This window comes from Dermochelys coriacea, chromosome 26 (genome assembly GCF_009764565.3).
Source record: "Dermochelys coriacea isolate rDerCor1 chromosome 26, rDerCor1.pri.v4, whole genome shotgun sequence".
Classification (NCBI taxonomy): domain Eukaryota; kingdom Metazoa; phylum Chordata; order Testudines; family Dermochelyidae; genus Dermochelys; species Dermochelys coriacea.
The window spans coordinates 7,721,637-7,972,739 of record NC_050093.1 but is presented as its reverse complement, the minus strand read 5'-3'; the positions used below and the strand labels follow the sequence as shown (position 1 = coordinate 7,972,739).

At 42.4% G+C, this 251,103-nt stretch overlaps 1 protein-coding gene across 1 annotated transcript; it reads left to right on the top strand.

Moving 5' to 3' along the window:
* Positions 1–47,484: 47,484 nt before the first annotated feature.
* On the top strand, positions 47,485–221,542 carry EBF2 (EBF transcription factor 2). The gene is given in 17 exon segments (XM_038384671.2): positions 47,485–49,920; positions 52,419–52,575; positions 53,611–53,674; positions 54,020–54,075; positions 54,415–54,488; positions 60,836–60,879; positions 60,882–60,903; positions 174,383–174,464; positions 190,652–190,769; positions 192,532–192,662; positions 193,289–193,415; positions 200,249–200,337; positions 201,741–201,806; positions 201,907–202,084; positions 204,190–204,375; positions 207,408–207,575; positions 221,349–221,542. Coding segments are annotated over 17 exon segments (1,725 nt in total). The 5' UTR covers positions 47,485–49,789; the 3' UTR covers positions 221,381–221,542.
* Positions 221,543–251,103: the final 29,561 nt, after the last annotated feature.

Below are 251,103 nucleotides of genomic sequence, written 5' to 3'. Positions count from 1 at the left end.
TAGGTCACATCTAGTCTATCTGGCATCAGTGCAGAATGGTTTCCTACAGCATATTCTCTTGCACTTCATCCAGTCTAGTTTTAATACATTTCAAACACCGAGGTTTCCATCACGGTTTTCAGGAAATCATTGCAGAGGCTAAAAGACTGTAATATTTGGCAAAGTTTCCCAATTAGGGTGACCAGACAGCAAGTGTGAAAAATCAGGATGGGGGGGGGGGGAAGGGGGAATAGTAGCCTATATAAGAAAAAGACCCAAAAATCAGGACTGTCCCTATAAAATTGGGACATCTGGTCACCCTATTCCCAATAGCCTAAAGTCTCCAATTCTTAATTTCATATCATTGTTCCTAGCTATACAGCCATTTAATTAATACCTTCCAACAAATTGACAACTCGTTGTTTTAGTATTTTTGTACTAGTGTCAGCTGGAAACTCCTGCTTAACAAAATGGTCAAATAGCCCTGACCCTGCAGCGAGCTTTGTGCAGGCATATTCACATGTTACGTTACCAGTGTAAGCTCCAGTTTACATCAGTGCAGCACGTCTGCCTTGGGAGTTTACACCGATACAAATATTCTCAGAATAGCCAGGCGCCTACCTGGAATGGCAATTGTCACATTCTGATGCATTAAGCATATGGGGATTTCATTCTCCTTTGCTGTCAGTCGGTTCACTTGTTCTGAGTTCACTCAGAACAGGAGGCTCTATAAAGCCCTGAAAATCCCTGTTCTCAGGGAATCATCTCAGTTACAACTCTGTTTAAACAAAGGTAACAACTAGCACATTTCCAGTCCTATCATCAGCCTGACCCTGAAGACCATTTATATAAATCCTTAACTTCATTCCCAGGAGTTCTCCCACTGAAGTCAATGGTTCTATTCACTTGCTAAACGTGCTTGTAAGTGTTTGTAAGATTGGGGCCATTGGCAGAGCCTATGAGAGCTTCTAGAAGCTGAAGGCATTATAATAGCTTGGTTATTAAAACTGATTTTCTTTTATTTAATGCTCCCTCTTTGGTAATTAATTGATCTTTAAACATTCAAGATAAATAGGCCTAATCCCCTGAGATGTGGTATTAGATGGATGGGATCTGAGTTACCCAAGACAGTAGTAGTATCTGTAGTATCTGGCTGGTGAATCTTGCCCATATGCTCAGGGTTTAGCTGATCGCCATATTTGGGGTCTGGAAGGAATTTTCCTCCAGGGCAGATTGGAAGAGGCCCTGGAGGTTTTTTGCTTTCCTCTGTAGCATGGGGCACAGGTCACTTGATGGAGGATTCTCTGCTCCTTGAAGTCTTGAAACCATGATTTGAGGACTTCAATAGCTCAGACATAGGTGAGGTTTTTCATAGGAGTGGGTGGGTGAGATTCTGTGGCCTGCGCTGTGCAGGAGGTCGGACTAGATGATCAGAATGGTCCCTTCCGACATTAGTATCTATGAAAGGTATAAAATTAAAATTGCTAGCAGCTTTGAGCATGGTCTACTAAAAGCAGCACAACTTAATGAGCACTTGGGAATTAATCTCTCCATTTCCAGTCACTGGAGATCTTAGGTGAAATTGGACAGAGATGACACATACCTTGCAGATCACTTTGCAACAGTCATCTAAAGAGCTGTTTAAGCAAAATAATACGGCAATAAAGTCTAGTGACTCTGTAACTGAGTGCCCGAAGCTGTTCCTCACTGAGCAAACCCCTGCAAAGAAAGCTAAGAAATTTGGGTATACAAGCAGCTTAACCGTCATTTAAAAAGTATAACGCTCATTGGATTAAATAGCTGTAGAGGAGGAAGCCTCAATGGAATTTGGTATTGGAAATCCCTACAGATATTCTCCTAAATTAGGGCTGTTCCAGGCTCTTTAGCCCTGCCTTTGCTAGCACAAAAGCTAATTGGTTTGGGAAATGATTTCACACTTGTGTTAAGGGAAATAGTTTACAAGACAAGTTTAAGTCCATTCTCATAGTTGGTTTGTTAAAGATGAGTAATTGCACAAAGCCATATGTGAGACCAGAGCCTACAAAAAGTTACCAGTTTGATGCACTTTTTTTTTTTAAACTTTAATTCAGTTGCATGGGGTTTATTTGAAATGTAAATCTCAAATAAATGAAAAAAAATCACAGGAAAGCGCAGACAAAACTGCTGAGCCTCTGAAACAGGTGAAGCAAATAGGCTGGAATACAAGCATTTTTTGGATTTCAAAAGGAGAATAGAGAAATGGATTGGGAAGTTCACATGATCCTATTAAACCTAGAGATATAGCTAGAGCACAGCACTAGCAATTATGAGACCTGGATTTTATTCCTATCACTTACTCACTATATGACCTGGCACAAAACACTTACTTCAATGTTTTCTGGAGTAGTCTCTGATTTGGGGTGCTTCAGTTTTGACATACTCCATTCAAGAAATCTCTGGGCTGATTTTCAGAGGTGCTCAGATCTTACAGCCTTATTTTCAGTTCAGTATCTCTAAAAATCAGCGTCATGTAGTCACAGCATGAACCCCCAGAATTGACATATCTCTGTAAATATTGGCTTAACTTCTCCATGCTTAAATTTTCCCACCTGTAAAACAAGGATGATTAAACCTGCACACCCTCACACAGTGTTTTGAGACCTATGGATGAGCAGTTCTAGGTAACTGTATTTTGGCAGGAAGGAAACAACATAGTTTAAAATAAACTTACCTGAGATACTATGATGCATCTCTGAGGAGCAGGAAGTGACTTATAGATGAAGGCGGCCCTAATTACCATGACTTTTATGAGGGACAACTGCCAGGCCAGCCTTGCAGGAAGAGGAGGAGCTAGGATATACAGCTGAAAGAACATTAAGTTTGCTTTTTAAAACATTCATGGGCTATTCACAGAGCCTATTTCTGGGGTAGGGCAGAATAGTTATTGAAATTTGTGAAATGGGAATCCGGTCACACCAATCAGTTGTGCACAAAAATGAAAACCGGGACTAAGGAAGCTATATACAAGTAGCTTACTTGCTAAGAGCAGGAAGCTATAAGCGAATTTGCAGTTAACCATTAAACACCATCTTTTATATGGCTTATCTAATGCTGCTTCGGGGCTATGGTTCCTTTCATCTGAGAATCGCCAAGTGCTTTATAAGCATTATTTAATTAATGAGCTACCACTCTGTCCTGTGAGGTAGGTAAATTATATCTGTAGAGAGGGTTTTTTTTTTTCCTTCTTCAAAGGGTAAACTCAAGTATAGAAGACACAACTCTGGGGACTTACCCCCAAATGATATAGTCATTCTCTGTGCAATACTGAAGCTAGTGTTAATAAAGAAGTAATTCCAGCTACTGCAGTTGTAGCCCAGTTAAAGGGGAGTATAAACTCCTGATTCTGCAATGAGCTGCACAGGAGGAGATTTTCTATGGCTATAAGGAGGCCTATTTACTTAACTGGGTGGGTTACGCAGGGAGAGTAATCTGCTTGCACACTGCTTATTGCAGATTTGTGGTCTGTTTGCTAATATTAATAGGTTGCATGAACCTATCCATCCTGGTGGTCAAACTTTTTTTTGAAGAAACACTTCTTTTTAAGTTAGTTGTACAGCGTAGGTTGGAGTATGGTGGAGATTGCTGGAGCCGGACATAGAACCCAGCATTTCTTAATGTAGAGCACCGTAGTGTTGCTAGCTCTCCCAATGTTAAATATGGAGCCCCAACTTCTGGAATCATGAATATGTGAGAATCTGTTCATTTTATTTTATTTTTCATGGATGTTTCTAGCTCTTGTGGTTGTTGGAAAAAGCTTGAAAAAGTGACCCTCTAAAGGCTCAAAATCCAACGAGCAAATAACCCCTCCCCCAATATTATTCTTTTAAAATCTCATGATTTTTAAGCCAGTCTTGTGTTTTTAGGGGACCTGTCTTTGAATGCATGGGGTTAGCAATACTGGTATCCTAACAACCTTTCTAGAAAACCTTAAAAATGGGGGCAGGAGTTATTTTTAGTGTTATGTAGTTAAGTGGCGTGATTATTATTGGTTTATCATTTGCTGTTTATAATCATTGGATTTATGGTCTGTGTTTTTTCCATTCTCTATTGGTAATTAATAGTATTTAGTTCTTCTAGGACATCTTCACAGTGTTTGTTTTGCAAACATTAATTAACTCGGCAATAAAAAAGTACTTGTGCATTACACCTCAAGCTGTTCTGAGATGGTCTTTGCGTACTTTCCTTTGTCTTGGAATAACAACTGACTCTTCTGGTTGTGCGACTGAGGGAGTCTGAAAGTAATGCCAGGAATGAACTGGGAAGAGAAGGAAGGAGGCCAGAATTTCAAAGTGGATTGTTCCATTTACATGGCTTTTCTGGTGGGGAATAAGTTAATGCTATAAACAGGAGAAAGGTGTGGTCTGTGTATTAGACAGGAAATCCTTAGTTCTAATGCTTGCTCTGTTGCTGATTCTAAAAGTCAGGCTCCCGTGTGGTTTAAGAAAGGTATCCCAAATTACAGGCCCGGTTTACATGTCAGTTGAGGTGGTGTTGTGAATTCAGCCAGGGACAATTGTCTGCTCTTAAACAGACAGTTTATATTTTCGTATTATTCTACCTGAGCCCTATTTTCCTCTTAAGTCAGAAAGATTAACATACAAGAACATTATGAATAAAAAAAAAATCCTCTCTTAATGAATCACTTCAGTGGCACTCTTGATGTCATAAATTTACTAGATTTCCAATTAATCATGGTTTGCAAGACCTGAATTTCTAATATTCCGCCATTTCTTCCCCCTCATCACATTTAACCCTCCCAAAAGCTTTAAAGGCCTTTATCTAACAAATAAAAGCAAAAAAGTGCCTTATAAGCCTAATCGTTTCCCTTCTGCTTTGTGATGGGATTGAAAAAACAAAGACCCCAGTCCTGCAAGTTATTCTACATGGGGAGTACAGGCTTGAAGAACCCCATTGACGCTTATAGAAAAGGAGTACTTGTGGCACCTTAGAGACTAACAAATTTATTTGAGCATAAGCTTTTGTGAGCTACAGCTCACTTCGTCCGATGAAAGCTCACGAAAGCTTATGCTCTAATAAATTTCTTAGTCTCTAAGGTGCCACAAGTACTCCTTTTCTTTTTGCGAATACAGACTAACACGGTTGCTACTCTGAAACCTGTCATTGACGCCTATGGAACTTTCAAGATCAGGACCCAGAACTCTGAATTACACCCTCTACAGAGTTATTCACAGTTTGCGTAATGAGAAGTTATTTACGAGAAAGCGATGAAAGAGAATGGACAGTTGGAGCTAAGCCTGTGAATAAGCCTGGGGACTGTTGCTGCAGGCAGCTGCTTCCTTTCCAGGAGGAAAATGTGTCACTTCCTTCAGAGGTCCCAGAACTATGGTGTATTCAAGTTCAGCAGCAGGAGATACAAAGCCTTAAAGGCAAGACAGTTTCTGAAGTCCCTTTAGAGGGGGAACTCCTGAGACATGTTTAAAGGGTGATACTGGCTAGCAGTGGCACATAAATGGCCCTCACTTGATGTGGTTTAAAAATGTTAAGCCATTCTCTATCCTAACCTGTTTTGATTCTTGACCTTCTGTTCCTCTCTGCCTGTAGACTGAGAGAGCACTCTGTACCTATCTCTAAGCAAAGAACTTTTTTTCCCCAAGCAACATTTTCTTAGTGGGAGACCCCCCTCCCCACCTAAGTGGGAGAGGGGTAGGGGAAGGAAAGAAATAAGAAACTCACTTATTGATACACAAGTGTCAACTCACTTAAAACCAAATACAGTCCTCTTTCACACACACACACACACACACACACCCGAACCCCATGCAAACCCATTCTTTTCAATCTAGGCCCAGGATAGTTTGTCTTGGATCAGAGGAGGAAAGTATTAGAATTTCCTGTTTCTGAGGCATCAGATGGAGTCTTCCTCTTTCGTTATTTAAATCCTGCATCTGCAGCACTATTTTGGTTAGATCTGGAACAAATTTATTCTGAAAAGAATACATTAGGCATAGTGTCAGCGTGTTAATTGTTCTGGCTAGTGGTTTATTCCCTCCTCGTAATACTCCAAACCGCATGATCCTGATGTCTATACTCTTGGCACTAACTTGGAATCTAGTCTTTCTAGGTGTTAAAGCACCCAATCATGTGAGCGGAAGGAAAAAGTGGAATTAACCATTTCACTTTCATAAACTGCTGATGACTTCTTCAGCTGCATTGAAACCCTTTTGCTTGTTTGTGACATGCCCCACGTAATGCTAGTGGTACCCCAACTGTACATATACTACACATACGTGCTGCACACCCTCTTTCAAGTCAACCCTCGGAGCACTGTTGATGATAACCCCTTGGGGCATCTCTGTCTTTTGAGATCTATCCTTATCATGCCAGGGTCAAACATTGATTTCAAAGTCCAGGGGGAGAGCAAAGCTTACTTTCGCACAAGCACAGATTGGGTCAGATGAGACCAGAAGAAGACCCCCTTTGATGCATAGGGGCCTCTGTGATAGTATCCATTTACATAGGAATGCTCACTCGAGCTGCAAGCTGAATTGCATAGATTGAATAGAAAATGTAACAGTTTAGGTACTGACCGCTGCAAACAATAATAAGAATAATCCATATTGATGGTGTGCCTTTTGCCCACAGCACTAGAAACCTGGTGACATCCCACTGATGTCAGTGGAAAGACTGCCATTGATTTCAATGGCGATTGGATCAGTCCCTGCATATAGACCTCCATAGTGAAGGCAGATCTCAGTTGGTAAACATCATGTTACACCGCAGTGTGAAAAGGAAAAGTCTTGGTCAAAGACATGGGGTGGAATCTCCTAGTCTTCTGATAACAACCATGGATCTTTCATATTCATATGGTATTTATATCTAAAGGTGAGAAGTACTTTAGATAGACAGAGGATGTAAGGCCTCAGGCCTTATGTTCTCATCTGAAAGATCCATGATCATAAATGGCATGGAACTTAGCTTATTTATGCTGGAAGGAGGAAAGGTTTACTCAGCCCAGTTGGGATTTGAATCTGTGATTTCAGGCCCTGGTCTGTTGAAGTCAATGGAAAGACTCGCATTTAACTTCAGTGGGTTTTGGATCATGTCTTCAGTGAGTTTGGGCCTTTCCAGTGCTCAAACTGGGGTGTGTGATCGTGTACATGATAATGCCATATCACAAATTCTCATGGTTTCTGGTTGAATAGAAGAGGACAAGTGTTTAAAGTGAAGACAGTTGAACCTATCATAATTTTTGGGAGGTGTGGGAAGAAGCTGAAAAGGATATTTTTGTTCTGGGGAGTAAATTATCATTTTGGGAGACTCATCATTGCTGCTACCACCCCCAGTTGGCTTTTTCACATCACTCAGCCAATCCACAGGGTGAAGTGGACTTTCTGAGATTTAGTTGCTTTCTTTGGTTATGTTTTTCAGGTCAGTGAAGAGCAAACCAACCTGCTCCACCCTCAGAACCCACCTCCCTGATCTGATTTTTAACTTCTGCTCTGGGTGGTGTCCCACTTGGCCCTCTGTTGGTGACATCAAATCCAATCCCTGAAAGGCTTTGGAGTCTCGGACCATGAACTTAGGGTAAGTCCAGTGTGTATGTAATATTGCACATTTTAATGGTTCTTTTAAAAAACATTATTTATTCATATTTTATAAGAAAAACATTGTTTTAAGGCACATACACACTGATTCTTCTGCTGGTTTAGAAGTAATTAGAGAAAACCAGAACCACAAAATTATGCATGTTATAGAAGTTCGTACAATCAATACAATGAACACAATAGTTAAGTAAGTGAGTTTGTTCAAGGACATTGTTGTTGAGCATATTGTCACTGGAAACAAATGTCATTATAATCTAATCAATCGAAGAACGGAAATTGCATCCATAACGTATGAAAATATGATCCAAGATAGAAAGCGGGATAAAGTATTTTCCTCTCCTGTTAAATCTTTTAGGACTTCTCCTTAATAATATTAGAATATTTAGTTCTTGCATAGCACTTTTTGCCCACAGGTGACAAAGCATTTTACAACGGAGGTCGGTAACATTACCCCCAGTTTACAGAAGGGGAAACTGAGCAGGGAAATGACTTGCCCAAGGTTATCCAGCAGATCATCAGTAGTAGAGTGAGGAATATAACCCAGGTCTCCTGAGTCCTAGTCTGGTGCTCTGTCAACTAGATCAAGGGTGATCAACCTGAGCCTGAGTAGGAGCCGGTATTTACCAATTTACATTGACAAAGAGCCACAGTAATACATCATTAGCCCCCCCATCAGCTCCCCCCTGCTCCCAGGGCCTCCCACCCACCGATCATCGCCTCCCCATCCCTCCCCGCACCTTCCGATCAGCTGTTCCGCAGCATGCAGGAGGCTCTGGGGGATGACGGAGGAGGAGCAGCGAGGGCACGGCAGGCTCAGGGAGGGGGCGGGAAGGGGTGGAGTAGGGGCAGGACCTGTGAGAGAGCCAGGGGTTGAGCAGTGAGCACCACCCGGCATATTTGGAAAGTTGGCGCCTGTAGCTCCAGCCCAGGAGTCGGCGCCTAGACAAGGAGCCACATATTAACTTCTGAAGAGGCGCATGTGGCTCTGGAGCCACAGGTTGGCCACCCCTGCTCTAGATCATATAGAAACGGAATAGGTCTGAAGATGAGCCTGATTTTCAGAGGAACTGAGCACTCAGCCACTGCCACTGAAGTCAATTAAGCTACTGGCTGCTCTTGAGCGTTTTGGAAAATCTCTCTCTTGTAGGTGCCTGGATGGGAGCTGAGCGCTTCTGAAAGTCTGACCCTATGCGATCCACTTAAGGTCACCTCATGAGTTAGTGGCAGAGCCAGGAACAGATTCATAGATGTCTTTCCTCCTCCAGTCCCTTTCTGTCCATTGTACATCCCAGTGTCTCTGCTTCCTTGCTCGGAGAGAGAGTATTTTACTTCTAAATGCCTTAATTTACCAGCTGTCATTTTCCTCTTTACTAATCTCCCAGCCTTGTTTTTGCTAAATGTTCCTTTTCCTCTTCATATTATACTGGAGGTAACGCTTAGATGATCATTTTCTTGACCGGCAGTCTATATAATCTTTTTATTGCACAATAATAAGCACAGGCTGATTGGACTTTGAAAGTGCAGTTAGAAATCAGAGCTGTCATCATAATAACGCAGCACTTTGATGTTAACGTTCAGACACGTTTTCTGTTGCAGCTCGAAACACATTGCCGCTGCTCGCTGCTGCTTGATACTTTGCGCCTTCATTTCATGCCAGGATCAGCGCAACAGCGGTTGAGACAGGAGATCAACAGACCTAACTTATGCAGGGCCAGTTCAGCTTATGATGACAAACCTGCAGCTGTGTGGAGCTTCCTAAGTCATGTAGGCCCGCTGATGCTGGTTTTGTGTTTGCTGCCATCCTGATCATGAGTACGTTCCACAGACAGCTCTGTGGTGAAACAAGATGAGACCACTTGGGAGCATAGGGGCTGGAACTTGGGGTGATACTGCACCCCTTGGCTTGAAGTGGTTTCCATTATATACAGGGTTTACAGCGTGGTTCACTGGCTCTCAGCACCCACATTATACAAATTGTTCCAGCGCCCCTGCTTGGGAGTCAGGACTTGTCCTTTACTGTGACCCTGGTGGGCATATTGTTAACAGGAAAGCTCCCGCCACTGTCCCCTTAACTGTTTTGAAAACCAGACCAGTTATGAACATCACCAACTCCTTCCTATGCTCATGTGGCACAGTGGTTTGGAGGGAGAGGGCTGGGAAAGGGTTTCACAGTGAATTGGGTCATTGCATCTGAAGAGCCCAGTTGGATAGCCCTAAATTTGCTTGATCTGGCCTAATGTTTAACCAATGCTACTCTCTCTGCATGTTGGAAAGTGATTTTGGCCATGAGACAATCTGCAGTCAACTTCCAGCCCCTTTTGTACATCTGGTGAAAACAATAATAAACCCTCAGGGCTTTGCCTTCATGGCATATGATGTTTCCAGGATTCCTGAAAGGGTTTAAATCCATATGCCTAGTTGAGTGTTGTTGTTCCTTACTTTGAGCTGACACATACCAACAAAACTAAAATAACCAGGATTAGTTGTTGCATGTGCAGCTCATCAGAAACCACTGTTTGCAATTATGGCATCATAGCAATGTTAACTGGTCTGGAACCGAGCTTTATTTCCTGATTGTACAGGGTAGTAATAATATTTATATATTTTAAATTGAATGCACGTCAAGTTCTTTACGTGCTCCAGGCATATTCAGAAATCGCGTCACCTATCGCTGAAATGTAGCCATTTCTGGGTTGGAAGTTGGCAGCTGTTTAGCAGTACACAACAACTCGACACAATAGTTAGGTCTTTTGATTAAAGGCATCGAATGGGGACTTGGGAGATCTAGGTTCAATTCCCAGCTCTGCCACAGACTCACTGTGTGATCTTGGGCAAGTTACCCCATCTCTCTCTCCCCCATTTGTAAAAATGGGGATAGTAATTCTACCTTTTTTCACCCTTTGACTTTCTTGTCTGCTTCCCTTACAAGCTCTTCAGAGCAGGGACTTTGTTGTATTATGTTCATATACCACACCTAGCACAATGGGGCCCATTTTCAGTTGGTACCTCTTGAAACTACCATAATGCTGCTACTGCTAAATAATGCAGAGTTGACAGAGAATTCAGATGAAGTTATATATATATAGACATATGCTGGATCTGACTTACAGTGAAGGACCTTGTCCAGACAAAACAGCAGGGAAGATCAAAGGGAAGAACCTAATTATCCAAACTGGAGTTGAGCCAAGACACTTGAACTAACGCTCTTAACAGTCTTTGCTTAGATATACAGGAGATGTAGGCACCTTAGGCAGAGAGGAAAAAAGTTAAGACATCTTTAAATGAATACAAGTAGTCAGGGCCTTGGCTTTATTTTATCTTCTGCATGGGGAAGGGATAGAATTACCATTACTGTGCCAAACACTAGGACATGAAGCTGGCTGGCTCAAAACAGAATGGACAGTCCCTTGGCTATTTTTGGACACATGAGTACTTGAGTCAATAACACAAGTGCTATAACTGTAACAAAGAGAGGCTGCCTGACCTGTCTTGTGGTGGGTATAGTACATCAATGAGAGGGGGCGAACCCAGAGCACATTTTATTAGCAACAGTGTTAATTCATAATATGAGTTAATTAAGCTCAGTCTGCAGAATATAAGGAACAATTAATTAAGAGCTCATTGATTTTAAATTTGTTTTAAAAAAATACAAATCAATCCATCTTCATCATCTCTTGAATTTTCCCCAGCTCTGAACACTGAGCACTGAACAAATCGATGTGATACAAACTAGCTGTGTTTTTTATTAATGGGTTATGCTACAAACAATTCCTGCACTATAAGTGGAGACAGTGTAGGTGTGGACTGGGAAAGTGTGTTAAAATACAAACATAAATTCCTTTCAGGTCAGTTTTAAAGGAGAGGGAGCCGTTGTGTCTGGAGGTTGGAGCAGGATGGGGGCTGAAGGTCAGGACTCCTGGGTTCTGTTCAACACTTTGGGAGGAGGAGAGCAGTTTAGTTTAGTGGCTGAACCATTGGGAGTGGGGGACAGTGAGTCAGCTCTTCTGGATTTTATTTCTGATTTTGTAGGGGGAATGTGGCCTAACGGGTAGAAGAGGGGGAAATGGGAATCAGACGTAGACCAGATCAAAGTTTTCATTCAAAACTTTTTTTTTAACAACAAATTGCTTTCTTCCCTCCTACCCCTCAAAATGGAAATTTCCATGGCAAGTGTCTGTCTGTGATTAAATTTAATCAATTTTGGGGTGGAAAACAAAATTTCTGCTATAAATCAGTTTTCAGCTGAGAGCTTTTGATGGCTGAAAACTATTCAATTATGGGAACTTTGTTTGTTTTTTTGACAAAATCCTGAAGACCTTTGAATAAAAATTTGGGTGAAAACAAAAAAGCCTTTGTTTTCATTTTGTTTGCAATGTTGTACCCCTATTGGTCCTAGGATATTAGAGGGACAAGGTGGGTGAGGCAATATCTTTTTGTTGGACTAACTTCTGTCAGTGAGAAAGACACGGTTTCGAGCTACACAGAGCTCTTCTTGCCCAGACTTGAAGAAGAGCCCTGTGTAGCTCAAAAGAGTGTCTTTCTCACCAACAGAAGTTGATCCGATAAAAAAATATTACCTCACCCATCTTGACTCTTTGTTTACACTGATTTTTTTTTCCCATGGGCACAAAAAACATTTCCTAGCTCTATTCAGCTCTCTTGGGCTCTTTCTGTGTGTTTGTAAGGGTATTTTGTCTAGTGGTTAGAGCTGGACGTTCCTCCTCAGTTCTTCAGTGCAACTCAGTGTATTTATCCTTGGTGTGTCTAGGGATAGCATTTGATGTGAAGGTCCCAGATGGCATGTTAGCCAAGAGCTAATCTGGTCACCAGATAGGGCATCTTGGTGGCCAGGTTAATATCTTCTCTAGGGAATAGCTGCTGATTGGTGGGGCCATTGTACCTTTCTTTCTTGTGGGACAGAGTCTGGTTTTTCTTCTTATCTGCAAAGGGAACCCAGTGCATGTTCCCACATTTTTGCTTGGTTCTTTGGATGAAACAACACTGGGACAAGCAACAGCATCGTCAAATCAGAAAGAGGATGCAGAAGGAGATGTGCAGAAGGACAAGATTGTCGGAAGCTTGCCTGGGGAATTTTTTTTTTTCTGACCAGTATCCTAAATATAAGATGTGCAAGGATAAGCAGGACTTCCAAGTCGCATGTATAAATAGGCAGGACACTCATCCTGTTTTAAATAGGAAAGTCTCCCCCTCCCCCGCCCCCCCACTGAGACAAAACCGAATGTGGTTTTGTCCAGTATTGAATGGGAGGGGCATACCATAATGAAGAGTGCCCTGCTCCGCCCCTGCCAGCATGACTGTGCGAGGTCACGCTGGCAGGCGTGGGGTGGCACACTCTTCATTATGGTGTCCCCTTATTCACGGTCATCCCAGTTGGGGCAAGGGTCATGCAAGTGCAGGCAGGGTCCCGCCATTCCCAGAAGTACCAAAACATCCGGTGTTCTGGGAATACACGATTAGTCACTCCGTGTGGAAGAAGTAGCTTAAGCAGGGGGCTGGGTAGCTCAGGAATAATGTGTTATGGAGCCCTATTATTATTATTTGTCTTATGATAAGGCCTAAACTATGCTAGCATAGCTATAGCAGGAAACCCACACTCATGTATATGCAGTTATGCTGGTATGCAGGTATGCTCGTGTGACCCTGCAAAATAAGCTAGATTGATATAATGTGCCTTGTACAAATATAACTACACCTGTACTAGGACTTACTGTGGAATTGCTTCTCCCCGCTTTGGTCTTAACTGCCTCCGATTTGGTGACCTTCTGGGCAGGCTGCTAAAGGCACCTCCTTTGAGAGGGTTTTGGAGAAGACTAAGGCCTGGTCTTCACTTAAAACTTAGGTTGACATAGCTGAGTTTAGGGGTGTGAAAAATCCCCACCCCAGAATCCCATCACTATGGGAACATAGCCCATAGTGTATACGCAGTTGGGTCAACAGAAGAATGCTTCCGTTGCACTAGCTACTGTGTCGTAGGATGGTGGAGTTCCTACAGTAATGGAAAATGCTCTTCCGTCACTGTAGTCTGTGATTATGCTACAGCGTTACGAAGACGTAGCTATGGTGTCATATCTATGCCATTAAAATGCCTTTAGTGTAGACGTGGCCCTAGAGGATGCTTTCTAAATGATGAAGGGGAGGAAAGGAGTTTTTTGCCAGTATATGGCTGACTGGCTGAGTCCTTGTTTGAAATTGTTGCACCATAAAATCCCAGCACCATTAGCGTTAGGGCACCGAGAGCCCTGTATAGAAGTATTTTATTCTCGGGAAATAAAAATAAATAAAATGCACACCAGGGCATAGAAGATGGAGAGGTGATGGGCTGGGAGGATGAGGTAATAAGCTGAATGAAGTTGACTAGAAAGAAGTAGTTGCGGATCGTTGCTTGCCTAACCAAACTTGCTTTCATCTAATTCATATGCTGAGGTCCCTAGTGTGTATCAAGCCCAGTTTGAAGTGACTGGGGCCTATGTGAAATGTGGTTTAGCTCCATTTCCTACTGGATGCTGGCCCCCTTGTTCACAGTCTCAGCGAGTAGGCCTGGAGACTGATTTATCCTCTTGGCCCTCATATTTAAAGATGAGGACTGACACCACATTGGTGAGATGGGGGAAATGTGGGCCTTGTCTACATTATGGTTGCATCCAAACTAGGAAACCAGTTCCAACATAGTGTCCAGTAACCCAGTTACAGCTGTGATGCCCAATTTATGGTATAGGCTGGAAGAGAATCGGGTCAAACCCTTAGTCTTGGTCTGATCTGGTTGATCTTGGTTACAGAACAAAGTTAAGGTCCAGTCTATGACATAAACGTGAATGATGTTTGTCACCAGGCGAGGGGATGCCCTGTTAATAGCCCGTTTCCAGACATAGAATCATAGAACTGGAAGGGACCTTGAGAGGTCATTTAGTCCAGTCCCCTGCACTTGTGGCAAAACACTAATAAAAATGGTTCTCGTTTCTACTGGGACTTGTGCCAGTGATAACTGTTCCATGATGCTGTGGAAAAGGTCCCGGTCAGAGGTTCTGACCTGTCTGGGAAATTCCTACATGGGCCTATCCTATTGGCTTTCTTTAGGTAGCAGCACAATGTCTTGGGAAGTGAGCTATAGAGAGGCCACAGAAAAGGTGTTTGGTGATCTTTTTACTTTTAACAGGTGTCTGTAGTAGAAGTTCTATTTTAATAACTAAAATGAGCAAGATTCATGGCTCCGCTGTCATTTTATTGCTGCTGCCTTAGCTCTTGGGAGGGAATCATCCGTGGGAAGCTGTATCATGTCATTTCAGTATAGGTTTGCAGCTGGGAAAAGGCATATATCCTGCTTTGCTCCCCCACATCTCTCATGGTCTTCCGACCCATAAAAATGATAATGTCATCTATACGTTCCCATTAGAAATGCAGTGAAATATTATCCACTGTGTGATTTAGTTCCAGCAGCTAAAATATTATGACGTAAATGACATACCTTCCCCTTCCACAGAGAGCCTCGTCTTAAAAGTGACAATCAGTGGTACTGTGGGGATTAGTAATGGACTATCTAACCTTTCACCTCTAGGTTGCTGGTTCAAATCCAACCCAGGTTGGATATAACTAAGTTGTTGCCATCCGATGGTTGTTCAGTGGCCTTATGTGTAATGAGTTTGGTTGGTCTCAGGCCTGGGGTACCCTTAAAATTTAGGTCGACATGGCTGTGTTGTGCAGGAGTGAGAGAAATCCACACCTAACCCCCAGAGTAGACGCAGATATGTTGACTGCTTCCACCGCCCTAGCTAGCATCACTTAAGGAAGTGGTGTTCCTATTCTGATGGAAAAACCTCTTCCGTTGGTGCCATAGCTATGCCAATATAGTTCCTGTAGTATAGACAGGGCCTTAATCCGCTTCCCAAAGGATAGGTTTCCATGTCACTAAAAATCATCACACGAGCTGATGCTAATTGTCTCCCTACTGACAGTGGGCAAGTCATGAATGAGCCTCAGAGACTGAACTTGCTTCTCCTCCTGAGAGACCGTTCCTGTGCGGCAGAGTTTGAGGCACATTGGCCGTGCATTGCGAGGAAGCTTACCCTGCAGTTGAATGTGCTGTGGATACAAGCAGAGAAGTTTGGCCACCTGAGCTGATAATCCAACATTTCGCATGGGCACATTTGCTGACGGCTCTTAATTATTTCTTGATAGGTTTGTGCAAAAATTACTTAGTCTATACAATGCAATAGAGAATCACAAAATAGGGACACAGAAATTGCCAGACTGGAACAGACCCAAAGTCAATATAGTCCAATCGCTTCTCTCTGTCATTGGCTAGAAACAGATGCTTCGGAGGAAGGTGCAAGAAACCCCCCAAGTAGGCAGATGTGGGGTAATCTGTCTCCCATGAACCCTTAATAGTTAGAGATTGTCGTAAACCCAGAACTATAAGTTCGTATCTCATTCTCAGAACTCTTCTGTTAACTATTACAACTCTTAATGTTCTTGCTATCTGAATAAATATCCAGTTCCTCTTTGAATCTGGCTAAGGGTTTATTTTCACGGGGCAGTTATTGCAAAATAGGATAGGGTGCGGATGTAAGCACAGTAACTATTTTGCACTAGCTTCCTGAGTTGATACTCTTATTCCACACCAAGTGCCTTTTTGTGGTGTAGTTTAATCCACTTCCAAAGTGGACTACATGATACTTGACCAAGGCACTTTCAGTGCAGAATAAAAGTGCCCACATGGGAAGTTAGTGTGGAATAGCTATTCTGCACTATTTCCCCATGTAGAGACACTATAAGATGCAGTTGTAACCTTTTTGGTGGGGTGGGTTTCTTTTCTTTTGTCCCATCCTATACAATGGCATAGCTCTGTATATTTGTATAGGATGGTTTAAAATCCTGTAAGAAAGCTATTAATTTCTGTAATGCCTTTTCAAAAAAGGTGGTTTCCGTTGTTCAGGCAACCGTACTGCTTTCGGGGAGCCACTTCACCTAAAACCTGCACTAATGCTGCCACCTATGGAAAGTTGGAGGGAGACGCTGTATAGGCTGCTACTCGATGTCTCTTCAGCTGTGAAAAGAGGGTTTTTTGAATGCGTCCTACTGATATGCAGATGTGCCTTCACGGTTTTTGGCAATACCCTGGCCCTGACCGTTTGATTTACCAGGTGTTAACTTATAGGTGAGGTGGCTGAAACTTGCTTATTTTCATCATCATCTTTACAAATCCAGAAAATCACCAGTGAAGATATTGTAATAGCACCTACAAGCCCCAGTGTGCAAGGAGCTGTACTAACGTGTTTTCCCTGCCCTGAAGAGTTTACAGTCTGAATAGACAAGGCAGACAGAGAGGTGGGAGAAAGGAAGTTTCATGATCACCATTTTACTAACAGGGAATTGGGGCATGGAGAGATTGCGCACCCCTCGCTGCTACGGGAGGGCAGTTACTTGCTTAAATACACATGTGAATAACTGCTCATCAGAGAGAGCCGAGCATTCACAGCCTGGTTCTAAGGGACCTGCATTTACCTGTGTGGAGTGATTAAAAGTACAATGATTGTGGGGTGATGATAGGTCTGCTGCCTGCAGTCTCTAAGCATGGTCTGCACTTAAAACTTAGGTCAACCTAGGGAGTGAAAAATTCACACCCTCGAGACGCACAGTTAAATCAATCTAATCCCCGGTTTAGACACCCTTAGGTCGACAGAAGAATTCTTCTGTCAAACTAGTTACTGCTTCTCAAGGGGGTGGATTTACGACAACAATGGAAAAACCCCTTCAGTCACCGTAGCACAGACACTTGTTTCACCAGCATAGCTGCAGCGCCACGGTAGCCAGAGGGGCCGACTTCCCCAGTTCCCCGGGGGGTGCTTGAGCCTGCTCGGCCCCAAGCCCTCACCCCCACCCCACCTCTTCCCACCTCTGCTGGCCTTTTCCAACCCCCACTCTACCCCCTCCCTGCCTCTTCCTGCCCCTGCTCTTCTCCTTCCCCCACAGTGCCTCCTGCATGCAATGGGTGGGAGGGAGGGGAAGGAGCTGTAGGATACAGGGCTGAGCACCCACTATATTTTTCCATGGGTGCTCCAGCCCCTATGACTTGTAATATAGACGTGATACCCCCAGTAAAAGCCCTGCAGCTTTAAGAGCTGGGAGCAGGGGCTGGTTCATGTGATCTTAGCACCTGATGAAGAAAGGGCAGCTTTTCCTCAGCTGTCTTCAATTCAGTGCTAGTTGCAGGGTGGAGAGAGCCCAGGGAGGGAATAGTGTGGGCAGAACCTTGCAGGACTTGTGAAAGGCAGACCAGAGAAGCATAGTTGTGTGCGCAGGATTCATCTCCTGCGCTGCCCCTGGGGCCCAGAGCCAGCCATGTTTCCTGTTTGTCCCGGTAGGCTGAATTATTTGTTTTAGTTTGTTATGAGTTTTTGTAGAGCAATTTCATAGGAGGGAGGACATTGTATGGTTTTAAAAACTCACTCAGCTCCCCTGATTTATTCCAGGAAGGTGCTACTGAAAAACTCACAAGCCCCCTGGCTGTATTTTCCTCATACAGCAGTTTTTGTTCAGCTCCAGGAAGCTGAACAGTCTCTTCTGCTTTGTCTACTACTGTACTTTATGGCTGGGGCCATGCTGTGGTAGGCGCTGGACAATTGTGGTCGGTCTCAAGGCACTACCAGACAAAACAGGATTAATAGTAAAAGGGGACTCCAGATTTAGGCTATAGGTGTAGCAGAATTGCTGGAAAAAATCTTCGGGTAGATAGCAGCTGCATTAGTGGAGGTCCTTTTTTACACCATACCTATGTATTAGCACAGCTATCTCTATGTAATTATATCAATGGCTGAAAACCTCAGTGTAGGTTTTACTGAGGCACAGAGGCAAGTCAGAATAAAAACACAATGTAACCTCTATAGTCTCTTCCCTTCTAGCCAATGAGAGAATACGGTTGGGCAAATTATTTTCAGTAAATGTATTTTTCAGGGCATTGAAATTATTTGCAAATTTGGGTCTAATTCAGCTAAGGAATTTTGGCTTAATTTTTTTTTAATAGTCAAAATAGTTTGACCGTTTTGATTTTTCATTTCAAAGCAATGTTTTGAAATTTAGCTATATTTCTTTTGCTAAGTAAACCCGAAAGGGTAAAACAAACCCAAAAATCGAACCAAGAACAAAACAATCATGTTCGGTTAAATTACATAATTGTGTTTAATCTGGCTCAATTTTTTTGTTTTTGTTTTTGCCAAGAGAAAACGAAAGATTTCTAGTTTAGATTTCAACAGAACCAAATTTTTAGCCCAGATTTTTCAGTTCACCCCTGGAACTGAAAAAAACAATTCTTTACTCAGCTCTTCAGGAGTGTGGCAAGCTAATGAAATTTCATTGAGGTAGTCTGAGGAATCTTCTTGTAACTGCTGAATCCCCACACATACATATTTCACTTTACATTTCAAGCTTTGCCCATGCTGGGGCAGAATGTTGTTAGCTTGGACTATGCTCAGCGTGGTGGTTGCTAACAGATTTCTAGTATGGTTTCCTTCACCAGTGTGGACTGGGATTTACGTACTCTGGACAGCTGTGGTAGCCAAATGATGCGCCTTATAATGCAGTTCTCATTCTGAAAAACAGAACAAACCTGCCCACATTGGCCAGGGATGTCTTTCTGGAATCCTGATAAGCAACAACCATGCTTAAGCACATAGAAGAAGGAAGAATTTTGTGTGTTGGTGATGGGGGAGAGGTACGAAAACAAGGTGTTCCAGCTACGGTGCATGTGCACTGAGAAGTATTCAAAGCCCCTGCAAGAGGATGTTTGTTATGGGTTCAGTCCTGCAAAGGTCTTACTGCTTCCAGGAGCTGTGGGCATGCCATAGCTTGAGCCTGTTAATGCTAAAAAAGGAGAGTACTTGGTAGGTTTCTGCAGATAGGTTCCCACTGGATTCTAAACCATACCTACTTGTATTTAGGGCTTGATCCTGCTCATTGCTAGTGTGGAGAGTTATATCTCTCAACACCAGGTGCAATGTGAGAAGCAGGAGGAGGAGCACAGGGGAACCCAATTCTACACTAAGGAGAACACTGCTGTGTGGTTGTCTGGTAGCAGGCCTGAAGCCCAGGAGGGAAGAAAGGAGCTGAGTGCTTTGTAATGATGATGCATGTCCCTATCCCTCTCTGCGTGTGCAAGTGTAGCAAAGCGGTTAGGCTGACAGTCCTAGCATGTGTGGACAGAAAAATGAAACTGACAGGACTATCTGAGATGCTTTAGGATGTTCGATAGCCCCAATGATGATGGTATGTAAGCTCCGGAGAGGTAGTTCCGATCTGCAAAGCAATGTCCAAAGCAGATGTCATACTGGAGCTAGTCAGTTGCATTTTGTTGCTCCATTGAGAGCAGAGGACTCCCATGTACCAGGCCAGAGGACTTTACAAGATGGTGTTTGGCATAAATGCTGGGCATTGCTGATTCCTGATTGAGGATCTGAAGTTCAGCTTCCAAGGGGGCCTTGTGGAGAGCATGCTGGACTGGGATTTCGGACACCTGGCTATTTCTGGCTCTGTCACTGGCCTACTCGGAGACCTCGGGCAAGTCTCTTCGCTGCTCTGTGCCTCAGTTTCCCCCTCCCCGAAATGGCGCTAATGATTCTCTGTAAAGTGCGTTGAGATCTACTGATGAAAGACTAGGTGATATGATTACCATTTTAAAAACAGTTCATTTGACTAAATATCCATGTATTCAAATGTGATAATAGCCGTCCCTCCAGAGCTAGTGAGCCTGAGCTTCTTTAGCAGCTAGCGGTAGTAAGCTCATATGAAAGACTCACTAGAAAGGGAGGCTGTGTAGCACACACTGAACAGTGCATTACACAGAGAGAACAGGGATATTGTCTTTCAGATCAATATTTCACCATTTATCATACAACATGTCAAGGGTATGTTTATTTCAAAACAAGGATGTTTTCCCTCTAAGGATTTCTATTTTAACACAAGAAGTTATGCAGTAAATACATCCAGGAGTTCAAGGCACTACAAGGAGATGAACAAGTAACTTTTACATGCCCCTCCCCACTTTAAATAGCTACGGGTCTCTCTTTTTCTCTACTGCTCTACCAAAAGCAATGTATTCTGTAAAGCACACGTTCTGTATATGATATCCTGTAGAAATGGGTATGTTTTGTCCACAGAAGAGAAGGCTGAGAGGGGACATAACAGTCATCAAACATGTAAAATGTTATAAAGAGGATGATGAGCAATTGTTTTCCATGTTCACTAAGAGTAGGACAAGAAGTAATTGGCTCAGTAGGCAGCAAAGGAGGGTTAGGTTAGATATTAGGAGAGCCTTTCTAACTAAGGGTATGTCTACACTACGAAATTAGGTCAAATTTATAGAAGTCGGTTTTGTAGAAAGCGTTTTTATACAATCGAGTGTGTGTGTCCCCACACAAATGCTCTAAGTCCGTGTCATCGGCGGACTGTGTCCACAGTACCGAGATAACCGTCGACGTCTGGAGCTTTGCACTGTGGGTAGCTATCTTGCAGTCTCCACCGCCCATTTGAATTCTGGGTAGAAATCCCAGTGCCTGATGGGGCTAAAACATGGTCGCGGGTGGTTCTGGGTACATATCGTCAGGCCCCCGTTCACTCCCTCCCTCCGTAAAAGCAAGGGCAGACAATTGTTTTGCGCCTTTTTTCTTGAGTTACCTGTGCAGACGCCATACCACGGCAAGCATGGAGCCCGCTCAGCTAACGGTCACCGTATGTCTCCTGAGTGCTGGCGGACGTGGTACTGCATTGCTACATGGCAGCAGTTTATTGCCTTTTGGCAGCAGACAGTGCGGTATGACTGGTAGCCGTCGTTGACGTAGTCCAGGGTGCTCTTTTAACCTGGTGCCTGGTCAAACATGGGAGTGACTCAGCCAGGTCATTTCCCTTGTTTCGTCTCATGGCGATTGAGTCCTACCGGCAGTGCACTGTCTTTTAATCTGCAGCCAGCAGAAGATGGTGGCCAGCAGTCATACAGCACCGTCTTCTGCCGAGCACCCAGGAGGTGACGATGGCTAGCGGTCGTACTGCACAGTCTGCTGTCAGCAAGATGTATAAAGATAGATGAAGTGGCTCAAAACAAGAAATAGACCAGATTTGTTTTGTATTCATTTTCTCCTCCCTCCCTCCTTCTGTGAAATCGACAGCCTGCTAAACCCAGTTTTGAGTTCTATCCTTGAGGTTTTGAGTTCTATCCTTGAGGCGGCCATTCAGTTTCTCTCAAAGCCACCCCCTTTGTTGATTTTAATTCCCTGTAAGCCAACCCTGTAAGCCATGTCGTGAGTCGCCCCTCCCTCTGTCAGGGCAACAGCAGACAATCGTTCCGCACCTTTTTTCTGTGCAGCTGCCATACCACAGCAAGCATGGAGCCCGCTCAGATCACTTTGGCAATTAGGAGCACATTAAACACCACACGCATTATCCAGCAGTATATGCAGCACCAGAACCTGGCAAAGCGAAACCGGGCGAGTAGGCGACGTCAGCGCGGTTACGAGAGTGATGAGGACATGGACACAGACTTCTCTCAAAGCATGTGCCCTGGTAATGTGGCATCATAGTGCTAATGGGGCAGGTTCATGCGGTGGAACGCCGCTTCTGGGCCTGGGAAATGAGCACAGACTGGTGGGACCGCATAGTGTTGCAGGTCTGGGACGATTCCCAGTGGCTGTGAAACTTTCGCATGCGTAAGGGCACTTTCCTGGAACTTTGTGACTTGCTTTCCCTTGCCCTGAGGCGCAAGAATACCAAGGTGAGGGCAGCCCTCACAGTTGAGAAGCGAGTGGCAATAGCCCTGTAGAAGCTTGCAACGCCAGACAGCTACCGGTCAGTCGGGAATCAATTTGGAGTGGGCAAATCCACTGTGGGGGTTGCTGTGATGCAAGTAGCCAACGCAATCAAAGATCTGCTGATATCAAGGGTAGCGACCCTGGGAAATGTGCAGCTCATAGTGGATGGCTTTGCCGCAATGGGATTCCCTAACTGTGGTGGGGCCATAGACGGAACCCATATCCCTATCTTGGCGCTGGAGCATCAAGCCAGCGAGTACATAAACCTCAAGGGGTACTTTTCAATAGTGCTGCAAGCACTGGTGGATCACAAGGGACGTTTCACCAACATCAACGTGGGATGGCCTGGAAAGGTACATGACGCTCGCATCTTGAGGAACTCTGGTCTGTTTCAAAAGCTGCAGGAAGGGACTTTCTTCCCAGACCGGAAAATAACCGTTGGGAATGTTGAAATGCCTATAGTTATCCTTGGGGACCCAGCCTCCCCCTTAATGCCATAGCTCATGAAGCCATACATAGGCAGCCTGGAGAGTAATTAGGAGCTGTTCAACTACAGGCTGAGCAAGTGCAGAATGGTGGTAGAATGTGCATTTGGACGTTTAAAAGCGCGCTGGTGCAGTTTACTGACTCAGTTAGACCTCAGTGAAACCAATATTCCCACTGTTATTACTGCTTGCTGTGCGCTCCGCAATATCTGTGAGAGGAAGGGGGAGACGTTTATGGTGGGGTGGGAGGTTGAGGCAAATCGCCTGGCTGCTGGTTACGCACAGCCAGACACCAGGGCGGTTAGAAGAGCACAGGAGGGTGCGGAGCGCATCAGAGAAGCTTTGAAAACCAGTTTCATGACTGGCCAGGCTACGGTGTGCAAGTTCTGTTTGTTTCTCCTTGATGAAACCCCCCGCCCCTTGGTTCACTCTACTTCCCTGTAAGCTAACCACCCTCCCCACCTCCTTTCAATCACCGCTTGCAGAGGCAATAAAGTCATTGTTGCTTCACATTCATGCATTCTTTATTAATTCATCACACAAATAGGGGGATAATTACCAAGCTAGCCCAGGAGGGGTGGTGGAGGAGGGAAGGACAAGGCCACACAGCACTTTAAAAGTTTAAAACTTATTGAATGCCAGCCTTCTGTTGTTTGGGCAATCCTCTGGAGTGGAGTGGCCGGAGGCCCCCCACCATGTTCTTGGGCGTCTGGGTGAGGAGGCTATGGAACTTGGGGAGGAGGGCGGTTGGTTACACAGGCGCTGTAGTGGTGGTCTGTGCTCCTGCTGCCTTTCCTGCAGCTCAGCCATACGCTGGAGCATATTAGTTTGATCCTCAAGCAGCCTCAGCATGGAATCCTGCCTCCTCTCATCATGCTGCCGCCACCTTTCAGCTTCAGCCCTCTCTTCAGCCCGCCACCTCTCCTCTCAGTCATTTTGTGCTTTCCTGCATCTGACATTGTCTGCCTCCATGCATTCTGTTGATATGTGAGGACAGCATGAGCTCAGAGAACATTTCATCGCGAGTGCAGTTTTTTCGCCTTCTAATCTTCGCTAGCCTCTGGGAAGGAGAAGATCCTGTGATCCTTGAAACACATGCAGCTGGTGGAGGGAAAAAAAAAGGGACAGTGGTATTTGAAAAGACACATTTTATAGAACAATGGGTACATTGTTTCACGGTAAACCTTGCTGTTAACATTACATACATACCACATGTGCTTTCGTTACAAGGTCGCATTTTGCCTCCCCCCACCGCGTGGTTAACGGCAGGGAACATTTCTGTTCAGCCACAGGCACCTCTGAATGTCCCCTTAAGAAAAGCACCCTCTTTCAACCAGGTGACCATGAATGATATCACTCTCCTGAGGATAATACAGAGAGATAAAGAACGGATGTTGTTTGAACGCCAGCAAACATACACCGCAATGCTTTGTTCTACAATGATTCTCGAGGACGTGCTACTGGCCTGGAGTGGTAAAGTGTCCTACCATGGTGGACGGAATAAGGTTGCCCTCCCCAGAAACCTTTTGCAAAGGCTTTGGGAGTATATCCAGGAGAGCCACGAATGCCAGGGCAAATTAATTATTAAACATGCTGGCTTTTAAACCTTGTATAGTATTTTAAAAGGTACACTCACCAGAGGTCCCTTCTCCGCCTGGTGGGTCCGGGAGGCAGCCGTGGGTGAGTTCGGGGGGGTACTGGCTCCAGGTCCAGGGTGAGAAACAGTTCCTGGCTGTCGGGGAAAACTGGTTTCTCCGCTTGTTTGCTGTGAGCTATCTACAACCTCCTCCTCATCGTCTTCTTCGTCCCCAAAACCTGCTTCTGTGTTGCCTCCATCTCCATTGAAGGAGTCAAACAACACGGCTGGGGTAGTGGTGGCTGAACCCCCTAAAATGGCATGCAGCTCATCATAGAAGTGGCATGTTTGGGGCTCTGACCCGGAGAGGCCGTTCGCCTCTCTGGTAGGCTTGCCTCAGCTCCTTAAGTTTCATGCAGCACAGCCTGTTATGGCCTTTGTCCTTCATGCTCTGGGAGATTTTCACAAATGTTTTGGTATTTCGAAAACTGGAATGTAGTTCTGATAGCACGGATTCCTCTCCCCATACAGCGATCAGATCCCGTACCTCCCGTTCGGTCCATGCTGGAGCTCTTTTGCGATTCTGGGACTCCATCATGGTCACCTCTGCTGATGAGCTCTGCATGGTCACCTCTGCTGATGAGCTCTGCATGGTCACCTGCAGCTTGCCACACTAGCCAAACAGGAAATTGAAATTCAAAAGTTCGCGGGCCTTTTCCTGTCTATCTGGTCAGTGCAACTGAGTTGAGAGCGCTGTCCAGAGTGGTCACAACGGAGCACTCTGGGATAGCTCCCGGAGGCCGATACCATCTAATTGCGTCCACACTACCCTAAATTCAACCCAGCAAAACCAATTTCAGTGCTAATCCCCTTGTCGGGGGTGGAGCAAGGAAATCGATTTTAAAAGCCCTTGAAGTCGGGGAAAAAAAGGGCTTCGTCATGTGGATGGGTGCAGGGTTACGTTGATTTAACGCTGTTAAATTCGACCTCGACGCCTAGTGTAGACCAGGGCTAAAAGGATAGTTAAGCACTGGAATAGGTGAGCTGGGGAGGTTGTAGAATCCCTGTCTGTTAAGGTATTCTAAAAACAGGTTGGACAAACACCTGGTGGGGATGGTCTAGGTATATTTTATCCTGCCTCGGTGCTGGGAGTGGACTAGATGACCTCTTGAGGTCCCTTCCAACCCTACACTTCTACAATTCTGTCTCTGCCTTGTACATGACCACGTGGGAACAATCCTTCTGGCTCAGATCAGTGGTCCATCTTGTCCAGTACACTGTCCTTGAGGGCTGGACTACACTGAAGATTTACATCAAAGCTACGACATCTCTCAGCGGTGTCAAAAATCGACACCCCTCAGAGATGTAGCTATGCCGACCTAACTCCTGGTGTAGACTGTAATAAGCTGACAGAAGAATTCTTCCGTTGACCTAGCTACCAGCTCTTGGGGAGGTGGATTAATTACTGTGACGGGAGAAACCCTCCCGTCACAGTAGTGAGTGTCTACCCTGAAGGCCTATAGTAGGACAGCTGCAGCGTTTTAAGTGTAGACAAAGCCTGAGTTACAAAACCCCCAGATGCTTCAGAGAAAAGCAAAATAAACCCTGCGCTCGCTGTACGCCCTGGAAAGGAAATGCAGGGTTATAACTACTGGAGCTGAGCTGTCCTTAACTGTACCTGCTGCCGGATGGCCATGAGCTCATTATGTCTGAATCACAAACGTAATTCAAAGAAGGCAGTTTCCCTGTAATGTTTCACTGATACATATTAAGATATTTGAAGGAGCTTACTATAGCTAGACAAGTATTCCGAAGGCTACTGCATTATTCAGAAATGTTGTGAAGGCTGATTTATGTCTCTGTTTTATTTTAAAATATCGGGTTCGACTCAATAAGCAGTTGCACACCTTCTTGGGGAGTTGCTGTCCAAAGCGAGGAAATCCTAATAAATGGTATTCAGCTCACCTAAAGGCTTCCTACCTCATGTTAATGATATTATGGTAGCACCGAGGAACCCCAGTCAAGAAACATGGACTGTCGTGGGGCATAGTCACCCTGTAGCGCCTCTTGCTGTTGGAGCGTGGTGCAACCGGTGCCTCAGTTTCCCTCCTCAAAGTGGGTCTCCCTAGGGTGGTGTGTGCTGGAGATGGAGCTTAGCCCTTCAGCCAAATGACATGTTTAACCCCTTCTAGGGTAGCAAAAGTCCAACTAAAAAGGCCCAACAAACAAAAAGTTTCCTCTGCCCTTCAGAGCCTTTCTTTAGCACACCTTCTGGGCCCTATTCCCAGCCCCTTTCTGGGCTACCTTTGAGAGTATCTCTTGCTGTGGGATAGAGCACTTGCCCCTCCCCCCCAACCCTGTCAGGCTGATTCTCCTGGAGTACCATTTTCAGCCCCTTTCTGGGCTCTCTTCCATGTGTACTTCCCTGGTCTGGTAGAGCACTGGGTCCCTGGGCTTGCTTCCCTGGAGACTCTGGCTCATGGATTTCCACAGAGACCTGCCCATTCCCTGTGGTTTCCCTCCAGACCGATCTCATTCACTCAGCCCTGTCACCTGACGCTCCTCAGTCCCACTCCCTTAGGCTGGGAGCATTAATTAATGACGGTGCAGGTGTGGCTGGCCACATCCGCCCTTAAAGGAGCCCATCATAGTGCCCCATTTGGCTAAGTGCTGTACAGTCATGTAACAAACGAGCCAAGCCATGCCCCAGAGAGCTTTCAATATAGTGTCAGACTGGATGCAAGAGGTGGATGAAACAATGGGGTGGTGCCAAACCATGATGACTTTAGATCTTTTGGGCAGGGACTTATGTTGTTGTTGGTGCAGAATCCAGCACAATGGGGTCCTGGTCCCTGCGTGTGGCTCCTGGATATTACCACAACACAAGTAATAATCATTGATTTTTAAGATTTGAAGAAACCATTTTGCTCACTTGGTCTGACCTCTGGCGTAGCACAAGATTTCACCGGGGGATTCCTGCATCGGTCTGTAATTTCTGGCTGAGCTGGATCATATTTAGAGATGAGCTCAGGTGTCAGGTATTTATTAAGGGTGTGGAAAAGATGAAGCCCTTTAAACAGGGAGGCAGTATACAGAGGTGTTTCCCGGCCTTTGCTAGCCAGCCCCGGCTGCTGAGTAAGGAACATATTTCTTCAGCTCTGCTGCTGGGAATGCCCGGGGCTTTGGTGTGATGCATCCAGTTCTATCAGGTGATCTGACCTGACTCAGGGGGGTGCGTGTGCTGTGTTGTACTGATTTTTAAAAAAAAAAAAAAGAAGAAGAAACAAAGGGCTGGAGGCTAATTAGCGTTCTCATGGCTCTGAATCACACACATCTCTTTATTTACTGAGTTGAATGATGCATCTTTCCAAAGAAAAGGTTTGTGTCACCGACTGTATCGTGGCTGACAGTGGGTTTGAACGCAGCACCCTGAGCACTAAAAGAATGAGCTTCTATTGCATGAGCTAAAGAAATAAATCCGCTAGCCAGAAGCGGTAGCTGTCTCCGAAACATCTGTGAATCAGCCCCTGATGGGGGGATGTGAGACACAAACTGAATACAGGCATCATCAGCTGTACTCTATAAAGAAATGCAGGGTTCTTCTTAGGCCTAGAAGTAAATCCGTTGTATGTAAATCTTGCGTTCCTGCTGTTTGTCACTGAATTGGGCATTTTTTCCTAGGGTCCCCGTCTCCATATACAGTTTGTGGACTGTTGCTGTGTAGGGTTAAAACAAAACTGAAATCAAATTGAGTCCATTGCATGAAGGGGGAAAACACTGTTACCTTCAGAAGCAGAACAGGTCAGGGGATAATCCAAAAAAAGGAAGAGATGATGGAAAACCCAGGAGGCTGAAACAGCCAAAGGTGCATTGCCCTGACTAGAAAGGCACTGAAGACAGTTGAAGACGGAGCTCATCCAGACATCCCTGGGGGAAGTGAGTTCCACAGATGGGGCGGGAGGAGACGTAATTGAGTAGGCTCTGTCCTTAGCCCAAGTCACTTGGAACCATGGCGGGTGAGCAAGTTTACATGGCTGACTTTAACGCAGTAGGATGGATGCAGGGAAAGATGGTTGCTTAAAATGCCTCTGGCACAGATCGCTCAATATTCCTATTGGTTAAAAATAATATATATATATTTGGCTTATTAGCAACCAGCATAGGTCACGATGAAGTGGCTGTTCGTGCTGTCCCAGGGAGTCACGCTCTGCAAATGCTGCAGCCTCTGGAGCAGCTTCAGGGGAATTGAAGGACATAGGGAATGATGATCCTTACCCAGACAGGTGTGGCAAGGTGGGCAACCCACCAGTGCCAGCTGGCAAGAGACAGGCTGGTTATGATGAGCAGATATGTGCACCATGCGCTAGTCTTCTCCTTTCCGGGCTGGCTCTGCTCTTACCCTAGGCTGAATGGAGTCATTTAGCGCGGGACTTGAAAGCGGCTCCTGGTTTCTCCTGTTGAGCTAGGTAGTAAAGCTTCTCATCAAGCAGCTTGGGTTACTCTCTGATTGCATTAGGAGCTCACTGTGGTGACTTTGTGAAACCCTCTAATTCAAAAGAGAACTAGTCATTGGGTCCCACAGCCTCTATCTGTCCAACTCCTTCGTGCACTATGAAGTGCACTTCATAGTCCTGGCTCTTCTGTCTCGCTGAGCAGACAAACGGAGGCCTAATAGGGGTGATAGGGGTGATTGAAAATAAATGATGTGCACCTGCACCTTTTGCTCACTGGCTTCTTTCATGAGGTCTCTCAAAGCTGCTCTTTGCTGAGGATGCCCTTTGAGAGGTGGACAAAGGAGTCTCCTGTCCATACATTCTGGATGCTTTCAAGTAGGCTGGTGCAGGGCATGGTGTTTGGAACTACAGAGGAGACGGACACAAGCTGGTACAAAAGATCTGAATAGGCACCTATGTGTTTTCTTCCTGACTAAGAGAATGTCTCGGTACTTTGTACCTATCCAGTTTATTCAGGCCTTTCCCTACAGAGGCAGCATGTCATAACCTAGTGGACTGAGTATAGTATGGAACTAGGAGTTGGAACTCCTGGGTTATAATCATAACTCTGCCACTGACTCGCTGTGTGACAATGGGCAAGTCACTTAATCTCTCAGTGCCTCCCTTTTATCTATCTTCCCAAATAGGGAGAGTAATACCTGCTTCACTGAAGTGCTGAGGCTGAATGCTCCGAGATCGTCCACGGAAAATTAGTACACATTTGTGTAACTATTCAGGAAAGCAGGGCTTCATTCTTAACATGCCATTAGATTCCTTAATGAGGGTAATGTTTGCAATCTTAACTCACTCATCTTCAATTCCTAGATACTACCATGATTGACACTATATAAATACCTCACGTGTGCGATAGCAAGTCACACTGTCCTGTTATTGACCTCAGGAGTCTACAGTGTTTGTCTCGCTACAGCGAGTTATGGAACAGAATACCTTCGTATAGGGCTTCTAATCTTATCATGGTCTACTGCTTTGGGACCTAATAAGGCCTGAAACAGGTAATTATGCTCCCCTTAGTTTTGTGAGAGGACAGTACCTTCAGTTTTGAGACCTCTTCAATAAGTGACCAGGCTATTACATGTGGGTATTTCTATGTTTGTATCATTCATTGCACCTCCATGTGTCTTTACAGGCCGGTAAGTCTTCTGGAGATTTTTAAGTGATCTATAGCAACATTAGTCTTTAGAAATGTATACGACTAGCAAGAGCTCAACACACACACAGAACTACTGGTGTTGAATTAGCTAAAATAATATCCCCTAAGGCTTCTATTTCTGACAGTCATTTACACCATTCATAAATGAGATTCGATCAATGTATTTTAATGACAGGTTTCAGAGTAGCAGCCGTGTTAGTCTGTATTCGCAAAAAGAAAAGGAGTACTTGTGGCATCTTAAAGACTAACAAATTTATTTGAGCATAAGCTTTCGTGAGCTACAGCATCCGATGAAGTGAGCTGTAACTCACGAAAGCTTATGCTCAAATAAATTTGTTAGGAGTATCCTTTTCTTTTTGTGTTTTAATGGTGTCTTTTTTTCCGAATGTTAATATTATTTTTAATACAATAGAGCCTACCAGGGGTCAGAACCATTTTGTGCTGGGTGCTGCATAAACATTGGAAGAAATTAAGGGTTTACAATCTAGGTTAATTGACACGTTCACTTGTTGAATCTGGTTAAACACGTTGGTGCATGTTGGGGAAGGGCGGGACAACAGTCTGAGATTTTCAAAGGAGCCAAAAGGAGCTGGATGCTCAAATCCGATGGTAATTCAGCTGTGGGGATTGTCTGCAAATTATTCTGGAATAGCTCCTGAGGCAGACACATACTCTGGAATAAGAGTGCCTTTTTTTTCTGATTTTAGCTTAATCTGCTTAAGAAAAAGGCACTCTTATTCCAGAATAAGAGTTTGCGCAGGGGGTGGGGATATTGCAGAATAGCTATGGTGGAATAGCTTGTTCTGCAACAGCTGTTCTGGTCAATTTCCCAATGTAGACATGCCCTTAATGCTAGCAGAATAGTCAATGTTCCTCACCATCTCAGCTTAGTTGTTATCAACCCAGCAGGGGTCTGTAGTCATCACAGGTGAGTCTTAAGAAGGGAGACTTGAAGAAGGATAAGGGAGTGGCTTTACGAAATGTTGGGGTCAGATTGTGCTGGCAGCAAGAGGGAAGGCACTGAGAGATTAATCTCTCCACGCTCCCAGATCATTAGCAGACTATGGGTCAAATACAGTAGTGTTGGTGTAAGCTAATTGAGTAAACGGGTGTAGAAGTGGCAGAGTAGCTTACCTGGCACCAATTTCAGAGTCAGTGGCTGTGCAAACAGAGTACAATTGTGACTAGTTTGAGGTGCACACGGAATGAGGGTATTCTCGTTAGACCACATGTCCACTTCTTGGAAGGTTTACTATTAGCCATAATGTTACTCGAACAGAAGTTCTGCATCAGCAGTTGCAGGATAAATTACTGCACAGAGCTCGCCTTTGCTAATATAAACCTGGGCTGCTTTCCAGGATATCATGCAGGACCTCTTATAGCAAATACAGGGTTTTTTTTTCCCCCTCTCACATCTGTTCTCTGCAACCTTTTCTACTTGGAGTAATGCTGAGCAGAGCAATTGCCACTCGGTGTCCTCCAACATCACCAGATGCAAGGAGTTATCTCAAAGGAATAGTGCTGCTATTTTGGACTCGTATTTCACCTTTCATATGGGGATGTTAAATCACATTTCTGGGGTGCATTAGCCCCATTTCACAGATGGGGAAAACTGAGGCCCAGAATGACTGACGTGGCCCGGGTCACACAGCAATTGAGTGGCAAAGCCAGGAATAGAACCCAAGCGTCCTGATCCTCTGTCCCCCATAATTATATTCTCTTCTCCAATCCCTTGTCTTGTCTACTTAGATTGTGAGCTTGTGTGTATGACACCTGGCACAATGGGGTGCCTGTCTCAGTTGTGCCGTTTGTGAATTGCCATAATCACTTTGAAATTGACCGATAGCATTTCTTAGTCCCCCTATAGGAGCCAATCCAGCCATCCCATTAATGCTGTAACCTATTCATTTTCCCTTTGAAAACTACCTTACAGTATGTGATGCAATGGCACGTTACTTCCGGTGCTGAGACATGTTCCGAGTAGAAACTGATGCAAATAATCTTAGCTTTAAAGCATTCACTGTGGCAGTAACCGTCGCACCAAAGGATGTGTTTTAAAACCAACAAGGCGAGTCTGACACTAGAAACATAACTATTGCTTGAGAATGTCAACATGTGGCGATGACTGTGACTTGCTATTAATTTTAAAGTCAGGATGCAGCTCAAAATGCTTTCATAGTGCAGTTGCTGACTGACTGACAGTTGGTGGTGCTAATACTCTGTATGGCTTGCAGTGCCTGCTGGAAGCTGTAGTGCTTTCAGTTTGCCGCAGATTCATTATTACAGTGCAGGTAATAAGTGATAGGGGGATCAGGGGAAATAACTCTGCGTAGGGCACAAACGGAAACCGTTCCCCGTAACTTCCAGTTCTGTGAAGCAGAACACAGTTGTTCTCATTCATTAAAGATTAAATATTGCTAAGAATTATTTATATTACACTAGGGCCTAGGAATGCTCAGCTAAAATCAGTCCCCGTTGTTCTTTCTGCTGTGACATAGTAAGAGACAGTCCCTGCCCTGAGAGCTTACAAGCTGAAGGGAAGAGTTATTATCCCCATTTTACTGATGAGGAGTAGAGGCACATAGAGATCAGGTGATTTGCCCAAGGTCTTGCAGGGAGTCTATAGCAGAGCTAGGAATGGAATCCCAGTCCCCTGAGTCCCAATCTAGTGCCTTAATAGCTTCTCTCTTTCCTTATATGATGTTTAGTTTCTCCTATGCATCTTAACAGAGAACAAAGAGTTCACACAGGAGTCTGGCCACTGGGTAATATTCACCACACGAAGTGCGATAGCCAAGGGCAAGTCAAGCCCTGTATCCATCTCAGGGATTCCAGACAAAGTAACGTTGAAGGCAAAACAGCTTTGTGCTTGGATTCACAGTCCTGCACTGTGAACCCAAAGGCTAAGCAAACAAACCTTCCTCCCACAAGGTGTCTCCATTACTTCAGGAGTGTAAAAGGTTTTGGATGACTTTATCATTCAGGCATCGACTCACATTTCCCTGATGTGTACCAGTCCAGCAAATAAAACCCTGTAGGGGAGAGAGCCTATGGAAACCTGATACAGCTCACGGGATATACAAGCGTCCTTCCTTGTCAGGGGACTGATACTGTTGGAGTCCACCTTTTGAGGGATGGGTGAGTGGGAGAGATCAAAATTTGGTCATGGCTTTTATCTGACTTGTCCTTGGAGCAAACCCGATGAAGCTGTGAGCACAGGTCTCAACTTCATGTTAATAACACAAACTGTTAAAAGTAACAAGTCTTTAAACTCCATCAGTGTCCTTTCCAGTATACACCACGCAAGTAAGAAGCTATTCAGTTTACTCATGAATGAAATCCCTGCTAAGCTATTCCCTTTATATGAAATCACTAAATAGCAAGTAGCCTATTTTATTACTAAAGAAGTCAGTTCTTAAATTTTATGTGGAACTGTGATTACAGTGGCCACAAGGTGGTACCATTGCACAGGGAAATGGTGCATGCAGTGCCTTGGTGGTGGTGATTACACAAGATGTAAATTTCAGATTGAGGTATGCTAGCCAGCTCCGCTTCGGTGACGGGACATCAAAAGTTGAATAGTTTATAGCACGACTAGCCGAGGGTGTTCAATCATATTGTATCGCCTTCTTTACATAAATACTCTTTAAAATTTTGAGTTTCCACTGTCTTTATTTAATTACAAATATATCCCCCCTACTGAAGATAAACAGCCTCACAAAGATCTTGCAATTCATTAGAGGTGACCTGTGGATCGGGCACAGGACTGGGAATCCGAAGATGTTCCTGGCTCCGCTACAGACGCTCAGCGTGACTTTGGGCAAGTCACCTAATCTCTACAGACTCCATCCCAATATGCAAAATGGGTTATAATTATATTCTCTTCTCCAATCCCTTGTCTTGTCTACTTAGATTGTGAGCTTGTGTGTATGACACCTGGCACAATGGGGTGCCTGTCTCAGTTGTGCCGTTTGTGCATTGCCATAATCACTTTGAAATCCTTGTCGGGAAGATGGTATAATGTTTCAAAGCTTTATTGATCATTATTAAATAAAACGAGCCTATACAAATTAAGAGGTCAGTGGGAAGTCACTGGAGTTCTGTGCAAGCACAGGGGTTTGCCAGCAGGGATCCCATAACATGATTTTAGTCATCTTTGACTTGGCCCTCTCCCTTCACCAGGCTGGTTCCAACTCTTAATGCTTCTATTTCCATAACGTTTCAGAGAGTTGGCCTTTTTCTGTCATCTAGACTGTTGAGGCTCTTAATCGGGCCTTCATCTCCTATCTCAACTGCTGTGATCTCCTTCTGTGGCCTTGTTGCCTGCTTCAGTGATCTCCCTTATGTCCACCTGCAGCACTGCTGCCAGGATCATCTCCCTGGTTCCTCGCTCCCACCCCCCCTTTACATCTCTCCATAGCTCTGCCCCACCTCCATCGCATAAGCTCCTTGTCTTTGCCTTTCAGGTCTTTCATGATTAGCCCTGCCCTGTCTGTCAGATCTACTACCTTTCTGAGCCAGTGATGGCAGCCTCAATTCCACCTCTCCCTCAAGCCCCCACACTTTTTCTTCCGTGCCATCCATATGTCTGAGGTAAATCTCGCCATCAGCGTTCATAACACTGCCTACAAATTCCTCCTTAAAACTCACCTCTGCTATGAAGTCACTTGACGTCTTTAAATCAAGTTGGGGCGTCTTTACCTAAAAGAAATGCTCTTGCCCAACCAGAAACGAGGCGCTGAGTGAGATTCTATGGGCTGTGTTATACCGGAGGTCAGGCGAGATGATCATAATGGTCCCTTCTTGTATGGCCTTCGTAATGACCTTAAGATGTATGAATATGCAAATAATGCTTCCAAATCCCTCCCATCTACCATTGGTCAGTCAAATGATGAGCAGCGACTTCTGCTTTTCTACTAACCCATATTGCATTTATTGTTACCTTGTAAAAAAGGCTCTTCCAACCTAGGCCCCACCCCATTTGTCTACCTGTCGCATCCAGTCTGACAAACAGTTTGTGAACTTCTTGGATCAGGGACAGTTTACTTTGTCTGCACAGCACCTAGCACAACCGATTCTTGACTGAGGTTCATAGGCCCTATTGTAGGATTAATTATAAGGATGACCAGCCAGACCATCTTAAGGACTTTGCTAGAGACTGATCAGGGTGGTGCTCAACCTGCAAGGTGCCTAGGTCTGGATGTGCCTGGATGATGAAATGCATTGTAAAGTCAGGGAGTGGAAGCCTAAGTCCTCAGCTCTCATTGAAGTCAGAGGCCAAAGTTCCACAGCAGTTCTATCACCGTAGCTCTCGATCCGCTGTACTTAAACGGACAATTATACCTAAGGCCTTGTCTACACTTAAATGCTTTGCAAGTATAGCTATACAGTCTAGCTACATCAATAAACCTTCCTGGCAAAAGTGCTTTTTCCAGTGAAGCTTCTACCAGCTCCCCGCGTTAAATAAGCTATACAAGGCAGAAGGACTCTGCTGTTGGTATAACTGCGTTGACACTAGGGTTTTTGCGGTGAGCAAAAAAAACAAAAACAACAAAACACCGTCACTAACATTATTATGTCAGGAAAAGTTTTAAGTGTAGACTTGGCCTAAGGAACTGACGGGAAAATAAGTCTGTGCAGGCACAGAAACGCAACAAATAATAAAATGCAGAAGTGGAAATGTTTGCCTTTGAATTTTTTTAATAATAATAATTCTCCATATTTTAAAGTTTTATCTTGAGTGGCAAATCAAATGTACATAAACATATGCACATATATTATCTTATGTGTATGGTACACATGATAAAACAATTGCGCATATGTGTCAAGATTCAAAGACCAGGAACAAGATTAGAACTCTGGAGTCCTGGCTTCCACTCCTGTGCTCTGTTCACTAGGCAGTGCTGCCTCAAATACAGACGCGTGCCAGTGGAGCACCTGCTAGATCATATACTTTTCGAAAGGATAGCTGTTTTAAGATGTAACCATCAACATTTGATGAGTTCCCAGTGTGACATTGTGGCCGAAAGAGCTAATGTGATCATGAGATGCATAAAAAGGGGAATCTGCAGGATTCTGTAATGAAGGAGGAGTAGAGAGGTTATTTTACCTCTGTATTTGGCAATGGTGTGACCGCTGTTGGAGTCCTGTGTCGAGTTCTGGTGCCAACAATTCAAGAAGGATGTTGATAAATTGGAGAGGGGTCAGAGAAGAGCCACAAGAATCATTGAAGGATTATAAAACATACCTTAGAGTGTTCGATTCAAGGAGCTCAATCTATTTACTGTAGGTTAATAAAGAGAAGGTTAAGGGGTGATTACAGCCTTGATTACAGTCTATAAATTCCTACAAGAGGAACAAATATTTAATCTTGTGCTCTTCAATCTAGCAGCGACAGATTAACACAATCCAAGAGCTGGAAGTAAAAACTAGAATAATTCATACTGGAAATATTGTGTAAATTTTTAATGGCGAGAGTAATTAACCACTGGAACAGTTTACCAAGGGTTGTGGTGGATTCTCCATCGCTAACAATTTTTTAAAGAAGACTCTGTTCTTCTAAAAGATCTGCTGTATGAATTCTTTTGAGGAAGTTCTATGGCCTGTGTTATACGGGAGGTCATACTGGATGATCACAATGTCCCCGTCTGGCCTTGGAATATATGAACAAGGGAGGTGCAAATGGGATCCATTTAGAGCAAGACAACCTTTACTTTTCCACTCAAATATTGGTTAAATATGTTTGTTTTGATTTACAGTGGTATCCAAATAGCGCTATTAAATAACAATGGAACGCAGCGAGTCCCCGATCTCACTGGGGCCGCTAAAGCTGCTGTAACAAAACAATGCAGGTAGTAAGTTAATGCTAATGTGTGACTTCCCAACCTAGACCCCGTGGTTCTGTTATTTTATGGGACCTGTGCTTTGATGGTTGGGAGCTAGGATTTTCTTACCTGGTTACTCTTAGGATTATATATTAAAATCCAGTGGCAGATGGACTTGAAATACAGATCTCCTCCGCTCCAGTCTTCAAGTGATTCATTGAGACATAATAAGTTTTCTCTCCGCTTCTCACTGGAAACCAGTTGGGCCATGTAATTTCTTAATGGACAACGATCCCGGCCACCCATAGGAACTGCTGGGCTGGCTTTTGCAGTTGGCCAAGAGCGAAAGCAAAGCCTGAAGCTGTGTGATGCCTGCAAAGGCTTTTTATTGCCTGTAGACTGTCACCATTAACGTTATTCGTATTCTAGAAGGGGGAGAATGAGCCGCCATAAACCATCTTGTAAAATGTGCCTCCCCTCCTCTGGTTGTGAAGTGCTTGGCTGCCAAACAGCACGGGCTTTTGGTTATTCAGGGCCCTGCCCAGCTCCAAGCCAAGGCCACTCAGCACACCAGACTGCATGTGGGCCGCTTAAAAAAGCCCTCAAATCAAGGCAAGGTTCATCCTGCTAGCTGGTGATGCCAAAAATGGCATCTTGACACCACTAGGAGAAAACCAAGCCTGGCAGCAGAACCCCACAGGGGTGACCCTCGCTCATGGGATCAATGGCAGGGGGTCACCATTGACTTCAACGGGAGCAGGACGAAGTCGTGGCTGACCACCTATCTTTACCTGCCATGGATTCAGGAGTGTTGAGGACTGACAGTCACTAGGTTGCAATGCCACAGGCAGTGATGCTCTTTCATATGCGTCTTGCCAGTCTAGGCCTCAGTTCACCAATTGCGGGGCGACGGGTGATGCAACGGTGGGTTTAGTGCACGGGGGCCTTATGTGAGAATCTAGACCTACAGCTGTCACAGCAGCTCCAGTGATTTCTTACTCCCCACTCCTATTGACGCATGAGGGTGCAGGGGGGTGGGCCCTGACCCGACCAGGGGGCTGGCCCAGAGATTTGTGGAGTCGCAGGATTGATCCAGATCTGGGGACTTTGCTACACTATGCCTGATGCCATGCCACCGACTATGGTCACTCTCGCTTGTGCAACAGTTCTCGGTTCACTATGCATGTTGGATGGTGACGGGCTCCCACCCTATATCTTGGGTATTCAGAGAGTGCCATGCACGAAGTGGAGATGACGATAAATGGGGGCAAGTTTTAAAAAGAGAATTATCAAGCGCTGGCCTTTAAAAGCTAGAAAATAGTGTTTAGCGCACTGGGTCTCAACCAGGCTTCTAGTAGGTCCTAAGCAGGTTTCAGGGGGTCCACCAAGGACTGCGCTTCAGCCCCGGGTGGCGAGGCTCGGGTTTGAAGCCCAAGTCTCAGCCCCGCCACCTCCACCCCCAAGACTCACTTCAATGAGCCACCCAGCCTTTCTGGGTTGGGGGAGCGCAACCAAAAATTGCAGCATCACTGCAGAAGCGAGATCTCCCCCCTGCCATCAGAAGAGGGTGCCTCACAGCCTTTGACTCCACAAGCAGGCAGCAGCTAGCCAAGAAGACACACCACTGCTCTACCCTGCTACATCAGCACTTCAGGGAGCAGGGCCAAAAGGGAAGCAGAAATCTGGAGGGGGGGCAACACATGACTCCATATGCCCCCCACGCCTGCATGTATCATCTCTGGTTGTGGGTCTGCAGGTTTGTCTATTTAAGTTTAGGGGTTCTTGGGTTTTAAAAAAAAAAAAAGGTCGAACCACTGGGTGGCTAGGACATGGGACTTGGAGTCAGGAGATCTACGTTCTAACCTGCTGCTTGACCTTGGCTATATCATTTCACCTCTCTGTGGTCCTGTTTCTCTTCCCACCCTTTGTCTGTTTTGTCTATTTCAACTGTAAGCAATTCAGGGCAACTCGTGTGTTGGGTGAGTACAGCTCCTACCACAATGGGGCTTTGATCTCGGTTGGAGCCGTGAGGTGCTGCTGTCATACAAATGAATATTAATAAAATGATGAGTTGGATTATTGTCATTGGTGGGCTAAAGATTGGGCACCCAACGATTTGAGAGCGAAGACATTATGTTCCTTTTGTGTGCTTGTCCTCCCATCTGCTTGCTTGTTTCACCCATCGAGGCCTTGCTTTCTGGAGCATAAGTTTGTGGGGCAGGTGCCATCATTTACTGTGTGTTTGTGCAGCACCTAATACAGTGGAGGCCTCATCTGACTGAGGTGTCTAGATGTTAATAATTATTTGTGTTGTGATTAGTGCTAAAATGGCAAGTTGTTTCCAAACATGGCTGAAGAAAGAGTCTCTGAGCTTGAAGGGCTTGCATTCTAATGCATGTAAACTCTGTCCTAGTTGTCCAGGTGCCATGGTGTTGGGCCTGCTAGAAAGGCAGATATAGACTGATAAATTCTGGTGAAACCAGGTGTGAATATTGCCGCCCTAGCATGCTCTCCAACCATATCTCCAGGATTGACCACGCAGCCTGTGGATTATCTGTAGGGGCAGGGAAGGAAATGTATCCTACACATGATGCTATGTGCTTTGATGTATTCCGCTGTTCAGATGCTCTGATTTTAACGCAGGCTCTTGAAAACAGTGTAGTGGTCCAACTTCCCTGAAGCAAAGGGATACACATGGACCACAGGATTGCTCCTCTGCTCAGTGTCCTCCTTCTAAGCTCCCTAGGTCTGATTCTGCTAACCTTTCCTTGCTCTCACTGAAGTGGATGGGGGCAACCCTGGGGAGGAAGGGTTTGATGTTTGTATGTAGCTAAATTTCTTTTAAAAAAAAAAAAAGAGAGAGAGAAAATATCTTTTTCATCTCAGGCCTGCTTTGAATGGGCCAAATTCTCCTCTGTTCCGTGGCTGCCTTGCTCCATTCCAGTGGTGTAAGGTGGGTCTAGAGCTCGCCCAGCTTGCCATGGAAGGATCACCTCAGTAGAGGGATTTAGTGAAGGCACACAGCTGGTTTAGTTGCTCCTATGCCAGCCTTTTGCTTACCCCAGCACAGGGGACATGGCCAGGGGAAATGATTCTTGACTACTGTAATTGCTCATTCGGGCGGTTGGCTGCTAGCATAGTTTAGAGCAGCCCTAAGGCTGCTCTGACTTACACTGGAAGACCAGCTCATGGCATCGCCAGGCTATGATTGGGCGAACACAAAGATAGCTAAAAGCCACCTTTGCTGTGTTTTGCTCTGCAATCCTTTGCCACAGCCAAGATTCTAGCTCAATTTTTGCAGTTCTTCAGCTTTAAAGTGATGCCATTAACTTATGTGGGTTTTTTTGGTTTGTTTAAACTGTCGTATAAAAACAGTTTTTGGAGAGCACCCCTTTTCTCCATAGTGTGACCTGATTTTTTAAAATTATTATTATTTATTAATTTTTTTTTTAAATGACAAGAATTTTTTTTGCTCCTTTACTGATGTCTTAGGAATAAGCCCAGGAACACCACCACCCAGCATTCTCGGGCCCACCTCTTTCTACCCCCTCTGCGCCCCTCCCAGACATTCAGCTTTCTGGGCGCATCTGCCTGAAGAGTTTCAGCTTTGCTGCCGCTGGTATAGGTCATGGAATGCCTGAGAAGTGTGCACATGTGGACTTACCCCCAGTGTTATGCACAGACAAAAATGCAAGTGACCATCAGTAAAACAGAGTGACCCTTGGTGCACAAAATGTTGCGAAATGCACAAAGCTGACAAACAGAAACGTTTTTGCTTTACTCTTTCTATTGCATAACACAAGAGTGAATGAAACATTTTCTGTGTCCTTGACTGCCCATTAAAATAACAGAACCGTTGAAGTGGGTGTAAAATGTCAAGTGTCTGAGTTTTTTGCAGTAAAGATCAACACTTAAGCAGAGCAATATAAAAACTGGGCAAGTGTTAAGCCCTAACGGAATATCACAAGAAGTATAAAAACCTGTCAGGTCCTCCCCACCCCCCACCAAATAATCAGTAGGCAAAATTAGACTCTACTGAATGTAAATCGTCAATAAATAATTGAAAATACCCTTTTACAAACAAAATAGTGACCGTGCTGGGGAGTTGTAAGGGAATTAGGTACCGAAATGCCATTGCAATTCACTGGGAATCCTGAGTTTGCAAAGACTTACACACATGCATAATGGTATGCACTGGGAGTAGTCCCATTGCAGTCAGTGGAGCATGAGGCAGGGACTGTCTTTTGATTCTGTTTGTACAGCACCTAGCACAATGGGGTCCTGGTCCCTGGTTAGGACTTCTAGGTGCTAGGGTAGTGCAAATAATAACACAATGCGTAAAGTTAAGCACAGGCATAAGCTTTTGCAGGATCGGGGCCTGGGTGTCTAGTTCTCTCTAGTGCCTTTGAAAACCCCAGCCTACATAAAGCAGAACTCTACTTAGCTTCCCTGAAATTAGGCATTTTAATAGCCCTGTATAAATTAAAAACTAAAAATTGTTTTGTACAGCTTGCCTGATTGATAATATTTTCACATACTGTAGGGAGGAACTGAGAAGTGTCTTTTCCATTCTGGAAAAGCTTTTGTTATACTATATACGGACTTTCAGCCTCCTCCTGATTGCGTGGGAGTTGTAACATAGGAACTGCCAGATTGGATCAGACCTTTGGTTCGTCTAGTCCTGTATTCTGTCTCTGACAGTGGTGGCCAGCACCAGAGGAAGGCATTAGAACAGGCCGATATAGGATAATCTCCCCTAACTCCCCACATATTAGGTATCCTCCAAAGCACTATTATTTATATGTATTGTGGTAGAATCTAGGATCCTGGTCATGGACCCTGGACCGCATGGTGTTAGGTGCTGTACAAACGCAGAGCAAAAAGCAATGGTCCTTAAAAAAGCTTACTATCTAAATCCCTAATAATTAGAAATTGGCTTAAGCCGCAAAGCATGCGGTTTAATATCTCTTCCCAAATGGGTTCGCATTAACCGTTATAACTCTGAGTATTCTTGTTATCCATAGGAATGTCCAGTATAGTTGGATGTTGTACACGTGTTGGAAAAATCAGTTACATATACAGTGGGCCAGGTCCTCAGCTAGTGGAAACTGGTCTCACTCCAATGACTTCATATAACATATGCCAGCTGAGGATTTTGCTAGTGAATGTGTTTGTGTTGCTCAGGAAAGTTTTTAGGTTGGCACAAGGCTGATATGTATTGCACAAAGAAGAACGGTTCAGTGAGTAGAGGAAATAGGTTTCTATGGTTAATGCGCATATTAGGTCTGAATCCTGTTCCTGGCTCAGCCACAGACTTGCGGTATGACCTTTGTATGCCTCAGTTTCCCCACCTGTCTAATTGGGATAATAATACTTCCTGACCTCATAGGGGTGTGGTTAGAATAAGTTTAATATTTGAAGTACTCAGATACTCACTCAAAATACCACAGAGAAGCCAATATATAAGTACATAAAAATAAGCAAGTGAACGCTATCATTAAGTTTATATTGAGCCCTCCATAACTCAACATGGGTGTGATCCAAATCTCAATGAAGTCAATGGGAGTCTCTCTAGTGACTTCATGGGCTTTGAACCAAGTGGCATAACTATCTGTAACTCTCTTTTTGTACTGAACTTTTGGATTCAACCTAAGGATGGAAGTTATTGGAAAGTTTTGAGCCAGGTCTACTCATCCAAGTGACACACGAGTGAAAGTAAATATATACATTTTTCTGCCTTGAAAAGCCCATGCATACCTGAAATGGGACGAAAGATTTTTCCAGGTGGCTAGTCCTCAGTGAAAGCTGAGCTCCAGATCAATTACAAATAAAATAGTTGTGATAAATGCAACACAATTGTGCATTTTTGCACAGACACGGTATGCAGCTACCAACAACTTTGGATTTATAGGACTGTGAAATAACAAATGTTGTTTTATTTTACAATATTAATATTAAACATCAATATTAATTAGTTGACACAGGTGTGTGTTTTGTGCTCCGTTTGCCTGTGGAATTTCCCGACTTAAGTTTTTAGGCTATGCTATGTAGAATTCCACAGCTACCCAAGAAACTGGGAGAGAGATTTTTTTTTTTCTTCAGGAAAAGTATGTGCACTGAAAAACAAAAACTAAGGTTCCTGTTTAGTACTTAAGCATGAGCTTTAAGTGGGTGAGTTGTCTCATCTCTTCAGTGATACTCTCAAGTTCTTAAAGATAGCCACTTGTTTAACTACACTGCTGAATCAGCACCTAAATCGGGAAATAGGAATAATTCAATTGGGAAGATCAATATAGGCCCTGATCCAATATACACTTAAACACATGCTTACAGATGTGAGTTGTTCTATTAACTTTAGCAGATCTATTTACCTAAAGCATGTGCATCAATGTGTTTGCAGGATCAAGGCTATCGGAAGCCTTTTGGGTTGTTATTGGGGTTATGAATTGTATATGTTAATGCAGGATGAGTCCAATTCTGCCCTTGGGTATTTCTGCACAAATCCAGTTGGTGCAAGTTTTGTGTCTGCCAGCAAAAACCGAATCCTGTATGTGTTCAGTGTGGGTGAATGAAAGGGCTATGACAAATTTGGATTTTCTGATTTTGGGATGTTTTAAAATGTCTTTATACAAAGATATATTGAAAAATGATCTCAACAGCCTTCTGTAAACAGCAAAATAAGAAGATCCCAGCACAAATATACACCCACCTAAAATATTTTTCCTGAATGTGCTTGTTGCTTCAGCATTCCATGTGGTTAGAAAAAACAAACTCCAGCAATAAGACTCTTCAAATCTGCATTATAAAATAAAATAGAACATACACTCCCCATGGTAAAATATTATTTGCTAACGTGTTCCAAAAACCACACTAGGCAAAAGGCAGTAAAAGTATCTTTAAAAAAAAAAAAGGTTGAATATAAAACCTAACAGATGTGTTTTTCTGTTTTAGTGAAAAAGCACCTACTTATTGGAATATATGGGAAACGCGAAAGAATTTATGATGGATACAATATTTTCTCTCTTTGGGGAGGAATGAGGTGGAGCAGAAGTTTTTTACATGTTGACTTAATAATTTGTAAGTTTCCAAACTTCTGCTGATCAATGCTTATAAAGGTGTAAATTGCAGTGATCAGTGGATTATTTGAAACTTACATGTTTTATAAACAATGATCAGTGTGGATCTGCCTATGGTAAATAGTGCATTTATGACACAAGAGGGAAGGGGGAGAGAGAGAGACCAGGTATAACTCAAGATTTTGTAGCTATAGACCCACGTTTCTGGTTATTTCGTAATGGGGGTGGGGTGGAGGGGAAGTCGAGTCAATCATTTTATAGTTAGTGATGTTTTTTTCCCCACAATCACATGAGTGAGCATCCTTTTAAAATAACCTTTATGGTAAATATATAAAATTATTGGTTTATAACAAGTATAATCGAAAGGACTTAATTTATACTTGCTTTATACTTTGAATCACAGCCGAGGGCTCTATTTCTTTCCTAGCTGTTAGTTGCATACAAGTGAACCGCATGAAACCCTCTTTTCTGAAATATTTTGTGTTATTCTCTCTTCCCCCCGCCCCAGCGACCTTGTCCTTAAGATTTTATTTCAGTTAAATCGAGGGTCTTTATAAATCAGGTATATAGTGGCTGCATCAGCCGGAATAAATTTCTTACCCAGATCTGTGCTGAGGACTTTCAGATTGCTTTTCATACAGTTCTCATTTGAGAAGTTAAGAACAGCGCCTAGCCTCTCGGAGCTTTTCCTAGCCATCTTTCCGTCACAAACTACAACGTGCAAGTAAACCATTTGTTTACCCTTATCTTATCTGGCTCTTGAAAGGCTTTCTTGGATTATACACTTGAGAAAGGTTTCAGAGTAGCAGCCGTGTTAGTCGGTATTCGCAAAAAGAAAAGGAGGACTTGTGGCACCTTAGAGACTAACAAATTTATTGGAGCATAAGCTTTCGTGAGCTACAGCTCACTTCATCGGATGCATTCGGTGGAAAAGCAAACAAATGCATGGGAGTGGCTTTCTGAGTGGTGGGAACGTGCATGCATATATAAGGTAATCATCTAGTTTCCAGGTGCTTGAAAACTTGTCTTTTTAACCAGGTCCTAACAGCGGATCTATTTTTATATATTTATTTTATTTTATTTTTTAACGAGAGACGAAAGGTGTGAATCCAGGACACCGCCCTTCATTTGAGCTGGAGTGACTCCGGCTTCAGACCAATGTAACCCGGGTTTAATTTGGAGTTGTGCCTTTTAATGCATCGGATTGCTTAGGCGAGTCAGTTTCGCACAAGGACAATGCCATCAAATAACATGTGAAAACTAAAAAGAATGCACCATTTAAAACCACGGCTTAGCCAAAAACCATTATGATGTGACCTACAGAAAACAAAGCTGCGACTTTAATCCGCTCTGGCATTGATGATTTAAAAATCTGTAGTTTGGAATCATTGACTCATCTGCCCCATTGTCTTTACCTCTTCCTTAGGAACCCCTTACAAAAAGGGTTAGTAAGTGGGGCAGTGTCTCTTTCCTGGTGGGTGGGCATTTGCTTTTGGTGTAGCTTAAGACAAATTGGTCCTCATTCATTTTCCAAACGCTTGGGGCGGGGAGAAGGGGATAGTCTGTTTAAAGAGATCTAAAAAATCTGGGCGAATATTTAATACATTGGACCGGAAATCTTTAACGTATCAGGTCTTTAGTCAGGAACCTATTGGTAGTCAGCTGTTAGAAGCAATGTACTGTGTCCGTTTAGAATAAAGAAGAGCACATGACATTGACCAAGGCAAGATGTCCTCACCTGTTATTTTGATACCGAAATGTGGGTGGAGGCGAGGTTGAGATTGCGCTTGGGGCAGAAGGAAATAACCACAAATAGTTTTAGTTACACTTTAAAAAAAGAAAAGCGTTATCAGGAATCAGAGCGGTTTAAAGAAGAGCTCGGACTGACACCTCTTGAAAGGGCAGTTTGGACCACAGAGTAAAGAAGCAAAACAGAACTGGGGGCCTACAAAATCTTGGATTCTACTTCTGTCCGCTTCGGAAGGCTGAATCGGGGCAGAGTCGCTCCGGATCCTTCCTGTTGCTAAACGACACAGCTCGTTGTCTATCCTTGTATCCCTGGGGCTGCTGTTTCAAACGACTAGTTATCTGCTGTTAAGCCTCCAATTGCCAATCGTAAACGGCCCTCACCAAACTGTTCAGTTTTAAATGCTCTATTTTCTTGCAGGAAGACAATAAAGAGGTTTCCTTCCATTCTCAAGGCATCCTTTAGCTAGGGTGACTAGATAGAAAGTGTGAAAAATCAGGACGGGGATGGGGGGTAATAGGTGCCTATCTAAGAAAAAGCCCCAAATATCGGGACTGTCCTTTTAAAATCGGGCCATCTGGTCACCCTGCCTTTAGCAAGTGGTGTTTTTAAATGGTGCATTCTCTTTAGTTTTGACACGTTATTTGATGGCATCGTCCTTTCACTAGTGTGTGAAATTGGCTAGCCTAAGCAAACTGATGCATTAAAAGGCACGAATCCAATTAAACCCGGTTTACATTGGTCTGAATCCGGAGTCACTCCATCTGAAATGAAAGGCGGTGTCCTGGATTTACACAAGGGGATTTTGGCTCAAACGGTATTAAACCCAGGCACTTGCTATTGGAATGGGAGCTGGAATGAACACGTCCACAAAGTATTAAACACCCATCGTCCTGTCCTTTTAGAAGAAAAAAACCCCCTCGGTGTAAGTAAATGATCTACGCTGTGGAGGAAGGGAGACCCTAAAATAAATGACAGGTTTCAGAGTAGCAGCCCTGTTAGTCTGTATTCGCAAAAAGAAAAGTACTTTACAAGTACTCCTTTTCTTTTTGCTAAAATAAATGGTCCCTCTTCTAAAGCGGGGTGGAATCGGTTTGAGTCCATTTTCGCCAGTTGGCTTGGATTATCTCTCAGCGCCACCGCAAACCTGTCATGCCGCCCTGAAGAGAGCACAAAGATCTCAGGGCGGCTGCGATCCTTGCATTTGAAAGTCCCTTTCCCTACCCTCCTGCCGCCCCAAGTTGTACCCGCAGACCGACTGTTAACTTGGCACTGGAAAGGATGGGGGAAGCGTACCCTGGGTGGGCAGTTCTGGGGGAATACGGGGTGTGGGGGGGATGCTTTCATTTGTTCCTGAAGTGCCAAATTTTGGTGGCAGCTGTTGGGAGCAAAGAGGGTGCCCCTCCCCTGACCTGAGTCGGTGCCCTCTGACCCTGCCATGAATCCTTAAAAGCCAGACTCCCCTCAGGGACTGTGGCACACGATCCCCTATTGTCCGGAAACCTGGCACGTTTACCCCTGGGTCAGCACTCGCTCTCCCTCACACACGCAGAGAGACAAGTGAAGTTTTCACCAAGATTTTGTAACCGATTAGACTTTATTGGATAAGCATCTTAAAGGAGCCTGGTCGGATCCATTTTTAACGCAGCAATCGGCGCTATCACTTGGAGCAGGGAGCTCCAATTATTTGAAAGCCTTTTCTCCCGGTTAATAAGCCATCCAGGGTTAGAACAAGTGAGATTTTTTTTTTCCCCCATCCCAGCGGTAGGAATCCATTCAGGGGCAAGTTAAATTCTGTTTACAGTGCCAATGATACAAATAAAATGCAAAGAAATAGTTCTTAGCGCAGAAATACACTTAGGATTCAATGGGCGAAGGTAATTTTCCTGTTGTCTGTAAATCTAGTTTGAATACTCTCGATCTCTTTCTTTGGTGGTTTAAGTGATCTCGTCTAATATCAGAAACAAACAATGCTTTTCACAGTTGAGAAATTGTATCAAAAGATTCTATTATTGCACATCACTGGAATGTTTATTTATACAATATATTGTTGTTAACCCCAGAACATAAGCATGGCCATACTGGGTCAGACCAAAGGTCCATATAGCTGAGTATCCTGTCAATACCAGGTGCTTCAGAGGCAATGAACAGAACGGATGGTTGCTTTTTTTAAAAACAAATCAGCCTTTCCTTTTGCTAAACTGACAAATCACTCGATGCATATTTATCAATTCAGGGGGAAAGAAAGGTTAGTGTGGTAAATATCTTTGAACAGAGATCGCGTGGAGATTTATAGTTCATCTAATACCATGTATGTCATGCATGTAGACAGAATAATTTAGAGTCCCCTCTTCGCGCCCCCCCCAATCGTGTGTGTGAATTAAATATACATTTTCGGATGAAAAGATTTAAATGCATTTTTTTAAAAAATCAACTATTATAATTATCTAACACTTCGTAGAAAGGCAGGCATTTAAAATGCAACTAAAGCTGGTCCCTTTTTTAATTATAATAAACTAGGTTTGAGATTGACAAGAAATGTTTATTTCTCCTTCTAAACATAAAGCAGGTTAAAGAGGGGAGCTCTAAATAATGAGGCAAGGAAATCCATGCACTGTCCCTTTAACTATGGAACATCTGATTCCTTCATCTGGCAGATGGTCTTTGAGCACAGATTTGCATTCATTGTCTTGAAATCTGTTTTCGCGTTGGTGTTATATAGATTTCAGGGGAAGATCTATGCACAGATCAGAATACAAAAGAGCCATGAAGAAAATAACGCCAAGCCAAAAAGATTTTTTTTTTTAAATAGGAACCACTCTCTGGTTCATGGATGAAAATAACTGTGTCCTTTCAGCGGCTACATTTTTTGCCTAGATGCAACGCAATAAAAAAGTTTTAAGGGAGGATTTCAGAGCTCTGATGTAGTGTGAAATTGCGGGTGCATTTTATGGATTGGATAGGTGTGGAGCTCTCTCTTTCTCCTAATCTATCACCAACCCCGCACGCTTATAGAGAGCACCTTCTAGTGCCCCCAAATCCAGATATTTTTGGATTAGATCCTATTTAGTTTTCGCTGATAATCTCTCTAACAGTGCTCCTAAAACAGTAGCGATAAGACATTCCAGATTTTCAAAAAAAGGATGTTTGCCTTATTGTTTGTTTGTGACAAAACTCATCATCTGATGGCAGGGACATATACGATAAGGCTCCTAGACATTTCCTCTTTTTTTTTTTTTTTTTTAAAAAAAAGAATAAGAGGATAATACCCGAGCCTGAGTGGGTTCCACCTGAGGTTAACAAATTGAAAGCGAAGTAATTTTGGAAAGGCACTTACTCAACAATCAGAAAAGTCTGACGACTGTTGCTTTTCTGCCCCTTCCCATTGGCGATTGTTGGTAGCCCGGAGCTGGAGTTATGAGTGTATATCAGCTTGATAATTGTCCGCAATCCTCCAATCGGGTGAGCCTATGCAAATCGAGTCCCCTAATATGGAAATGTGCCCCGCCCCCTTGCTAGTCGGTTTTCTCCCAGTGCTGTAACCCATTGATGGGGACTAGCTTGGGGAAGCATCCTGGCTTCCGCAGTCCGCTGTGAAATCAGACTCTGTCGCTCCATTTCTCCCTTTCTTTCACGATTTATCGCGATTCTTTTTTTGGATTAGACAGCAATCCGTCCTCTTCCCCGTGGCCTTGAGAAACAGGTGATCCTGGTTCACAGCGGTCAGGGTTTGGATGCTGTTTCCGGCGTTTGCAGGATGATGGGACCGGGCGAGCCTGAATGAGAGCATAACTTTACTTTGCAAGAGGGAAAACTTTTTGTTGTTGTTGTTTTTTGGGAAAGGCATTTTCAGCAGCTCACGTAGCCTTTAGAAGCAGAAGAAGTTGGTTTTAAAGCTGAACTTCAGTGGTTTTGGGATCTCTGCGGGTGTGGGTGTCAATTTCAAAGGCTGCTTTTTTGTTGTTTTTTGTTGTTGTTTTTTTTTTTAAAAAGAAACTGTTGCCGGTTGGAATAGACTTCTTAAATGTTTGGGATTCAAGATACTTTAGGAAGAGGACCCATTCTTAAAGAGAAATCTCTCGCGTCTGAAATGGATCCAGTCAGGTCCTGGGTCAGAAATGTTGGGGTTGTGGATGCAAACGTAGCTGCACAAAGGTAATCGAGCCTTGTGTTTTCCCTTTTGAAACCTCCCTTTCCTCCCGCTGTTGTTCAGACTCGCGACTGAATTTACTCCCCCGCTCCAGTCACTGAAAATTCAAGAGGGCAAAACTGTAGCTAGAGACAAACACACACAGCAGAGGAAGTCAGAGAGCAGAGGTTGGAGGGGAGAGCGTTTTTCTTTTTATTTTTTTTTTGGGGGGGGGACACACACACACCCATCCATAGGAATACACGCGAACAGTAACTCTTTAGACCCTTGTATGCCCGAACGTCTGAGTCGGATGTTCTTCTGGCTAATCTTAATTGCTATGTCTCTTTTGATTCAAAATCACCTTGTTATCCTTGATCTCGTGCTTTATATAGCTAATGCCACCCTCCTCCCCACTCGAGTCACAGGGTTCGGCAGAAAGCGAGCCCAGCGTGGGTTTGAGTAACAAGGGAAAGGGGAAGATACCTTTTACCAGGGTTTGGCAAAACTGCCGGTGTCAGCGGTGCAGCAGAGAGCTGTCGTGTGAATGAGCAGAGTCGAGTCCTTGACCCCACTTACTAACTCCTTGCGTTAGTCTTGTCAACACAATGTAGATCTCAGTGCTGGCTGGAATATAAAACCCGTCCAACTGCAAACGAGGATGCATTATTTCTTCTGTTTGGGGGATAATCTCTCTCTTCCATAATAAATACGCCCCAGTAGTGCCGCGTTCTCTTAGGGTTATAGACCTCATCTCCCCCTTCTCTTCTCTTCTGTTGATCTTTTTATGGAGGAGAGAGGGGAACGAAACCCTCCCTAAACAAAACATGTCCCCACGTTCTGCAGGTATCTCTTTAGACGGCCTTCGGGCACACATTTGGGAAGGGGCTGAATCGCCCCGGGAAGAAAGTTGAGGATAGAGACAACTTGACTTGCGGGACATACAACCGCGTTGCATGTACGTGGGTCTACGAACCAATATACAAATAGAGCCCTATATGCCCTCACCACCTCCATCTAATCTCTATGGAAGATCTCTCAAGCAGCATGAGAGGAGATATCAGAAGTTGGTTTTTTTTAAAATGAATATTGATGGTTTAATTTATATGGGGAGGAAAAAATACCTTGACGGGGAAAGCGAAAGTAAAACAAATGTTAGGTGCACTGTGAGAAATCGCCAATTCACAGCGGCTAATTGATCGGTGTTCGCACTGGGACGTCACTAATTAATTATTCTAGATGTCTAGTAAAAATACAGTGATCAAAGTTCTTATACTCAAGATGATAAAAATCAAACTATTAAACTGGTCCGGATGGGGGTGGGGGAAGAAGGCAGGGGGATTGTGTGTTGCCCAGTCTCATTGTACCTGTCTAGTTGGAGTTAGAAATAAAGGGGGAGGGGGGGATATTTGTAGCTTTCCAAAGAGTCAAATACTTTTCTCAAGTACGTGAAGCAACAATCTTAGATGAATCCATTTCAGGAGTTAAATCTGGAGAAAGGAGGAGAAGTTCATAGAAATGCTGTAAGTGAGAAATCCTCTCCCCGTATCTGTCTTCTGTGCATTCTGTAAAAATCGACATAAAGGAAAGAGAGGAACCAATTCTGCTAAAAACTAACTCTAAGATTTAGAAGTTCCATTGTATGAAAGATCCCGAAATCATTCAAACTCGGTAAATGCGCGGAAGAAATCACCGCATATTCTGCAGAATGTGTGACACAAATCAGGCAACCTGTGTTTAAATTACACGTAGTTAATCCACAAAACGGCACTGGGAAGACCCCACGCGTTGATTCAAATGGATCAGTGACTAAACAATATGAAATTGATAGAAACTTCACTCCCGAGGAAGGTAGGCACATTGCTTGAAACCCGTTGCCTTCCCCTCAGTACAGACTTCTAGTTGGGAAAAGATTTTAAGAGCGTTGACCTGGGCTAAAGGAAAAGTGAACTCAGTTGGAATTTTATCGTTTTTCAGATCCTTTAGCATTTATATTCTACTTTTGTTGTATTCTGGACGCACCCCTTATATTGTACCCAACAAATGAGTATGAAAGGGAAGAAGATGATGGATCAGAGGAGATAATAAACTATCTCTCCGGTTTTGGAATAATTTATCTTGCGATCTTTCCTTTAATACACAGGTTCTGTTAATTATTCTTCTCTACAGAGTGGAAATCAAGGCATAAGAGGGAAAATATTAATCAAGTTTCTAGACTCTAACATTTGGGAGAAGAAAAAGTTCTTAATTTGGCTGCCACCGAAATTCAAGCAGGCTTCACTTTTATTTAACTTAATGTTTTTAATCGGAAGTGATGCGAGTGCGCCAGGGTGGAGTGGAAAGCACCGAGATCGAAGTCATCAGTAACAATTGACTATTGTTAACCCAGTGTGCTACAGACCAGGAGAATCCTACCCCCTCTCTAGAATCCTTTTTCTGTGTTTGTTTTTTTGATTGCTGTGCAACCTTTTAATTCATCTGTTTCTCTCCCCTCCCTCCCCAATTCCATATGTTTCCTCCACAGCGGCGTAGCTTTGTCCAGAGCCCACTTTGAAAAGCAGCCACCTTCCAACTTGAGGAAATCCAATTTCTTTCATTTTGTCCTGGCTCTCTACGACAGGCAGGGGCAGCCGGTGGAAATAGAGAGGACCGCCTTTGTGGACTTCGTAGAAAATGATAAAGTAAGGCCTGTCTTCTTTCTTACCTCCCCAAATTTACCGTCGGCGCCCCCACCAGTTCTAGTACCTGCCCTTGTAAAGTACTGTCGTTCTCAGACACCCCTTCCTGCTACCTAACCCCTGGTTTTGTGGTCAGGGGTTAGGTAGCAGGACGACTGCTTCGTCCCCTGTTCTCAACATTCTCTCCTTCCCTGTAATTAACAGGGCTTCTTAATTTCTGCCACCCCGCGAGATACAATGGGAGTTTCATACATCCACTTACAATAAAATAGAATAAAACCACACCGGGGTCCAATACCTTGTTGTGGTTTTTATTATTATTATTATTATTATTATTATTTTTGCATATGCCGGATCGGCCAGGTATTGGTACCCTAATCGAGCTGGAAGAGCGAGCTGTGATTTGTCAAATGATCTGCTAAGCCTGCTCTTTTCAGACTCCAAAGTCAACGGCTGGGTGTCGGAAACGTTTGCTTTTGAGTTTTAGATCCGGGTATTAAGTATTTAGAAAGCTTCCAAACGATCTTTGGCTTTAGTTTAGTTACGGGCAAGGACTTTTAATTATGAAGGACGACATGAATAATTTGTCTTCTGATAAATTACAGTCCCAGTTCACCTGAGAAATGTCCCGGTAACATGAACCTCCAGGAAATAAATACCGATAGGACTTATTGTAAAACTATTTCATTATTTTGCCCATACAGTTTTGTTTTTTTAAAAAAAACAAAACCTGCCAGCGTCGATCTGCTGTACATTAGCTTGCTTAAAATTTGTGAATTCACCCGATAGGAGAAAAGCGTTTATGTTATAAAGTTGGGAGCTTTATAGCAAGTGGAAAAGTTTCTGCAAATGCCACAGGAAGGGGATGTCTGTCCTGGGTCACTCCGAAGGTTAATTTATCCCACTCAGTGGATTCACCTCACAAAGATCGTAATGAACTTTCTTGTCACATCCATTAGTGATTTGCAAGCGGGTTGCTTTTGTCCGCGAACAGCACCAAACAAATTCTGGGACGATATTTTTAAATCTCTCTTTCAGGAACAAGGCAATGAAAAGACCAATAACGGCACACACTACAAACTTCAACTCCTTTACAGCAATGGTAAGTCGCTTACAAAGGCGATGGGTGGGAAAGAAGGTGTTGGGAACGAAGAACCCATGATCAAGTTTTAAGACCTTGCAGAGATCGCTTCTATAAAATACATTGAAGTCCCTTTGTCTCTCTTTTGGAAGCAAAAATCCTCACTGTGGAGAGCTGCTTCTCGGGTCTGGCCAATATGACACCCTTTGGTAGACCCATGCTTTGAAAAACAGCAGCCTAGACTTTCAGATGATGCTTGATAGGAAGTAAAACGAAGTAGAAAAGTTACAGGAGGCGTTAGATTGTTTCCTCCCCGAACTATCTCTGTAACTGTTGGATTTCCTGTTCTTCCCATTCTCTCTCTAGGTGTCAGAACTGAACAGGATCTGTTTGTTAGGCTCATCGATTCAGTCACTAAACAGGTGAGCTGAGGCCGGCTTTTGTGTTGAACAATTCCTACTCTTTCATTTCCCTCTCACTCTGTGCTTTATTTTCTCCACCCCAGTGTCTGTATGCATACCTTAATTTCCAGTGCATTTGGAAAAACAATATCTTAGCCTCTTCCTTCCCCCAGTGATCCTAAGATCTTAACCATTGTAAGTGACACTTGGTTATATGCACACTGACTACCTTGTGCCAAAAAAGATTTTGAGGGTGGGAATTGCAAGCCACGGTGCTCTGCAGTTTTTAAAAACTGAGTATTACAAGAAGCAAACAAACCCAAAACCTCCTCCATATACTAATTTCCCTAATTTTCATAGCCCATCACTTATGAAGGACAGAACAAGAATCCAGAGATGTGCAGAGTTCTGCTTACTCACGAAGTCATGTGCAGGTAAAACAATTTTATTGGTGGCATAAGTTAATAAGAGTAAGTTTGCTTCCAAAGATGCTAAAAGGGGTTTTCCATAGAAGTTTGAGATATGAGGAGTTTTGTTTTTGCGTGGGGGACACTCTTCCAAAGAATAATTTCTCTTTGCCCGGATACAAGGTTTGGTTTGTGTTACATGCCAATTTATTTAGTACTACAGATCTGGAAATCCTGCCTAAGATCTGAACGGCACTATTTTTGTTCTATTTTGCATTGGGTTTGGACAACAAAATGAAAGGGCCCAGAATTCCCAACTTTGTATTTCTTTAAGCTTTTCCAGTTTGCCCTTCTAAAATGATTACTGTCAATTTCCAGAACCTGCCTGAAAATTAGAAGGCGCTCCTGATTTATTTTTCCCAGATGACATATTTTAACATTATCAATTAAATGAACATAATTAATGTCCTTTAGTTCTGTCCCCAAAATACATCTTTGAAATAATTTTTGTTACAAGCCACGCTTACGGAACGTCTGCTTTTGCATAAAATAGACAAAAAAAAATTAGGATGTTGAAATGATACATTAAAGGATAAAATACTGGTCAGGATGTTTTGAATCACATATGTGTATGTCTTTAGGTACATGCATCTTATGTATGTACATCTTGCTTCCATGGTAGCTTGTTATTCTTCCTGCTCACATAATTACTATTTTTTGATACATTTAATTATGCAAACAGGCAACGTCCTTATATTAAAATGTGTTAAGTTGTGCACAGAATGGTCTTTCATAAAATGAGAGGCAAACCCAACCTTGACCTTTATTAAACACATTTGTGATTTATTGTAATAAGTTTTTTGAAAAGCTTTCTTGGAGTGAATGTTGCTTGTTTTAAAAAAGCACATTGTACTAATAATTTTAAGTATTGCCTTCTCAGTGGACAATACAGTAAAAGCAATTTAATAGGATAGAATTTGTGCTGAGGGGAAAGTATTTTTCACATTTTTGAAAGGGGTAATGGAATAATTGGTGTACCTGGGAAACTGCAATGAGGGTGAAGTATGCGAGTGTGTGTGTGGTGTGTGTTCATTCATGTTCATTACATACACACAGGCATGCAAAACTTACCTCTTATATGTCGCCCTCATTAACAGAGTAACTGTATACCTTACTTCTGAACATTGCAAATATTACTTTCATAGATGTGTGTGTTTAGACGTGTGATTACACAATTTGCTTTTTGTCTTTACATAACATACAATTTGCTCTGTGCTTATGCATATATCAAGTAAGAGTGAGATGGGGCATATTACTTTTTGGTTTCTCTAAAACTTTTGTATTTATTTTAATATATATGCTATCCTTGTTTGTGAAAGGCTTGACTTAGATAATCATGGGAGAAGCAAAATCTTTGGATTTCTATACACTAGAGTCTTGATTTTAATAACCAAATGACAGCTAGTGTAATCCATTTTTTTCACTCCTGCTGGATGGAGAGAAATCTATATTAAGAGTGGGGGAAAAAAAACCAAACAACCTCCTTTCTTCAAAACAAAATGATCTTTCCTTTGACAATAACCACATTTTAAAAGTACTAAATAAACTCTCTGATAAGCTTTTGTATATTGGGCTTCCTTCAATGCCTATAAAATATTCCATGCTTTGATTTTAAGGTATGTTTCTACAAATGTAAACCATTATTCCGTTTGTACTAAAACTCCTGCTTGATAGATTAGCCAAGGAAGAATTTACAATTCGGCTGTCTTTCATGTAAGACACAGATTAGTGAACCAAATCAAAAGCTCTGTGTAACCTAATCAAGACATTTGATTTTTAAATGTCTTGTTTAGAGATATTTTTAAACAGGATGCTGCCTATTTGGAAGAGGCATTATAGTTGAATAATACCAAGGGAATGAATGAATCCAACTCTAGTTAAACTTGACATTTTTTTTAAGCACACATAATCAAATCCTTCTCGCTCTATGCTGCTTATGTGGTAGCATCAATTTTTTAAAGCCCCTACTTTGGTTTGCATTAGTAACAGTATATAAAACATTAATGTACTGTGCCCACTCTGAGGTCCAAATTGATGCCGCTTGTTGTTGTTTTTAAATTATAGGGTTTGTGTTCTTTTTCTTGTTAGTTGCAGGTAAATACCCTTTTGATCTTTGATTTGATTTGTCATAGAAAATCACTCAGATATTCATGCTGTATACAGACAAGTGCATCCAACCGCCCCCCCCCCCCCCACATCTTCTCGTCAGACAGTGACAGATGTATCCTTAGCAGGAAAGTTGTCTAAATATTGATGCGGATGCAACAATCTGTCATATCAATTGAAAGTTTAAAATCTCAACTCCTCCCTCCCCCCGCAATAATGAGTGCATTCAGTTAGAGCTTTTTATATATTTATTACAGTTCTGAAAGTTTTAGCAATAGGCTTTATGCGTTTGGCCATTACAGTGTAATGGGAACCGTCCATCTACGGTGGAGGTCTCTCAAATATACAGTATCTTTTTCTCTCAATGGTAGGAAATCAAGGTAAACAGTCTCCTCTCATGGAATAACAGTTCGTCGTCATCTTGTTCTACCAATTATCAACTAAGAGAAAAGTAGTTGTTATGCTTCTGCCAGCAGCCTGCGATGCCCTCAATGCTCAGAGGGTTAAAAGGTATTATAATTTGAACAGAAGTAGTCTCAGGGCCTACAGCTGGCTAATAACAGAGTTGTATTGAGTGCAAGCAAGCCCCACAGCTGTGACTTTCGCCACAAGGCTCAGACTAGACAGGAGCTCTAATCAGCTGGGCCAGGCGGCCACTGGGGCCTGTGTCTTTATCGTCCAGATGGGTGAATTTAGACACTTTTGTTATGCAATTGCAGGGAGGAGTTGGGGAGAAGAAAACAAAACAAAGGCCACCATGCTGTGAGGCTTATTGTGAGTTTGAAATTAGAGATGGATATTTAAAAAAAAAAAAAAGTTGAGGGCTGAATTTTAAAACCATTTTAGTCGTTGCTGGTGGGTGTGGGGGGGAGGGGATGCATAAGGCTTTCTTTGATATGGGGCATCTAGTTTATAGGGCTGGCTTTGTTGTTCTTGTTGGTTGTTGCTTTTTCACCTGTACGCTTCATATTGCAAGGCTTACAGTATCCTGTGTGGGATCTGATTATATGAGAAAATAAAATAGCTCAAAGCATGGTAAGGATTTATGTTTGTGACAATAATAAGTCTTAGACCCTGATCCTACAACTTTACGCAAGTGAGTAATTCCATTGGGACCAAGGAATGATTACGTGTGTGTGTGTGTGTGTGTGTGTGTGTGTGTGTGTGTAAAGTTACTCACGTGCTTAAATATTAGCAGGATCAGAGTCTTATTTATTTCCACTTAAACCAACATTATGGGCCCAATACTGGAGTTCACTGAGATTTTACCACTGATTTACCTGGGAGCAGGGGTCAGCCCAGTAAGGAACAACTATTCTATAACAACCCAGTTGGAAGATTGTCAGTATTTAAATGCCACAGCGATAGGTCATTTGAAGTACCTTGGATAGTGGGGACCTGAAGATTTGAGATGGACTTCAGCTGAAACACATGACTGGAATATCCTCAAATTTTTGAAATAATCTGATCCACAACTAAACTTGTTGTTTTTGGTGGAATGGGGTGGTGCTTTCAGAATAAAATATTTCATGTTGGTCTGGGGCTCAGAAAGCACTAAGGTGAGAGGAGATTGTTGAGTCATTTTACTAAAAATATGCTACACTAGAGGCAAACAGTGAGTGAAAATTAATATTTGCAAAGTGCTTGGACATCTTCGGGTCAAAGGATATTTTATTAATTACATAATGCTTCAAAGCTCATAAATGTGATAACCAAATATGCAACTAATCTAACAATTGAGATGGGTTTTTTGCCAGGAAGCACGGTATGTCGCATCCCAAATCCGTGTAATTATCTAAACAACTCTACAGTGTGCTGACAAAGAGATTTGGTGTGGGTACTGTTGCTTACTTGCTTTTGCCTGTTGTTTGTGACGTTTATAATCTGATTGTCTGTCATGAGATCTGACTGTATGAGTTCTATGATCTTTGAGTATTATTGCAAAGAAAGGAACTGTGTGTTGTTTTGTTTTTTTTTTGGTTAGCATAAAAAATAGCACACCAGTGCAATTAAAAAAACTCCTTTTTAAAAAAAAAACAAAAACCTGAGCCTAGGTTTTTTTTGTTTGATAGTGGCCAAACAGTATGCTGCATTAAACGAACGAAGAGATTTGCTCCTGATTTCATTTCCAACTGGTCATAATACTGGATGCTTTAAAATAGAAGTCAACCCCCCTACTCTTCTAAATGAGGAGTTTCTGTTAATTTTTTTCTTTAGAATAGAAAATCTGAAATCTTCGATTTTTGTTACCAAAGTATACAAACTTTAGAAAACTTTGTCTAAATGGCCCACGGGTGGTGAAAGTTATCCAAGGTGCACTCAAAAAGAAGTTCGACATGGGAGTGACAGGGGGAAGAAGAGTCTCAGTGGTTGTCAATTCTTGTAGCTTCACTGAAGTCAATGGAGCTATGACCAGTTTACACCAAATAAGTACCCTACCCCAGGGATTCTCAAATATCTAGTGAACCCTTATTTTTAAAGGCATGGGCTCAATGGATAACTGTGGGATTGAGGCAAAGGAATACAAAAAGTGTCAAAATAGCTCACGTTAGAACTGCTAATGAAAGAGATCTGCTTGTTGCATCCATCTTGCTGGTCCGTGTAAACTCTCAAAGGGAAAGCCAGGCAGTTCCTGTCATGCTACAGCTTGCTGATTGAATGCATGTACTTAAAATGCTTAATAGCTGTGAGGTGGGAAGTTTTATGTCCATGTTTATATTTTAAGCATTGTATATCTGAGTATTATTGACTTCAAAAGAGCTACATCCTTCATATTGTATAGCCTTGGACTCATTCATGCATTTTTATATCTGTTTTTCCTCTGGTCAGAGCAATTCCCTGTGGAAAGCAGCTGAATTTAGGCTAACTAGGAATTTTGAAAATGCGGTTTCAGCCCCCTCAAACCACTGCACCTAAAGTCTGGGCCAAATTCAGCTCTCGGTTACATTAGTGTAAATCCAAATAACTTCACAAAAAGGCGAGGGGACCAAATGCTTGGATTTATGCGGGTGTAACTGAAGCTGACCCACTGGCGGTTGGGCCGAAGGGAATTTGATACAGTGTGCTTAAATGTTCAGCCGTTTTGCTGATAAATAATGTTTCCCTCCGCTAACATCCTGGTTGTGTCAATGGAGCTGTTTGATTTCCACAGCATCAGGATTCTCTTAACACGTCGATGGGCTTGCACACTGTTGCTATGCGATGTTTTTATAATGTTGCGGATAGCAAGCCCTTCCCCCCCTCCTCCCCCAACGTATGTGTCAAGCGACCACATTAGTTGACATAAATGGGTCTAGCTCCTTTGAGTTTTCAAACAGAATGGGCATGTACAAAGGTCCTGATCTGGTGTGCCGAGTGCCCTGTCTGCATGGACAGCAATGAGAGTGGAGTGCTCCATTACCTCCCAGACGTGGCAGGCCCACGCTCTCAGCAGGATATATGTGTGTGCCTGTATGTACGTACCAAGCTTACATGCACACACATAGTACACGTGTGTGTGTGTGTGTATTTTAAATAAAGTCCCTATTGCCATACTTTAATTATTGTATCCCTTTGGGGCAGGGACCCTTGTTATCTTGCTTATGCTTGTAAAGCCCTAGACATACCCATGGGAAAGAGAACTTGTATGTTGGTAAACAGGGTCCAAATTAGATTGGCATGCTCATCAGAGAGAGGCTGATGTGTACAATTTCTATGCCATCATATTGCTGACCACACTGTATAAACTTTATATTAAATTCCCATTTATAAATAGGGTTAACAGACGTGGAATAAATGGTCAATCAAGTGTTACAGCGTCCAACTAGTTAGTAGGTGCTTATAAACATGGCTTGTCATCGGCTATGACACCTTTTACTGGGGGTTTATAACAGTCTAGAACACATGCTGCTCATGTCTGTTACAGCTTACAACATCTGTTAAACATTTATAAATGGAGCCTTAATATAAAGTGTGGACCATGTTGCTTTTCCTTTTGGCTGAGATTTTCAAAGGAGACTAAGGGGAGCCCGATAGTGTCTAAATCTTGTTGACGTTAAAGGGGAGTTGGGCACCTCCCTGAGACCCCCCTTTGAAAATCCCAGTTTAGAATTTTCTGGATACCACTAAACGTCCACAATGCTTTTAGTTCAGCTGAGCAGACTTAGCGTTCATTGCTTTGCCGTTAATACTCACAGAAATCCTCTCATTTGGTTTCCTCCCTGCTCCAGCCGGTGCTGTGAAAAGAAAAGTTGTGGCAACAGAAACGAGACTCCCTCGATCCTGTGATCATCGACAGGTAGGAAATAAAGCGCTCTCTTCACATCACCCAACAAACCAAACCAAACAGCTGGGTTCGCTTGGAGACAACCACGGGTCTGTCTCTCTCTTGTGATGTCTTTGCTATACGATCCTAAAGTGCTAGCCTTAGAGCTAGTTATTTTCAGAAAAGCTGGGCTTCCCTTGGTGGAATTTTTTTTATTTTAATGCTGTCCTACATCTACCAATTTAAATTTGACCAAGTATTCTGGGCATGGTAAGTCTCTGAATACTGTCTGTTCACCTGGGATGGGAGCCAGCTGGATCGTTGGAATAGATACAGTTTCAAGTAACCTGGCAGTTTCATTAAAATGCCTAACAAAATAATGATGTTGCATTTGCGGCTTTTTTGGGAAACACATGATCCAGGTTTTAAATGCATGGTTTTGGGATTACCATACGTCTTACGCAGAACATCCATTTCACATATTTCTTGGCCTTCAGTTCTGAGGGGGGAAGTGTGTGTGTATCAGCGAAAATGTAAGGAGGCAATTCGAAACTGATAAAAAGGAAATTTTTTTTGCACTTCCTGCCAATTAGCCTGTGGAATTCATTGATACAAGATATCGAGAGGCCAAGAGTTTAGCAGGATATGAAAGGGGATAACAAGAAGTTATGCGGCATTCTTTTAAGTAAATACTAAAAAATACACAACTTGAGTGCTTTATGTAGAGAGATCTTAAGATCCTCATGCTTCAAGGCAAATTGCTTCTGTCTCAATATCAGGGGTCAGGAGGAAATTTTTCCTGGGGACAGGTTTTTCTATACCTATCTATTGCAGGGGTTTTTTTTCTTCTGTGGTATTGGCCATAACTGGAGTAGATGGAACCATGAGTACAATTTCTTTGTTCCCTTGTTACGCCTGCATTCAGTGCATCTATTATACATTATTAGGATATCTACATATCATCTACGTTTATACTTGGAATTATGAATGTCAAATTAGTTTGAATAAGTATCAATAATGCCCTTTCCTCAAATTGTTAGTAGTCAATTTGATCCTAATCCTTTATGGAGGCCTCTGAATTTTTTTTAGCTGCTTTTTTCTTTTCTTTGTCTTTTCTTTGCGCTTTCAGATTGTGGCTGAGACCAAAGATAGAAATGCCAAAGAGCCACAGTATTCTGGCTAGAAAAAGAAACTGCTGGACATAGAATCATAGAATCATAGAATATCAGGGTTGGAAGGGACCCCAGAAGGTCATCTAGTCCAACCCCCTGCTCAAAGCAGGACCAAGTCCCAGTTTAAATCATCCCAGCCAGGGCTTTGTCAAGCCTGACCTTAAAAACCTCTAAGGAAGGAGATTCTACCACCTCCCTAGGTAACGCATTCCAGTGTTTCACCACCCTCTTAGTGAAAAAGTTTTTCCTAATATCCAATCTAAACCTCCCCCATTGCAACTTGAGACCATTACTCCTCGTTCTGTCATCTGCTACCATTGAGAACAGTCTAGAGCCATCCTCTTTGAAACCCCCCTTTCAGGTAGTTGAAAGCAGCTATCAATCCCCCCTCATTCTCTCTTCTGCAACTAAACAATCCCAAGCTCCCTCAGCCTCTCCTCTAAGTCATGTGCTCTAGACCCACTAATCATTTTTGTTGCCCTTCGTTGTACTCTTTCCAATTTATCCACATCCTTCCTGTAGTGTGGGGCCCAAAACTGGACACAGTACTCCAGATGAGGCCTCACCGAGTGTAGATAGAGGGGAAACGATCACGTCCCTCGATCTGCTCGCTATGCCCTACTTATACATCCCAAAATGCCATTGGCCTCTTGGCAACAAGGGCACACTGCTGACTCATATCCAGATATGTCATATTGAGCTTGTCTGCACAATTTCTAGCCCATATTTGGCTGGCTTGAGGTCTGGTTTGAGTCTGTATCTGAGAATTATCCAACCTTAAGTCTGAACTTCTTGAGGTTTGACCATTGCAGCTGGGGAGACAACATGGTGCACTGGTGAGGAGTCAGAAAATCTAGGTCCTATTCCTGTTCTGCCTCAGATGCTCTGTTTGATCTTGGACAAGTTACTTTCCCTCTGTGTGCCTCAGTTTCCCAATCTGTAAAACAGGAATTATGCTACTTTAAGTGATTTGAGATCTGTGAACGTACAATGCTATGGAAGGAAATATTATTTTATAGACAGCCCAGGGCTTTTCTTCCTAGCCCAGCCTTGGCAATACTTCGTTTCTGAGGGATCTTGAAAACATAAGTGTCATAAAGTCCTTTCACCACAGTCACCTTCATTGGTGAGAGTTCTGCCACATTTTAACAACAACACAGGGCCCTAGCTGTAACAAAGATGGTTCCCACCAGATCCATGGGAGTATGTTCCAGATCTCTGTCGGCTGTTTCACATGAAGCTTGTTCCTCTCTCTGGCAACCATGAGGGGGACCTTTTGCTAAATAGACACACATCAGGTAGTGTAGGATTAGATACACTACTTAGCTGAAAAAGTCTGTTCTTGTCTTTTAAAGGCCGTCCTCCAGATCAGTGCTGGAGCAGCATTGGTGGAGGATGCCCTGCCACTAGGGGAGCAGTGTGGGCTAATGAGCAGGCCACTGGACTGAGAGTCTGGAAACCTCAGTTCTTTTCCCCACTCTGCCACTGACCTGCAGTGTGACCTTGGGCAAATTGCTCACCTCTCTGGCATCTGTTTTCCCTCCCACCCTTTGTCTGTTTTGTCCATATGGATTATGAGCTCGCCAGGGCAGGGACAGGTTTAACCTAAGTGATACTGTAATGCAAATAGAATAATACTACCTATGATACACCTATTCTGTGGATAAACAGAATTTAATTTTCCAGAGTCTGGCAATCCGGCACCTTTCATAAAGCACTGAAAGCCCTTTAAGATTTTCAAACTAATCAACCAAAACTATAGCCAATGAATGATCCACTCTGACTTCCCCACAAATCTTGTATGTTAGAGAGTAGTATGTGTTTCTGGAATCATCTGAGAAGCGTGGATTCTAATTATTTAGGGGTTTTACATTGCTTGTTGTAGAAAGCAAACTGCTACAGCTAGCCACTCTGCACCAGGTAAAATATCACTTCTGAAAGCAGATCACATTCCTCCACGGTCCAACATGCTGATGGGTATTTGTGTGAGTGTGATATTTGAACAGAGGGTTTTTAATTATTATTCCTAAATAATGACGTGTAGTTTAATGTTGGCTTCCTGTATTTATTTATTGTTTTAACTTAAAAATAGTAACTTTAAAACTATCTCTGAGAGAGCTCTGCCACAGGTTGAAGCAATATTTAAATATGGAGAATCGGATGTACAATGTACAACCATGTTGGAATGTAGCATTTATTGTTGATGTGAATAGGATGCCGATAGCAAGTGTGAAAATCGGGACAGGAACTGGGGGTGGGGGGGGTAATAGGTACCTAGTAGAAGAAAAAGCCCCCAAAATCGGGACTGTCCCTATATAATTGGGTGAATATCACATAATTGAAGGCAACTGTAGCTCTGGATTGAAAGGAGCTGAAGTTCCATGTAGACTTAGGAAAAAAAAAATTGCAGGCATGATGATAGAGATCTTTGCTGTCAGTGGGGCGCTGACTCGTAGGGGGAACGCACTTACCACATGACGTCATTCGCTTCTGCAGGGCAGGTAGGACCAATCAGTGCTTTAATATGGCCCAAAAATGTGCTGAAGTCTCTTATTTTAGCACAATTCAGGGTCACTGGGAGAAACACAGTTTCATTCAGTGTGCAATGCAAGATCGAACCATGCCTGGAGCTCCCTCTTGTCTGGGGTTTTCCAAGGAGCCTGAGGAAGTGAAGTGGGAGCTGGATGCCAACCTCCGTTAGGCTGTTCAGAAAACCCAAGCTCCTGTAACTGAATCCTCTGACACAGGTGACTGATGCCATGTAGATAGGCCTGGATTCTGCAGCCTTGAATAAGGGGAGTGGCGGCGGTGGGGGGAGATTCCTTTATTTTCATAGCAGTTAATGTTTAGTCTTGTCCTTGAGCCAGGACTGCAGGATCAGGCCTAGAGAGAGGAAGAAAGAAGCGGGATACTGAAGAAAGCTTGATGTTCAGCTGACCCATGTCCAAATGAATCTGTGAGAGAAGTGAGAGACAGCTAGATTCTTCCATTTAGAAGGGAAGGAAACAGAGATCACCAAGGACTGGCTGGATTGAATACGATGCGTGGCATTCCCTTTCGGCCTCATTCAATCATATGCCTTGCTGTTTGCTGCAAGAGTTGTGAGAAAATGGTGATTGGCACTTGGGAAGGCCATCTCCATTGTAATCCCTACCATGGTAGGGGGCCTGATTGTAAACATGGCTAAAACTGGATTCCATCTTGCAGCATAGAAGGGACCAAAACATGCTGCTCACTGCAAAAGGCTGTGAAGGAGGAGACCAAACACTTCTTAGTCTCATGTATTTATTGTTTGTATTCACAGTGCAAGCCACAATTAAATACATGTTGGGGTGCCCTTTTGTCTCAAGCAGCTTCACCCAGACATTGTGGTAGTTAGTGTAGCGAAGACTAAGACCCCAACTAAATGTAGAGGATGCTAACTTAAGAGTGCTTGGAGCAACTAGCCCAAAGTCTATTTCCATGCACGAAGCAGGTTATGCTCTCCCATCTGACAACATATTAATCTGACCATGCACTCAGATTCAGCCAGAGGCTGAATTTTTGGCCCCGATCTTCAGCTGGCACGAATCAGTGCAACTCTATTGGAATGATGCCAGTTTTATGCCAGCTGAGGATCTGGACCCCTTGTGTTTGATCAGAGTATTTTAGGATGTTACAGCCCATCCTTTGAGCTGAAAACGCAGCTTTCACTCTTTTAATTAATTTTTTTGCCTTTTGCCTGCCCACTCGTAGCCATGGCATGTTCATAAATTCCCCCCGATCGATGCTGTGGCAGTGACAACTGGATGACTTTTGTGCAGAATCATGGGCATCTTGTGTATATTGAAAAAGGGGGAAATAGTTCAGTGGGAAAAATAACATCAGTGCTAGCCCTGAACAAAGTCCAAAAATCTTATGCTGAAAAACCCATTTCTGCTGTAACCTTTGCTCTGGGGACTCGATTTAGATCCGAAGGACCTAGTAGTTATTTTCTTCTCAATCTTGCAAAAAGAAAAGGAGTACTTGTGGCACCTTAGAGACTAACAATTTTATTTAGAGCATAAGCTTTGTGAGCTACAGCATCCGATGAAGTGAGCTGTAGCTCACGAAAGCTTATGCTCTAATAAATTTGTTAGTCTCTAAGGCCACAAGTCCTCTTTTCTTTTTGCGAATACAGACTAACACGGATGCTACTCTGAAACTTCTCAGTCTTGGAAACTGATGTTTGCTATATGAATTGGAGCAGTGAATATTGCCTTGCTTGCATTCGCCAGTCCAGCATTTCCTGGGGAACTATCTGTAAGTTACCTAATAGGTCCCACACACCCCTCCAAGCGAATGCTGATGCAAGAAATCCCCCTAAAGACTCATTCCAGCCCTTATCCAGTCGGAAATCACTTAGTTAGCAACACACGGCAGAGTTGTTGCAGTTTTAGGATCAGGCAGGTGTAGCAGAGCTGTTATTGACAGGAAGACCCTTCCCCCCCTACCCCCCCCAGTGTCTTTCCCCAACTAATAGCTTTATGTGTTTGCTCTTTAGCACACGGATAATGTTGTCAGCAGGAGGTTGGTGGGTGAGTCTCACTTGGGTTGTGTCTCCCAATGGTGAAAGTTTTCTTACTCTCGGTTGTTGCCTGTTGTCATTCAGGATTTGATCCGACTGTACAGTGTCCATTTCTCCGGTGTTTGGAATATTGTGTACAGGAGGAGTTTTTGGAATAAAGTCAGTACATTTCCCCTCTGAGTTTTTTTCCCCCTCTTCCGGTGGGCCAGATTTGATCTCACTCACCCCTGGTTTCAATTGGAAGATGCTTCCTTGACTTGAATGGAAAACACAACAGATTAACACCGCTGTAACTGTGATCACAGTCTGACCCATAGCTATCATTAATGCAAAATCTATACTGTCTTGTAATGAGGAATCTTGCTACCCTAAATCCTGCTATTGCAGTCTGATGTATGCAGAAATGGGTCAGATCTCCACTAGTGTAAACAGACATAGCTCCCCTGTTTCAGTATGTTCATGCTTTAATTCTATATCGCAACGCAGTCCAGAACAGTCCCTGAATGGTTGTAGCTCCATTGGATCCTCCCTCTTGGTTTATTTTTTTAAGTATCTATGATCTTGGTAGTGTTATGGACTCTGCAAAATTATCATGTTCCGCCAAAGCCAAGTTGGAGTCTTTCCCGTGGCTGAAATGACACTTAGTGCTGTTGCAATGTTTGGCAGCCTCTGGAATGTAGAGTGTTGCCTCCGAGACAAAGTTTTTCTCATATGCTGAAGGAAATGCAGCATGACAGTAAAACGGTGCAGGAATTCTCGAGGCAGATCTCTGGAAAATTATAAAGCCTTCCTCTTGCAATTGAAACTTTGCAAGTGGCAGCAGTAGCCTGTGGGGGTCTGTACCCTAGATGTCACCGAGTCTGGTTATTTTTCAGAGCCTGAAGGGTAACTGAAAAGGAAAAAACCGTCTTGTAGGTCAACCATTGGGCTGGGACTTGAGAGATCTGAGTTCTAGCCATTGCTCTCCCTGTGGTGACCTGGGACAAGTCGCTCAGATCCCCCTCTACAGAATAGAGATTATGATGCTTTCTTTCTCCTATCCTTTCTTCTCTGCTGTCTATTAGATGTTGGGACTGTCCCTTACGACATGTGCTGTTAGTGCAGCGCCTAGAGCATGAGGCCCTGATCTCACTTGTGTCTTCTAGGTGTACTGACTATAATGTTACCTGTCCTTTCTGAGGGGTCTCTCTGTGGACCATAGAGCAGTTTGAGTCCACTACTGTCTTTGAGCTACTAGAACTAGCTCAGGCGGCAGAAGGGGTCCTGGGTTCATTCCCACGGTGGAAGTGGGATTATTATCTGGAAGAGCACCTAACGCACGTTTGGGCTCAATATGGAAGCAATGATAATCCCGGGGATACAAGAGAGGAACAGAATTTGAGGTGAGCGGTGAGGTGGGGAATATTATCTTGCTTAGAGAGGCACTGAAAAGAATTGCTGCAAAGAATGAGAGCGAGATGATCCGTAACTGAGGCCAGTGGAGCTATGCTGGTTTATAGCAGCGGAGTATCTGGCACTATAATTGCAGTAGGTGGTGCACCACAGAATTGGTCCGCTGACACACACTGCAGGTATTTAGCCATTTGCCAGGCAAGTAGAAAAACCCCCAAACCATCAGCACTTGTTAGCATCTCTGCAGAGAAGCCAAAGAGACTAAATTACATTCTTTCACCCTGCGGGGGTGGAGGTGCGGGGTGTGTGTGGTTCATCCCTTCTCAGCAGAGATGGGAGCAGTGGGGATGCAGTTTGCCTTGCTGCTACCCATGACATCGTTGCTGTCTGGCTGCACGGAGGGCTGAAGTCTCTAGGGCTGTCTGGCACATTTCACAACCACTGAAAGTCACTTCAGGCAAGACAGTCACTGCCAGATACAGCTATTATGAATGTGCCACTGCAGTGTCGGTGTAGCGTGTTGAAGTGCTGGGTTTGATATGCCAATGTAGGAGAGGGGTTGCGGTGCACCATGTCTTGCTGCAACCCAAGTGACAGCTGTGATTCATACATGTGTTTTTTTAGATTGCACCGCTCATCCGGTGGAAGAATACTCACTGGCTCGAAATATCTGGAGGCTTCCCTTTGAATTTCTCTTTTTCTTCTTTTAATGATGTTGATTGTTTTCCTGCTATGTGAAGCAGAAATGGCTGAGGATGCAATATCTTCTAGTAGTTAGTGTGGGATGGAAGACCTGAATGTTCCCAGTTATGCTACACACTTGCTGTGTAATCTTAGTCAAGTCACTTAACATCCATACCTCAGTTTCACTTTTGTGTAAAATGGGGTGGTAATTACCCATCTTGTGAAGGCTTTGAGATCTTGGCATATAAATTCTATTATTTTTTTCATACGTCTCTTCGAGGCAGCAATTCTCAATACTTGGTCGATCTGGAGTTGTTCTATTTGGGCCTCTTTTAATTCTGTTCATTTCCCCTTCCTTGTGAAGCTGCCGGGTGACGTAAATGACTCTCTGAAGCCGCTGCTGCTGTGGAGAGAAGTTATGAAAGTAAAGCAGGGACAGCTCTCTGCTGCTCCTGCAGTCCCCCTCCAGCTATCCCCTTCACCCCTCCGAAGCTTGCAGCAATTTCTGCACTTGTTCTAGGCAGTCAAAGTTCTTTGTTTGCTGCTAAACGCAGCACTCCTGCAAAGAGCTGCTGTTGTGCAATCTGTCTCCTATGAATTTTTAAGTAGACTGGATGTTTGCGAGAAATCAGTAAGTTAGAATGCACTAGCCCAGCCATTAGAAAGTGGTTTCTTAGTCCCTTAAAAAAACCCAACAACCCCACAAAAAAACTCCAAAAACAGCCCAAGTTTTTTGCAACACTTCAGTTTCTGGTTTCAGCGTCTCACTTAATCAGTTTGTATGTGGCTAGACAACAGATGTGCCAGGGAGCTGAGTCAAAAGAAGCATAAGCATCTCCTTGAATGCAATGCCAGAAAAAAGGGAAGGATGGTCCAGTGTTAGGGTGCAAGCCTGAGACTCGGGAGGACCCAGACTCAATTCCCTGCTCCACCATCGATTTCCTGTGAACCCCTCTGTGCTCACTTCCCCATCTGTACAATGGGGATAATAGCACTGTCCTACCTCACAGGGGTGGTTGTGCGAATGATCAATACAGTAAGGAATCTGAGGTCCTTGGACACTATAGAGTTAGGAGTCAGGACTGCTGGAAACTCCCTAGAAGTAGGGGAGCCACCAGTGCTTGAACCCTTCCCCCCTCATTCTGGTGCCCCGATAGGAGGCCTATAAATACCTAGAGAGAAGAAGAAGGGGAAGGTAGATGCACTCTCAATGTGATGCTGTCCTGCGGTAATGATTTTGGGTCGGATGAGGTAAGAGGTAGGAGCAGGAGTAGGAGGGGGAGATGGGCCAGGATTATTTCTGGAGGTGGTGTCAGCAAAATACATGGCCAGAGCCTCAACTGGTATAATTCACATAACTCCATTGAGATCAGCCAGGGGAGGTATGGCCCCAGAATTTTAGGCAGTCCAAGGCTGTGTGCCTGTGTTAAACTTTATTTCGTCTTAAAAGTTTCCCATCAGTGGCTGACAACTGCTACCACTTAAGAAAATAAATCTAATGAGAACAAGTCCCAAAGGACTTGAGCAACTGTGTGATCCGATAGATCCAGTGATGCTGTAGCACAATTTGGACAGCCAGCATGGATGGAGTCCAACCTGGTTACACTCTCTCTGCTCTAACCCAGATAAAGCATTGCTGCCTGGTTAACCCATGTTAGATTGGCCAGCTCAGAGCTCTGACCATGCCTAAGCACAGTGAGTGAGATCCTGGCCTCACTGAAGTTTTACCATTGACTTAAATGGGCAGGGGAGAATTTCACCTAGTCTAAGCACCAAGGTCAGTGTAACATCAAGGAAAGAGTGTCGACCGGCCTGGGAGCAGCTGCTAATAAAGGATCTCAACGGGACAAAAGGGAAGGGCTAAAGGAGACAACTGTATGACGAGCCATTGGAACAGTGAGTTTAGTGGGAGGGCAGGGGAATGGAAGAAGCATATGCTGGAGCCATTATATGGCACAGCTGGCTTCCCACCAGGCTGCATGCATTTGGGTGTGTAATGCACTTGGAAGTGCGGTGTGCATTCCTCCCTGTGGCTGATCCTCCCAGGGCCAGTAGTGTGCTATGACTCCAGCATGTGGCGAGTCAAACCGTAGAGATCTGTGCTTTGGTGCTGTTGGGTCCAGGTTAAAATTCTGCTAGCTGACCCGTGGGCATGTGTTACATGAGCACATTAGACTGAATGCAGTCTCCTAGGTAAACCGTGCATAACTCTCTTGGGGTCTGTTGGTTTCCATGACTCTCACTGAACCCCAGATGGGGTTGGTATCCTTCCCTCGCAGCATGGGACACACACACTGAAATTGGATGGAGTTTCCCATGAGCCAAAATTCTGTGTGTATGGGAAGAGGAGGGTGGCTGTTATTTTTTTGCATAGTGGGTTTAATAAATTCAGAGAGACAGTGTGGGTATGGAGAGAACAGATTGGGCCAGTAAATCAAACCTCACCTGGTTTCTGGCTGTGCTTTGCCCAAAAAGCGCGTACCCAATTCATGGCCCCACCCATGCTGGAGGGGTGGGAGTTCAGGCAGTGGAGAGCCATGTTAGACCACTCGTCCATGGTTCTGATGTGGCTACCCTAGAGTAAGCTTCCTCTGCATGTACCTGACCCTAATGCTTCCCTGATCCTTGGCGCCTTTCCACCCTCCTACCTTATCCTCTGTCTAGACCCTGTTTTATGGACTTGTCCCCTCTTCTCCCACAATCTTGCTCTTCATGGCAGTCTCCTGATTCCCATTGGCACCTTTTTGTTTCTCTATAATCCCTCCCTTGGTCGCAGCATGCTTTCAACGCCCGTTTTTCCTGGTGGGCTCTCTTGTAATCGCCATCCTCTATACGCTCCCAATTCCTGCCCCTCGTAGGCTAAGTTTTGCTTCATTCCCCTTGTATGTCATTCCTGAAGGCCTCCCCTCGGACAAGTGGGGTCTGTTCTCCATCCCCTTTCTCTTGTTCAGTGCCTATCCAAAGTCCACTGGTTTTTTCTAGAAGACTCTCGTTGATAGACTTAGAATCCAATCTCTCATTCCATATGTGATACTTGCATTGGCACTGAGTAGTGTAGAATCTGACTGCCTCAGAATCTGTAAAGTTTTATCCTCTGCATCCCTGTGAGGCAGGGAAGTGCTATTCTCTCAAATCTACAGATGGGAAACTGAGGAACAAAGAGACTAAGGCTCAGATTCTCAAAAGTATTTAGGCTGCTAACTTCCATTAGTTTCAGGATCTGGGCCTAAGTGACTTGCCCAAGGTCACACAGGACATCTGTGGCAGAGCATGGAATTAAACTCAGGTCTCACTAAGTAATGTTTTTTTGCCAGACCAATCTCCAGTGGTGAAAGAAACAAGGTTTCACGCTTACTCAAATCTCTAGCTGTGTAAGCTTGGAAGTTCTCTCTTTCACCAACAGAAGCTGGTGCAATAAAAGAAAATACCTCACCTACCTCATCTCTCTAATTTCCATTATGTCTTTCTCTTATTTCCTTTGGAACTCTAATGCGTTTCTCTCTTCCAAACCCGGCTTCTTTACCCACCCCCATCCTCTCCCTCTGTTAATTTCCTTCCCAGTTAAAGAACCCGATGCTTATTTCTCTGTGGGCGTTCCATTTATAACTCCATGTTTGGTGGTTTTTACATCAAGTGGAGTCCATTGAGCTTGTAAATTGTATTGGATCAGTGAGCCTATAATGAGGCTTCTAAGTCCAAACAGTGCAAGTCTGCTGGGATTTTATTGTTCATAAAGCTTCTTCCCTGGGGAGTGATAGTCATTAGGTGTGTGCTGTGTTTAATATTTGGTCATGACAGGAAGCAATAATTTTCATTCTTTACTGTGGTTCTTGAGTAGTTTTTAAGTAGTTGGCTTATTTGAGTCACAGGGACCGTGAACCAATTAGGTAAAAAAGGGCTGCTGTTCTCCGTATGAATTTGTATTTCTCCTACAAATGCTATTAAATGTGGCGACTTATCGCCACGTTGTGGCTTTTAATCACAGCTTTGCCCCCTCGTGAACTCCTTAGGTCTGTAGCACCCGCTGGGAGGTGGCAGAAAGCTGTTATCACCAGACAATGGTACTACTTTTACTGGACGGATTGGATATTATGCCTTCAGAACAGCGACAATCCGCGCCTGCTGGTTGTGCGTTGTTAACCTCGTCACTTACAAGCCCGATCCTGCACTTGTTGAAATTGACCTTCAGTAGGAGCAAGGATTACATTTACGTATTTTTCCACCTAGAAGTTGGTGGGTAAATTTTTTGGGCCAAGGTTTTTCAAAAGTGAATTAAGGATTTTGCGAGCCAAAAATTAGGGAACCCACTTGAGATATCTTCAATGGGCCTAATTTTCAGAGGAGCAGATACTTAACGCTAGAACTGATTGAAATTTTTTGTTGAAATGTGGGGGTGGGGGGAGTGTAAGAAAAGCTTTCCTTTGGGGTAAATTTTCTGGTTTTCACCTGAAAAACTAGATGACAAGAATCATAATATAATTCGGGGGGATGGGGGTGTTCATTTTTGGTGGAAAAAAACATTTTCATGGGAATTTGGGGGAAGCATTTTTATTTATTTTTTTTCAACATTTCCTGTGATAATTTTTCAAAACAGTTCTTCCGCAGCATTTCTGAAAACCAGACCCTCTTAAGGTGTCTCAAACTGGTACTCCAAAATTACTGGATCTTGACCAGTAGTATTTTTCAAACCTCCATGCCCTCTCCTGGCTCCAGAATGCCCGTGGTAGCTACAGAAAGAAGCAAACTATTAATTTATTAAAAAGAGATCTTCTGAGCTCTAGGTGGTTTTTAAAAAATTTAAATGTGTGTTCAGCTGGTGTGTGGGGGGTGAAACTCTCTCTCTCTCTCTCTCCTCTCTCTCTCTCTCTCTCCCTCCCCCACCCTTCCTTCCAGTAGCAGTCGGACAACAACCAGCATGAAGAAGACAAATTTCACTCTAGCTTCTTCTGCTTTCGGTAGGAAAGTGTTCTTTTGACTCTGGGAAGTGGTAACTTAAGTCATACATAAACACTCCCTCCACTCTTGTATTGCACACAGAGATGCAAAATTGGGGCAGCAGAGAACTATACAGGGTGGCGGAGGGTAGGGCTGACAATGCAAACCGAGACCTGCTGCAGTCAATGTGGTTCCATTGTTGCTGTGCATAAGAAATTATTCACAGGAAAGAAAATCCAGCCTAGAGAGAGGTTACATCAGGTGCAGCTTCCTAGCAGTCAGTTGGCAGAACTCCAAGGTGTGTGGAGTTTTTTTGTTTTGAGAGAGATCCTTCTCCGTTGGGGAAGGTGCGGGGGCTGGGGGGCTTGACTGTGGTGGGGAGCATGGCGCGAGACTTTCTTCAACTGATCAAGGACACCTCCCTTCGATTGCTGCTTTTCAACTGTTTCTCTAAGTTTCTCACAGGTTTCTGTAGCTGCCTGAAGATGCATGATGCCAATATTCTTACGCCACGCGTATCCCAGGTCTGATTCAAAGCTATTGAAGTTGGTGGAAAGACACAATGAAAAAGACTTGAATGGGCTTTTGGATCAAGCTCCTAGTAGGGAGCAGGAATCAATAAGCATGTGCATTAGCATCCCAAGAAACCACTTTTCTTATGTGGGCACAGAGGGAGTTGTGAACAGAAAAGATAAGGGATCTGGGGCAAGGGAGGGTAGAAAGCCAGGGCCACAGTTTTAAGCTATTGTGATCACAAATCGTTTTTGGTCTTCCATTAGCCTTGTCTTCAAAAGGGAGTTTAATTGAGTTTAAACACAATTTTTAACGACTAGGAGGACAGTGTAGCCTAATGGATATGCCACACTGGAAGTCAGTAGACCTGGGTTCTATTCTTGGCTCTGCCTGACTCTGCTGTGTGACCTAGAGCAAGTCCCCTCCCCTCTCTGTGTCCCCACATTCCCACCCACCCTTTGTCTGCCTTGTTTATTTAAACTAGAAGCTCTTTTTGAGGTCAGGGCTGTCTGCCAAGCACAATGGGACCCCGGTCTCAGTTGGCACCACTAGGTGCGGCTGTCATGCAAATGACGATGGTAATGAACGATGCTGACCATGACCGGTTGGAGTAGACCAGGGCAAGTTGTGTTCAGCATCCTGTCCGCTACTGAAGGGGCAACCCAGCTCCTCTTGGTGTTTAACTACACCTAACTGAGCTGTTGCTGACTGTGACTCTTGCTTGCTTACACTGGTGAGACAGCATCTTGTTGGCTAACCTGAGCTTTACTGTGCAAGCCTCAGTGCCGTCAAATTTCCTCATGAATATGAGGCCCATGGGCTGAGCTGGAGCAGGTGACCCATGGAAGTTCTGTAGCTCCAGCCATGGAGTTCATCAGAACTTCGTACCCCTATGGTCTGGAGAGCTTAGTGACTGAAATGACTCCAACTCAGCAGCCTATGGAAGGATGAGCCCTGTTCCCCGCAGCTCAGGTTTTGGCATGAAGGCAGTTAACTCTGTGCTGCGATAAATAAGATTTTTCTTCTCTTTAAAAAAACAAACAAAACTCATTGGAAATCTGGATAGCCAGCAAAATAAAACAATCTTTTCAATTACCATAAATCCTTTCAGATTCCAGGCTCTGCTGACTGGTGGGAGGTTTTTCCTTTGACAGCTTTTTCCCTTTTGTTATTGATGCCCCTCTCAAAGAACTAGCCCACTTAATCCACAGGTTGCGCCAACAGTACTGTCTGCCTTTTTCACGTTCCACTGTTATTGCTGACTGCAACCATGGAGTTGTATTTTCAGACTGGTTGTAGGTGTTTGCTTGCTCCCTGTTCGTCTGTTCACTTTCTCCAGGGGAAAGTTTTCCACCAGCGTATTTTCCCTCTGGATCCTTGTCTTGATCTTTGGTGCTCTATGCAAGAGGTTGTAGAAGAAAGGAAAGACATAGTTGTCTTGCTCTTATGGATCCATATCCAAGAGCTGCATCGCAAAAACACAACTGTGCAAAGTGTATTTGCATTAACCACCCACCCACAAAGCATGCATGCATTTTCAAAATGCCAACCTTGGAGGAACATCCATTAGGTTTTTTTTTAAAGAGGGGGCATAATGAGGGTAATTATAATGGAGTTGGAAGCCAATACAAAGTGAGTACGCCACCAGCCAATCTTGTATAAAGAAATCGGACTTGCTGCAGTGCGTGTCGGTGCCAGATACATACTGGATTTAATTATTTTTAAAGGGCCACAGTTGTGCACTCAGATACTATGTTCATAAAAGCCATTTATCTAGGCCCTGATTCAGCAAAGCACTTATGCACCTGCTTAATTTCCACTGACTTCCATGGAACATAAGCGTGTGTTTAAATGCTTTGCTGAAGCTGTGTCCTAGAGCGGAAGGTACGGTCTCGTGGCTAAAGCAGTTGGATTGGGATTCTTGAGACCTGGGCTCAACTCCTGCCTTTAGCACAAACTTTGTGTGATTTCAGGCAGGTCATTTAATCGCTTAGTTCCTTAGTTTCACAATCTCTAAAATAGGGATAACACTTCCTTTCTGCCACTGTGTCTCTGTCTGTCTTCTCTATTTAGAATGTAAACTCTTCAGGGCAGGAACTTTTTCTTGAAAAGTGCATGTACAGCACCTAATACACTGGGGTCCCAATTATAGCAGAGGGCCTTCTCCAGATCCTAGTGTAATATAAATAAATCCCAGATAGATGGTTTACACTAAAAGAAAAAAGGTGGCACGATTTTTAACTAATAAACTTTAAGATTAAGAAAAATGTTTTGATTTTTTTTTTATTGAGTTGCTACAGGGTATTTTGTTTGGGTTTAGCAGACATTCCCCCGCAGAGAATGTGCACCATGATCAAAAGATGAAAGACCAGAGATGCAGATGAATAGACAGGCAGGTTTATTTTCACTAGTCACACAGAAGTGCAAAAAGTAAACAGACAGCACATTGGAAACAGAAATTACTTTGGTTTGGTAAAAGTTCCTTGTTGTAGGCTTCAGTGGGAACCCACCTAAATATACCAAGATATAGAATCTGCAGTATTGACAAACCCGAGTGATCAATTATCATGAGTCAGGATCCAGAAAATTATGAGATTGTCTTCAAAATCACGAGATTTTTATAAATTTGGGGTTCTTTTTTGTTGCCTTTTTGTTTAGGGCTCATGTTCTTCAAGCTTGTCTCCATAACTAAGACGCCTAGAAATGTTTTTTTTGTTTGTTTTAAACATGAAAGCTAAAATTCTCATGTATTCACATGACAGCAGGAGGTGAGGCTTTGAGAAAAACACCAAACATCATGGGAGTTGGCAATGCTGAACGTGTGTTGATTTTTAGAGTGTGAAATACTACTACTACTTAGCTCTTACAAAAGTATACATAAATATAAATCTAGAAATGCTACATAGCATCTTCAAGCAAGCTGTACAACGTTGGCCCCTTATTTGCTATTGACCGAGTGCATTACAAAAATCCGACAGTTTTTTGTTTCTAAGCTATGTCATCAGGCTAATTCTCTTAATATTTTTTCATACAAACATTTTCCCTCAGAAACGTTGGTAATGCGCCCCACCCAGCAAACTACTCCATAAAAGCAGACACTGTTGACTTCAGCGTGTTTTGTGAGAGTCCAAGGGTCTATCTGGGTTAGGGTTAAAGGACCTGATTCTGCAGGGTCACGGCATGCCTCCTCCAAGGATCCTGAGTGCCTTCTGCATCTTGCTTAGGCTCTGATTGAAGAAAGCCCTCCATATGTTCTTTAAATCCATTCGGATTCAGGAAAGCATGGAACTCAATGGGTACTTAAGCTCAAGCTATCTTGAATAGGGCCAGTTTCCTGAATTATGGCCTTTCATAGAACCTCGTGAGTGTGTGTGTGTGTGTGTGTGTGTGTGTGTGTGTGTGTTTTGCACCTTTTGGATTGTATTCTCAAATTGTAGGGCTACATCTACTCCAGTGTAGAACAACATTCCATTTGATGTTGACCAAATATCTGACCAGGATGGTGCCTGAGAAAGCTGCTGAAAAATGTGATGTTTGGTCAGTCAAAATCCGTAATCCCAAAATTAAAAAGAAGGGTAGAAAAATATATAATGTTGTGTCAATGTCACTTATTGACAGTGAGCTTCATAAGATCCTTTGGGACGTTCTTGTTAAGGGGGGGGAGCCCTTTATCTTAAGCATTTACCAGCATTCCTTCAAGACATCTGGTTCTCTCATTTTCTATCGTGACTTCTGTGCCTTCAAAAATATCACTGTCAGTTTTTTACTATTTAGCCAAGCAACACAAGCAGACTGGTGGTCCTGCATGATAACTTGTCTAAAACATGGTTGTCTTTCAGAAGCAGTGACCTTAACCATTTCAGTGGCAGGGGTTTTTGACATTGTTTCTCTGTGTTCCTGTCGCTATACACCAGCTTTGGTTTTGTAAGCAAAAATTGAAACTGTCTTCCGATAAGTTAAGATAATGTGTTGCACTTAACACGGCCAGCATTTCTACACTCACATGTTGGATGGTATTTCAGTTGAATGGGGTATCTCCACTTGACAAAAACAAAGCCAAGCAATAGCAAACTGCCCTGAGAATAGCTCTGATGGGTGCAAAAGAGGGGATTCTGAGACTGTGCCGGGTGATATTTAAGAGGCATATCCTAAGCTGGTTTAGCTCTATTGGCGTTATGACAATTTGTATCAGCTGGGGATCTGCCCCATAGACTTGAACACAAAGTGGTGTCTGGGATGTTCAGTTTCGGGGTGTACAAAACAGCGAGGTATTGATTTGTTAACAGAATTTTTTACTATTTACTTTTCAAAATCTACCTATTCTGAAAAATTTGTTCCAAAAATGTTCCAAAAATGTCATAGGTGGAGCTGGTAACACCACCTCTTCTTAAGCACCCAATACTTCCCATTGTAGGACTTTATTTTCAGTTTCTTTTAACTTTGACAGACTTTAACCGTTTGAACATTTCCATGCTGGGTATCTGCCTCAGGCTGAATTCTTTTTGGAAAATACCGATCAAAACCATTTCCACCATTTCCGAGAATGAGGCGAGGGAAAAAGATGTTCTTTTGCCCATGTTTTTTAAAAAAAAAAATATCTGGAGACCTTTTCTTTGTAAAGCTCCAGAGCCCCTATGCTTTGGAACAGTGACTTCAAATTTGGCAGGGGAGTGGTCTTAAGTCAAGGATGTGCCTTTTGCCGTCCCTGTGAAAATTTGTCCTAACTTGGAAGGGTGTGGGAGCGAGGCAGATCAGATGGGGAACAGGAGGGAAAGAACTGGGTTTGGCTGGGCAAGGAGACCAAGAGCAACAGGCACTGAATGAGGCAGGGGTTCTGTGAAGAAAAAATGTATGATCGTGTCGTTAAAGACTGTATCATAATGCATCTCCACAAGGGGGCTGAATTCAGGTTGCTCAGGCAAAGATATAGTGTGTGTATAGTTATCTATATAGATATAGATATCTATAACTATATAGTGTGTGTATAGTTATCTATATATTTATCTCTATAGATACGTGTGTGTGTGTATGTGTATTCCATTCACCCACTATATATGTGGCATTTTAAAATAATATTTATATTTAAAAGAATATTTATATTTCACTAGTTTAATGCTACCTCAATTTTTTCAGGACACTGCAGATGCGCCCCGCCTATTAGCACTGGGGCTGAACAGAGAGGTTAAACCGAAAGTCATTGGAGAAACTAGCTGGTTAAGTGCTGACCTTTCCCCTCTGAAAGACAGAGATCTGAATTTGAGAAATTAACTTTGCCTGCCTGTGCCTCTGCTCCTTAAAACCCATATTGCAAACATTAAATATAAGCTTGCAGAATGGAGTATGACTGGCAGTCACCTCCCCCAGTAGAGGAGGCCCCAAGGTGGAAGGAGTATAGATAATGAATTGCTGTCTTTATCCCGGGAGAGGGATAGTTGCATTATACTTCCCACTCTATGCTGCCGTCACCCACGCTGCACCAGAGCCCCTGGATATAAAAGGAGCCTCAGTTTTCAGTGTCATAAATCTAAGTTCTCAGACTTTTTTTTTTGCCAAGAACGATCTAAAATACTTCATCTTTCCCTGAAATAGAATCTGCTCCCTCCTGAGTTATTTATAGTGTAATTCCCCATGTGGGCATGTAGACTGACCCTGGAGCCATGTGCTTAAGGCATCTGCCTGTTCTCCGGTGTGCTGGACCTGATGGGTGTCTTTCTCAGGACTTGGCATTTATTTTTGTGCCACAGCAAACGTCTTCATTTCAAGAAGAAATATCTTCTAATGGTTAGAGCAGGGGAATGGGAGCTGGGCCTCTCACATTCAGGTTCTGGCTCTGGCACTGATCTGCTACATCCTCTTGGGCAGATTGTTTAGCCTCTCTGAGTGGGATTTTCAAGAGTGCTGAAGTGACGTGGGAGCCCAAGTCCCATTGGAAGTCATGGACTCTCTATGCCTTAGTTTGATCATCTGTAAAATGGGCATAATACTCAACAGCTTCATTGGTGGGGGTTGAAAAGTAGTATGAGATCCTCTTCTGGAAAGTGCTATCAAAGCGGTAAAATATAGCCTTGCAGTGTTCATGTGTCACAAATAATTAGAACCCAATTCCCGTTTAAACCAAGACTGTACTGCTCTGATGGCATAAAAGGGCCATAAAGTAGGAGTATATTTGCCATTTTAAGACCCCTTTACGCTCCAGTGGTGTAAATGAGAATCAGCCCCTTAATCTTTACTTATATTCTTTCTCCTTATTCTTTATCTATCTTGTCTATTTAGATTGTCAGCTGTTTGAGGCATGGACTGTCTCTTATTATGTGTCTGCTCAGTGCCTATCATAATGGGGCCACGGTCTATGCTGCAGTCTCTATATGCTACCGTGATGCAAATAATAATTTTAAACGGCAACTATTAATTGCTACCACCTGTAGAGAATTACACATTCATTAACTGAACTGGATGGAAGAACTTGTCCTTATTCTTTTCTTTGTGTTTGCATCAAAGCTTAGCTGTGGTTTATAAACCTATTCCTAGAACTGGCTGAATAACCTGTGAAATATTCCATGAGAATTTTGAATTTTTTTTTTACCAGTTTCTCAAAATGTTGATGACATTTTTCAGTTGTCCAAAAAAAATTAGATCAGTTCTATCACTACTTGAAACTCCTGTTTAAAAAAAAAAAATCCAACAAAATCTTTCACTGAAATGTTTTTTTTGGGGTGGGGGTGGGGAGGTTCTAGCAAAAATAATTTTGTTTTAATCAAAAATTCTCATCTGAAACTCAAGATTAGGAAAATTTTAACCAGCTTTAGCGGTTCCTAAAGATGATATTGTACCATTATTACAAATAATACTTGCTGCTAATGAGATACAGAATCTTGTGCCTTTTAGTCACTAGTTCTAATCCAGTGGTTATCAGTGGGAACTGAAATGTATGACGACTTTTTTGGGGTGCGTCTATACTGCATCTGGGAGCGAGCCTCCTAGCCCAGGTCGACAGCCTTGTGCTAGCGGGGCTTGCCCTAACGTGTCAAAAATAGTTAGATGTTGTTTTGACATTGCAGCTTGAGCCGGCTCACTCCCAGATGCTGTGTAGACATACCCATAGTGGTCTATGTGAAAGATCTGATGGTTTTTTTTAAAAAAAATTATGATTTGTCTTATACTAGTGCCTGGGAGATTCGGTCATGGACTAGAATCACTTTACGAGGCACTGTATGAATACAGAACTAAGAGACGGTGCCTACCCCAGGTTTTAGTCCAAAACAATAATGGACTGATGTTCACATCACAAAATGACCACCACAAAGGGCACGAATTGGGCACCTTTGCTTGCCAGCTGACAAAAACTGAACCGGCAGCTATGGAGAGTGAGCTATCTTTCCCAACCTTCTCAGGATTCCTCTAGAAAAAGGTTGAGATACACTGGTGATGCTGCTGCTATCTTTCCTGTAACTGTTCATTGGATAAATGGACAACTTCGGTCAGCAGGCTGGTCCATGTGCAACCTTCTGCCAGCGTTACATTAATCTCCCCTTATCCCAGTGCTGCAAATGTAGTAGGTTTCGAAGTTCTCTCTCTCTCTCTCATTAAAGCTGTGTTTTCTCCTAGAGTTCACTATTGTTTTCTCAGCCGACCCATCACAAAGCAGAGGTCACATCAACATGACCTTACGCTGGTACATGGAGGCTGCTAAATAATTCACGTGGCCAACTTGATTTTGGGGTCCACATTTGTTTTTTCCACTCTCCTAATCAGGATGCTCATTTAATTCTATTGCAGCACCTGTTCAGCAATTAACACCCTACAATTTGCATCTTACCCTGACATTTGCTATCTTTCCAATTAGTTTTTATATCAGTATAATTAGGTAGGGTTATTACAGTGCATCAAGCAGGGTCGAGGATATTCCCAAGCCTTTAAGCTCTTTCCCAGATTTGTTTAGGGAAGCCACTAAGGGTAAATGGTTGATTAGGATCACTGTTTTTCTTCTTCATTCAGATCAGGCGAAAACTGTTTCCCCATGTGGCTCATGAAAGATCAGGGAAATATGTCAGTCTATAAGAACTGATATTATGTAGTTCGTGACTTTTTGGTGAATTTACAGAGGATTATAAATAAGGGCTGTGCTATGTACTACTGCTTCTGTCTTTAGTGGGGAAGCATGTATATGAGCTTTATGTTAAGATGGGCACATTTTTTACTGGTGCCTTCAGTTTTAAAGATAAATCTCAGAGGTAACTTATGTACAACAGTACCAAAATGGAACCATTAGGACAGGGGTCTCGAGGGACAATACTTGTTTATATAAATAGAAATGATCTGACTAGTATTGTCTTTAAATTTAAATTTCATTGAGTGAACATCTCCTGTCTGAGCAGACTGGATGGATTTAGGTTATTAGTTTGAATCACGGACTGCGTTGTACACTCAGCGCCTCGCACAATGGAGCCCCCGGTCCTGACATGGCCTCTAGATGATACTGTAGTAAAAATAATAAAGGATAATGCATTGAGCTTTCCGTCTATGCACCGATCTCTTCCTGACATGAGTGGGTCTTCTGGGCATGCAGGGGAAGTGGGACAATGGTAGGTGAGATTTCTGTAGTATGGATCAGAGAGCGGACAGTCACTCTGATCTTACATCCTCCCGCTCTGAATGGTGCCTTTTTCTTTCTTCTGTATGAAATGTGACCGTGCAGGCGATTGACTCTTCCGCTTAGCTTGAAATTACATCCCCCTCCCACTTCCTCTGTCATCTATCTTAATATTTTAGGTGCATAGATGGGGGTATGCTATCGGAAGGGGATATTGCTTATGACAAGATTGTGGTGTAGGAAACAGTACGACGCACATCTTGCTGGGTGGGAAGGAGAGGTGTATAAAAGCAAATTCATCTGCCCTGTGTGTGTGTTCCGATCTGAAGCTGGTTGTTACAGTAAGTACATCTGCGGCATTCCTTAATGCTTTCCTACAACACAGTCCACAAACTGGAGGAGCTGGAGAGAAGCGCTCACAGAGCCAATATAAATACCCATATCGTACAGTTGGTGTGGTCTGGATTAAGAGGAGTCAGTAGGACTAATTCAATTCTTTGTCCAAGCCAATCCCTCCTCTCATGTCCCTCTAGTGGTCTGGCGTGTATAATACATTTACTCCTGCTCTATTGCTTAGCATTAGCTACTGTCATGAATGGACTTCACCTCTCTCCACTTTGTCTTTTGATCTCCTGTGGGCAGTGTGGATGCATGAAAAGGTTTAGAAAACTAAGGCAATCCAGCTGAATCTCTGACAAAGTATTCCCGGATGCTCCACATGCCCCATCAGAGGTTCATTTGCTGCCCCTATTATCCTGAAAAAAGTTCACAGTGGATTTTCAGCCATGTCTGATGAGGCTCCGTGCTGGCCTCTTCAAACTCAAACAGTCGCTGGGGCTTCTTCGGGATCAGAGGTGTGCTGTGTGTTCTGGGACCCTACTGATCTTAGACTTAAAGACAGCAGCTGTCATGGACTCAACAACAGTCAAATCTGCTGAGGGCCCTCCTATGATGGAATATAAAGTAAGTTATGGCTGGGGTGGAGATGCTTTGGGAAGTGGGCTGAGAAGCAGGAATTGGGCGAGTGGCTAATGGGAGTTATGAGGCCTAGAGTAAGGGAAGGGGACTAATTATGTGGTTTGGATTAGGAGAAAGGGTGATCAGGGAAGGAAAATATGTTACTCTCCAAGCTTGATAAGCTTCAGGGAAGCATCCACGCTCTCCTTTCCAGGATGGGCTTGAACCAACTCTCTGAGCATTTTCCTGTCATTGTTTGCTCTTAAGGCTATACGCTCTAGTGGTGTAAATCAGCATAGGTCCTGATCCTTCATGATTTCAGTATTCTTTTGTATAGATCTCCCTCTTGGGTCTATTCCGGTCTTTGGTTTGTTATTCATCGGAGGGTTTTTATAGGGCTGGTCAAAAATTTTCCAGAGAACTTTTTTCAACAGAAAATTGGGTTTTTGACATGAAAATCCTTACCTTGGAACACTGTGTTTTGGTTTTTTGTTTGTTTGTTTGTTTGTTTTTTTTAAGAGGGGTGGGGAACAAAAATCTGCACAATAAAATGTTAATTCAAAAGGTAAAATGTTTAGTTTTTCAGCTGAAAAAGTTTCATTTTTTAATATAAAGATGATATTCTAAATATTACATTCTAAACAGACAAGACGGACAGGGTGAAAGGGGAAATTAAGGCACAGAGACTTGCCCCAGGTCCCACAGCAGGACAGTGGGAGGGCTGGGACTATATAACCCAGGTTGTCTCTGATTCCTACCCCATCCCATTAGATCATACTGGCTCCAAGTGGGCACAGCCCATCTGTTTGCCAGAGGTGGAGAGTATTGGATTCCTTAGTGGACTGGCTTGTTTTCAGGGTGGGATTTTTTTTTTTTAAAATTTTTGTTACCAACTTGGATTTGGGGCTGTGCTTGCTTATTGACATTCACTTTTTAAAATTTAAGTGCATCATTTAAATACTCAGACAGATGTGTTAGGAACTTTTTTTATAAATCTATTGAAAGGGGGAGACACATAATCTGTACCAATGAAATTTCCAGTCTAGTTTTTCACTCGATGAGCTCAGATAAGCATCTAACACTGAGTCCATGTGAGGTCGATTCCTGACTTTCACCTCTGTATCTAGTATTTAAAATCTAGGACTTCATACACTTCGTAGGTGGGTAGACAGGAGAGTAAACAAATAGCTCATATTAAAATGGTAACCGTACCCACTATTGTGTAGGATAACATCATTATCCGAACATTTTGTCTGCCCTGAAATCTCACGCTTCATCTTTTCCCCCTTAATAGATTTCACCTTGGAATGCAAACACACTTCTGCTGCTATTGAGCAGCCTAGTTAATACACTGCCCAGTTCTGCTGGGCCAGGGAGAGAGAGAGAGAGACAGAGAGAGAGTTCCTTAACGTACATCAGGAACAACTTAGGGTGTTAAAAGGCTAGCCCCTTCTAATTGAACGGCAACAAGATCATCTCAGGCTGTTGATATTGATTTAGGAAACTGTTTGGGGGTGGGGGGAAGAAGGAGGTGTAACCTCCTGAACGGATTAGAACTCAATTGTTGTTCTTTGCAGGCTGTTCTCAAATCCCCGCGCTCACTGGAAATCCAAGCTTTCTCTGAAAATGGCCAGGTTTATGAGCTGAGATTTTCAAAAATAAGAGCCTAGACTCTTTAAATCCCTGATTCGACTGAGATATTCAGAGCTGCCCACAAGAGGAAAAAGAATGGGCATTAAGGTTCCAAGTCCACTGGATGACTTTCAAAATCTCACCCAAAGATCTTCCCCTCCCCCAGATAAGTGCCCTGCAAGATGCTCAGCACTTCTGAACATCAAGCCATTTATAGCCTAAATTTCGATTTAGGAGCCTAATTTTGAGGTAGACCTTCAGTTGGTATGAATTGTCACAGCTTCATTGAAGTCAATGGCCTATGCGGATTTATATCTGTTGAGAATGATCTGACGCCTGTTGTTGAAAATCTTGGCCAAGGCTTTTAAGTAGTTAACCATTGGAACAATATACCAAGGGTCATGGTGAGTTCTCTATCCCTGGCAATTTTAAAATCATGATTGGATGTGTTTTTAAAAGGACATTTGAAAAGAAATTATGTTGTGGGAAATCCTATGGCCTGTGTTACAGAATCGTAGAAGTATAGGACTGGAAGGGACCTCGAGAGATCTTCTAGTCTGGTCCTGTGCACTCATGGCAGGACTAAGTATTATCTATTCCATTCCAGACCAGTGCTTGTCTAACCTGCTCTTAAAAATCTCCAATGATGGAGATTCCACCCTTATGTGGGAGGTCAAACTAGATTATTACGATGATCTTTCCTGGCCTTGGACTCTATGAATTTATGAATCCAGAAAATCACAGAGTAAAATTTTCAAAAGTGTTTAAGTGACTTAAGAATCTAGGCCCTATTTTCAAAAGTGACTTAGGGACTGAGACCTCGATTCCTAAATCACTTGTTGTCCAGTGATATATAATGATAGCTATCTCTTTTGTAGGAGAGAGAATTAAGTTAATATGAAGCCTTTTACACCAGTAACTGAGCAGAGAATTAGGCTTCTACTATTAATACAGTGCTTACAATACAGTCTCTTTGTATCCTTAGCTCTTGGGCTGGTCTGTCAATGGAATCAAAGGTTTATAAAACATTAGGTCTTTTCCATCTCTGTTAGGTCTTCTAGTGCGTTTCCAGACCCAGCTAAGGAATCTCTTATTGTACTTATTAATTTTTTTTTTCTGGTGTAACTTAGTGTGGTGGTTCCCTCAAGGCAGGTGGCCAACATGAATGGGAGTTACGTTGACAAGCAGAGGCAAGAATTAGAACTTGAGTGGTGGTGTCTATGGGAATGTTAAAGCAAAAGACACAAATCAAGTAGATGATGAATAATAATACTAATGATTCTTGCTAAATTTCAGGTACAGCGTGCTGATTGGTGTAATTGCTCCAGTGCTTTGTGTGAAAGCCAGCATGCTGAACGAGAATGAATATTCCTCTTACATATATTCACACACACTGCCATTGATGAGGGGTTTTTATTTCCTAAATGCCTAAAAATAGGAGCACAGAATGTGTGCAAGCGAGATTTGTAAATCTAATCACTAATAACTGTGCTGCCAACTGTATTAAATTTCCTTTGGTTTCTGGTTTCCAAGCTCGGATGGAGCTTTGTCAGTTGCATTAATAGGAATAAAAGTTCCTCCTTTTTTTTGGTATTAATCCAAAGTAACCAGCCTGACCATTTCTTAAAATGTTGGCTTCTCAACACATTATTAAACTCAACTGGTGTAAATCTCTGCAAATTCCTCTTTAATCTTTAAAAGCAAATTTTCGGAGAAATGGTTTAAAAAAACCTCCTACTTTTAAGTTAAAACCAGAGCGGAAAAAAAAAAATCCCTTGGGCGATGTAATATCAGCAGGCTGTGTAATATGCTCTTAGCGTTCCTCTCCCCCCCGCCCCCCGCCCTTTAAATCATCGCCAAGGAACTAAGCGATTCCAAGATACAAATGGCATTCGCTGTTGTTTGGAAATCAATTAATTTGTAAGATGAAAGGTTGTGCAAAATATTTGGAAATTTTGGTGGTGCTGCAGTTGAACTTGGTCGGCACCAGAAGCAACTGTCAGGCTTGTCTAATCTCTCCCACTGGTTCTCCATTGCAATATATGCATACAGTTTTTGGGGGGCTGGTGAGGTGTAGGGGGGTTCTGCTTGGAACAGGTGACCCCTTGATTAATATGCTACTGTGTTTTGTTCAAAGAGGTGGGGAGAAGAGAGAGGGAGCTCTGTGTGGTTGCGTTTTAACACCTTCTCTGCTAAGCAGGAGGCCAACTCAGGGTGCTAAATTCCTGTCTTCGGCTGTCTGTGAAATAAATCTGTGTGTTGTGCAGTCCCAAGCTGTCAGCAACGGTTTGCGCTGATGGACTCTGAAAGAGGTTTCCTCTCCGTCTGTGGAACAGTCAGCAGCCACTAGGGAGCTGTCTTTAGCTCAGATTTCAGAGTTAGCTCATTAGACCAATAACAGCAGACACCTTCTTATTTCTTTTAAAATAAAAAAAAGAAGGGGAAAAAAAGGGGAGAAAAAAAGTACTTGCAAAGTCAGATTCTATGTAGATAAAGTTATGGCCAGACAATAATATTCTATTTCCCCTTGCCTCCTGTAATGGCCTAGTGACTTGGACAGGCACGGTTCTTTCACTGAGGCAAGCTTTCGTTTTTATTCCTTTCTTTTTTCTTTTCTTCCCCCTGCTCTGCCTATCTTACGGCGAGTTTGTTTAGAATCGCCAAGTTCTGTGCCCCTTTGCAGAGTAGGGGTTTGGTCCCTTCCATCTTGATCCCTCGCTAATAGGGGAGGCCTGGCTGATTTGAGGCTGGATATGCTGGAAGACTTAGAACATTCTCATTTCCCTTTCCCATTCTCTCTAACCACCTCGCCCCTGCTCCTCATTTCCCAGCTGTGTAATGCCAATAATATACTGTGTTAGTTCTCAGCAGCTTTCTTGTGATTCGTGAAACAGTGCCAATAAGAACTGCTGAGCTGAGCTTTTTTATTTTCCTCCATAAAGCTGCTGTTTGACCTCTTTTGCACAAGTTCACTTGACCAGTTATTCTATTTAAAAATCTTCCTCGGGTCAGCTCTTGCCCTCTGCTATTGGCACTGGGGAGGCTGGAAGAATATAAATATCATTTGTGGAAACCAGTCTGGGGAAATGTTGCATTATCACTCAGATCCAATCATGATAAAAATCCATTTTTTGGGATGGGGTACTGGCCCATGTTTCTGGGTGGATAAGGCAATTATGGCAGCTGTTGTGGTGTGGGGTGGTGGGGAAAACATGGTATGAACAGAGAACTGCGAGCCAGGAATTTGAGTTCTAATCCTCACACCGACGGTGATATCAAGTCAATTAACATCTCTGCATCAGTTTCCCCATCTGTAAAATGGGAGAAAACCCTTACTTCCCAGGGTGAAGGCCCTCATTTAATAGTGTTTGTACCATAAGAGAACTTAGTTTGTCAACAACTCTTTGTATGTAGAATAAAAATAAGTAAATAAGTAAGTAAAATAAGTAAGTCGAGCACCTTGAGTTTTTCATCTTCAACATACTTCAGTGCTGTGACATGGGAAGATGTTATCCCCATCCTCCAGTAGGGTGAGACTCAGAGAAAGGTGGGTGACTTGCCCAAGGGTGCGGAAGACACTGGTGGTATGGCTGCGGTTAGAACTCCTTTTCTCCTGGCTCCCAGTTTTGTGCTTTGACAGAGCCGGTCTCAACAGGCTAGAGAAGGAACACCTGTGAATTAGGAGCAGTGTATCTGACTGACAGAAATATGATAGAAATGTGGAGACTGTCTGAAGCAGAAGGCTAAAATTCCCCTTGACACTTGCAGGCAGAAAGGGACTCCTAATGTTCTACTGTTGTTATGCACGTGGATTTTCCCTAGAAGCTGACAGAGATTTGCCAACGGAGGGAGAACAGAAAATGAATTTTCTTGACTTGTGAGGGTCTGGGAGGAGAATTTTGCCAGAAGGGCAATAATAATGCATCATAGGTTCATCTGTCCTAAGGGTACGCTTTTTGTTCAGGTCAGAATATAACTCTCTTCCCCCACTCATGATCACACTCCTTGTGTGAAAACATCCTGGCTTTATCAGCATACTAGCTCTGTCTATATGCTTTTATGGCCCTTACCACTGTAATATCTATGCATAATAGGTTTTTATCCTCATAACACCCCGGTGAAGAAGAGATGTATTTGTCCCATTTTACAGGACAACTGTATTTTACAGGACATTTTACAGGACAACTGTATTTTACAGGACAGGGGAACTGAGGCACAGTGTAATGACTTGCCCACAAGGTCTTTGGCTGAATTGGGAATTGAACCCAGGCTTCCTGCATCCTGCTAGCATAGCTCTCAGGGAACACAGAAGCCTTCCCATCTACTATCCAGGCACGTTCAGTGGGGAAGGTGAATTGGATGTGCCCACATCTAAAATGAATAATAATGTGTTAGCCCAAAGTTTTGCCCTATACTGTTAATTGTGTCACAGGCTCTATACTTCCAACTGCTGAAGGAGATTCTCCTTTTAAAAGGCAGGATATTCTTGTTGGAGAAAGAGGGCCTAAGTTCTACTCCTGCTGCCGTTACAACATGCCAAGTGGCTAGTGGTGTGCGCAGCATAGTAACACCCAGAGTTGGTTGAAACACCAGGGGGAAAACATCATGCAGATTCTTAGTTTGCAGTGTTGTTGTAGCTTGTTGGTCCCAGGGTAGCAGAAAGACAAGGTGGATAGGATAATATCTTCTGTTGGTGGAAGAGACAAGCTTTCGAGCTTACATGAAGATTATTTGACATTTTTGACTGTTTTTTGAAAAATTTGAAATTTCCACTTTTTTTTTAATTTTAAAAAAAATTCTGCTAACTGCCCCTCCCCCCCCCCCAAAAAAAGTAAAATCAAATGTTCAACACAAACGTTTGGGTTTTAAAAATCACAATTTTCAATTTTTGCTGGAAAGCTGAGATTTGAAACATTTTGACCTGCTCTAGTAGCCAGTCGGGAGTTCCTAGGGAGAGACAGAGATCTGTTAGGATGTGGTCCATCCGACTTTTGAGTGAGGGCCAGGAAGAAAAGAACACACAGAAAGATCAGTGCTAAAAGTTTGAATGAACGGCAAAGAATGTTCCATGGAACCCTGCTACCTGATTTTATTGTGGTGCAATAATATGAGCAACTCTTTTTGTGATTGTGCTGAAATCGTATAGGCCATCTGTTCTGATAGGGGAGGAAGGATATGAATGCCTTGTGACCTCCCTCTGTAAAGTTTCATCATCACCAAGAACCATGTTGTAACCTGGAACCTGGGAGGTGAATCAGTGCTAATCTAGTGCATGTACTTCATCTGCACCTGCTCTGAACTCTTAAATCTCAATATTCTGTACCCACGCAAGAAAGGATAAATGATGCATTTTTCCTAAAAAGAAAAGGAGTACTTGTGGCACCTTAGAAACTAACAAATTTATTAGAGCATAAGCTTTCGTGAGCTACAGCTCACTTCATCGGATGCAGCTTATGCTCTAATAAATTTGTTAGTCTCTAAGGTGCCACAAGTACTCCTTTTCTTTTTGCGAATACAGACTAACACGGCTGCTACTCTGAAACCTGGCATTTTTCCTAGACTGTGACACTTGATCCATTTAAAAAGGACCCGGGAGAAAGCTGAAAAAGAACAATGTCATATACTGGAAGGATGTACTAGCCTGGGACCTAGGTTCAAGTCTCTGTTCCGCCACCCACTTCCTGGGTGACCTTGGGCAAGTCACTTAGTCTCTCTACATCTCAGTTCCCCATCTGTGCAATAAGAGCCCTTCCCTACCTCACCAGGGATGTTGTGAGGATGAATATATTAAAGGTTGTGACGTGCTCAGATACTATGGTGATGAGGCCAGACAAATACCGACAACAAAAGATCTATCTGGCTTTAAGATTAAACCCGATAAGTTTATGGAGGAGATGGTATGATGGGATAACATGATTTTGATAATTAATTGATCTTTAAATATTCATGGTAAATAGGCCCAATGGCCTGTGATGGGATGTTAGATGGGGTGGGATCTGAGTTACTACAGAGAATTCTTTCCTGGGTATCTGGCTGGTGAATCTTGCCCATATGCTCATGGTTTAGCTGATTGCCATATTTGGGGTCGGGAAGGAATTTTCCTCCAGGGCAGATTGGAAGAGGCCCTGGAGGTTTTTTGCCTTCCTCTGTAGCATGGGGCACGGGTCACTTGCTGGAGGATTCTCTGCTTCTTGAAGTCTTTAAACCACGATTTGAGGACTTCAATAGCTCAGGCGTAGGTGAGGTTTTTCGCAGGAGTGGGTGGGTGAGATTCTGTGGCCTGCGTTGTGCAGGAGGTCAGACTAGATGATCAGAATGGTCCCTTCTGACCTTAGTATCTATGAATCTATGGAAAAAAAACAGATGGATCCTATGGTGCAAATTCAATGATGCTTCTCAATATTTAGGGCATGGGGTGATCACACACAGTGATCGAAAGCAGGGAAGCCACTAATGGCCAAATCTTGATCCAATTCAGGGGGGATGGGAGTCTTGACATGGACTTAGATGTGGAGCGTGATTTGGCCCGTAAAGCGTTTGTGCGGCGGTCACAGTAAAAACGGACGTTCTTCTTCACCCTTGTGATTCTCTGTATAATGCCTCCGTTCATTCAGCTTTCCGGGTGCCTTGTGTTCTCATGCAGCACTCGTTACTAGTGGTAGCAATAGTGATAGAAAACTCCACGTGTGACTATAACATACAGTGTTCTCCCTTTGGAGATGGTACATAAGCCTGTTGCATCAAACAGTGTTACACCCATAGGCACCGACTTCCTCGGTCCCTGGGGGAGGGGCGGGGATGTTTGTAAAGTGGCTTGAGATCTATGGATGAAAAGCACGGTATTAGGGTATTATGGCTATATTATAATTATTGTGCTTTTCTCTCCATCTTCTTGCTAGTAGCTTCTTAGCAATAGCTGATCAGAAAAGCTATTAGAGACAATGTGGTCTTGTAGATAGGCCCAGGATTGAGTGTCAGATGATCTTGGGTCTAAGCTCTGCTCTGCCTCTGACTTTGCTGTGCAGCCTTGGGCAAGTCACTTCCCCATTTGGTGCCTCAGTTTCCCCTCTTATCCTTTGTCTGTCTTGCCTGTTTAGACTGTAAGCTTTCCAGGGAAGCACCTCGCACAACGAGGCTGTAATAATGTAAATAATAACAGGTGGGAGCTGTTAGAAACGTTTTCCCAAAGGTTATGGTTCACCTTGTATGTCCTCTTCCTGGAGGGGAATCATCACTGATTTGCATAGGTGTGGGTAAATGGATACTTTAATTGTGGGCACCAGTGGTTAGTTGGTATTTTGATCCCATTCCCTTTAATAAGAGACAAACAAGAGATTCCCACTTGGTGATGTCTGGCCGGAAGCACTGGCAACCTATGTATTAAGTAAACAGTTGATAAACTTCCATTTGGTTCATTTTCCCTGCAATAAAGCCCTAATTATACCAAGTGAGAACACTTCTGAGCACTGTGGCAGTGTGGAATTGAAATGACCACAATCGCATTGAGCTCTAAATTAAGAGCATTATTTTTTAAAAATTCTCACGTTTAGAAATTTGGAATGGAAGATGAGATGATGACTTTTGTATTAACAACTTAAAAACTGATTCTAACTTCACAATGCTGCATTTTAATAACTGATTAAGTTTTCAGTAGGACCAGCATGTACTTAACTTTAGGCATATGCTTAATTCTATGTGAAATCAGTAAAGGCATTTAACTGTTTTTGGGTCTTAATGTGCATCTTCACTTTGTGTAACGAATGTCCTAGGTTACTGCGATAGGGTAGATAATCTGACCTTTGAAAACTTTTATACAGTGTACATGTAACACCGACAGATCCCAGTTGTCAGCGGGCGGGATCGAACCTCTGGAGCTAAATGCATGAGCCTCTACCGCATGAGCAAAAAGCCATATGCCCGTTAGCTAAGGCTGTAGAGCAGACTCATTAAGCTCTCTCTCTCTCTCTAAGTGGTCTCGGTGCCACTACATGGATGGAACAGAACACCACACCCAGGAGGCATCTGGGTTACATACACATAGTTAACTGCTAGAGAAACTGGGTCCGGATGGAGGAGTTGTGGCCTACTGAATAAGTAATTGTCTTAATAAGCTGCCCAAATATGTATTTACATAATAGACACCTACTGGGTCTCTTGGGTAAATATAGAATTTTAAAAACGGCATTAATGTGTATTGAATTGACAGATTGGAAAAATTCCAAAGAAAACTATGTGTTAAAAGAGACCCTACTCAAATATAGATTTACCAGAGAGAGAGTTTTGCAAGATCATCAATGTATTTCTCCTTGAATTACGACTGCTTCCTCTTTCTTTTTATAGGACCCCACCCCTCGCAAATCAAAATCCCAATTCTGGCCAGGTTTGGATGTGGTTTAAGCCCATCTCTAGTCAGCTGAGATGGCTTAATGGCAGTGTGGCCAACTCTTGGGATTTTATTGCCAGTCTTGAGATAATTGATGTTTTTTTTTCTTCAGGTCCCAGCTCCTGGGTCATGTGATTATCTGAAGTCCCAGAGTTCATATTGTTGTTTGTTTTTTAATAAGTACATTTACGGCCCTCATGTTTGCTCAGAAAACTTTGAAAATGGGAACCATAGAATCTCTGGGCTGGAAGGGACCTCAGGAGGTCATCTAGTCCAACCTGCTGATCAAAGCAGGACCAGTCCCCAATTTTTGCCCCCGATCCCTAAATGGCCCCTTCATCGAGGCTCACAAACCAGAAGGCAGATGAAAAGAACCCATATTTTATTATTTTTTAAAATCTCATTATTTTTACCCAGCCTTGTTACTTTTTTGGAAGTGGGATCCTCATTCACAACTTTTGGTTAGCAGTACTGCAGTGGTTGCTCTTTTTTTGCAAGCAGCATTTATGGATTTGGTCACTGCATCCAAAAGCTATAGCTGAGGTTTACAAGAGCAGTGGTCATGGTTTGAGGTCTGGGCATTCATCCTATATGACAAGGTTGCAAAGGTTAGAATTAATTAGTCTTGGAAGGAGGAGAATGAGAGGGGATTCCCTTTAAGCTACCCCATAGTCACTTGAAGTTAATGCAAGAGGGGAATAAATTGAAGGCGTAAAGTATTCTTTTGAAAATTGAGGCATTAATGAAGATCTTCAGTACATGTGGGATTCATATTCTAGGTGTGTGAGACAGTATAAATAATCTGACCTCTGAAAACATAGTTTTTGGTGAAATATTAAGGAAGTGCAGCATGTAGCCAGCCTGTGGAATTCTCACAGGAGCTCGTAGATTAATGCTGCAACTGGACTTAAATAACAACAAATATTAGTGACCCTTAAACTGCATGTTAAGGAGAGGACTAAACCACTGCAGTATAGTCCAACAATCCCTTTCATGATTGCTGAGTCCCGGCAAGGATTTAGAGGATACCCTGTTTGATTACCCAAGGCAGCACAACTATTCAGAGAGCTTGACAGCCAGAGAGAACCACCAGGTTTGTCTGTATCCAGTAAAGAATTCTCTTTATATTCCTTACCCCAAGTCCTGTCTCTTCTCTAGCACAACGGAGATGTACTACTCATCACCTCAGAGGTCAGGAAGGATTTATTTCCTCCATGAAGAGTCTGGCACAAATGCATTATGGGGGGGCTCTCACGGTTTCTCTGAAATTGTGGACATTTCTCTGCTCTTTAGGTTCTTACACTCTGCCCATCACCATGGTATCCAGGCACCTTCCAGCATCACAGTAAGGGATGCAACTAGCATCTGTTATGGGTTGTTGGCCACTTCCAATGCCAGGATGCTAGCCCAGCTGTCTGATCCAGCATGGCAAATCCAGTGACCCTAGCTGTATTAGTTTGACAGTAGGCTCTGTGTTAGGCACTGGTTGTACAAATGATTCTGGCAGTGATTGGAAGAGGCACCAGTGGTACTACCATAAGACACTAGGCCAAGCCTGTGTAACATGCTGTAATTGCCTTGGCTGGATTGTTTGCCCTCTGTCGCCTCCTGCCTTTGTCTTTCATGGTTTTCCCACTAGTATGCAACTCCCTCAGCCTGCTAACCAGAGAAGATTCACAGTGGAGGCACTGTGGATGTTAAGCATCAGCATAACATACCAAGCTCCTGTGGGCTCATATGTTTATTCCTAAATCGGCCTGCGTCTATTTTAGGTACTTAGGACCCTCACTACTGTAGTATCTGAGCCCCTTACAGTTGTTGTTGGGTTTATCCTCACAACACCTTTGTGAGATAGGGAAATGTTGTTATCCCCATTTTCCAGATGGGGAACTCAGGCCCGGAGTAGCAAAGTGGCTCGCCCAGGGTTACACAGGAAGTCTGTGGCTGAGCAGGGGACTTGAACCCAGTTTTACAAGTCCTTAGCTAGTGCCTGAACCTCTGGACAATCCTTTCTTTCTTCCCAAGAGAGAAAACGTTAAACACATAAGATGCTGATGACACTTTTTCAGACTTTGGTTGCTGGGTGCAAGATGTAGATGAGTTAATTAATTTCACACTTGTTTATGTTTTTTGCTTAGGATGTTGCTTCCCCCTTCCCTCACAGATCCCTCCCGTCCCTTTTCCATTCAGTTTTCCCCTGAAGTTTCAAGGGGTTACTGCATTCTTCTTCACTTCGTGCCCTAAAGGGTCATTGCAACCAGGGACGCCCACAGATGGTTTCCAGTCAGTCTGCACAACTGAGCCACTCTCACTGTAACTTAACGGGTTGTTTACACGGACACTTTGTCTGACAGTGTCAAAACAGGCAACTTTAATAACACAGCTTGTAATTTAACGGTAACCATCAGGAAAATGTATTCTCCGTTTCAGATGATGATAAAATTAAAATACAAATTAAACTTTCAGTGGGCACTTACCGTGCTCGACCCTGGAAGAGCAATGGCAGCTCCTGTTCTGGTTCTGGCTTCTTGCTCCGGGTGTTGCGACCTTACATGTTGGGGTCTCAACACTACTCAGGTTTGGCCCAGCGGCCCCTCCATCAAGTGGCGCTGCGACCCCATGCACCAAGTCACAACCTGGGGGCCCCGTCAAATGGGGGCTCAGAGCAAAATGCACCTTTTGTCCCCCAACATCTGGGCGACCCTGCCTCCTGATTGGGACCCTGCCAGTGGTCCTGATTACAGCATTTTTATGATGGCTGCTCCAGCAGCATGGCACAGCACTCCCTCCTGCCATGCTAGGCTCAGAACTGACTTGGAAGGAACCAGTCACTGAATCGTGAGCACCAAGCTCTGTAGGATTCAGGTGCTTTCAGCCCTGAATTCTGCAAAGCACGTACACAGTCTTTAAGAGCCATCCCTATTCATCAAAACACTCAAGCATGTGCTTAAATCCCATTGAAGTCAATCGATACTAAGCATATGTGTTTGGCGGTGCTTTCCTGAACAGGCATGGACTTGACCTTGTGCTTACATGTTTTCCTGAATCAGGGCCTTAATTTTCCAGTGCTGCTGCCTGCCTATTACTGCCATGTTACCCCCAATAGTTCAGTTCTGGAAAGAACATTTGCATGTAATAGACAACACATGCACCACAGCAGAGCCAGGTCAATTACAGGAACAATGTTCCCTTGCTGCTAATGCCGATAAGTTTCTGAAGTGGCATCCCTTCCCTTTTTTATATACATGTGTTTATATATAAAAGCATTTTATGAATCACCCTGGACCTTTGTCTTAATTCATGGTGAGTGTGAACTTCTAGGCTCTTTTATGGAAGAAGAAAGATGCTGTTGGCATTCATTTAGTTTTATGCTAGTGTTAGTGCTTTAGTATTTAAAGGGACAACAATTTTACAGAGGCGTTGTCAGGTGTGATTTTAGTCCCACGTTTTGAAAAAAAAAATATAATCTAACCCCCACCCAATTATTTATTTTCATTCCAAATGAGAGTTGCTCAAAACACAACCAACAGACCAACCATCTCTCATTCCCTTGGAGAGCTTCCTTGTCTGACATTGCAATGTTGAGCTATTGCAGGAGATCCTGAAAGGACTGTTGAGGAGAAGCAAAAGTGCAAATGACTAGTCTATTTTTTGTAAGGTGCACCCTTCTCAGGGATCACCAGGCAGAGCTCTCCTGGCCCCTCCACTTCCACTGGGCTATCATGTAATGGATGGAGAGTCATGGGAGCCTAAGGCACACGTGGGACTTGCCACAATTTATTGGTGATAGCGAACTGGTCATTAGGCCTGGTCCCTTATAGCTATGGTGCAAGTAGATACTTCTCAAAGCTGCCAACGTTGTCACTGTAATAGTAAATGCAGGCAGGCCAGTGGCTGGGCCAGATCAGCACAACTAAAGCTTGTTGGCTTTGTAATTTTGTGCTTCCGACATATCACCTTTCTGACCCTTTATTCCAAATGTGTAGTGCCCTGAACTGCCTATAGTAAATAGCCTAGAGAATGAAGTGTTGCAATTGTGGTGTCCCCCTTCCTTTCACAGAGCTGGCTGCAAGTCTGCCTTTCTTCCTAAACCCTAGCTTGCCTCTCCAATTTCCTTGCCTCGCGCAGGCTGGCCCACCTCTCCTCTGCTGCACATTGCCAACATGCGACGGTAGCTCCACCTTACACCTACTGCAGGCGTCTTACACAGCCAGCTGCTCTGCTGCCTTTCTGCCCAGCTGCTTTAGCTGCTGCTTCGGCGGCTCCAACTCCACACCCGCCGCCTGCCTCTCCAAAAACTCACTGCCCTGTAAGCTTGAGCGTGCTGCGCCTAGCACGGTGCAGCCCCGGCCCCCATTTGGGACCTCGAGGAGCTAGTGCAATACAAAGATTTAACAATAATAATCATGCACCTATTAATTGATATTCCCTTTGCTATTGGAAGGGAGGCATTCATGAAAACCAGGCCTTGCTTCCAACCCGCATTCCTATGCGGCCACGGCAATCTGTGTTGCGTGACTCCATGCGTCTGAAGAAGTGGGGTTTTTTTAATCCACAAAAGCTTATGCCCAAATAAATTTGTTTAGTCTCTAAGGTGCCACCGGACTCCTCATTTTTGTGTTGCATGTGAGCTCTCCCCACATATGCATCAGGTTGTAAGTTTCATGCCTGATTTTGTGCTGTGAGGGGCCCATGTTTTACCAGTACCGTTTTGTTGTGCCGTCCCTGAGGTTAGTGAGACTAAAACAATACCAGGAAGGGAGACTGCGGTTTCTTTTAGCATTTCAATTCTGTTTCTGTCAAATGACATTTCAAGAGCTGACGCCTGTTAATGTTCTCTCCAAGGAGCTGAGTTTCTTCTGAGAGGAGAACAATAGGGAAATGCAGCAGCAGCAACAAAAGTGGAACCAGAATCCTTCAGACCTGTGCATTCTCTAAAGAGCTGTGGCTGTCATAATTTACACACCTTGCCTAATTCAGAGCACATGTCTCAGCTACAACAGGCATTCAGTAGACACGCCGCTGTCTTTCTCTCAGTGGGCCTGCTGTGAGTTTGTCAGCAGTGCTGTTAACAATGACAAAGTAGTTCATCAATATATGTATTTTCTTTTTTTTTTTTTTAACACCAATATCCTGGAAGCAGCAACGATTTTGTGTGTACAGTTTCTCTGCCGGTGGAGGAGAAGGCGGCGGGCTCAACAGTGAAAGGGAGAAACGCAGGCGGTGGATCTCGTCCTTTGGGCAGCTGCTCCTGCTTTGCACTGTAACCACGGCCTCATTTAATCAAGAAATATGAAAAATTGCCACTTCCGATAAGGTATCTGCTGTAGCCACGTCACCTCAAGCTGGGATCTTGTCTACTCTCAGAAGCTAAGCAGAGGCAGGGCAGTTCAGTGTGCCAAAGGGAGACCTCCAAGTCAAAAGCCATGGTACAGAAGAAAGTGGTCACTGGTATTACAATAAGCAGCACCTTCTCTTTAAATTGGTACAGAGCCCTTGCATGGTACTAGACTTGTTATGTGCAGCTCTCTGAGACAAACCCAGACCGCTTGCCCCTAAAGCTCCCCATTGTCTTATTTGTAGGTTGCAAGGTTATCTAGTCTTGACTAAATTCTGATGTGGGTCACGCAGTCTGCCAGTGTGAGTCACCGTGCAGTTTAAACTGAATGTTGTGTCCTGTTGCTGCCTACTGTGAAACTGTTTCACCCCAGGAGTGGATGCAAAAGCATGGGGAGGAGGGGGAAGTGACTTACATCCAGGTGCCTGCAACTGCCTTAGTGCCTGCAACTGCCATTGAACTTGCTGATGAACACTTGTAAGGATTTGCTCCACACATGTAATTACCACGTAACGAAGGGTGGGATTCTCAGAAGGACGTAAGTGACTTAAGAGCCCAGGTCCCCTTGGCTTTCACGGGGAGTTGTGCTTCTCACTTGGGCCCTTTGAAAATCCCACTCAAAACCTGTACATTTCTTTTGGGTTCCATCTGGGCAGTTTTATTCTACATGTGTTCTTATACCAAGCTCCTCACTGTGGTATCTGAGTGCCACCTGTAATTCTAAAATCATTTTTGTCTGCAGTTTTCCAGGCAGCTGTGTAATTCCCATTCATGTCAGTGGGAGTCGTGCACTGGACTAGAAACTGTCTCCATGCAGAAGGTGGGAATAGAAGCGGGTTCAGAAAGAGAGGAGAAAATTATTAGAGGCAGGAAGAAATTTTCCCACAAGGAGAAAGAAACTGAAAAGATTGAGGGTGAAATCCTGGGCCCATTGAAGTCAATGGCAAAACTCCCATTTGACTTCCATGGGGCCAGGATTTTACCCTGTGTGTTAGACTGAGAGAGGAGATGGCACGATAGAGGTGTATATAATAATGTAAGGTATAAAAATGGGCAATAATTTCTTGTAATTGAAGAACAAAAGGACGTTCAAGGAATTTGAAACATGCCAAAAACTGAAAAAAGGAAATGCTTTTCTACATGATGCATGATTAACCTATGGAACTCATTGCCACAAGATACTGCTGAAGCCAAGAGGCTAGCAGGATTAAAAAAAGATTAAAAATGTATGTGGATAACAAGAAGATCCACAGGTACGTTAGATGGTTAAATTGTTTTTAGAAGGGATATAAACAGTCATGCTTCAGGTCCAAACAGGAGTGGCAGGAGAGAGGCAGAAACTTCCCCTAGTGGCAGGTTATTTCAGAGTAGTCCATACAAGGTTTCCTGTGTTGGCACCATCTGAAACATCTAGAAGTTCCCATTGTCATGTAGGTTACTGGATTAGAGGGACCACGGTACTGATCCGATATGGCAATACCCATGATCAAGGGCCCCTGTAAATTTGCAGAGCTGCTGAATAAGTATCCCCTTAGCAACAGGATAGTTGAACAAATGCACTATGAGCAGCAAAAATAAATAGAAAACCAACTTGGAGCTGTGAACCTTACAGATTCCACCTTGCTTCAATATTAAAGTGTGACACGGTTCACAAGGTTTATTCCGTCCTCTGTCTCCATTTGCGGCATTGATCTGAGAGCATTCTGAGGCATGTACCAAGCCCCTCAGCTGATTGTCATTTAGGAGATGTTGACCCACTAGAAATTTACTGGGCAATAAAATAGTGAATTCCACAGTTTTCATATGGCTTTTATGACTTTCTTGTTGGTCTTCAATTTTCTGCCTCTTGGCAGGGCTGCTGTTTATGGATGCAGCTGTGCAGCTGCCAGCCCCCCCGGGCTGATGGGGTATAGCAGTAGACCGTGGAACAGGCATTTTGGGAAATTGCGCCTCTGACAGCTGATCCAGGATCCCCAATCCAAAGTCTGTGCAATTCTGGCTCTACCATCTCATTCACATAGTGTCCTACTGGGCAATTGCCACGACAGATCCTATAGAGACAGGTTGTGTACTTCCCCTGAATGTCTGAAGGACATGTTTGCCTGTTTGCATGTTACTTCTGGGTGGACTTCTTTCCCTCCCCAGGAACTCATTTCTTGACGGGAGGTCACAACTGTCTTTTTCGGAAGCATCTGACTGTCTTTCCTCCCTGAATTCTGCATATCTTCTCTGGCTTTCTACCAGCAGTGGGCCTGTATTTAATGATTTATTTCCCAGCTCCTTCTTCAGTTTCCTTCAATTACCCAGCAGGCTGGATGAGAAAGGGGCTGATCTATATTAAACACCTTGTGCCAGTGTAACAAAATCAATTAAAAAAAATCAGGTAATTTACCGATGTAAGTGAAATCTACCCAAGCGAAGCTTAAACCAACTTAAGTGCCTCTATGCCAGGGTTGCGCTGGTATAACTAGATCAATTTTAAATTCACTCGTTCTTGTGCAACTTTCCTAATGAGAACAAACTCAAAGGCATTTTGTTTGTCCAAGGGAAGATAGGGACTCAAGTGCTACACTTGCGCTTAATGTGTTGTGAAGTACAAAGCTATCCAGGCTCCTCTCCTAACAAGAGATCAATCTTTTGTGCAGTGCCAGGTATAGCTCTTAATTGCCCTATTGTAATGTGTTATCCCTGTGCTAATAGTTTGAGTTATTTCTTTGTTAACCTTTACACAGCCAATAACAAATTAAACATCATTATCTGAGTTTAAAATAGGCTGTAAATCTCCAGGCCCTGGTAATACTCGGGCACTTCCAATGAGGGAGCAATAAAATCACATTTAATGATGCTCTGAAACACAAAGCAGGAAGCGCCATAAGCATCAGAGAGGAAAACAGGGCAGTTATGAATTATCCATTGCAAAGATGAGTTTATAGATTCATTTTAAAACAATAATCATTTACAGCTTGGTATAAGAGCAGGGGAAACAAGCGTGAAAGCCTTAGTTTTTGAGTTCAGGGCAAGTAACATGTCTGGGACTGTCTTTTTGTTCTGTTTGTACAGCGCCTGGCACAATGGAGGTGCTGGTTTATGACTAGGGCCCCTAGGTGCTACAGTAAGACAAACAAATAACAAAATTATGTAGCATTAGTGGGAGAAAGAAACCACAAAGTTTTCATGAAAATCATCCCCATTTTGTTTCAGGCCAGGTCCTCAGCTGGTGTAAATTGACATAGCTTCATTGATTTCAATGGAGTCTTGCCAACTTACATTTGCTGAGGATGTGGTCCTCCTGCATTTCTGGCCCCTGGGCCCATGCCTTTCTCAAGTGGACCTCCTTTCAAGGGATTTTGGTTCCAAAATTTACCTACATTGCACACATATTTGCTATCCCCTTCCTTTTATCACTAAAAATTATTTGCACCAGAAATTAAGAATCCTGGCACAGGGGTTATAGAAAGAATTATGTATGCTGAAAGAAGGGGGACCCCACATCATTTTAAATTTCCAGGATTATTCTTTTTTTTTTTATGTCCCTCATTTTGGGCCTTTGTCATTTATTATGTCTCACATTTGGGTCTTGGCATGATAGGAGTTACACCTACAGCTCTTACAGATTTGAGAATAACCTGTTTATACAAAAGGAGGAATGACCTCACTCTTTGGACAATGCTTTCCAACACAATCTGGGCCTGAGGTTTGGAAAAGTTGGCTTAGTTTCAAATTTCTTGTGCTTTCCTCCTCCATGCTCGGACCGGGAGCAGATATTAAAAAAAACAACTAAAAGTTTTGTAGACCTAAATGAGCTGAATCAGGGTCAGATAAGAACCCAAACCTTTTGAAGTATGTCCATTATTTCATGCATCTGTATGTATCCTTCATGGTATTACTCGCTGCTCCTTCCCAACTTGTGTTCCTCTTCTCTAGCCACCCCTTCCTCCAAATTTATGAAGACGAAAGACTTAACATTGCAAGAGGAATTAGTTTCAAGTGTCTAGAGCATCAGGGCTTCTGGGTTCTACCCGTGGCCAGGAGGTAGTCTAGTCTAGTGATCAGAACAGTGGATGAGTTAGGAGTTAGGAGTTAGGAGTTAGGATTCGACCATTCTAGAACCCCACATCTGCCACTGACTAACTTAATGTCTAGATTTCCGTGCCTCAGTCTCCCTCTGTGTAAAATGGGGCCCATATGTCATGGAAGTCATACCTACTGTACCGGGGGTTATTGTGAATCTTAATGAACTGCAAGTAAAGTCCTTTGAAGGTGGACAGTGGAGGGTAAGTACCAACTATTAATCAGATGGCTATTGAAATATCCTCACCTTGTATCAATTTTTTTTTATCTAAGCTTGAAAAATCTAGGACTTTAACTGCAAATGTGGGCCCAAGCCATCGAGTTCTGATCTGATTATAACATCTCTGAATTTGAGGGCTTTTGGAGCCAGGAGTCTGGTTCAGGCTTATGTTCTTCTATTTATTTAATTTTGGTGCAGCTTTATTTACCCTGTTTCTGTTGTTGCATGTTTGGCAGGCATTCCATATGTGTAGTGCTAATTTTAAGTTCCATTATGCCTGAGAAGAGATCACAGAGAAGCTGAGAGAAGTATGCTTATAAGGTACAGACTTGGCACCAACCCGATCTTGTAGCATAAAGAAGCTATGGGAACAACTCAGGGAAAGTTTTATACTGGAGCCTGATGCTGGTTAGCTCAATTTTGTAAACCAAGATTTGCTAATTTTTTAATCAAATACAGCTGACTAGATTTAGTATCTCTTGTATGTTTGGTGTATAACTCTCAACTGCTTGTGTCCTGTCAACCTCATTTTCCTTAATTTAGGAGAATTTATGATGTTTTGTTTCCGGAGACTACAGACTGTATTTTTGTTTACTCTAGCACACTATGAGAGAGAGAGAGAGAGAGAGAGAGAGAGAGAGAAACACACTTGCTATCATATGATCAGCCACAGCTCTGAATATTTTGCTTTTATTATTATTTTCATGTTGCACCATTATCAATACTTTTGCAGGGTCTTATGCACATCTAGTACAGTAGTAATAATTTAAATATCATTCATAATACCGTTACTACTTATTATTAATAATTCAGAATAATTAATCATAATTCAAATTATAGTAGTAAAAATTCAAATAGAGTTTCTCAGTGATCTAAGTATCATTCACAATGTGTGTGTGTGTTTGTGCGTATACAAAAATTGGGAGAGGCAAGTGTGGATGCACATATCTAGCAGATTGTAACTTCAGTTTACTCATGTTATTGATGGTATTAAGGAACTTCTTGTATCATCACTGGATATGTGCCTTCCAAATGTAAACAAATAAACCTGTGTTTGTGCATATGTTATATAGTATATATTTTATAATATATGGAGATTAAAGCACAGGCGTGAGACGTTAGAGACCTGCTTTCTCACCATACCTCTGATTCACTTTGTGACCTTTGGCAAGACACTTTGCCTCTCTCTGTGTCGCTTTTCCTATTTGTGAAATAGGGATTATGCCCAACAGGGGGACTGGGAGACTTGATTCATTATGATTTGTCGAGCACTGTGAGGTTTTTGGATGGAAGGGATTGCATAAGAAGAAAGTATTATATGCCAGGCCAGATTAACATGTAGTCAAAGTAAGCATGTAGTGGGATCCGAAACGTACGTGTGTGTGTGTGTGTGTGTTTACCAATGTGGATTTGCACATAAACTGAAAGAACTTTAATTCACTTGAGCGAGTGGTGTTGCAGCCCAGCGCATGGGTCTCGCAGTGCCACTCAAATTTGAGCCAGCCAGCCCTCCATTATGACGAGGGTCATCCAGGCCAAATTTGAGGGGGCTGGCAGCCCTGTGGGCCAGGTTGCAATACCACCCATTCAAAAGAGTTAAATTCTTTCAGTTCACATGCGAATATGCACCAGCGGACGGATGGGCGAAGATAGTCTTACCCACACTCAGACTCACTTGGCCATTCCCAAGAGAGCCAAGGAAATAGGACTGCGCTGGGTAAAGAAACCACTTCTTTCTCCAGCAAGGCAGGGCTCCAAAAGTGTAGGTTGGCCTCTGGCCCAGTGATGGGCTAATCTGCCCTGATTACAAGGGTCCATGTAAATGTTGGATCTAGATTACAAATCGCAATGCTCTGGGGCATTCAGACTGGATGATAGCACAATTTGGTGGGGGAGAGGGACAGTATTCACCTCTGTGTGTGCGAATATTTCACCAGCAGTGCTTATACACACTGTAAAATAGGTTTTTTCCCTCATGAACATCACAGAAGACCCCAGAAACGGGACATAAAATAGAGATGCCAATGTAGATAACAGAAAGGAGGAGCAGATACATTAAAACTGCAACAGCATCTTGGGGACAGTCTGGAGATGACATGGGCTCAGCTATCTTCTCTTAGCCCTAGAGATGGTGGAAAAGTTGGAGGACGTTTGCTCTGTCCCCGTTGGAGATAAATGGGTGATTTACTTAAGCACCAAATTCATTTAAGCAAGGTTGGGGGTTAAGGGGTAACTTAAACTTGATTATATCACTGGGGTTGTATTGTGTGTATATACATTTATAGAGGTAGGTGTGTGTGGGTCTAATATAGTTTTGGGGTTTTAGTATAGTTGTGTTTGTATACACACATGTATGCCCACTAGATCTGACCAGTCAGCAAAGTCTTTTGGTCATCTTTTCATTGTGTCTCAGAGATGGAGACCTAGAAAGTGACCTCTTCTATGCTGGGATGACAGCCCCCATTATCCATAACCCACTTATCCAAAGGAACCTGGTTTCCTCTGAGATGGTGGATAAATGGGGTTTATACTTTTTATGAGAGTCTGAATGGCAGAGAGTTTTCAGTGAAATATAATGAGAGTCTGTCCAAGGGGAAGAAAATGTCCATAGTTCAACATATTTCTTGGATTTTAAAATGATTTTTATCCCGAAGATGGTGGCGTGCGGTTTGCTCACCAAAAGCCACATCTGTTCTCCAGTGATCCAACAAGAAGAAGAAAGGTGAGTTCCCCTCTTTCAGCAGAGAAAGACATCCACTGGGGGCTGAGATGAACACTGGTGGCCCAAGGGACAGACAGATACACGGGAGGGAGGAGCAGGCATCGTTCAGAATGCGTAGGAGAGGCACCCCCAGAAATTACTACCCTTGCAGAAATGGAATTTACTGTTTATTAATTATATTATGGTCACATCAAGATACCCTAACTGAGATTGTGCTAGGCACTGTACATACGCCTAGTAAGCCCTTGCCCCAAAGAGCTTTTCATATCAATAGTCAGGACACACAAAGGAAGGATTATTATCCCCATTTAACAAATGAGGATTCTGAGAGAGAGATGAAGTGACTTGCTCAAGGTCACACTGGGAGTCTGTTGCAGAGCTGGGAACTGAACGCAGATCTCGTGTATTCTAGTATGGTGTCTTGACCACACCACACCTTGCCATTCTTTCTCTTATAATTCACCACCAGCAGTATCAATAGTAGAAGTGTAGTTTAGACGAGGCTTAGCTGCTTGTTAAAACCATATCATGTATGCCTGCGGAGACCTATGTATGCTACAGCTTCCCTCCTTATTGCCCGTGATAGAGCCGCGCTGGAGGTGAATCACAAGACCATTTTTTAGCAGTGTGAGCACATAGCCAGAGCGGCTGAATTCTGCATCCCTCCCTCAGTACGTTCCAAGATCAGGGACCAGAAACAGCTATGCCTGGGGCTCTTCCAGGATGAGTGTGTCTGCACCAGTCACTTGTTAAACTTTTCATTGATAAAAGAAGGAAGTCCCAACAGGATTGTGTGTTTTTGTTTGTTTTGTTTTGTTTTTTTTTTTGTTTTGTATATCACAAGGGGACTACAATGGTTAAATCCTTTTCATTTTACCTTTTTTTTAAAGGGGGAATGCTGCAAAATATATTGAATATCATTAAGATTCCCATGGTGCTTTTTTGTAAGAGGGTTGTTAGCACTGGGGCCCCAGCCAGATCCCGATTTAGGAACTGGGTTATTCCATTTTGCCTACCTAAAATTCCGGATGGGTTTGTTGGATACAGCTGTCCCTCATGCCCTGTACTAAGCAGTGGTTTAGGGTTGCTGATGAAAGGCGTTCTTTTCCAGAGGTGGCTGCATTTCAGAGGTAGGTAAAGAGCTAGTCATTTGTACCGTTTTCCTCATGTGCCCTCTCTTTCCCGGGAGTCCTCTAGGATGAAATATGTTATAGCAATGGGAATTGCAATAAGTCTTCATGTCCCTGTTGCATTAAAAAGATCTTCAGTACCACGTGCATTGAGTTTCGGCTTGTGGTTGGGGGTAAATCGGGCTATTTTGTCAGGTGCAATGAGATGCAAGGGTAGCAGTTGCAAAGCCACAATGATTCTGGTCAAACCGCCAGAGAAGAATCTTGAGGGGCCTGATCCTGGAGGCACTTACGGCTGAGCTGTACTGCTATAAAATCACTGTGCTTGGTAATATGTGTTCGCTGGATTGGGCCTATGGACCGAATTTTATTACTTAAAAAATAAGCTTGGTTAGCTTTTCAACCTCTTTTTTTTGCAACTTAAAGTGGAAACAACTAAAAAAAAAAATTGCAGCAGATGTTTGTTTCTGGGTTGAGAACCTGTCTCTCTAATTTGATTACAGAGCGCTTTGTATTGTAGCTGGGAGCAATGCTGGATAGAGGTGCTCATCATGAAAATGCTGTAGTCCTAAAATACTGTTGTGTAACGATCGCACAGAGGTATTGGGAACATGGGCATGATCCCAGGACCTCTCGTTCATGGCCCAGAGATGGTTCCCAACCAGCATTTACGGCATCATCAGAATGGTGTTTGATTTGGTTATTTTCTTGGTTTATGTTGACTTAAAGAGACCTTTGTAAAGTTTGTGATGCACGAACATCTCTGAGGTGGACTCTGGGCATCATTACAGGTGTCAAAGGTTGGCGGTCTAGAAATTGACACACTTGACCCATTTCCTTGCCATGTTGGACCTTGAGTCGACGTGAGGTCCCCCGGGGGGATCGTGCAGTGGGTTTGAAGCTGAGTCTTCAGCCCTTTCTTAGGTATATCATTCGATATTTATAGCCTTTCTCTCCAACAAGGTCTATGGCACCTCAGGGACCCATTCGGTAAAGAATGCTCATTCCCTTTATGAATTTTTGATGGGCGAGGAGGAGCATTGGAGGCCGCATGGGGAACTTGTGAAGCGTTAATATTTTTTTTCTTTTTTAGTAACGTTGTGAGCAGCCCCTCTGATTGCCTTTACCGGGATAAAGTTGTCTGAGCCTTCCCTCTCCTCCCCTGCCCCTGTTCTCCCGTGCAGAGCAAAAAAAAGACAAAAAAACCCCACAAAGCTTTATGCTGCTGGCCTCTACCAAAAATTGAAATGCTCATAAATGTTCTCCTTGAGCAAGGGGTAAATGACTCCTCTTTGTTTTGCCTTATTTTGGTGGTCTGTGGGGGTGGCACTCTTGGGAGTGGAAGAGTCTGGCTTTATCTCAATGCAGAGGAGGAAACAAGGATCCTGCTTTTAGCTAGTATTGGTGAGTCCTGTGTGGTACTGTATATTTCTCTCCCTCCACCCACCTCTGTTCCTTTAGAAGTGAAATTTTCACCAAATGACAAGAGGGTCTAACCACAGCTTCCTTTCTGAAGCATCTTTATTTTCAGTGAGGTTTTCTTGTGGAAGGCCAACTCTTTTGTGCCCTTTCGCTGCTCTGCCATTGGAATCTGGCTTTTTTCTTTCTTTGTTTTTTCTTTTGTTTGTAATTTTGGATGGCATATGGGCCATCCTGTCATAAAGTGAGATGAACCATTCAGGTTAAATCTACACAACCGAGAACATCAGCCAGCAATTGAAAAGGACAAAAGTACATGAGCTTTCATCTGTAAGAAAGGCAGGGGTAGATGATGCAGTGGGACGTGCCCGTGTAGCCTGAGAAAACAGGTTTCTGTCAGATTTTCACTTGAAGAAGCGGGGACATGGTAGAGAGATATGTGTTAGGGAGGCTATTAAGAGGCACTATTGTCTAGTGGATAGAGAACTGGACTGGGAATTGGGAGTTTGGAAATTTGTTCCTGGCTCTGCCACTGGCCTGCTGAGAGACTTTGGCCAAGACACCTCTCCTCTTTGTGCCTCTGTTTCCCCTCCCATTGTGTGTCTGACTTATCATTTAGATTTTCAGTGAAAAGAGCGTGTCTCTCACTATATGCCTCGCACAATGAGTTCTTCAGTCTTGGTTAGGTCCACTCAGTGCTAGTGCAATACTAATAGTAATAATAATACCGAATACCTGATTCAGCACTCATTGGTGTCAGTAGAAAAACCCCTCTTGACTTCAGTGTGCTTTGGATCAGGTCCATAAGGCTGAATTATGATACATTTCCCCATACTGTACTACTGCTAATAATAATAATTAATAATGATACAGGTGTATAAATAATGAATGGTATGGAGAAGTAACAAGCACTGAACTTAAAAGACAACAAATTTAAAACTGGCAATTTAAAAAAATGGAACTGCATAATTAACCCGTGGAACTCACTGCTACATGATTGTGTGGAGGATAAGAGCTTAGAGGGATTCAAAAAAGTTTGATATTTAAGAAAATTCACCATTCCATTACACTGGATAAAAATATAATAAGGGATATATACTATTATGTTTCAGGGCATAAATCAACTGTTTTCTTTCTAGAGTTAGGAAGAAACTTCCCCAATGGGAAGGTTGTTCTTTAATTGTCCAATACAGGTTATCTTCCATCTTCCTCTGAAACATTGGGCATCCCTGTCTGTGTCTGGATGGTCAGCTGGTCTGATTCAGGATAGCAACTCCTGCGTGTCTATTTGAACATTGCTAGTGCCTATTTTAAACTTACTTAAACTTTTAATTTAATATTAATTAAATCCAGTCCCAGCAGGACGCCAGTTTTAAGTGTGAGCCATAGACTTGGTCTACAGTCCCTTTTTGGGGATTACATTTGGGTCCAGCCACAAAAAATCTGATCACCTTCTTCCCCCTCCAGAGGCAAAAAGGGCTTTTTCAGTTGGAACCATGCTGCATCTAAGACGATGTGCAATGACACTGTCTCCCGTAACAGGACAAAGCCCCATGCAGCACGACGAGCCGGGCCACCCTTTCAGTATTGGGTGATGTGCACAGTGCTGAGTTGGCAAACCAGTTGTAGCATCCACAGAGGATGGAGTAGTCCATTTCCTGACTACAGGAATTACTTCTGTCTCAGCCCAATTCCAGCCCAAATCATTAGGTCCATCCTCCTCTAAAGTCGAGGGGCAATATTTCTCCTACTCAGAAACCAGGAGACTGAGAAAATGGCTTCCCCCCCAAAAAAAAACCTGATATAGCGTTGATATTAGGAGATATTTACATGGAATTTCAAAAAAACATTTGGCATATTGTCAGAAATTTCACTGTTCAAAGCCCTTCAGCAATCTCTCTTTATATATTTCATACAAATATGCTGGACAATTGGAATCAAAGACACTAGGAACCTTTTTTCTTTCTAGCATGGAATAGTTATTACTTAGACTAAGGGTAGGATTTTCAAAAGTGCCTCAGGGAATTAGGCAACAAATCTTCATGGAAAGTCAATGGGAGTTAGGTGCCTAATTATCTTAGGGTGAGATTTTCAAAAGTCACCGACATGACTTGTAACCAAGGGCTGGTCTGCCCAGCTACGTCACTCAGAGGGGTGAAAAATCCACTCTCCTGAGCGACGGAGTTGAAGTGACCCAACCCCGGTGTAGACAGCGCTAGGTCGACGGAAGAATTCCTCTGTTGACCCACCTCAGGGAGGTGGAGTAACTACAGCGACAGGAGAACCCCTCCTGTCACTGGAGTGAGTGTCTACACTGAAGCATGACAGTGGTGCAGCTGCAGCTCTGCCACTGCAGTGTTTCAAATGTAGACATAGCCTAAGTCAGTGCTTGGATATTATGGTGATAATTGCGGTGGTAACACCTAAGAGGTGTATTTTGTGATTAATCATGTGCGCGGCAGTCTATGTGAAGTAGAGCTCAGCAAAATGTTTCCACTGAATTCTTTTTTATTGAAAAATGGCCTTTTCCCCCTAAATTAAACATTTTTGTGGTGTCCAAAAATTCCCTTTTTAACCAAAACCTGAAGAAAAAACAGAGTTTTAAAGAGAGAGAAAAAATAATTAAAAAGAAAATGGCTGAAAGTACTTAAAATTTCCCAACAAACTCTCACATAAAGCACTTGGAAAACACTCACTTTGAGCACCATTCCTACCTCCCCCAGTTAGCGTGGACACCACGCTCTTCCTTGTTACTCAAGCCCAGAAATTTGAAGTCCTCTTTAATTCCTCTCTTTCCCTCTCCCTCTCCCCTGCCTTTCTCCTCCCATTGTATGCACCATCCCCAAATCTTCCCGTCATTGCTCTACAATTTGTTCCATCCCCTCAGCTCTGCCTGCCAAGACGCTAGTCCGTGCCCTAGTTATCTCACACTTGGACTACTCTAGCCTCCTTTCCTCTGACCTCCCTTCTATCCCTATTCCAATGAATCCAAAAACATTTCTCCAAAATAATTCTCTTCTGCTACCCCTCCAGCCTAGAGACGTGTTCCTGGCTTCTCATCGTCTTCCTCACAGTGTTTAAACTACTCTTTTCCAGGTTGCACAGTTTGGCGTCTAGCTACCATGCGTCTTCCTCCATCTCATCAGAACTATTTCTGACCTCTCCCTTTTTAGTCTCCTTTGTCCTTCCCATCTTCATGAGTCTCCCCACCACTGTGCTAACACAAGGAAAGCTCTGTCGCTCTCCCCTCCCACAAAATTTCCATAAAGCTCACCTGTTCCATGATGTGTGGCCCATGATGATCTTTCCCCTCATGTATGTATTCTATTAGTCGGTTTTGTTTTTCCAGTGTTCTAACTCATGCCTTTGGATAGTAAACCCTTCAAGCAACCTGATTGGTGTGACACATTGCTGTGCACACTTACAACCCTACCTAAACAATGCTTTGTAAACATTTGGAGAGGGCTTCAAGATCCTTAGATGGAAGGTGCTTTAGAAGTGCAAAGTTTCTGTACACATTTATGACAATAATAATGAAAAATCTCTCCATTGTAATAAAAGCAGGCAAATATTGAACACTTTTATAAATGAGCCTGCAATAATAAAAGTAAAGCACACTATACAAATGCTTACATATATCTCCCCCCAGTAAAAGGAGTTGACTATTGAATGCTTGTATAAATCTCCCCATTGTATTGAAAGTAGGCTATTACGTACAATTAAATAAAGCACCCACCACAATGAAAGTAAAGTAGTCTATTAAAAATGTAAATTCCCCACCATAGTAAATGTCAGCTAGGATATTACAAACATTGTTGGACCACCCCACCAAAATAAAAGAAGAGTGGACTCTACAGACACTTCCATAAACTGCACCGCCATAATAAAAGCAAAGTTGACGTTCTACAGAAATCTTATTCCCCATAATAAAAGCCAGTTAGCCAGGCAAATACCACAGGCATCTGCCAGCAGAGTCCCTGATCTATTCTGAGTAACTTGGAGCATCTCGGTTACCGCCAGCCACCTTGACATGCGGCTGCCCTGTAAATGGCTTAGGGAGACAGCCAGCGCTCTAGCAATCATAAAAAGAAATGCTGCTTGCTGCTGCTTGAAACAATGGCTGCTTTCCCTGGGATGTTTTCTAAATTTTATTGTCATGCTTGTGCAAGAGGCCCAGAGTCCTGACTCTAGTTTCAGGCAATGGGGGCTTTCTCTGAGCTTGTCTGTCTGTCTCTTTATCTAACCGCGCGCTCTCAGAGAGAGGGGGAAAGATCCGTGCATGCATAACGTTCGCTCTACTTTTCACAATGTGTCAAGAGTTCAGTGACAGACACCTCTGATGGGCTCCGGGGCTGAGGCCAACCTGCCCACCGGCCTGTGACGACTGACTTTCTTCTGGACAGGGTTCATGGTGCTTTACCTACCGCTTCAAAGTGACAAGGGGTCACTTTGAGTTTTGTGTAGTGTCAGTAAAAGGGACTGATAAATGTGTGTGTGGAGAGGGGTGAGATTAACTCTTAGTTATTTCCTTCGAGTGATGTTAGGAGTGTCACCTTGTCTCCCTCACCCCTCTGCCCCCCCCCCAAGATGTATTGTGTGGAGAGATGCTCACAGAAGTTGGGGGTTTGAAAGCTGCCTAAGGGATTTGGATGCCCAATTGTCATTAGAAATTGATGAGAACTGACCTTCCAAATCCCCTTTGGGCAACTGAAAACCCCATCTCAAAGGCCTACTATTTACCGAAGATGGTGGCCAACCTCCCATCAACTTCAACACAAACAGGACCCTACACTCTTGGAGTCAAACTCTGGGACCCATATACAATTTCCATTGGCTTCAGTGGGAAAAACCTGGGAATGGCAACTATTGCTCCAGTGCAAGGAGCTACACTAGGTTCCGTATACCACTTAAGCCATGAGCATGGGACCTAGTGGCACACACAGCTGTCTGCATTGGGGTGAATTCACTGATGTGTCTGAGGGCAAGTTTAGTCCGTGAGACTCTGCTCCCCAATGATAACACTGATAGACGTGGCAGCTAAGTTGAGGGTAATCAACTCCCATCCTTCAGGACATAAAATTATTGGAACAGAGGTCAGGAAGAAATCTTAAAGTACAGCATTGCACAGCTGGCCGTGTTGATTCTGAATTGCTTGCCTTTTCTGAAGCATTGTGTATTGGCCACTGCTGGAAGCTAGATACCATTCTCGTGGGGCCAGTAGTCTGATCCAGTTTGGGAGAGAAATGGATGGATGGTTGTGTCATTAAAGCAAAGGATTAGGACTCAGGGGACCTGGTTTCAATTCTCAGCTCTGCCACAGACTTCCTGTGTGACCTTGGGTTAGTCACTTGGCTGCTCTGCTTCCCCATTTGTAAAACAGGGATTGTCATGAAGCTAAATTAATCAGTCATAAGTGCTCCAATTCCACAATGACAGTGGGGGGCGGGGGGAAGTTTATAAGTAAGTAGGTAAAAAAGCTGTATTGCAGTATTTTACTGAGGTTTTTTTTTTTTTTGAATGAACCTGAAAAAAAAGAGAGAAAATGATTAATATATGCTAGTGAATGGAATTCTAAACAAACTGAAAGATGGATCTGTAGTTTATACAACATTTTGAATACTTTGTTTTAAAGCTGATAATACAGCTAAAAGGCTCAGATTTGTCTTTCCCTGCTTTGGTGATATTTTATGAGGGCTCAAGTGTTTTTTGTGGCTTTTTTTTTTTAATCTTAATCCATTTCCAGCCTGCCTCAACTCCCAGTAAACTAAAATCTCAACAAATACTGTAAGTGGTTATCAGTCAGTTACAGGCTCTGGGTTATTTCGGTTTGACCCTAACTTTGGAAATGCTTCTCTTTCTGTATTCCATCCTCAGATCTCGGCCAGATAACGGCCCAGACCTGGGAACACGAGATTTTAATGTGAAATGAATAAGTATCCTGAGACTGAAGCCTGTCACTAGGGTTCATCTGGAATCACTTAGCACAGGGAAAATTCACTAGAAGCTGCAACTTGAGTTAACACTGGAGTTTAAAGGTGGCACACAATGAAATCCTCTTAATGTCTCAACAGTCTGCTGTTGACAAGTTCATCTCATTAACCCCAGTTGTGGCAAAGTCCAAACCCTTTATCTGATACCATCAGGCAAATAATTTTAGGGAATTTATGTCTTTTACTTTGCTCTAAGATGTCCCTTCATAAAAATATTTACTCGCAACTGCTGCAAAGAATTTAAAGGCCTGATTTCCGCCCCTCGCCCTCCAGTGATTGTCATTGAATTTGATTGATTAGAGTTGTGGGTGCTGAAAATTGAGCCCCAAATTTTAAAGAAAGACTCTTCCTAGCTGAGGTCAGTACATTTTCACGTAAACCTCTAGGCTCTTTTTTGCAGTAGTACAAGGAATGGAAATTCTAAACACTGGGACATGGATCAGTTTGACAAATAAATAGGAGATAAATACAGGAAATCATATCCAAATATTACCAGTCTTTGGTTGAAATATACTGTATTTTTGGCAGCTAGCTCCTACTTTGTCATTTTCCTAAGGCTTTTGCCCAGAATATTATGAGTGATTCTAAAGACATCGAATAGTCATTCAGCTTCTATAGGGGCCTACAAACGGTTCTGGAAGTTAGAAAGCTTGAACAGTGTTTAATAGCTGTCTGTGGTGGAGATTGCCAAATTGGCTAAATTATAAGGATTTCAATTCTAAAGTGGGGGAAGAACATGGAAAAATTGCATGTAGTTTTTTAGAACTATAGTCGATGATTTAACAATTTTTAACCACATCCTATTTAACAAAAAAGAAGTTGTCGTTTATTTTCATAAAATACGTGATACGATGCAGTTTGTTGTATGAGAAGTATTTTTTTTAGATAAGAAATGAACATGGGAAAACATCTACAGAATAGAAATATTTATTTCATTGGCAGAACTGGATGTTGGTTTGAATCCTATCTAAGAAGCTCAGAAAGATTAACATAGCAGTGTAAATCTAACCACATCTGTTCATCTTCTGTGTTGTAATTTTTAACTTTTCATTGGCAGCTGTGTAAGCTCTGAACTAATACAACCAGAAACCCGTGTTGCTTAAACAGAATTCTCTTGTACTTCGATTTTTTTAAAAAAATTCTTCCTAATTGCCCTTTGTGTGATGCCAATTTTTAATTTTGAAGAATAACTTTGCTATAGAGAGCTGGAGAAACGTTTTCCTTAAATTCCGTGGGAACTACATTTACCCTAACCACAAAGCTTCAACTTACTATTTACGTAAACATAAGGATATCCATATGCTCTCAACTCCAGTTCTCAGCCAAATATTTTATTTTTATTAAAAGTTTACAATTAATACAACTTAAAGAACAAAACCAGATAGAGATGCGTTGCATAGAGTGTTTACAAATAACAGGGTAGAATTTGAAGGTGTTTGAGTGCTATGAATCCATAAGTACACATGAAGGAATATGGATGCAGTAATTCTACTTGTGGATTCTTAGTTAAGATAAAAAGAAAAGGAGTACTTGTGGCACCTTAGAGACTAACAAATTTATTTGAGCATAAGCCTTCTTGAGCTACAGCTCACTTCATCGGATGCATTCGGTGGAAAATACAGTCCCCACTGTATTTTACACGGAATGCATCCGATGAAGTGAGCTGTAGCTCACGAAAGCTGCATCCGATGAAGTGAGCTGTAGCTCACGAAAGCTTATGCTCAAATAAATTTGTTAGTCTCTAAGGTGCCACAAGTACTCCTTTTCTTTTTGCGAATACAGATTAACATGGCTGCTACTCTGAAACCTTAGTTAAGATACTGTAGTAACCGATGTAAAATGATCAGAAAATAAGACTGTTTTTATGTATATTTGTCTAAATTGGCCTTGCTTTCTGTAGCAAATATTTTTCAAGCTTAATGACCACCTAAGCTACATTTTAGCTAGATATAAATGACCAAACACATGTGGTATCATAATTATTATTGATATTATTAGTATTTGTTGGTTTTATTTAGGGGTATTGATCGCAGATAAAAACCCCTATTCTGCTAGACATTATATAGACATGGCGTAAAAAGCCAGTCCCTGCCCTAAAGAGTTTTCAAGGTTGCCAATTTTGCATGACATCAGACTGCAGTAAATTTTGAAACTATAGCCATAATTAGTTTATGGGAGCTAACGAACAGCTTAGGCTGCAGTTATGTTTAATTGGAAATTGATGCAAACTTTTATCTTTTGATGAGCGGAGGGGGACCCAGTTTAAAAGATCTAAAACACTGAATTATTGGAGCAACTTAATATCCCTAATTAATCTTTTGCCTCTGGTTTTCTGTTTTAAAGGGGAACTGGCTAGTTCTCCACCCGTGTCAGCTTAGTAACAAGGGGGGAGGAGCAGCCAGTAGCTTGATTGTTCTGGATGAACTATCAGCGATCCATTGGGAATACTGGTACTTTGACCTCTCTGACCCTCAAAGTGCTGAGTGTGGAAAATGTGAAGTCTCCATGGACTTCAATATGCACAAGATGTCAGAAAAATGCAGTTCTTGGAAAATTGTACCTTTTTTTTTTTAAAGGGGGGGGAGAGTGGGGGGTTGTGCTAACATTACAAGTTTTCATTCTTTTTTGTCTCCAAATACATGTTTCCCTGTTTTCCCCTTGGATAATGTCCGTTTCTGTTGCATTTAGGGTGTTTTCACTTGGTCTGAGAATACAAAAGGTGTAATCAACGATATTAAGAAATACAGTCACACTGCAAGTTGCGTTGTCTCTCTCAAATTTCCATCCTGGTGCTAGGATCTCCTTTATAAACATCTTTCTCGCATTTAGCCAGAATCTCTGCTGAACTTTAGTAAACTCCCTGCAGCTCCTTTTGGAATTAAGGGTCAAACTATATTTCAGTTTTGATATTAGGGTGTTTCCTTGGCAACATTTTCCATGTGGAGACAAACAAGGCTATGGATCATGCACTTGCTTGTCTGATTTCCCGAGTATCGTTTAGTGTAGTGGGCAGAGCTCAGTACAAGGATGTACAATAACAACTCTGATTACAGGCTGACTGTTTGTGACTGATGTTGCAATTAAGGATTTATACGCATTTCTAGTTTACATGCCAGCATCCAGAGATGTGTACAGTGAACATAAAACTAGAATTGTGGATTAAACTTCCTATCAGGTTTGTTGGGTGGGCCAGCTTATTTTGTCTATGAGGGTAGACGGACGTATTCAATTTAAAGCTTATCTAGTGTGTTTGGTTTTTTACACACACACACATACACACACACACGTAATTTATAATACTGCATGTGAACTAATAGTCAAAAATCCAAGGTTCTCTTCTGCTGACTTGCTGTAGTTCCTCAAGCAAGTTGATTCATTTCCCCATGCCTCAGTCACCCCATCTGTAAAAGGGGGATAATGTCGCTCAAAGGGACATGGAGAGGTGATATAGTAATTGTAAAACATTCGGAGAACGTCACATACGAGTGCAAAATAGTAGTATTATGTGTGTGTACAGTGCCTAGCACAATAGGGCACTGATCTCAGCTGGGGTCTTTAGATGCTACTACAGACTATTGTAATACAAATAATAATTACTGCGGAACTAGTTTTCCCTTGTATAACTCAAACATGAAGGATATTTTTAAAGAATTCGAAGCTGATGTTCCATAAATTAGGTACAGTCTTTTAGGTATGTCAAAATAAACTAACTATACAAATTTGTAAAAATGGCCAAGATAATTGAAGCGTGTAGGAGAAAATAGGCTTTTTCCATCTACAGTCTTTCTCGTTGAATTAAGCCCAATTTTCATTATACAATGTCTGCATCTTGAACATGTAAATTTCAGAATGGCTCCAAAGGAGCCATGTTTTCATAGAATGCTTTTTTTTTTTTTTAAAGAAGAAATCAGGCCTGGTTCTCATTTACCCCACTTTTTTAGTATATATTAGAATTATTCCCACATTTGAATTGCCAAAGTCATGCAAAAGAGTCTTCATGTAAATAAGAATCAAGCTCATTATGTTTAATTGGAAGAATGATCACACTGTATACATATTTTTTTTTTCACAAAAATCCTTAAATGAAGATTCAAATGTTTGGTGTTTCTGCCCGCTCTCTCTCCCCCCCCCCCCCAAAACCAACCAACCAACCAAACAAAACCTGCCTTACTTCATATTTAGCTGAGAGACCAAACATCACTATTGGTGGTTTTCTGGGCTGGCAGGTAAATAATGAACACTTTACAAAACCACCTAATTATGTCATTACACTAGATATAGTGTTTGTCCCTTGAGTAAATTATGTGTTTTATGAACCTGGTAAAAAATTTAATACACACAACAACATTGAAATGACATAAGAGGGGAAGGGGGCTGTTTTATGTATTTACTTTTTCCCCTCCTGTAAATGGACTTTATCCTAGAAGTGTAAAGTTCTGGCAGACGTTTTTCTTAATTCATACCATTCTGCTTTTGCCTTTATTTTCTCGAGAACCGGAGTTTGTGAGTATCAGCCTTAACTTTGAATTTCCTGTGTTTTTTTGTCAGCTTAAGCCAGACACTTAACCTTATTTGAAAGTATTTTTCTTTATTTAATTTTTTTTTCGGCCACAGCCAAACTGTTATGAAAAATTGAAAAAAGACTCCGTGCCGACATTTGGTTCAATTTTGAAGCCCAAAGTTATGTTTTGAAGTTTCTTAAAACAAAATGGAGTTGAAAAATGCTGGGGGGCGGGGGTTTCTCCCCAGAGAGAGAGAGGAAGCGGGGGGGAAAGAGGTTTGTCCCTGATTTTGACTTAGCAAATATACTTTTAAAAATCCAGATGCATGATTAAAGTCAATGACTCAGAAAACAGTAAATAATATACCAGACTTCATTAGAGAAAAGTGTATTTATCGCTGGGCTTAAAGAGCCAGTAACAAGTAGAAGAAGTAGGGATTTTTTTTCTTCTGTTCATGAACCGTAAGCAAGTGTGACATACATTAACCTATCCATATTAGTGAGTGATTTAAAATACCAACCAACATTTGCCTGCAATAATTTCTGTTGTAAACTACTACTCCTGGGCCCTCATACTATATCATTCAGGGCTCATAAATCAGAATCCGGAGTGTGTTGTTTGTATCTTGCTCCAGGATGGTTTGTGTCTGGAAACGGGTGTTCATGTGCGTGTTCTCTTCTAGATCGACCAAGACTCTAACTGGATCAGGCCCATAAGTCTCTGCTTCCAGTCCAGTATATGTTGTTACCTTCTGATGGCAGCTCATTGGCTTTGGTGAAGTGGGCTTTTTGGGGCCTCCATGCCAGTGACTACATCCATTAAAAATGCAAAGTTGTCAGTTTCAACACAGATTCCAAGAACAGAATGGACCTGCCCTTCTACCACCAAAAATTGTCCTTGCAGATCAGGGTTGAGGGACACGTGGTGGGTGAAAAGCTTGCCTTGATTCCTTCCCGTGCTGTAGACATTTTGTGAATACAAAGAGCAGTCCAGTGGTTAGATTGGGAGTTGGGAAACCTGGGTTCAGTTCCCTGCTCTGCTACTAACTTCTTCTGTGACATTAGTCACCAATGCCTTTGAGGCTCAAAGATGCAGATTGGTGCTTACTGGGACTTTCAAAAGCACCTACGCAGGTGAAGTGCTTAAATACCTTAGAAAATTTAGCCCTTACTCTCTCTGTGCCTCAGTTCCCCATCTGCCCAATGGGAATGGCAGCACTGCCCTATGTCAGAGGGGTGAAGATAGACATTAAAAGATTGTGAGGTGCTTGTGAGGGCAACTTGAGAGAGAGAGAGGGAGGGAGAAAGAGAAAGGACCTGATGGAAATGGTCAATGGGATTCTTACAACTGGTGTCCAGCCACGGCCCAATTCTATTTTGTAGTAACAACCTGCAGAGGTGACGCTCTTCAGGGCAAGGGCCGCTGCTTCGTTCTGTGTTTGTCCAGCACCTAGCACAATGGGTTGCTAGTTCTTCACTGGGGGGTCCTGGGGTACCGTAGTACAAATAATACATAATAGTCTCTCCACACTTGCGTCGTACTCACTGCTGACTGTAAGACTGTCAAGAATAAACACACTTAAGAGAACTCTGTGACATTTGTGGCATTGGGTCTCTTCCATCAGATGTGCAAGACCTTGGACAAACTCACCCAACAAACTCACCCAACTCTGCTTGTTGTGGGTTATTTTGTTAGGGGAAGGGAAAGCAAACCCCTAGGTTTGCAAGTCTGTGGAGAGCTTAATTAAACTGATTTGCTGTTGCCTAAAATACACCCACACCTGCTTCTCTGGTGCTTTGAGAGGCTCCAGTCCCATGAGGCCAGGGAAGGTGGGGGAGGGGAGGGGACGGGAGAGTAACATTGCTGTTTGTTTTGTTTCAACCACGTCTACGCGTTTTGAGCTTGTTCCTCTGAATTTGAATCTTTGCAAGGTGGCTAAAAAAAAATCAGTACAACTTAATTTTCAAAAGAACTGGATGAAAGTTTGAAAACTTCTAAGTAATTTTTCATTCCCAAGGTTTGGGAGAGGAATTATTTTTGTTTTGTTCCAAAATTCTGTAGGAAATTTTAATAGAAAATGTTTGGGTTTTTGGTTTTTCTTGATTTTTTGGGGTTTTTTTCCCTCTTTCTCTTGGTTTTCCTTTTTACCCCCTTTTTCTATTTTGCTACTGAAAAAGGAGGCGGGAAAGGGGGAGAATGGGGAACAAAAATGAAAACTGATAAATTTTCATTTTCGGATTTGAAAAATGGGAAAGTTTGGGGTGTGGAAAACAATTTCTTTGACCCCAAAAAAGGAAATTGGTTGATTTTAAAAAAAATAATCATTTTTGCAGAATGGCAATTTAGAAATATTTCTGTTGGGAAACATCAAAACGACCTTATAGAAACGTTGCAACATTATATTATTTCATACGTAATACAGAATATTAAAAATATTATGTAAAAGTAAAAAAAAAATGAAATGAGAACAATAAAACAAATAATTTCATAGCCTTTTTTCCATCAGATGTTGCTCAGTGCTCAACACTTTCCTGCGAAACTTTTCAATGTAGACAAAGTACATTTTCTGATTGGGGGAAAAAAATTCCAACGGTAATTTTCTGACCAGTGCTAGGTGTCAGACCGGTGCAAGAGGCAGAGGATCTGATTCACCAGTGCCTTATACCTTCTGCCATTTATGAGTATTCAAGCTGGGTGTAAAATGCTACCAGTCTGGTGTGATTAGCATCTTTACACCTACTTTACACACGTAAACAACTGAACAAGGTGCAAGGCAGTGGACAATCATGTCCCGTGAGTAAGCAGGCATGTTAATGAAGCCACCTAGTGGTGCAGGGTCATGTTGCACCTGTACTGCAGTAATAACAGAAAAGCCTTGTATAGGTGGCTCTGTGCTAATTCGGACCCCAGTATGTTATTTGACTGTACCCAGATGAACGTGTGCCAGATGAGAGTTTCTAGATTTAAATATTTCTTCAATCATATAAGGGCCTGGACATTAATTACCCCCACCCCCCGGGCTTTCCCGTGAGCTCCATTGTGAATTGCCGACTGCACCTGTCCAATGGGGTAAAGGGGCATAAGCCACTTTTACTCTGACCAGCTCTCCGCATTGTGGGCCACAATGTCAGGGAGAGAGGAGCTGCAGTGGGTCTGCTATTCCCCTTCTCTCTTGCATAGGTAGGTGGGTTGGATAGAGAACAACCATAGCCTTGGTTTCACTTTCCCGTGAGCTGGTTGGCACTGAGAGGGAAGTATGCTGCACCAGGAAAAGGGCTCGCACAGATAACAAGGCGGAAGCAGGGACTAGTTTGTTAAGCACAGTTCGGTCCCTGCACCACTCCTTGGGCAGTGCAACTCTGCGTTGCGCCTTACTGAGGGCAGATAACAGGCCGCCAGTCTAACCCTGGGTGTGTAGTCCCATTGACTTTAATGGAACCGCTAGCCATAGCGAACCCCTTAGTGTTAGTAGCAAGTGTGTGCAAGATGGTGCCCGTAGATAATCAAACGCTACGCAGCTGAAGGCTTTACTCTGGCAAGCAGTCCCATTAAAATCAACGGGACTATTCACATCTGGATTGTTAGAAAGAGTTTTCAGGATCAGGCCCTGGAGTAATACTGTAGAGCTAATCATTGCACTTCCCCTTTAACGCAAACATTGCTATTTCTTAGGGGAGGGCGAGATTCTGAAAGGAAAAAAAAAACATTCTTTTTTCCATAAAGAATACATTGTGTTCTCCCTTTGCCCTCCCGCCTCCGAGTCTCAGCTGCAGATTACCAGGCTCCTCTTTTCCTCTCTGTTCTCAGCAATGATTTAATAAATATGTTTAAAAATCACTTTTTCCTCTGCTGTTGTCTACCCAGCTGCAGGCTCCCACCCCTTGTGTGTGCGTGCGCGTGCTGCATTCGCATACACAGTCGAGGGTAGGTATGATTTCACCAGTGCTTAAGCACGTCGTGATTTTTTTCATTAGCTCCCTTTTCATTATTTCCTCCCCAATTTCCACTGGATTGCTGCTGATCCTTGGCTAACAGTTGCCCATCTGGTAGGCATGGCACCGTAAAAGAGCTGTAAGGACAATGCATATGTTGGGGAATTGCAGGGTCACAGCATCTAAGTATGGTGATGTTCTACGTCCACCAGGTAATCTATGCTGAATACTTTCTAAAATGGCAATGACCTGTCTCCTACAAAAATTCTCCCTAGCCAGGTTTGCTCAAAGCCATACAAAGAGTATTGAATTCCTTGCTGATGCTTTACGTCCAAGAGTATGGGGTTTCAATGCAATTTCTGTAATGGTACTAGCCTACTGTATATGTGTATCATAGTCCTTTAGTGCCTGGATGTCTATAGGACATAATAGCCCTTTCTACTACCGAGAGCGAACACCAAAAGACCTGATTTTCTGAGGTGCTGAGCTACTGTGGTTCCGATTGGCTTCAATGACAGCTGCAGGTGCTTCGTATCTCTGAATATCAGGCCAAACTCGTCTCTAACGGGAGTAGCGGTGCCAGTGTTTTTGGAAAACACCATGGTTCTAGGTTTTCTTCTGTCTTAGGCCATGTCTGTGTGGCATAGCAGGGAACAATGTTGTCTGTAATATGTAGCCTCAGAATCACTGTACGTTGTTGTTGTTGTTGTTGTTTGTAGCGTTAGCATCAACGGGATCCTACTGAAATTGGAAACACACTGTGCTAGGCACTGCACAAAACACATAGGGAGAGACAGATCCCATTGAATCTGACTAGACAAGACACAGGAGGATGGGGAAACTGAAGCACAGAGGGGCACCGTGACTTGCCCAGAGTGTCACAGCAGATCAGTGGTAGTGTGAGAGGAATAAAACCCATGTGTCCTGAGTTCTGGTCCAGAATCCTATCCATTGAATTACATTGTCTTTTGTTGCCTTACCTTTAGTTTAAATTTACTTAAGCTCCTCAAGCCATAGATTAAAATTAATGCATAAAAAGGAATTAAATAAAGAATCCTATTCTGCCCCTCTACTCAGACCTTATTTTCTGAGTAGTCCCATTGACTGCTTCACATGAGTAAGCTAGGGACAGAATCCGGCCCTAACCATCTTGCAGCTCTTGTAATATTGCATATGTATATCAGAGCTGCTCCAGTTTCCTTATTGGTGAACGACGTATAGCAAAGGCATTAAAGGATATGAATTTAAGTGAAGTAATGTAAGACAAGATCTGTCAGCAAGGGCTTTAATGTTGCTTAACAAAATATGTTACAGTAAATCTTTATAGACTGTATAAGTATGCTGAGTTCCAACAAAGTAAACCAAAGTAAACATTTCTCTTATGGGAAATTAAATTCCATGTGGTTAGGGTAGAGCTATGATTAATTCAGCGGCAAGGAAAATATAGTAAAGTTATTGACTGTATCTGAGAAACAATTTAATGTCAGCAAAAAGGAAAAAAAACAATCCCCAAACCCCACCCAATATTAAGAGGGTGAAGAAATAAAACTGAAGTTTCTGAACTTGAATTATAAATTAGATCATTGCTGCTGTAGGTGGCATTCACATCAGTTACTGACACTGAGCCTACTCTCGTATAAGTTAGAACCCATAATATACACTGAAGCAGTGTAGCCATGAATGGCTGTGTGTGTCGTTTAGTTCTCAACCATTATCAACAGGAACAGTGAGCGCACTAAGGGCTTTGGACTGAAGCCTCGACCGGAGTGCATGGTTTCATAATGTTCATTTTAACTTTAAATGATTTTTAATATTCTACATATGGTTTCATGGTTTTAAGCCTCCTCACTGGGAATGAACAAGGCTGCGGTATTATGATGAATAGTGGATCAAGTCCAGGAACACCCACTTGCTTCCCTACATATCAAACATGTGGAGCTTGCATTAAATATGGGAATCTCTCTGGGGATTTGAGTTGTCCTATCTAATCCAGTCCTATTTTGTTCCCTCGACCCGGATTGAGTAGGATGCATTGTTCCCATACATTCTTCTTGTAATTAAATGCAGTAGATATGTCATATCAATGAAATATTCCAGGTCTGTTTTTACATCTGTGGCCATTTTCTCCTCCTTTACTTCCATTTGGCTTCTTGGAAAGAAAGTCCGCATTAAATATAGCCTTGGATTAGTTGATTGGCTATATGTGTGCTGCCAAAGCAGTTCAAATAATAATCTTGTTGTTTTTTTAAATTTTTTGTCTATGTAAAACTAGACTGTAGTGTTACAGGAACACTATTCCTCTGAGAAGTTTAAGACCCACCAGCAAAGTAAGCATCCAAATAACCTTCCTGAATTTTTTTATTTTTTTTTTCTTGGATAATTTTTGAAGCAATCGCACTGAATATTTTCCTCTTGGTTTTTATATCTGTAGTCCCCATAGGTATCAGCACCATGGCCACTAAAGTAGGTTGTTTTTTAATTTGCTGGAATTATTTGGTAATTGATCCAATTGATATAAAGTGCCATAATGAAAACTCTCTCTGAATATATGCCAGGAGATTACCCGGGTCTGAAAACTGATCTCCTATTAAAAACACTCTGTTCAATTAATATTTTTAAAATTCTGGATTACAGCTAGCAATCCACAAGAGGTTAAACTGGAGCCTTATTATAAGGGGAACTACAAGTAAACATTATTAATTATAAAAAATTGCTTAAATTAGGGTTTTTTCCACACCTGCTTCTTTCTTAATTAGCTAGTAGTCCACATACTTCAGTCAGTTGAACTCTTTAGTATTTATTCAAGCATACTTGACATTAACATACTGTTTGATGTTTGATATCCCGAGTTTTTAATTTAACCACATGACAACAAATGATATTCATGAAATATCAGTGAGCTGGAAAAATATCCTGTGTTGCATTTGCGTGCTGTAGTGAGCTGAAAACTGTTTCCTCTCTGAAGTTTAGGAAGAGCTGAAATGCACTAAGGGAACATGTGTCTTTCTCAAGGTAAAAACTGGGGAACCAGTCCAAAAATTCGCAAGTCACCGCTGGCACAAAGCTACCAAGAGACACTCAAAACAGACTTGCTGTGTGATCGGGGAAAGGAGAAAACTCAGCATCACTTAAAAATGATGTCCCAAGTTAGGATTTTCTTGCAAACTGGAATGCACACTGATGAACAGGTCATTGGCAAAATACTTGACATCTATTTTCTGATTCTTTTTACTACACTGAGGGCTTGTCTGCAGTTGAGATGATAGGGGTGTGAATAGCAGCGCACACCACAGTGCTGCGCTTCAACTCTCCCGTGTGGACGCTGCAGGCGCAAACGAAAAGGCTCGTGGTTCACGTTAATACAGGCCTCGTCAAACAGGATTACATTCATACAAAGTAGGAACCTTTTAGTTCACGCCCGCAGTGTCCACGCAGGGGAGTTACAGCCCAGCACCGTGGTGCGCGCTGCTATTCGCACCCCCGGAGTCTGAACTGTGGGGCAGTGTAGACGTAGCCATGATATTTCTGTGTACCTTCTGTCAGATGATCCCTAGCAATTTGCAAGCATGCATCCAAAGCTCACGCTTCCATTATTTATTATTTATACAACAGTAGCACCTGCAGGCCCTATCTGAGATTAGGGCCCCATTATGCTCAGCCCTGTACATACACATAACAAGATGGTCCATGCCCAAAAGAACTTGCATTCTAAATAGACTAGGCAAGCAAAGGGTGTACGGGGTAAGAAGTGCTACAGAGAAGTGACTTGCAAACAGTCACAGAGCAAGTTGGTAGCCATGGTGGGAACAGAGTTGGGTTCTCCTGAGCCCCTCTTGAGTGCCCTATCCACTAGACCACACTGCCTCATGTGAGTTAATTAGCATTATTATGCCCATTTTAAAGATGTGGAAACTGAGGCATAAAGGAAGCAATCAAGTGACTTTCCCAAGGCCCTGTTTTGAGTCAGTGGCAAAGCAAGGAAAACAGTCTCTCAGCCTCTACCTGAGGAAAATTGATAAACGAAATGGTTTTCTGTCTCTGGGTTAATTATCTTTAGGTTTATCATTTCAGTGCCACTTGTCAGTGATGTTTTTAAGAATCTGGGCTCTAGTAACACGCTAGTGTATCTGTCAGAATCTTTATGCCTGTTGTTTTGGCCCTTATATCCCATCTTGTACCTGGCTTAGGGGAAGAGGATTGGTTTTGTGGTAAAGGCTCACAAGACCGGGAGTCGGAAGATCAGAGTAAATTCTTGGCTCTGCTACAGAATCTTTGTGTGGCCTTGGTCAAGCTACTTCCCCTTTCTGTGCCTCAGTTGACCCACCTGTAGTAGTAGTAGTAGTAATAATAATAAAAAAAAGGGACAGCTTCCTTCCCAGTTGGGGGTATTATGAGGCTTTTGTTAATGAGCAGTTTTAAAGTGTGTTGAGCAACTCATATGAAAGGTGCTCTATTTATTTTTATTATTATTAATCAATGAAGAGTTATTGCATTTTTTATTTCTTTCTGTTCTACTGGACTATAATTCTTATTGGAGCTCCTTAAGATGCATCGACTCCATCTTGGCACTTATTTGACTATGTACAGAGAAGTGTCTTGGTAATGTACAGATTCTGGCTAATGATATAACTCGTTGCAAGGGATTTATGTTGAAGGATTCTGGCTAGCCTCCAGAAAGACACCAGTTTACATATGATCCCGATCAGTGTCTGTAATTCATTTTAACTTGGGTCATGTAGATATATATTTGTTCACACCACCAAGCTATTGTTCTGGTCTGACATCCGTCATTAGCCCTGTTGGCCTGCCTGGGCCACTTAAATGTTGGCAGACAATGAAGAGCGAAGGCAAAAAAAAAAAAAAAAAAAAAAAAAGTGTGTATTCGTACCAAAGTGCTTGAAAGACTGCATCCTGCACCTCTGAAATGTGGCTGCTTCGGTGGTGGGGTGCTTGCTGTCAGATTCAGGGCAAGCTGCAGAACAGTATGGCGGGGAGGGGAGGAAGGGAAATTTCAGTTTGGCTACAGGGACATACCCCTGCCATTAGGGGAGAGCGTTTGATGGGATCTTTAATCTCCACTGAGAGAAGGATGTTTCCAAAGGGACACAGTGGAGATAGGTTCACTACTTCCCGTGACTTTCAGCAGACACAAGGTAAAATCCCAGGCCAACAAGGCTGCTTGTAGTGTTCACATGTGTTAGCAGCCTGAGATAAACACAAAGGGGAGACAAGGCTTTACCTGTAGAGCTGGGCAACTTAATTCGAGTGAAACTTTTTTACTTTTTTATCGGCAAAAAATGCAGATTTGGTGACCCTGAAATATTTTGTGAATTTGTGTTGATTTAGCCAAATTGTTTGTCCCCATCCCCCTCCCAAAAATCCTATTTTAAAAACAGTTTCAATTTTTTATTTGAAAGAATTTTTGCTTAAAAATGTCCTTTCATTTAATTTTTTTTAAAAAAAATTTCTAAAATGTTGCAAAAATGCCTGAAATCGAAAAGAAACCATTTTAATTTCAGGCTTTGTTCAACCTGAAATTTTTTTTTTTTTTTTGCGGGTTTGGGGGTTCAGGGACTCTGATTCACTGAAATGAAAAAAAAAAGTCGGATTGACTCAAAATTAAGCTTTTGTTTTGATTATTTTTAATTGCCAGCAAACCAAAAAATCCATTATTTGTCTAACTCTATTTACCACAACGTGCTACATGTTAATACTACAATTACCTTGTTTACATTAGGATTTTACCTTCTTTTTGTTACCACATATTGATTAACACAAGGCAAGAGCACACCTTTTTTCCTAGTGTCCTGTATGCCAGAGAAAATCTCACCTCATTCCCAAGAAATAAAACTGAACTCAATTCACTGACCTCGCAAGGACAAAGGGCTGATGCTCAGAATGCCAGCCTCAGAGCCTTGTCAATTCCAACATGAAGTGTTGACCAGTAGGTGAAGATTGGTGATTCTCACAAGGTTTGGCTCAGACTGGGCTGTGCCGTTAAGGTTGGAAACATCATGAGGGAGAAGCGCTGAGGTGACAGCAGCAGATGGCAGAGAGCACAAACTGGAGTAGTAATGCACAGTGACTTGCTGCTAGACCCAACACACTTAGGAAGAGCAATAAAGCTGCTCAGAAAATGGAAAAAGAAAAAATTGCAAACATTTGAAAACGCTTTTCTTTTCATTTGAAAACGCTTCATTTGCAAAGACCTGATTTAACTTTCAAGAAATGTATTCTGAAAGTTTTCATTTTCCCCCTCAGTCTTTTCTTCCCCTCCTCCCCCTTTTTTTCTGTTTTGCCAGTGAAAAGAAGGGAAACAAAGGGGGGGGGGAGCAGATTGGAGTAAACTAAAGAGAAAAAAATTATTTTTTGTTTTTATTTCCATTAAGGGGGCAAAATTGAAAACTATGAAAAATGTTTGTGACATTTTCGTTTGTGTAAAGAGGCCAATTTTCCACAAAAACCCCCAAGCACTTTCATTTGAACATTTTCACTCACCTCTACAGATCAAGGATTTGCAAGTGGAAGAAAGGGTAGGTCTTCCTGTACATTAGGAGGAAGAATCTACTCCAGGAAGTGGAGGATGGACTGGAAGGCTGTGTCTGTCCATAGATCCACAGGTTTGTTTTAGTGACAAAGGAATTCTGATAGATCCTGATTTCATGTACAGCAGCTTTAATTCACTCCGTTCTGACTGTCATGGCCAAAATCCGGAACTGCAGCTGCTCCCAACAGGCAGCATTATTGGCAACAAAATAAATTATGCTAACTTGTTCTTATCTCAGAGTCTGAGTTTAGGTTTTGGGTGCAGACAAATGTTGGATCCTGTTTTATCTGGACTGGTTTTGCACATAGCACGCTCCCAGGAACAATATGACTAAGGATAGATCCAGGCATACACTTAATATAAAAATACATTTTCAAACACTTCTATTTAGCATACTGCAGAATTAGCCTGTGGAACTCCTTGCCACATGATACCATACAGATTAAGAGTTTACCTGGATTCACAAAAGGATTAGACATTTATATGACTGACAAGAATATTGGGAGTTGTTATAGTAAACGTTTTCTTAAAAAAGCTTTGGCAAACGCTTGTTTTTCAGGGTTTAAGCCAATAAATATCCAATAGGAGTTAAAATTAAACTTCTCCTAGGGGCATGCTAGCTCACAGGTGCCTTTCAGAGACAGGATACTGGATTAGATGGACCAGTGGTTCGTTCCAGTATGGCTATTCTTCTGTTCTTGGGGTACTTGGATCAGGGGTTTTTGTGTGGCAAATTATAGAGAGAGGGATAGTAGGTAAATGTGGACCTGGACCAATTCAGAACCTCCTGGTGTTTGGATCTGGGATTTTGGGATGGGCCTGTCTCTAAATCTGATGTGACACTCAAATTAAAAGCAGAAGGGTTGGCTCCTCAGCTAGAGCCTCGTAGGCACAATGACTTAATTGGAGCTACAGCTGTTTACGTCCGCTGGGGATTGGGCCCATAGTTCTTCCAAACGTCGGTGGTTCCAAGCAGTTCTGCTGTTTTCCATTGTTTTGTCTCCTTCTCCCACTCTTTCTTTTGGGTCATCTTGTCTCCTATACCAGGAACCTTGCTTCTCAGGTTCTACCTACTCTCCCTTTCTGTTCTCAGATCCCTACCTAAAGCCATCTCCTCCTGCAGTCTGGTCTCTTCGCTGTCGCACTGCATGCAAATGATTACCCACATCTCTGGAGTTATTTTCTGCTTTGCAGTTTGACACCGGGCGGTGGCTGTTTGTGGAGAGGCACTGCCACCGTGGAAAAGACTGCCTCTTCCAGTCAGCAGTGGAATGCTGAACATAGCAGATTCCTCCACAAGGACATTATTCAGAGAGGAGATGGAGGAAGGAAATAGCTTGAGGGGAGGAAAAGTGGGTGAAGAAAATACCAACCGATTGAGAATAGTTAATATCCCAAATCATTGCCTCAGCAGGTGTTGGACACCTCTTGGAATACACCGAGTCTGAGCGGGGGTCAGTGGAGCAAGGGAATTGATGCTTAGATTCTTGGCTTCCATCCAGTACAAAAGCAAATGTCCTGAACGCAGTAATTGGACAGCGGGAGAGGAATTTCCCCCTACTGTATGGTGCATTCCAGTAGGTCGGTGTTGAAGAGCAGAGGGAAGGACGTTGGTCTCCAGACCTGTTTCTAAATCCTCATTGTTAAAGGCTAGATTCTCATCCCCTTACACTAAGTAATAGTTCGCTCCAAGGTACTTCATGGCCTGGGTAAACATGGTCCCGTGTATGTGATCCAACGCCCATTGACGTCAATGATGGTCTTTCCTCTGAGTTCAGTAAGCTTTGACTCCAGTTTTAGGTTGTGTTACAGCGCCTAGGAGGTCCCATTGTGTTCGGCATTGAACAGACAATGGTACAAGACAGCACGTGTCCCAACGAGTTTACAAGCTAAATAGGCAAGACCAGCAAATTTTAGGAGGGGAAACAGACGCACGCTGGGTGAACTAACTTGTCAAGGTCACACAGCACTGCAAATAGAGCTCAGGTCAGTCTGATGCCCTATCCACTAGAGTAGACTACGCTGTCTTTAAGTATCTTATCTAAAATATCTCTCTAGATCCTGGATCTAAATTCTGAGCTATGACTAGAACCCAGGTCTCCTCAACCACAGTCTAATGCCCTAGCCACCATTGCCTTCCCCAAAATCTAGAATTTGCCTCGTTTTCCTCACCAGCCCAACACCCATCTTCTGAGTTTGACAGGTGGAATTGGTCGTAAGGTTTAGTAGCAGATTGTTTGTTGTCTTTGGGTTGGTGTGTGAAGGAGATATGCACGACAGTATGTTAGCCAACAGGGCATGCAGCCAGACTGCCAGCAAATGTGGAAACAGAGAGAAAAACTGTGACGAACTTTGTTTCTGCTGCTGCTATTTCCAGTCGCATAAATAAATAACAGGAGAATGTGGTTCTGCAGCTTGTGCAAGACATTTCTGTCATAAAACCTTACAAGGAGACACATTTCTTTTGACACTCTGAGATGTGACATCATCACTACTCAAGTCAGGAACGGGAGAATGTGTTGGAGCACATTACAAACCCACTCAAACTTTGTGGGACTGAAATTTTCTCTTGGACTTGGGACTTTGGACTTTTTTTTTTTTTTTAAATGCAGCTTCAATGAGAGAACATGGCAGGGTCTGAGCAATGGCTCAAGAAGAAGCTTTGTGATTTGGGAACCAATCTTGCATAGGGCTAAGTACCTTCATCTCCCCCAGAAATCTAATGGGAGGTGCTAACTCTGCGTACTAGTACCTCAGAGAACCATCTGAAGTAAGGAGAAGCTTGTGTAGTAATCCACACAGAGGATATCAGCAGGGTAGGAATCCTGGACCTTTGACCCAAAACACAGACCTCCACTTCTTGAACTAAAGGAGTGACTTGTTTAGCTGGCGGGAGTAGTAGGCTCTTATCTTCTATGTTGACCAGCCAGTCAAGGTGGATAGAACACATATTACAATCCCTTTAAGCTTGGAGCCATAAAATGGAGGTCCTGAATTGTGAGAGGGAAAAGAGGGATAGATGATGTAAGAGGAGAGAGCAAGATGGTCTTGTGGTTAAGGCACTGGACTGAGACTCGGGAGATCTGGATTCAAGTCTCAGCTTTGTCACAGCCCTTGGACAAGTCACTTAGTCTCTCTGTGCCTTGATTCCCCATCTGTAAAATGGCGATGGTACTGACCTACTGCCTAAGGCTGTGAGGAGGATAAATCTGTTAATGTTTATGAGGAGCCCAAGTACTGCGGGGGCTTAGAAGTAGCTGGAGAGGATTTGTGAGCCTTCAGAACAGAGGAAAGGGTCTACAGAAGGAGAACCTGGAAGCAGCAGTCCAGGAGAACCAAAGGAGGGCATTGGTATGAAGTAGAGGGAAATGAGCAGAACTAGAGGAATGGAGCCATAGAGAGAGATCATCCTGGAAGAAAAGCTAATGAGCACTGAAGAGAGTTCCAACGCCAACGCATATGGGCGAGGGATGCAATCCCAGGAATCTGTGACTTACAGAAAATGTTCTTTATCTCTTTATGCCACGGTTCACTTAGCCCCAGATCTTGACTTACCTTGAGTTAGTAGTTTGCTCCTTGAACAGGCCCACTGATACCTTCTTGATCCCAGGCACCGACTCAGCAGAAGTAAGGGCATCAGAGTCTGGTCCGTGTTTATTTAATTTGTTTTATTTATGAGTTCTGAGTATTTTTCCCATGTAAAAAATTTGGAGAGAAGTTTGCAAGCCACTAGAACAGACTTGAAAGAGAGAGAGATTAAAAAAAGTGCCTTAGAACTTAGAAACTCAGAAGGTTTTCTCACTCCTGGCATGTACAGCCGTGATTTAAGTTTGAAGGTGCCTTGGTGTGGGGGGTTTTACCTTTTATGAAGCATATCTTTTTATTGGGCCACTAAAAACGATGTTTTAATGCCTCTATCCTTCTATCAGTTTATTCCAAAAGTAGGAACAGAGCCAGATCAACAGACCTGTGTAAACAAGACACCCCAGACGTTCTTTTCTATATTTTCTTTATTTTATTTTTTTATAAAGAGGCTACTTCAGATTCTGCAGAAGTAATAATAAAACCAGACCTAATGGGTCACCATATGTGGAGAGGGGTTCTCTTGGGTCTTAAGATATACACTTAAAGAGTGAAACAAAGAAAAGGAAAAAAGCAGTAATATTGGCAACTGTTGTTAGGTAGTATAAACAATAGCCAGCCATTGGCTTGGAGCGGAGGATCAAGTTCCAATAGCACTCAATAGGGAGCCTTCCTTAAAAAATTAGAAGAAGCTGGGTTGGAGTTGGTCCATGCTGAGAATGGCAGAAGAAGCAAAAACAAGGGTAAATGAATGGAAATTAAGCAGCAGGAAATGGGGATTTGGCACAAGGTCGGAATTTGAAACTGCAGAGAGGTGTCAGTGATAAGGGTTGGATAGAGTTTCTGGCCAAAAACAGAAAGAAAGAATGCAGATGTGTTCATTGAATAAAGTACAGATGTAGAAAGTGAAATGGGGGGGATGGAGATTTGAAAAAGGAGGAGGAGGAGGAGGAGGAAGAAAAAAAAATACCCAGAGAAAATCCATGGGAAATAATGCTGAGTGTAGGTGCATTTATGTTTTAGCATTTTTTTGAAATGATTCTCTTTGTGGGTCTGGATAAAATTACAAAGCTGAGTCTCTTTCAGGTTTTTGCAATTTTCAGGGAATGTGTATTTGCCTTTACCTTGGGCCTTCCCCTCCTAGCATGTTTGTACCCTGTGTATTTTGGATTGTGTGGTATTCTGCATCCAGGCACCAGGTGAGGTTTAGGGATTTGCCTATTTTATCACCTGCCTGTATCACTTTAAGGAGTGGGGGTGATGTTATTTTGCGGAATTTGGGCTTTTGAAGTTCTTATAAAAGGACTTGGATACTAAGGGCTTGTCTACACACTAATTGCACCGTATTAATTATACCCAGCCTAATGTGGGTGTAATCATAGTGGAGTAATCTATCTAAGGTGGGGTGACCATACAGCAAGTGTGAAAAATTGGGATGGGGGTGGGGGGTAATAGGAGCCTTTTCAAGAAAAAGACCCAAAAATCGGGACTGTCCCAATAAAATCGGGACATCTGGTCACCCTAATCTAAGGTGTGTGTATATATGGGCCCCATCCGTCACCATTTTATCTGTGCAGCTCACAATCTTTAATGCATTTATCTTTACAATATCCCCTGTGAGGTAGGAAAGTGCTGTTATACCCGTTTTACAGAGAGATGAAGGGTAGGTCAATTCAACAATTAAACACCCCCAGCTGGTATTGGGCCCTGATCCTGCATTTTGGTCTGTGCAGTGCCTCATTCTCTTTCATAAGACTCCCCATAGGTGCAAGAGTCAACTCAGGAGGATCATATTGCTCCACTGGGGCCTTAATTGATGCTAGGTGCAAAGAGCCATGGCCACTGATATTTTTAAGGATTTATGTATATACACACGCGCACACAGGCTATATGTTTTCTTACGAAAGGACCTGCCCCACGAAGATTGCAAGGCAAGTTGTATGCATGATATAAGCCCCACAGATAACCCTGTGAGTTAAAGTATCATCATTACACCTATTAGATGGGGAAATCAAGGCACAGAGAGGTGAAGTAACTTGACCAAGGTGACAGTGACTCAGTGGCAAGTTTAAAATAGGAGAACTTAGCAAGATTCAAATATGGAGTAAATGCTTATGTGGGTAACAAGTGTATCTAGAGTTGTTACAGTAAATACTGGGGAAAAAACGGTTTTAGAAGGGATATTAAACCTCGTATTTCAAGGCTTAAGCCTATTTTGCTTAGGCGTTAGACCAAGATATCCGTGCGGGACATGTTATAACTATGGGTTTTAGTACCTTGCTCTGAAGCATCTGTTGCTGGTCACTGTCAGAGACCGCATACTGGACAAGAAGGACCTCGGCTCTGATGCAGTTTGGAAATTCCTGTCTTAGAACACAGGACATTTTATGTGATTAATGAGACTATTCACAGGGTAATTTTTTTTTTAAAGAGATACAAACCTGCCTGGTTCCGGGCATAAACCAACCACTAAGAGCCTAGGAGTAAGTGGAAATTTCCCCTCTGCCCAGGTTATGTCATAATTGTTAGAGACAGGATACTGGCCAGATCTGGGCTTGCCATTCCTGTCTTCCTGATTACCAGTGTCCTCCTTTAGCCACGAGACAGCATCCCCTTGTTTGGAAAAATTGTTTTACTGTATTTTACTAGCACTTGGCGAAATCAATCCAAGTTTTCTAGTTTATATTATGCTGTAAATGGCTGGGGTGGGATATTGCAAATGCCATTTCTCGTTAGAATAACAAGGGGATGGAACAGTTAGAATAACAAGGGGAACCATAAAAAACATACAATAAATGCTATCAGCATCTGAGGTCTGGAGCGGGTTCGCTGAAGTCAGAACAAGGAACACTTTGTTGTTGTTGTTTCGGAACATAGATGTCTATCTCTGATCACCGCAAGGAATGTTTAAACTTTCTAATGGAGTTTTTCAGTAGGGTATTTCAATGAATCTGCAGCCGGATTTTCAACAGAGCTCACTTCTTTTTTAGGCATCTAAATTAAGCAGCTAGATTTTTAAAATGCTCAACATCCAGCAGTTTGAGCTAGAGACATATTTTGAAAGGTGTGGCAGCTCCCACAGAGTTCCCCTGGAGTTGTGAGCGCTCAGTACTTGTGGAAGTTAGGCTCCCCAGGGCTGATTCTCTTCTCACACCCGTCTGAGCCCTAAGGATTCAGAAAAGCACTTCACTTCAGTCTTGAAGTTAAGCACACACTTTAGTGCTTTCCTGAATTGGGCATCCAATCAGCAGTACAGAAGCATTGCTTAGATCTTTTAAGAATCTGGCCATTGAGGTTTTGTCATGAAAGGTAAAGCAGTAAAGAAACGCACCTTTTATTATGACTCATGCGGAGAAACAAAACAATTGCCATTAGCTAGATCATTGTTTTTTGTATGACTCGTGGGATATGTTTTGTCTTTTAAAGACAGGAAATAGGCAAAATATTAAGTGATGTCCAGCTATCCAGACATCTCGAGTTTAAAATACACACCTCAAATACAGAAAACCTTTATTGTCCTTTGAACCCTATTAAGAACTTGTGATGCTTTGTCACAGCTGGTGTGTTTGTTCTAAACTGTGAACGGTTGTTGCATCTCACTTCTTTATGTTTCAGTATTGGTTGTTTGAAATTAAATCTTTATTGATTTCCTGTATGATTATCTATTTTAACATTTGCCTCTGTTTGTTACCCCTGGAACTCCCCTTCCCGCCCCTCCCCCCCACATTTTTTTTTTAGCAATTGATGCATCTGACTCTCTGATTGAAAGAATATTACATAATTAATATGGAGATGCTGAGCATCTGTTGCATTTTGCTGCACTGAAGACCGTATGAGTTCAAGGGCACTCAGCACCTTGCAGGATCTGGCCGTGTAGTCGTCCATTCTCACTGAATTCTCTGGGACTTCTGCCTGTTCTGAGATTGCAGACCCTTGATAATCTAAAATGAGTTTCTTCATGCCAGCACATTCATAAGAACTGAAACAAGCAATATTTGCGGCACGCTATCATACGCGATGATCTGATCTACAATGGCCCCATTCTGCGAGAGCCTAAGCTCTCTAGAATCCCTATTGCTTTAAATTCATTTAAATTTCAAAGGGCTCAATCCTGCGAAGTGCTGAGCGCACTCAACTTGGAGGCTGGGATTTTTAAAGGGACCTAAGGGAATTAGGTATCTACATCGCACTTAATTTCAATTGGCGCTGAGTGCCTATTTATTTATTTATTTATTTATTTTAACATTTGTATTGCGGTAGTGTCTAGGAGCTCCAAGTTACAGACCAGGATTCACTGCACTAGGGTTGTACAAATGCTGAACAAAAGTGTCTGTGCCCCTCGCTGCTCAAAAATCTAACTTCTTTAGTCTCCTTTGAAAATCCCAGTTTTAGAGACTGAAGTGTAAAGTTGAGGTGTCTCAGTCTCTCACCAGATAAGCTCCTGGATGGGGTTTAATAAATAAGCTAATAAAACAGCAAAACCAAATGCAGTTTGATGAGACACTGAGACTGGTCAATAAAAGGATCACAATCCTTGCTTTTAAAATGGCATCTGGCCACCTTGGTTTTTTTCCCCATCTCTCCATTCCTGCTTTATCTTTTCCACCTTTTACGTGGTCTTTTAAGTATAGACGCTACTTACATGCCTAAACCGCTGTAAAACTACTAGTGCAAACCCTCTGTAAATGGGTAACAGATGCAGGATGGTGAGATAGGCCTACAGACAGCACTGTCATCACATCGGAGGCCTGGCTAGGTTGTGATTGTTATGGGCTCTTCACCCCCTCCACAGCCTTTACTTCCAGGACCATCTAAAGCAGGGCTCAGCGCTCTTGTTCTCCTGCCACAAATACAAAACAGTGGTCTGTCTACGTTGGAGAAATTCACACTCAAACCCCTGGCATAGGTGATTGCACTGATGCAAAGCAAGGTGTACACTGGTCCTCCTAAATCAGTTGAATAATCAGAGTAAGCTGCAATGATGTAAACCCTGCATTACACTCCAGTCCTGAGGACATTGAAGATTATGCATAACTTTAAATATGTCCTTAAATCCAGGGGCCTTAAGCCCATACTGAGCATTTCCTGAACCAGGGCTGATATTGGCACATCGTGTCTAAATGAAGGGTCATATAGTAAAACTATGGAGTGTAGACTCTGTAATTATTCTCTAATGCATACAGGGTGTAAAAATGTTTTGGAGTCGTTGACATGCCAGAGAAACTATTTCTAGCTGCCATTTTAAAAAGTCAAATAGGTAAATGCATGTATTCTCCTTTTTTTGTCCCCCCCACCATTCATCTTCACTATTTTTCCTTTCTTTTCTTCCTTGTTTGTTCTTGCTTTTTCCACCCCCATCCCGCTTTTATTTTCAGGTTGCCATCTCCTTTCTTCCCCATTGTTTCCCCAGCTCTTCCTGTTTGCTTCAATTCTCCCTCCCCCCAAGCCTTTCCTAAGGGTAACTGAGCACCATCATGAAACCAACAAGATCTGTTTTCACTTTTCTGCTCCCTGCCAGGAACAGAGTAACAAAGTGAAACTGACAGGTGTTAACAGCTGATTTACAGTGCCATTAGAGGAAGCCATTTGTGGCACACAGATTTTTACCAGTCTTACAAAACCCAGGAACTGTGCTACATATTATTCGGTGCCACGTACTGGCACATTATCTGTTAACTATTTACATATATATAGATATAGAACACGTTTGTGTAACAGAGATCTTAGGAAACTTTGCTGCTCCATCAATGCATGAAGCAGAGTGGGCTGCAGCTGGAGGGGATTCCCCTGGTCTAACAACATGCATCTTCATACACATAGGACACGCAGGTGGCCCACCATAACCTCTGTGAACGTTAGCTCCCTACCTTTATATATGTTTTTACAATACTCTCACTGGCATGATTTGGCATTTTACTTCAACCTTCAGGAAACATACGGCGAAGGGACAGAATTCCTTATCTGAACTCCCCCAAAGTTTGGAGGTGTTTGGATCAAAGACATCTGTTCTGGGCTGTTCCTACATACTAGGTATGAGGCAGCATGATCTAGAGGTTAGAGCATAGAACTGAGAGCCAGGAGACTTGGGTTCTAGTTCCAGTTCTGCCATGGATGTGACCTTTGGCTATAGTCACTTCACTATTCTGTGCCTCAAGTTCCTCACCTGTAAAATAGGGATTATGATCCCCTTCCACCTTTGAAACTGACTTAGAGAACTATGGATGATCTGTGGCCTTATGTAAGTACGAAGTAGAGGAGTCAGCAAATGTTGATTTGATGGAAAAGTTTTGATCAGCCCGAGAGCCAAGTAGTATTATTACATACAAATATGGGCCCTGATCGTCCAAACATTTGCGCACTTGCTTAACTTTACGCATTTGAGTAGTCAAAGTTAGGCATGCGCCTAAGTGTTTGCAAGATCAAAGCCCAAAGACACCAAGCAATATACATAAGAACAGCCATACTGGGTCAGACCAAAGGTCCATCTAGCCCAGTATCCTGTCCTCTGACAGTGGTCAATGCCAGGTGTCCCAGAGGGAATGAATAGAACTATCAAGTGATCCATCCCCTGTCACCCATTCCCAGCTTCTAGCAAAAGCCCTAAATTGAGAGAGACAATTGGACCTTTACAAGTGTGCTTGAAGAACACCCTACTTCACTGAGGCTTTCAGTCCCTAGAGCTGTCAATTTAGTTCTGAATTCACACATGTGTGTGTGTGTGTGTGTGTGTGTGTGTGTGAGAGAGAGAGAGAATATATGAAATGGTATTTTGTGTGTGTGTATACACAGATTTATTTGTGGTGTTTCAGTGGATGTTCTATAGAATGAAATAAGCTCTCGGTCACGTACAGACTTATGCACATGATGATGAATTTTAAGCACATGGACCTATCTGGTCCATGAGAATTAGTCACATACTTGCAGTTAAGCATATGTGCAAATCTTGGCAGTATTGGGTGCCTATTTTAGTAATGTCAAGTTCTGGGCTAATCACTTGAAAAAGTTTTAAAATTAACTATAAATGATGTCACTGACGAGAATAGTCATTTTTAAAAATCACGGAAAAAGGAAAGTAGTTTTTTAATTTGAAGAACTTGTTTTAATTTTTTAATTGTTTAATTTTAATTTTTAAATTTTTAAATTTAATTTGTTTAATTTTTTTTTAAAGCCAGACAGCTAGTGAAAAATTGGTAAATCAGAGTTGCTGCGGGTGGTTAGTTTATTCGAGATTTCACTGTAAAGCAGGGTTTGCTGGACAAAGCTAAGCCTCTACTGGAAACACTGACTGACCTCATGTTGCCAGCTACCATAGCATAAACGTCACCGTTGTAATAACACATTTTTATTTAGGTTTTGTGAAAGATGCATTAAAATATCGCCTCAGGGCTACAAAAGCTAGCAAGATTGTGTTACAGCGCCCGAAGCCAAAAAGCTGAGCACATTATTGCACAATTGAGATGACTTTTATGACCCAAGGTCAGTCACTTTCCTCTCTCCGCTTCCCCTGCCCTCCTCCTGGAAAAAAAAATCGTTTTTTATTACACTCTGGTTGGTAATTTGGCCATGGGAAATCACCATGTGTCTGCCTGCTTCAACATGTGTTCCGTAGACTCCAGGCCTGCACCACACTGAGTATGCAGCCCCCTTACCTGAGCTTTACAACGCCACGGCTTAGATGAATGATGCCATTTTAGGGAGCCATTCTTCACAGTGTGACATACCCTTGACTTTACTAGGAGCCTAGGACGTATAGCAACTTGCAGCATGAAGCTCGTCTTCGCTATTGGGCATACACTAGTCAGCGTGTGAGTCCGGGCACTGGATGGAGTGGGAGTCAGGAGTCCTGGGTTCTACTCTCAGCTGTGCCACTGACCTAATGTTGAACCTATGGTAAGTCACCTACCGCTCTCTGCCTCGGTGTCCCGGTCTGTGAAATTGGGAGAATACTTGCATACCTCCAAGGGTGTTGAGTGTTTCTAAAGCGTTTTGATGGGCACTGTACATGTGTGCAGTCCTGTTACTAGTAACACACAACCACATCTGGTACTATTTTATGATCTCTGTATTGGGCTCATTTCATGCTGGAAGCTCTCTACAAGTGTCATACGCATGCAAACCTGCTGAAATGTAGCCTGCTCTGGGGTGGAGGACAGCTATTGGGCAGACAGCAGCTGTCTCATGGCATTCAGAAGATGGCAAGGGTGTGTCCAGAAAGAACAGCAGACCCTTGCACTTGCTGCCCTCCACCCCCAAAAAGGTGCCCACTGAATATTTGATGCCCATGCAGACCAGACAGAAATCTGTTTTTAAAAATCCTTCTTGTAAAGCCCCCACATAATAAACAGTGTGGCATGTACTTTATTTGCCTTGAAAGAATGAATGGCTGGACTTGAATTTGTAGTCCTAGGGACTGGACACATAGTTTAAATGGGACAGCTTAACTGGGATATAATGATATGCGCAACTGCTTAATTGAATGTCCTCAGGTTGTTATTTGGGGGTGTCTTTGTGATTCTCAGTTGTGCTTCATATCCTCCCGGAACCTGCTGAAGTGGGTCCAAGAAATGATTATAAAATTTAGAGTGTGTGTCTGTCTGAGAGTGTATATAGACCCTTGCTTGCCATTAAATCTATTTTTATACCCACCACCGTTTAAAAAAAAAAAAAAAAACAGACCCAAAGCAGAGTTTGTCCATCTATTTTGTTTAACAGGCCCCAATCCTTAGTCTCCCCAGGAACATTACAATATCCAAAACACATTTTCTGGATGGAGAAGTTCTCCAACCTCCCTTTGTGCAAACGAAACCAAATATGGATTAAACTGAAATAGGAATGGGAATAAAGAAAGGTGTGAGCCATTTAAAAATGAAAGTGAGAACGGGATTTAAAATCTACCCACTGATCTGTGTTGCTACGTGGAAGATTTTCTGCAATATGCGGGTAAGAGAAGGGTTTTGCTGTGTTGCCTGGATTCATTTTGAGATCTGGTAGCATTAAGGCCGCTGTCTGGAACAATGGAGAGTAGACAAGCTCAATTTTGTACATTGGAGAAAGAGAGGAGTGGTGTGAATGTGATAACCACCATCTGAGTTGTGGCCAGGGATTGTTCTGTGGCCCTCTAAAGCATGCAGCTCTACAGCTTGAAGAAGTGAAAGATTAAGTCCGGTAGCTAGAAGATGTAACAGACTCTGTGAACTGGGCACGTAGTGGGATGTATACATGCTAGAAATGTGTTTACATGAGCACAAGGCTGAATTCCTATTATTTATCTACCCATCCTCCTATATTCCATCTGTCTGCAGCTATCCATCCATCCAGGTTTTCTTGTTGGTACCCATCAGTGTAGTATCTGGGCTTTAACTGTAGGCCTGATATTGATCCAATTAAGGTCAAAAGGAGGCTCTGTCATTCAGCTTCTCTGGGAGCCAGATCTGGTCAATTGTTTCCTTGGGCGAGTCACTCAGCATCTCTCTGCTTCATTTTTTCCACATGGGAAAAAATACTTTCTCTGTCCAGTGGGGTGGTGTGAGATTTACTTCATCAAAGTTTGTAAAGTGAGGTCGATGAGAAGTGCAGAGCAATATAATATTAAAAAACATAATTAGCATTTTACATAGCCCCTTTAATCCCAAATCCTATACCTATAGCAGTACTGAAATGCAGTCACTTCTGGGGTGGAATGCAACAAGTCATGGGATGTACATCATCCTGCACACCACTGGAAATTTTGGCACAAACATGCCCAGGTAAACCTCATCCCTTAAAACAAAAAGTGCCACAGGGATGTCCATGCAAAGCACAGGAGGTCTTAAAGGTCTCATCAAAAGTCCCCACAATGCAGAGCGCTCCACTTATTTGTCTTTACTGAACACAGAGTTGACACTGCGGTCCAAAGATGGAGGGTCTGGGTATTATTAGTTAGATGCTAAGTTCCAGCTATATCTCAATTAACTTTAGCTGGTTCAACCTTAAATCCGAATCAAGGTCAGTAATTTGTGGTACTGGCCCAATCCCTAACTTGGCAAATGATCAGATCTTCTATTTAGGGACAGATTTGGTACTCTGCCTCCTGGAAATCCCCCATAGCACTCAGTCGTATACTTCTCCCCCTCTAACCCCCAACCCCTTGTGTATGCCCGCTACTCTGGCGGCAGCAAGAAGGAAGGGCTGGCTATATTGGTCCTACGCTAGTCCTGCATCAGAGGAATCCTCCCCGTCCCGTTATGGCTCCTCCACTGGCTCTGCATGCTACTGGAGCAGCATGTAGGGGGCAGATTTTTCCCCTTAATTTCTCAAGGGCAGCATTACCAGTTTTTAGAAGCATCCAACTGAGGCCTCCCCGCTCCCCCCCCCCGAAAAAAAAGGGGACCACTGGCAAATGAGGAGACCTTTGTGGACAAGCAAAGTGCCCTGATCTTGGATGATACATTAATGCTGAACTCTGTCTATACCAGTGACTGCCAGATTATAGCACTGATCAGGATCAGAAACGTTTCCACAACTGAAATCCAAGCTCTGCTTTCAAAGGCACGCACGGTTCCAGCTGAGCTGCATTTGTGTGCCTAGAGAGCCGAATTTGGCCTGTCAGAAGTAAATTCTTCTATCTGGGTATTTTATATGGCCCTCATCACCGCTGAATTTGAGTACTTGTCATGATCTCCATGCAACTTCTCCTTTCCAATCATTGCTTTAGTGGGTGCTTTATTTCCAGAGTTGTTCTAGCCCAGTTCTGTACGTGAGATTGCCTCTTTCCAGTTAAAAAGAAAAGAAATACTTGTGGCACCTTAGAGACTAACAAATTTATTTGAGCGAAAGCTTTCGTGAGCTACAGCTCACTTCATCGGATGCATTCGGTGGAAATACCAAATGCATACGATGAAGTGAGCTGTAGCTCACGAAAGCTTACGCTCAAATAAATTTGTTAGTCTCTAAGGTTCCACAAGTACTCCTTTTCTTTTTTGCGAATACAGACTAACACGGCTGCTACTCTGAAATCTTTCCAGTTAGTTTGTATAACACAGTGGAACTTCTCTCTAGTTGAAGCTGAAGACAGTTGCACCCCCACTAACAGTGGGGCCCAATCAGAGTCCTGTGCTGTGAAAGTTATAGCTGTGCAAAAACTGTGCGACTTCCCCCCCGTTCCCCGCACAAACTGAGAGAGACTCTTTTGGTTTTGGGGGCTTTCCTTGCAGATTCAAAACTAGAAACAGGTTCATCAAGAGGGTTGAGTGGACCTCGTGACCTATGCAGGCTAATGTTGTTGTTTCATCGTAAAATTATGTGAAAGTCACAGCGTTGACTAAAGATGGGCTGAGCCACAAACTGCAAATTGAGTCCAGACCCAAAGTTCGTGGATCCAAGATTTTGTTTGAGCTCATCCCCAGTTTGGAAGCAGAATGAGGTGATAGCTAGTTGTCTGGGATGATTTTTGTACTTGCGTGGTTTCTGTGAACCCAAAATTCAAAGCAAAACTCAGCGAGGGTACAAAGCATGTGGATTAAAATGCTTGTGTGGTGTGTGTGCACAAACCACAATGAAGTGAAATTGCTGATACGCACAACTCTACTTACGACAAATCTCATTTATTCAGCAAAAAATACAAGGATCAGGCATGCATTGTGAAATGGTCATACATAAAATGTGCACAAATGGCCTTAACTAGGCATGGTCCTTTCATCAAACTTTGGATAATTATTCTTTGTAACATCTGTGCATAATCCTTGCACTTTCCCTGGTGTTTTAATGCAATGTGCAAATTGCAATTCCAGTTACAGGGAACCTCTCCTTAAACTGAAGTTCTATTCAGACAATTACTTCTACCTTGGAGTGTTTCAAACTGCATTCTGGATGTGTGTACCTGTAGCAAGAAAGTGCTATTTCGGTTTATCACAAAACTGCAAATCCATTGTGTCTTTCTGATTTTAGCAATTTATCCAAACATTGTAATTACTGTAATGGCTAAAGATTGTCCCTGACTGCATATCAGTTGTCTTTGATTACAAATATTTACACGTAACAAAGATTGAGGAAAAATATAAATACCAAAAATGTGCATATATTCTAATTTAAATGTGAAATAATAATCTGCAAACCAGCTAATATGCAGCAAGAATAGAGCAATGCTGTGTTACTGGAGAATAGATCTGAACATGCTAACGTGGAATCTAAGAACAATCTAAAATCCGAGAATGGAGCGGCTCAAGCAAATCTTACTAGCACAGGAAACTTATAAGATCCTGATGGAAAAGTTGCATAGAATTTAAAGGAGATCCTTTCTTTAGGACTTTTGACACATTCTGCTGCCTAGATATAATTTACTATTGAATTCTGTTTCCCTGCTGTAGAATTCAATAAGATAGTTCAAAAAAGCCTATAAAAAATTTCATTCCCCATTAAATTCTATAAGTTCTGAGAGTAAATTTCTGTAGAATCTCACATATTAAATTAATATAGAGCCAGACTGACTTTCTCCCTATTAAATTCCTATAGGACTTTTCCACAAGAGAATTGTAGAATTAATTTTTTCAGCTGTAACTATCATTGCCTGTTACATCAGTTTCACATGTCAGCATTAGCCATGTGAACCAGTTGACAACAGATTTAAAGAAAAAGTGAGAGTCCGTTGTGTGAGATGTCTGAAGTAAATTTAGGTCTAAAAGGAGGAATGTTTTCATCAGAGAGATCTGCTGGAGTTCAAGTAGATCAGTAAATATAGGGGAAATAGCAGAGGTTCATGACTTTCATATTGGCTCATTTTTGACTCTCTCAAATGCCAATTTAAATAAACTCAAAAGGAACTATCTCTCAAAGTGACAATCTAAGATTCTTCCTTGGAATCAAGCCTATTGTCCTCTTTGTTTCTTTGAAGATAAGGATGTTTCTCCCTATAAAAAAAAAAAAAGCAGATGTCTTGCTTTTCCTTCTGTATCCATTCATTTCAGCGAGGTGCTTAAGTGCTCTTTCTGTAAGCTAAAACTTGCTAGCTGAAACAGATTCATATGTATCTTAAAAAAAAATCTCATACTAGCTTAAAATATTACTCATCTATATGTATTTTAAGCCAGTCAGAATTTTTGACAGCTGTGTAGCTTCATTGATTTTTCTTTTTAAATGTATTTTATTTTTCTGATTTCTTTTTATTTCAAAAGAAGAAGGAGAAAAAAATTGCATTAACACAAAGGAGCACTTCTTACTAGGAGTAGGTGGGGGGGAAAGGCATTGGAAAAATAATACCTCAAGATGCATTGCAACATTTTAGGGAATTAGGGAATTCTGCTCTCCTGAAGAGAAGAAGAAAAAAAAAGGGAAAGAAAATTAATATTAAAGACAAGCTGTGAGTTTCCATCTGGCCTTGCTGCTTTCGACGAACGCTTCCATGACGGAATTCATCTGTCCATCAACTGTCAAAAATTCTCCTGTCAGTAAGTCCCAGGGCACTCCTTCCAGCCCACCCCACTCAAAAATATTCCGAGCCACAAAGTATTCCGAATTCGGAATCTCTTTTATTTCTTTTCCTTTCAGATCTCTGCATGCAGTGATATAAAAGTTGTTGTTGTGGGGATGTTCCCCCCCCCTCCTTTCCCTCTCCTTGTAATACTGGGGTGCTCTAGGAAAGAATGTAGTAAGGAGAGATTGGGGAGCGCTCAATCAACTGGCGATTAAATTCCACCAAGATCCTCTTAAGTTTTTCTATCACAGCCTGACAACAGACAGCCCACATCTGTTTTAAAACACTGAGTGGTTGTGAAGTGTGAACTCCCCACTGTTTAATGTAACTACATGACTATTTAATGTACACAGTGGTAGAGCAACTCAGAATGCCAAACTGTTGTGACATGCCTGAAGGACATATATAAACATAATATACAGTGGTTTATTGTGACAAAGTGCATTTATACCACTAAGAGATCATTGCTCTCGGTGAGTGGAGTCAAATGGAAGTGTAATAATATTTACCATTTTATTTTCATTGTAGGCATAAGACAAATGTACAGGACACTTATGTTCCTTAAAATTGCAGAGCATCTATTTAAATTCACAGTGTAAGACTGACAAACTGGGAGCCTCTTTAATGTACAGATCCTACATATGTCACTGATGATATAGATATAGAGGAGGAGAAGGAGAAAGGCAGAAAATTTAGAATGTATCTACTTACATGTGAAAGATCAGATCAGCAGAGGGTGTAAATCTGTATAGCTTTACTCTGCAATGCCAATCTCTGCCATCTGAGGATCTGGCCCAGAGAAATTTCTAACTTCCCATGTTTTCCGAGATTGAAGGGGTTACATACCGCAAAACAGTTTTTGTTATCTCTCTTCCCATGGCTTTTCCTGATCAGGTTGAAAACTAAACTGTATTCAAAACAGCTGCCTTTAGGATGGTGAAGGGTATGGGGAAGAACATTAAATCTTTAAAAATACATTTGATTTCTGTTGCTTTTTCTCCAAAAAGGGTTGGTTACTTGTGGCTTCTGACACCTCATTAATCAAATGATCAGAATTCAGTATTTAACAGCAGCAAGACCAATTAACCTTTGCTAGCTACATAGCAGCCAAAAATAATTTCTAATTGTCAAACTGAAAGGGGGGGGCTCTTCATGTATGTAAGAAAAGCAGAGGTTTTTTTGTGCTTTTGTTTTACAAGCATTTAATCAGAAAGGAATTTTAAAACATGCACTCATGTATTTTTTTTTCTGGGCTTGAAAAGTGAAGGTGAAATATGGATAGATGAAGAAAGTTCAAAGGTTTTAACTTTCTGCACAACTGTATAGTGCAAGCCTGCGTGTACTTCTAAATCCTTTTGGCTGAAAGATAAGGTTCCTGCCCCCTCTCCTGTAACTGAGTATTCCTGTTTCATAGAAAACTGGCGCTTTCACTGTAAGTATAATAAGAGGGGAAAAATCAGTTTAAGAAATTAAGAACAAACCATATTTAATATTTTTAAAGGAAAAACTTGAATATTTTTCACTTATCTATTGTTGTTCAACTTACTGCAACTAGTTTCATGGACTCTAATACTCAGCTTCAGACCGTAGGTTCATAGACATGCTCCTAGTAGATAACATTATAATTTACACCAGCTGGGAATCTGGCCCTGAATACTTAATATTGACATTGGGCTCACTTATTTAGTGCAAGATGCATGGAATAGTAGCTGTTTTTTTAACTTCCAATATTTAGGCTTCGTTTGCCGGTTCTAATTTAAGAGTTCAAAAACAAAACTATAAACACTTGGGAGTCACTTTTCAGCAGATATTTGTTTCCCTTTTAGAATAATACATTTTTATTTGGGAGTTGTTTTGTTATTGACAAGAAAATTGCAGCTTAAATTATATACTCGGAATGAGACCTACTTAGTAAGTGTCACTTTTGGGCAGAGTATTAATTTTTAAAAAAAAAATACATTTTAAATAAAAAAAAAAACCCAAACAAACCCAACCTATTTTAAGATCTAAAATCACGGGGAACAGCAAGGATTGGAGAAGAACAAAGAAAAGCTCCTCATGCAAGGGGATACTTTACCAGGTTATCAGCTGTTTAGCCTCCATATTATTTCTGTTCCAGAGGGTGAGAAGCTATATTTAATCCATAGTCTTGAAAATTATATTGATGATCTTGAACAAGTTATTTGGGCTAGGACCTGTTCATTATATGTGTATAGTACTTTTCACAATAGGGTCCTGATCCCTGACTGAAGACAATAAGAGCTACCACAATATATGTATTTTGTTTGCTTTTTACATTGCTATTTAAACCCATACCCTGGAGCTTTTTCACCACATTAGATTTTAAGCACACTTCAGCAATGTGAATAAAGTCACCGTAAGATGCAGATGGTGCACAATCTTAGCAAATTTCTATTCCTTTTGGGATGGACTTCAAAAAAATTTACATTATTGCAGCTCTGCAGTTGATATTGTGTTGATATTTGCAGTTAAAGCAGGACAAAACTCCATTAGTGACAGCTCAAATACTGCTGTTTCTTTACAAACGCTTTTCAGTGGCTAATTGAATTTTTATATGTTGTTGTTGTTATTATTACTGTTACAAACCTAAACTTCACAAACCAACAGGGGCCAGTTCCTCTTAAGGTAGTATTTTAAATCCCAGGTCCTCCTGTCAGTAAAATCTCATCAATCATGCTTTTAATTAAAAAGCAGGTCATCTACATCCTCACGTTGGACACAAAGTGCATAATGAAATTGTATATCGGGGAGGACCCGTGAGGTCCCCCCCCCCCAGTGTTGTTCAATATATTCCGAGCAGAGGAGGTCAAAAACACTAGTGCATATGCAAGAGCCAAACAAATAGTCTTTCTGATAGGATTGGGTGACATGTGTCAACCCCTGTCATCCAGGAACAAGAGAGGCAATGTGCCCAGACAAAGAAGAGGGTGGAATCTCAACACACTGGCAAAACCTGACCCACACGCAAGGGCTTTATGCAGCAGATGCCTCCTCTTATTGTTCCCTGACTCACTCCCCACCACCCCTGACAACAGCCACTGCCGCTGGCATTCCACCCTGACATCTGTTCAGCTTTATTGATGCGCTCCTGGAGGAATTCCCAGTGTAAACAGGGAATTCTCTACGGGAACCCCATGTTGTAAAAGGGATGAGCTGCATAATGCAAAGATTTAACCACTATTTAAAGGTGTGACACTTGATTGAAAGTGACTTGGTTTCCCCCTCCCTTTCCTTTCCCCCACACTCCTTAACTGTATTTGGCACAAACTGTCTGTGCTGGTTTGGTGGTTGGACATTCCCCCCCCCCCCATTTTGTTTTTGTGAAGCAGAACTGTCAGGGAGAATGAGGGATAGGAAATGGACTACACAACAAAACAAAACAAAAAACCCATCACTGAAAAAGGGGAGGTAAGAAAAAAAAGAATCATGATTAGAGTGAAATTGAGTTTGGTTGCCCCTTTTAAGGCCTGCCTATGGCCACCCGCTCTCGTGATCGGTGAAACCAGTTGGAGCTCCCTGTTGGGATTTTGAAACCAATCAGGACAGTGCAATCTGATTGTACGGGAACTGGGGTGAGGAAGCAGGAAATAGCATTATCCTGGCAAACTGACCTATCTCTGCATTGGTGGGCTTTTTGTTTTTAATGATTTGGTCCCTATACTCTAAGTTACTCCACATCCTGATCAGTTCCAGCTGGACTCCACACAGGCATGGATCTTCCTGAGTGGACTAATTAGCAGGATCTGGCATCTTTAGGGCCTGATCCAAAACCCACTGAAGTTAATGGAAATCTTTCCATTGATTTTTTTAATGGCATTTGGACCACGACTTTAGGCAGTGAAATTGTCAAAATAGCATAAGGGCTAGCCACTGCTGTGTATTCCTGCCACCCTCAGGAGCTATCATGCAAAGACCAGATCTTGCATTATTTTGACTCTGTGAGCCACTTAACCCTGAGGAAACACCAATACGGAAAATGAAAACACTAGACTTGAACTCAAATCTCTCCAACAGAAAATCCCCTTATGCAACATTCCTATAGAATTGAATACGAGTGAAACCAACATACTTCTATAGAAATTATTCTACAAACCAGAGGGCCTGATCAGCGAACTCATGCTGATTTACATTAGCTGAGGTTCTGGCCCATCAGCTCTCATTCTCTACTAAATTCCTTCTGTGGCTTTTATTTTTTAAACCAGCCTATAGAATTTTATAGTCAGGATGAAAATTCCCATTAAATTCTATTGGATTTCTCCATGTAAAAAAAAAAAAAAAAAGTACAACAAAAGAGATACCAGATCTAGGCTTTTACACGTGAGGGGGAGTTACAAAAGTACATTTAAGAGGAAGAAGAGTTACAATATACTAAACTCTCTTAGATCCTAAAACGTTACCCACAAAAACGTAGTCTATATGTTGATATGGAGAACGCTATGTGTGAATTTTTGTTTTAAGAGCAATATATAATCACCAGGCTAAAGTTTTATTAAGTTTATTGAATGTAGGATGGCTAAAGTAATCTTGGTTCTATACTGAAAATTCAGAGTCTGCATTGTTTAGATGCAATACAAATTGCTGTGGGAGCTGTTAGGGAAAAGTCTTGTTGAAATAACTTGGGTTTTTATCAGACCCTCTATAGAATTTCACAGGCAGTCGTATCTCTGCTCTAGATTTCTGCTGGATGGTTTAAAAAAAAAAAGGAAAGGATCTCATTCTCTTTAAATTCCCCTATAGGGTTTGAGAATAATTTCTGTTAGAATCCCTTGGCTTAATTCCCATTAAATTCTATAGGACTTTTCCATGAGGGAGGGGTAAAGTAATAGCTAATCACAGGTTCCATCCTGTGAGGTGCCAGTGAAGCTGATGGGAGTTGAGGATCTTGGCAGCTAGGGAGATGGTTGTGTGAAAACCAGTTGTTAGTATCCTACAGATTAGTGCTTGATCCAGCTCCCAGGAAAGTCAATGGGAGTAGGATCAGGTCCTTAGAGATTATTTTGTGGGGTTCCTAGGAAAAAGAAATGAGACTCCGAATGAAGTTACAATGATCACAGGGAGGTAGATTTGCTGGTATATGCAATAGTGACTCTAATTAAAATGTCTTATCTTTTCCTCTCATGTTTGCTTTTCCCCTTGCCCCTAGTAGCTGAAAAATACCAAGTACAAATACCTAAGTGTTGGTGGATGGCTGGAATCTTGGCTAAATTCCACTTTGCTTCCTGTACGTTTTAAAATAAAATCTGAGGTGAAGTTGCTCCTACAATTCTCCTCAATGGCATATCAAGAGTAAATTTACCATAGAGATCCAGCTTCTCTGAGGAAAGAATCACTTCAATATTTAAATAAGTAAACAAATATCTAGCAAGATTTGTTTCAAGGATTAAAGGGTTTCAAATGAATATAGTTTTGTCAGAATGTGCTTATTGACAGTATCATCCTTAAATATGGATTTATTTCACAGAATCTTTTGGCACTGGAAAAGAATTTTTCGAAAGCTGAGAGGAAGACGTACCTTTTTTTTATGCATTGTTGGTCTGGGAACAGCAACAGATTAATACACAGATAGCATGGGTGTGCATAATTATATCTATAACACTGTGTGTGTGTGTATATAGTGTGTCTAGAATTATTTCTATATCTCTGTGTTTGTATAATGTGTATTATACACACATGTGTATATACATTTGTAGCCAGGTCAAATAACAGCTGTTGTTGTTAAGGACACTTTTTATTATCAATTTGCTGGTAGATTCAGGTAGTTTAAAAAAAAAAAGTCCACATCTGAGCTTTTTCCTAATCAGTTCTCTCATTTTGCTAATATTCTAACGACTGTCAATTTACTTCACTGGTGCCATTTGCAGAATTTTCCAATTAGCAGGAAACCTGTTCCACTTTCTCCCATAATTACAGGGGACTCGCTTCAGATCAGCTGTGGCCAGACAGCATATGATGTACTTGCCAAAACCTGCGCAGTGGGTTTTTTTTTTTTTTTAACCTTTGCTTGAGCTGGCACAGTTTTAACATCTCTGTTTGTAGGCAGGGAGCTCCCTTGCTAGTGGCATGTGTCAAAATATCCAAATAATTTTTAATAAACACGCCACAATGAAAACACAAATATGTGCAGGTTGTTCTTTGATTGATATTGTGTGTGATGAACATTCAGTTTGATCGTGTGTGTATGTGCACGCGCGTGCACACATGCATGCATATATATATATAATATATATATGCATGCGTGTGTGTTTGCGTGCGCGTGCACATACACACACGATCAAACTGAACGTTCATCACACACACACACACACACACACACACACACACACACATGGCTATTAAGATCAGCTAAATATCCAGCAACAACTTGTTTCAACAGTAACACCTGATATTGCAGCCATAACAATAGAGCAGCAATAACTATTATTGTTACATGAAAAGAAAATATATTTAATAAGAAGCTCATTGATTTTTAACAGCATCTCTGTGTTGCCTAAGTGATGGGAAGTTGTATGTTTGTGTAGCCAACGGGGGTTATGAATTAAATATGGTCGTCCTTCCTTGAGGGATGCATGTCAATGCAAGAAAGATGGAGGATCTACATCTCCCCCAAGCTAAACAATCCCCATGTAACAGACATAGGGAAGTCTGAAACACAGGGAGCAGGGGGGGAATAAAAAACATCCATCACTGTTTATTAAGTGCTGCTACTTGAACGTAAGAGGGGTATTGAACTGTTTTTAAATTGGAAGGAATGTAGCTAGACAAAACCTTGATGGTAATATTAGGTTGGTGACAAATTTTATTCTTTTGTCCACATTCATCAAAGTAACAATTTGGAGTGATTTATTCCCCTTGCGCCCCTCCCCCCAGCACTTTTTTTTAAAGTACATGTTTATTCAGGGTCCTTTAGTAATAAAAGAAACCCTTCTGGCAGCAGCTTCACAAACCATGGGGCACTGGATAAGATCAAAGGATTTTTTTTTTAAAAAAACTGATGGTAAAGATTTTCAAAAGTGGCTAGTGATTTTGGGTGCTTGGCTTGAGATTCTTGAAAGGGACCTAGTTTTTCAGAGGCTGGTGCTCAGCACTTTGTGTAAATTGGGTCCACTAAAGTTGGGCTTCCAAAATCATTAGGTTGATGTGGGCTTCTGAAAGAATCTTAACTGATGTTAAACTGATCTTAATGTTCATGGCACAGGTGATGGGTAAGAAATTGATTGGTGACTTGTTAGGGTTAGCCTAAAGTGGGACAGATTTTCAAAAGCCCTCAGCACCCATTGTTTAGGGCAATAGGTGATGGTCAGTGCTCGGTGCATCTGAAATGCAGCATGCCTGGATTTAGGTGTCTAAATGTGAGCTTGAGCTCTTTTGAAAAGCAGGCCATGTAAGTACTTGTGTGAGTGGGAGGTGTTGGGTGCTGAGCTTGCTTAGAAATCTGGCTCTTTCCCTTTGGTTTTGGCCAGGTTTTCCCAGTGCAAGCTCAGAAATGGTGAATTTGAAACTCTAATTATCTTGTAATTAAGGGGGAGTTTATGAACCTCTTACACAGATGATTTGCAGTTACAAGAGGAATCTCATTTCCTTGGATGGGACTGCATGTATGAGCAATTGTGAACCTCTTTCTCGCATGGATAAACTATCCGACTCTAAGCAACCCCAGAATATTCTCAACTCAGGTCATTTGCCTTCTAGATGCCTAGATGAGCAGTGGATGAGGTTTTTGCTGTGTGGTGGATTTTCAGTTGCCTTTTCTTTAGTTTAGCATCCATACCTCAAACTGTCTACCTCATGACTGAGACAGGTAGGTGAGGTAATATCTTTTATTGGGGCAACTTCTGTTGGTGGAAGAGACAGGCTTTTGAGCTTCACAGAGCTATTGTTCAGGTCTTGACCTGACTTGAAGAAGAGCTCTGTGAAGCTTGAAAACTTGTCTCTTCCATATCTCTTCCACCAACAGAAATTGGTCCATTAAAAGATATTACCTCACTCACCTTGTCTTTCTCATATCCTGGGACCAACAGAGCAAGAACACTGCAAATATCCGTCATTATTGTCAACTGTAACTTCAATTGGTAGTTCAGGTAGGTCAAAGATTGAGGGCCTGATCCAAAGCCCACTGAAATCAATGGAAAGAATTTCACTGACTTCATTGGGCTTTTGATATGACTGTAAATGAACATGGAAACTAAAGTAACCCATCACTCCCAGACACAGTCTGGGTAAGGGCAGAGCAGTCTGGGAAGTTTGTATTGCCACAATTTGTATGGTGGTTGTTCAGTGGATGCACAGAAAGACATTGTTGTTCTCCAGCATTATCAGCCAAACTCCTTTCACAAAGATTCTGAATCCCAGATTTCCACTTCATTCCTCTTTCTAAGCTCTTGGGCTACCCTTTTGGGGCCAGGTCTGTTATTTTCATGTGACTATATAGGAGTGCCAGGGTACAGATAATTGTTTATAGGACCACGATGTTTGGGTTTATGTTGCTGAGATAACTTGGCTTATAGGGAGAAGCCAAAATTCACTCACTACAATACAATATTAAGCCTTACTTTAACCATGTAAGGTTTCAGAGTAGCAGCCGTGTTAGTCTGTATTCACAAAAAGAAAAGGAGTACTTGTGGCACCTTAGAGACTAACAAATTTATTTAGCTCACGAAAGCTTATGCTCAAATAAATTTGTTAGTCTCTAAGGTGCCACAAGTACTCTTTTTTTTTTTTAACCATGTAAGAAATCCCATTGACTCAACTTTAAGCAAGTGTGGTCCCATTTCAACATGTGCAGTAGTGTTTGTAGGGTTGAATGCTTTCTTTTAAATGCTTACTACAAGCAAGCATAACACTTGCTACCATGAGTAATCTTAAATCAACCACTTTAAGTCAAGTCAAGTTCTGTGCCTGCTAGTATTTGCACCATATGGACCCAAGTTTATACCAGATATGCTGATAGTTCAGGGAAGGATGGGTGAAGAGATCAAGGATGGAAGGATGATCGGAAAGGGGTGAGTTTTAAGGGGGAAATTGGGAAAGAACTTGGAAGACAGGAAGTGGGTGATATTTGTTTTTAATAACCAATTTCTAGTCAGTTTTACTTTCTGCTTCAGCTCAGTGCTGCATGCGTGGGTGGCAAATGTTTCAAGGGGGATGTTCGGAAAACAAAAACCCATCTTTGGAATAGGGGATCGGGGAAAGTCATGAAACCATTTCAACCGATCTTTAGGTTTTTAAACTTTTGGGACATAGACCATGCCTTCCTCTGTGTTTTTACAGCTCCTAACATAACAAGGCCCTGATCCTGATTAAGGTTTTTGGGTGATACCACAGTATAAATGATCCCTCTAAGAGGCTGGAAAGCTCCCTATGAGTCCCCAAATCTTAGCAATCCTAGCATGCTTTTCCAAACCTTCAGTAGGCTTGAGGCTATTGCGATTACATTCATGGTTGTGGGGCATCCTCCTTGCCACTTAATGGTAGAGAGAAATGCCCTTAAAAATTACTTAACAAATGAAAGTTGTGTTTTTATCTTTCTTTGTGAAGATTAAATAAAATGCCAAAAGCAGCTTCTATAAAGCGCACACACACAAACAACGGCTATACAGTGTACGCACACCTACATGTAAGTACATCTAGGTCAGCAGTACGAGTATTTAGAATGAAGATGTGTGTTACGATAGATTTGTCTGTTGTCTTCTTTCCCCCAAATTCTTATTGGATGATGACATGTCCAAAGTAATTATTTAGACCAAATTAAATGGTTCCTAATAGTTAATCCCTGGAATTCTATTTAAGTATTTTCCTAAGCTATCGCACAAACCAGTAGTTTGTTTAAACCACAAAAGACTGTTCAAGTACCCTGAAATGTCTCAGAAACATGGAGTTAAGACTGAAACTATCAGCCTGTTGAATCTAGGTTTTTCAGGATATAAAGGTACATAAAACTGACAGTCTTCCAGAGACCCCTAAAATGGCTTGGTGTACAGGACAAAGGACAGAGTTTCTGCCTTCAAGTGTCAAGTTGCAGAGACTCCCAGCATGGGTCATCAGCGGTGTTTGAACCTGAGAGCTTCAGATCCACAGCATGGACCTCCACCAATTAAGTTAACTCAACTCATCTAGGAGGTCGCCCTAGTAGGCTATTATCTTCAAAGTGACCCAGCTACTGGAAGGGGAAGTGTGCGCATCTTTGGCCGAGTTTTTCAAAACTGTCTAAGGAAATTAGGTGTTTAGAACCTATTGACTCTCAACCCCAGCACTGAGCTGAGTTTTCTGGCCAGAGCAAGACTCCCATGATGCACATATGAGTGCACATAGAAGGAGGAGGCCTGTTGTGATGGCTACAATGGAACAATGATGATGGTTTTCGTATTCAAACCACTTTCAAAGTTCACGCAGTCAACGAGAGTTAAAAACAAAACCCAGCCAAACAATTGATCAGGCACTGTTCCCATTTGTCATGTGTAGCACAGATATTTAGACATTTAAAAAAACAACCTTGTAATGGTTATTATCTTGACAGGCTGTACTGGTTTTGTTGGAGTTGTTCTGGTATGCTATAGAAATCTATATTTTAGCACCTTTTCCCCCCCACCATCCTCTCCCTCCTTCCTTTTAAAAAGTGGATTTTGGACCCAACGGACCATAACGGCTCTGAAGCAGCTGTTACACAGTGCTTTGAGTTAATACTTCATAACAGCTCCAAAGGAACCATTACAGGGGATTGCATCAATTCATGGTCTGGAGCCGTTAGGATTTTCAGACATTTTTGCATATTGGGAGGGGGGGAAAAAAGCTTATGGGAAGGGAGAAAAAAGACATAGTAGCTGATTTCCAAGGAACTGATCCTCAGCTGGTATAAATCATCATACCTTGATTGACATCAGTGTCAGTTTACACCAACTGAGGATTTGGCTGCAATTGTGTTTCAAGAAAAAATAATACCCAAAGATCCCAGAGAGTTCATGGATCTAAGGGCTTATTCTACATGCAGAATTGTGCCAGTTTAAGTTAAGGTGTGATTTTTACAGTCAATTTTAGTTAAACCTAGGCAAACAGCTGTGTGGAAGCTATTTTATTTCCATTAAACCAGGCTTACTTCACTTAAGCTTAAATTGATTGGGAAAACGTTTATTAAATTGAAATAAGATGCTGTTAAGCTACAATAAGAGCATCCACACAGCAGGTTGCACCTGTTTAACAAAACTGATTTAACGACACTAATGCAAATTAGTGTATTGGTGAGACCTGATGATCACATCTTTAATCCTGTAGTCCTTCCATTAAAATCAATGGAAATTTTGCCTGAGAGAGAGAGAGAGAGAGAGACTGCAGGATCAGGACCAGGCTTTGAAGTACATAGGCTGCTTAGTACTACAGGTTCCCAGCATCTTTTTTGGTAGATAACTTGAACGCATTACAGTTTATTACACAGAGTATCTTTCAAGCAAGACCTTAACAATCGAGATCCTATCTGCTCATTGTGTATGTTAAATGTGTGGGTGAGATCCTTGGCTAGTGTGAACTGGCTTAGCTACGATCTCTTCACTCCCCCCCCCCCCCCACCGGCTCTTCCCATAAGCCATATGGCTTTGCGCCAATGTCCTTAGCTAAAATAGCCTCCTCTGACCCCACCCACCTTGTCTGGAGGGTGCCACTGGATAGATGACTTGGTTGCATTTTAGTGGTGAATTATTTCTTGCTTTTGAGATCTTCTGGGATCAAATATGCTGTATGATACAAATGACAGGTTAAAATATATGTTGAAAAGAATTTCCATACGGAAACATATCAAGAAGCGCAACAAATAGTGTTCCTGCTTTTGAATCATCATAGCTAGTGAGAGGTGTGTATGCTAAAAGGTGAGAGCCCAAGGATATAAAGTGTTCTCTTATTGGATTTGACTCCAGTTGTACAAATTCCTTCAACTTTCAGCCTATTCACGCTGCATGGTGAAGGGGATGATGTGGAGTCATGTTGTTGCTGCTGTGTGTATTATGGTAGACCCCAACCAAGATCTGGGCGCCACTGTGCCAGGTGCTGTACATATCCACAGAACAATAGGGTCCCTTACCTGAAGAGCTTGCAATCTAAATAGACAAGACAGACAAAGGGTGGGAAGGGAAGCCCAAAGAAGTGAATTGTCTTGCCGCAGGTCATGGGGTAGGTCAGAGTTGGAAATAGAAGACTGGTCTCCTGAGTCTGTGTCCGTGCTACCAGCTGTCCTGAGTTCTCAAATTGCAGCACAACCCAACGCAAAATAAGCTTGTACAGCAACTTGGATCTTTCATTTGGGAGCTTCAGAAAATCCTGTCAAAGCTATATCAGCGTAATAAACGTGTTTAAAAACTAGAAAATCAGCAAGCTGTAACTTTGAGATCGCTCTTCTTCTTAATTGTTTCATACATGGGTGAAAGAACCGTAAATGTTTGTGATAAAAACGTGCACGATGCAACCTCTTCTCATGAGGAGTTCTATCCAATTCCAGTTCAAACCCCAGTCCCCAATCTGTCTGTTGATATGTTGTGCATTCCAACAGCCTACATGTATTCATGTCCTTAACACACTGTGACACTGAAGGCACTGGCTCCTTAGTCGAATCTCTCATCATACAAGTTCTTCCTAATGCCAATGCTACTCCCATTAGCTTCCCTTGATGTCTATTTACTGTAACAGCTTCCAAATTATTTAAAATGCAAGCATCTGGCTTAAATAAATGAAGAAAACATCCTGCAAATGTTGCAAGCACTCCAAAACTTTGCTCCAAAACTTTACCTTGAGATTTATGATTGGGGTAGAAATTTGAAGAGGAAAACCTGCCAAATTCATTGTATGCATTGACTACTCAATGCACGAGGCATGTAGGACCTAAGTCAGGAACAGCCAAGAGAGAACAAATGGTGATAATGCACATGGAGCAATAGCATATTATTTAAAGCCTTGGAACATGGATATTTTTTAATCAGTAAGCCGAAGAAAGGCTTAGAAAGTTGTGCATGCAGATGCAAGTGTCTACATTTTAGATATATAATATACAATATGCTGTACATCTCCAAGAGGTAACACATATTGGACTAAGCTGCTGCAAAGCCTTTCAAGGCTAACAAAGCAAAGATTTTTGCTTCAGAAATATATCCAACTCCCACATTGCCAAACCCTTGAAAAGTCTAATATCTTGGCTTCTGCAACATAGGGCTTATGCATTGAATTGTATCTGGCTCTATGATCTCCAATTGGGGAAGTCTTTTAGGGGAGTTGGAGGTGAGTGAGAAATGTAGACCATAGTTGCAGCACTTCGAAACATCTGGAGCCCGCACACACACTCATTAGGCCAACCATAAAGCTAAGCATTGCTGAAGCCTCACCTTAATGAGGTTTAAAAAAAAAAAGAAGCCAGAACGACCACTTAAGGTTCTGACTGGGACATAGGAGGCTATTAGCCGTGTAATGCTCCTTGCATGATAAAAAGAGCATTAATCACAGGGCTGCCTCTTGTGTGGTCAATGAAAAGAAAGTTTGGCCAAGAAGGATCTGGTCCCAGATTGTTTGCATTCTTCAGCCTTCTGGAGTTCTCATCAAACAATATGTTCCAGGATCGGGCCCTTATCCTCCAGACGAGGAGACCCAGGAATCAGATGCTTGGTTTGGGATTTGGTGTGTTTCACAAGGCTAGTCCGATTCCCACAATAGGTGAGTGAATTGCTGAAATTAATAAGTGGTAAACTTAGAACCAGCTCAAAGAAATGCTTCCTCCCACAGTGCAGAATTCCCTGGGGAAGCTGTCATGGACTCCAAAAGGTGGCTGGGTCTAAACAAAGACTGAGTAATGGTGCGACTGACAATAAAATTATGTGCAATGAACTCGTGGTCACATATGTACGGACACTGTGATGGTCACAAGTGGATCAAACCTGTGGTCTTCCCTACCAAAAGCACAAGCCCCCATCACTCGGTTAAAGGAGTAGCTTAGCTTGCTGTCTGTAAGTAGCAGGCTCCTAATTTCACTGGAGGCAGCCACTAAAACAAAATGTGATCTCACGCATTACAAGCCCAATCCTGTACCCATTAAACTCAATGGCAGAGCTTCTGTTGTCTAAAGTGGTGTAGGATCAGACCCGAGGCCAGAGTATTACATATACCTGCTAAAATGAGATTAATCTCATGCCTTAGGGTATAAATCCATCACTTAAAGGATCAGAAAGCAGTTTTCTTTCCTCATTAACAGCGCAGCACAATCAGCTAGGTACCTTGTGTGTGTAGTGAGGAGAACAATTACTTCTGTAGCACCAGATATATTATCCAGAGGAAGAATACCCAACTTAGTGGGGCCATGGTTTTATGGCAAACCTTAAGGCCAAGATGTCAACACTGACTGGTGATTTTTGAATGCTTCAATTTTGGAGTGCCCAGTTTGAAACACCTTACAGGTGCCTGGGTTTTCAGGCAGTGCTGAGCACCTGTCCTCTGAAAATGAGCTCTCTTGAAGCTCATGAAGCTAAATGATTTCAAAATCATTCGCTGTTTCTGAAAATGTTGGCCTATGTCAGGTGCATCTTTATAACATCTCAGGGCAGGATGTAAATCACTGACAGGCCAGAAACAAGCAAAGTAAAATGTTCTTGAGCGCTGTCAGCCTGTTAACTGAGCCAAACAAAGATGCAAAATTGAAGTAAGAGAAGAGAATCTTTTTCACTCAAACTGGAAAAGCATCTGAACTGCATTTTTGACACCCACCCATTGCCAATAGATACTGTTCACGTTTGTAGTTTCTCATTTCATGTGCGGTAGAGCCCTGCAGCAGGACCAGGATCCTGCACGACCCGCTGCCATCATGGTGGGAACAGGTGGGAGCGGGATTAAGAATATTCCCAGGCAGGGCTCTAATGTGTGGTTATTTTCCCGCCTGAAATAAAGCATCTTTCCAAGCCTCTGGCATGCATACACTATAGCAAAGGGTACCGAAAAGGTTAATTACATTTGCAAGCAAACAAGAAGAGATGGATGAGATGTTTGGAAGGAAAGTTGGAATCGCTTTAAATTGGTGATTTAAAAAAAAAATCCGTACATACAGTATGAAAAATTATTTTGTATTGCCCCAAATATGAAACGTTTATGAATTTCTGCTGTTTTGCTAGTGAAAATTAACTGATTTCGGTGCAAAATGTTAAAGCGCAGCTAAAGATGGCGTCAGAATATTTTTTGAGGTGAACAGGAAAAGTTAAGGCTGGTCATTTTCTCTGCCTCCACAGAAGAGCAGATTTTGGAGGGGGCTCTGAAGAGGTCTGAAATGAAATGAAAACTTTCCTGGAGCCCATGTTAGTTTGACACCACTGATGACCATTTCCACAGTCAGGGAATTGTGAGAGGGTAGGAAACCCTGAAAATCAATAACCCCCGAGAGGTGTAGACGTTGAAATTTGTTGGTGGCCACATGTTAGAACTGGAAAATGCACCAGGAAATTCTCATTACTTTGCTGCAAGAATTGACTCAAAAGAATAACAGAATATCAGTCGGCTTGACCATGTACACTGGACTGAATTGGTACACCAGAGATCTGAGTTCTCGTCCTGTCTCTGCCTCAGACTCCCTGTGTGACCAAGGGCTAATATCTCTGGTCCAACTCAGCTCTAGTGTAATGCCATTGGTGTAAAAAACCAGGATTGGGTGCATGTTCCATTGGTTTGTTTTGGTTTGAAGTCCTTACTCAGTATCTGTCTTACCTATTGAGATAGATATGTTAAAGATAGATAAAGAGAGAGATCTCCTATAAAAGAAATAAAAAAGCAGCTTTCTATTTATTTTCCTCTTCTTGGACTTCTGATTGCATTCAATGGGCGCATTAAGTGGCTATGGAAAAGCTCTGTGTGTGTGGAGGCCACAGAAGCTGTTCCTCTAGTGGTATTGTCTAGCTCCAAGAAGACATGGAGCAACCTGTCAGTTTGATGCCATCACCCTGTCAGTCAGGTGGTTAGGGTTCAGTGTGGGTGGTCGGTGCAGTTTAGAAGGTCTGGATAACTTTTCTTCTCCTTAACTAACTTGGCCTTGAGTCTGAGGCTAAATATAATTTAAGCATCTAAGGTTTGAATACATCAGTCTTCTATGAGGAGACCTAAAATGGGTGAGGAGGCTGGATTGACAGAAAATGCTGAGCACCTACCCTCTGAAAATTAGGCCCCTTTACGGCGTCCCCAGTTGGCTAGCCAAAATCGCTGGTCGTTTTTCAATGTCTTGGTGCATCATGCCCCTTTCCAAACAAAGGTATCTGTTGGCGTGAAAGTGGTTGATCTCAGTTATTTGCATACGTGTGTGTTTTGGGGTGGAACTAAGTGAAATCCATCCCCCTTCCCCCCAGCGATCTCTTTGCTGATTTTAAATGGTTCAATAACTTCTCAGAAAGGGAACGCATTTCCCCTGATCTCTTCCATGTGGGTCAAATCCTGAATTCCTGGCTCAGTGGGGATGGTAATTGAGTTAAGGACTAAGTGAAAACTAAATGAGAACCTTACAAGCTGAACCTGTATTATTTCTAGCTTGCATGATGGCTTGCTAAATATACCACAAAACTCTTCGTATGCTCAGTCCACAGATTTCTTTTTTGCGTGTGTGGCTGCCCCTTTTCTGCACAATTAAATCACTTGTTGAGATCTCAATACTTGGTCTCCTTTATGCATTAGGGTAGTCTTGCAAGTCAGGAATAGACACCAAGTTATGTTGCTGCGCTATACAATGGCACTTTTTTTGGGGGGGGGGGAACATTTTGACACACGTGTTTGTTTGAGACTAAGCTCTTCAGCATTAAAGCGAGACCCTTCATTTTAATCATTACTGAATGGATCCAGTACTAATGACACTTAATCGTTTCACTAGAATGATCTCCGTTGGTTTTGGCAGCTGAAATGAAAACAATTCCAAATACCATCAAAGGAGCTTATCCTCACACAGCATGTACAGAGAGAGTGTTTTGATATACAAGGGCGTGTTAATATCATATCATCTCCTAATGCTACATACGGTTCTGTAATCCTTTCCCGTCTCAGTCTATGATCTCAGAAGGTAAAAGCCCAAGGAAGAAAACATGGAGACAAAGAGCACATTAGTCTCTGCCTCTGAAAATAATGGTCTGAACGTTTGCTTCATCCATATACCTATATTAATCCTGACTTGCTTGTATCTTGTCCGCTAGTTTGAATTTGTATGCGACATCAAACATACCTTTTCACATATGTTCTTTCCAGATTTTTTTTAACAGTTACTTAGCAGTTTATAGAAGGAAGTGAATGATCTCATCAAGCTGCTTAGAAATTAAAAAAAAATCTGTGCTTATTAATTATGCAGGATTAGTCTAATTATAATTCAGCAAATTAATTAGCGACAGAAGGTGTTCTGAAACATTGGAGTACATTTGCATGTTAAATGGAGAGGCTAGTCTGTAATATATGTAAATTTATGCATGGCTTCATAGTTTAATTTAAAAATTTGCAGCTGCATATGGTATGGGAGCAGGTGAAAAGTCAGTTTTAGTTGAATGATGCTAACAAACATTGGATGCTGTCCTGTCTTCGGGAAGGAATGCACCCCTATCTGCCAATCTATAAATCTGTCAGTGGAATATAACGTTACATCAGTGCTCAGATTCAAGGTCATCAGTGAGTAGACCCATAAGTAGAATAGGTGTAAAACTACAAACTGAATAGACCTTGGAGGAGGAAGGGGAAAGATGTATTTGGATCCAAGGTGCTTGGATGTCATTCTGCTTCCTCGGCAAATGAATGCATATTTATTCCATAGAACAACAGTTTAGGGACACGCAATGCTCTTGACTTCATAGATGAGTGAGAGCATTCGTCTGAGTGAGATCCACTCTGGCAGGTGTAAAATAGGTGTCTAACCTTGATTCTGTCTCCGAACATTCACGTCTGCCCAACGTTCCGATCTCCTGGAGTCACGGGAAAGTTATTACCAAGTGCTGAATTAATGGCAGGGTAGAGAGTTTTTATGGTCTGGCCTCTACCATCTGGCAGCAATAGTAAAAACCAGTCAGCAGCAGAAAGACTATTGGTGTAATTGGTGTTCACAGTTCAGCCTAGCATTGATTGTTTTTGTGAAGGGGGTGGTGGAAGAATCCAAAGATAAATTCACTGGGTTAGATGGGCACCAAATAACTTAATTTTGTACTTTCCAAGCAATAGTCACTGCACTGGAGAAAATGAATGGAGGTCAAATTCTCCTCCCGCTTGCACCGCGTGCAAATCTCTTTGTAGCCAATGGGGTTTGCAAAACATAACTCGGAGACAATAGCACTACAAACATCTGTACGGTGTAGCTACAAGGGTAAAGCACCACAGAAGAAGGTATAGGTGTAACCATAAATACAGAGCACTACAGAAGTTGGCATGGGTGTAAGTGAGATTGCGTAGTGCAAAGTGTGGATGTAATGGAGGAGAATTTCGTCTGAAATCCTGTTCTGAGTTAGTTTTTTCAGACACAGAAATGTCACCACTGTTTTTTCTATTGAAAGGACGTGGTAAAGGCATAGATTGGGATGCGAAAGACATTCATTTAATTCACAGCTTGATCGCAGAGTTGCTCTATGATCTCAGGCAAGTCACTTTAATTTTTCTGTGCCTCAATTCCCCATCTGTAAAATGGGGATAATAATCCCTCCTCCTTCCCTCTGTCTCTTTGTCTCTTTAGACTCTAAATTCTCCTATGATGTGACTATCTAGAGCCTGTAAGTACTACTGTACAAATAAGAATAATATTTGAACTTTACTTTCCAACAAGCAGCCAGCCCAATCCCCTGTTTTTATTGACTTCCTGTGTACTGACTTCTGATTATGCTAACACATTTGGTTATGGGCCAAATGGTGTGAATAATCTGGATTTTACTGTATAAATAAGCTCTCAGCCATTGTCTTGTAAATAACTGGAAAGTTTTGGAGTAGAAGGAAAACCCGAAGGAAAAAGGGAAACTGCTAATATTGCAAAAAGCCCTCAAAAGGCTTTTTTGGAAAACAATTGCAATTACAAACACGCTGTTAGTGTTGTGTTTCATTTTCAATTCGAGCCCATAGAGTTCAATTATTATTTTCATTAATGGTGTCAGATTTTCATCAGAGTGCAAAAAAACAAGGAGGTTTTCCTTGGAGATTCTCTTTCCTAGCGAGTGTTGCCATGCAGCACTGAGAAGTGCCTGTGTATGTCACAGGCAATGCATGCTCGTGCAACCCCAGTTCCTTGAAGAAGGGATCATTTTGCAAGACCTCATAAGTGAATTGTTTACCAAATGGGCGAGAATTGGAGCCTTGGATTTATAGATCAGTTGTTGTCCGCTGACAGCGGACCATAATCTATTTCAGAGAAGAAATTAGTGTATAAAGCAAAGAATGTGGAAAATATGTGCCGATAAACATTGCATTTACTGATCTGTATGTGGCTGGGTTTGGGTGGTGTGTTGTAGCTTTACATTTGATTATTGTTAGTTTAGAACTTAAAAACACCCCAACCACAGGACAGCAAGGAATGTTGTGTTCTATTCTACAGCAGGAGTGGCCAAATTTAATGAGCCACATTCAATAATCTTCAGAAGTTCGAGAGCGGCAAGACGCACACAGCCTGCCCCATGGGGGCAGTGCCTGCCAGGGCATGGGGTTTCTGCCCCCATGACCCTCCGTGGGGCTAAATCTCTTCGGACACCCTCCCCCCCCCCCGCCGCAGTGCAGAAGCCCCTATTCCCATCACCTCACCACGAGACAGAAGCCTTGAGCTCCCCCAGCCCAGTCTGGTAGGCGGAGAATGGCGGGTGGGAATGTGGGAGTATACTCATGCTGCATTTTAACTGTAAAAGAGCTACATGTGGCTCACAAGCTGCAGTTTGGCTACACGTGTTCTAGAGAGAGAGAGGATGTGTAAGGAGGGATAGTTTTGTGAATAAGGCACTGGACTGGACTCGCAGAACTGTGTTCAGTTCCCAGTGCTCCACAGAACCCTTGGGGAAATCACGTAACCCCTCTGTAAAATGGGGGTAACAGCGGAGATCAGTGCTGGAAAGCTAAGGGGAAAGGAAGGATTTGGAGGAGAGAGGGGTAACTTGGTAGAGATGTAGGTGGCTGTGTCAGCCATAATTGGTAAGGATGGAGTCATGACACTAATAGGGGGATGAAAGCTGAGGTTTAGGAAGAGCCTGAGAGCTGGGCAGAAGGAATCTGAGGCCTGAACTGAGACCTAGCTTTGTCACTCAGGGACGTGAAACACAGTAAAGCTGACCTAAACCCTGGGATAGACATTGCGAGGAGGTGGACAGAAAAACCAATTCTGTCACTATAGCAAGTATCTACACCCTGGCGCTGTAACCCTTGCAGTGGCCCATATCCTTTGTCTAAAGCGGGGAAAATACACGCAGGCAGAGCAGGGATTCAAGAATGTGGAGGATGGTTCCTGTACATATTAGAATTGAATGAGGACACTAGATCAGACTCTCTGAAACCCCCGCCGCATCTCTGCGCTCCTCCCTCATGCAGGTCTGGCTCCCACTGACGTCAGCAGGAGCCCTGAGCTCAGCACTTGCTCCGACTCTATACCGGCGACATAGGGCTGGTTGGAGAGAAGAAGTGGGGCTGCTGTTTGGTGCTCCTGTAGTTCAATCCCTGTGGCTTGGAGCAGGCTATTTTATCTGATGGGAGTGAAGTGCTCCCTGATTTTCCAAAGCAATGTTGGGGGAACCCTAGAATGGAGCCACAATGTGCATGCTTAAAAAGCCTCTGATGTGCAACTGGAATCTCTGCATGGTCTAGTGCCCTGAGCACAGATCCGGGACCGAGTCAGTTGGCTTCTATTCCCTTGGCCAACAGTGGCTCCTGCTACAAACCTGGGCAAGTTACTTGACCTGCATGTGTTGGTTTCCACATCTGTAACCTGGGTGGGTGGCGGGGCGGGGGGATTAGCCGCTAGCACAGAGGAGTGTGGTGAAGATAAATTAACTGTTGTGTGTGATGCATTGTACAAATGCGAAGGGGTATTATTGTAGCATCCGTCAGTATTTACACCAGTTCAGTGCACATATGACATAGATAACTGTTATGAAGTGTCCCATCCCTGTAATTGCTGAAAAAGTGGGTGGTCCTCTTGTTGACTCCCTAATAATCTGTGCTGACAGAGAGCAGAACGACTCCAGCGAATAATGTGCAGATTATACAGAAGATATCGAGATATTCATCAAGATGATGATATCCGATAAATGCAATTAACCAATTTTAAACCCCTACTTAAAATGTGCAAGACCTGAGTCCACACCAAAGCAGGGAATTCAGAATAAACCCCTTCCAATTTGTCCTGTTGTTCCTTTTCTGTTGTAGCATCGGGTAAGGTTACGTGTCACACTGACCTCAGAGCCTGCCATTCCAAGATACACGTGGGTGACTTAAGAGACTACTGAGACCCTGAGCTCAGAATTTCCTTGCTTTGGTGAAGTTGGCATCAAACCCTTCATGTTATGATCCTTCTGATGTGGTTCTTGGGGTGTTTAATATTAATATAGTTACATTAAAACAAGGCTATTCAAAATAGCAGCACACCTTTTTTCTTTTACATTCATTCTCTGACTTTTTGGTAACACTTCAGTTTCTGGAGGCAGGATGTCGTCATCTCACTATCTCCAGTTACATGATAGCATCATAGGATTTGCGGGAAAACGTGAAGTAGGTACATTCTCGTGTGAGAAAGTTACCAGGGCTGTGAGTCCGAGTTCCACAGCAAGCCAAATAAACCCAATTTGTCTCTGGATTTGCTTTTCAAGTGCGTTTTTTGGTGGTTTTTTTTGTTTTTTTTAATGCCCAGGAGAGCCACTTACAAGAATGAAATCACATCTCTGGAATTCTCCTGATATTTCACCTCTGAAACAGCGCACTGTTGTGAGCAGGCAATCAAATGGTGAGAGGAAGGGTGGTCAAGGCAGCGGACTGAGAGAACCGAGTTCTCGACACAGCTCTATAGCGGACTTGCCATGGGGTGAGAAGCAATTCCTCCCCCCTTTCTGACCCGCACTTGCCTCACCTGTAAAATGGTGACTGTCACCCACATCTGCTGTACCTCAAAAGGGCTTAGGGTAGCTAAATGAACTCAAGTTTATAAAACACTTTAGAAGCCCCAGGACGGGGCTATCAAAACGTCGTCTTTCTGTGGCTCCAAATGAGAAGACTGACGAGTCCCAAATCTTGTGGGTTGGTTGGTTTGTTTTTTAATTGATTGAAAAAATGAACTTCCTTCTGCTGCATGTTGGATTGCTCTTTGGTGCCCCAATCCAAACGTCGCTGGAGTCATGGAAAGACTGCCACTGATGTCAGTGGGCTTTGAACCGGACTCTTCTTAATCACTGGAAAACGGAGATTAAGGAAGGATAGGCATCGCCACAGCCTTCCACAGACACACCCCACCACCGCCACCATGTTGCATTCCCATTGAAATGTTAGGTCGTGCTCCTACGGGATTAGGAGAGTGAGTGTTGGAAAAGACCTGTTAGACTGAGTCCCACCCTGGCAAATGCCGGACAGGAGGCCCAGTCTGTAGCTGTTTGGTTTGCAGGGAGTGGCAGAGGCAAGAACTCTCCCTGCATGATGTGTCTGCTGGACAGGGGCCCAAATAAAGGTAATTGCAGGATATTTGGGCCCTGCAACTTAAAAGGGAGTGGGGCAGGGATAGTCTTTTTAAATGCCTGGGAAACCAAGAAAGTGGCCTCTCTCCGCCTGATCAGAATCCTGTTGGCATCATTGTGAGTCTTTGGCAATGAGCTTGGGATCAGGTCCTGACACCAGCATTACCCTCTGCACTTGCGTCTGCATTCAGGTCCGGTTTCTGGTCCCCTCCAGATCTCTCCACAATTCTGCCCAACCTCCTTCTCTGAGGTGAGACTCTGCCTCCACTTCTTCTGTCCCTTCATCTCTTTCTCCTTCTCCCAATGGTGTCCTTTCCTCCATGCCTTCCCTTGCGTGTCAGAATGGCCTCCCAATTAATCATTGCTAAGTGCTCTCCCTCTGCTTCCTCTGGCTGCTACAATCCTGCTTGGTCCTCAGTGCCACGAGCTGTAATGTCCGTACGTTGCACTTCATTATTTCCTCTGCTGTATGCACTTCTGCCGTTAAACCATAGCGCTGTGAGGTGCTGACTGCCCTTGGCTCTGAGATTAATGGAAGCTGAGGGAAATCACCCCCTCAAAGGATCAGGTCTTTAGAATATAAGCATTTGGTAGAGGAGAGCTGATTTCACTGGATTTTTTTTAATAGTTATATTGTTAGTAGTAGTATATTAGTGCTTAGATATGCCAGCTGACATCTGTGCTTAGCTCTATGTACACCCACTAAGAGGCAGTCTCTGGCCCCAGTTTACAGCTAGGAAATGGAGGTATGGGTAGATTAATAGATTCTAAAGCCAGAAGGGACCACTGTGATCACCTAGTCTGACCACCTCCTATATAGCCCAGGCCATTAAGTGACTTGCCCAAAGTCACACAAGAAGTCGGTGGCCAGGCTGAGAACCAAATCCAGGTCTCCTGAGTGCTAATCCAGTGCCCTATCTACTAGACCATTCTCTGTTTCTGTATACGGAGCCTCGTAGTGGCACAATACTTTACCAATAATTGGTGACAGCAGGACACTAAAACAGATTTTTGGTAGTATGTGCAGGGTCGTCCAACATGACCCCTCCAAGACCCTCTCTGGTTGTGGACAGAGGAACCTAATCTGAGGAGGAACAAAAAAGAATTTTAAAAAATGGTGGCCCAAAACATCTGTTTAATTATTTTTGATGCACATGCATTAAAATACCCAAGCCTTCTATAGCCCTGCCAGATATTTAGTGGTAGTCATTCAAAGTTAGCTTGCTTGTCCCTCAGTACCTTGAACGCTGATATGCAGTATGAATGAGCCATATCTCTCGCTTCTTGGCTGGAAACTCAGCAGTCTGCTAAACTCATAGCGAGCATGGTCTTTATGGAGGAACAAAGGCCAGCTAAGAAACAGGGTCAATTTTTTCTTTTCTTGATGCATGTGTGGGTTAAGTCCAAAAAGTTGCTAAAGGTTCTAATTTAAAAAAATTAATAAAGCCCCTCTGTAATTCTCCGGTTACCCCTAAATCAACTTCATTCAATGTTAAGCCTTGCCTCCTCTTTGTTTCCTCCACCAAAACATTTCATTTTTATTGTAATGCCTCAATAAATATTAATGCCTTTCCCAGATGCAACCATTTAAAATATATATGGATATATATAATGACAGGCCGAATACTTTATACGGGTGCCCAGTTGCAGTTAAAATTGACTGGAAAATATCTGAAAGGAGAGAGCGAGTGACCTGATTCAACTGGAGGAAAGATGAAAATTCCTCTGTGGAGAAAAGATGAAAATTCCTCTGTGCATGTGTTTGTCGAAAACCAGGGAGGAAACATTAAGCACAATAGTATATCCACTGGGCTCTGAAGAAAATATAAATGCCATAAGCCACAATGTAGGCAATGGCAGAATAGTACTAGAACGCTAAAATATTAAATACCCTGGCCAAGATTTTCAGCGGTGACTCTAATGATGTGGGGGGGGCCAGCTTAAGACAGTTGAAAGTCTGATTTTCAGCAAGCAGGGGCTCAGCAGTTTCTGAAAGTCAGGCCCCTTTAAAATGTCTTGGATGGGGCACTGCAAATCACTAGTTGTTGTTGAGTATCTTGGGGCAGATCCCCGAAGCCTCAGTGTGCTGGGGTGCTGAGCGGTCTCCATTCCAATGAGGTCAATGAGAGATGAGGGCTCTTGTCATCTCATAGGGGGTGATTAGCCTACAAGGAGCAATGAATGGTTTTTAAAAAAAGAAAATTACGGACTAGATCTTCAGTTGGTGGCTCAAACTTCAATGGAGTTTTGCTGATTAACTCCATCTGAGGATCTGGCTCCAAATATTTTGGGTTTGGTTCCCTTCCTGGGTTCTATGAGGTTCTACTTGGGTTGAATTTCTGTCTATGTGGACCTACGTGGCGAGAGAGAGAGAGAGGGAAAAAAATTGAAGTTGGAAATAATTTTTCTGATTAATTTAGCCCTTATTTCCGTTTGCCTGTTACCCGCAAACAGGTCATGATTCTTAAGACTTTGTTTGCAATTACTCCATGAATAGTTAGCTTATGGTTTGTTGGCAAATGGTGTCCAATATTTGTTCAGGATACTTGCTTGCTTCGCTCACATGGCATTATTTGTTTTCCCAGCTTGGATGACCTAAACTTCCTAAACAGGAGAGGTCCTGTTGTCTTTTTGCAGATTATCTGCCAGCATTTGTAATTGTTTGAACTCAGCAAAAAGAGTGTTTGCAAGCGAGAGCGTTTCTGGCTTGAACTTGCAAATACTCCCGTGTGTTAGTATGCACAAGGTTTTTTCTTTCTGGAAACATATTTGCAAACAAAATTTTTCTCACCAAAAAATTCAAATAAAAGGGACTGTGAATTCCACACCAAATGGAATCAACAGGACTTATTTGCAAGAATATTAGTGAATAAGTTTTTGCTGCATTCACTCAGCTCTACTCATAAAACATGAAATTTTGTATGATTTTTGGTTCTCTGTGCAGCCAAATGACTTAGGGCTCTGTTCATAGAAGTTTCCCTCTGACAACGGAGCACTGATCCATCTTCCACTGCTGAACTTGAATATCAAAGTGAAAAGAGATTGCAGTATGGACACTGTGCTTTTACCTTTCTCTGCAGCACACAAAGAACCAAGAATTAATACAATTGTGAGCAAAGGGAAAGCGAGCAGCAAATGATTGGGATAAAATGATAGTTTTCCTTTGTGAAACGTAAGAGGAAAAAGAAAAGGAGTACTTGTGGCACCTTAGAGACTAACAAATTTATTAGAGCATAAGCTTTCGTGAGCTACAGCTCACTTCATCGGATGCGTTTATGCTCTAATAAATTTGTTAGTCTCTAAGGTGCCACAAGTACTCCTTTTCTTTTTGCGAATACAGACTAACACGGCTGCTACTCTGAAACCATACGAGGAAAAGGGTCAGAAAAGGTTCAGACTGGTTTAAAAATAATGGAACCCTTTAGTGCAGCAGAACCCCAAAGGAGGGTATTTTTGTTGTGGGCCCATGTTTCTAATCTCTTCGGGGGGGCTTGTGGGGAGGATTGCAGTTGTTGTTTTTTGAGACACACAGAAAGGAATCGGATTCTTAAATATTTATTTTGTGTGCTGGGGGGAGTGGATATTTGAGAGGCGTAAATAAAAAGTGAGGTGAGGAAGTAAAGTTGATTTCTGGTTTATTATTATTATTTTGTTGTTGGTAAGCCCTGGAAAATATACATCTTTCTCCTTTAAAGTTCTAATTCAAGGCATGAATGTGTGAGTTCTGAAGGGACTTTGGGACTGCGGTAAAAAATCGTTGTCATAGTAACAGAAAGGGAAATAGGCCTAGCTCACCTGGGACTTTAACTTACTGCAAAAGCTGATTTATTTTATTATTAATTTTTTTTTAAGAAAAGCACTCAGCAAGCGAAATAAATAAATAAATTGTTCACTGTATTCCATGCCAATTCTTCAACTATTTAAAATGTCTCTCCTATACTCACGCATCCTCCCTCCCTCTCATAGCCTACACAGATTTTCTTGTCCCAGTTCAACCTGTTTTGTTCTCCAAATGTAAATGTGCTCCTAGAACAGAATCACGGAAGCTGTTCACGTTCACGATGGAGGACACTTAAAATATTTCTCGTCTGTCACGCTGGGATCGTGATAGCATGGTTGGGGGGTATTTTGTATCTGAAAAGTGAAAATGTTTGCAAACGGTTGTGTTAACCCCTTGCACTCCTGAAATTCATCAATCTTATCAGTGCAGCCATCATTAGAAAGATGGATTTGCTTATTCACATGGAAGGGCCTGTTGAGAACGGCTCTCGAGTGATAGCATGTCAAGGCTGCGCAAAATCCAAGCACTGTGGTTCATAACGTTTGGCAGTTTCTGCTTAGAGTGCTGGAAATGCAACTTACATAAATGACAAACTACGCCCATGCAGAATTGTAAAGTATGAAGGATTGGTGTATTTGACAGAAAAAAAAATCATTGATAACTTTGACAACACCACTATGTATACCTACTGTAAATCATCACCTAAATTCTGCATTGGGTCTGCTATATTCCCTTAATTTCTGTTTTTGTCACCCTTTCTCTTACTATTATGTAAGATTGTAATTTGGACGGTCAACAGTTCTGTTTATCTTTAATAAAAATTTAGTAACTAACTGTCAACATGAAATCTGGTCAGCTTTTTTTTTAAATGAGCTTAAAGTAGTTTCAGGTCTTTCACCTGCCCCAGAGTTACCCTGCCAATTGTTGTGGTTTTTACAATAGCATTATCCTCCAATGTTGTTGCACAAAAGACCTACGCAGACAACAGAAGAAATAAGGGAAACTGGCTAAACAGAAAGGGCAGTCAAATACACAAGTAAGGACACTTCAAAAAATAGAATGCCAGATTCTTAGCAGGTATTGGCCAGTGTAGCTATGTGGAGCTAGGTTGACTTACACCAACTAAGGATCTAGCCCAAAGAGAATATTTAATTTCCTGTTTCATTTAGAATCACATGAGATGTTTCTTATAAGTAACAAATTTCAGCAAGAAATGTGATTTATTTTTAAGTTTTTTAGACCGTCTGGTTTATATACCCTCACGTACATCGCGATGATGCACACTTGCATCAATGCAAAGCAGGTAAAATAATACTAGATGTTAGTTTCTTGTTAATAGAAGTGACACAGTCTTTTCTCTTTGCAGATTCTTCTTGAAATTTTTCCTCAAGTGCAATCAGAATTGTTTGAAAACAGCAGGGAACCCCAGAGACATGAGACGTTTCCAGGTAAGCGTTAGGAGACTTGACATTAAGTAAGTTGTCTGCTTTCCTTTCTTTTCCCTTTTTTTTTTCACCTATATTGTTCATAATAAACAAGGTGACAGTAAATGATAAACCGCTTCAGATATTGTTAAAGATTTTCTTCATTTGCTGCATTTAAACCCTTTTTTCTTCTCCCCCCGCCCCCTCTGAATCCCCAAGAGGGGGCAATGTACTGTACCAACCAGCGGTGGATATTTGATTTGACACCCTCGGGCAAAGCACTCACACCCACAGCAGGGATCATGTTTGTGATACTTAGATGCCTCAGAATTTTTCAAAGTAGCTCTGTACATGGTACACAAGCACCCCTCCCTTCTACTCCCCACTCTCCCCCTCTTTTTAACTCTTGCATACCCTCCCTTTCAGCCTCTTTAAAAACAGCAGCCAAAATAGTCATGGTCACTTTAAGATCTCGCACGGCAAAGCAACAAGACCCATGGGACAATGGCCCAGCTGCTTTGCAGAGAAATCTGCCACTGGTTTCATCATAGCTGTCGCTGATGTATTGAGAATACCAGCTAATAAAAACACAGAGGGAGGTGAAGTGTGTCAGGTTGCAAACACTGGTGAGGAGAAAGGCAGACACCGTCTCTCCTCTCTCACCCCAAATATTTTAAGCAACTAGATTTAATAAATAAATATCGCACCTGTAATTCATCCCTCACACAAATTATAACCATTTCTAATGCTCCCTGGAAGCACTGCAGAGCACTCTCTGTGGTTAGAAAAGTGACATTCTAGAGGTCACCGTAGAAATGTGACCTTAAAAATGGCTCTTCCGTATCCCATGTACAGAGAGACAATGTGGTCTAGTGACTAGGTTACTGAATTGCAAGTCAGGAGATCTAGGTTCTGTCCCTGACTCTGTGCGACTCTGAGCGAGTCATTCCATATCTCTGTGCCTCAGAGTTCCTACCGGTTATATGTGGAAATGCAGCTCACTGACCTCTTTAAATCTCTTTGAACCTGATTCAGGAAAGTACTTAAGCACATGCTCAGATGCTTTGCTGAATTGGGCCCTTTGAGCTCTGCAGATGCAAAGGACTATCTAAGTGAGTGGTGCTATTATGTATTATTGATATTCCTGTTATGTCTGCTCCTTTAATCATCTGTTCTATCGTCAGTGACGGAGGATCAGCTGGGCAGGGGAAGGTTCATTGTCTGGCTGATATGCAGGGCTTGAAGTTATGAGAACTGGATTTTATTTCTGACTGCCGCAGACTTCCTGTGTAGCCCTTTGACCAAATCACGCCGCTGCTCTGTGCCTCAGTTTCCCCATTTGTAAAATGGGCATCATATTTCATGGGAGTTTTGTGAGGCCTAGTTCATTAACGTGGGTATCTAGATATTGCAGTGATGGGCATAAGAGAAATGCATAGAAAGCCAGTACAGCTAGGGGAGAATAAGCAGGATTCTACTCTGACTCGCGTATCAGCAACAAAATTCTCAGCCAAGCTGAGAGGCAGCATGGTCTAGTTGGGAAAGGCAACAATGTCTGGAAGAATAAGGATGGGTCTGCAAGACCGGCACTCCTGCGTTAGACTCCTAGCTCTGCATTTGTGTTGCTGTGTGGCCTTGGTCAGGTCCCAATAATGGTTCTGTGCCTCAGTTTCCCCATCTATAAAATAAAAATTAAACGTGCCTACTTACAAGACACATTGTAAGGATTGGTTACTGGGTTCGATCCTACAGTTCTTACTGACGTGAAAAATTCTACTGATGTTGAGGAGGGCTACTTGTGTGAGTAAGGGCTGTAGGACTGGACACTCAGTGTTTGTAAAGCACTTTAAAGAGGAAGGGGCAGGTTGAAAAGAATGGGAACTGCTAGTTAGGTGCCCAAAATGAGCCACACGAGCACTAAATATTTCTGTATACAACGGCCGTTATCATTAAAGATTCTTCATGCACTGAATGTTATTGCTAGGGCTGGTTGAAAATTTTTCATCAAAATGTTTTTTGGACAGAAAATGGCTTTGTTTGACAAAATAGAAATGTTCCCCAAAAGGATCGTTCTCAAAATGTTTCAGGTTTCCATTGAAAACCTGAAAACTGAACATTCTGATTGCTGAAAACAAACACAACAAAAGTTTTCAATTTGCAAAGCTCAAAAATGTCAGAGAAAAATATAAAGACCAAAACAAAAAACCTTGTTGGTTGAATTTTTAGTGGGGAAAACTAGTTATTTATAAATAGTAACTAGACCAATTCTAATTATTATCCAAGGGGTTCAGATACTCCATAGTTATCGCCTCGTCTAAGTTTAAGGAATGCTGATGATATCTTGGATACAACACTCTGTTAACTGTCAGCGAATGAACCTTAACTTTTTAATGGCAACGCTCCTCAGCAAAGGAGCATAGATTGTTATTTTGATCCCAGATGTTGCCTGCCAAGATACGAGAAAAAATCTGAAACAGGAACAAAAATCATCGTATGGTTCATAAATGGGAGCCAGCAAGTACAGTACGGAGACTGATCGAGAGAGAATGATTTTGGAATGTAGTGAAACGAAACAGTTAGGGACTGTCTTTTTGTTCTGCGTTTGTCCGGTGCTTAGAACAATGGGGTGGTCCTGGTCAATGACTGGGGCTGCTAGACACTACTGCAATAAAAATAAATAAAAATAGTATTGCTTAGTCTGCCCCAAAGCCAAACTCTGGATCCAAGAACACCTGAACTTTAGATCTAGTTTCAGGTTTTTTTGCCACCTACCCTGTCTCTACAGCAGGTGAAATCGAACCCCTGGGTTCGGACGATGCCCTAAACTGTGGAAGAGTTTGGATCTGGATCCAGATTTTCTGGCTGAGGTCAATCTTTAGCCATCAGTCTTGCTCCCAGTTTGACTCTGATCCCAAGGTGGTGATGTTATGGAGCCTGAATTAATTTAAATTCCTAATTGAACATGGAACAAGGAGACTGAAATCAGCCTTAATCATTCACGTGGTTCCCAATGGAATGCCTTGAGCCAATCCGCCTGGCATGCCTCTCACACGTGCCTCTCCATTGCTTTTGAACTGTGTACTAAAATCAGCAGCTTATTGGAGAAGAAAATGATTTGGGATAGACTCCTCCTCCTTCTGGGTTTTCTACCTTGCTCTATGCCAAGCCTGAAAATTGGAGCCAAACGAAATTCTCCGGTTTTGTTTCACAGAGCTTATTTGAACTCTCTCTGGTCTCTAGCCCACATGGGTTTATATCCTCAGAGTTTCACTTTGACCTTGAGGGTCAAACCTAAAACCTCATCAAGAGACTCAGTCACGGCCCCTAGGTTTCTTTAATTCTGTGTCAAAATCACGATGCTAGCCTGACTCTGATCCAAAATAATAAAGGTGCTCCCACTGCAATGGCAAAATCTTGTTTATTTTAGTGAGAGCAGGATCTTAGTCCAGGTTTGCTCAGAACTGTGTATCTAGGAAACAATCTTAGTTCCCAATTCCCTTAGTAATAGAGTCTGAAATTTAGGTGAGTTCAAGGACAAGGGAATAAGTACCTGACCAAAATCAGCATGGAAAAGATAGAAAATGAATGTGGGCAATGATTTTCTTAAGAGCGGTGCAGTGGGTAGGGTGCAAAGAGCAGTTGGATGGGAAGTCTCATCTTCTAGCTTCACCTAGTTTTTTGTTTTAATTTGTGCAAACACTTGTTTTATCTGCCTTGGTGTCAAAAGTTTAAACATGCGAGTCATCCCAAAATATTGGTTGTGCTCTCACACTCCAAACACACGTTCATTTTAATTCCACTTGGTAAGCTTTACATCAACAAAGGTAATGAATGTGACAGGGTTTTTTTAATGAGGTTAGAAAAGACAGCGGTCAATCCTAGAAATGCGAGACCATCATAACTGCGTTAAGCAGAGTCTGACTTCTAGGCAAAAATAGGAAACAAGCAGCTATTTTATTGATTTTCCTGATTTAATTAATTTGGTTTTATTTGTGGACCAGATCTAAAGAATTTCAGTGGGTTTCCTTAATACATTCTTAGTAGAGTTTTGAGTATTATTAAAGCGCTAGTCGTGTGAAAACTTAAACAGGTGCTTAACTTTACTTACATAAGTAGATTGACTTCAGTGGTGTTACTCATATAATACACCGGTGCATGAATAATTGCCTGATGGGGACGTTATTTGTTTACTTCTATTGTGGTAGCACCTACCGGCCCCCACACAGAAATTGGAGACCCATTTTACTAAACGTAACACAAACAGTCCCCTGCCCCACACCGACATAGTTATGATTAGACCTGATTTCATCACCTTGAAATTGAGTTGGTTTCACCCAAAGAGACTTATGAATTTTGGGTGCATTACAAGCATGAAGCACACTCAGGATTTGCTGTTAACACACAAATATACATGATGTAGATTGAAGTTGCACTGTATGATATATTTTATGGAATTCTTCAAGCCCAAGAGGCTGGGTTACTCATAACTTGGAAAAGTCTCAAGGTAATGGTTATGATTAGAGATGAGCGTGAACCACAGAGTTTGGGCTTTAATTGGATCACAACCAAAGTTTACGGGTGCTGGGATCCAAAGCATTGGCTCCGGCTTATTTATAGGAATGGTATAAGTCTTAGCTATTATACTGCACTGGTACGATTTACTTGTGGTTTTTTTTTTTTTTTTAAAGTCTAAGTTCATTTCATTTATATCACACCTGTTTAAAAAAATAGAAAAACAAACCGGTTAAATTAACACTGAATTGTAAATTTAATGCATCTCCAGATGCCTACAGAGTGTAGGGTTTTTTGGGGCGGGGGAGGGTTGCTTTTTTGTTTCTTGTTTTTTAAGAATAGTTCTTCAGTTTTGAGAGCAACACCAGATGGTTTGTGATCTCATCAACTGTTTGAAATGTGCTTTGCTACTGAGCAGGAGCTTCAAAGACACAATGAAAATCACTTAACTTATGGCTTTTTGACCAATCCCGGAGTCAGTTTTCTACTGTGGGGAGAAACCATCTATTTCCAAAGTGAAATGGTTTGAGATTATTTTATTTTAAATTCTTTCCAACACACGCACATCTTTCTTACAGGCAACCTAATGGCTAGAGCAGGAGATGGAAACAGGACTCCTGGGTTCCGTTTCTGACTCTGCCCTTGACTTGTGTTTTGACCTTGAGCAAGTCAGAACATCTAGTATGCTCTTTATTCATATGCAAATTGAGTGTAATTATCTTTCATGGAGATGTTGTGAGGTTTAATTAATGTTTGTAAAGTGCTTGGAATTACTTGGCTGAGGCTTTAGAAGTGACATGCACTATTTACAAAACCAGAATTCTGGAGGTCGGGAATCTGATTGTGGGAAATGCTTAGATTGTGCGTGTGCGTGTGCGAGAGAGAGAGAGAGGGGCCTCTTGGCTGACGTACCAGGGATTAGACTGGAGACTTGGAGAACTTAAAGGATAAATTGCTACATCTCACACAAAAGAGCCAAGGCTCTGTAAGTGGGATTGTAACAGATTCACATCCTCTGTGGATTGGGCGCAGATGTGGGGACCTGTAACCACACGCTCACCAGTGGGTTGCGGCAAAAAAGGTTGAAACTCAGGGAATTGTCATAAAATACAACCCAAACTATTTTAAAAATAACAATGATGCACTCTGTGATGCTCACTCACATCAGGTTTCAGAGTAGCAGCCATGTTAGTCTGTATTCGCAAAAAGAAAAGGAGAACTTAGAGACTAACAAATTTATTTGAGCATAAGCTTTCGTGAGCTACAGCTCACTTCATCGGATGCATCCGATGGTGCCACAAGTTCTCCTTTTCACTTACATCAGTTACCCTCCTCAGATGTTTGAAGTCACTTGGCATAGGTGCAACTTTTGGAATTGGTGAATATTTTCCCAAGTATCCAGTGGCTGTCCATATATTGGCCCCACAAATTCTAGCCAATTCAACTCATTAGTACTTTTATTAATGAAAATATTTGTTGTTCGAGGTGAGACCCTCAGTGGAGCTACGCCAGTTTACACTTGCTGAGGATCTGGCCCCATTTTTTCATATTGGCAATTGGAGTTCACCAGAACTGGAAATCTAAGCCTTTATAATACCACCATATCCATCGTCACTATATTCTCAGAGGGCAATTCCCCCAAGAACAGCATAAAAAAACATGATACACTCCACTCCACTTAATGAGGACTTCTCCCAGGGAACTTGATTGAAGTCCAGTGATACTTAATGGTAATGACCGCTGCATAACGGCGAGGATGGTAATTCTGTCGACTTGTGATGAGGCACTTCAGCTAAAATGAAAAGGAGTACTTGTGGCACCTTAGAGACTAACAAATTTATTAGAGCATAAGCTTTCGTGAGCTACAGCTCACTTCATCGGATGCATTTGGTGAAAAAAATGTTTTTTTTTCACCAAATGCATCCGATGAAGTGAGCTGTAGCTCAGGAAAGCTTATGCTCTAATAAATTTGTTAGTCTCTAAGGTGCCACAAGTACTCCTTTTCTTTTTGCGAATACAGACTAACACGGCTGCTACTCTGAAACCAGCTAAAATGCTTAACTAAGATTCAGCACTAAAGCATTAGCCTCCTGTTGACTGGGAATTCTCCTTGCGCCAGGATCATCCTGGCTAAGAAGATCCTAGAGCACCATTGTGGTTCAGAAAGTGGACAAGCAGGAAAATATTGGCTCTAACCACAGACCTGTCTACCCACTGCATTTGAAAGAAACAACGACATGGGATATACCTTTCTCAGTGCTCCAGAGAGAGGTAGAAAGGGGTGGGGAGAAACAAGGTATATCCCTAGAGATAGTCTTTCCTGACCCCAGATTGGTTGGCTCAGTTCATCCCTGAGCATGTGAGAAAAAGCTCACCTTGGCTAAAAATTAATCCACAAGTTCTAACATACTAGAATCCATGGGCACTCTAGGGCCCCTGAAATAAAGTCAATGCAGATAGTCCTCTGTGCCTTCATTTTAGGATCGGGGTCTAAATGTGGAACTCCAACTGAAATCAATGGAAGTTTGGTGCAGAGAGAGGTTGCTGGCATTTTTCAATTAAATGCCAGCAACCTCTCTCTGCACCAAATTAAATTTCAGATGAAATTTTCAAATGAAATTAAATTTCAGTTAAGCCCATCCCTAGTTCAACTAGACAGCAAACACGGTATGCTAAGCATTAATCCTGAAGTCCTCATTAAAGCAAAACTCCCATTGACATCAGTGGGAATCTTACCTGAGTGAAGACAGCAGGATGAGCCTGTGTATGTCTGTGTGTGTGTGTGTGTGTGTGTGTGTGTGTGTGTAGCTTCCACCCAGGTGGTAAATAATAATGAAAATATCCACATAGTAGCTATTCTTTTGGAAAAATTAAAATAACATGGTACTGTGACTGCACAATTAAAAGGGAAAGTACATCAGGAATTTAATATTGTTTCCAGATGTCAAGTGTCATAAAGAATTTTTTCCTCACTTGGAAGGGTATCAGGAATTGGTTTTTTGTTTTTTGGGTTTTTTTAGAGCTCATTTCCACAGCGATGAGACATAATGCATGTATGCCTGATGTGTATGCATGCATAGGTAAATGTGTGTGTTTAGGGATACAAAAGCAATATGTATTGTCCATGTACAACACTGTGTGTATTTATATGCATACATATAATTTGGGGTGGCACATATTTGTGTGTGTGCGTGCGTGCGTGCAGAGACAGATATAGCGTGTATATGATAGAGAGATTGCTTTGCTTCTACCTTACATTTCATCTGAGGATCTTGACACATTTTACAATATTAGCTATTTTTCCTAACAATGTATCTTCAGGATACGTAAGGAATCCTCCTTCCTCACCACCCCTGTGGACATTGACATATGCACCCTGCTGAAAAGGGGACTCAATTAGCAAGGATCCTCCATTGCGAATGTCCAGCTGTTAGTGTCCGAGGTTTAAATCTTGAGACTATTAATCACAGCCATCTAGACAGATCTTCGCTGTCAGAAGGGCCGTGGAGGAGAGGTGGCCTCTCACTCAGTTAGCCAAGTAGGGATTTGTAAATTAAAACTAGCACTTTGAATTGTGTTTGGAAGCAAAAGGGAGGCCAGTGCAGCCTACAGAGCCCAGGTTTAATGCGTCAAACATGGATAGCACTTCTGTTCTCTGCAGCAGTTGAAGCTTTAGCTTGGTCTTCAAGCAGAGTGCATTACAGTAATCCAGCTGAGAAATGAGAATAACAGAGGGATCTAGTGAAAAAATGGTTACTCACCTTCTCGTAACTGTTGTTCTTTGAGATGTCGTTCATGTTCATTCCAATCAGGTGTGTGCATGCACATGTGCACAGTAGCTGGAAGATTTCCCCCCTAGCAGCATCCAAGGGCTCTGCCGACCCACCACCCCCTCAGTTCCTTCTTGCGGCTATTCCGACAGAAGGATAGAAGGGTGGGTATTTGAATGGACATGAACAACTCATCTTGAAGAACAACAGTTACGCGAAGGTGAGTAACCATTTTTTCTTCTTCGAGGGCTTGTTCATGTCCGTTCCAATCAGGTGACTCACAAGCTCAAATTCAGGAGGCGGAGGCGGAGTTATGCACGGATTGGAGCAGTGCTCGTCCGAAGGCCACATCGTCTCTGGCCAGCTGCGTAATTGCGTAGTGAAAGTGGGTGGATGGAGGACCACGTTGCTGCTCTGCAGATTTCCTGAGTCGGAACCTGAGCCAGGAACACTGTAGATGAAGCCTGAGCCCTGGTGGAGTGTGCAGTGATCGGAGGTGCAGGAACACCTGCCAGATTATAGCCCTCACGAATACAGGACGCTATCCATGACGAGATGTGTTGTGATGACACAGGCTGACCTTTCGTTCTGTCGGTCACTGACATGAATAACCGGACCAATTTTCTGAACAGCTTCGTTCTCTTGATGTAAAAGGCCAGTGCCCTGCGGACATGCAGAGAGTGGAGTTTCTGCTCCCTGCTGCTGGAATGTGGCTTTGGGTGGAATACCGGGAGAAAGATGTCCTGGTTAATGTGAAATTGAGAGACAAGCTTTGGTAGGAAAGGAGGGTGAGCTCCGAGCTGAACCTTGTCCTTATAGAACATGGTGCAGGGAGGCTCTTAGGTTAGGGCCTTAAGCTCAGACACCCTCCTGGACAAGGTTGTCGCCACCCGGAATGCCACCTTGTAAGAGAGGTAGAGCAGGGAGCATGATGCCAAGGGTTCAAAGGGCGGTCCCATGAGTCTAGAAATAACCAGGTTGAGGTCCCAAGCTAGGACAGGCTGCCGCACGTGAGGGTATAGCCTGTCGAGACCTTTTAGAAACAGGCTGACCAGCGGGTTATCAAAGACAGAGCGGCCCTCCGTGCCCGGGTGGAAGGCCGAGATGGCGGCCAAGTGAACCCTTATTGACGACAATGAAAGCCCCTGCTGCTTCAGATGGAGGAGGTAGTCCAGAATAAGTGACACTGGGGCCAGCGTCGGGGACGGAAGGTGCTGCGCCGACCAGACTGAAAATCTCTCCCACTTGACAAGATAGGTAGCTCTCTTAGAGGGTTTCTTGCTGCCAAGGAAGACCTGTCTAACCTGGTCTGGTTCGGATGTTGGAGACGACCATGATCTTGTGTCAGAAGGTCCGGGAAGAGCAGCAGGGTGACCCGGAGCTTCCACGGACATGTCTAGGAGAGATGTGTCTCAGTGCTGACGGGGCCAGGCTGGTGCTATCAATATGACCTGAGCTCATTCCCTCTGGAACTTGAGGAGTACCTTGTGAATGAGCGCTATGGGTGGAAAGGCGTATAGGAGACAACCTCCCCAGTGGAGGAGGAACACATCCACTCTGAAGCCCAGGCTGTGGTTCTGGAACTGCTGGCCCTTCCTGTTGCGTTGCCTGGAGAACAGGTCTATCTGGGGAAGCCCCACCTCTGGAAGATTGAATTTGCAACGTGGCCATGAAAGGACCTGCTGAGGTGGTCCACCATCTCGTTCTGTATCCAGAGGAGGTACGATGCTTGTAGGTATATTGAATGTTCTACACAGAAGTCCCACAGCATGAGGACTTCCTGGCACAGGGGAGAGGAGAGTGCTGCCCTGTTTGTTGATATAGAACATTGCCGTAGTGCTGTCCATCATAACTGATGTAGGTTGTCCCTTTAAGTATGCCCAGAAGGTCTGGCGTGCCAGGCGCACGGCTGTCAGCTCTCTGACGTTGATGTGGAGAGCCAGATCTGCCTGAGACTGGAGACCTTGAGTCCTGCGGTCTCCTAGATGTGCTCCCCAGCCCACGTCTGATGCGTCCATCACTACCGACAGAGATGGCTGTGGACTGGTAAAGGAGACCCCTGAGCACACCTCCTGAGAGTTGAGCCACCACAAGAAGGAGTCGAGGACTGGGCAAGGCAGGGTCATGATCCTGTCCATGAAGCTGTCCCGGGCTGGTCGATACATCGATGCTAACCATGACTGGAGCGGTTGGAGCGACGACTGCCATGCACTAGGTGAAGACTTGAGGTGCTGCTAACAGGCTGAACGGAAGGACGGTAAATTGGTAGTGGGTATTGTTCACCACAAACCTGAGGTTCTTCCTGTGGAGAGTCTGAGGGGAGCAACTCCATGAATGTAGCCATCACCGAGCAGGTATTGTAGGAGTACCTGCTGACAATGGCCTGCTGGTTAGATATTTGGAGTTGTACTCCCCCTGTTGAGTACACCTTTTGCCCGAATAGGTCTAGTTTTTTAGTGTCCCTATTCTTGGGGGTAGGGCCCTGAAAGTCTTGCCTCTCCCACTGGTTAGCAGCGTCCACCACCAGTGAGTCAGGCTGGGGGTGGGAATATAGGTGTTTGTAACCCTTGGAGGGTACGAAGTTAGTTACACTTGGCAGTGGGTAGCAGTGAGGCCGGGGTCTGCCACAGGGTCTTAGTCATGTCCATAATGGTCTTTATAAATGATAAAGCGATACGGGAAAGGCCAGAGGGGGCCAGGATGTCAACCATCGGGTCTGCATCATCTACCGCTTCCTCCGCTTTAATGCCCAGATCCTGCACGACCCGGCGCATCAACTGCTGCAACACCCTGGAGTCTTCCAAAGCTGGGGCTACGGAAGTGCCCGCCAGCGCTTCATGTTGTGAAGAGGAGGAGGTGGCCACCAGAGGGGGTGGTTGCTCTCTACCCTCCCCACCCACGGTATCTCGTGACCCCGGGGGGACTGTGGTCGGTTGGCCCAGCTCCAGCGCCACGAAGGGCATGGGTACTGGTGCTGACGTCCGGACCCACGCCGGTGCCAGTGTAGATGCCTCATGTAGCATCTGCGCCAGGGTCTTCACCGATGCCGTTGCAGCCAGTGTCGATGATGCCGTCGGTGCCGAAGGCGCAGCGAGCACTGTAGCAGCAGTCTGAGCCACTGATGCCTCCGGCGGCGCCACGGTCGGTGTCGGTGACCGTGCCGTGGCCGATGCCGTTGACGCCAGAGATACTGGCTCAGTCGCTGGTCGTGGCAGAACAAATGTTGCGGACACCACTGATGCAGCTCCCAAGCGGGATCCATGGCTCCGACCCTGGCCCTGATGGAAAGCCCATGGAGTCCAAAAGGGCCACTGAGCCGGGTTCTGCTATTGTGAGGGCCACTGCATTGGGTGGGACCCCCTATGGTGCCGTGAGCTGGACCTTCTGCTCCTGCTATAGTCAGAGCGATACGAGTCCGACTCTGATGTTTCAGAATAGGAGGACCAGGGCAGCACTGCACCTCTCGACGTAGACTGTTGGGAGCCTGGGGACCGACTGTGCTCCCTGGATGGAGGCACTGACCTCGGTGGGCACCGAGGTGAAGGGGATCGGCGTGACGTCATCGCTGGCTTTCCCTTTGACTGAACGGGGTGCCAGGATGGAGCCTGCAGTACTCACGGCCTCGGGGTCGAGACCGGCGGCGTGAGTCTCAGCAGGTCCTGTGCTGCCTCAAAGCCTCCGGGGTGGAGGGGAGCGGCAGGTGCTCTGAGGGGGTTCGGCCAGCGTGACGGGCTCGGACTTGACTGCCTCAGTTGGGCAGGAGTCGACATAGCCCCACTCTGAGCCTCAGAGCCGTGGCCCAACTGAGTTGCCACTGATGGCTGATCCCTGGATCTTGCTGAGGGGGATCGGCCTCTTTTTGTCCTCCTCTTCTTCTACGCCGGCTACTGGGACTGGTGCCAAAGGCTGGAGTGCCCTTGAAAGGCTCCATGACGGTGCTGAGCCGCCTTGGCAGTGTCTTTCTTCGACGTCAGATCTCTCAAAGATGGCGCCAGAGTGCTCCGTGCCGAAGAAGACATACTGGAAGCAGGATCCCCGGCGCCTGGGTCCGACTGATGTCGGAGAGCTGCCTCCATGAGGAGGATTTTAAGCCCTCTGCTTCCTCTCTTTAAGAGTTCTCAGTTGGAATTCCCGACAGATCTTGCAGTGGTCTTTTTGGTGACCCTGGCCCAGACACTGTAAACAGGAGGGGTGGGGGTCACTTTTAGCCTTGCGCTTCACGCACTCCTGGCAAGTCTTGAAGCCCGGGGATCGCGGCATGCCCCGGTGACAAATAATGGGGGGAAGGAAACCGGGGCAGGGGAAGGAGGGGAGGAGGACCCCCCCCGTAACTGAAACTTATAAGTGAATTAACTACACTATACTAACCACCTAGAACTAACTATCTACAACAAAAACCGAAAGTACTGCCAAGCCACTTGCCAAAGCAAGAGCAAGGGGAAGTCCCAGCTGCCGTCACTGGCGGTAAGAAAGAACTGAGAGGGTGGCGGGTCGGCAGGGCCCTTTACTGGGTGTTATGAAGGTGCGACTCCAGAGGGCACCTATGCCAACCCCACGGATGCTGCTAGGGGAAAAATCTTCTGGCTACTGTGCACATGCACGCTCACACACCTGATTGCAATGAACAGGAACGAGCCCTGGAAAAAACATGCAGGTTTCTAATGTTGCCGGGGAATAATTAACTAATATCTGAGGCCAGTAAAGAGGAATCATCCAGACTAGCAAAACAAATCTTAAGAAGTGCTGAAAACCCCACTTACAAGATCACAAATCTCTCTCCATTATGTTTGCTGGAACCCAGATTCAGATTGTGTTGCCTTGTCCTTTTTATTCTAACTGTTCAGGTCACTATAGTCTTCATTTTGTTCTACAGCTACAGTTTGGAGAACTAGATGATTCAAGGAATTGGGTTGCAGAATCTTTTGTTTCTACATAATCGCTTAAACTTGAGCCCAGGTCAGCCATGACCCAAAAGGGCGTTTGACGCCCTATGTAAATAATTTGGTGTTCTCAGTCTCTTTCCCAAGAAGAGTTTACCAAAGTCACAACAACGTGTGCCACCAATTGCTGATCTCAGTGGAGCAGCCATAAACTGAATGGGCATAGTGGCCAAATCTCACCCATAGAGGTGATCTCATCAGATCAGGAATCAGACATGTTGGCATAGTAGTACCAGAGGTAACTTGCCTGTGCTGTGGATAAATTTGAGGACTTAAATCTCCAGGGAACTCAGGCCAGCACTTTTCACCAACACTCAATGCACATAAAGAAAACAAAGCTTGCCATGTTTTACGATCTTGGGAGAACAAGTGGTATTGATGGATATGCATTCAGCAGGGCATTGGCAAAAATGCCTATAAATGGTTAACAAGGTAATGGTAAGAAATGTTGACCTTGATTTGTTTAGCTAAGATGTAAAGATTTTTGAAGGTCAAAGGTGTCCTTGTGTAGTGTTTTGGAGTCTAACTGTGTCTGACCCTCTAACATTAAGCTGCTGTGGCCTGTAGTTTTGAAGAGTGAAGCAAACCAGGGGGAAAGAGAGAAGGGGGAGAGAACAGGAAATGGAGTGAGGTGTTTCAGGAAGTTGTCAGGAGTTGACTGATTGATTCCAGATGGAAAGGGTCACCCTCCGTGACCCAGGAAATACTCACAGGGGGAAAGCAGTTGTTGGCTTGTGAAAGGGGAGGGCCTGGGAGTTAGAGACTATGGTGGAATGCACGTTCTGCTTCCTTTTATTCTTAAAACGTTGAGTCTTAATCTTCAGTATTCAACAATTTGATTGTCCTCGCCCGGCAAGGGGGAATGAGTGGAGCGAAGTCTGGAGCGCCAGTAACTTTACCTCCATCATCTAAAACATTCTTACTCTGTAGCATAGATTAAAAAAGTGAACCAGAAGAATCATAGTCAAGAAGACACAAGCTCTCTTTTGCTGAATTGCAGTAAGGCCAACAGATGGGCCCAAACCAAAACCCAAGCTCCAACAACCTCCAAAAAAACACTGAGCGAGTTCAGATCCAGATCCAACCTCTGTGAGTTGGGTCCATCTCGGAGGATGGCTTTATTTAAGTACTCTGGCTTCATCCTGTGAGGTGGTGTCTTCGCCCCCCCCAGTGGTGAACCTGAGAGGTGACAAAATGAAACCACCCAGGAGAGGGGTCTTAAGCGGGGTTTCAGCAATCGCTGCTCACCATGGGATTTGTGGGTGCTCAGCACTTAGCAAGAATGCGACTTCTGTCGGGAAGTTATCGTTGTGTTTCAGGGACCAGTAGAACCTTTTTAAATGGAATGTTGATCATCTATATTCTCTCTCTTTTTGTGTATAATATGGACACCGATATAGTCACACACCTGTAATGTGTATGATTATATTTGTGTGTATTAATATATATTTTGTGTGTGTGGATATATAAAATTCTCGCTATGTGGCTGGGTATTTGTATATTTTATATACGTGTGTGTGTGTGTGTGTGTGTGTGTGTGTGTGTGTGTATAGGGTATATTTTTGATTTACATTTGGTTACAATTTAAAATCTTGTCGTAAATATTTCAGACACTGGAATGATTCAGGTCTATTCCCCTGTTGCCATAGCGTGGTCTGTGCTGGCCAGTGAAAGATTAAAATTTATTTCCATTGTTTAACGGAAAATAATGAGGTGCATCTGACTGGGTTCAGCTATGTCATGCGGGAAATGTTCACTTTGGAACAGAGTCTCACTCCACCCAAATGTGCAATGATGAAATCAGTTGGCACACACAAAAGCAGCACATTTTGTGACAGGAATGCATGAGAAGTATTAATGTACAGTATGACAAGAGCCTTTTGGAATGAATTAACCTTGTCGTAAAAAAAAAAAAAAAAGAGAGAGTGAGCGAGAGCATTCTTTAAACCAGCAAAATCCTACAGGAGGGCAGGGTTTTCCTGCTGTGTGCTGAATACAGTTTATCAACAATTAAAGCCTGAAAGTCTCTTACTTAAAGCATGACAATGGCATCTTTGAAAATTCATGCACACGCTCAGGGTCAGATCCTTAACAGCTAGCAGCAAATGAGGGAGGCTCTGTTGAAGCCAAGGGAGGTACACCAATGCGGACCAGCTGAGGGTCGGGACTTCAAAGTTCTAACGAGATACATGCTCTTCATACTTGTTCAAATGAAGGATATTTTTTTTTAATAGATGTGGTTTAAAGACGCACGTATCTCTGGGTTTAATAGATTTATAGCTTAGGACATTTTGTTTTAAAGAGAGATCTCAATGAGTCTCAGTAACAAATATAATTATTTCCTCTAGGAGTTGACTTGTGTCCTGTTGGAACCCAGCGAGATTGGACAAAAAGGGCAAGATTTTCAAAATCCATGATTTTGAGAGCCACAATTTGTGGGTGCCCAAACTAAGACACCCTTAAAGCGGCCTGATTTGCACAAAGTACTGAGTGCCCACCTTCTGGAAACCAGGCCCTTCTACCCCTTGCAGCTAATGGAAGTTTCTGTTTATCTCAGTGGATAGAAACCTATGTTTTAGGAGCAGATGGTTGTAAGTTTGATTTCCTATGATGTACGTGTGTGTAGGATAGCAGATGGCTGTGCTTCTATATATACATAGCAGTGGGCACATTATTCTGGTGCTCTGCAGTCTGCCCTCTTTGTCTCTACATACAGACCTCTATGCTACAATGCATCACAGAAAACTAAACTTAAGACGGTCTCTAGTCTCTGGTTCATTATGTCATGTACACTGAGGATAGCATATGGCCCTTTGGATGCCATGTTAAATGGAATGAAGGCACAGGATAGACACTGAAAATATTTTTTCCCCCAGTGGGAAATAAACAATTATATTTTACAAATAGAACAGGATTTTAATTCAATATAATAATAAATACATCAAAAGCTGAATACTGAAACAAGTCATTTACCTGCCTTTTTTCTTAGGTTGTGTTATCAACAACAGTGAATGTTGATGGACATGTATTGGCAGTGTCTGACAACATGTTTGTTCATAACAACTCTAAACATGGACGGAGAGCGAGGAGACTTGACCCCTCAGAAGGTATGGAACTTTGTCTGGAATATGGTACACCAATGAAAACAAACACATGCACTCTGCACTTGAATTTTTGTTTGTTTTGGTGGGAATGGAGAGACTTCAGGGGCTTTAGAGAAGGAAGATGAACCCAAGAAAGGCTCTACCACATGCAGAATATGATCCTTCTTCATCTAAGAGAGAGACTCCCCCCGTCTATTCATTAGTTAGTTTGTACAGGGTTGTGAAGATGAAAAACTCTGTAAAAGCATTCACAATTAGCTAAGAATGTCAGACTTACTGCTCAGCTGGCCTAGACTTGATTTCAGGCAAATTAAGCAACATGACATCTTACTTAAACAGAAACATTACAGTGCAAGATGTGTATGAAAAAGTGTCAGTGGTTCTCTTAAACAAACTGTGTGCAAAGCATAACAATGCGCAGAAGGAAACTGACACTAATTGATTTTAGTTTGTTTGGCTAAGCAGGAATTGCCGTCGTCCATGGGACGGTTCTTGGGGTATATTAAAGCAATTACCAATACCTGTATCTGTTAAGCTTCAAAGTGGGTAACCCCCGCCCCCTCCACCCCCCCCCCCATCCCCGTCCCCGCCCCTCTCACAAACTCAACTTCTTCAATACAGGCACCACTTAAAATAACTTTAAAATCCTATCTGTCTCTTCCCCCCTTTTTCAATCTCCCCGAAGCCTGTGAAAGTGAGAAGAGTTTGTGATGTTAGTAGAAGAGGCAAGCAAGGCTATTATTTCATTACACTGTTTTGTTGCCCCCCTTCTTAAATGTGCCCTGTATCAACCTAAGAAGAATTAATGAACTGGAAGAAAATGATTGAATCAGTAAAGAATTCGGAGCAGTGTTAATTCCCCCCCAGCGGGTAGTGAAATGGTAGAAGGAAAATCCCAGGATTCCAAGCCTAGGAAGCCATCCAGTTTTTCCTTGACTGATTGGATGTGATTGACTGGCTGTTCAAAGGAGTCTCATGTTTTTGGAGCCCTGCCAAAGTTCCCCTCCACCTCTGACCCTGTCAACATTGGGAATGGAGTGATGGATTGACTTTGGTTATGGCCTGGAAACCATATTGGGTTCCTGATGGGATGTATAGTCCAGAGGCCTTGAACATATGGAAAAGAGCAGGAAAAAACCCCTATTCCATAAAGTCACAAATATTATTAGAAATTGTCTCTTGATAGGAACTGGAGGAAACAAAAGATATTTCCATATCTCTTTATCCCATTGATAAATACAGTAAATCGTAACACATCCCTCCTACAGCCTGCTTTTTTTGTTCTTGTGTGATCGTATGCTAATGAGAGTTTTTAAAACAGCCTCTGCCCAATCACTTAAGGGTTTCACTTTTACACCCAGTACTACAGTTGGCCTATTAGACCTTAATGACACAGTGTTAAGTGCCGGTAATGAACAGGCGAGCAATTAACACGAGCAAGGCAGAGAACAACATTATTTTATTTTACTTTCGGTTCCTTGGACTGGTAAGCAGTCTTTGTGGGTGAACGAATTAAGGGTACATGTCCTAGCTGTGGTGGCACTGGGTATACAAGCCAGCAATACAGCTGCAGCAGTGCAAACCCCCAAGAGTGGACAGGCGAAACTGTGATAAGTCACGATTTGCACCAGTGCAATTTGTGCAAATAACAGCTTTGCCTATCCACTCATGGGGTTTAACTGGCCCTGACCTACCCAAAAACCTAGGCTCCAAAGCCAGTTGCAAGAAAACTAACTGACCACTCTGTTATCCCTTTTTTGTTTAGCCACACCATGCATCAAAGCTATTAGCCCAAGTGAAGGCTGGACTACAGGGGGCGCAATGGTGATCATTATAGGAGACAATTTCTTCGATGGGCTACAAGTTGTATTTGGGACCATGCTTGTATGGAGTGAGGTAGGCAAAAGTAACTTGCTATTGCATAGCTGTATAGAGAAGGTCGATGGGGAACTACTATTCACTCATTCTCATCATAACACAAGAACAAGGGGATGGTCCATGACACTGAAAGATGGTTACTTTAAAACTGAGGAAAGGAAATGCTTTTTCGCTCGTACTTGGTTAGTCTGTGGAATGCTTTGCCACATTGTATCACTGTGTCCATGAACTTTCAGTGGGATTCTAAAAAGGACTGGATGTTTATATGGATAAGAAGAATATCCAGAGTTACGGGGAGGATTAAAAGAAAAGGCCAGGAGTTTGGGAAAGGAAACAAACCTTCAAGTTTCAGGGCATAAATCAACAATTAATTAATGGGGGCCAGGAAGAAACTTTCCCTGTTGGCAATTTATCCTGTAAGTTGCCTTATGCAGGATTTCTTGTACCTTCTTCTGAAGCAGCTGGTGCTTCACATGATTGGATACAAGATGCTGGAGTAGAGGGACCACTGGTCTGATCCAATCTGGCAATTCCTAGGAAGTAGTAAACGGTTTCATTTGCTTGAGAAACACAACCCGGGGCCAGTGGGGAAAAACTCAAACATCCCATACATGACATGCTTCTCTCTTGTTGTTATTTCCCAGCTCATCACACCTCACGCTATTCGAGTCCAGACCCCCCCTCGTCACATTCCTGGTGTAGTTGAAGTCACACTGTCGTATAAATCCAAACAGTTCTGCAAAGGAGCCCCGGGCAGGTTTATTTACACCGGTAGGTGAACGTGATTTACTGTGGAGGGCTGGAACATGAATGTCTTTTCCTCTCAGTAACATCGATTACTCTCTCTTAAATACTTGCCACATGCCATTTGAAAACTGTTCTGCTATTTGTAGTATTTGGAAGTGTAAGGAGATAAAACCTCTATACAATGAGGAAGCTAAGGGAATATTACTCCACATGTTAATATATTTTGCAGATTAAAGCTCATGCTGATACAGTATGGCTCTCTCTCTAGATATATTAAGTGTACAGTAACTTGATAGCATTGCTCTGCATACTGGAAGATGTTTTATTTATAACGGTATTTATTTTACATTTCTCTCTCACTGGGGGTAACCTCTTGTTTTCAGGATGGCCCCCAGGGATAGGCAGAATATGTCTTATGTCTAAAGAAGCCAATGAGCTGAATGCAAAATAAATCTTGATGGCTTTTTTGTTTTTTAAATGGATATTGTCAACTTGTTTAGTGCCCCATATTTACTTCTGCCATCAGAAGAATATTTATATTTATATATGGAGAGAGATCTAGAAAAAGAAATCAGTGCAACTAAAGAAGAATCTTCATTTGTTGTCAGTATACACAGTCAAGTTTTACCTCCTAATATATGTGGCTGGAGAATGGTAGCATGTTTTAGAGCATTATGTTTATATGTGACTAATAGCTTTTTAGTAGTAATATTTTATTTAGGTGGCTGAGAATTTAAGCAATGATTTTTGGTCTAAAAAACCTACGATTACTATTAGATCTGGAAAACATTTATAGAATATTAAATTTGGGACAAATTTCACAGCAAAAAAAATTCAATTCTCAGTCTGAAAACCCCAGAAATTTTTCAGTAGTAATCTTGCAGTTTTTTGACTACCTGGTGAGCCAGTCAAAATGTTTCAAAAATGGGAATTTTTTCAATGAAACATTGATATTTTTATACATTTATTAAATGTATAATTTTTTAAAAAGCAATAATTCTCATTTTAATTTTTAATGTGTTTTTACAAGCTTTCATGATCATTATTCCTTAAGAACGTATTTATTCATATGTATTCTAGTAGCAGGCAGGAAATCCAATCTAGGATCAGGGCCCTGTTACGCTAGGTTCTGTGCAGACAAATCAGAAAACAGTCCTTGACCCAGTGAGTTTACACTGTAGGGCCCTGATCCAAAGCCCACTGAAGTCCATGGAAAGACTTCCAGTGACGTCAGTGGACTTTGGACTGGGCCCCAGATGATTAGGGCCTGAAACTGATCTCGCCCCAGAATAACCTCATTGAAGCACAAGGAGCTGCTCTGGATTTATACCTATGTTTGTGAGGTGAGACTCTTGCCATAATTTTTTGTAAGCAAATTCCCTTTAAAGAGACAGCTTTGATTTGTAGAAGGATAAATCTGAGCCCTCAATACATAGAGCACAGCTTCTTTAACTAGCTGATAAACTAACTGAAACGCAAGTGACTGTGATCTCAAATCTGCATGAAACGTAATTGTATTGTACAGAAGCAAGATTGAAAAAACCCATAAGGGACCCAGTCCTATGCAAATGAGCTTTCTCATTGATTTCACTTACTAACAGGCTGCAGGATCAGGGTTGGGTCTGGTATGAAACTTACAAGGGGAGGGTCTGTTAGTTCTTGAGCATATCGTGAGTCAGAGACTGAAAATTTAAGTTCTTCTGTGGCTCTTCTTACTTATTTAGGCCCGGATCCTGAAAAGATACAAGTGCATACACAACTGAAAATCCAATGGATTGGACTGCTCGCATGCTTGTGTGCAGGATCAGGGTCTTAATGATGGAGAAATGCATAAAATAGAGCGATGTGGGGCAATTATTCCTCTTTTTGTAGGTCTGTGTTCTATGTGCAGGGCTGATCTGTGCCATCTATAGAGGGTTGAAGTCAAATTGTAGTGCTGCTCTCTGACATGTTAATTAGCGAATTTCCACCAAAGAGGACATGAAGATGTACATGACAAATAGCAGAAGAGAGAAAGGATAATATAATCTGCCTGTTTTGCTCTTGTTATCAGTGTGGAGATATCTGTTTAGATTCACTGAGGAGCGAGTGGGTGCTTACTGCCATATGTTACAAAATAGCATGTTAGCAGAAGATGCAGAAGTACATAAGCTGGTGTGAAATTAGACAACTTTTCAATCGATCTATCCAAGGACTTGTAGTTCTCCCATCATGTTAGGCAAAATGATAAACACAGCTATTAAGTATAGCGTAATCAATTCCCCCAGGTCATTGCTGCTGATAATAGCAGCAAAAACAACTTCCAAGCTATGAAAATAACATGTTTATTTTTCTCTCTCCGTGGCTGGGATATCATGAGTCTGTTTTGACCATGCTATGAAGAACCACAAAGGTTTTTTTAAAAAATATTCTGTAGCTCTTTTTGTGTCCATAGTGCTTTACAAACTTTACCTACTGCACCAGGAAAATGCAGCCACTTCTCGGGTGGAGGATGGCAGCCAATGGGCACATACAACAGTAGTGAGGGAAGGGAAAGATAGGCAAGCACAGGAAAGCCTCTCTCGTGGAGAATAAAACAGCTAAAAATGCCTTAAATATTTCCTTCAAGTTTTTTATAAGAATTGGCTGTAGTTGCTCACATGTATGTTGGGGGAGGTGGTCTGTGTGGTGGCAGATGGGAGGAAAGGTTGGTTCTCTCTATTAAATTGTGTCCACGCTATGAAAAAGCGGAGAACCCTTTCTTTAAAGAAATACTCTTTACATTCAACCTCCATCAGGCAATATTCCTAAGAAACACACAGGCCATAACACCATCCCCAGAAGAACAAAGAGTGAGGAACAACATCTCTTAGTAGTAGTAGTATTTGTATTACGGTAGAACTTAGAAGCCTCAGATAGAATCAGAATTCCATCGGGCTAGGCCCAGATTTTAAAAGATATGTCGGTACCTGACCCCTTGATTTCAATAGGAGCTGGGTCTGTAAATGCTTTTAAAAATCGGGGCCTTAATGTTTATAAAATTGCTGTGAGATCTTCAGGTGAAAAGTGCTAACTAAGGGGCATGTGGTGTTAGAAGCACTGAATAGTTGGCTAAAGGCAGACCATGAGCATAATTAGATAATATTTAGTCCTGCTATGAGTGCAGGGAATTGGACTAGATGACCTTTTGAGGTCCCTTCCAGTCCTATGATTCTATGACTATTATTATTATTTATACTTTCGTACTACCCGCAAACCTAGAGACCCCAACTAAGCTCAGGGTTTGTGTGCCAGGCACTGTACGTAGACATCGTAAGTGACAGGCCATACCTGAAGAGTTTGCAATCTAAACAGATGAAAGGAAGTGTTGTAACTCCGATTTTACAGCTAGAGAATTGGGACAGAGAGAGATTAAGCAATTTGTCCGGGGTCACACAGGGAGTCTGTGGCAAGTCTGGGAATTGAACACAGGTGTCTTGAGTCCTGGCCCAGAGTTTTATCACGAGACAATCCAGACCTATTATAAAAAGGTGGAGATGGAACAGAAATGATTTTGGTAGTTTGAAGTACATGATTCTCTATCATTAGAGTAAAGCTTTCAATATTTAATAGATAATCAAATAGTAATGTTCAATCTGTTGAAGCTTTAGTTTTTTATAAAAGAGCAGCATTGACAAGCTGAAGAAGAGAGTGATATAAATGGTTAGTATAAGAATCAGAGAGAAATTTTCAGGGTAAGTCTAAATGCCCCACAGTGGTGCTGTTGCCGGAGTGCATATGCTCCCTGTAATGTATATTCAGAATAGACTATGAGGGAAGTGTGCTGTGCGAGCAATGCTGCCATTGAAGTTCTGTCAGCATTCCCACTCTTAAGTGCTATCACTCAGGATGCTGCAATTCGGCCATCACATTCCTCTCACCACCAAAATTTGATGTGTGGCCTTTTCCGTAAGGATTCCATTATGGAAAACTCGGACAGAATTTAGAGGTCTATGGAAAAGTCTTGAAAAATTGACTGACAATGCAAGCTGCTTTTTGGCGTTTGTTGAACAGCCTTGTTGAATTTGATAATGTGGATATAATTATATAAAATTTTATGTAATTATATATAGAGAGAAACAAAATCTTGGCCTATAAGCCTTTGGTGTGTGTGTGTATATGTATAAAATACACACCACCTATAACCTGAACATCCCATAGCATTTTTTTTAGTGGGTTGGTGGTAACGATGTTGTAGCCACATTTCAACTTGGGAACTGAACCTAAACCCTCCCCCCACCAGCACCCTTCAGCTTCAATTGGAAATGTTTCCCTCAGAGGTGGTTGCCTTTCATTGCTGAACAAAGCGAGCAACTTGGATATTTTGGGCATGTCCTTTTGTGATCAAAGCCGCTGTATATCTAATGTGTGTAAAATGGTTGAATTGTTCTCCGAACAGTTTTATATGATCTAGGAACCTTCTCCTGCTCTAAGATGTCAGAGCACAATACAAATAGATACATGCCAATTCCTTGGGAAAGAACCATGTTGGGTAGTAGCCAGTTCCTTTCCATGAGTAATATATTTGGATATTCCTCATTAGATATTTTTAGGTAAATACACACACACACACACACACACACATATATATATATTTTTTGCTTAGTCCAAGATATGTAACCTAAGCTAGTAGTCTCACAAGCAAGAAGAGAAATGGCACATAATGATGTATAGGCCCTCCAGAGAATTGTCATGAATTCTCAAGATTGGCACACAAAAAAAATGCCCTCTTTCTGAAATGGGATTTAGATTCTGTGGCAGTTGAAATGTGTATTATTAAACTCCTTAAGCAAACCTGAATGGTTCCCAGTGGAGAGCGAAGACATTCTAAGTATAGCCGAGACTAAATTCGCTGGTGTGGGTTTTCTCTACTCAATTCCCTCTTTATTAGCTCCTGTAATATTTAAACTCCATGCCATGCCATAATTATTTAATAAAAAGTAAATATAAAATGTATCTCAGTGGGGAATATGACCTTTTACCTTCATGGTGTTATACCAAAGACAGACGCAGATAAACAGAAAATCTGGATCAGAGTAATATTCTGTGTCACTTGATAGTTTCATTCTTCTAGTGCCTGATGCTGAAAGGTGCTGAGTACTGTTAGGAAAGGAACTAAGTATTGGATAGGATGGGACACGATCAGCTATTGGCACCACGTCTTTCAAGTGATCATTTTTACAGGGCCAAGTGGTACAAGGAGATGGAAGATGCTGCCATTGAATGGGGACTCTGCCAAATGAGTTAAGGACATGTTAAGCATTGAATAGTACAAGGAATTTTTAGCAAGATTCTCAGCACTTGGTTGAGTTAATTTCTCATTTAAATCCCATCACCACTTACACGTAGGGTTTTCAAAAGCCAGATCCTTAATTTTTTTTAGTAAACATTGTGTCTGAGGACAGCCAAAGACTTTGGGTACTCAGAGATTTAGAGAAGTCAGTGTTGGTTTTAATATGAATTTTGTATTTGGGGGACATAGTTGAATTTTGGATCATCACTTGGGCCAACTGGTGTTTGGATCATCAGGGTTTCATAGTAGGCATATTCCCCACACAAAGTGTCTGAACATAAGTACTACCATCTGGTAGGCTTAAATGTTCAAAAAGAGATGATGATTTTGAGGGGCTCATTTTCTGGATTCCTGACTTGATACCTCAACGGGGTTGATTTTTTTTATTTTTTTTTCAGAAAGTGCTGAGCACCCACCCTCTGAAAGTCACCTGTTAGAGGTCTGGCATTAGGCACCCAAAATCACCACTAGCTTTTGAAAATTTGGGCTGCAATACTTTGTCTTTCAATGGACAACTACGAAGCATTTCACAAGCACTGGGTCAAGTCTTAGGATACTGACTAATGCTAATGGATTAGGCGACTTCAGGAGTAGACATGGAGGGTGTTGAGGTGAGGAATGAGGTACCAGATCAGCAATCTTAAGTAGATCCAGTCTAAAATTTACCTGCCTCTGTTCCAGGTATTGTATGTCACCTTCCCTGTTCTTCTACCCTCCCACTGGTAATGAGCTGGGGCTTGGTGCCAGCAACAATACATTAAGTAGGGGTTGTGGATGAGGCTGGCATAGAATCTGGAGCAGCGGGCTGGTAGGCAGTTTCAAGCTGTAGGTTCAGCAGGGATGGATGACTCTTCTGGCAGCCATAGGAAGCCTAGACAGGTGGGATGAGTTGCATTCATCAGATGGGAGGGAATGGGAAGAGAGAGGGAGCCAGGTAAAAATGGAGAAGAGAGACAAGGAGCTCAATTACCTTGAACTCCAAGGATGATTAAAGGATTCTATAAGCAAAAGCCTCACAAGAGTCCTGAGAGCTTGATAGAAAGTGTGACCGAGAAAGTGACAACCAAGCTGACAGAGCAAATTGGTGGTCCAGCAATAGTAGAACCAAAGGACCAGATCTTTAGTTGGTGTAAATTAGCATAATTCCATTGATTTCAGTGGAGCTATGCCGATCTACCCTAGCTGAGGTTATGTCTCCAACAGCAAGTATATACTGCAAAGAAAAACCTACAATACCGAGTCTGAGCCTGTTGTCAATTGATGTGGGTTTTTGGACTCAGGCTTTGTCTACATAGCAGTGTAGACATTCAGGCTCGGGCTGGAGCCTGGGTTCTGAGAATCTCCCTTAATTGGGGCCGGTTATTATGTTAAGGACACTGCAGGGTTTGGTGTTCCATTCAACAAGAGTTTTTCCTGTGACATCAGTGGACTTTGGATCAGGCTTCCACGGAATACACCTCAAGGCTTCATGTTTTGTTTTGTGGGGTTTTTTAAAACAGCAATTGCCTAAGGCTCACACTCATGTCTGGCTACTCTTCTTTTCCAGCTTTAAATGAACCCACCATCGATTATGGTTTCCAGAGACTGCAAAAGGTCATCCCGAGGCATCCCGGTGACCCAGAGAGACTAGCCAAGGTAAAAGATTTCCTAGCATTTCACTAAGCCTTTTAAATTGCAACTTTTTTCTGCTGATATGTAATAAAGCACAGAGTGGTAAGTCAGATCTTACCATTTCAGCCCATGTGTTGCACGTGGAATTTCTTTTATTGCCAGTGTGAGAATCAGTTCTATAGCTGGGAACCCACCATTGCAGACACCCTCCCAGTCCATATCTATAGTCTACTGCCCTTATCAACAGCAGCAGACGTTTGCACTCAACTGGAACCCCATTGAATCCTATAAGGATACACAGATCCAGTTTTAGGGGGGCCGTCAGCAGAATCACAGCAGGAAAGAGGTGAATTTTAAGGTTGCCTGCTTTGAAACCACATGGAACAGATACATTTATAATGTATAAAGACCCATGTTTATATAGCACCTAGCACATGGGGTTCTGGTCCATGACTGGGGCTCCTAGGCACTATTGCAAAACCAATAATAGCAGCCATGCTTAACCCTTCCATTGTAGAATCCGAGCCTAATTTCTGATTGTATTTAAAAGTAATAATAATTTTGTATAATTTGCCTGATGAAAGAAGATAATGGTAATTAAAAAAACAAACAAACGCTAAAAGCAGAGATAATTAACAGCAGATGACAAACACTGAAGATGGCTTTGAGGAATCTTAATTGTTTGTTACAATTACTGAGAAAAAAGCATGTGTATAATTTAAAGAATAAGGGTAGGACTTTCAAAAGTGGCTGAGTAAGGAACAAAAGTCCCGTTGGAAGTCAATTGGGACTCATGCTGTTAATTCATCTAGGTGTTTTTGAAAACCCCACTTTAAATTTTCTTATAATCAATGCTCTGAAGAGCAATTTCAGGACTATGGAGAGCTCCTAGACAGAAGGATGGCACACTATCAGTTAAAAGAAAAGGAGTACTTGTGGCACCTTAGAGACTAACAAATTTATTAGAGCATAAGCTTTCGTGAGCTACAGCTCACTTAAGTGAGCTGTAGCTCATGAAAGCTTATGCTCTAATAAATTTGTTAGTCTCTAAGGTGCCACAAGTACTCCTTTTCTTTTTGCGAATACAGACTAACACGGCTGCTACTCTGAAACTTATCAGTTAAAGTATAAAACTGTGATTTATTGATGCTCTTACGTGCAGGTAAAAACTTCCCAAATTGACAAAGTGATGTTGGGTGCCCAACCTGAAAGGGGCTTGATTTTCAGTGGGTGCGTGGTCAGCACTTTTTGAAAACAAGACTCCTTCAAAGAGTATCAGGTTGGGCCTCCCAAAACACTAGTCACGCTAGAAAATCTTGGCCCTGGTTTTTATTTCAAACAGCTCGGGGCAGAAAACTGTCTTTTTTGGTGGGTGAGGGGGGGGGGTCTCTGAAGGTTTGCATTTCAAACATCTCTTCCTCCGCCAGGAGATGCTGTTGAAAAGAGCTGCTGACCTAGTTGAAGCACTATATGGAACACCACATAATAACCAGGTTAGAGTGACTGCTTTTGTGGGGGTGGGGGAAACCTTATTCAAGGTTTTGTAAAAACTTCCTGAAGTTAAATTGACCATAGGCTGTTGCTGTCTTGTAGGATATTATTCTGAAGCGAGCTGCGGACATAGCAGAAGCATTGTATAGTGTCCCAAGGAATCCCGGCCAGATCCCTGCTTTGTCTAGTTCTCCAGCTCATAGCAGCATGATGGGAATCAACTCCTATGGGAGCCAGTTAGGAGTCAGCATCTCCGAGTCGACACAGGGGAACAACCAAGGTAATGTCTGTTATAATGTTTGCACATAGTGTGACGCTCTATCCTAAAATGTGATTGTAAAAATAGTGTCAGGGGGTTCGTGTCTCAATTTCCATATCTACTCAGTTTAAATGTAGACATCCGGCCTTCTTAACTGCTACTGTGTTACTGGCAAACTGGACAAGCTAGTTTCTTTCTAGGTCATGTGACCTCAACAATAAAGGTTCTGCAACTGGAATTTAGGTAACAACTTTTTTGGTGACACAGGAGACAGAATAGTGGCTCTGTGGGGCTGGAGTAAATCATACAAACCCCTTATTTTTGTCGCCGAAACTAGAGCTGGGCAGGGACCTGGTTTCCCGTTTTACAGGAAATGCCATGATTTTAAATTTTTTCCATTCCGTCCTGGACCCAAAACAAAATTTTGAAATTTCCTGAACAGCAAATTTCCAAATTTTGACCTCTTCAGACTTTTAAAACTGCTTTTTATAGCTAAACAATTTTGTTGAAATCTACATGTTTAATTGAAAAACTCTTTTGACAAATTTCTGGCCTGCTATCCTCAGAACAAGTCCAAGGAGCAGATCTGATGAGTAAATGCTTGATCCAAGGTCCTTTGACTTCAATGGGTTTTGGAGCAGATCCTAAGAAGGGAACATTTTCAAAGCACCTCTATGAGTTAGGTTCAAGGGCTTTAAGTCACTTTTGACAATGGGACTTCAGCTTCTAACTTTCACTGAAGTCATGAGGCCTTAGGTGCATTTGAAATTTTTACCCATAGTCTCTTTTCTGGCAAACTTAAGGCTGAATTCCAACTTCCATTCTAATTCACATTTTTCAGTCATATCCATGCCCTCAGAAAACACCAAGACAGTAAGTTCATCTACCACCATTGCAGAGAGAGGCTGAGAATTTTTAAAAGTTAATTGTTGCTTCTATAATGTTAACTTTGCCAAATTGCATGTATTTACTAGTGCTGTTTTCCTTGTTGAATGTGAACCTTAATGTACCATTGTTAGCTCTGCTGTGCTGCATGTATTTTATGGCACGCATTACTAACATCAGGGGAGCAATTTAAACTTTTGGAATATCCTGACTGGAGTGCTTGATTTCTCAGTTTAACACTAGATTCCTGTAATATACAATCTGGGTAGACTGAATGCACAGTTAGTTGGACACAATGTCCTCCCAGGAGGTGAAAGTCATGTCCAGGTATATCCTGCCAAATGTAACTAGAAAGAAAGGTAATTTTACACAGATCAGCAGTAAGGTTTCAGCATTGGATATCATGAAGTCTTAACAAGCTCCAGAATATAATATATAGGAAAACATAATTGTTCATGTTGATTTGCATTTCCTTTATTAATTTACCTGGATTACCTCACCTAGCAGAATCCACTGATTTCCTAAATGGTAACTAACTTACATCAAATTAATGGTGATGAAATTTTTCTAACAAAGTTTCTTCACTGAAAAATAACTGAGCCTAAAATGAAAATGCAGGGGTTTTTTTAGCTTCATTCCTCTTTTTTTCCAGTCATTTTTGAAAACTGAAATTGTGTTTGATGGGGGAAAAATGGACCAAAACCTGCTCCTACAGTATTTGCAACCATTGTCCCTACTGGTCAAGTTGAGCCAATTTTTTCTGACTTATGTGGCCAATCTTTTTTCACATTGAGTGAGACAAGAAGAGGTGGGTATATCCCAAAGTTGACTGCAGTTTCCCATTATTAATACATTTTGGTACTTTAAGTGGTAATCCATTAATTATTTGGAAAGTATAACCTCAACCCACACAAATTACAAAATCATTAAGAGATGAGCTTACTGTTTTTTTCAGATCTTAGACTCCAATTTCAAGTTTTAAATAATCAAATCTGATTAGGAAAATACACACACAGCCTCAAAAAACACAAATTTCTGAGAGTGTTTTAGGCCCTGTTTTAGCAAAGTATTTGAAGACAAGCTTCAGTCCCATTAAATCAATGAAACTTGCGAAAGTGTTTTGTTGAATCTGGGTCTAAAAGAGCAATCTCAAAAGATTTCTTTGAGACTGGGAAAACAGAGAAAAGAAAAGTTTCAGGCCATATTCATTGACTCACTGTGAAATGTTTAATTTATTTCAGGTTACATTCGTAATACAAGCAGCATCTCCCCTCGAGGTTACTCTTCCAGTTCAACACCTCAGCAGTCTAATTATAGCACCTCCAGTAATAGCATGAACGGCTACAGCAATGTCCCGATGTCTAACCTGGGAGTTCCCAGCTCACCTGGATTCATTAATGGCTCTCCAACAGGATCTCCCTATGGAAGTAAGTGCCCACCTCCTTGGTAGCAGACTTTTTTTTTTTTTACGCTTAAGCCATACGTGGATCAAACTTTGCACTTACAGTGTCTTTCAACTGAGGATCTTAGAGCTTTTTACAAGCCTTTACATCAGAGGCATCCATCAGGCCTGTCAAGACTTAATAATTTGTTATATCCTTCCCCTCCCAAAGTTACCATCAGAACTGTCCCCCGTGCTGGTGGTCTCAGCAGAAGCCAAATGCTCACTTATAAATACATCTGATACAATGTAATAGAAAAGGATCACATGTCAATGGTTTTATCCCTGCTCCATAACTAACAGGTGTTTTACAACCATCTTGAGTTTTTATTAGATGGGTTAGGCTTTTGGAGTCATTTCTGGACCCTCTGGGACTCTGAAAGGAGCCTACAGCGTATTATTCACCCAAATCACATTAAGGGTATGTCTTCACTGCGGGGTGTGATTGCAGTTCATGTAGACATATCCAAGCTAGCTGTAACAGGAATGGCCCTAGCTTTTTTACCCTCCAGGGCAGAAAACATTTTGGTGCCCCCAGGTCAATCAACAGAGTAAAAAAAAAAATAAGCAAGTGCCACAGCAGCATGGTGCCTCCGGCTACAGCCCCTAGCGCAAGCCCTGAGCTTTAATTTGCCTACCTCAGATACCTGAGCAGTGAAGCTGAGGCAGCAAGCACTGTAGCCAGCATCCCAGGTGGACTTGTATAGTCCTGAAGTGCACAGTTCTGCAGCTTCACTGCTCCACTATCCAAGTAAGCTTGGATATGTTTCCTTGAGCTGCAATCACACCCCGTGATTGCAGCGTAGACATAGATTGGAGTTAAACTCCTGTGGGCAACTTTAACAATCCAAGCCTTCCTCCCTCTTGAATGGGCTGTGAAAGCTAAACTACCCCTCTTGCCTTAGAGGATTGTGGCTTCTACTACCATTGCCATAGTCTCTGTAATAAACATCCCTCTATAAAAGGAGGACTTCAGGCTCCAGGTCTGTTAAAACTAGTGCTACGTTTGATTTTTTTGGTGGGGGGGGAAATCTATTGCACAGGATGGCCCCAACCTGAGACTATAAATGTACCATTCCAGACAGTCATCCCAGAACTCTGTATAAGGAGCTGCACAACTGGGAATTAATAATTGACCTGGTATTAAAAAAAACAAAACAAAAAACACAAGTCTGCATTCGCTAATGGTTTGCAATATCAAATGGAAGGGTTCTCGGTTTAATTACACCAGTGAACCTCTCCTCTGTGCACACACACATCTGAAACTTGCCTCTTCTATTGTTTTTATGCTGGTAGAGTTTCAAAATGGCCAAACAGATGTTTTTCAAATTTTTACATACAGCCTTCACTTCCTGGCTGCGCTCTCCATGCCAAGTTTCAGCTCAGGGAGAGAGAGAGAATTTTACGGCTGAATTATAAACCCCTGACAATAGGCGTTTATAATGAAATGCTGACAGACCCCTTAACTAAAGCAAATGTTCTCTTCTCTAAGAAGAATAGATGCAGAGTAAATTCCAGCTGTGAATTTGTGAGCAGGGTCTTGTGTGAAGGGAAGAGGGCCTTTGCTTCATGTTGGTCTTTGCCAAGCTGCAGCTCTACTGATATCATCACATAATCCACGCTGAATTACTTGTAAAAGATGCATTTAAAGTCACTTAATCCCCATGAAAACAATAAACGAATAGAATTAGCAGTAACTGAGACAGAGTCTCATTTTAAACTTGAGCTATGACACAGGGTTAGAGAGGAGAGGTCTGGGAGGCAGACCCCACTTCTGGCTCTGCTACTGACTTTTCCTGTCACTTCCCATTGCTGGGCTTCAATTTCCATCTGTAAAAATGAAGACAATGTGTCCTACCCCACAGTGACGGAGTGAGGCTTACCCAGACCCTGTAAAGCGCTTTGAGCATTCTGGCTGAAAGTATCTCTCTAAGTGCAAAGCATTTTTTCTTATAGCACAATGGGTGAAATGCAGGTCAGACGAGATGATCCATTCAGGCCCTGAAATCTTTGAATCCATCACAGTTTTTGGGCACTTGAAAATAATGTCATTGCTGCTAGAGCAGTGATTTAAGTTTAAAAGTAATATGCATAATGTTCAGGTGGAGACAGAGCCTGCTCCCTGTTAAGTCAAGTCAGTGAGAACAGAATTGGCCCCCACACCATTTTGCTGCAATGACTTTAGACTACCACTCTGTTAAGGTCTGAGTTCTTTGGGTTCATACAAACCTCAGTCCACACAGACTGAGTTTATCCCTTGCCTCATACTTTGAAATGCAGTTTGGATTAACAGGTTGCTTTATTGTGCATATTGTTTATTTCTTAATGGCAAACATACAGCTGTTTCACACTTCCAGGGTTAAAATAATGTTGCAGGGCTTTTTTAGAGTGGGAGAGGGGTTTCTGGCCAAATCAGCTATTTTTTTTTTAATGAAAATTTTTCAGACGTATGTATTTTTGTTCTCCTCTTCCATTGGGGAAAACTAAAAACCCAAATAGGTTTCATTTCATTTTGGTTGCTAGAAACTGCATTTAGATTTAAAACTTTCCATTTTGGGGAGGGGATATCGTTACCATTATTTGACTGGCCGTAACCCATCAACTTCTCTAGCACCAGATCCTCTTTTGTTTCATACAACCCATGAGTAAAAAAGAGCATTACCCTCTCTAGCTCCTTCATATTAACAGTTCTGGGCTATCGCTCTGTCATTTTTTCAGCTCTCTCCTGAAAATATTATTCCCCATGCTTATATTTAATTTTACCTTAGAAAAACTGCGTTTAAAGAATTTTGGGATACGAGTTGCATGAAAGCAGTAATAATAAATAAAACTGCATCTGCTTGAGACATACGTATCAGCTGAGCATGGTTGGCTATTTGTGATAGGAACAGCTTCTTATTAATATTATTTTTATACTCACTCAACTGAATCAAGGTGGGAAAACAATGTATTGCAATGCAATTTTACCTAGTCTCTTATCAATTCCATTGCTGAAGAAGATCACCTCTTATTTTGCAGTAATGTCTTCAAGTCCAACAGTTGGCTCTTCCAGCGCTTCTTCCATTCTTCCATTCTCCTCCTCAGTCTTTCCTGCTGTCAAACAGAAGAGTGCCTTTGCCCCTGTCATCAGACCCCAAGGATCTCCCTCCCCTGCCTGCTCTAGTGGCAATGGAAATGGGTTTAGAGGTAAGCAATTTAAAATTGATTTTCAGCCTGCACAGGTGTAGCAATACCATATAGGGCTGGAATGAGCACGGTGAATTCTAGGGAGCTATGCGGATTTACAGGAGCTCAGGATCTGACTTGTGTTTATGTACAAAAAAGATTCTCAACATCTCAAAAGAAAGTGCTACAGATAAACTCAGCATGTGGCACCCAGGTCCTTCTGCACTATGAGAAATTCACTAGCTTTTTTCCCCCCATCACAGGGGTTTTGTAATGCAGTATCTTAAACTGCTGCATTTTCAATTTATTTTTAAACTAGGCGAAGGACACCTAGAGCTTATGGATGGGATTTCTCTTCTCGCCCCACTCTTTAACTATTTTTTCGAAATCTAAATAGAACATGTAGATAGCACTATAGACTTCAAAAAAGTGACCTTGATTTCAATGGAGCTATGCTTGACTCACACCAGGTGAGGATCTGGCTCACTTAAGTAGTAGCATAGACAGAGCCTATGTCGGTCTAATTTATGTCACTCAAGGGGGTGAATATTCCACCCCCCCGAGTGACATAAGCGCTCCTGTGCACAGTAGAAGTCTCTCCCGTCAGCATAGAGCGTCTTCACTTCAAATGTAGATATGCCCTAATTGTATTTAAATACCAGGTCTTTTGAAAAGGAGGTCTTCTCCCTGACCTTCAAGGACATTTAAATCTGCCCACAGTGCTAATCCACAGCTCTATAGGAAGCAGCCAGTTTCTTAAACTTGCTGCAGGATTTAGGCTCATAGAGGGAATTGAGCCCTACGGTGCATTTACAGCCTTTTTAAAGGTGATCTGCAAAACAAATGTGAACATTGAGATAAGAATGGAAAGCTGTCCTACATTCCTTTCTCAACAGGCTGTTGGGGAGACATGAGGCACACACATACACTCCAACTCGTCATAAAAAAAAATTATAGGTCCTGTGAAGGGATCTGGCTCCTTCAGGATTCATTAGTGATACCCTAGAAAACACAGCTCTGGGACTTCAGCCATGCCAAGAGTCAGTGGTAATTCCAAAATGAGCCATACAAAACACACCTGTTGGGGTGCATTATTAATCCCTATCTAGGCCACAGGGAGTGCACATAAATTTCCTTATTTTATAAAAAAAAAAAAAACACCCCCATATGTGCGACGGACAAAAATAATTATATTTTTAAAAGCTAACTTATAAAAGCGTGATGTAGCTGTTTAAAAAAAAAAAAAGCCACTTACCTGAGAGACTTCATGCCTTTAATACAGGTCCCTATGAAGCAAGTTAGTTTCAGTGAGATATCCTGAATGTTGGCTGTGTCTTCAGATAAACACAAAGAGTTAAGTACATTTCATGAAGAGGGAGAAAAGAATACAGATAAGTTACTTCTCTCCCAATCAGTTTAAAAGAGGGTAAAAGGATTTGAAGGAAATACTTGAACTGTAGGTAAATAAGGCTTTGTCTACATAGAAGTTATACCCATTTAAGATCAGTGTGCGGATGTCTTAAACCAGTTTGAGTGCCTCATAGCAATTTAAGTCACTCTTAAATTGATATAGCAATATCTACATCAGTTTTTGAACAGATGTATGGCTTCTCTACACAAGCAAGTTGCACTGGTTTAATTTAGGATGTGAATTTAAATTGGTCCAGACCCTTATGTAGACATTTTTATTTTAATTTACTTTGAACCTGTTCCCCATAGACTACAGCTTAACTGCAACAACACATGTTGGAACCAGTTTTAGCAAAATCTGTTTTTAAAAGGCCTTAGGGCTTGTCTACACCGTAGTGCAGTGAAGACTGCAGGGGTGTGAATTATAGATCGTGTTACACCCTAACAGCTCCATGTAGAATTAAAAGGTACCAGGTTCACGTTGACGTCGTCCTGTTTGAAGTGGGACTACACAAGCCCTTTGGTAAACTGCTCCAACTTGTGTAGAGACAAGGCCTCATTTTAGGAAGTCCCCTAACATGTTGTAAGCTACTCAAAACAGTGATTGTTCCACTCACCCTTTGTAGCTATGTCAGCCAAAGGAAAGAAAAGTATATAAAACAAATCAACTATCTCAAGATAGCCAACACCACTTTGCATCTGCACTAGGTTCTGACCTCTTACAGCTGTATTAAGCTAGTAGGGGTCCACCCCAGGCTGCCTCAAAGTAGCTAACTCAATTTTTACAACACATTTTTTCCTAGTCTAGACGTACCCTGTTTGTCTCGTCTATTTAGACTGGACGCTCGGTTACACTTCATATTAAAGTTCCATTTTTAAATAGTTAAATCAATTGTTCGTTCAACAGATTGCTTATATCCATCCATAACTCATGTTGCTCAATGTCTGTTCCATCTATTAGCCCTTCATCCGTGGAACCTTACTGGAACGCGTGACCAGAAGCATTTGGGATTGGAACTCTCTCTCTCTCTCTCATGGGGGTCTCCATGCACTTTTTGTACAAGTCCCAGTGTGGGGAACTAAGGGGAAAAAACATCTTTATACCAATACAACTGGATCTACACCATGGGAGTGTAGCTACAGTTACAGCAGTACACCTTTTACGTTTAGAAAAGCCCTCACTATGTGTACATACAATGCCTGGCACGAGGTCCCTGTAGGCAATACTGTAAATACTAACCTCAAGAAGCATTTTAATTTTCAAAGAAGGGTAGAAAAGCTACCTCTCACCTTCATCCAGCAATGAGTTGTTAGTTGCTCACAGCCAGGATCCTTAGGCTGGCTGCCTGGTCTAGACACAGTTTTTGTATCAATTTAACTATTTAAAAACGATTCAGCTTTTAGTGTGGGTGCAGTTTTAGAAAGGTGCCTGTCTACCACTATATATATATCTTTAGTATACTTTAATTTATAAGGGTTTTACATCACTACAGTGAAACTAGTACTAAAAATTGCATATAGACCAGCCCTCTGGCTATGCTGCAATGCAGATTTCTAATCCCTTGCACAGTAATGCCATTTAAGGAGCCTCATTGGGACCCTCCTGTTGACTTTTCGGGACTGTCAACACTGTGGGAATGTTCATTAGGCCATGGGTCTGGATCCTTTCCAAAACACAAGTTCCCCAGAGGCAGGGCTCCTTTGTCAACATTATTTTAGGGCTGGTCTACACTAGGTTAAAAGGTATCTTTTAAAAACACATTCGCAAAAATGTTTAATGCATTCTAAAGCCCTAGTGTAGACAGGGCAAGTTGAACTCTTAAGATGTTGGGTTCACATCCACCGGTTAACACATGTTCTAAAAATGTACATTGTACTGTAGCATAGCAATGCTCTTAGTAAAGCCTGATCTAACCCACTTTGTAATCAACGGCATTGTTTCCAAGAGCAACTTCAATCGATTTTGGATCAGGCTCATGGAGATATAGTCTATAGCCTAGCAAGGAAAGCACAGGCCAAAGAGTTAGATGTAGGTTCTATTCCCAGCTCCAATATTGGGCAAATTATTTGACCTTGTATCCATCTCAGTTTCCCCATCTGTAAAATGGGGATAATACTTACATCCCTCACAAGGCTTTTTGTGAAAGTTAATGTAGGGCGTGCCTATACAGGAGCTATTCCTGATTAACTCTCTGCGTGCATGTTCTTTTTTCAGAACTAGAGTGTCCACATCAGAAGTTAGTCAGGAATAGCTACTGCGCTTTAAATTCACACCCTATCTTAATCGCAATTAACTTCCCTGTGTAGACAAAGCCTTAGTGTTTGTAATGCAGCCACTAGTGCAACTCCACCTTACCTGTCGGCTAAATGCCTTTGAGAATCTGGACGTCCTGTCACTGGTGGAGTTTAGAGCAGTGTTCGCAATGGTGGGAAATTTTTGCCAGAATCCCCTTGCCCTCTTCAGATGGAAGCTGCTAGAGAGGACAAAGTATTGTTTTAGAAAGCATGCCTCTACCTTAAGGAGTGAGGTTAGATAGCAATCCCACGTGCCTTTTGTACAACACAAAGCTGAGAGCCAATGCACCCAAGTCATGCGGGGATACCCTCGGATAACCCCATCCTGTGCCATGTGTTCCTGCTTACATCTTTCCATCTGCTATACATTCCCATTATATAACAGGACATGATGGGGTGGAACAAGCAGCAGTCCATCCTGATCACCATCCAATTCTAGACACAGTCCAGATTGATAGCAGGCGAGCCTGCGCTGAAAAATTGCATGCTGATTTCATGTCATACGTCAAGCCAGTTTAAAAACGGCATAGGGAAGATGTAACGTGACGTGACATGAGATGGCACGATGAGTACACTATGCTTAATCATCTCATCGCAGATGTAAGGCAGCTGATAGGAAAGCAAGTAAATTGGAAACTGCTGGAACACTGACTGCCTCGATTTCTATTGGCCAGCTCAGGACATTTTAATAGAAAAATAATTCAAGGAACAGGAGGCAACCCTCACAAGGTCCATGGTTCAGTTAACCCACAGGACCCTAGCCAATCTAAAGGGCATTCAAGTCTTGTCTACGCTTTGGAATATCCCCAACTCAATCATCAGCAAAGCTGCGGAGAGTCCCAAAGGCCACCCATTGGGGTTGATCCCCGTTTGAAGAGACTTGTTCAGGGTTGCAGAGCTGGGAACAGAAATAAAGTCCCCTGATTCCCCATCCTTTTCCAGGTTTGTCCTGGGGGCTCAGCAGTGATGCAGCTACACAGATTGTAAACTCTTTGTTTGCGCAGTGTCTAACACAGAGGCTTCTAGAGACCACCACAACATACACATCAATAATACACCTCTGGCTGACTTAATCCTGAGCGTGGACAACGCCTTCAGCATGTTACAGGTTACCGGCAAAGGATTTTTTTTTTAAATGGGGTTTTTGTTCTCAGTTCAGGCTCTCCAACCATCATAAGGAAAGATTTTTTGTTTTGTTTTGTTTTTTGCTCAAAAATGCAGTTTTTCTGCATGTTATTTACATTTGAAATATAGAGGGCTGCCAGTATTTTTCCCCAGCTTCTTGGTTGTAGAGGGAAGTATTGGGAAAATCACACTTCAGAACACAGGGGATCTTAACAAAGGGGTCTTTTCTCCCAAGGGCTGTTTAGCCATTAGCTAACACTTACAAGTTTTAAAACAGTCTTCATAAAAAGATTCCTCCTCCTTTTACTGGTGCTCAGTTTCACTCTCTGAGATGGTCAATTTCACTAGTTCTCCAGGTGTCTTACAATCATCCAGGAGAAAGACCAGACCTCCATTTCTAGTGTAAAATACAAACAGGTTTATTCTATTTTTAATGGGAAACATCTTTCAGGCCCTATTCATCACACACCATAAAGAGGGAGAGGGCAGGAAGGGCTCACCTGTAAAGGTGTGTCTACACGCCAATCAGGAGGGGTGATACCAACGCTTCAGCCAGAGCAGTGCTGGCTAGCTAGGTGAGGTGTGCGTACATGTGCTGCAGTCACACCTTCCAATTGTAGCGTAGACATACCCTAAAAGACCAGTCACTTTCTTAGGGCTGGATGGGGAGGCTACTTGGGGTTCACGAGCAAAAGCTAGTCTTTACCAACCCTAAATTCTCCCCCTCATCGCCTGACCTGGTCAAGAGAATGACAGGTCCCAAAAAGACAAGTTCTAGTGTCAAGTCCTGAGTGGCTGCAGAAGAGGAAAGATCAGGAACCGAGACCTAATCTACACCCACCTTTGCACCGGTTTTGTTAAACTGATGCAAATCCTGGTGTGGACACTCTTAAGAGTGGTTCAGTAGAAGGTCATTCCTAATTGCTTTAGGCTTATTGCAGTTCAGCTTTTCTTCAACTGCAGTAAGAGTGTCCAGGCAGCTTTTTGCACTAGTTTAACAAACTTGATTTAAAAAACAAACCCCCACCTTTATTCATCTGGTGCAGATTTCTATGTAGACAAGCCAAGTTAATTTATTTCTCCTTCTTCCCTTAGAACTCCAGGGGCTTGTCTAATCTGGGAAAACGAAAAGGAGTACTTGTGGCACCTTAGAGACTAACAAATTTATTAGAGCATAAGCTTTCGTGAGCTACAGCTCACTTCATCGGATGCATTTGGTGGAAAAAACCAAATTTTTCCACCAAATGCATCCGATGAAGTGAGCTGTAGCTCACGAAAGCTTATGCTCTAATAAATTTGTTAGTCTCTAAGGTGCCACAAGTACTCCTTTTCTTTTTGCGAATACAGACTAACACGGCTGCTACTCTGAAACCTGGGAAAACGGGTGGTGATTTAAAACACCACTTAGCAGCTAGTGTAGACAAAGACAGAGCTGTTTACAAATGTGTTAGCTGGTCAGGGTGAGATCCTCAGGTTTGAGCTAACCCACCTAACTAGAGAGGGTCAAAACTTTGCCTTCAAAACCGCTATCATGGAAAATTGGGGTTTGACATTTTTCCAAAACAGCGTCTGCTTTCCAGGGAAAATTTCAGCTTCATTTTGAAAAACCACGACACCCCCACAATATAAACATTTTGGCCATTTTCCATTTGGAAATGCCATCACAGTGCCTCATGCTCCCCAGTTGAACTACATCTCCCATGCTGCACCACCCTGCCTCAGCTGGCAGGGAGACTGTGCACATTGTAATTCATAATGCTTTCCTACCTTAACCTCTGCATTCTAATGCCTATTACAGAGCAGCAGCTGGTGTAACTCATTGGTGTTCCATGCGGTCCCCTTCTTCTAGCCCCATCACTTGATTAGTTATACAAGGCAGCCTGCAGCAATTAAAGGAGGGAGAGAATTAAATGGGGCACAATTGTTTTTATAAAAAAGCAAAAACAAATAAACCCACATTTCAATTTAATACAAACATCTTCATGGTTTTAACACAGAGACTTAAACTTAGCATTCGCCATCCATCTTCCCATCTGTATTCCTGGCAGCCAGAGCAAGCTCTCTGTTTTTAGACTGAAACCCATTAGTGAGGCCACAGCTGATCAAGTGCAGGCTTTCTGCGCTACATTCAGCCATGGAGGCCCTGTCAAATAGAGTCTGGACTCTGCCAATATACAGAGAAATGTTATTTCCACCCCCCCTCCCGCTCAACCCTTGTCCATGTGAAACTACCATAAACCCACCCTCATGTTCAGGAGTTAATGCTGTGTTTCGCTAGAAGGCAGTGCCACATATCTCTGACACACGCTGGACAAACAGAAGCCAACAGGGCCACATCTTGCATTATCCTCATTCTAGTCAACATCCTGCCCTCAGATCATAGCACGTTCTCCACATAGCCCCCAGCGCTGCCATCAAGTACTTACACAATTTGCCCAGTCGGGGCTTAATCCCCACACAACTTTTACCGTATGCAAGTGAGAGGCTATGCTGCTCCTTTTGTTACAGCAGAGGATTAGGAGCTGCATTCAAATGCCAAAAAGAAAAAGAGTACTTGGGGCACCTTAGAGACTAACAAATTTATTAGAGCCTAAGCTTTCGTGATGAAGTGAGCTGTAGCACACGAAAGCTTAGGCTCTAATAAATTTGTTAGTCTCTAAGGTGCCACAAGTACTCCTTTTCTTTTTGCGAATACAGACTAACACTGTTGCTACTCTGAAACCATTCAAATGGCAGTTACAAAGCAACAGCATTTCGTTTTCTTTGGCAAAGTTGAAGGTGTTTTGAAAAAGTAAAACCCTAGACAGCTTTCCTTCTATGACACAAGGAGGAAAACCCTCAAAATATTTGGTTGAGATGAAAAACTGGAAAAATCTTACACCCAAAAACCCTGAAAATTGCCTTAAAAAAAAGTTTTGAATGAAAAATTTCAGCCAGGTCTATTAAGAGCCAATGGGCCCGATTTTCAGAGATGCTGCAGCTCCCATTGACATCCACTGGAACTGTGGTCTGCCCACAAAAACAAGGCCCAATAGTTTTAGGGTTAAACCCTCTTATCAGCATGTAAGCCAACAACTGACTTTAATTCTTAGTCTTCCTTGGGGAAGTGCTGTAGCTTGCCACTCTGAATAGCCATCCACTGTTGAAATGGAAGCTACCTTCCTCTCGCTCCCACAAAGCAACATGATGGAAAAGGCAACCGATGATGCATGTCTACTTGTTCCAGGCGAATCTAAGCGTAATTGCAAAAATCAATTCCATTTTTCTTTCAATAATTAAGCCAGACATTTTAATTTGACAAACATGTTTGACTTCTTTCCCCAAACCAGTAACTTCATTGTCACCACATTTGTTTAATTCTAATTCAGGACATCTTTGAAAAATATCAACCCTAATCATATTTAAATTACAGCTTTTGTGGTTTCATAGCTAGGATGCAAAAGAAAATAGAATATAACCCTCAGGTTTGGGAATAAGTGAAAGACCAGGCCTTTGCTAGAGGGAAACAAAGAGGTAGTGGCGTAGGGTGCTGGTAAAGGGAAAAGGGAGACATCTAAGAACTTGTTAGACCTTGGACTGCTTAGGTCAGGCTTTGGTGAATCTTCTTACATTGGCCAGGCAGCCTTGTCAAAAAGTTACCATGGTAACTGCAAAAAAGCTGGGGCAGGGGTGTAAAAAGAAGTGTTTCATATTTAAATAAGAGTAAATGTACATATTACATCCAAAAAACTACATTGAAAGAAGGTTGAAGTTGCACAATCAAGCACCCAAAAATTAAGACATGCCAGAATTAAAGTTGCCTGGGCAACTTGTCAAGGTCCCCAGCCTCTCTTTGCCCTCCATTCACCTGCCCCTACTCAACAGCATCCCAAACACGCCCCAGGTCTTGTCCCCCTTGCCTCTGATTTTTATAGGTGATGAGCACTGATAACTCTCATTGAGTTAACTGAGTGCTTAGCACTTCTGAAATACCATGCCTATAAAATGGGGTCTCTGTAGACATGACTCTACACACACACACACACACACACACACACACACACACACACACACACACTTACTTTCAGATGTCTAGAGATTGTGGGTGCCTAACTTGATATACCTTACAGGGGGTCAGTTTTTCAGAAAGGGCTGAGCACCCGCCCCTTTAAAGGGGTTTCAAGTTGGCCATCTAAAAATCACCAGTTGTTTTTGAAAATCTGGTTCGCTGCATGTGAGGTTACATTACTATAAACACCCTACATCTTTAAAATTCTTCCTAGCCTCCTAGGTGAATTCCATGAGTAACACCGAGTTCTTTTCCCTTCAAGGCAGGGAGAAATTTAAAGGGTCCATTGCTGTGTAGTGTCTATTGTTATTATTAAATTACACACACTGAAGAAGCCTATCACCATAGCATCTGGGTATTCTTGGTGCTTGATATATGTATAAAAATTCTCCAACTTTGTGACAATTTTAATCAAGTGTTTCAGTTGATAATTGCAAGCTGTCAAGGCTAATACAATCAGGCTCATCTCTAATTCTTTTTCCATTTCCCTCCAAGAAAAAAAAACCCTCTGGGATGACGACTCTGCTTTCTATATTCCCAGCCCATCAGGGAGGGTCCTGCATTGAACCACCTTTTATTGAAAAGTTACATCGATTCAATATATAGTAATACAGGCAAAAATAATTACAGCTTTGCTAGCAGTGTAAGACCTTAATCCAAACCTCGCAAACATTCAATAAAAAGTGGTACAGGCTGGGAAATAGGCTTTTGACAGCACAGCCCCAAAGGGAAGTGGGGGGAAGAGGGTGGGGCAGAGGAGAAAGCAGCAGATCCAAGCAGTTTACATGAGCTGTGGAAAGAAGTGTGTGCACATGAGGTGTGTGGAGAGAAAATATTCGTAAATCTACTTACTCATTGCCACAGGAACAGCTGGAGGTGCAATATTCAGATGGAAGTGTCAGGGGTGATTAGAGCTCTGCCCAGCACTCGGAGAAATGAGTTTAATTGGTATCACTGCCCTTTGTATCAGTAAAAATATTAGCCTAATGCTCTGGACTGTACAGCCTCTTTTTTTTTAAATTAAAGCAATAATGAATTTTGTCAAAATAATTATTCTGACAACTCTCCCACCTTAAAAAGAATCCAGGGCCTGGTTCACACCCAAACTTGCATCAGTTTAAATGTTAAACTGATTTAATTAAACCAGCGAAGCTTTGTCTACAGCAACTCTTACATTAGTTCAGCCAGTGCCACTTGTGTATGTAGACATACCCCAACTGTGTTTTTTTTCTATACGGAAGGAGGAGAAGAATAGACTTGTTAATGCACAGGAAAGCGCACTGTCTGGAGTCTGTTTCAAGCTGTGGCACTAACCATCCTTCGGCAGCCCATAGAACAAGGATCACACCACCTTTTTTTGGGGTGGGAAGCACCTTAACACATCATAGACATTAACAGAAATGGTCACTTCATGGCTTGGTCTCCCTCACTGTAATGTAGGAATAAGAATACCTACCTACATGACTTGCATTTTTGTAAATGCTTTTAAGATCCTTGCATGAAAAATGCTAAGGAATTCTGAGAGACACACAAGATGGGAGACATCATGTCTTTTATTGAACCAACTTTTGGATCCATAGGCACTACAGATGCCTATAGGGTGACCAGACAGCAAATGTGAAAAATTGGAATGGGGGTGGGGGGTAATAGAAGCCGAAATAAGAAAAAAAACCGAAACATCGGGACTGTCCCTATAAAAATCGGGACATCTGGTCACCCTAGATGCCGATCACAATACATGGAGGACCACATCTATTGCATTAAATGCCCCAGTCACAGCTACGTGGTTGAAACCAGACAATCGCGGCGCTCTCATGTGAGCTCACAGAAAAAAATGATGGAAAGGCAAAAACACCCTATCGCCTATGAGTGAACACTTTTCACAAAATGATTGCTCCACATGTGACCTCTCAGTCCTCGTCCTCAAAGGAAACCTGCACAACACCTTCCAAAAAAACCAAAAAAAAAAACAAAAAAGAGCCTGGGACCTTAAATTCATAACTTACGAAAAATAACAGATGATTTTTAGCCCCATAGCTGAAGATGCTGGATTTATGGCTTATTACAACAATCTATAATCCACTATCTTCCCCGGTTTTTTGGTCCTATGACCACAGAGGTGTTAACGGGCCATTTCACCTTGAATGGTCTCTTAGAATGTTTGTTAATTGCTTATGCTAACCAAACCTTTCCACCTTGTATTTAGCTGGGACACACTGAGGGCTGGTCAACACTAGGAATTTACAGCAAGCATAGCTACCTTGCTCAAGGGTGTGAAAAATTCACATGCCTGACCAATGTAGTTAAAATCAACCCAACTCCCAATGTAGACGGCGCTAGGTCAGGGAGGTGGATTACCTGCACTGACAGGAGATCCCCTCCCCTTGGCGTAAGTAGGGTCTACACTGAAGCGCTACAGCTGCAGTGGTGGAGCTGAGCTGCGTAGACAAGCCCTTAAGCGCTACAGCGGTGCAGTAGTGGTTTAAGTGTAGACATACCCAGAGTACCTTTCCCAGACCAGAAGAATTCTGTGTAGCTAGAAAGCTTGTCTCTCTTACCAACAGAAGTTGGTCCAGTAAAAGATACCATCTCACCCACCTTGTCTCATTAATATCCTGGGACCAAGATGGCTACAACAGCACTGCAAACAAGGAATTCTTAGCCAATTTTTTTTTTTTCTTTTTAAAGAAAAAGATTTCACTCAGCAGCGACAATTAATCTAGACTGATCAGTTTCACTCTCTCTTTCCGTCTCTGTCTAAAATTGCAGGGTAGCTTTATTCCTCATCATTTCTGAACACAAAAACATTTATTTATATATAATGCTAAATGATCCCAATTGTGGGCCGGATCTCCAGCTGCTTAAAGTCAATGTAGTTATGCCATCTGAAGATCTTACCCTATTCCTGCAATTTATTTTAACACAAACATAAGGGTGAAATTCAAGGCTCTGCAAAGACAGGACTTTAAGTACCTGAATAATCTGACTGATTTCAATGGGCATAAATCTTTGTAGAATTAGGGCTTTACACTGAAACAAGGCCCTCTGGAAAACATGACCCACTAGCTTTTGTTTTAAATATATATAAACAAAAACAAACAAACAACCAAACAAAACAAAAAAACTTACCCAACAAAGCCTTTGGGAACAGTACCAATTCCTGGCAGCTTAAAACGTTCCGGTTGTCTGTTAGGAAAGATACAGCTTCAATTAAAGCCAGTGAGAGTGACTAGTAAATAGTTTACATGTGTCCAGTGTTCTGCGAATGTGCCCGGTAAACTACAGCGATTCAGACAAAGGGGGTAAACTAAGAGAAAGAGAGGCTGGTGTTTAATTTCTGCTGAAGCTAAATGGACAAAATCCAGTTCTGGTCACTCTCAGATGAATTGGGAAATGCAGCCCTAGGCCCAGATCCTGTAAGTGCTTCAGGTGCACATCTCCCATTTGAATCCATGTTACCACTGCCCAGTCACAGCCTAACCACTTCTGCAAGTGAGAAATTTGAAGGTGGGGTGTGGGGGAAGAAGAATGGAGGACCCAAGCCGAGTTTTGACCCCCAGAAAGAGAGAAGTGCCAGACATTACATGTTTCAGAGTAGCAGCCGTGTTAGTCTGTATTCGCAAAAAGAACAGGAGGACTGGTGGCACCTTAGAGACTAACAAATTTATTTGAGCATAAGCTTTCGTGAGCTACAGCGCAGTTCATCGGATACATTACATGAACTCTGCTAAGGACATTGCTACTGGTTTTAGAGATACTATGGTGATGGGCAGCAGTATAAAACTCTAACAACGATGGATGACCTCCATCGCAATAAACCAGTATTCATTGCTAAGCATCATCATCAGACTAGGCACCCTTAAAAGGAAATCTTGTTTGTTTGTTTTTTTTAAAAAAAAGTAAGCAGTTTAATTACTTATTTTGAATTAGTGCTGTATGAAGTCAAGAGATGAGAATGCATTCTCTGCCTCACTAGGGTTTAGGGGGAGATGGGAAAGTTATATTGAATGGAGTGGAGAGGAAAGGAGCTGGATTAACAGCTCTGGAGACAAAACCTTGTAACTTGTGCACAGAAGGAAAACAGGATGGGAAGTGGCAGTGCGAGCTTCTCCCAAGTTGCCCTATTACCATGCGTGACCCCCGTTCTGGAGGGGCCACCTCTAGGAGGCTGGAAGCGGGGTTGTTTTCATGCGTCGTCCATCTTCGGCCACTCTGCTGTGACCGCTCACCCAGGGATCTGGTGGTCATGGTATGTTTTGACACCTGAGCCTACATTTTGAGAAGTGATTCGTGATTTTGGCTGAGCACCCACCCTATGAAAATCAGGCCATTTGAAGGCATCTCAAGCTGGGCACCATGCTGAAGCCACCAACTCACTTCATTTAGCCAACCAACAGCATCAGAGGGCAAGAACTTTTGGAGGAATTTATTCTCAAGGAGTGGTTCATTCACTGCTTATGACAAGCTGGTTGGGTCACATAATGCTAGCGCTTCTTTTCAAGCTGCTAACTGGCATTAAAAGAAGCTGAAGGGTCAGGGCAGGCCCTGGACACTGGTGCACCCCAGTTCCTCCTATTCTCTACCTATAACACATAATAGTTTAGTCGCCTGTGGGCTGTAATACTTTGGTCTAATTTCAGTTGTTGGGTTTAGTGGGCGGGTGCTGGGTGGGGTTGGCGGCCTGTGATACACAGGAGGTCAGACAAGATGATCTGGTGGTCCCTCCTGGCCTTAAACTCTATGACTAATAAACTTGCCTAGTATTACTTTTCCACAGATAGTTGCCATGGGGATATTTGATCACAGGCGGGAGAGGAAGTGGCTCACCTGTCAATTTCTCTATTAAGGAGTGGCTCACTATTCTGCATTCATAAAAGAGCCGCCAAAGTTTCAACCTTGTCAATCTTCATTTTCAGCCATGACTGGTCTTGTCGTTCCCCCGATGTAAAAGAAGAGGACTTTTTCCTTTTTTTTTTTTTGTTTCTCATTTTTCTTTTACAGCACAAAACTACTTATTGTGATGGACCACTAAAAAAAAAAAAAAAAAAAAAAAAGCACTACAAGCTCTTTTTTGGGGGAAAGCCACGCCCGGAAAAAATAAAAGGAACAACTGCTACAAATCAGACAAGATAGGAATCTGGATCTTTTACGTGTACCGTGTTTCTTATGTAGCCATGTCAACTCCTAAAACATTGCAAACAAAGAATCAGCCAAGAGCCAGGATGGACAGCAGTTGGCACGATGGGGTCAGAAACGCAAGGTCTTTTTTGACGGACATGAAACCTTCCTAACGTTTGTAAAATACGAAAAGGAAAAAAAAAGTTGGCAAATGATTCAAGCTTGATATTTTGGATACTATTTGTTTTACTTTGTAGGAGAAAAAAAGTTGAAGTTTCTATTTTCTATGGAGCCTTTCAGATACCAATTTAGTTTATGCAGAAAAAACTAACAGACAACAAAACAGGGTACCAGCATGGAAGAATTTCTAGGACAAACTGACATGAATGATGGAACTTTTGGTGTATGTGTGTGTTTACTTATAGGTTAACCTCCTTAAAAAAATGTAAGATGTTTTACAATTATTTAAATAAACTTGTAACTTATTGTATGTAGAGGTAGCAATTAAGACCTTTTTTGGACTTTTTCCTCCTGTTGTACAATGAAGAAAAAAAAAAGATGCAAAAATGTAGTGACAAGTTTGAGACATACTATTATTGTTGCCGTTGCTCTTCTCTTCTCTCCCTCGCCCTCTGTTGAACCATGTGCAAGGATGTATAGGATTCTTTCTGATTAACTCATCACAAACTTTTATACGCATTACAGGATATATATAAGCCAGTAGTTAATGTAAGCATTTTATCCACATCTTTTCCCTCCTTCTCCATCTTTTGCTTCACTTAAGATTTTCAGGTACTGGGGTAAGGTGGTTAGTTTCAAAGACCCTATTGGTAAACGAATGGCTTCTAAGTGTTTGAACAAATCAGGTTTTCATGTGATGATGTGTTTGTTTTTCAAATTTTCACATGAACAGTACGGGGATCGGAAAGGTTCTCTAAATGATTGTTTTCTACGAAGTTATGGCAGACTTACAAAATAGGATTACATTTTATATTAAGGGTGCAGTCATAAAGGGTTATGTAATAACAATAATGAATAATACCACCTAACTCTGTTATAGCACTTTTCATCAGTAAATCGGAAAATGCTTCATAATCTTTAATGTATTTAATGATTAATACATTTCAGTAAAGGGTCATTCAATTGTTGTGCAATCCAATAGGTTATTTATGCCATCTTCCACTGATGTTCTTATAACTAGAGCTAGTTGTAGTCAAACAATACTAAGTATTTTTAATGGGGAAAAAACCCGCCAAATTTGTTTGGTTCAAAATCTTCAGCATTTCAACGAAGAAACAAAAAAATTTTACTTGTTTCGTTTTCCATTTTCTGTTTCCAAATGGAAAAAAGAAGGAAGCACATGGGGAGGGGGAAAAGCCACACCAATGAGAATTTTTTTGGTTTCCTGATGAAAAATGAAAACTGTCAAGAAAATTTCCATTTAGTTGAAGAGCCATTTTTCATCGAAAAGTTGTCAACCAGCTCTTCTTAGGAGTGTCTTTAACACACACACTAGGTATGGTTGGAACATTCTTATTACATCTATTGAGAACGTATTTAACTATTTACAAATGTACCCTTAAGATAAAGCAACGCCCAAAATTTGATTTGCCCATTCGCCAAGTAGAGTCATTGTGTTTGATGGGTGAGTAAATTATTAGTTTATTCTGTGATCATTTAATATGGTAGAAGGGGAGTGAGTCAACATTCATGACACTTTGGCACTGCTGAGCTAATGTATATTTCTATTTTGGGAGTGGATTAGTAATAGGCTATAAAGCCTCAAATCTAGCCCAGGTTATTTGTGACTGAAAGCTGCTGTGTCCCCTGACTTCATAGATCTTAGTCTAGTCTCTAGTGGACAGGTGTTTCCATCTCAAGAACCAGCATCATAGGACCATATCCTTACAAGCAGACACCTGGGTAACTTTAGTCATGTAAACAATCCCAATGGAGTCAATGGGATGGATTAGTTACAGTTCTGATTTTGCATTGCACTGCACCAGAGTTGATCCCGCTCGAGGCTCTGTCTTCATGGCGTGTAGTGCAGGATCAGGGCTTATGAGAGAAATTTTACTCTATGTGCCTAACTGTTTGCAGGATCTGGCTCTTAATTAGCTCCCAGCTCAGCAGAGAGGCCCAGGAAACTCAAATGATCCCTGCGGGATAGAACTGGGAGGCTGGCAAGGGAGAGGCTTGTGTTGCTGCTGACCGTGCTGTGGCTGTTTGATAGATGATCAATTAGGTGCTTTTTTCACTGGCACGAAATCCACTTTGAAAAGGGTTTTATTTGCTTTTAAAATCAACACCCCAATTTAAAGAGCAGCATACGTGGCAATTAAGTGTACCCTGCAGAGGAGAATTACTTGGGGATATTTGGTGTTCCACGAGCAGAATCATAAATATGGAGTTAACCAAAGTCTTCTAGTTAGACTAGATAAAATGTCTGAATTCCAGAGAAGGTAAAATAAGATAACCTACCATTAATTGTGGTTGTGAGAATAAATGCCTCTGCAGATCCTTTGTGCGCCCTTAGCACCATCTGGGAGTGAACAGGTGACTCTTCTTGAAACCTGCAGACAAAGGTGAAAGGACCTTACGTGGTAAGGAGTCTAGAGTGAAAGTCTGTAATATTATAAATTCACCCTCAATCTGACTAGCCTGGTGACTGTTTTATAGCACAAATAATCTAATAATTTTTATGTACTCAGAGATTTCAGTATCATAATGAGACTAGAAGCCTACAAATTCATGTTTGAGGCTCCCTTGTCTATACAGAAAATTTTCATTGAGGGCTATAAGAACTGGAGTCAAGACCCCCATTGACTTCAGTGAATCAGGCCCTACGTTGCCAAGAGATGGACGAAACTCACTGGGGTATTTTTCACCCCTCACTGTCCACCTGTCATTCTGGGCCTCTCCCATAAAGGCTGAAGTGTCTCATTTTTTCCATTCTTTGCCACTGAAGCTGTCCATTTGCTCCATAAAGTGCGTAAAGATGCGTGTCCCTGTTTTTGCCTCTCCAATGATTCCCTTTCGTTACCTTCTAACATTGGTATCTCCACTGTCAAAAGGAGATGGAGCCAGTCTTGTAACTTCTGTGCACAAAGAAAATCCTGGATATGGATTTCTAGACCATATGCTGGGAAGCAGCTGCTTGCTAGTTAGAGCTATTGAAATTTTTTAATTAAATAATTTCATCTGTTGCTCAAAACTTTTCATTGGAAACATTTCATGAAAATACTAGCCTGTTAATTGTTCAAAATGTGCTTTTTTGATTGGTCATCTTAGACATATTGAAAAAAATCCTGCCAATTTTGAAAAGAGAAAAAGAAAAACAGTATTCTGAAACACTTCTAAAATTTTCAAAATTCCTGTGGCATTTAAAAAAAAAGTTATTTTGATTTACTCTATTTGCTAGTCACCATCTACTTGGAAAGTCAGGAGTACAATTTAGACCGAAAGACAACCCCGCTAGAAGACACTCTCAAGTACCTAGAGAAAGAGAAATATGAATGTAGCTGCCCACAGAGTGAACAAAACGACATTTTAGCTTGATTTGAGCTGACCAAAAGTATGTAATTAACATAGCCGTGATTTAGAATATGAATTTTGCTCATGCGTAGAAAGCATCTTGTTCAACTTGTTGGCAGCTTTATGTGGAAAAACATGTGTAAATAAAAACCAACCAGAAATCCTTGATTACGAAACAAGGACTTTGGCAGTGGCAAAAAGTAAAAAAAATTAGTGTAAATGTGTGTAAGGATTTTTTTTTTAAAAAAGGAATAAACTAATCAGTCCTTTTTTTAGTCATTGCTGTTTAAGAATTCTCTACCAAGTTTCCTTTTTGACACTAGAAAGACAAGTGTTGCGATAGGTAGTTACAAATTTTATCATAACTTTGAAAGAGTATGTTTTATTTCATTATTTATCTTGTTATAGCATCTTTATTCTCCCTATTTCTTTGCACATTTTCAATATGCATGGTTTTAAAAGACCGTTCTCTCCCTTTTGTAAAATAATTTCTCCCAATTGTATAGTTCATTTATTTTGTATTTTTTTTTTTTGCTTTGTCAGTTATTATATACCGTATGAAGTTGCTATGCACAGAGCTTTTTGTAAAGATAGCTTCTTTTTGTTTACTGTTTTTAATGGTCCTACTTATTGAAGAATATCTTGTTTGTAAAATGAATATGTCTACTTCAGTTTTAAACTTTAAATTATCCTAACAAAAAAAATAAAATTTTTGTACTGTAAAAAGAATGGTCTGAAAGTTTCTGAACGTCCAATAGCCTTTATTATGTATTTCTTATATTTGTGGATTTATCTAGGTATTTCTGTGGTAGTAAGATGCTCCTTTTTAAACAGCACATGTAATTGACTATTACAACAGGTTACCAAGGGAGGTGGGAAATTTGCCATCATGTGAAGTCTTTAAATCAATACTAGAAGTTTTTCTAAAAGAAAAGTTCAACCCCAAGTTTTGGGCTAGATGCAGAAATCTTTGGCAGACTACATGACCGTAATGACCACTTCTAGCCTTCACATTTATTGGCGCTGTCTTAAAAATAGGGTTATATTTCCTTTTATTGGAGGAGAGGGGTCAAACTTCAAAACATTCAAATATTTGACGAACCCTAGAGATCTACAAATGAAAACTCATTTCCCAGAAGCTGGATAGGGTTTTAATGATTATCTATTAAAGGACAGATTTCAGTTAGAGGCATAGAGGGTTTTTGTTTGTTTTCTCTTGTCCTTTTGGCAAGCGGCAAGATATTGACTAGAGCTAATAAAATGGGGGAAAAATCAACATTTTTCCATTAAAAATAAAAGTGCTGACTCTAGTTTGATGAGACTGATGGGTCATTTTATTTGATATGGCCCATGGTCATGTGGGCTACTCTGTGTCTTTAGGTAGAACCCTGAGGAAGGGTTCTCCCCTCAGCTGCAGGAGCCCAGGAAACATTACGACTCAGACTTTGAGTCCCTATTCCCTCTTGCTTCATTATGTGCATATTAATTTGCTGCTGCTGGCCTTATCAATAATAAACGACCAGACTCTCTGCACCAGCTCAGCTGTGATGACCAGCAAGTGGGTTGAAAGGAAGAATCTTGGCCCTAACCATTCCCACCCAACTGCTCCTGAGAGGAAGTATGGAGGCATGCAACACTTTCTTACCCTTATGCCTCTAGATCAAGGTCTGGGTAACCCATGGAGGTAGCTAGTAACAAACAAACAAACAAACTAGTTGTTTCTTATGAGAAATTTTGAAAAAGAAATGTGAAGGGAGGAGGGTCTTTTGAAACCTCCTGTTCAATTCCTCTTCCCCCCGCCCAATCAAAAAAAACAAAATTTGAAGATGGCATATCTCGTTTTGGGGGAGGGGGGAGGGGAATTGGCTTACAAAAACTGAACATTTTTCAGTGTTTTTGTCAAAACAAAATCAGAAAGTTTTGAATGATTTTTTTTTTTTGCAAACTTTTTCACTTAGGAGAGGAAAAAGCCATTTCCCCTCACACAGAGTTTTGGCAGAAGTTTGTAGACAAGCTCTAGTTCAAGACAGAATCTGGCACTGGTGAGTGTTCAGACATTATATTTATACACAGAGACAGACATATGAATATGAAAGTGTTGCAACCTCTGCAAGTGTCATCCAAAAACTGACAGTGGGAAATGCATTTTTCAATCATTCGTTCAAGGAACAGAAACAATAGCTGTGCGTCCTTGTTAACACACACATAACCCCAACGGTCAAAGCGAAGAACCCATCAACTTGTCATGGGTCGAGCTACATCAATTTACACCAGCTGAGGATCTGGCCCAGAATATTTAAGATTAGGCTTGACACTTTTTTTTTTTAAATATAGGCTGCTGGAATGTGACGGTAAGCAAAGACTTCTAGGGATATAATTACACATTTAGTTTGAAAGGGATTCCTAGTCTATGCCAGTGACCTAGTTTTTAGATGCAAGGGGGGAGAGCTCATTGTGATGGTGCAGAAAGCCTGGAAATTCGCTACACTGTGCTACCAATTTGTAATCTCATTTGAGAAATTATTGATGTACAAGTACACTGTGCACTTGTGATATGTTATCAGCCTGACCTTTAGAAACCCCCCACCTGAGTCAGAGCATATTCCAAATAAAATGCTGTGGGGAGGGGAGAAATGGATGGAAATCTCAGATAGTCAGTTTTAGAAAAATGATTAACTCCTGACTTTAATGTTACATGCACACACAAAACGTATGTTGAGTCAACCACACACTAACATAGCCACGCAGTAGAGGGCGTGTGTGTGCTCTGTGTTACAAATCCCAGTCTACACTGGAAAATAATCTGTTAGCTGATTTTGGTTTGGTTTTTATTGTTTTTTAAGTGGGTTCAGAACAACACAGTTATAACAAACTTGCCTCGTCTCAAAAGCAGGATTGATACGCATTTTCTTGACCCATATTGCAGAAGGCGAAACTGCCTTCGAAAACAAGACCAGCTCAGACAGATCCCTCTGCCTGCCACACTGCAGCTAACACAACCTTCCCTGACCACATGCCCTTCTGGAGTCCACCACAAGGTGCATCCAAGTGAGCCAACTCGAACCAAGTCAAACGACTCATTCTCACCTTGGATTTGGGTCCTCCCCATCAGGGTCTAAATCTACGTTATGCCAAGTCAATGTGTCTTCCAATGCCCTTTACCTCCGCCCCTCTCCCCCAACTCAGTGCGAGATTTAGCAATGACTCCCTATGCTTACAAATGGCATAATGGCCTACAAATGGCCAAATCTGTCCTCTAAATGCACTTCCTCCATTATGCATTCTTGTTGGGATTTTCAAAGGTGCCTAATGGAGTTAGGTGCCCAACAGCCAGACTCCTAACTCCCTTAACCTCTTGAGAATTCAAGCCTCCCTCCCCCAATTCTATCATGCTTTGCCTCATAGCCCTTAAAATTTAGCTCACATTCAGTGTTAAATCAAAGCCTTGGAACACACAGGCAGCCTGGTCAGTCATGTTGCTTTCCCAATGCAATCTTTCTCCCCCATCCTTCATCCGTGTTTTGTATTAAGCTGTTTGCACTGGGGATCTGGACTTCTTGTATGACTGCAGCACCATGCATAGGGCTGGTCCTAGGTCTGTAACATTTTCCCTCTCATAAATGGGGGACAAGATTTACCAACCTTTGGCTAAACAAACAGAATTCCCTTCTGCCTCTCATTGGTGGACATACCGGTGAATGTCAAGAGTCCTTAGCATTTTTGAAAATATTAACCCATCACCACAGTAGGGACTTTAAGTGTCCGTTAGCCAATTTTTTCAAATCATGTAATATCCTGCGGTTCTCTACAGAGCATCATTAAAGGAATCTTAAAGCACTTTACAAACTCATTAATGAATCCTGAAGACACCCCAAGGAAACATGATTTAATGGGTAGACCTCCTGAATCCCCCGAGTTCTATACCCCGCTCTGCAGCTGGCCTGCTGTACGACCTTAGGCAAGTCACTTCCCCACTCCAAGCTTCTCTCTGCCCTTCCACCCTTTGTCTGTCTTATCTATTTAGATTGTAACATCTTCAGGGCAGGGTCTGTCTCTCGGTACACACCGGTACAGCATCTAACACAGCAGGGCCCTGTTCTCAGTTGTCGTCTCTGGGGGAAACTGAGGCATACACAGAGATTAAGTGACTGGTCCACATTGGTTAAGGGGGACAGTGGCAGGAAGACAACCAGGAGTCCTGATGAGAGTCTCCTGTTCCAGTCACTGGCCCGCTCTCTCAGCTGACTAATATTTTCTCTGTGAAAAATAAGATGGGATCCTATTTCACACGTGAGCTCAAGACCATTGTCATTTTTGCATTTTGTACAGCACCAAGCACACTGACACTTCACCGATTATTGTATTGTAATTGTGCACACGATATTGTTGAGAACTCAATCATCTGCTACTTGGCCCGTGTCCGGGCAACCAGAACATTGTAAATCTCTGAAATACCTCGCACAGGAAAGGCCCTATGGAAAACTAAATTCTATCAACCACTGATCAGCCGCAACAAGCTCACCCCTTCCTCCCTCCTCACCCACCTCCTTATAAGTTGTTTTTAGGCATTTGTTTTGTCAGAACTTGAATTTCACTTTAATACATAGTGAAACAGTAGCCTCTCTTTCAGCCACTTACGCAGGGACTAGGGAATTGACAGAGCAGTTAAAATATTTATCTCAATGACAACACGCAGCTGCTGAGGTGCAAAGATCTGAGGCTCTAATCACACCAGGTTACATAAGTAGGAATGTCTCATTAACTCTGCTTGCGGGACTGGATTAAACAGACAGCTGGTGGCCATACAAGAGGGTGCAGACGGAGCAGCCATGAAACATAGACAGTGTCTAACAAACATCAACATAGACAAGGGGAAGTGAGTAACCCTACACTTCCTCCTCCGAAACAGACTGCACCAAAATTCTGTCCCAGAGAGGCAATCCAAGGATGGTGTCTGTCTTATCAGGTTTCTTGGTTCTCTCTGTGCTTCTGCTAAACTATCTATCCTTCACAAGAAAATGCAGCCACATGCGTAACACAAAAATCAACCTACCTTATTGCCAGTATTAATCATGATCCATTGTCAGTTCCTTTCCTGTTGTCAATACATGAGTTGGCGACTTCATTTATTATTTCCATTTAATGTACTTAGTAATCAGCTGTCATTTTTTATAGCACAGTAAGTAGGTGCACTCATCACATACTCTTATTTTTATGAATATCATCAATGATTACTGCAACCCCGCCTGGGCACAAACAGCTGGATTATTTTTGGACGCTGTTCCAACCTAACCAATAAATTGTGCATGATCCACTGTTGTGGGACAGAAACATGCAGCTATGTACATTATGTGGCTGGGAGGAAAATATACAGCAACAAGATTAGCTAGAGTAGGCAGAGTTCCCAAAGTTGATTGCTGGCAAAAGGCAAAAACCCACAATAGAGTGGGATGAGGTCAGTGCCATTCTGAAGACTGTAGGGAGTTGGGAATTTCAGAGAGAATCAAACATCCTATCACCTCAAAGTTAAAACTTTAAAAACAAAACAAACTCTTTTCCTTAATAATTGGGCTACACAATGGCAAAAGGTGACACTAATTAGGCTGGAATAAAATTAACACACGTGCAACTGGTATTGTTCCTGTCCCATTCATGTCAATAAGAGCTTTGTCATGGACTTCAGTGAATATATGATCAAACCTTAGTGCATGTAGTCATGTGGAAAGCTGGGAACTGGGATTTCTGTTCTCTGGGAAAGACCAGCATTTAAAAAAGATTAATTAAAATCAGAATGAAAAGCTGGAATGTTAAAATTTCCCATAAAATGAAAGTTCCAAACACTTTCAGTTGGGAACCGTTGACCCATTTTGTGTTGATCATGGTGAACTGTTATTGTTTTGATAAGGTAACACATTTCATTTCAGCTTTATGATTTTCATTCTGTCCGTTTTGACTTTTAATTTTGTTATATTTATGTAGATAGTATTTTAATAGAAGAGAGTCAAAATTAAATTAATCCAAATGATAAAACTGAAACAAAACATTTTTACCTTCTAGAAACAAAACAAATCAACACATTCCCATAGAACGGGTCCGTTTCTACAAAACTCCTTCTCTCGATGGAAACCTGTCCAATTTTTCATCCAGCTTTAGTCATGTGTTTTTCTAGTGGCTGCCAGCACCTGCTCTTTCATACATTTTTAAGTCCAAAAGGGACTACTGTAAATTAATCTGGTTTGACCTCCTGTACGACACAGGTCATAGAATTTCACCCATTCATTTCTACAGTGAAGTGAAGTATCCTTCTTCATTCACTCCCAGCTGAAGATATGCTACTTCCTTTAACTCAAGTGGTAGGGGCCGGAGCTTTCCGTGGTGAAGAGTCCACTCTTGATCCCTGCTAAACAACCTTTATTGCTGTATGCACAGTTCACTACACATCCTTATTTACCTTAAAATCTCTACCAACAGTATTTGCGAGGTGGTGAAACAAAGGGGATGGGGATGAGTAAATAAAAGTGAGAGAGATTGCCTCTGGCTAATAATAGTTGCCCTGTTTTTGTTTACAAGCTGAAGCCTCTACAAGACATGGGCCAGATCCTTGGTAGGCATCAAATTAAGTTGATGGAGCAACACCGATTTACACCAGCTGAAGATCTGACCACATAATTACTTTCCCCTCTCGCCTGCAAGCTAAAAGTACAGCTATGAAACAGGAAGAAAAAAAAAAAAGAGCGCTTTTAAGATTATTTTAGCTATTTCTTTTGTGTCCTGTTCAAGCCAGTGCATTGCCCAGGAGCGCAGAGCTCACCCTCATTAGTACTTACAATACAATGGTGCCTAGCAACCTCAACCAGGGATCAAGAACCCATTCTGCTAGGCAATGTACAAACAAGTATTAGAGATGGTACCTGCCCCAAAGAGCTTACAGTCACTGTTACTGACAAGATGCAACAGGGGGATAAACAAACCAGTGGGTATGGAGGATAGGAAGGGAAAAGCAGCAGTAATAGAAGCGTGTTTTCACACAGACTAGTTGTGTACGCAATGGTCCTGTTTCTTATTTAAAGGAAGGCCCCTTTACAAAGCTCTGGCAGCATGAAGCATCTTTACATTCCAGGGCAACGTAATGTTTGCATTTGCAGTGTTGCCAACTCTCACAGTCGTAAAGCAAGTTTCACCATGATTGATGGATTTTATAAAGCCCCAGATCCCAGAGGCATGTGACTCTCAGCTTTCATTTACAAATAAATACACAAATAAATTGCTTTTTAGCTCACTTGGTTGCCGAGAAAAGCTTGAAAATATGAGTCAAGTGCATTCTAAGGTTTCAAAACCCAGAAGGCAAATAAGATTTTTTTTAAAAAAAGATTTCATGATTTTCTGAGACCTCACTCATGATTTTTTAACTTAATAAAGAAATATTTCCAATAAGCTGCCAAGACTGCACCAAGTTAATAAGGGAGAGTGCAGCTCATCTTAATTAGAGGTTCTAGATACACCTTGTTTTTCTCAATGCTTTCCAGGGAATGGGGGCAGGGGAGCTAAGTGCAGAATATAGCCAGACAACCTATCGCAATCCAGCAGTTTTGCATGATTCAGCTGCAGAGGGATCCTGTCTCGACACTTTGTGAAAATATTAGGAACTTGATTGAAATTTACCAGCAAGGTCCCTATGACACTGCAATTGCAGCAGTCATTTCTTTGTCTTTAAAATACCATATAATTGCTAATGTAATTAGTGATGTATACAGAGGGGGCCCGTGCAATTACCAAGTCCTAAGATCAAGTAATTAATGTTCTGTCAACAAAACAGCAACTGTTTCATTAACAACTGTCTGAATTTGAAAATCGATCAGTCCACAATGTTACCTACTCGGCTGAGTTCTTCCCCTCCGCCCCACTGCATTAGCAGCAAAAGTGGGGGGGAGAGGATCAGCCCCAACCACAATGCAGAGTTGCAGCACCCCTTCCCCTTCTCCAGCCGAAGACACACCCTGACTTATTAGAAGAACTGACATTGGTCAATTCTGGCATCTCCTTCAAGCAGCAGGATTGGTTCATGCTGCTCCTGCAAGGCCCCTTCTCCCCTGCCTCTCGCACTGCTAACCTGGAGTTTACATTTGGCATGACGACTGCTAATTGGAAGCATTCAGAAATCATGAGCCAGGCCCCAAGACATTATGAAATTGGCTTAAAAAATGATAAGGTTAAAAAAAAAAAAGTTGGTTTCTTTTCATTTGCCTTCTGATTTATGAGACTTTACGGTATACTTGCTTCACATTTTCTAGATTTTCCCCACAACCGTGAGTGCTAGAAACTTCCTGAAATAAAAGGAAGCTGATCTTCTCGTGCAATTTCTTGATTCTAAGAATTTGGGCTTGAAGCAATACACCAAAAATCATGAGACTCAAGATAAAAATCATAAAAGACATGGCAACACTGGATAGGAAGATCTGGTTACAAGCAGCGACTTCATCTTTCCCACCTTCAACCACCACCTGACCAACCTCCCGGGTAAAATTATCTTAAATTCAATACAACAAAACTAGCGGCCTCTCTGCTGCTGCCGCCTTTAAAACTTTCTCTCTCCCCCAGCCTCAGCAATTACCACTCTCTGTGTGAGGTTTTAATAAAAAGATCCACCCTGCCTCCTCCCTTCTTGCTAAACGTAGCATCATTCCATCGGTAGAAGTGTTTCCGAAGCACAGCTGCTTCTCACCTCCTCTCCTCGATGCTGTTGTTGAAGGCTGCCAGAGGAAGCCACAGTGCCGTTTTATTGTTCCTACATAATCCAAGGACTACCCTCAATATTCTTGATTGCCATCTACTGGCACTTTATCTATTAACTGGCTATTTACATATATGCAGAGCACTCCTGGGACAGCTTTGAGACCACCTCCTCCATAACCAATAAGGCCCTGATCCAGCAAGGTACACACGGAACATTATGTCCCAGAGTCGTCCCTCTGGCTTAAATTTAAGCACGTGCTTAAGTCTCTTGCTGAATTGACAGTCTAAATCCCCCTGCACAAGTGCTCCATTTCGTACTCTCCCAATGCAGTCTTTCCATTGCATTTGAACCTGTCAGAAACAAGCTTAGGAGCCGGCCCACTCTCCCAAAACACTTTTTTGTAGAATCACATCACACACTGGTAATGTAGTTAAATGATAATCAATAGCTAAGGGAGAGTGGAATTAGGCAGTAGAGGCCAGGGGGATCGGAGAGATTTTCCGGTGAGATTTGAAACACAAACAAACACAAAACCCCTGAAAAGTATACTATGTTTCCTCGCCCCCCTCTGTGTGTCATTTTATTACAGGATAATTAAAGAACACTTTAAAATTTTGATTAATAAGCTCTTTAGCTTCAGAGAAACCAGATCTTTGATGTCAGTCACTTAAACATTTAGTTGCTTTGCCATTGAGGAATGACAATAAATAAAGCTTTAAAGGGTTGGTGTATTTTCCCCCCTTTTGCTTATAAACAGAAAAGTTTTTGAACTTGAGGTTTTAAAAAGCTATAAGCCAGATCTGGGACTTCAATCCAAGCCTCTTTGAATTTCAGGGGAGGGAGAATTCCTAGAGCCCAGTTGGCTGCTTGGGGTTTTGGTTCTAGGATAAATCCAAACCCAAAAGGGTTTATTATCTGATCAACAGTTGGATGATCTTCAGTTAAACTTCTGCTTAGCGTGTTTGATGGGAAATGTAGATGCCCACCTCTGTTCCCAGAACATTGCAAGTTTGTAAGGGCTACTTCAATATATTCAGATGAAATGGTACCAACGAGAACACAAGACAGAAGATGGTCAGAAAAAATCGGGAGGGGGAAAATCATGGTTCCCCCCTCCCCGCCGACAAAAAAAGAAACAGGGAGGAAAATATTTCTAAAATTTCAACCAACTCTATAGCTGCTCAAAAATCCATTAAAAATTATGAGAAGTCCCCACCCCCAACCCTTTATTTTATTTTCTGGAATTTTTAATATTTGAAATTGTTTTTTAACTACATATTATGATGTTTTCAGATATTCTTGAAATGACAGAGAAGAGTTGTTCATGGGTTAGGGAGCTAGCCTGGGAAACTAGACTCTCATGATATGGGCTATGTAAGGGCCACAGATGATATGTAGATATCCTTGGAAAATCAGTATTTTATGAATCTCTATGAACAGATTCCCACCCCCCCAAAAAAAATTTTCTAAAAATTGCTAACAACTTACATTTTAAACATGTGGATATTCAAAATGAAACTAGACATTGCCATTTATTCAAAATGTAATGGCTGATGAACTTTGCCCGTGTCATTTTTTTTGGCTTGCCAAATATGGGGCTTTTTAAAAGGAAACTGATTTTTGAATGGCTCGTCTGAAAATAAGGCCTGTTCTTTTTAAGAGGGGTCAGATTGGGCCAGCAAAAACTGAGCACCACAAAATCACTAGCAATTTTTGTGAATTTAGGCTAGAGTCACCAAAGGGGAGAAAAGATTCCAAGTTATGGCAATGCAACCAAAACCGCCAGCAAGTAAAGAACCAACAGGGAACCCAGAAAGTAGTTTCACTCAAAGACTTGTAATCAAGTGGGAGAAACAAAAATGATCAGGGGGCTGGAGTACCTAACTTATGAGGAGAGGCTGAGGGAACTGGGATTATTTAGTCTGCAGAAAAGAATGAGGGGGGATTTTAGCTGCTTTCAACTACCTGAAAGGGGGTTCCAAAGAGGATGAATATAGACTGTTCTCAGATGACAGAATAAGGAGTAATGGTCTTAAGTTGCAGTGGGGGAGGTTTAGGTTGGATATTAGGAAAAACTTTTTCACTAGGGTGAAGGGTGGCGAAGCACTGCAGTGGGTTACCTAGTGAGGTGGTGAAATCTCCTTCCTTAGAGGTTTTTAAGGTCAAACTTGACAAAGTCCTGGCTGTGATGATTTAGTGGGGGATTGGTACTGCTTTGAGCAGCGGGTTGACTAGATGACCTCCTGAGGTCCCTTCCAACTCTGGTATTCTATGAATCTGCCAACAGAATCTCAAAGCAAGGAGCTTGGCAGAGATACAACTGGATATTTTTTTCTGGAGACAAAAGGTATCTTACATTAACAAAACAGTGACTGAGATTAACTTGAAAAGCCAGCCATGTTTGAGCCAGCCAACCTTTCTCTGTCTCAATTTGTTGCATCGTCCTGATCTTTCAAAGTACTGGGCAAATAAAATGGTGATCTGTACATAAGTGGGTCGAAAATTGGTTTTGTATCCGAGATCATCCATTTTAGGACAAAATTCTCTCTCCAGAGCACAGCAAATATAGGATATTCAGATAGTACAGATTAAGGCCAGAAGAGACCATTAGATCATCAGGTCTGACCTAAGGAATTCCTGGAAGGATGGAGGCTGAGAGCAAGTAATGTGCAAAACAAACATTCTCAGAAACTGCCAGGGACAGCTCACGGTACATGGATAGTAATCAGGTTCAATGGCCACCACTTACTGCAGTCCTGCTTAAAGAGGAAAAATTTTCTCCAACAGTGGACTTTTCCAGTGCCACTTTGAAAGACCAGAATAACCTGCTGAAAACCTCATGAGTTAAGATGCTGCCTTCTTAATTTACACATCCTAGAAAGCAGCAGAACACTGAGACAAGAGCCATGGATTCCATTCGTACCATGCAACGACGCCCACCAAAAACAAAACAAACAAATAAAATCTTGCCATGCCTGCTAGCTAGTGGGCAGAACAAAAAAAACCCAAACCAAAACCACCTGTGCGCACAGAAGTATAGTTGTATGTGTGCCATTGCTTTTGTTCACGCTGCAGTTACTTACGTACAACTAGCGTACAAGGCATTGTACAATTTATACCATATGCCAGCTTGGCAACGGATGCATCTGAGATATTCAACAGTACAATTAAGAAGATTTCTCTGTGCGTGTGCGCGCGTGCGCGCGCTCTCTATGTAGCATCTCACATTTCTGAGTTTATTCTGGTTTATGGCAGTGGAGGCAAATGCGAAGGAGAGAGTTTGTCATCTAAACCCAGGCAGTTATTCAGCCCGTCACTTGCGTGTGTGCAACTCCCATTGTCTTCAATGTTTTGTATTCTACAGGAGAGATAGGTGAAAACCTCAAATATACAAGGCCCAATTTTGGGAACCAAGACACAGCGACTAAGTCACTTGCTCAAGGTCACACAGGAAGTACGTGGCAGAATAGGAATTTGAACACCAGTTCCTCACATCCTAAGCTAGTGATCTAAGCACTCGTCATGAATAAGATTCCATTGCTAAAAGGAAAGTGGCTTTTGGGAAAAAACGTGGGTCTTGCAGTTTGATCTAAACACATTTATGCATTAGTACGTAAGGGGGCATTCACAAGTAACCGATATTTTTCGTTTTGGTTCATTATTTGTCAGTGTTTTTCCTTGTGATTCCCCACCTTCCCCCTCAAATATTTGTAACTTGTTGCATCTATATGCAAATTAAAATTGTGGATGCTTTTGGATGAAAGGGAAGGGGAGAGGAAAAGGAACCAAAGTTTAATACTCTACAGCAGTAGCACAAATCTCCTGGGCATAGAACATCTTTCAGGTAGACACATCTGGTGAAATGCATCATATCAAATTAGTATCAAGGGTATTGAGACTCTAAGACGACCGGCAGACAGTTCCCCTGCTAATGTACTGCTTTTTAAATTGCTGAAGAAACTTGAATCCCAAATCTTATGTGAAATGAGTGATACTAACATGCCTGCTCAACTACTGAAAATGAAGATCAAAGACACAGTGTCCAAATTGGCTTTGCAAACAAAGCAGCCCCAGAAAGTCCCAAGAGACCATGGTGCTAATTTTATCAGATCTCCCTGACTTTTTCATCCAAACAGTTTGCCATTTAAGAAAAATAATAAGGAGAAGGCGTTTCTTGGTATCTGTCAGAAGCCTGTTTGTAAGTCAAACAAACTCACTTCCTTTTAAGCATATACTTTGTGTGTCACCTAATAGTCTTAATCTATTTTAAATGAAAAATGAGACAGACTTACACTCAGATCTACCTACACCTCATCGCCTGCCACACACACACACACACACACACACACACACACACACACACACACACACACACTTCAATACGAGTCGGGCTTTCAATCAGATCAATACAGGCAACTCTCAAGCTCTATTGATTTTCAGAGGTTCAACCCACAAGGGTGATAAAATATTTCTCGAGTTATGAAACCTGAAGTTAAAGAGCTTTTGCTGATGCTTCGCCACACATCTCTCTCTCTCCCCCTAGATTTATGACTTAGCAATAAGTCTTGGTAAGGTGGGCAATATCATCCCATAGGGCCCACTTCGGATCAGAAAGAGGCAGACATCATAGGTCAGCCTTTAAGGTCCTTAAACGCCAGTTTTGTGAGGCAGTCTTCCTCCTAAACCTGAAATTCCTTATTGCAAAAAAGTCATTCATTAGTCAGGGGATGCAACTCCCTTTCAACATATCCTTTAAGCCATCTAAAAGAAAGGGGCACCAAATAAAGCAATTCCCCACTGAGGAGAGGAGGCTAATCCTCTCCATATAGAAAAGAAATGTACTTAATTATGTATTTATGCATGCTGGATTTCAGGGTTTTTATGTTGTTTCAGTTACCTTAACAATGATCCTAACCTATTTTAATATAACGAGCAAACATTGGTATTATTGAGATACAGTTTTCCAAACCTTTCCCCGCAGTTTACTGCAATTTTGTTATTTATTAGTTGTATTACCATAGCGCTAAGAAGCCTCAGTCCACAACCCCATTGTGTTAGGTGCTGTACAAACAGAACAAAAAAAAAAAAACGGCCCTTGCCCACAAAGAGTTTGCAATCTAAGTAACTGCCATAACCCTCTAGATTCATGCATCCGATGAAGTGAGCTGTAGCTCACGAAAGCTTATGCTCTAATAAATTTGTTAGTCTCTAAGGTGCCACGGGTACTCCTTTTCTTTTTGCGAATACAGACTAACACGGCTGCTACTCTGAAACTCTAGATTCTGTGGATTTTAATTCCAATACAGTAAATGTCTCCTATTAAAAAACCGTTTTAGATAGGATTTTCCTCCTCTAACTGCTTGGGGATAGTAGGTCTCTGACAGTTGTGTGATCTCATGGACTGGCAGTCAGGTGACCTGGCTCTGCCACTTGAACTGCTGTGGGACTTGGAGCAAGTCACTTAATCGGTTTGTGCCTCCGTTTCCCTTCCTACCTCGTCTGTCTGTCTTGTTTCGTTAGACTGTAAGCTGTCTGGAGCAGGGACCGTCTCTTATCATGTTTGTATTGTGCCTACCAGGATGGGGCTGTTGGAATACAAATTAAAAACCACCACCAAGGCTGTTAAACTTCCTTAGGCTTCTTTGAAAAATCTCAGCCAACATCACATTTTAAAAGAATAAATACATTTCAAAAACTACATATATTGAAATTTGAAAATACAAAGCATCAGCTTTAATCAGGAGAATTTTAGAAGGGAAAAAATCATTTCAGCTTCTTAAAAAGTATTACCTTTTTAATGTGTTGTTCAGTGAGTGGAGGCAAATTAACACAAAAATTAGGTTTAATTCAGTTTTCATATTGGTTTTGAACCTCATTAATAACTCTGCCCTTAAATATCACTCAGGCATCTTGACACACTTTATGAAAGGTGAGTGCTCATTATCCCTTGGAAACACATAGGGATATAAGGGAGAGGGAGATTAAATGACTTGACCAAGGTAGCTGAGTGAGTCCGTAACAGGCCTCCTGGCTCTCAGCCACTTGTTGTAGCCTCTGAAACATGTCCCCTCCATTCTGGGCTCGCTCTTATGTCCATGAGAATTAAGATTAATCTTCCATCAATTGAAATTAAAGATCCTTGGCCTAGAAGAACTTTGTTAGCCCCCAATAAGTCCTACATATTGTAATTACACTCAATGAGGTCCCCTTCCTGCAGTTTAACAATAAATAAACTGAAGACTGGCTGCATACAAATATACCAGACATTTTTTGGTGTGGTATAAAAGGTATTCATTTAATTTAACGGGAAATAAATATGAAATTACAGAGCTGCACGTTGAAGGATATTGAAGATATGCTAATTGCTGATTATTAGGCCCAGGAGGAGTATCCCTTTAAGCCCTAATCCCTTTTACGGCAGTTGAAGAACTGTCTCTTAATACGTAGAGATGGTAAAATGCTACTGTGATTTAGAGGACTGAACTCCACTCAAAATGCCTGGATTCTATTCCCAGCTGCATCAGTGACTTCAACAGAGCCATGCCGTCTTACCCCTGCTGAGGATCCAACCTTAAGCACCCAGTTCCGCCCTCCTCCATCTTCTGCTCTTTCAGCCCCTTTAATAATTTTGAATACTTCCATTCAACCCACAGAGGCCTGTTTCCTGAGGGGAATCCTCTCAATCTCTCAAGACTTTCCTCCATTACGAACAATCGGGAAAAGCCCTGCGATCAGAACTCTGTTATACGAGTCCGGCTAAAAAGCAAATGCTTTGCTCCCAGTGAGGCGGTGACCGGAGTTCTTGATGTCTGGCTGAAGCACTTTAACAATAAGATCATCGCTCCTTTGATTTGTATTCTGTACTTCCTGTGAATGCTTTGCACTGAGCCCGTTTGCATCTCCCTCGCCCCCGCCCCACAACTGCAGCGAAACACTGGGATGATGGTTTGAAGGATTTTTCTACAACAACCCCTAAATCCCTTCCCTGATCAGTATGCTCCGTGGCTCTTCCATTTAACACGTACTCTCGGTTTTGGTGCATTGCCCCCAGACTTCTTATTTTACATTTGTCTGCATTAAAACTACATTTTCCATTTATGGGCCCCCAAAGGGAACTAAATCCTTCTAAACACAGTGGCATTTCCTTCTCCTTACCCACCGCACCTTCCACTTTTGTAGGATCTACATACCTCAGATTATAACATGTAATGTGCACAGTCAGGCCACAATTTTCAAGGACAGAAGTCTCGAGAGGCTCCAAAGCTCATGTCTGGCAGTAAAATTTTCAAGAGCATCTCAAGTGATTCAGGAGCCTAAATCCTGTAGTCTTTGGGTCTAAAAAGTCACTTTGGGTACGTCTACACGGCTCATAGCAGTGAGCCTCCCAGGTGGACAAACTTGGACAAATGCTGCAGTGCTAACAATTGACAGTGCTCTAGTGGCAACTCAGGCTCTGAGGCCCACCCCCCATCTTAGGCTTCAGAGCCCAAGCGCCAGAGCTAGCCACATGGCCTACACAGCTGTTTTTGGCACAGCAGTGTGAGATCCAGTCTGACTGCGGCAGGCTGCACTGATGTACCCTGAGACAATTTAAACCATTTTATTCACGGCTCCTGAATAAAGTGCTGAGCAGTGGGGGCTCAGTGCTTTGGAAAGTCAGGTAGCTTGTTTAGGAGCCTAAATATCCAGTTAGTAGCCTAACTTCAGGCTTCTACCCTTCCAAATCCTTTTCTTGTATATGAAACAAAAGTGGGTTCAAACCCATAACCTGAATAACTTTTTTTGCCGTTATGGAAGCCAGTGTTTAGAGCCAACTTCTTGTTCTTTGTTGGAAACATTCTTTTTTTATTGGCATTAATTGTTTGCACTCCAGTAGCCTCAAGAGGTCTCAGCTTGGCTCAGGGCCCCTTGTGCTCGGCACTGGACGAGAGACTGTCTCTGCCCCAAATTACTTAGACAAGAGACACAAAAGATGGGAAGGGAAACTGAGGTACAGAGAGGTGGAGTGGAGAAGTGGAGTCTAAAGTCAACCAGCAGGTCAATGGCAGAGCTAATCCCACTGCTAAAGACAATCTCTGGCCTGAAGAGTTCAGAGTCTAAATAGACAAGACAGAGGGTGTCAGATTGCCCCCCCCCCCAGACAGGGAATTAAGGCTATGCCTAGACTGCAATTAATGACCCTGGGCTCGCCACCTCACAGGGCTCAAGCCTGTAAAATTGTAGCATAGCCATTTGGGCACTGGTTGGAGCCCAGGTCTGAAACCCTCCCCCCTCATGCACCCTGGTAGACCCATTCACAGGATGTAGCTCCAAGCGGCTTCTCCACAGTCACATGGGGTGCCCGTGGCAGAGCTGGGAAGCGAACCCAGATCGCGAGTCCCAGTCCTGTGCTTTGAACCACGATGGTTATTCATCCTTTTCCCTTATTAACACACGCACACGAGTACAGGCACAGGCACGGTTTTAAAGAGTACGAGCCAGATTCAGTCAATCACGTGGCATCCATTCAGACCAAGTCTACATTTCATCCCCATGAGTGGTCAAGAAGCCTGATTTTCCACCTCATCTAAAACATATTTAAAATTGGCTCAGCGGCACAGCGCAATGAAACTAACAGGAGCTGTGTGGTTGCCTCCCAGTTCACCACTTGGAAAGTTTACCCCGAATATAAGGCTAGCCAATCCAGATGCATTGCCTCCCACAGCAGCAATACCTTTGAAGAACTCCAAGTTAGTTAAAACTTCCGTCAAAAACCCAAGTTGGCCATCTCTAATCAAATTACACTTTCCAAGCTGTTCACTCCTCAAATCCCATCAAATGGTTGCTAATATTTTTCCCACAACTGGTGTTAAACTATAATTGCTTGCTGTATCTTTTGCCCTTTTTGAATAATGGGTGTTAGATTTGCCACTTTATAGTCCTCCAGAATGTGACCTGTCATTATAAAACTTCTTAAAAAAATAAAAATCAGTTAACACTTCACAATTTTCACTCCTTTATTCCCTTTAACAGCCATGGACGTACGCTCTCTGGATCAGATACTTGATTGGCCTTGGAGTGCTCAACTTTTGCGCAATGATTTCTATAGTCACTTGCATGCAAACACCTTTAGCATGCATGATAAGCGGGCCAGATCCTCAGTTGGTGTCAATTGGTTTTAATAGAACTATACCAGTTTGCACCAGCTGAGGATTTAGCCCAGATTGTGTCTGTCTATAAACAGTTCATCTATTACTCGCTTCAATAAATCCAAAACTTCCACAGGACTGCTTGTATGTTTAATATTAGGGATGTGTTCCTTCCTGAATTGGGACCTCAGCTTCTACATTCAGGGCCTGATATTCAGCGGTCCTGAGCATCCCCAGCTGCAACCTCAAGTAGGTAGCACTTCTGGGTGCTTAATACCTCTGAAAATCAGGCCCTCGGTGAATAGAATCATCAGGATTCTCAAACGGGAGATAATATTTCAAGGTTCTCCTCTAGAGGAGCAGACAGGACCAGCACCTGCCCATTAGAATGAAGGGACAAGAATATCTGCTTACACCAGCAGAGAACTTAACCTTATATTTGCAGGCTCTACCCAGAATTTTCTGGTCACCAGCTTGCTTATCTTCAGGGAAACTTTTCAAGAGTGCCTTAGTGCTTGGGTCTTTGGGTATGTCCATACCCTGAGCTGGAGGTGCAATTCCCAGCTCGAGGAGACATACTCGCATGTTCATCATGTTAACACACTAAAAAGAGCGTAGCCGTGGTACCACGGGCAGTGGGCGGGGCTAGCTGGCCCAAGTGCACTACCATCAGAGATACTAGTCACGTATTTGGGCCAGCTAGCCCACACACCACTATGACGATGTTGTGGTTTGATTTTGCCAGCTCAATGAGTGCTAGAATGACTAGGTCTCCGTGAGCTGGAAATCACCCCCAGCTCAAAGTGTAGACATGCCGTCAGACTTGAGGACCGCTTTGGAAAATTTTACTGAGGATAGAAAATTATTATTTATGTCTCTTGTCTCACACTTGGATTGGAAGCACTTTGCAGGAGGGATAGTCTTTTTGTTCTGGGTTTGTACAGCACCTAGCACAATGAGCTCCTGGTCCATGACTAGGGCTCGTTGGTCCTATGGTAATGGAAGTTAATATTACTGTTTATTAATGCAGAACCTAGAAACCAGGCCTTCGGACTGGAAAACTCTTTGTAACCGTATTTATTGTCATCTCCCTATTCAAACACCAAACTACAATATTTTTATAGTCCCTTTCCTACTTGGGGATTGTTGCTTTTTTACAAAGTCCAACTCGGTATGTCCGAGAAGCCCTATCTTTTAAATACCACACGCACCAGAGGGTACCAGTGCAGACTCATCCTTTACTAGAAGGATCAGCGCTGTACTAACGCTCTCATACAAAGATACCTAGTCTCAAAGAGAGAGAGAGAAGCGTGTGCTATATTCAGAAATGTTGTGAAAGCTCCTGTAGCAGGTTGACACCGTGACCTTCTTCAACAATCTTTAATACACAACGTTACATGATTCCTAACGGCACTTGTTTTCGAGTTGGATAGGGCAGAGGTCAAGGTCAAGGTCAAGGTCTGGAATGTCACCAAGGCCACTGTTTACTGAGCCAAGACAATTAGATGATCGTCTAGACAACCATGCTTTGTGCTGTGTGATAAGCATGTAATCGACTCTCTGAGATGATACAAACAAGATACCCTTCTCACTAAGTTTTCCTTCTTTGGCTTCCCCCTCCCATTAATTGGAATCCGTTACAGTCTCCCTCTACGTGCCCAATAAGCACTCCCCTTCCTCAATTCCCTTTCTTCGCATTTCAACTTCTCAGAGTAGTGGAATGCTATGAACCATGGTGGTAAGATCATGTCAGAAAGAGAGATTATTCTAAGGCATGAATGGGAGTTAAGACATCTAACACCTATAGACTTTCAACATGAGTTGAAAGCCTAACTGTTTTGTGCCTTTGAAAAAACTCTCCCACATCATCAACAATTTTTATTTCTTGGTCACGATGGTAAATTGAGACTGGCAGCGCATTAGGGTAGAGACAGGCTTTGTTCTGTGTTTCCACAATGTCAGGCACAATGGGGTTCTGGTCCAAGGCTGGGGCACGTAGGTGCAACCACAATACAAATAAATAATAAAGATGACTCCCCAATTAATAGCACAAGAGTTCTTTCGTACTGGATGCTCGGTGCTAAAACTTCCATCTTCCTCAGAATCCATTTCTGTTGTTAGGACAGAAAATCCCATGGCGGTTAAGCTGTTTGAAACTACTGATTGTCCTTTCATCGCTTGCCAGGTTCCTGCTCGAGACCCAGAAACAGTGGGAGACAGGTTTCTCAGAAGAAGCCACTGGAAAACGCGTCACAGGCCTTGTCTACACTATGCAATCATAGCACCTGTGGGCACTCCTGTGTGAATACGTAGGCCCTGATGCAGCAAATCACTTTAGTGATTGTGTCCTAAGCATGTGCTTAAGAGGTTTGCTGAAGAGGGACCCTGGTGTTTAAACAATGGATGACTAACCCACGAACGCAACAGAATTTTGGTCTGGGGAACACATATTGGGACTAGGTAGAGAAGGCAGACCTGAAGAAGAGCTGTGTAAGCTCGAAAGCTTGTCTCTTCCACCAACAGAAATTGGTCCAGTGAAAGATATTACCTCACCCCCTTTGTCTACCTAGTCCCAATTACAGTCCTGGCAAATGGGCACAAACACAATCACCCCAAATCATGCCTCTGTGCTCACAGCAAATTTGGACTGAAGAGAAACCAGGCTCATTCGAACACAAACCTTTTCCAACTTTGAGGCCTGCAAGCAAACCCACGTGGACCGATTCTGACACAGAAACATTTTAGAGAACCCCTTTCAAACCAGGGAGTTATTTTCCAGCCCCGTGCAGTACAACGGAAGCCTGATCAATAAAGCTCACAGTTCCGTGTCTCACTATCAAGTCTCACTGCCTTGATTTAAGGAGCTCACAGTAACTTGGGACTTAAAAGTAAGCTTTGCACAGATTGAACATTAAGTGAGGACAAATTCCCTCTTACATCAGCCGCAGGTTGCCTGTACCCCAGTTAAGAGCATATCCAGGACATGTTTTATTTATATTCCTTAAATAAGCCTCGGTGGAAAACTTGGACTTTTAGATTTTTGTTTTAAACCAACTTTTGTCCAACGAGTTTGTCTGAAGATTTCATGTAAAGAACCGAAGAAGTTCTGCTGAGCACAACCAGGTCTGTAGTTACTGTTTTCCAAGCTTTCAAGGCACCTCCTTTCACTCTAATCGCACTGTGATAGGGCAAGGATATAAAACCTGGGGAAAATTACTCAAGGCTGTTTGTATCCAAACGATTAAACATAGGGTTCCTGTTTGTGAGCCTCACAGGTTTCTTAAAGTGTAAAGAATCTTCATCAGTCTAATCATGTTAGGAACTGTGCGCTGTTTAAAGTATCATTTTGTGCCATTTCTTTTAGGGCCAGTCACCTAGCATAAAGTCCTCTCTTGTGTGAATTTAGGGATTTCTATTAAAACGGGGAAAGAAAGGCCCACATATGTTCAAATATTCTCTCTCGTCAAGACCTGCGATACTCAACCCTGATACAGAGGCGGCCAGGGAAAACAATTTGATGCTTAGAAAGATCTCTTGTGGGAAAAAAAAAATGTAAAAGATTAAGGGTGAAATTTTCAGTGCATCCACGTGACTTAGGAACCTTTCCTATGTTCTGAACCCATGGTTCTCTAGTTCTCATGCAGCCCTTGTTTAGGCAGATGTGAGGCCCTCAGACCCTGTGGTTATGAGGTCCTATGTTTCCCTAGGAATCCAAGTCACTTCAGGTTTCAGTGGGGTAGCTGTGTTAGTCTGTATCAGCAAAAACAATGAGGAGTCCTTGTGGCACCTTAGAGACTAACAAATATATTTGGGCATAAGCTTTCATGGGCTAAAACCCACTTCATCAGATGCATGGAGTGGAAAATACATTGCTCTGTGCATCACCCAAGGAGACTATTTATCTCAAGCGGTAGGAACCTGTCCTTGCTGGAGCAGCAAGTTCCACAAGTAAATCTAGGTTTAGCACTGTGAGAGTCTGAATGGCGTGAGACCAAGACAGGGACCCTCTTTTTTTTTTTTTCCCTGCATTGTACAGTGCCTAGCGCAATGGGGTCCTGGCCCATGACTGGGACCCACAGGCATTACCTCAATACAAACAAATAAATAAAATCAATAAATGAGACATTTGCGCCATCTTTAGGTACTTTGCAATAACCAGTTAAGAGAAGTGAAAAATTATATCTGACTCTAGCTTGTATTAAACTTGTTCCTTAACTCCTATTTATTATAAAACTCTTACACTCTTCTGCAGTCATGACCATCTCTCAGTCCCTTCATAAAATCTGACAACCAAGGGTGTGAGTGCGCCCTCCTCCACCCTCCTTGCCATCCAGTGTCACTTTCCTGCATCACTCTTCCCCACTTTCCAAAACTCAGCTGCAAGCATCTTTCTTCCCTTCTTGCCTGTGCCTCTTAATTCCTCTCTCCCTCATCTGTTATTTAACTCATTAACTGAATTAATTTAACCCTAAAGCACATCGAGTGAATAGATTTTATGAAAGATCTGATACAATAAAGTCTTACGCCACTAGCTACGTCAAGGAGCCTTAAGTGCAAATGAGAATGAGGGTCTTCTTTTACAAATTCTACATCCCTGTGTGACTCACAGACTCCATTCAGTAACAAAATGACTCTAGTTGATAAAGATCCCATGCCTCTGATGTAGACGAAATATTCCAGTATCCTGAACAATGGAGAAATTATTCTTGGACCTCTATGAAACAAGACCATCCATCATTTTCCCCCATACGTGCTTCTTACTAAGATGCCTTCTTTTAAAAAATGGTGTTTTATTAGAAAATATTGGGAACTGAGTAGATTCCATCATGGTGGTTTTGCCTTTTGCTGTAAGAGGTGACTGAAGGGAAGAAAAAAAAAAAAAAGAAACTGAGCACAGAAATAACACAGAAGTCGCCCTAAAGAATGTTTATTTTGCTAGGTGCACCGATGGCTTTGAAACCCAGCAAGTTTCTCTTTCAGGTCAATTAAACTTTTGTTCAGTAAAATTGCACTGGAGACAAGAATCTAAGAACATGAGGTATTAATTGCAACCTCCTCGCACCCAAGGAGGGGCAGTTCCAGCTGGACACGGATAAATGGTTTTGGAGTCTATAATTTTCCACATACATAGTCAAGAGGGGGGAAGACAGTTACCACAGAGATTCCAGTAGTGTGCTCCATGCAACCAGTACAATCTGCAGTTAATGGGAACTATGGCCCAGTAGGATGATCAGATACTTTCCCATAGAATATCATGTCAAATTCAAGTTCTTGATCCTTACCTTCAAGGTTCTTAATGATCTGGGCCCAGGATACTGAAAAGATTGCCTAACGTTCCAAGAGGAGGACCACAGTCAGTCATTCGGCTCCTTTGGAGTAGTGGAACTGTCCACAGCCAGGGTAAAGTGGGTTTGTGCAGGAGACTGAGCTTTTGAGGGGGCCAGTCCAAGGCTGTGGAATTTTCTCCTGCAGGATGTAAGACCTACCTCACCGCCTTCCATTCCAAGTTCAAGGTGTATTTCTTCAAACCACCTTCGCTAATAAAACAGCCACCAAAAAAATCGTACATTTAAGAAAAGAAAAGAGAGCCAGTGTGGTCCACTGGATAGCCAAGTGGACTTGGAGATGCAAGTTCGATTCCCCCAGTCCACCTTTGACTTGCTTCATGAGATTGGGCAAGTCACTTTCTGCTTCTACTTCCCCTCCCAACCTTCGTCTGTTTGGACTGTCATCTCTGTGGGGCAAGGATTGTCTCTCACTATATGCCTGTACAGCACCCACAGCAATGAGACCCACATTTTTGTTGGGGCCTTTCAGTTCTACTATAATCCATATTGTTTTAAATGCATATTCTATCTTCTCCCAGATGAGGAGCTGGGAGGAGGAAGAAAAAATGAACCATACATGACTGATGTTAGTAACCCCACTTAAAGCGCTTCCACACTACAGCAACGGGTGCAGAAGAAGAACTTATTCAGCTCTACTCCGAATAGGTGACCTAGCTGCTCTTTCCTCATCTGTAATTTTTATAGTTCAGCTGATTTAAAAGACACTGCTAGTAAACAAAAACGCTATGCACAAATCAGCTCCAAAGAGAAGTCCTGGGATCAGAAACACATCTGAGGCTTGGAGCAAACTGACCCAAAATCCAGACCTGTTCTTGTTGGCTGTTTCCCCCTTGAGCAGTAAACAAACAGCAGGGCTGAGAAGCTAAGCCAAGCTAATTTAGCCCGTTATTATTTGATTGAAAGGTGATACTGCAAGTTTAAATGGTTTATCCCCTTCTTGTTAGTGGCATCATTCAATCAGGATGACTAAGCTTCCAAGTGAACGGACTGCAAGAGCCAAGGGAATTACTCACTCAAACCAGGAAATGTGAGGTTTGTTAGTTCAAACAGCATCTGTAGGAAGCTGGTAAACAACAGCTGAGATGATGAAAGATCAAATCAACTCCTTGCTTTGAAGTAAAAGATATTAAAACCAAGAGTGTAACAATTCTTATTATAGCTCATCCCCCACTGCCTGCTGCTCCCCCAGAACATGGCGTGGTTGCTCTAAGCTACATAACAAACTATATAATAAAAATGCATAAAAATATCAACAAGGCACTTGAAAGTAACATGACAAAGCGACTGAGGCCTGTTTCTGGTGACGCTGCCAATAAAGGTAATTTGTTACTTTATGCCTGGAATGAAATCAAACATTCTTCTGGACTGAGTGTGACATTTTTATTCAGTTACATTAATTTGGAAACCAAGACATGTTGTCATCTGGATGGGCATATTACAAATACCTGGAGACAGAATTATTAGCATTATTTGTAGTAATGATAGCATGTCAAGTGATTTACAAAGAAATGCAAGGCTAACATTTTCCAAAGCTCCTAACTAACTTTGGAGACTGACTAAAAAATAAACACGGCACTAACTTGACATTTGCCACCATCACATTGTTCACTCTGCTGTGTGTTATACCCTTTTCTCCCCAACCTGTGTCTTTCTTGTCTATTTGGAGAATATTGACTCATTGTACTCCCCATCGGTCTATATCCATCTGTGTGTCTTGTCTTATACTTAGATTGTAAACTCTTGGGGGGCAGGGAGCATCTTTTTGTTCTGTGTTTGTACAGCACTTAGCACAATATGGTCTTGATCTCTCTCTGCAACTCCTAGGTGCTAACGCAACACAGATATCAAATATATAAGAAGAAGTTCCATTTGCAAAGGTGACTTAGATCAGCCTTTCCTCCACCACCATGTATGGAATGTCATCTTTCTAAAAATGATGCCACACCTTCCCTCTACCCAAAGTTGAAAGGTTGGGAATACAAATAAAGCACGCACTACGTTAAACACTGGCCTACATTTTGGATGATTGAAAGGGACGAACGGAGACTTAATACTCAGAGCTGTTGTCAGAAGATGAAGGACCTTGTCCTACTTATCTGTGTTCTTTCCAGTTCTTCAGCTCAGACTCCCTTAATATTTTGTCAGTGCAGGTTTACAAGTTTTTTCCAATGACAGAGAAAGCAAAACAAAAACAAAAGGTACTTGGGCCAACAATAACTGTTTAAGCTATGGGAAAGATCCTATGCGAGGTGCCTGATGTCAAGCCAGATGCTCAGATGCCATGGGGATGGATCTAGTATAAGAACCTGAAGAGTGCAGAATGGAGTCGAATTTTAAGGCCAGCTGTCATTTAGACACTTGAATGAAGTGGGTGATATTTTCAAGAGGCCTCAGTACCCAGCAGCTCCCACGAAGGAGCCTTTGGCTCATTAAAGTTCACTCAGAAATCCTGCCCCTTCATTTAGAGACTTAACTGGGATCTGAGCTTTTGAAAAACCTGGCCCCTATTTATAGGCACTGAGCACTTTTGAAAATCTGGCCTTAAAATCATTCTCCTCCTTTAGAAAACAGCCAGTTCCATTCTAGCCACAGCACACCTGCGTAAATCACCTTTTCCTCCCAACACTTAACCCAGTCCCCTCCCTTGCTCCTACCATATTAGATTCAAACTGCACCAACCTCTCAATCAAGGCCCTGCATAATCTTATCCTCATCTACAGCTCTGTTTTCATTTCTTCCTACAACTCCCTATAATCTTCCCAGTCCTCTCCCCATACTCCTCCCTTTCTTACCTTTGTACCTTTTCTCA